Raw genomic sequence first — 261982 nt, 5'->3', positions numbered from 1 at the left:
CAAAAATACTCAGAGCTCAAGAGATGTGCCACATTTACTTGGGGCTAACTTTAAAACACTTTAAAAGCCAAATATGAACATAAATAGGAGGCAATAAGCTTTCTTGGGTAGAAAAACTCAACAAAGCAGTCAGTACTAATTAAATATGTTTGCAACTATGGTATCCCAATAAACACAACCATTTTTCTAGAATTAAAAAAAAATGTTTGTTTGTTTGTTTGTTTTAATTTAAAAGGAGAGTCCAAAGAAAAATCCCTGAAAAAGAATAGTGGTTAATGCTCTTATCATGCACCAGAACATTCTGTGTTCTGGAAGTGAAAACAAAACAACAACAACAAAAATCTCACCCTGTTCTTAGCTAATGTACATGTCGAGGGTAACCAGAAAACCAAGCACAAGCTCTCAAAGATAGTAGTAATTTATTATCGAGCAAAATACATGTAGAGTGTGGCTTAGGACATTGATTTACATAACCAGAACAAAAGAAAGTAGTAAATCAAGACAACTTTAAAAAAACAATTAGTGGAAATGTAAGTTAGGTGGTGTCTTAGTCTGGGTTTCTATTCCTGCACAAACACCATGACCAAGAAGCCAGCTGGGGAGGAAAGGGTTTATTCAGCTTACTTTTCCACACTGCTGTTCATCACTAAAGGAAGTCAGGACTAGAACTCAAGCAGGTCAGGAAGCAGGAGCTGATGCAGAGGCCACGGAAGGATGTTTCTTACTGGCTTGCTTCCCCTGGCTTGCTCAGCCTGCTCTCTTATAGAACCCAAAACTACCAGCCCAGGGATGGCATCACCCACAAGGGGTCCTTCCCCCTTGATCACTAATTGAGAAAATGCCTTACAGCTGGATCTCATGGAGGCATTTTCTCAACAGAAACTCCTTTCTCTGTGATAACTCCAGCTTGTGTCAAGTTGGCACACAAAGCCAGCCAGTACAGGTGGGTTATAGCTATCTGGAAAATTCTTAGCCTTTTGATTGGTGAAACCAAGTGATCTGTTAGTACATTTCAAAGGGATTTACCTAAAAAGCAGAAGGACATTAAGGCAGACACATGGGTGGGCAATGAATGGTTGTAAAGAGCTATATGTAACAAAAGACAATTTGTCTCTGGACCTACAACTTTAAAACTCTCCACAACTGCCGGGCGGTGGTGGCACATGCCTTTAATCCCAGCACTTGGGAGGCAGAGGCAGGCAGATTTCTGAGTTCGAGGCCAGCCTGGTCTATAGAGTGAGTTCCAGGATAGCCAGGACTATACAGAGAAACCCTGTCTCGAAAAAAAACCAAAAAAAAAAAAAAAAAAAAACCCAAACAAACAAACAAACAAAAAAACTCTCCACAACTGCCTAAGTTCTAATCATTCAATCAAGTCTTGTAGATCTAACACAAATGTGGCTGCTTTTTTTCCCTTAGGAACATCAATTCACACAAGGTAGATATTAGCAGGCCTAGATGGTATTAGGAATAGATGCCCCCCCCCTTTGCCCTCATAATCAAGAACTGAAACAGCAAGACTCTGGTTACTGGTCAAAAGAATAATATTTAAGTCACATTTCCTCAGCTATGAATATAGCATTGTTAATAAATGACTATGTAAGCTTTATCAGATAACTAGCCAGAGGTTTTCTGGTAAAGAAGAAAGATACAACTTTGTCCCTTCATAAGACTTGGTCCAGCACTATGCCCCTCCTTAGAATTGGGAACAAAACACCCATGGAAGGAGTTACAGAGACAAAGTTTGGAGCTGAGACGAAAGGATGGACCATCTAGAGACTGCCATATCCAGGGATCCACCCCATAATCAGCTTCCAAATGCTGACACCATTGCGTATACTAGCAAGATTTTATCGAAAGGACCCAGATGTAGCTGTCTCTTGTGAGACTATGCCGGGGCCTAGCAAACACAGAAGTGGATGCTCACAGTCAGCTATTGGATGGATCACAGGGCTCCCAATGGAGGAGCTAGAGAAAGTACCCAAGGAGCTAAAGGGATCTGCAACCCTATAGGTGGAACAACATTATGAACTAACCAGTACCTCAGAGCTCTTGACTCTAGCTGCATATGTATCAAAAGATGGCCTAGTCGGCCATCACTGGAAAGAGAGGCCCATTGGACACGCAAACTGTATATGCCTCAGTACAGGGGAACGCCAGGGCCAAAAAAATGGGAATGGGTGGGTAGGGAAGTGGGGGGGGGGAGGGTATGGGGGACTTTTGGGATAGCATTGGAAATGTAATTGAGGAAATATGTAATAAAAAATATTTTAAAAAATAAAGTACAAATAGACCTGTTTATTGAAAAAAAAAAAAAGACTTGGTCCAAATGAGTCTGTCATTTACCTGAATGGGAAAACATGCCTCAGAGAAAGGGGTGTCAGCTCTAGAGACTTTATAAATAGCTTTCCTACTGTGTAGGTTAACACAGTGGTCTCCTTAGCATTGCCCACTCTCACCTCTTATGACGGTGTTATCCTCTATGATAGGCTTAGATTTTTCAAAACCTATTTTAATAAGTATTCCTAAACCCTTTAACCTCCCTTCTAGCTCCAGAGGCAGTGGAGAGGAAAGGTTAATAGGCAAAATAAAATGTGGACCTGTGGAAACTAAAAGGGGGCATAGGGGAAAGAGTGGGAGGGAGGATAGCCTGCACCCGGCCTCCTATGCTCTGGGCAGACGGACAAGGGAGGGCTGCCAGATGCTTTCCACTCTGCCCCAGGTGGGCATCTAAGCCACTGACCCCACTCGACGGGGGGTGGACAAGGGGCAGCCCCTGACCAGGGCCCCCGGTCCCCAGGGCGACACCCTGTAGCCCCGGGGTTATGGGAGAGAGGACTTAGGCTTCCACGCAGGCAAGAGTATGCGCAGCAGGCCTTGATGAACAGAGAGAGTCTATGGTTTTAGAGCTTTATTGTAGAGAGTCAGGGAAAAAAGGAGAGAAGGTAAAAGAGAGAGAGAGAGACCGGTCATGGTCAAGAGAGAGAGAAGAAAGGCTAGAGAGTAAGAGGGAGAGAGAGGAAGAGAGAGGAAAGAGGAGACTAAGGGGAGTAAGAGCAAGAGAGCAAGAGAGTGAGGAGGGGCCAAACAGCCCCTCTTATGGTGTGCTGTTGTTAGGTAACTGGGGAGTTGTTTAGCCTGAAGGTCAGAAGCTTGGGACACTGCCTACATGACTACCAACCATGCTTCTCTTGTGGCGGCTGAGGGAGCAGTAACTTCGACAGGAGCCAGGGTTCCAGGAGACATGAGAGAACTCCTCCCATCCCATGTAGGTGAATTATCAACACCAGGTCCTGGGGTTCAACATCTCAGCTCGACTGGAGACCAGACTGTCTGTGTATAGCCCAATACCCAACATGGACCTGTTTAAAAATGGTTCTTTGGGGCAATTCCAATCTTCAATGTCAGGATATCAGCAGTTCATGTGTCAGCAATGGTAGCTTGATCCATGCACAAACACCATTCATCAATCAACTATGTCAGTTCAATCCATTAAAAAAACTGGAGACTCTGCCAATCATTGGAGTCTTCAAAGAAGCGATTCTTGTCGCTGGAATTTCACAAGTTCTTTAGTGCATTTCTCAGTGAAGTCAGCAAAGAAGGCAAGGCAACAGCGTTGCCAGAGAAGATCAGCATCAACAAAACCCAATGAAGAGGAGCAGAATGGCAAGGTGAACCAATGCCACCCCATTCACTGTCCGTTGGGTTATATTTGTATCCTTTCCAAATATCATGTGTTCTCTCAAACGACAGATGTAGCAGAATATCACAAGTCCCCTTTCCAGGCATCATCCAGAAAAACACAACATGCCTGTTCTCAGCAAAACATCCTCCCACCTGTCTGCTTCAACAAAAACATCATCTCATAAAATAATTTCCAGAAAAACATCACAAGATATAACTGAGTCTCCAAAGATACCAGAAATGTCCACACCACTCTATTCTACAGTAAACTTGTCTACCTGCTACACTATTGTGTTTGTCTTGTTTGAACTATTTCAATGGAAATCCAAGGATGGAGAGCCCCAAAGGGTCCAGAGTGAGATCCTCATGATAACATAAAATTCCTCCATGTTTGGTAGGTCATTGAAACAGATTGAAAAGGTTTATTATCTCTGTCTTCATTGTATCTATTCCCACTTTCGGCTTTAACCTTTGGGGCAGATTCTACTACATTCTGTGGATTGGTAATGTTTCTCCACAGTGTAGAGTCTTTGGCACTGGAGCAGGTCTGACCACTGGCTGAAGGTCCTTCCACATGCTGCCTGCCTGTGTGTGTTCTCTGGTGCTCAACGAGAATGCAATGCTAAGTGAAGCCGTTTCCACATTCAGCACAGATTTAGGCTCTTTTCACTGCTGAACTTCACTGCTGCTTCTCCAGTCTGCCCTCATGGTCACAAGTGTCTCCACATCCAGGGGCCTGAGTAGCATCACCATTTCGAATTCCAGATATTTCTACAAGAGATTTCACTTCTTTAGAAATCTCCTTCTTTGAGGTTTAATCTTCACTCCAAGTCCTGTTCTCAACACTGAAATAACAAGTGAGAAAAACCAGCGTTATTTTTCTAAAAGGGAAGGGACCAGTGTTTCTGGGAGAAGATACTCTGTATTAGATCTGCTTGTTTAACTACCTGCCACTCCCTGAAAACTTCCTGAGTTGCTTCCTCAGTACTGAATGTTATGCCTGGTATCTATTAGTCACTAAGTGAATATGTAAATTAGCATTCAGGGAATAAGACTAGCTCCTGGTGAAATGTTAACTCCACCAGTCTCCTGAACATGCCATTCTTCTTTCAAGTTACCCTGCTGCTGGTTTTTCATGATTTGGAACTGGCCACAGGAAGACTTATGAGGCATTCTTGGAGTTGGTGTCTCCTTTATAGACTCTTCCGGTTCCCAACTGCGCTTGAGACCTGATGGAAAGGATAATTAGGAATCTAATACCGGAGAGAAGATTGCAAGGAGGCCTTCCCACGGCCACTGTGAAAAAAAGGGAACACAGATGTGGTAAAGAAAAACCAAAGTCAAGGCTGGAGAGAGCACTCTGGTTTAGAGCACTTGTTGCTCTTGTAGAGAACCTGGTTTTTATCTCCAGCATCTGCACAATGGCTTGCAACAATTTTGACTCCAGGTCCAGGGATTTCAGTGCCCTCTCCTGACCTCCACAGGCACCAGGCCCACATGTGGTGCTCACACATACATGCAGTGAAGACATCCATGTACATAAAACTACATATATTTAAACAAACAAACAAACAAACAAACAAACAAACAAAGGCAGATAGAGTAAGCGTCTATAACAGATCCAGGCAGGCAGAAACACCCTCCTTCTCTCATACTGTCAGTTGTGACATACGCCTGGCATAAGCAACCTAAAGGAATACTCGCTTAGCTCAGTTTCAGGGGATTCGGTCCATGGCTACAGGCTTCAAGTGCTTACCTCAAGCACAGGAATACTTTGAGTATATGGGTGAAAAGTTTCCTGATAGTTGAAAGGAAGCAGAGAGCTTGACAGCCAGGGTCAAGATTCACCAAATAAAACCCAACCTCGGAGGGGTAAGGGGCAGGGGTGGGAAGATGGATTTTACTTCCATTATTAGTTGGGTAAGGGCTGTGGGATCTGAAATGGAGTTTTTTTTTTTTTTTTTTTTTTTTTTAGGACCTTGATCTTTGGGTTCATCTGACTGAGGGGGCTTAGGAGCTGTGTTCCTATCAGTCTGTCCCATTTTAGATGATCCTATGCATTGTCTAATTGCAGCTAAAATCAGCAAAAAATCATGGGAGGGTGTTTTTCCTTCTTGGGTATCTCTGTTTTTGATGAGAGAAGCTACTCAGATCCATGAGTCTGGGCTATAAATATTGTCATTGGCCATGCATGGCGCTATCTGAAGGACTTCCCCCCAAAACAAGGAGGCTTGTTTTTGGCATAAATAAATAAATATAGATATAAATAAGAAGAACCCAACCTCTACTGTTGTAGTACCTCTGAGGGCACCGCCACCTATAGTTTCCAGAACCTCTCTAAATAGCCACCAGCTTGGGATTTAGTGCCCGTCTGAGCTTTTCAGAGGGGGCACTGCATATCCAAATCATGACAAAAGCAAACTCATTCTTCCACTTCCCTCTCGTTGTCCTGGTTCATCCATTTCTTCTTTCCAAATCCTCCAGAACATGCATTGCCTTGTCACCACTCATAGGTGGTACTCTCTCAAGAGCCCTGCAGCTCCTTAGGGGAGAGAGAGAGAAAGAGAAAGAGAGAGAGAGAGAGAGAGAGAGAGAGAGAGAGAGAGAGAGAGAGAGAGAGAGCTTACCCAAGAGTAGGGGTCCTAAAACGAGGAGTCAGAGAGAAAGACAAGTCATAAAGACCATGGTGGGTAGTTCTGTCCCTAAGAACACTAGAAGATAGCCAGCCCTTCCTTGCGACTATGGGCCATTTACCATGACTAGAGCGGTGTGATGGTTTGTATATACTTGTCCCAGAGAGTGGCACTATTAGAAGGTGTGGCCTTGTTGGAGAAGGTGTGTCACTGTGGGTATGGGCTATAAGATCCTCATCCTAGCTGCCTGGAAACCAGCATTCTGCTAGCAACCTTCAGATGAAGATGAAGAGCTCTCAGTTCCTCCTGCATCATGTCTGAAGATGTTGCCATGTTTCTGCCTTGATGATAATGGACTTAACCTCTGAACCTGTAAGCCAGGCCCAATTAAATGTTGTCCTTGTAAGAGTTGCCTTGGTCATAGTGTTTGTTCACAGCAGTAAAACCCTAACTAAGACAGAAGGGAAGCTCCGGTGTTTGGATGGAAAGGTCTAGCAATCCGATGGCTGGAAAGTCCATGTGGCAGCAGGAAATGTCAAACTGTGAATTTGTAAATCTAAGTCTCAGCACCAAATGACATGTTTTATAAAACCAAGGATATGTTTTATAGAGTGCAGTATGGTGCATTGGGAGGGGGTAACTCAGCAAGTCCATGCTCAGGCATCTCCCTCCCCTTACCAGCCATTTGACAGGTATAGCAGAAAACCTTATTACCAGTTGGAACATCTTCTGGGTATATGCCCAGGAGAGGTATTGCTGGATCTCCCGGTAGTACTATGTCCATGAACACCTTCTTTGAACAGATGTTATCTCCTTCCTATATTCCTTCTTCCTTACAATACACTGAACCTTGGTGCAGAATGATTTAGCCCTGGGGCGAATTGTTCCTTTTGGAGGAGACGTCTTTCTCCTGGGTCTCATTAGTATGATCTGTACTTAGAATATCTTATCTGAGAAAGTAAAATGGACAAAATGCTGGGGCTTATCAAAGCTTGTAGAACAATTTTGAAACTGATCAAGTTAGAAACACTCTAAGTACTAAATACTGAATTTAATTGTAGAGTTGAATTTTAGAAGAATCTTGAGATGGTTGTAATGAGATTAAGGGATTGAGGAGAAAACATTTTATTTTCAAGATATAGCAACTAATAAATGTAGAAGGAAGGTTCCTTGAGTTCCTTATCTTATACACTGGGGTTAGTTCACAGGTCTACTATGGAGAATAAACCAATACATGGAAAGTCCCACATCATCTGTCACCATATTGGCCTGGGAAGAGAAGGTAGCACCCTTGCACCTCATTAGACTGGAAAAGGATCAAGCAAGGTGACAAGAGACATCCACTGACCTTGGGTTCACAGAAAGGAGCGCAGCTGGAAGTGCTGCCTTTTGGATGGAGGCCACTGTGCGCACTTCCAACATGTGTACAGCTGTGTCCATGTGTGTGTGTGTCTGTGTGTCCATGTGTGTGTGTGTGTGTGTCTGTGTGTCTGTGTCTGTGTCCCCCCAAGGATGGGTTCAAGCAGCCAGGGTGGGCTGCTTCACCCAGCCTGCCGAGCCTTCCTCACACTGAACTATGAGCAAAGGTGGCTTGGAAGTGTTTTTTAAACGAATATTTTAAATAGCACTTACTGTGTACCCGCCAAGCACTATTTAAAGCACTTTCTAAATATTTATTATAATTCCATGATGTTGGCATTCCTTCTACAATCTGCCCAACAGTTACCTAGCAACAGCCAGGTAGGCCTGGCTTTCTATAAAAGGGACTGTTTGGCTTCACCCTCTCTCTGCACTTTTTTTTCTCTCTGACCCCCTCTGCCTCTCTCCCTTTCCCCTCCCCTCTCTCTCCACATATTCCTAGCCAGCCTGAGCTTGCTCTCTCTCTCTCTCTCTCTCTCTCTCTCTGTCTCTCTCTCTCTCCTTCTCTGTGCCCTCTCTTTCTCTAGCTCTACTCTCTTCTCAACCCCCCTTCCCGTGCCCCCATAGCAGCCTTATTTATAATAGCCAGAAACTGGAAAGAACCCAGATGTCCCTCAACAGAGGAATGGATACAGAAAATATGATACATTTACACAATGGAGTACTACTCAGCTATTAAAAACAATGAATTTATGAAATTCTTGGGCAAATGGATGTATCTGGAGGATATCATCCTTAGTGAGGTAACCCAATCACAAAAGAAGTCACTTGATATGCACTCATTAATAAGTGGATATTAGCCCAGAAACTTAGAATACAATTTGCAAAACACAAGAAAATCAAGAAGGAGGAAGACCAAAGTGTGGATACTTCATTCCTCCTTAGAATAGGGAACAAAACACCCATGGAAGGAGTTACAGAGACAAAGTTTGGAGCTAAGACAAAAGGATGGACCATCCAGAGACTACCCCACCCAGTGTTCCATCCCATAATCAGCCACCAAACCCAGACACTATTGCATATGCCAGCAAAATTTTGCTGGTAGGACCCTGATATAGCTGTCTCATGTGAGGCTATGCCAGTGCCTGGCAAGTACAGAAATGGATGCTCACAGTCATCTATAAGATGGAACACAGGGCCCCCAATGGAGGAGCTAGAGAAAGTACCCAAGGAGCTAAAGGGAGCTGCAACCCTATAGGTGGAACAACAATATGAACTAAGCAGTACCCCGGAGCTCTTGTCTCTAGCTGCATATGTATCAAAAGATGGCCTAGTCGGCCATCACTGCAAAGAGAGGCCCATTGGACTTGCAAACTTTATATGCCCCAGTACAGGGGAATGCCAGGGCCAAAAAGTGGGAGTGGGTGGGTAGGGGAGTTGGGGGGAGGGTATGGGGGACTTTTGGGATAGCATTGGAAATGTAAATGAGGAAAATACCTAATAAAAATATAAAAAACAAAAAAACCAAAAACAAACAAACAAACAAACAAAAATTTGTGGCTTTACCCAAGCTAACTGTTTTCCATTGACCCTTGTAACCTGCTAGCTTGTTTCTCCCTGCCCAGCAAGAAGAACTGAATAAAAGAATGCAGAGTGCTTTGGTGCATGTCCTCTCCCGAGCAAGTGCTGCCCAGCTGTAGTAAGGTTTTGAACCTCACCATCAGCCGGGTCGTGGAATCTTTCCTTTTCTGCATTTTGTGAGGATTATATCAGGCTGTAACAATACTTTCATGTTTTAAACCTGGACTCTGTCTTTGTTGCATTAAGTACTGGTTCCTTTTAGAGGACAGTAGTATATAGAAGACCAAATGTGGGCTTTGCACAATAGACTGTCAAGCAGAAACAGCTCTCACCTTCAAGGAAAATAAGAGTTTATTCAGGCCCCAAATAAGAGTGATCACGTACAGGGAAAAAAGATGACCCCAAATTCCACACTCCAGTGTGGCAGCAATTTTATGAGGGTATTTTGTTTTGTCTTCTTTGTTTTTTTTATAGTAACTGAACAAAGAAAGCCATAGATCAAGGCACTTTCTAAGTACATTGGAGGAAACATGGTTACAGTAAAGCAGAGAAGTCTCAGCTAGAGGCTGCAGAGGCTCGCTGATGAAATCTTAAGCCTTTTGGCGGGTGAAACTGGCTCTTAAGCTAATATGCTTCAAGAAGTTCATATTTGCTTGTCACAGGAAGTTAAGTCTGACACAGAGATGGGCAAGCAATGTCCATTTACAGGGCTAAAGGTAGCCCATGCTAAATTCTACTCAGACTCTGGAGTTACAACATTCCAACTGCTTATCATGGATCACCCAGTCAGTCAGCCTTCACAAACAGGGCTTTTCAGGAACTGGCTTTCACAGTTCTGGCTCTTGGCCAAGTGTCACTTTTATTTGCTGGAGGGGTAGTAGTGGACATATTATTTATTAAATATTATATGATCCACATAGCTAGGAATGGTCAGTCCTAGAATGTGATGTAGTTGAGACTGCAGAGGAGACCTCTTAGGAGCAGATGTAGTTGAGACTGCATAATGGACCTCCCAGCAGTCTCAGGAGACAGGAATAACTGGGAAAGCCTTTAAGAAAGAAACTGCTGGATCAAAATACAAGGGTTTTTTTTTTAATTTTATTTCTGCAAATTGTAGCATAAGACAACTTATATAGTAATTTAATTAAGGTACAGCAGTACTTAACATATAAAACACCATAAATATTATTATTATTAGAGATAGATGTCTTGTGCATAGTTAAAAAAAAATTAACCAAAATCTTTGAGTATCTCTAGCTAGTGGAAATGGGGCTAACCTTATTTTATTTGTTTAAAATCACAATGATTTTGTCATCCTGATCTGAATTTGACCCTTTAACATTTTTTTTGTGTTCTGTATCTAACATAATAAAAAAAAACACACGATAGCTTGATCTTCTTGTGGGACTCCTAACAGTGGGAGCAGGAACTGTTTCTGGCTCTGTTGCCTGCCTTTGGGACCCTTTTCCCCTACTGGGCTGCCTTGTCTAACCTTAATAAAAGAGGAGATGCCGAGTCTTACTGTTGATATCAAAAGGCCAACCCTTTTCTGAAAAACAGAGGGGTGGTTATATGGGGAGGGTTTGGGAGAAGAGGAGAGAAACTGTAATCAGGATGTAAAATAAGTAAAATCAAAATAAAAGAAATTGACACATGAAAATAATAGGGCTATTATATTTAAAATAATCAAGAGCATTGGCCTAATGGAGTAAAATGAATGGATGAAGAAATCATGTCTTTTAAGCAGCCAAATAGACAATTTAAAAGTTAGGTTAACTATATGTTTCCCCCTATATTTACACTTAGGTTTAGTCTGTGAATTCTTTTTCACTTATATTTGGAGTATTTAAACAAATCTACTACTGTTAAATTTTAGGGGTTTGGTTCAGTTTGATCTTATAATCACATGTGGAGTGGCTAACTATAGCACCAGGAAAAACTGCTTTTTAATATTTAAAGTATCATAGCTTTTATCTATGGCTACTGTCTTGATCTATTTTATCATGCTGGTATAATACCAGATGCAATTTAAAACTGTAAATGTAAAGTCTTATTATAAAAGAAAATAGATAGCAATACTTTTTTTCAATTTTATTTTATGTACTGTACTGGCTTGTTTTATGTCAACTTGGCACAAACTATATCGAAGAGGAGAAATCCTTGATTGAGAAAATATTTCTGTCTTAGTTAGGATTTCTATTGCTGTGAAGAGATACCATGACCAAGGCAACTCTTGTAAAGGCCAACATTTAATAGGGACTGGCATACAGGCTCAGAGTTTCAGTCCATTAGTTTCATGGCAGAAAGCACAGCAGCATCCAGGCAGGCATGGTGCTGAGGAAACTGAGAGTTCTACATCTTCATTCAAGGAAGCTAGGAGAAGACTGTCTTCAGGAAGCTATGAGCAGAGTCTCAAAGTCCACCCTCACAGTGACACATTTCCCCAACAAGGCCACACCTACTCCAAACAAGGCCACACCTGAGCCAAACATATTCAAACCACCATGTTCCACTCCTTGCCCCAATAGGCTTGCTCAAACACATGAATCTATGGGAGCCATTCCTAGGCAGAGGATAATGTAAAATACATTTTGTCCAACTTCAAAAGTCTCATAGTCTATAACACTCTCTACCCCGTTAAAAGTCCAAAGTTTAAAGTCTCTTCTGAGGTTCATGCAACCTCTAAACTGTAATCTCTTAAGAAATCAAAACATGGGGGATGGAGAGATGGCTCAGCAGGTAAGAGCACTGACTGCTCTTCTGAAGGTCCTGAGTTCAAATCCCAGCAACCACATGGTGGCTCACAACCATATGTATAGCTACAATGTACTCATATACATAAAATAAATAAATAAATATTTAAAAAAGAAAGAAATCAAAATATAAAAGCAGATCACATGCCTCCAACATCACGCAGGATATACAATACCATTCCAAAATGTCATGTTGAGGAAATAATGGACCAAAGCAAGATAGAAAGCAAGCTGGGCAAACTCAAACTCCATGTTCTTCATGTCTAATGTCAAAGCACTCTTCAGATATCCAATTCCTTTCATCCTTGTTGACTACTGTTGGCAGATTTGGTATTCAGCAGCAAGAAACTTTGTTCTCTTGGGCTGGTTTCACTACCTGTTGGCTGCTTTACTCAGGAGATATCCCAAAGCTTGGGCATCTTGAACATCTTGGGACCTCCAGGACCAGGGTATTGTTGTGATGGGCCTGACCACATTTTTGTTTGGAGAGATGTGGATTTGGGAATTTTGGATTTGGAAAGTGGTGGAATGCTATAAGTGGGGCTTGATAGGCCATCCTAATAGGAATATGAAAGACATTGGTGTTAAGGGTGATTTGAACTGTAGGGGCCTGGCTCAAGAGGTTTCAGAGGAGAAAAATGTTAGTATGTAGCCTAAAGACTGTTTTTATGATACTTTTGTGAAGAATACGGCTTTTTTTTTTGCTCTTGTCTGAAAAGTCTGCCTAAGGTTATGTTGAAGAAATTCAGATTAATTGCATTGACAAAGGACAGCTCTGAAACGCCTAGCATAGACTTTGTCCTCTGGTTTACTCTCAAAAAGAGTGTTTTGATCAAGCACAGCAAGCTGAAAAAGAAAAAAAAAATACAAAATGTATGGTTCAAGTAATAAAGAGACACCAGGAAGTGAATGAAGCGGAGTCCTGTGATCAAGGAGATAAACAGATTAAGGGAGTGATGATCTCAGGGCAAGATCTCACCCAGCTAAGCTTATTGTTTGATTTGCAGTTGAACAGGAATGGCTTTGGACTTTTTCTCTGGACTGAACTACAATCCAGAAATGGAGGGCACACCTGTGATCCAGATCTTGAGGTTGGAAGACACAGGCTGTTGTGGATTTGGTCTAATGCTGCTTGTATTCTTTTAATCTGGTCCCCAAAATTGCACAAGAATCTACACATAAGAAACTGAGGGAACCCTGTCCCCAGTTGATTTTGATTGGTAAAGCATTGGGATTCCATCTGTGAGCCACCAAATCTGGCATGATAGTGAAATTTTAAAAGACAATATTTAGCTTTAAGATTCATGTTTCAGGTTAGAATAGATAGTGGGTTTCATTATGCCGTATGTTCTGTGGGGTGGACAAAGAATTGTGCATCCTAGAAAGATGCACCCAAAGAAAGCAAAGGAGACTGGACAGTGAAGTAACAGAAGAAGATGCAGGAGACACAAGAGGCAAAGGCCATGGAGATAAAAGAGCAGAAAGAACAAACTTTATTAAGATGGGCAAACAGCTGTCATCAAGGGGCTGGGAGGGTTCCCAGAGGTGGAACCAACTAAGGGCTCTGGCTGGGACTTTCAGTAGGTTCCCTGCTCCCTCATTAGATCTGCTCATTTACCTGACTGCATCTGCTGACCACATTAACCACACACCCACAAAGCCATTTTTTTAATTGCAGGAATATTGCTCCCTGTAGAATTTAAAAAGGCAAATAGTTCCTCTCCATCCCTTCAAAGCACCTCTCTCTATATCTTCACTCTGCAATAGCAGTGTGGCTGTGTAACACTGACTGGACTGTGGTATCTGTCAGGTCCCAAAGACATCCTCTGCACATTGTTCAGTTGTGAGTCTCTGTGTTAATTACTGCAAGAAGAAGCTTCTCTGATGAGAGTTGAGCAAATGGGCATAGCACTATGTTATTGATACCCCTGTAATGCTGTGTTCACTCAGCATAGTAATAGTGGTAGGTTTTCTCTTAAGCCTATGATCTATCCAGTAGCAGATTCTTGATCTCATTAATAGTGTCAGGTGTGGGCTCCATCATGGAGCAAGGCCTTAAATCTAATTTAAAAAAAAAAAATAGTTGGTTACTCCTATTAGTGCCACTACTGCACCAGTGTACTTTTACAGGTCGTTGCTGCTGTAGATTGCAGGTTTTATAGCCTGGTGACATTGATTACTTTTCTCCTCCTGTAGTGTGTCTAGGACCTTCTAACAGTGAAGCTTCTAGTTTGGTGCCAGATCAATTTTTCATGCTCTATGATATACTTAAGTGACATCATCACTAACAGGGCCTTACCAAGGATAACCAATAGCCTTAACAATTACTTGTGGTGTTTGAGTCAGTCTAGGGACCCCTTTGGTCAACAACTCATTGAGATGTAACCCATCCCTGGCACTGGAGGTGTGAGGGTGGCTTTGATGTAAAAATTTAAGTTGGGTGTGGTGATATACACCTGTAATCCAAGCACTCTAGAAGCTGCAGTATGAGATCACAAATTTTAGGTCAACAGTTCCCTCCTTCAGACAAAACAGATTGATGTTTCACATTATTGTTGGACCTTTCCAATTAAGAATAAAGAAACACTTTTCATATCCCCTTAGTTGAAATGGCCTTCCTCAGAAGTCTCTTCAAAGCTCCTATGACATCTTTGTTCCTCAGAGTATAGATGAATGGATTAGCCATGGGAGTGATGACACAGTAAAACAGAGTCAAGACCTTGATAAGGTCTTGGGAGCCATCCTCTGAGGGTTGCATGTAGATGTAGATCCCTGGTCCATAAAATAAAGACACCACCAGCAGGTGCGATGAGCAAGTGTTGAAAGCCTTGAGCCTCCCTGCCGCAGAAGGCATTCGAAATACAGTTTGAGCAATGTAACTATATGATACAAGTATCATGGAGAGGGGACCCATTATGAAGAATGTGGCCACCACTGCTAAAGTAACCTCATTGACTGTGGTGTCCCCACAAGACATCTTAATAAGCCCAGGCAGCTCACAGAAGAAGTGGTCAAGCATCCGATTCCCACACAGGGGCAACTGTATGGTAAGTGTAGACTGTAGTAGTGAGTTAGCCAGGCCAGTGAGCCAAGCAGCACCAGACAGCTGCAGACAGAGCCTGTGGTCCATAATGACAGAGTACCTCAGAGGCTTGCACACAGCCACATAGCGATCTAAGGCCATGATACCAAGAAGAACACATTCAGTACAGCCTAACCAATGAAACACATAGGCCTGGGCCATGCAGCCTATGTAAGTGATGTTCTTGTTGGGTCCCTGTAAGTTAAACAACATTTGAGGGACAGTCGTAGTGGTAAAACAGAGATCCAAAAATGAAAGGCTGGTAAGGAAGAAATACATGGGACTTTGGAGCTGGGAATCGAGCTGAGAAACCAAAATAATAGCAATGTTTCCCAGCAATGTGAACATGTAGGAGGTCAGGAGGACAAAGAAGAGAGGGAGATCCAGCCATGGGTACTTGGTAAAGCCCATAAGAATGAAATCTTCTGGGAAATCTGCACTGATGCGATTCACTGACATTTCAAAGGAAAGGGGCCTGATAAAATCAAGGAGGAAAAGGATGATTTTAAAAAATTACAACTAGGCAAAAATTATGAAGGTACTAGAAAAAAATACACTTATTTTTTCCTAGGGAAAGAGCTGGTATATGCCATCCATAGAAATCACATCAATGGTGATATAAAACAATAATTCATAGGTAACATTTCAAAAGTCTGGAAAACTCTTCCTGGGGACAAAGTTGTTCTATATAATGCCTGCTTTCCTCTCCTTACTCCCTTTTAAGGAGAAATTTCTCATTGAGGCATCTGAAACACATGAACAAATCAGGATTCAGGCAAAGTGGTAGCTCCTTTCTCCTCACTTCTTAGAGTTAGAACAACTTGTCAGTAGAAAAAAAAAATTTTGAGAAAAGTATATACTTCAGTATTCCAACAGAATGTCATTCCAAAAAGGATGACATTGTAAAAATGTTAAAACTAGTGGCTTTAACTAGTTAAAACCCCTGACTGAGCCAGTGACTGAGAGCATGAGAATTATCAGGAAATGTGAGAGATAAGTAAGAATGTTGGTTTTTATTTTTCCACTGCAAGCTCATGGTATTACATTTTAAAAATCTTGACTATGTGCCTTTAATAAAATGGAAAAGAGCAAAGACTAGAAAGTGTCAATACTTATAAATGAAGCGCACACACGTGTTTGAAGTAATGAAAACACAACAGTTTACCTGCAGGAAAGAATTATTGTAACACCAAAATTTTAGGACAGTGAAACTACTCCATCGCTTCTGTGCTTCCAGCTCTCTGTAATGATGGGCACATGCCAAGGTGAGCTTGTCCAAATGGACAGGATGTACAGTGTTAAAGGTTAATTCCAATGTCAATTCTGGATTTGGAGTAATCAATCCATCCGTATTGGCTCACCGATCACAACCAACGGTCCTGTGGGTTGGGAAAAAGGAAAAACTACACATGCAGGGAGGGCAGGGGATTATGGGAAATCTCTGTACCTTTGCTCAACTTTTCTATTAACCTAAAATGTCTCTAAAATAAATGTTAAAGAAAACATTCTACTTGCCCATTGAGAAGGTTTTCATGATAAATAAAAAAGGATTCTTCTTATAACATGCTCAATGTGCATAAAAAGCTTAGAGTCACTTAAAAGATAAGCCGAAGGAAAAAGGATAATATATTTGAAAATTAACATAGATATTTCCTAGTTTAGGATAGAGATTTAGATACCACATGTTGGGATTAATCCTAAGAAACTTTAGCCAAAGAAATTACATGTGAAGTTATCGTGACAAGAGAAATGTGTTTCAGTTTACTGGACGAGTCTATGGAAGTTGTTTTAATTGTTTTGTTACATCAACAAAACCTGGTTTTGAAGTGACAGACCTGAATGGTGTTGCTAGAATCCCTGTGATGTGTGATAGAAGACCATGGGAGGATTGCAGAACATTTTCCTGTCGATTAATCATAATGGACAGGTAATGAGGACAGGGCTACCACAACCCATAGCTCAGTGATTCCCTAAAGAAGAGCTTTATACACAGTCGTGATTGTTCCCGAAAACACCAGGCAGTATGAGTGATGAGTGAGAAAACTGTTTTTATTTTTCCACTGAGAGCTCATGGTATCAGATTTTTAAAATCTTGACTATGGGCCTTTAATAAAATGAAAAATAGCAAGGACTAGAAAGTGTTAATGCTTATAAATGATGGCCACAGACGTCAGAAGCACACACCCGTGTTTGAAGTAATGAAAACACAGCAGTTTCCTGCAGGGAAGGGAAGGGTTTGAGGGAAGCACGCTTAATTTTATGGCTGAGTTTAGCAACCTGATAAATGTACATGTGTAGATAGCATTATCACAGGTTATAGTGGGAAACCATGTTGAAAACTCAACTCAAGACCACAATGTGCAAAACCTTGATCACTATGTTAAATGCACTGACCAAACAAATGTGTTTCAGGACAAGAGTGGAGTAGCTCTTAAGAACACTTACTACAGAGGACGATGAGGAATGATAGGAGAGAAGAGATGGGAAGCTGGGGGTGAGGTGAGGGCAACCTGCACAGGGATAGCGTTAGCGGGCCAGGCAGTGGTGACAAACAGGAGCAAGGCATGGCTGTACGACAGAGGAGCTAGAAACCCAAACTTTAATCCAAGATGCTAGGAGTTGGGAAATGGAATGGACGGAAAGAGAAGGGCATTGGTGTGAACATTGTATGGGATACATAGCTTAAATCACAAATATCTTTACAAGGCAAATTTTAAGTTTGGCATGCAAGAATCAGCTTGAGTGAGTCTCCTGGGGTCTTTTTGCTCTGGGTCAACTTAACCAGCTAGTGATTTGAGAAATCATGAAGTACCTGAACCTGTGTTTGGGATAGTTATAATGGCTTAATTACCAAGGCCAGGGACATATGGAGACAAAGACAATGACAAGGGACTGTGTCCAACCAGAGAAGATACAAGTTATTGAAGGGGACCAGGCATTTGCAAATAAAGTAGAGAAAAAGAATGGCATCCTGTCTTCTCAAAAGCATCCTCAAGCATTTGGACTTGTCCATTGTTCACACAATTTGATTCTTGAATTGATCTTCAATGTGTTATATTTTAAAGAATTTGTTCAACCACAACCTTCTTTCTCCCTCTTTACAGAAGTTGATATTTCTTTGCTAGAGCAAGAATCCAGTTAGCTGAAGTATGGTACTTAGCCTAGCTGATCTGTGTACTCCAGAACATTCACATATTCCTCCTCTCAAAACCAAATAAAGCTAAACAAAACCTAGGGATACTTAGTCCTGAGTTGGTAAAAAGAAAGATCACTAGCACATCCCTCTATTTGTTGGGATATTAAGCAGACATGACCAGCTATAAAAATATAGTTAGGAGAACTGTTGTTGAAGGACCAGATTCCTCAGGTTTAGAGAGATTAAGTGAGTCTAATCAGGTTAGGGACTCAAGAAGAGCCTCTAAAGTCTTGATGTGGCAGGTCCTGTCACAAAAATATTCTTTCCTGGTTCTAAGGTTGACTCGGGAGAAGATAAAAGCAGCTTTCAGCTAGTGTGGCAGCCCTCCCTGAGAGACTGCTGTCGTGGGTAAGTCAGTCTCCCTGGAGCATCCGGTTTATATTTACCACCTTGGCTACAATTAGGGATTGCGTCAGATTTTCCATCTACTAATCTCATTTGACTACCAAGGGAGAGAAGAATTTGCTTCCCCAATTTTCAGAAAGCAAACAAATGTATTAATAACAATAATAATAGGCCCTGAGAGATGGCCCAACAGCTTTAAAAACTACTTCCTGCTCTTGCAGAGGACCAGAGGTTAATTCCCAGCACTCACAGTGGGTGGCCCACAGCTGCCTATAGCTCTATCTCTAGGGATGATCTCTTCTGCCTCCACAGATACTCAAACGCATGTGCGTGCGCACCGAAGCACATGCACACGCACACTCACATACAAGCACCCAATAAAGACAGTAACAACAGTAATCACTTAAAACAACCTACACACGTTACAGGAAGGTCCCTAGTAGCTGAAGCGGGCATTATTATTATTGTCCTCATCTATAGCCTGAAGCTTGAAGAAATTAAATAATTTGTTCAGGATTTATAAGATTTTTCACATTTTTCAATTCGAATACTAAGTGAAGTTTTACAAACAGAGCACAGGTGTACTTTCTTAGGTTGGTAGTGTACAGAGAACAGGCAGGTGGAGATTTTGTTTATTCAAGCTCACCATAGTTGAGATTTATATCATTTGTTTTAACTGCCTTAAAAACATTAAGATTCTCCTTTTATTTCTTCCATGAGCTGGTACAATTTCAACCCATCTCTATCACTTGGAAAGCTTTTTAAGAGTAAATTGCTCCACAGAGTGAGCTAGAAGAAAGGCAGCAACTCTAAAGATGGTTAAAAACCCTTGCCCCACCCCTCCTGGAACACCTGGGCTGCCTTTCCAAGGTTATTAGATGGTTCCTGACCAAGGTGCTCAGAGCTGTGTGTCAAACAGCTCCTTCTCCTCCTTTTTTGTGTTGAGTCTGGCCTTGAACTAACCATGTGGCTGAAGATGACCTCTAACTCTGAGCCTTCAGCCTCCAGCTCCCAAGAGCTGGGATTATAGGAGTATCCACCACACCCATCCCATTCCCCACACCTGCTTTTGAATCTGAAGAACTGGAGGCCGAGCAGACAGTGTCCACAGTGGAAACAGCATAATACAGCAAACGAAATGAAGAAGCTGAATGTTCTTACAAGTTCCTCCCTCCCTTCCTTCCATTCTAGTTTGGTTTTGTATTTTAAAATAGGGTCTCATGTAGCCCAGGCTGGCCTCCATCACACTATGTAGTAGAGAATCTAGGACTCTGGATTCTCTTCCTTCCTCCTCCCACGTGCCGGGATCACAGGCAGTGTCGCCATTCCTGACTTGATCTGTTTCTTCTTCATAGAGAACCTCTTACGTAGATATCTGAGGTTTTATTTTATATTCTCCTCCTTCAGGAGTAAATGGAATTAAGCAACACTTTACTAGGCTGGTGCACTCTCTTCATAAGAAGATATATCAAAACTCTTTTAGAACCCTTAAGGCAGAAAAGGCTAAGGTTTGAGAGTAGTTTAAGTTACTAAATTTTGTTTACTTTATGACTATAGACATCACGCTTGACCCTAAAGAAATAGAAGACAAGAAGATCTTGGGTTCCAAAATGAGTAATCTTGGATTTGAAACTGAACTTGGCCACTTGCTATGTTACAGTGAACATTTCTAAACCTGTACCTTCATCCTCAAAAATGCAGAATGCACTATTTATTTGATAGGATAATTGGGTTAATTGAGATTTTATATGGAAAATTTTGGGTATAATGAATTCCAGTAAATAACTGCTCCTGACTGTGATGATAGGAGATATACAATTCATGAGTCAGTGCAGAGCGCTGTTGGTGCATGTCTTAGTTAGGGTTTTACTGGTGTGAACAGACATCATGACCAAGGCAACTCTTATAGGACAACATTTAATTGGAGTTGGCTTACAGGATCAGAGTTTCAGTCCATTATTATCAAGGCAGAAACATGGCAGTGTCCAGGCAGGCATGGTGCAGGAGGAGCTGAGAGTTCCACATCTTTGTCTGAAGGCTGCTAGCAGAATACTGACTTCCAGGCAGCTAGGACAGGGTCTTAAAGCCCTCGCCCATGGTAACACACCTACTCCAACAGGTACTATCTTCTAATAGTACCACTCCCTGGGCCAAGCATATACAAACCATCACAGTGTAGTTCATGAGCCATTGCACACCACTGTCGGTGGAGTCCATGAGTTAGTACCATTGCTGTCGGTGGAGTCCATGAGTTAGCACAATTGCTGTTGGTATAATTTATGTCTCAGTACACAGTGCTGATAGTACAGGCAGGCCTCACTCTGAGATCATTGTCCTTTTCACAGTTATAGCAGTGTTTTGCAAAGTCACTTGCCAATGGCACTTAGAGTGCTTACTAAAATACACATTTCTGGACCACTGACCAAATAAAATTAGAATTTCTGAGTGTATTTTAACTAGTTCCCTAGGCAATTCAAGTGAGAGTCACTACATTAGAGAATCAGACCGAATTTTCAACTGCAGAACTAAAGTTTGTATTCCATTGGGGTTAATTTATTTTAGCCCCTTGAGGGCTAAAAGCCTTCTCTGAAGACTAAAGGTGTTATATAAACAGATATAAATGACTGTTGTTAAAATTTAGTAATTCTGGCTGAGAGGTGTGGTAGACACCTTTAATCCCAGCACTTGGGAGGCAGAAGCAGGCAGATCTCTGAGTTTGAGGCCAGCCTGATCTACAAAGTGAGAGAACTCCAGGATGGCCAGAATTACACATATAGAGAAACTCTGGCTTGAAAAACAAAACAGCACAAAACAAACATTTGGCAATACCTGAAAAATTATATGCCAAAGAGATAACACAATCCTGGATTCTCTTGCATCAATAACAAATTACACTGGAGTCCAGGAAGAGACTTAAAACCTTGGGGACATTTGTTTTTCTCCCTCTCCAAAGAAGAATGGATGAAGAAGTAGCTAGGCTACTATGTAACAAAGCATATTCTGGAAAGACCAAGATACCCGCTTATGTACATGATGGAATGGTGCAGAGAGCTAAGTACTAGTCAGATCTTGTTATTTGTCTATTGGCTTTAATAAAGATCTGACGGTCAAAAGCTGAAGCAGGAAGGAAGAGCAGAGTTTCTAGGCAAAGAGAGAGGATCTCTGGGAGAAGTAGGCAGGAGCCAGATATTCACCAGCAGCACTAGAAGAAACAGAGGACAGAGAGAGGTAAACAATCAGTCATGTGGCAGGTCATGGGCTAGAACAAGATTAAGTTAGATGAGCTAGCTGAGAGGTAGCCCAAGCTAAAGGCCTAAGTTTTAAAATATGTAAGTTTCTGTGTTTTTATCTATATAGCTGGCAGATCTGTAAAAGGTCTGAGGTAAGAAATCTATGCTGAACATCTTCAGTGAATCTTATAAGGCAATGGGTGTGGTTTTCTCACAAAATTATGACATTATATTTATTCAGATGCTGAATAGTCAATGTGTTCTTATTCATGAGTTCTGCCTCTGTGATCCACCAACCTTACACTGAAACTGCCTGAGACACAGGGGAACATGTCTGTAACTTAAGCGCTATGGGAAAGCTGCGATAGGAGGAACTCACGCTCATCCTCAGAGGCACAAGCAAGTTTGAGTCTAGGCTGCCTACACGAGACCCTAGATCAAAAAGACTAAGTTTGGGCTGCAGAGATGGCTCAACGGTCACGAGAACGTCCTGCTCTTCCTGAGGACCTGAGTTCAATTCTCACATCAACTAGATTATAACTTCCTGTAGCCCCAGTCCAAGTAGAAATCTCTGACCTCTGTGGACACATGCATTCATGTGTGCGTACCTGCCCCATGCACATATACGTAATAATATTTTGTATATAAAAAAATAAAAATAAGTATGTTTTTAAAACTCTCTAAACAAAGATTCAGAATAAAGTAGTGTAAGGTAAATATATGTGCATAAAGGAAGTGTAATCTGTCACTTAACATTTCAGAAAAAAAAAAAGAACTAAAGAGATTAAGAAAGGTACAGAATGGGGCTTGTAAGACGGCAAGCCTGGCAGTCCCAGGCTCTGGGCTCTACGTATTGTCTTTCACACCAGCCTTGGCCCACAAACTCCTGCTCTCAAAATAAACCAAAGGAAACTGCAACAAAAAGGGGGGAAATTCATAGGAACTCTGAAGAATTGACATAAATAAAAATAATCAAAATGTAAAGGTGAAGAATTTGTGCAAAACAGAAACTTATAACTGATAGACCTCAGTAAAGAATTAAAAGAGAGAGAGAGAAAAAAAGAATTGCTAGACTAGTTGACTATCAGAGATCAATCCATTATGGAAAACAAATTTAAAACAAACAAACAAACAGATTTTCCTGGGTTTTCTTAAAGGAAGAAGAAAACAAGTGAACTCATTCAAGAAAAGAATCCAAGTAAATACTGTATATCTGTCATCTACTGTCTGTCAGATATCTACCATACTGTGTATCTGTCATCTATTGTCTGTCAGATATCTATCATACTGTGTATCTGTCATCTATTGTCTGTCAGATATCTACCATACTGTGTATCTGTCATCTATTGTCTGTCAGATATCTACCATCAATCCGTCTTCTATGGATCTGTGCTGTTCATCATCTCTCCTCGCTCCATTCATCTATCCTCCTGTACTTCATTATCCTATATCATCTATTGATCAGTCATCTATCTACTCTATCTCTTATCAATTTATCACCTATCATTGGTCTATCAATCCATCTCCTATTATTTCTCTATCATCTGTCTATCTATCATTGTGGTGGATATTCTTGGTTATCAGCTTGACTACATCCGAAATAAACTAAAACCTGAAAGTGGAGAGCAGAATTGTGAGGGATTTTTGCTTAATTTGAAATGAGAAGTTCAACTTCTAATCAGAACCTTTGAGGTAGGAAGATCCACCTTAAATCCAAATTGTTTGAGCTGGTAAAGACCCACCTCTCATCTGAGCGGTGCCTTCGGTTGGAAGCCCATGTAAAAGGACATGGAAGAAGAAAGCTTTTGATCTTTGCCGCCTGCTCTCACCTCACTAGCAAGTCCATTCTTTAACTAGCATTAGAGTCTATTTCTTCAGAAGTCCTGTGTATACCGAAGACCAGCTGAGAAGTCCAGCCTTGTGGACTGAGCAACTACTATACTATTAGACTGTTATTCTATAGCCAGCCATTGTTGGATTAGCTGTACCACATTCCAATATATAGATGTGTGTGTATGTATATGCATATATGTACATATGTGTATATATGCACATGTATATTATATAACACATATAATATATATTAGAATACATGTGAATTTTGTTAGGTATTCTTAATTTCTCTTTTATAAAATTCATACTGTTTTATATTCTCACTAGCTATATATAAGAATGTATATCCCTTTGTGATTCTGCATGCCTGTGACAGTGCCTAGGATACAGATGCAAGAGAATCAGGAGTTCAAGTTCAACCTTAGCTACATAGCAAGTTTGAGTTCAGCCTAGACTACATGAGACCCCATCTCAGAAAAACAAAGTCAAAGAGAAAAAGAGTATATTCTTTTTCCAGCATCTAAAGAACAGATCATATTGGAGCTGGAGAATCAGCTCAGTGGTTAAGGGCACCGACTGCTCTCCCAGAGGTCCCGAGTTTAATTCTCAGCAACCACATGGTGGCTCACAACCATCTGTAATGGGACCTGATGCTCTTACATGATGTGTCTGAAGAGAGCAATGGTGTACTCATATACATAAAATAAATCTTTAAAAAAGAAAAAGAACAGACCATGTTGTCAAAATCAATTTTTATTCTTGTGATAAGAAATTTGAAATATCTTAAACTTATAATGTGCTCTATCAGGGTGTGGCTTCTTTATAAAAGGCAGTGCCTGCAGATCCTTATGTATTTGTGGTAAGCTGTGTATGAAATAAAAAAGTCATCAGCTGCTTTTGAATCTTCCTTACTCCTTGTAACTCCTCACCATATGCCTGTTCAAATAAGAAACTCATTGTTTCACTAAATCGGATATTAATGCATCATGTTGGTCTGTCATGGCTTCCTCCCTAGGGTGAATGTGTGTGTGTGTGTGTGTGTGTGTGTGTGTTTTGTATCACCCCAGGAAAGGTCTGTCAAACAACAATTGGCATCATGAACCGGATCCAGCAAAACCAGAGATGAATCAGGGAGGAGGAGTTGCAATGTTTTAGTTATTGGTACGTAGGATTGCAACTGAGGATGGAGCATCTATGCAGGGGATGGGAGTGGACATCCTGGAATGGTTATCTTTCCTTATCTGGTATGGGATACTGTGACTTCTTACTATGTTAGTGGTTGAATGGACCCTACAGTAGATGCTGAGGCATATAACCAAGAATGAGTCCTCTACCAAGAAGGAAGGTCTGAGTGGGGACTCTGGTGGGAAATCCCAGTGAGATTATTCTCCTCTCTGTGGTCCAGGGTGGTGTGCCTCTTTAATGCGTAGGTCCAATGAGTGAGTACAGAGATGCCCTTTAAAACATACAAAGTTTTGAATAAGCATTGCAGTCTATTGAGTAAGATGTAAAGAACCAAAGGATTGAGCCAATCATGGTGGCACTGTGCCCTTATTTCCATCACTTGGTACACAGAGGAAGATACAGTTCAAGGCAGCCTAGGCTATAAAGCAAGTTCCAGGCCAGTCAGAGTTGCACAGAAGAGTGGCCACTGCTATGTGTAGCCAAAGGGTGGGTGATTACTCCCCCATTGCCCTTAGACTAGACTAAGCAGCTACAAACAACCTCATCAAGTTTATCAAAGGTAAAGAAAATGCATAGAGGCCCCATAAAAGTACTTCAGGATGTGACAACCAAAGAGCTGATGCCAGTGGAGAAAATTTGTTCATGTGGTATTAGACCAGAGGCAAATATGAGGGAGGTGCAGTTCAAATTCAAATAGAAACAGATTCCACTTTAATTTTATGTCTCATCATTGTGACTAAAATATCCAACAAAGCAAAGCAACATAGGAACACATACATACACATCATACACACACACACACACACACACACACACACACACACACACATCTGTCTGTGAGAGTCTCACTATGTAACCTTTGACACTAGGTCTCATGCAACCCAAACCAAGTCCTGGTCCCCTGCTTTTGCTTCTAGAGGGCTAGGACAAAAGGTGTAAGATGCACAGCAGGGGTGGGAGCTACACTCTGCCAACTGAACTGTGCCCCATCCAGCTGTCCCCTTTGTATTCAGTCCTGGACCCTAGACCATGGAAAGAGTCTCCTGTATTCAAAGTTGGCTTTCCCACCTCACAGACATCCCCAGAGGTGTGTCTTCTAGGCTAACTCTGAAGTCTATGCAGTTGACTTTGAGAGTGAACATCCCACAGGGACTGCTCAAAGAGCATGATGTCAGGATAACTGGACCACTGTGCATAAAGCATGAAAGCTTAAGTCAGCACAGCACACAGGACACTAGGACACATTCTGACACTAGGACACATTCTGACACTAGGACACATTCTGACACTAGGACACATTCTGACACTAGGACACATTCTGACACTAGGACACATTCTGACACTAGGACACATTCTGATACTAGGACACATTCTGACACTAGGACACATTCTGACACTAGGACATGTTCTGAATAGACAGAAATGTCTAAACATGAGAAGGCACAAGTAAAGTTACTAGAAACGCCAAGCTAGAAATCTTGTATAACTTTGATTTTTTTTCTTTCCATTTTTTATTAGGTATTTAGCTCATTTACATTTCCAATGCTATACCAAAAGTCCCCCATACCCACCCACCCCCACTCCCCTACCCGCCCACTCCCCCTTTTTGGCCCTGGCGTTCCCCTGTTCTGGGGCATATAAAGTTTGCGTGTCCAATGGGCCTCTCTTTCCAGTGATGGCCGACTAGGCCATCTTTTGATATATATGCAGCTAGAGTCAAGAGCTCCGGGGTACTGGTTAGTTCATAATGTTGATCCACCTATAGGGTTGCAGATCCCTTTAGCTCCTTGGGTACTTTCTCTAGCTCCTCCATTGGGAGCCCTGTGATCCATCCATGAGCTGACTGTGAGCATCCACTTCTGTGTTTGCTAGGCCCCGGCATAGTCTCATAAGAGACAGCTACATCTGGGTCCTTTCGATAAAATCTTGCTAGTGTATGCAATGGTGTCAGCGTCTGGATGCTGATTATGGGGTGGATCGCTGGATATGGCAGTCTCTACATGGTCCATCCTTTCATCTCACCTCCAAACTTTGTCTCTGTAACTCCTTCCAAGGGTGTTTTGTTCCCACTTCTAAGGAGGGGCATAGTGTCCACACTTTAGTCTTCATTTTTCTTGAGTTTCATGTGTTTAGGAAATTGTATCTTATATCTTGGGTATCCTAGGTTTTGGGCTAATATCCACTTATCAGTGAGTACATATTGTGTGAGTTCCTTTGTGAATGTGTTACCTCACTCAGGATGATGCCCTCCAGGTCCATCCATTTGGCTAAGAATTTCATAAATTCATTCTTTTTAATAGCTGAGTAGTACTCCATTGTGTAGATGTACCACATTTTCTGTATCCATTCCTCTGTTGAGGGGCATCTGGGTTCTTTCCAGCTTCTGGCTATTATAAATAAGGCTGCTATGAACATAGTGGAGCATGTGTCCTTCTTACCAGTTGGGGCATCTTCTGGATATATGCCCAGGAGAGGTATTGCTGGATCCTCCGGTAGTACTATGTCCAATTTTCTGAGGAACCGCCAGACGGATTTCCAGAGTGGTTGTACAAGCCTGCAATCCCACCAACAATGGAGGAGTGTTCCTCTTTCTCCACATCCTCGCCAGCATCTGCTGTCACCTGAATTTTTGATCTTAGACATTCTGACTGGTGTGAGGTGGAATCTCAGAGTTGTTTTGATTTGCATTTCCCTGATGATTAAGGATGTTGAACATTTTTTCAGGTGCTTCTCTGCCATTCGGTATTCCTCAGGTGAGAATTCTTTGTTCAGTTCTGAGCCCCATTTTTTAATGGGGTTATTTGATTTTCTGAAGTCCACCTTCTTGAGTTCTTTATATATGTTGGATATTAGTCCCCTATCTGATTTAGGATAGGTAAAGATCCTTTCCCAATCTGTTGGTGGTCTCTTTGTCTTATTGACGGTGTCTTTTGCCTTGCAGAAACTTTGGAGTTTCATTAGGTCCCATTTGTCAATTCTCGATCTTACAGCACAAGCCATTGCTGTTCTGTTCAGGAATTTTTCCCCTGTGCCCATATCTTCAAGGCTTTTCCCCACTTTCTCCTCTATAAGTTTCAGTGTCTCTGGTTTTATGTGAAGTTCTTTGATCCATTTAGATTTGACCTTAGTACAAGGAGATAAGTATGGATCGATTCGCATTCTTCTACATGATAACAACCAGTTGTGCCAGCACCAATTGTTGAAAATGCTGTCTTTCTTCCACTGGATGGTTTTAGATCCCTTGTCGAAGATCAAGTGACCATAGGTGTGTGGGTTCATTTCTGGGTCTTCAATTCTATTCCATTGGTCTACTTGTCTGTCTCTATACCAGTACCATGCAGTTTTTACCACAATTGCTCTGTAGTAAAGCTTTAGGTCAGGCATGGTGATTCCACCAGAGGTTCTTTTATCCTTGAGAAGAGTTTTTGCTATCCTAGGTTTTTTGTTATTCCAGATGAATTTGCAAATTGCTCCTTCTAATTCGTTGAAGAATTGAGTTGGAATTTTGATGGGGATTGCATTGAATCTGTAGATTGCTTTTGGCAAGATAGCCATTTTTACAATGTTGATCCTGCCAATCCATGAGCATGGGAGATCTTTCCATCTTCTGAGATCTTCTTTAACTTCTTTCTTCAGAGATTTGAAGTTTTTATCATACAGATCTTTTACCTCCTTAGTTAGAGTTACGCCAAGATATTTTATGCTATTTGTGACTATTGAGAAGGGTGTTGTTTCCCTAATTTCTTTCTCAGCCTGTTTATTCTTTGTATAGAGAAAGGCCATTGACTTGTTTGAGTTTATTTTATATCCAGCGACTTCACCGAAGTTGCTTATCAGGTTTAGGAGTTCTCTGGTAGAATTTTTAGGGTCACTTATATATACTATCATATCATCTGCAAAAAGTGATATTTTGACTTCCTCTTTTCCAATTTGTATCCCCTTGATCTCCTTTTGTTGTCAAATTGCTCTGGCTAATACTTCAAGTACTATGTTGAAAAGGTAGGGAGAAAGTGGGCAGCCTTGTCTAGTCCCTGATTTTAGTGGGATTGCTTCCAGCTTCTCTCCATTTACTTTGATGTTGGCTACTGGTTTGCTGTAGATTGCTTTTATCATGTTTAGGTATGGGCCTTGAATTCCTGATCTTTCCAAAACTTTTATCATGAATGGGTGTTGAATCTTGTCAAATGCTTTTTCTGCATCTAACGAGATGATCATGTGGTTTTTGTCTTTGAGTTTGTTTATATAATGGATTACATTGATGGATTTTCGTATATTAAACCATCCCTGCATTCCTGGAATAAAACCTACTTGGTCAGGATGGATGATTGCTTTAATATGTTCTTGGATTCGGTTAGCAAGAATTTTATTGAGGATTTTTGCATCGATATTCATAAGAGAAATTGGTCTGAAGTTCTCTATCTTTGTTGAATCTTTCTGTGGTTTAGGTATCAGAGTAATAGTGGCTTCATAAAATGAGTTGGGTAGAGTACCTTCTACTTCTATTTTGTGAAATAGTTTGTGCAGAACTGGAATTAGATCTTCTTTGAAGGTCTGATAGAACTCTGCACTAAACCCGTCTGGTCCTGGGCTTTTTTTGGCTGGGAGACTATTAATAACTGCTTCTATTTCTTTAGGTGATATGGGACTGTTTAGATGGTCAACTTGATCCTGACTCAACTTTGGTACCTGGTATCTGTCCAGAAATTTGTCCATTTCGTCCAGGTTTTCCAGTTTTGTTGAGTATAACCTTTTGTAGAAGGATCTGATGGTGTTTTGGATTTCTTCAGGATCTGTTGTTATGTCTCCCTTTTCATTTCTGATTTTGTTAATTAGGATTTTGTCCCTGTGCCCTTTAGTAAGTCTAGCTAAGGGTTTATCTATCTTGTTGATCTTCTCAAAGAACCAACTCCTCGTTTGGTTAATTCTTTGAATAGTTCTTCTTGTTTCCACTTGGTTGATTTCACCCCTGAGTTTGATTGTTTCCTGCCGTCTACTCCTCTTGGGTGAATTTGCTTCCTTTTTTTCTAGAGCTTTTAGATGTGTTGTCAAGCAGCTAGTATGTGCTCTCTCCCGTTTCTTCTTGGAGGCACTCAGAGCTATGAGTTTCCCTCTTAGAAATGCTTTCATTGTGTCCCAAAGGTTTGGGTACGTTGTGGCTTCATTTTCATTAAACTCTAAAAAGTCTTTAATTTCTTTCTTTATTCCTTCCCTGACCAAGGTATCATTGAGAAGAGTGTTGTTCAGTTTCCACGTGAGTGTTGGCTTTCTGTTATTTTTTTTGTTATTGAAGATCAGCCTTAGTGCATGGTGATCTGATAGGATACATGGGACAATTTCAATATTTTTGAATCTGTTGAGGCCTGTTTTGTGACCTATTATGTGGTCAATTTTGGAGAAGGTACCATGAGGTGCTGAGAAGAAGGTATATCCTTTTGTTTTAGGATAAAATGTTCTGTAGATATCTGTCAGATCCATTTGTTTCATCACTTCTGTTAGTTTCAGTGTGTCCCTGTTTAGTTTCTGTTTCCATGATCTGTCCATTGGTGAAAGTGGTGTGTTGAAGTCTCCCACTATTATTGTGTGAGGTGCAATGTGTGCTTTGAGCTTTACTAAAGTTTCTTTAATGAATGTGGCTGCCCTTGTATTTGGAGCATAGATATTCAGAATTGAGAGTTCCTCTTGGAGGATTTTACCTTTGATGAGAACGAAGTGCCCCTCTTTGTCTTTTTTGATGACTTTGGGTTGGAAGTCAATCTTATCAGATATTAGGATGGCTACTCCAGCTTGTTTCTTCATACCATTTGCTTGGAAAATTGTTTTCCAGCCTTTTATTCTGAGGTAGTGTCTATCTTTTTCTCTGAGATGTGTCTCCTGTAAACAGCAAAATGTTGGGTCTTGTTTGTGTAGCCAGTTTGTTAGTCTATGTCTTTTTATTGGGGAGTTGAGACCATTGATGTTAAGAGATATTAAGGAAAAGTAATTGTTGCTTCCTGTTATTTTTGTTGTTAAAGTTGGCATTCTGTTCTTGTGGCTGTCTTCTTTTAGGTTTGTTGAGGGATTACCTTCTTGTTTTTTCTAGGGCATTGTTCCCGTTCTTGTATTGGTTTTTTTCTGTTATTAACCTTTGAAGGGCTGGATTCGTGGAGAGATAATGTGTGAATTTGGTTTTGTCATGGAATACTTTGGTTTCTCCATCTATGGTAATTGAGAGTTTGGCTGGGTATAGTAGCCTGGGCTGGAATTTGTGTTCTCTTAGTGTCTGTATAACATCTGTCCAGGCTCTTCTGGCTTTCATAGTCTCTGGTGAAAAATCTGGTGTAATTCTGATAGGCTTGCCTTTATATGTTACTTGACCTTTTTCCCTTACTGCTTTTAGTATTCTATCTTTATTTAGTGCATTTGTTGTTCTGATTATTATGTGTCGGGAGGAATTTCTTTTCTGGTCCAGTCTATTTGGAGTTCTGTAGGCTTCTTGTATGTTTATAGGTATCTCTTTCTTTATCTTTGGGAAGTTTTCTTCAATAATTTTGTTGAAGATGTTTGCTGGTCCTTTGAGTTGAAAATCTTCATTCTCATCCACTCCTATTATCCGTAGGTTTGGTCTTCTCATTGTGTCCTGGATTTCCTGGATATTTTGAGTTAGGATCTTTTTGCATTTTCCATTTTCTTTGATTGTTGTGCCGATGTTCTCTATGGAATCTTCTGCACCTGAGATTCTCTCTTCCATCTCTTGTATTCTGTTGCTGATGCTCAAATCTATGGTTCCAGATTTCTTTCCTAGGGTTTCTATCTCCAGTGTTGCCTCACTTTGAGTTTTCTTTATTGTGTCTACTTCCCTTTTTAGGTCTAGTATGGTTTTGTTCATTTCCATCACCTGTTTGTATGTTTTTTCCTCTTTTTCTGTAAGGACTTCTACCTGTTTGATTGTGTTTTCATGTTTTTCTTTAAGGACTTGTAACTCTTTAGCAGTGTTCTCCTGTATTTCTTTAAGTGATTTATTAAAGTCCTTCTTGATGTCCTCTACCATCATCATGAGGTATGCTTTTAAATCTAGGTCTAGGTTTTCGGGTATGTTGGGGTGCCCTGGACTGGGCGAAGTGGGAGTGCTGGGTTCTGATGCTGGTGAGTGGTCTTGGTTCCTGTTAGTAGGATTCCTACGTTTACCTTTCGCCATCTGGTAATCTCTGGAGTTAGTAGTTATAGTTGACTCTGTTTAGAGATTGTTCTTCTGGTGATTCTGTTACCGTCTCTCAGCAGACCTGGGAGACAGATTCTCTCCTCTGAGTTTCAGTGCTCAGAGCACTCTCTGCTGGCAAGCTCTCTTACAGGGAAGGTGCGCAGATATCTTGTTTTTGGACCTCCTCCTGGTCGAAGAAGAAGGCCCAAAACAGGGCCTCTCTCAGAAGCTGTGTTGCTTTGGCAGTTCCCAGAAGCTGTCAGCTTCTGTGGTGCAGACTCTCACCTGAGCAGACTAAATTCCTAAGTTCCAGGGAGTCCTGGAACCAAGATGGCGACCGCTGCTGCTGAGGCTGAGGCCGCCTCCCAAGCCAGGTGGACACCTGTCCTCTGGTCCGGACGGTGGCCGGCTGTCTGCGGCCCGCCAAGGGTGCTGCCTCAGCGGCTCTGTGCTTCCGCCCGTCCCAGAAGATGTCTGATTCTCTGGCGCACCCTCTAACCTGTTCAGACTAAATTCCTAAGTTCTGCTGAGTCCTGGAACCAAGATGGCGACCGCTGCTGCTGAGGCTGAGGCCGCCTCCCAAGCCAGGCGGACACCTGTCCTCTGGTCCGGACGGTGGCCGGCTGTCTTCGGCCCCATAACTTTGATTTTTATCTTAAAAAATCAGAAGTAAAAATAGTTGATGTAATTCATTACATATATGAGGCAGGTAGATCTCTGAGCTGAAGGCATATGTACTCCTATGCACTAAAAAATGCATAAGTAAAGTGAAAAAAATCTAAGGGTGGGAAAACTATTTCTAATTTGTACTTGAAAGAATTGAATTTAAAGAGTCTCAGGGGGAAAAAAATCCCAACTGACAGAAAAAAATTGTCAATCACATGAACATCAGCTTTGTAGAAAAGAAAAGAAAGCCTAAGAACTGGGCTGAGTACCAGCATCATTTCACAGGGAGGCTCGACTATAGATCCACGGTGAGATAGATCAGCATTGCTTCACAGGGAGGCTGGACTATAGATCATGACTGAACTCCCTCCGTGTGCTCCAGAGACTCCGTCCTTGATCATTCTGGTCCCTTTGCTTCAGCAGCATCCCCTTGGCAACAATAAAGTGTGTGTGTGTGTGTGTGTGTGTGTGTGTGTGTGTGTGTACAAAAATATTTGGCTTTTAGTAAACCCTGAATTGAAAGTTGTCATCACCATAACATACTTAGGCACTGTACTTTTACAAGTTCTCTAATATTACATACTCTTGCCATGTGGATTATTGTGTGATGCTATTGCTAGAGAGGCATGAACAAATGCCTTCTCACTTGATAGGGAATGGACATAAAGGTAAGGATGGCCCTGAAGTCCAACTTGGTGAACCAATGAGTTTTATTCAGTTTCCCTAGGAAGACAGGTGAAGTGTTACTTATGAGGCTACACCACAACAACCCATCTCAGCATGGGTGACAGTCCAGGAAAGCTGGGGACCAGTAAGTAGCATGCTATACAATTCACAAAAAGCTCAACAGATTAGAGACTATCTCAGGCAGCTCAGCTAGTCTGAGCACCTTCCGGGCATCTTGGCTAATCTCTGTTTTCTTTTCTTTTTTTCCAGGTGTCTCTGCTGATCTAAGACTCTTCTAGACAGCGCTGCTTCTCTCAGAATCTCTCGAAAGTACTTATAGCTTATATATGTATGCTTGGAGAACGAGGGATTTAGTGAATCTGGTCAGTTTCAGGGACTTCCTGAAGTCACTGAGTTATTCCTTTTGTAAGTTTAATGGGCTTCAAAGCAGTATGTAATATGTATCTCCCTTTACAACAGTGTATTGTTTTGCCTCCCCTTAATGTCCTGAGGCCTAATAAGGGTTCGTCTGGGATGGGACATTGCTACACAACACAATATAAGTTCTTATTTGTCATCTGTAATATACACTAACATAGCTCCATAAAATTGACCATCACAGAGACACAACAGAGAAGGAAGAAACTCTTTTTGGTCTGGGAATCATGGCAACAATGTGAAGTGACGAAGGAAGCAGAACAGGTCTGGAAAGTGTAAAATGTCAGGAAAGTAATAGGCTTTTGCCTGCCTGTGTGAGCAAAGGCGATACAGATTGATTGTAACCCTGTGTTCTGGCCATATAGCTGCTCCAAAGAACTGTGCACAAGAAGGGTTGGGCAGGAATGAGTGCTCATTGCAAAGGCAACATCGCCACGCAGAACTTAGGAACTTTCTCTTATTTCATTTCAAAGATTTTAAAGGCACAAAAAGGACAGATTTAGAAATAACATTTTCACACTCTTGTTGCAGAAAAGTATATATCTTTAAGGTGACCTAAAGTTAGAAGCCACTGTGCATCAAGGCTTATAGTAAGACTGGCAGGGGTGATTTGCAGTTACATCCCCGAATAACTAGAGTCTCTATCCAGTATCTTAGACCCCCATAGACACACTACCTCACAAGCAAATTCCTGGTACTGACCGCAATGATGTCAAAGACACAAGTATGTTTTACTGTTTTTCGTTATAACATTTTAAATATAAATTATTCTGTAGATGTCCCAACCACCATAGTCTACAAATAGGCTTCTCCTTCTGCTTTGACACCCTGTTCACGGTTGTTGCAGCCTACTCAAAGATATCTTCAGTGGAAGCTTTGCCTTCCTCAGAAAACAGGGGGCTCTCTCTCCAAACCTCAAATCTCACGCTCCAGCTGTGGTCTTTGCAGCCAGGCTTTTGGATGGATGTGCTCAGCTCCCACAGGTTGTGGGACTCGGCTACTCTCCAAAGAGCAGCGCGCGCATCTCTGTGCCCCTCCTACCCATACACCATTGGAACCGGGTTAAGCTCTCTAGCACTTTCCTCACAGTGAAGCAGAGATGATAAAACGTACCAAAACCTTTTATAACAGTTTTATTTCTTAAATTCCAGAACTTGGGAGGCTGAAGCCAGAGTATGTGAGCTTCGTACTGAGATCCAGGACAGGTTGGGCTACAGAGTGAAACCCTTTCTCAAAACAAAACCCCCAAATGCAAAGGATTTCATTTCTAGAAAATGTGTATAAACGAGAGTTTTCTACTGACCTCAAAGTTCAATGTCCTTACTTGTGTCTCTTATTAGTATTTCCTGACAACTTATTTGTGACCAGTGGATAGTGCCCTAGATGATATTGTGAGGTATTGTGTCATTCTGCGGACTACAGCGCTTTTAAGTAACTTACACAAGAAAACTACGCGAATTATTTCCCCGTGCGTCCTCCCATCCCATCTCATTTTTATTACTGTTTTGGAGCCTGAACCGGTAGAGGGCGCTCAGGTCCTGCGGTTAGGGAACAATCCTGGTTGCGGCTTCTGCGGTTTCCGCCTCCGCTGTCCTCTAAAAAGTTCACGCTCACGAACTGCCTTTGATGCACAGGAGCAAACAAGATGTCAATGTTTTAATGGACTTACGATTTTTAATGGGTTACATTGCAGCTGTCGGTGGTCTCCTGCAGCTCGGGGTGGCGTGGTGGACACGGCACACCGCTCTTTTGATTTCTGTTACAGGAAAGGTGGTGGTGGAGAAAACAATTTAACTTCAAAAGGATTATAGAAATGTGAAAAAAATTAGGATCAATAGTTTTACTCAAAGCTCAATACTCAGTGCCTTCTTAGCGCAGTAGGCAGCGCGTCAGTCTCATAATCTGAAGGTCCTGAGTTCGAACCTCAGAGAGGGCAGATGTTTTAGTGGCTGATAAATTGTTTCAAACCTATAATTTTATCAAAGGATAGTTGTCGTACACCATGAGTGTAATGAGGCCGTAGCCCTTTGAGATCTTTCTCCTTTTGCTTCAGTACCTCTTTACAAGGCGTTTTTTTAAATGCCTATCACAATGCATTACACAAAGCTAAAACTGTGCCTAATATCATAAATCTGTCAGTTACCTAGTGACCCTCTAGAAAATGACACAAATCTAGAGGTTTTAAACAGTTCAGATGTGGCATCTTGTTCTGAGGTCAAACTCTGCTGGGATAAGCCTCAAGTCTCTGGGCACTTGGGGTTTGATCCATGGTCAATTGACCAGGAATTGCAGACTCAGATGTCTACCAGAAGGTGGCGTAGTTTGAGAAAATAAATCACAGAACCCTTTACAGGGCTTCTATCTGTAGCTAACCAGAGAATTAACAGATTCAGAATATCGTTAAACTTCTTTCACTCTTGGATCGAGTTGCTAGGAGTTTTATAGCTCTTTCAAATTTAAGACATTTAAGAGTAAATCCCATTAAAGAGGGTATAGTGTTACATGCCTGTAATCCCTGCATTGGGGGAACTTAGGAATGATAGCCACAAGTTACAGGCTTGTCTCAACCAGACGGATAGACCTACTATATAGTTCTGTTTATTTCACTGCCACAGTTGTGGGCTATAGGAAACCAAAGTAATAAAGTAATAGCCATAACAAGTCCAAAGAAACATCTACATTATGCCCTAGGAAATGTTGTTTCTGAAGGCATCCGAGGACCAGCTGTCAATTCAGTGACTCTATAACAAATGAAGAGACCCACCTCGATAACCCACTATTGGATGATCAATAGCTTCATTTTGGGAGGACAAACTAACAACTAGATATATTCCACTACCAACATGTGGGCACAGACATACAGGTCTTAAAAAAACAGAACACTATCTGTCTTTGATTGCAGTGGAGAATACAAAGGTTGTTATTATTGGTTGTTTGGGGTTGGGGGGGTAAGCTAGGGTTGCTCTATGTAACTCAGGCTGTCTTTCAATAAGTCTCCTGTCTCTGCCTCTCAAGTGCTGAGATTACAGGCATGAGTGAGCCAGTATGTCAGGCTTCAAATGTTATTGTGCGAGTCACTCAAAACCAACAGGGTTTATTAAGCTTAGGAGTCCAAGTGATGATGGATAACCAACAGCTTTCAATGATCTTTTGACAGAATAAGGGCGTCTGCCTTTTGACCAATACCTCCACTCTGTGTACAAAAACAAATCTTTGCTCAACAGTCAACAGGTCACAACCATTTAGTGAGCTTGTACAGAAACCAAGCTTATGATTATGAAACGCAGCACAGATACATCTCTGAAGAATTTAATGGCTGTTCTCAGGCACATAACCATCAAAAGCGTAAGAGCTCAATCCCCAGTATTCCATGAGAGGACAGACTCCTAATGAGTGGTCACCAGCCTCTAATAAACACAGCTAGCCTGGCTAGTCCCGCTCATGATTTAAATAAATAAATAAATAAATAAATAAATAAATAAAGCCTTTGTATATTTAGTTTCTCTGACTCTGAGCCCCAATCCTCCCTCAGTGACACATTTCAGCAGGGAGATGTTAGTTTTTATTTGTGCCTGTTCTATGGGGACGCCCTGGAGAAACTTGATCTGAAACAGTGGCCTCCTATCGTGCTTATTTGACACAAGCTACTTGGCATTCCTTGTCTGTGACAAGTCTCTGCAGTCTGCCTCCATCTTCACAGGGACTGTCCCTGAATCTAAATCTTCCTCTTTACATTCACAAAAGCTCAAGGCACCTGACTGTGTCCCACCTTAACACAGTAAAATCATTATCAAAACTCAGCGCTCACTCTTCCTGCTAGGTGAAGCAGGATGCGTTTGGGAGATGAAGACGTCAGGATCGGGATTCAAAGTCAGCCTGGGCTGTAAGGAATCCTATCCCACAACAAAACAGAATAAAACAAGACAACAGTAAAAGTTGACTACTTATGCAAAGAAAGAGTTTATTTCCAAACAAAATCTCATTAATGCCAGATATAGGGGATTAAAGACTTAAATTATCTTTTTTGGGGGGGAGGGGTGTTTACATCAAAACATGCTTAGAATGTTCATTCATACATCTAAAATAAGCGACAAACCAGGCAGTGGTGGTATACAACTTTAATCCCAGCACTAGGAAGGCAGAGACAAGTGGATCTCTGAGTTTGAGACCAGCCTGGTCTACAGAGTGAGTTCCAGGGCAGCCAGGGCTACACAGAGAAACCCTGTCCAAAAAAAAAAAAAAAAGGCATGTGTAGGGAGAGGCACTGACCTTTTGCACAAATAATTATTTTAAAGAGTAGAACAATTATCTTACCACATACTGAACTTAATTAACCACTTATTTATGGGTCAGATGTCCATTTCAGATATTTTATGTGCATTTATCTGCCCACTCCAGTCAACTCTACTTGGTGAGCTTGTAACTCATGCCCATGGAGCTAAAATGATTTGTCAGTGGTGCCTCAACCATCGTGTGCAGCAGCTGAGGGTAGAAAATGGAGACTGGTACCTACTTCAACAGGGTCCCCAACAAAATGGCCAGAGGTGAGATCCAGACACAACTAAGGGCAATTTCTTATTATTTTACATTGCTACTTGTGATACTTACCATGATATACTGGTAATACTGCAACTGCTTCCATTTGGTAAAAGAATTAAAAACAGGGCCAGTGAGGTAGCTTAAGGGGTACAAGCACCCACCACCAAGCCTGATGATATAGTTGTCCCCAGAACTCACATGGTGGGAGAATTGACTCCCACAAGTTGTCCTCTGACCTCCATATACCCACATACTTGCACACACGTGTATGCACACACACACAAATAAATGTATAAAAAAAATTAAGAACACTTGCCAGTGGTTTTATTTGACAGGATACTCTCTCAGTACTTGCCCCACCTGGTATATAGCCCATATTCTTTCTTCAGTTCATCCCTTTGCCCCAGACTTCATCAGTAGCTGAGAGTCACTCTGCACATATTCATGTTTGTGTATATGCCACTCCTCCACTGGCATGCAAGGCTCCCCAGAGTTTCCGTTAGCTCTGTTCACTGGTATAGTTCCTCTTTGGAAATACACCTACCACATAAAAGGCAAACAGTTAATGTTGGTTGAGTTAGTGGATGAGACAATGCGAAAAGAGGCATGAACCTTTTATAAAGCACTCGGTGGACTCAGCTGGCTTGGATGTTCGTCACAGTTTTCCAAGGCGCTCTTTCCGCCCTGCCTCAATATCCTTTTCTCTAGACATACTTGGATCTAGGAAATTTTAGCTTCTCGTCTATGATCTGTAATGCTTTCTGAACATTTCCTTAAGAGGTAATTGGGGTGTTCTTCCTAATGTCCTCTTCACAAAGTGAAAGATAGAACTGGGGGTGTAATTTGGTGGTCAACTGCACGTGGAAGCCCGGAGGCTCTTCTCCTACAACATAAAAAGGAAAGCAATGATTGGATGGAGCGCCCCGCCTCTCCCTCCAAACGTTCTAGTTTCCTTCACAGTGGCTGATTGCGCTGGAGATGTTTAGGGTCTGGATCGATCATGCGTATCTAAGATTTTGGCTGCCCCTAAAGCTTACTACAGTTTAATGTAAATTAATGAAAAGTGATTGAGGTCTGTGAGTTATTCTTTAGCCAGTTTTTGAATCTGGTTTATCTCCATAAAAACTGTGTTGTTTTTAAAAAAGTGGGAGGACCATATCAGGTTACAATTTTGTAAATATAGTAACTTTAACAATTGCGCTTCTACTAGCAAGATGTGAAAACAGAAGGCCCCACTGGGAGTCGAACCCAGGATCTCCTGTTTACGAGACAGGCGCTTTAACCAGCTAAGCCATGGAGCCACGCTGTGGCAGGTGAGAAAGAGAGATGAATCTATCCCACTTTATTTCTGCTCCGTGGGGGCTGGAAGGGGGTGGGGGGGAGTTAGTTTACATTATCTAATGATGCCTGGTTTTGGTTTGTTTGTTTTTTAGATGTTTTTGATTTTGTTGTTGTTTTTTAGTTTAGTTTTTTTTTTTTTTTTTTTTTTTTTTTTTTTTTACAGAGAAGAAGCGGTTGAGAAAAGATGCCCCGTGTTTTCTCTGGTCAGATTGAAGACATCACACACGAGAGTCAGAGTCAGATTTTTTATTTATTTTTATTTTTATTTTTTTTAAAGGACGGGCATTTAAGGAAGAAAAATCTGGCTATGGAGTAACTGACAAAGACCACTACGGCAAAGTAGATAAATGTGTAGGTGCGGCCCGTATGTGAGCTCCTGTGTGCTATGCAAATCGTTGGCTGAGGAGTTGCATAAAAAGTAAACCGCTATATGTAGCGCGCTCGCTTGCCAGATTTGCTGGCGACTGGTCAGGCGTAAAGGCGATCTTCAGCTACAGGTATCTGCAGGGTAATAACCTCTTTGAACCTCTTCAGGCTGATTCAAAGAACCATAAAGACGTGCTCACTCGGATAATCTGGGAAGGGATTTGGGGGAGGCTGGAGCCTACACCCTGGACACGGAAGGCTAGAATGGCTTGGTTCCCTCAGAGTAGAAGTGGAGGGCTGTGCTTCAGCCGGGAAACTGACGGTGCTTTAGGCTGGGGAGGCCGTGGAGAGTCCCAGCAGAAGGCTGGTGTGAGGGGTAGGGAGACCTTTGTCTTCTGAGGTGGTATATACATGCAATGCCAACACTGGGAAGGCTGAGGCAGAAGGATTGCCTTAAGTCTGAATAAAGAATCCCTAGAACAGAACTTTCTGCCACAGGCTTCAAAATGCAACAGGGAAATGGGGAATTTCCAGGGATTAAGTGGGTTTATTGTCCCAGAACCTGGTTCTCTGAGTAAGGACCCTCATTAAAGATTTTGTGACCCACACTCTTAGTGATGCTAACTTCCCATTAGATTGTTTGTGGGGTAACCACAGTTTATCTGATTACATGATAGGTTGTGGGGACTTTTTGGCTTAGGGAAATTTCTCCAACAGTAATACTTGTGGTGGTGATAACTAGGAGATAATATTAATATTTGGAATACTGCAACAAGCTGGAGTGCCTAAGACACACCTAGCCCTTTCTAAACAGTGTTGCGCATTAATTTTCCTTGAGAACTAAGATCAATCATAGGAACTGGGTGAGGAGAGAAATGGAAAACAAAAAGGGTTGTTCCTTTTATAAAGACTTTTTACAATATTACCATTATTGTTATCATTTGACCACATACCCAAAACCTACATTCACATCTCACAGAGCAAGGAAATGTCTGTTTTTGCTTCCCCTGGCTTTGGCGATCTTAAGGTTTGGATATGACAGGTCCATGCGGACCCCAGCTGATGGTGGCTTTGGGGGAGGATGTGGGACCTTCAGGATGTAGGTCACTGCAAGGCAGGCCTTATGAGGTACAGCCTGTCCTGCTGAGCTCTCTGAAGTTATCTCACACTTCTGCTGCCAGGGAAATACCACCAAGCTATCAGAAGCATGATCAACCATGAACCAAAGAAAACCCCTTTCTCCCTTAAGTTGCTTTTGTATTTGGCCACATGGCAGGAGAACAAAGTAATGTAGGTGTATGAGCTGGTTTTATGTCAACATGACACCAGCTGGAGTTATCACAGAGAAAGGAGCTTCAAGTGAGGAAATGCCTCCCTGAGATCCAGCTGTAAGGCATTTTCTCAATTAGTGATCAAGTGGGGAGGGCCCATTATGGGTGGTGCCATCCTTGGTCTGGTAGTCTTGTGTTCTATAAGAGAGCAAGCTGAGCAAGCCAGTAAGTAACATCCCTCCATGGCCTCTGCATCAGCTCCTGCTTCCTGACCTGCTTGAGTTCCAGTCCTGACTTCCTTTGGTGATGAACAGCAGTGTGGAAGTGTAAGCTGAATAAACCCTTTCCTCCCCAACTTGCTTCTTGGTCATGATGTTTGTGCAGGAATAGAAACCCTGACTAAGACAGGCTAAGACTAAGTAGGTTCCTCAGAATGGTGTTTAATTTCTCCTGATCAGAGGCATTGTATCTGTATTTTTCAGACTAGCAGCAGAATTGAGACCTCCCAGATTTTCAGGCACACTGCATGTGGGCTGTGAGGGTGCGAAGGTGAGAGAGTGCAGGCTCTATTGCTGAAGAGTTTCAGGGAGCTTCCAAGCCCCTGAGTGTCTCAAATTCCTAGGCCCAGATGTTGTAACATTAGCTGCTGCAAGAACCAAGGGGCTTGACCACCCATAACTCAAAAGCTGTAACACTAGCTGTGGGACCCCAGTACCTAAGGCTTGGAAGCTGTAGCTGGTACTCATTGCTACCACCACCAGCTCCAGATAAACACCAAAGATCACAATTGCTCCCACGTGCAGACTGTCAGCAAGCAAGTCCAGAGTAAGAAGCTCCCCACCCTAAACACCGAGAGCAGGAAGTCTCCACACTGTCAGGCTCAGAGCCATAACCCCATAGTCCTCTATCCTTGGAGCTATGACAAGCTCTAGAGCCTGTCACTAGACGTAACCCTGTGACACTCAAGGACCAGAACTACAGACACCAGAAGAGCTACTTCCCTTACTAAACAATCTATCAAAGTCCCAGCTGACCGTTACCAGCAGTACTTCCCGTAGGACTGTGGCTCCTCTGATCAAGATCAGGTTTTGTTGCTTTTTGCTCTGTGTTTATGTGCTTTCAGATTTTAACAATAAGTATGAATTAATTTGAGAGAGAGCGGGGGGGGGGAGTCTTTTAGACACGAGAAGTCTTCTTTTGGCTTATAAGGCTTAGCTAAATGACCAGAATAGGAGGCATGGAGAGTCTGGCTCTAAAAGTCTGGGACCTGAGCCTCACTGCAGTACCTATAATCCTAGCTACTTGGAATGCTGGAATGGAGAGTTGGAAACTCAAGGCTAGCCTGAGCTACATACATAGGTCTGTGCTTTAGATCTGAGTAGCAATGTGTGCTAAAAGCAGTACCAAGGAAGATTCTAGAACACTTCTAGAAATCCAGGATGTTGAAGATGTAAGCATGGAAGTCATGAAAGTACACAATTTGTACTGAAAACATCACTCAGAGTCCAGCTGCGGTGAGTTCTTTTATTGTTTATTAGATTATTACTATTATTAGAGACAGTGATCATAGGAATGAATTTAAAGGTGGGAGAACTCTGGGTGAGAGCAAACCACATCATTTGGTGTGAAGGACATCTGTAGCCAAGTGCCATGACCTGAATGCACAAACAGGAAGTCACTCAGGAAGGCTGGTAGGATATGAGCCAGAGGGACCTTGGGATCCTGGTGGAAATGCCCTGTCTTCATGTGATGAGAGGTTTCTGCTCTCAGCCTTCAAAATTCCCTAAGAAAACTACAGGGTGCTGTGGTACCAAAGGGCTAAACAGAAGGAGAACTTGACAAAGCATGCCCAGCTTTGGAGGAGAAGAGGCTGGGACCCAGAGGATCTGGCCACCCATCCCCACTTCTTTTAACCGGCCAGTGCTTTGAATGATAGATTAGGATCTCTGTAGATTGCACATGCATTAGTAGGGACACAGGAAGTGCTGTGGGCTTTGGTCATATGGAGGCTGGTGACCGAGTGGAACAAAGACAAAATTTGTAAAGCCTTTCTTACTGGGTACTGGTTTGGTTTAGGTACTCCATGATGTCTGACTGGACAATTCTGACAGGAGTATGGTGGAACCAGCGCATGACAGGGACTCCATCAGGTCCCACCAGGAACTTCTCAAAGTTCCAGCGGATATCATGAACCTTCATGGGATCCCAGAAGAGATGTTCTGGAGAGCCAAAAAGTTCAGAGGTGGGAGGGCAGGAGTTCTGGAGCAGAGATATGAAAAACGGAAAGATGATCTCATTTCTGCTTCTATGTTGTCTGTTGTCCAGTCTCTTCTGCCCACCACTGTACATCTTAATGCTTTAAACTCTTCACGTGCTTCTGGCCCATCCCAGATGTATCAGTGTATTGCTACTAGTACTCCAAGGCCACTCTAACCAGGTTAGAAGGTGACAGAGAAAAGCACCTGACTTTCCCACCTCTCTTGCTTTCATCAAGATGTTTCAGTAAAAGGCTAACTTCCGTCTGGCATTGTGGCGCATGCATTTAATCCCAGCACTTGGGAGGCAGAGGCAGGTGGGTCTTCAAACTTAAGGTCAGCCCTTGAAAATAATATAAATACATGTATATTTATATACTTATATATAATATGTATTTATACATGTGTATATTTTTTCCAAGTGCTGAGATTTCAGGCATAAGCCACCACACCACATAGAACTTTTAAATATTGCACAGCTCTGTACAGATAATATCACTGTTTTGTTTGTTTTGAGTTAGGGCCTTGTTCCATAGCTGTGTCTGGTCTGGAAAGGACTATTTAGACTAAACCTAGAACTTACACCCATCCTCCTGCTTCTGCATCCCGAGTACTGGCAGTATAGCTATGAGCCACCATGTTTTGGCATGGTATTTTCTGTGCTACAAAAAGCAGCCCATGTAGTGCCTTAACTTATTGAAATAAAGAATTGCCTTTTATATTTGGTAAGTTGCTCTTTTGTTCCAATTTACTGTGGATGGGTGAAGAGATCCACAGGGACAGCTGTGTTCTGCAGACCATTCTCTTGGGACAAGGGACTAAGTGACCGGTGTGGGGAAGGGTCTTCTCCTGGTGACTGTGGTTGTACTACTCTGTGATTCCGACCCTTTGGCAGTCTCTCCTGTCCTTGTCTCTGTCATCTCCTGACTTTATAATAGATCCTTCAGGTAAGAGACTAACCTACTAATAAGGGTTAACTTATATTTCACGGTTCCTCGAATAAAGTAGGGATTTGATTAATAATTATTAAGTAAACAAATCAGCATTCAACAGAGCATGCTAGCCTACTCCAGAGCTATTGTGTGTGTTTCCTCTGCTTGAAGCTAATGCCTCGTTTCCATGAACTTATTCCCTTTTAGGAATCCTAGCCCATCCTCCATACCAACCCTGTTGCTTTCAGAGAATTCTGTCTGGCCAGGCTTGCTCACTCACCTTTAGGAAAGAAAAAACCTTTTGTTCATTGTCTCCGTTCACATCCCCCTTCTCAAAGAGCTGGAAATTGGGGACATAGCCACCGCCTGGACGCACATACCTGCAGTGAAATAAGGTGTTCTCAAGAGAATCCAAATTAAATCAAGGAGGAATAGGAATGACTACCAGTGGTCCTCACAAAGGAACAGAAAGGATTGAGGAAAGAGAGAAGATAAAGAGGAGTCTCTGGGCTCAAGATTCCAAGCAGGGGGCTTTGTGGAACTGAAGAATTCAGAACATTAGGAAGGGGATATTTTGACTTCAGATTGCCAGGTGTATCACCATTTCCTATGTTTTTTCCTTTCCCCTGAATGTCTTCTCCTTACATCTTCCACTATTCTCACCCTCAATGGAGCCAAGTGTGGGAAGAGTACTTGGGCATTTCCAAGAGGGCTAAATGGAATTCAAGGTGTCACGGTGACATTCTTCAGCCCATTGTTCTATCACCTTCCCTAGAAGATTCCAGAATGGGAAGGTATCTAGGCAGATGAGGAAAGGGTATCGCTGGGGCCCCACACAGCACTCACTTGAGTCCAAGGAGAATCTCTGAGTTCTTTCCAGGTTCTTGCTTTCCAAACTGGTTGCATGGAAAGCCCAAAACCGTGACGTTGAATGGCTTCAGCTCCTCCTGCAATGTGTTCAGCTCTGTAGGGAGAGGGTGAACAGCATGGCAGACTTCCTACTCAGTACTCAAGATGTGAAGGACCCACTGTGCTGACCCTCTTGTCATGTGACTACACTGAGGACTATGAAGAGCTGCAGACTTATAAGTAGGCAGAGCGAGTCACAAGGACACACGGCTCTGGGAACTCATCTCCATGGCTACAGGTTTTGCAGCACAGGGTTTCCCAAATAACTGCTCTTCACCTTGCACACAGAGCTTACTTAAAGTAAACAGACACTGACTGACTAGGCTTATGGAAAATAAGGAAAAGGCAAACAAAATGAACGTGCTCCCTCCTGCCCCCACACCAAGCCTCATGATGGCACCTCTGACACTCCTGCCACTTTCCCAGAAGACTCTCAGCTACTGCATATTAGAAGTGATAGAAAAAAATCAGAATCGAACTGCGTATGGTGGTACTTAGCTCTAATCCTAGCAAGTGGGAGACAGAGGCAGGGGCATGACCATAAGTTGTAGGTCAGCCTGATCCATATAGTAAGGTTTAATCTAACTAAGTCTATATAGTGAGACAGTGTCTCAAAACAAAACAAAACAAAATAATAACAAAAAAAACAAAAACAAAAACAAAAAAAAAATGCCAAGAAGCCTGGTTGCATAGCATTCTCCACCCCGAGGCCTCACATTTTCAACTGTTCCTCATAGATCAAGAGCCTCTTAGCTTTGTGCTCACCCGAGCCACTCTTCTGTCTTCAGTTATTTTCAGTGTAGAGTTACGCCTCAGAACTAGACAGCTCATTCATCCCCCACTCCATTAGCTGGTGTCTCCACTAAGAACGTCTTCCCAGATAGTGTCTTCAAGTTTCCATATATTTCTTGCATATTTTATATGAAAATGTATGTTTAATAATGTTATATGAAACTCATCTTTGAGACAGTGTTTCATGTATGACTAGGATGGCTTACAACTCACTGTGTAGCCAAAGATGACCTTTAACTTCTGACCCTCTGGCTTCCACCTTCCCAGTGCTGGGTTAGAGATCTGCATCACCGTATTAGCATGAGAAGACCATGTGCCTAGCACTGCGCAAGCCTTGCAGTGGGGCATGTGGGTGTGGGGGTGTAGGGGTGGCATTTTAATATAACTGCAGCTAAGCCAAGAATCCTCTTCTAAATGATAACTTCAAAATGCCAAAATTAGATAACACATGAGTCCTAAATGAGACATTGCATTACACAAATGTAAATAGTATTAGGAAGGAGAAACTGCTGAAATTTGTAATTACTATAATAGTTCCATTAAAACAAATTGACAGAGTGCAATAACGTTCACAGGTGTTACCCAAGCATCTGGGAGGCAGAGGCAGGAGGATCATGACTTTGAAAGTGGGGTCTTATCTCAAAAAACTGCTTCTGAACAGGGCCTGCTACTTTCCCTTAGTCAAATATATAACAATGTCAATATGCACAATTTGTGAAAACTTGTTCCGAATTACTGTGGTTCATTTCCCTGTGGCATTTGAGTCAGTAAACTTCTGAAGTTATCTTGGACATTCTGAAGACAGCAAAGTTTTTAACACGCCAAGAAACGTATCAATCTCTTGTACAAGTCATGTAGAAATTTTTATGACCTTATTTGGGTCAATAATGCTGTAAAATTCTTCAAAGACGGGAACAACAGGGAGATGGAACATTCTCCTGTATTTAGCACTATCTCCAAAGAGCCTTCACGCCAGTTACGACTGCTGGGATAAAACCTTCATTCTCCTCTGCTCTGCCGTTTGGGGCACCTCCTGAAACAGAAGCTCTGCCTTCCTTCCTGCTGCTGCTGCTGCTGCTGCTGCTGCTGCTGCTGCTGCTGCTGCTGCTGCTGCTGCTGCTGGTAGTGGTGGAAGTTGTGTGGGGTTTGTATGTGTGTGTGTAACTGTATGCATGAGTGCACACACATGCGTGTGTGTGTGTGTGTGTGTGTGTGTGTGTGCATGTGATGTACATCTGTGGAGACCAAGGGTTGTTGATGCTTTCCTCTATTGATTCCCACCTTATTTTTTCTACCTTATGATAGAGATGATATTTTTTGAGATCTAATCTCTTGGTTAGACTGGTTGGTCAGACAGACCCAAGAATCCAACTGCCTCCTCCTCAGGTCTAGGCTTACAGGCATGTGCCTCTACCATGTTTGGATTGTTGTAGGTTCTAGAGAATAGAATGCAGGTCTTCATATGTTTTCAACAAGCCCTTTATGCACCAAGCCATCTCTCTAGCCTCCTGGTGTGTTTGCTCTTCTTTTGATACAGGGTTTTACGAAGTAGCCCAACGGCTGAGGTCTAATGCCAGATCATTCTGCTCCCAATCCACAAGGGCTGAGGCGACAGATTTGTGCACTGCTATTCAATGCTGAGGACCAAGCCCAGGACTTTGTGTGTGCTAGGTCAGCACTCTGCCAACTAAGCCATATCTCCAGCCACATAATCTGTGTCATAACTCCCATTCTCACTCTTGGTTTAGGCAAACCAATCTCCACTGTGGCCTAGGAGTCACAGGGAGGGTTCATGTTCTATCAACACTACAGAATGTCAACACAACCATTGCCAACCATGACAAATCAAGACTGCTCCACAGTCATGTCAGAACACACACACACACACACACACACACACACACGGTGTCTACACCACAAAATGACTACATATCACCCTGCCAATATAGATGGCTGCTGCTTTACCGGTTACAGCTTCAGCCTTTCTGTTTCTCTCACCATTCAGGTACGACTTCTAAAGATAAGTAGGCACATAATTGCCCCCTTCTTCATTTCCTGACAGCTCTTAATCCAGAGCAGCAGTCTAGTTCCTTAACTTTCCACACTACCTGACGCCAACACTCATGGCGTGAGTGTTTTCTATACTTTTCTGAGAAGCTTCCTTGTTCTCTGTGGTTGCTGGGCAACAATGTCCACTTGTTCAACTACAGATATGTTCTTAATGGTGCTCCAACACATCTTGGGGAAAGCCTTGGAGCTCAAGCATGGAGATAGTTGTGGCATTAATGTGGCAGAATGGGAAGTTAGGCTTCCTATTCATTCCCAGCTCATAGAGTCATTGTGCTTCCTCATCCCTCAGTCCCAGCAACATAGAAATCCTCCTCCAGTCATAATATGGTGATGTGGCAAGCTAGTGCTGACAGAGAGTTAAAATTTGAGTTCTTACCAGGGTACGTAGCTGTCAGGCCACAGAAGGATGCCACGTTGACAAAGAGGATGTGCTTTCCTGCATACTGCTGGAAGTTGACAAACTCCCCACCATCTATGGTGTTGGCTCCATACTCATAGACGGTGCCAGTCACCCCTTTGTTGCAATCCACCTGTAATAAAACACAAGTACTAGAATGATACGACCTGATAGACAGTAATCCTCGACACCTGTCAGCAGTTTCAAAGCACTTGAACATTTTTTCATGCAATATCTTAAAATTCTAAGAACTGAAGAATTTCTATTTGATGAATTCCACACCCAAGTAGACATCAGTGGTGAATAGACCCGGGTGCCCATAGATGGTACCCTCTCAGGGGAGCTGTGACCTCACTCGATAGTTGGTAAACCATGACTTTACAGCTACCAGTCAGTATTTTACATATATTCTTCCCCTTCACATGCCCAGCAAAAGAGGTCAAAGCTCAAAGGTCAGGCTTAAGCATCATGAGAGCATCTTGGAAATGCTTGGGCTTCCAAGAAGACATACTGGATCAAAAGCTCTAGAAGGGGGGACCCAATCACCAGTGTGTTCTGTTTAGCTAAAGTCTGGGAATCTCTGTGCTCTGTGATGAGACCGCCCCTAACCTTTTACAGAAGGGAGCTGCAGTTGGCAAAAGATGTGTATGTAGCTTAAAGTCACAGGTGAGATTAAGGTTTTCAACACGTTTCTGTTGTGAAGCCAGTGTGGTGACTGCCCAGCTCCTTGGAGCAGCACTGAAATCTGAGGAGAAGCCCTTATACAGTGCCGAACCCTGTCTTCACCTCCCACATCCCTCCACCCCCACCCTCTGAATTCAGTCTCTGTGTCTTAGTAGCCACTAAAAAAAAAGTAGTCCTCTTCCCCTAAGCCCCGCCCCTTCCCCCCCTCCCCCCCCCCCCCCCCGAGTCCTTGGATCCCAGTCCAGTGCCCACTTCTCTACTCATTCCTTCTGGGTTTGGTTCAACTGGTTCAGCCTCCCTCCCAACTCACTTTGCTATTTAACCACTGTTTCCTAGAACCTATGGGGCTGCTCCAAGTTACAGATCAGCATGGAATAGGGCAGGTAGTGGCTGGTCAGATGGCCATCAAGGGGGACTGGCAAAAGCAGATGGGGACTTGTTCAAAGATCTACTAGGTGCTGAGAAGCAGAGAAAATGCAGGGAAAACACAATAGAGCACAATGCATGGAGGTAGGAGAGCTGCCGTAGCATCAGAGGCAGAAGTCTGCAAAGGAAGGCCTCTCTCCCTTCAAGAACAGGAGAGATCCCTGAAAGTGTTTGAAATCAGTTTAGGTCCACTGGTGGGGGTAGGGGAGTCAGCAGTGTGTGTGTGCTTCTGTGTGACATTTTGGGCAGGAGAAGCACACACACACACACACACACACACACACACACACACACACACACATACACACACATACACATACTCTTACCTTCGATTTTTGAGGATTCAGAGTCTCCTGAGCTAAGGCAGCCATAAACAATGAGAAAAGACAGGAACCCCACAACTTCTGGGCCATGGTTGTACAAAGAACACCTGGTGAGTCTTGACCCTCAGGAACTGTGATCCCTTTTGAGGATCGTCAGCAGGCACCAGTTTGAAGATGCACAGCCAATCACAGTGCTGCTCTCACTCTCCACCCCTCTCCTTTCTCTTCCTCTCACCCTTGCTCTCCTGATACAGGAGACACACGTGGGTAAGCACATGCTCTGACAGGTGAAGGTGACATGAAGGTGGATGCTTTTCCCGGCTGCAACCTGAGATGCCATGCCTCCCTTTTCCAACTCAAGCCACTGATTTACAACCTACTTTTCCACAAAATATTCATGAGATTTGCATGCAAACTAATGTTTGAAAAGCATTGACCCAGGGTGTCAACAGTGATGCTGGGCCAGGAGACACTGGTACCACAGCCTGAGAACCTCCCTTCCCCCTTAGGAGCCAGTACTCAGGTAAGGGCAGATCTTTGCCTATGCCCCAGAAAAGAATTTCAAGACCAGACAGAGCAACACAGTTTGTGAGTTTATCAGGTACTTAGACAAAGAGACCTATAAGAAAAGACAGTGCACAAGCCCAAGACACAGCTGTGCCTGCTGCTCTGTTTCCTAGGCCAGTTCTCAGAGCTCCTAATTTACAGCAAGACTAAGTGATGCTCAGAAGTTAAGTAAGATTTAAAAGTTAAAAACACATGCTCCGGTTTAGTCTGTAAAGATTTAAATGTTAGGCCAGGTGGTGGTGGCACACGCCTTTAATCCCAGCACTTGGGAGGCAGAGGCAGGTGAATTTCTGAGTTCAAGGCCAGCCTGGTCTACAGAGTGAGTTCCAGGACAGACAGGGCTACACAGAGAAACCCTGTCTCAAAAAAAGATTTAAATGTTAATTTACCATTTTGTGTATGCTATGTGAGCATGCACGCGGAAGTCACAGGGCAACTCTGTAGGGCTGGTTCTCTTCTACCTTCCATGGGCTCCAGAGAGGAAACATTGGTTGGCAGGCTTGTAAGGCTAACTAACCTGTACAAACAGAGTTATCTTGCCACCCATGGTTGGATTTTTTTTTAAGGCAAGGTTTCATGTCTAGAAGAAAACCCCAGTCTGTCTTCTAATTGATTATGCAGCTGTGATGACCCTGAACGCCTGCTCTTCACATCTGGGTTAATAGAGATATTTGCCACCACATCTGGTGTTCTGTGACATTGAGTATTAAACTCATGGCTCCCTGTATACTAAGGGAGTGTCTACAATCTGAGCATCACACACTCCCAGCCTTGTTGTTTTAGGATTCCTATTGCTGTAACCGAAGTAACTTGGAGAGGAAAGACTTTATTCGACTTATACTCTCACATCATTGTTACTGAAGGAAGCCAGAAGAGAAACTCAAACAGGATAGGAACCTGGAGGCAGGAGATGATGCAGAAGCCATGGAGGGCTTACTAGCTCACTCCTCATGCCCTGCTCAGCTTGCTTTCTTATAGAATTCAGGACAACCAGCCAAGGGATGCACCACCCACAATGGGCTGGGCCCTCCCCCACCAACCACTAATTAAGAAAATGCAATCTTGGGGCCTAGCAAACACAGAAGTGGATGCTCACAGTCAACTATTGGATGGATCACAGGGCTCCCAATGGAGGAGCTAGAGAAAGTACCCAAGGAGCTAAAGGGATCTGCAACCCTATAGGTGGAACAACAATATGAACTAACCAGTACCCCGGAGCTCTTGACTCTAGCTGCATATGTATCGAAAGATGGCCTAGTCGGCCATCACTGGAAAGAGAGGCCCATTGGACACGCAAACTTTATATGCCCCAGTACAGGGGAACGCCAGGGCCAAAAAGGGGGAGTGGGTATGGGGGACTTTTGGTATAGCATTGGAAATGTAAATGAGCTAAATACCTAATAAAAATGGAAAAAAAAAAGAAAAGAAAATGCAATCTTATGAAGGCTCTCTCCTGTCTGATGACTCTAACCTATGTCAAGTTGACAGAAAACTAACCAGCACACTGCCTTTCTTTCTTTCCTTCTTTTTCTCTTTCTTTTTCTCTTTCTTTTTCTTTCTATCTCTCTCTCTGTCTCTCTCTTCCTTCCCTTTTTCCTTCCTTCCTTTTATGTTTTGTCTGAATATATGTATGTACACCACATGCATGCCTGCCTGGTGCCTGCAGAGAGTAGAAGAGGGCATTAGATCCCCTGAGACTAGAGTTACAGGCAGTTGTGGGCTGCCAAGGGGGTACTAGGAATCAAACCTCTAGACGGGCAGTCAATGCTTAGTCATTGCTTTTAACTGCTGAGTCATCTTTCCAGCCCCATCTTTTTCTTACAGAATCTCCCCTCCCCCAGCTTTAAAATGAAACTACAAAGCTGTGTAATGAGGTTTACAGTTTATATTAGGGGTGAATGAGGAGTCCTAACAGAGTAACGCTCAGAGTTACAAACATTCTGGCCCTAGGTAAGCTAACCTAACAGTTAGATGTTTCTATGGAAACACAAATTATCTCTGCAGGCAATTCTGGCTTGATCCAATGTCTTGCCATTTCTTCACTTTCAGGCACCAAAAAGGGCAAACTGGCTGCCAAGGTAAGGGCTTCTTTCTCTTCTCATGTCCCTCAATTTTCTCACCTTTTTGTTCTGTCTCAGGATGACGATCATTTGTTCTGTCCCTTCAAATTTCACCAAACAAACAAACAAACAAACAAACAAACAAAAAATGTTGAGTTTTTAATATATGAAGCCAGACTGTTGGTGCTAAACCTCTCAGGCTCTGTTACTCACTCTGGCCCCTGGAGGAAAGTTCCTTAATGGAGAGAAGAAGCAAAATGAGGGACACATTCACAGAGGAAAGTTATCACGGAGAAGGCTTTGGGCCATGCGTCAGGAGTGGCCAGGCTTCGGGCTCCCCTTCGGCAGGCATTTGCAATCATCCCTGTAGGATCCTACTCTGTAACTTTAACAGACTGCAGCTTGGTAGACTGCAACTTACGATGTAGTCCAGGCTGCTCCCAAACTCACAGCAATTCTTCTGCCTCCATGACCCCATTGCTGGAATCACAGGCATAAATCGCTTGCCTTCATGGTAAGACATTTGCTCAAGTTTTTCTTTTATTTACATGTTTGTGCGTGTTTTGCCTTGTATTACCTCATGCTTAAGGAAAACTCAGATCAAGGCTGGCTGTGGCTTTAATCATAGCTTTCATGACAACCACTGGCCCTAACTTAAAGTCCTCCTGAGGTTCGGTTATTATTACAAGAAATCCTACCTTCATCTGTTTATGGAAATAGTTATAGTAGTACAGAGTAGACCTTCTAAAGATGAACATGTGCTTCATGGGTGATGTTCATGTCCATGGCTTCCACCACAATGTGCCTCAGTGGTCCCACCATGTGCACACATGACCAACAGCATCTGAAACACTGTGGCTCCAGCCCTGGATCAAGATGCTCCATAAACATGGGACCAAAAGAATTGAAATATCCCCCCTGGAGTCCTGAGCTAGAGTCCCATGAAGCCCAGCTATCATCCAGAGGAAGAATACTGACAGCTTGCTTGACAGACCAAAGTTGAGACAATAATGAACCATGGATGGACATAACCACACGTTGATCAGGACTTGTTTTGTACATCTCTTGCCCTCTATGTGAACCTAAACCTCAGGTATCCTGAAGATGCTCCTGGGAAATCACTAGATCTCTTCACTTGTTACTCTTCCCACATGGCCACAAAGAATAAATTCTATTTTCTCTGCTTTTCACTGTTGTCTCTTTAACTGGCCAGTGGGGGATATAGGTGGCTGAATCTATTTACTGGGACTGCCAGGGCCCAGGTTTTGGCCCTAATAACTCCAGTAATGATGTCCATGGTGCCTTTCATAACCTCCATTGGTTCCTGCTTTATATTTTTGCCCCTTTGTTTCCCATTTATGGTACCATAATTCTATGGGGGTGGTCTATGTTACAGGGTCATTACAGAATCTCACATGAGCACATCAGAACTGCTTATACTAAGTAGCTTCTTTTTGTTCTGAGAGAGTCTTTACCCGTCACTAAGTTTGTGGTATTTTGTTACAGGAGAGTAACACAGACTTTAGTAGAAAGTGAGGTACAACTGTGGCAGATTTCCCAAGTAAAGTCTTTGGAATTGGGAAATGGGCAAAGTGGGGGGGGGGGGGGGAAGGTGAGCTACATGATAGAAAAATGTGTAGTTTGACAGACTGTTGATAGACATATGGATGTCACAGATGCTTCTAAGGAGGGCTTGGCAAGAAATGAGGAAAATATTATTAAAGGCTGAAAGAATAAATAAAATCACTGAATAGATATTTCTCAAAAGAAGACAGATGTGGTGCACACATGTAATACCAGGAGTTAGGAGGTTGAGGCAGAAGGATTGTATAGTTTGAGGCTAGCCTGGGCTACATAGAGTCCTTGTCCTTAAAGGGGGTGGGTGGGGGGAGTAGGGTGGAGATAGAGAAGCTCAAAGTGACCAATATGAGAAACAAAATCAATATGACTGATCAAGATTTAATTTCAACTTAAAAGCACAGTGAAACATCCCTTCATAGGTAGGATGAATATGTAGGAAAGACTAAAAAGCATCAGAGGAGATGCATGTCGTTAGTGGAAACTAGCAGACCCTCCATTGCCTGCATCTCTCCTCTCTTGTATAGTAAAACGTCCCTCTGCCTCCCTCAAGGATACACGTGGCTGCCTATAGGGATAATCCAGATAGTCCAGAGTAATCCCTCCATCTCCAAACCCTTATCTTAATCACGTTTCCAAAAACAGTTGCCCTATAAGAACATTTACAGATTCTAGAGGCTAAAACCCTCTTTGCCCCTTGCCCTTTTACCCTGAACACACGTGCACGCACACATACACACACACTTCATTGCTTATATCTTTTTCTTTTGCTTATCCCATACATGGTCCCAAGAGACCAGACATGTGGCTCTGACAAAGACTGAGAGCTAAGGGACTAGCTATGCTAACTCCGTGACAGTAAGAATCAAATGTGCACTCTGCTTTCTCAACTCTCTGAGATGAAGTCTTCATTTAAAGGGCTCCTGTAGCTAAGAGGAGTAGGTGAGTCAGGAGACAAAAGCTTGGGTTTTTTGTTTAGTTACTTCATTGATTTGGATTTGTTTGTTTGTTTGTTTGTTTCTTCCAGATCTTACAGACTAAATGTTTATTGCCTTGACATTTTCCTGTCTTAGGACATAGTCTTAAGAGCAAGAAGACAACCTCTATTTCTGATCAAACAGCAGTAAATTTTAGGTCCCTACAATATCCTCAATGGTGTTAATGCTTCTTTAACTAACTCACAGAGCTCAAGAAGACAATTCATTCTCATTGACTGGGCTATTATAGAAGATACAATGAGAAACATCAGACAAAAGGAGTGTGTAGGGCAGGATCTGGGGTAGGTAGATGCGATCTTCAATACCTTTCTGTGTGAACACTTTTCTCAGCACCCCAAGAGCTTACTCCTTCAGAAGCTCTGTGTATTGTTGTTTAGGGCATTTTACAGAGACTTCATTTCCTGGACTTTACCAATTAAATTGGTCATTGATGACTGAATTCGATCTCAAGTCACCATCCCTTCTTTGGAAGAGGGTAGAAATGAAGGCATCGCGTTTCTAATCAATCATGCCTTCCTTGATTTTTCTAGCAAATAGCACCATTTTAAAGGGACACCTGAGTTATCACATTAGCAAATAGAAGACACACCTGCAACTCAGGCAATTCAGAGGGTTTTTAAACCTTTGGATCAAGAACAAGGGCAAAGACTAAATACTTGCTAATGTACTTTAGACATGCTCTCACCAAGTACTAAGTTTGGCCTCAAACCTACATTCTCCTGCCGCAGCCTCTCGAGTGCTTGATTACAGGCTTGTACCATTACACCAAATATTTATTTCCTTTTAAAAACTGTATTGTGGAGATAAACGTAAAAAGCAAGGGCAAAATCCCCATACTTTATTTAGACTCCGCCCGGCTGAAGCCTGACCCAGTGACTTGTGATGTTCTTTTCAAACATTCAGAACCCATTCCCAGTGACTCACTGTCTGATTCTGAATTGCTAATCTCAAGAAAAACAAAAATTTACCACATAATATAATAGAAAAAAAAATGTCTCACTGAACTTCCTCTTCAGCTAGGCTCTCTGACCAGCCAGTGAAGTCTTGGGGTCTGCTTGTTTCTGTCTCCCAATCCTGGAGCTAACAGCCATTTGCAGCCATGCCTAACATTTTACATGGGAGCTGGACATTTAAGCTCAGGTTATTACACTTGCAGAGAGCAGGTGTTTTTATGTGCTGAGCCATCTCTTCAGCCCCTACAACAAACCACTTTTAAATGAAGTTCTTCACACTTATCCCAAAGCAGGCACATTGCATACTGGATCTTGTAGCTCCTCCCCATCATCTCTTCTTTTGCTCTCTCTCCTAAATAGCTTTGTGTTTCTCCATTTTTCATTCTTAACTGCCATATCACTGCCATGCCCTATAAAACCAACAATAGTTATTTAATATTATTTAGGACCCTACTCAGGCTCAAACATCCTGAATTATTTCAATGCTGCCGATTCTTAAGCAAAAACATTTGATGAATATTCAAAGCATGAAACATAGTCAGATAGTCACTGAAAAACTACACACTGGTCACCTATACACATGACAACTTGTTTATTCATCCTCCTGACGAAAGCTGTTTGTTTTACTTCCATTTTACACTAATGGAGTGTGACCTGGCAGCTATAAGATGACCTTTCCTCCCCAAGTTGCTTTTGTGCATAGTGTTAAGGATAAGACTGGCATGAACACTCTCACTCAAGCTTTTCTGTAAATGTGTTTTCATGGTTTCTTGAGTACTTAACTTTATAAAATATGCTAATAATTCCCCAAAGTGGTTTCACTTACTTAGCTCTTTAGGGGGTCATAGTTTTCATCTTCTCCGTCTGCAACATGTACACACACACACACGCGCGCACGCGCGCGCACACACACACACACACACACACACACACACACGTCTGAGCACATAAGCACATTGAACCTTAAGATTCTTCTCTGCTTTAAGCAGTCATCACCACTACTGGTTAAAGATTGTTAAAGATTGAAGTTTTGTTTTAGATTTATATACTGTGTTGGCTGGTTGACATAAGCTACAAATATGTCAGGGAAGAGGGACCCTGAATTGAGGAAATGACCTTGTCATACTGATCTGTAGATAAGCCTGTGATGTCTCTTCTTGATGGCTGATTGATGTAGAAGATCCATTTCACTATGGGCAGCCTCTAAGGTCATCCTGGGTGCTATAAGAAAACAGGCTGAGCAAGCCATGAGGAGCAATCCAGTAAACACCACTCCTCCCTGGCCTCCACATCATTTCCTGCCTTGACCTCCTGCCCTGACTTCTGTAAGTAATGGAGTGTGACCTGGCAGTTATAAGATGACCTTTCCTCCCCAAGTTGCTTTTGATCACAGCAATACAAACCCTAAGACATATATCTTGCATGCAAAAACAAATTGAATGAAGCCCTGGATGACCGTAAATCCTAAGAGGTAGAAAGTAAGAATAGGACATTCTGTGTCCTGTAGGTGTGGAGAGATGCTAGTAGGCAGTCATTGGGCTGTGACCAGTTAAAAGAGACATTTAGGTCACAGAGTCTGAGACACTATAGTTAAAAACAAAGTAGCAAGGATTACAACTGTGGCGGCTCATGCCTGCAATCCCAGTACTCAAGGAACTGAGGCAAGAGGGTTAGTGTGAGTTCAAGTCTAGCCTCAGCCACCGGGTGAAACTGTCTCAAAAATAAACACTGAAACAGCAGCCAACAAAAGGCCCCCCTCTTAGCTGTGAGAAGAATAAGCCACCCTAAGAGTGTTGTTTTAATAAAGGGATTTGGATGAAGGATTTGGGATAAACAAGGAAATAAGATAAGGTAAAGTTTTCCTCATCTTAATCCCATTTGTTAAGTAAGCTCATAATCACAGACTCTTGTGAAATACAATCCCTGCAGATCCCAGTGTGTCTCTGCACCACGGCCCAGGCAGTGGCTGTGGTTCGGACTGTCATGTGAAGAGTGTTTCTACGGCAAACAACACTGGACAAAAAAAATCACAATCCTTTCAGAAAGGGAAAGTTTGTCTGCACCCTGAGGGTAGAGCTCGTCTCTACTCCACGGAGAAGGCTGGCATACCCACTTCTCTTTATGAAGTACTGGGGTCCCCACTGACTCAGAATGCCTCTCCTGAAATGCAACCCATCATAAGGCAGGTGTGACCTCTCCCTCTTTGGTCACTCAGCCTACATGATGTCATAAACTATATGCTCTGACAGCCTAGATGGCCTGGTCTGGTGTTCTAACCTATACACTCTGCCCCGGCAACCACGTGTCTTCCCAGAACCACAATATGTTAGAACGCTGACTTTTAGCTTTCAATTGGGACAAAAGTTTTCTCACTTCACAGTTCTTTCCAGTTACATATGATGTCCTCAGTGGCTGTAAAACATCTTTCTCTCCACAGCTCCATATCCTAATTTGTCAACAAGTAGAATTCCACCTAACAACAAGGGATTAAAAATCAAACAAACAAAAACCATGGGAGTTTGACAACAGAGATACCTCAAAAAACTAGAAATAGATGCACCTATAGGACCCAGATAAACCTCTGTTGGGCACAGACCCAAAAGACTCTATTCTACTGCAGACTAACGTGCTTGTGAGTGTTCTGTGCTGCTCTCTTCACAATCACTGCAAAGTGGAAACAATCCGAATATCCATCAACTGAAGAACGGGCAAAGAAAGCATGATACATAGACACGGTGGACTTTCATTCAGCCACAAAGAAATACCAAATGTCCTGTAAATGAATGAATCTGGAAAAATTGTACTAAGTAGGGTAACCCAGGCCTAGAAAGACAAAGCATTCCATATTCTTTTTCATATGTGGATCCCAGCTTCTAAACTTCGGTGTTTGACCTGGAGTAACTGTAGAAGACAGAAAGCTAGAAATGTGCCTTTGAAGGTGGGGAGAGAAAGTGCCCAGAGAGGGGGATAGTAGAGCATACAGGTGTATGAAGAAATAAGAGAGAATCATGGGTGGTAGTGAGGACAGGGAAGGAAGGGTATGGCAGAGAAGGAGTAGAAACCCACTCTTTTAAAAGCTTTCTAAAAATATTTTTTTAAAAGAGCTTAATTGGAGTTCCCTGCGTTGGGGCTTTTCTCCTAGAAACCATAAGTTATTAACAAAAAGCCCAGTGCCAGGTGAAGTTGTTGGTTGGTGGGGTTCCAGAACACGGCCCCCCCCCTCAAACAAAGCTATTCTTCTTGGCTGTCCACAAGAACTTGACAAAAAGACCCTATTGGTGAAGTCACTGCACATTTTTCTCATTGTGCCATAGATTTATAAACTTTGGGGCTCTGGGGCAAGCATTTTCTTGCATTTTTTTAAGAAAGTTATTTCGTTGGAATGTGTTGGAAGAAGGTAAACCCTTTGCTCCAGGAAACAATCCCATGAAACGCCTGTCAGATCCTGAGAAACAAAAAGCACCAGATTTATCTGAGCTCCCTAAATCGGCAGTGGTGCCCAAAAGCCAGAGCTGCAGCGTTGTCCTGCTGCAGACCTTTCTCCATCCCCTGGCCTTCTCTTGCATATGAGTCACAGTGGTGTGGGTGACTCGAGTTCCTGGTGTTAGGCATGGACACAGCCCACCCACACCCTCCTACAGCCCACTAAATCCAGGGCACTGGACAAGAACAAGGCCTCAGGGAGGACACGTTATTCCTCTCGCCACCGCCCTATCTCAGCCTCTGAGGAGCAGACTTCCTTTTGGAGCCAGTCAGAGGAGGGATACTTGGCATAAATGACAGACCCCTCAGGAAGTCTGTACCAAGTCGGCTGCTTCCGTGAAGACTCAGGTTAAGCCATATTGCCCTAAAGTTTACCACAACAGGCATGGTGGTGGGGCAGCTCAGAAAACTTAGAGCCATAAAGCTGAAAATTACATATACAAGGACCATTAGTGATATTCCTGTATTTTCCAGCACATATTATGAGGAATGTCCACCAGGTTTGGAAGGACAAGTAGATTTGAATAAGAATTCAAGTTTAGGATCTGGATCTACACCATTGTGAGACTTCAATCAAGACTTTCTGGACTTGCCTTTTCCGATTTTGAGCTAATGTGAGCTAATGATGTCTGCCTCATTTCTGCAACTGGCTGATTGTATAGCTGAATAAGATTATTGGTATGCAACATATTCATGAACTACAAATTTTATGTAAGCATAGGTGGCACTCCCTCACAGTGGCAGAGTTGAAGTGGGGCCTGTGCTCCACTCTTGCAATCTAGGGAACAGAAAGATTCCAAATGGGGATTCACATAAAATGGCAGAAAGATCTAGTTCAGAACAGCCAAGAATAAAAAAAAAATGGACAAACGTGTCGAAGTTGGATATGGGTAGTGGCAGAAGATACCACTTGAATCAGAGATTGAGAAGTATACTGGTCTCAACAGGTTGTGTGTTCCCTTTGAGTTCAGAGGTGCTAAAACCAGAAACGCAGTGCTGAACTTCAGGTGGGATTATGTCATGAACAAAAACTGAAATCCGAAGTGTCGCTCACTGGGCATGTGAGCAAACCAGCAAGCCTCGTATGAATCCCACCATCAGGAAGACCACAGTCTAACTGAGGAAACAGACCAAGACTGGGGTCCGATTCCTCCCACTCTCGTCTCCCACCCCATCTAAGATGATAACGAGTTTAAGGTCAGAAAGTTTTTAAAGATTTTCAAGACATAGTTTGGCTTAGCTTTGGATTTGGCTTTTACAGATTTGATATAAGGCATATGTCCAACTACTGGCAGCTAAAATCTTATTTGTTAAAATTATATTCCTTGTCATTTCAGTAGAAATCTCTGGTCCCTTCAAATATTTGTGTGCATAACACATCCATCCATGCATCCATACAAGGTTTTCTCCATGAGCGATGGGCCATCTCTGTGGCAATGTATGAGGCAGCTGGCTGGGACTCTTTGCCCTTCCCAGGTAGAATTGGTAGGTAGGTCAAGGTCAAATTCAATGGCTCTTCTCTGGCAGCTTGTTTCTCTTAGTGCTTGGGAGCAGCAGGTGACAGCAATGGGTGGCAGCAGGTGGTGCCCTCTAGTGTTGTGGTTATCTGCCAGGTCTTGGATGTCAGACTTAAGGACTAAGGACTCTTAGTCTTTAAGACTGGCCAGGGTTGCTGCTCTTGGTCTGGGCTCTAAGACCCTTGTTCTTAAACTTAACAGTTGTCCAGAGCCTCCTGACACTCAGGGCCTGCAGCTTCTCTTCTCTGGCTCTTTCCAGCTCTTGCCAGTCTTCACTCTCAGCTCTCTGCCCTCCTTTGCCATCTCCCCACTTTCTACATTCTTCCTTCCCCGGCTGCATCCGAACTGTTCAACAGCTGCTTCAGTCATCAGACATCTCCTCTGCAAGATGTCGATGGGAGTTTCTGCTGTCTTCACCGGGCTGGTTTTCTTTCCGGTAGCAGTTCAGCCCTCACTACAAATGTCCACAAGAAAAGAGCCTTTTATCAGGCCTAATGCTAGCACACCCAGAGAGGCAATAGAAGAATGTCTCCCAGCCTGCTCACTGAACTCAACTGAAGCCCAGGAAGGAAACTCTGCACCAATCATAACCACTTGTTTGTACAACACTGTTGTAGACCATTCACAAGCCCTGTCGTTATCATCAGACACAGGAGTCCCTCTGCTAAGCCATCGGGAAAATTGACACTCTGACATAGACAGAAATGATGCAGGGTCATCTAGAGTTCAAGGCTTATCATATCAAAAAGTCTGGTACAAACCGTTTCAAACATATCCTGGCTGGGGATATGCCTTCAGGGACTGGGACAATCAGTTGCAGTGATTGTTTCCAAAGTGTCTATAAAGTGTTCCAGGTGGCTGAGGTTGGTAAGGATCATCTGGCTAGCAATTTTGACCCATAGCCCTTTAGTTCACAGCAACCCTGGCAGCATGGCAAACTCCAACAGCTGCTAGTTAGGGAGTGAGATGGCCTCATGGCCACCTCTTTGCTTCAATTCAGGAAGATGGACATCAAAAAGAGTGCAATAAGAACTTACAATAAATAATAGTAATTTTAGGGTATTTTGCCAGCATTTTACTAGTGTTTAATACTTGCCTAGTGCCCCATAGGTTCCGTCTCAACTGTCTCAATAGTGGCCCATAAGATTTATAACATAAGGGCTGAAGAGATGGTTCAGTGGTTGAGAGCACTTCCAAGGGAGCAGGTTCAAATCCCAGCACCCAGATGGCAGTTCACAACTGTCTGTAACCCCTGGACACCTTCACACAGACAACACAGACATACATGGAGGCAGAACACCAATGTACATTTTTTTAAAAAATCCCATAGCCATCTTTGTATAAATACATGAGCACACACAGCTCTGTATTCAAGGTCAACAATCTTAGATCCAAAGCTTTGGGGAATTCTAAGGAAGGAAGCTGAGCCCCCCACACTGGGGTGGCTGTCTGGATTGGTTAGCATGCCTGGTTTTCAGAATTTCCACTGGGCATTGGGAAAAAAAAAAAATAAAGGAAGAAAAAGAACCCAAAAGAAAGAAGATGATCTCACCATAAAGAAGATGATTTCACCATCCGAAAAGAAAATAATAAAGACTTGATAACCGCCTCTGGTGGGAGGTGTAAAGAGACGCAGTAAGCCACTGAGACGGGCACTCTGGCTGGTGGTAGGCAGTGCTCTGGCCTGAGCCTCCTGCTGAGTCCGAACTCCCAAGAACTGTTTTGGCCTCTGGAGAAAAACTCAAAACTTTAATCAAATCGTGTTTTTCTGCTTAAGCATGACTATCTTCAAAGCAATCAGAGTCTGTTAAATTAGCAACCTGGGAATTTGCTTGTCTCAGGCTAGAATTTGAATAAATTTGTGTCTCCTCTATTTTTAAAATTAACTACTCGTGCTGGTTAAGTTTTGTCAGCCTGAAAAATCAGAGTCACCTGGGAAAAGAGAACCTTGACTGAGGAACGGCCTCCATCAAATTGAACATGGGCATGTCTGTGGGATATTAATATTGATTAATGATTGATGTGGGAGGGCCCAGTCCAGGGTGGGTGGTACCAGCACGGGCAGTCCTGGGTTCTATAAAGAAGCAAGCTGAGCAAGCCAGTGAGCAATGTCTCTCCCTGATCTCTTTTCCCCCCAGATTGCTTTTGTCAGGGTGTTTTATCTCAGCCACACTGAGAAGCAAGAGCTCACACACTGCATAAAGTTTCTATTTCTCCAGTTAGACAGATGAGATGAGATCCAAGGCCCAGAACACAACTTAATCAAAGTCTAGGTGATTGGGAAAGACTGAGAAACCAAAGTGTGTTGTTCCAGGATTTACTACTCTAATCTTTACGATTGGCTGAGCCAAGACAGAGATGGAGGGCCAGACAGTCAGTATCTTTAAGCAGCAAGGTGACTTAAAGGATTTGAGGAGCTCTGTAGGTGGACCAGCCTATCCTTGTTTTAGGTTCCTCCCCAGAGATTAGAGGCCTCCAAGAAAAGATCAAAGGTCTGACAGGAGGAAAGGCTTCGGGTTCCCAGATAAGCCATGAATACTCAGGCTCCCAGGCATAGAGAATAAGTTCCCACTCAGATTTCACATCGGAACAGGAGGTGAATGCTTTGGTGTGAACCTGAGAGAGGAGAGCTACAAAGGGGGCAGTCTGGAAAGATAGCTTAGAGCTGGAGAGAAATCCTTTCTCATTCCGGTAACCATACTCCCAAGGTCTATGAAGCCGAGCTGGCAGTGGAGATCCTACGGGCGGAGGGGCCAGAGTTCAGCGTGGGAAAGAGGGAAAATCTGAGAGTCTCCTGCTAATCTAAATATTTTTCAGTATCTTTTTGTCAGTTATCTCATCGGAATCGAGTTAGTTGCTTGATTTGCCTCCTCCTTATAATCCTAAAGCATGAAGAACAGCTTGCCCAGACCAACATCCACCCTTTCTTCTTTTAATTTTTCCCCCATCTCTGTCTACATAGGCAACAGTTTTTATCAAATCTTTTGTTGAAGCATAAGCAAGATTGTTACCCTTCCAGCCTGTTGTCTCTGCTTGGTGCTTTTACTCTCTAGAAGTGGGCGTAGACTCGAGATAAATATTTTTATAAAAAATACAGTACTGTAATGCTGATGGAAGTAGGCCGAAAGCCACACTTCCAGAAATGACTTCCCTAGGAGCCTGGTGGAACTAGGCCAAAGGTCACACTTCCAGAAATGACTGCCCTAGGAGCCCACTAGCCATTCAGCTCCCAGGCTTTAACTACAGTCCCTGTGGAGCTACTGTATCCAGGATGCAAGCAAGTCTGTGCCTTCGCCTCTCAGATATCCAAAGTGGGGACTTGACAGAAGGCAGTGCATTCCACAGAAGGCAAATCAAGGGTGCTCTGCCACTGCAGCTGCTAGTATACTATCACAAAGCTCTAATAAAGACAGAAAACTTCTTCAGAATCAAAACTCCTCTAAAAGTGGTTCTGGAGATTAAGCCCTTTAAGAGCGGGCTGCTTAATATCTCCAAATAAAACCAAAGAAATGTCCAAACTGACTGAGATGTAAGCTGCATCACCAAAACAAAATAAATGTGAAATGCCAAGGCAGCACGACTCTGAAAGACCATAAAATTCAACTAACTATATATTAAGAGAAACCGAGATAGGTAGACTGCTGGATACCTGTTTCCAAAGTTTATCAGTAAAACTTGTCAGTTGCTTAAAAGAAACTAGAAACCACCAGATAAATTCAACCAAGGGCCTGGAAGAAGCATAGAAGAAAAATCCAACAAAATCGTCACCTATAGACTCAATCAGAAGAAAGAACTTCAAGGCTGGAGGACAATGTCAATGAAATACTACATTGAAACATCAATTAAGAAATAATGTTGCGGGGCAGTGGTGGCTCACACCTTTATTCCCAGCACTTGGGAGGCAGAGGCAGGTGGATTTCTGAGTTCGAGGCCAGCCTGGTCTACAGAGTGAGTTCCAGGACAGCCAGGGCTACACAGAGAAACCCTGTCTAAAATATAAATAAATAAAAATTTTTTAAAAAGAAGAAAGAAAAAGAAAAGAAAAGAATGTTGTTGGTGGAGCATGCCTGTTATCCCAGCACTCAGGAGACAGAGGCAGTCAGATCTCTGAGTTTGAGACCAGCCTAGTCTACAGAGTGAGTTTTGGGACAGCCAGGGCTACATGCAGGAATCCTGTCCTGAAAAATCTCAGAACTATAAAATGAATGAACAGAGCCACAACTTCCAAGATATCTGGGATAGAATTAAAAGACCAAATCTACAAATTCATGAGATAGAAGAGGCTGAGATTAAAAACCAATGGCAAAGAGAATCTATACAATGAAATTATAACAGAAAAATTCTCACATAGAGAAATTAATGGACATCCCTATGAGTTATATTCTGTTGCCATGAGAGAAAAGATCATGACCAAAGACAACTTAAGAAAGACCATTTATCGGGAGGCACAGGTTACCAGGTTACCGTGCAGACATGGCCAAGTCTAAGAACCACACCACACACAGCCAGTCCCGCAAATGGCACAGAAATGGCATCAAGAAACCCAGGTCACAAAGATACAAATCTCTTAAGGGGGTTGACCCCAAGTTCCTAAGGAACATGTGCTTTGCCAAGAAACACAACAAGAAAGGCCTGAAGAAGATACAGGCCAAGAACGCAAAGGCAGTGAGTGCGCACGCAGAGGCCATAAAGGCCCTGGTGAAGCCTCAGGCCATCAAGCCCAAGATGCCAAAGGGTCCCAGCCCCAAACTCAGCTGCCTGGCTTTCATCGCTCACCCCAAGCTTGGGAAGCGGATTCAAAGCTACATGGCCAAGGGGCATAGGCTCTGCCAACCAAAGCCCAAGGTTCAAACCAAGGCAGAGGCCAAAACTCCAGCTAAGGCCCAGGCTTCAGCTTCACCCCAGGCTCCCAAAGGTGCCGAGGTCCCTGTGAAGGCCCCATAGAAAAGGCTCCTGCTGTTATGAGGACATGGAGTGCTGTGACACACATATTGCACACTGTTTAGAGATGACCAGTGTCCTATGCTGTTTTTACAAATAAACTTGAGGGAAGAAGAAGAAGAAGACGAAGAAGAAGAAGAAGAAGAAGAAGAAGAAGAAGAAGAAGAAGAAGAAGAAGAAGAAGAAGAAGAAGAAGAAGAAGAAGAAGAAGAAGACCCTATGGCTTATGGTTCCAAAAGGAAAGTTCATAACAGTGTGAAAGGCTGAAAGGCACAGAAGCAGGCACCCAGAGCAGGAAGCTGAGAGATCACATCTCCAGCCCCATGATGGTCTCAGAGAGAGCAAACTGAAGTGAGGCAGGGCCCGCTCTTCTGCTCTCCCAAGTTCTGTCGATTGGGGCCAGCTCTCCAGAGCACTGAAGCCATGGAGGGGCAAAGCTTCTCTAGTGGCCTCAGACATCGACACCTGTCACTTCATAGCCATAGACCCAGACCTGGTCCTCAAAGGCAGCTCCAACTGGAACCTCGCCATGGCCCCATGAACATAGTAGGGCTGGCCACTCACAACAGGCTATTCCTCTCCACCCTCGAATCTCCAGTTCCATCTTACTTCATAATGCTCAAGCTGTTCCACTTCTCTTTCTCCCCCATCTGTGCACCCCATGCTTGCACACTGTGGTGGCTCCTGCTGCAGGCTGGCCATGTGGCTTGCAGACCCCAGAATGACATCCTCAGCCTTTGCTGCATGGTGTAACAGCAAATGTGTGTCCATAGGTCTGCTTGTGCTGTGCGCCAGAGGGCAAGTCCGTGGGTGTCGTGGTAGTTGCATGTCTCTGTCTGTCTTCCTCCTCCTTCAGTGCTGTTCACGGGGCCCTATGTGTCTATGACCCACCTATACTATGGGGCAGAGAGCAGGTTTGTGAGCATGTTCCCCTGCCTGCACCGTGTGACCTGGAACACAGGTCTGTCTGTTTTTCTCCTCTCTTGAGGCACTGCCTGGATTTGATTTGATTTAGTTTAATTTTTATGTGTCCTAGGCATAAGACAGCTTTTGCCACCAAGCCAGGCATCAAGCTAGGAGGAATGAAGCTAGGAGGACTGCCAGCTGCTCTACCCTTGACTGATAAATGAACAGCACCAACAACAAGGTGTCTCTGCCCATTGCCAGGGAGACCTAAGTCCAATTCTTATCTCTAAGAAGCATATCTCAGTGGTAAAGACACTCAGATAGACTCAAAGGATGGTGGACAGACTCTTGAATGAAAGAAAGCTGAAAAACAAAAGGTAGTATGGCGTCAGACACCATAATAGGATGACTTAGTATCATTTCAAACAGAAGAAAGGGAGAGCATTCCCAGGTACAAAAATCCTCACAATTCTTTAAAACTTTCTAAGTGGACCAATGTAATAAATACATTCAGTGACTCATCATGTCTAATTCTCGCAGGTTATGATTTCCACTCATCCCTCTCACACACACACACACACACACACACACACACACACACACACAGACAGACACACACAGACACACACAGAGGCACACACAAACTAAATACATAAAATGTAATTTTTTTTTAAAGTGCTTTTTTTAAAAGAGTATCTCACATTGCTGGTGACGCACTCCTGTAAGCTCAGAATTTGAGAAGTGGAAACAGAAAGAGTTCAAGGTCATCCTTGGGTACAGAAAAACTTAATTCAACCTGGACTACACAAGCTCTTGTCTCAAAAATAAAAAAAAAAAAAGATGTTCAATATCCTTAGGCATTAGAGAAACAAAAATAGACACTATCATAAGATTCCAGTTCATCTCAAACAAAGGTCTGACACCAGCAATGCCAGCAAAGATGGGGGAAAGAGGACGTCTGATTGGCCCGTTGTGAAGTAACCTAGTGCAGCCACTATGAAACTCAGGATGGAGGATTCTCAAAATCGAAAATCCTTGAAGAACCAAGCTCTACCTCAGAGCTACTTTACCTATGTTTGTTGCAAGGATTGAGCCCAGATTAGGTGCCCATTAACAAACATAGAGAGAAAGAAAATGTGGTACATACACATAATGGAATTTTATTCAACCATAAAGAAAAATAAAATTGTGGCATAGAAATGAATGATACTAGAAATTACTATGTTAAGCCAAATAACCCAGATTGGAAAAGACAAATGCCATATTCTTTCTTTCATATGGATCCTAGGTTTTTATTTCTATATATGCACATACGTGTATGAAGGGTTAATATAGGTCATGAAAATAGAAAGGGGATCATGAGAGGAAGAAAAAGAGGTTTTAAGTAAACGGGAGAGATTAAAGTGGGTAATAGAATACTCACATCATGAAGGTCACACGGGGGCTAGTGAGCAGGAAGTAGGGAGAGGGGGGCGGGGAGGAGCATCAAGAAACACACCAGTGCTTTATATGCTAATTTTAAACCCCCACAAATTAATTAGTTCAAAAAATAGAAAGCACTGCATTCAGAGTAGCCACCCAAAGAGTTGACAATGTTCAGCTTTCTCCATCCCCCGCCTACTGTGTGCAAGAACACAGTTGCCAGACTACACCCAGGCTGAGTCCCACCAGTCCTCTTAACTCCTGCCAATCTGATAAACACGGATGTATCTTTTCTTATTCATAATTCTTGATTATTGTTGAGAGAGAACATTGTATCCTACCACAGATACCACTGGCTTTCATGAGTTGTGCCCATTTCTCCCTTTATCAGATTTTTAAAAAATTACTGATTTATAAGTTCTTGAAAGCATTTCTATAAATGAGCATATCAATGTGTTGTAGTTTATTCTCAATTCCTGCCCCACTCCCCACCCCCAAGTTCTCTTGAACAGATTATAGGTAGCTCTATCCTTCAGGGCTTTTTAAATTTTATTTTTTGAGGTTTTATTTTATTTATTGATTGTGTGTGTGTGTGTGTGTGTGTGTGTGTGTGTGTGTGTGTGTGTGTATACACATATGTGCACATGTGTATGTGGGTACCCAGAAAGGATAGAAGAAGGCTTGAGGTTCCCTAAAGCTGAAGTTGCTGGTAGTTGTGAGCCACCAGATGTAGGTGGTGGGAGCCAAGCTCGATTCCCTTGTGAGACCAGCAAGCACTGTTAGCACTAAGCCATTCTCCAGCTTCTACCCTTTGGGGTTTTATTTTAAGCTAAAATAATAAGCAGTCTTTCTGTTACTGCCCAACCCTACGCAGTATAGCAGCATACATGAACTACATATCTTGAGCCATATAAACAGTATTTCGAACATCCGTGTCAACTGTTATACAAGGAAGTTTGTCTTATCTCTCAACATTTACATTCAAGGGCTTGCCACAACTGTCTGATAATTCTGATAAATCCTGATAAAGTTCAGGATTCATATGAGTTCCAGGGCCTCACCACACTATTGAATTCGGAGTGCTCGTGGGGGCGTGTGTAGGCAAGAATATGACTTCAATTCTCTAGGTTTGCTGGACAAGAATACTTACTGCCCTGTGATTGGTCTTAATAGGTGTGGGCTGGTCTTTTTCAAGGTATCAAAACACTGGAGAGATGAGCAAAGACTGCAGGCCCTCAGACCAGAAATCGGCAGTACTAGTCATGGTTACAGAGTTAAGAGTCTTCTATCTTGTTCCACTTCTTCTAGCCAGCTATGTGCAGACAACCCCCAGGCCGGAAAAGATGAAGGTGAGTAAGGTCCAGAGAGAGCTCAGCAGGGCTGAACACAGTCACCTTTGTCCCTTCGGTCTTGGAAGAGCCTCGCTTTAGTGTTCTTCTCTGGTGGTCACCTTGAACCTTTCTTCTCTTCTTCTGTGAGCTTCCCTTTCATAAATAGGAGTTGTTGAGTTGCATACGGATAAGGAGGAAAGAGTTCACTAACAATTATCCTTTCTCCACTGCTTCCCCAAGTGGATGCCCCCCACATGCCATACTAGATGAGAGCAGATCTGTTGACCACAGTCATCAAGTAGGTAGGGACTGGGGTTTGGAGGAGTTGACTAATCACAGAACGAATGATGAACGAAGGAAGGGCTTGTTGTAAAAAAAAAAAAAAAAGAGCTAATATGGATTTTTAAGAATAAAAGAACTCATGGGGAAAAACAATAACCAGAATCCTAAAAGCAATTAGGTTTGGAGTGATGGGTGTCTGAGAATCTAGTCCTAGCTCTGCTCTCAGTTTGGAGCTCAGCTGTTTTATCGACAACTGAGCTATCTGTGTAGCAGTAGAAAGGGCAATCCACAGGAGGATAGAAACACAGAAGAGGGGACACTAGACACAATCAAATATTCACTCAGAGTGGAATAGAACTTCTTGTCTTCCATGAACAATTTATAGCCGCCAGCCCCCCAGCACAGTCAGTAGATCTGGCTGTGCTGGTGAGCACCTGTCAACCTTCACAAGGCAGGGACTCAGCTAAGGCAGAGACAGAAATAAAACTAAGACCTACCTTATAGAGAAATTTAACATGAGGATATGCAATGAGAATTGCACATAGAACTTATTTACTTTTAGTTCCTTCCCTTCAGATTCATCCACACTCGGCCTCCATCCCATGTCACCACTTACTTGTCGCTCCTATGGAGAAAGCAGTGACCTCTCCGAGCCCCTCCTTTCTCTACATAAGCAATAGACTTTAGCATGGAGTCCCACTTTTCGGTTTTCTAATCTCTCACACAATTCTGTTTGTTCTCTGAGTCCTGGTTACCACCTTCGCTGTCCACATGTGCTTTGGGTGATCAAGCAGATGTGACCACTGTTGTCACTCATAACAAAGCCTTCCAAATTCTTCCAGATGGACTGCTACAAAGATGTGAAAGGCACCATCTACGACTATGAGGCTCTGTCTCTTAATGGGAAGGAACACATTCCATTCAAGCAGTATGCAGGAAAGCACGTCCTCTTTGTCAATGTGGCTACCTATTGCGGTCTGACAATCCAGTACCCTGGTAAGAATTCAGAGCCATGTGACCTCAAGAAGAAATTTTTTAGCTGACTATATTTTAAATTACATTGGATATCCTATTCCAATTCCATATGTCATAGTAATTTATTTTCTTCTCTGATGTCTTAAATCAGCAAAGAATGGCCCACATGCCAAACCTAGACAGTTTTTGTCAAAGGTTCTATTGGAGCACAGCATATACTCACCTGTGACTGCTTTCACCTCCTAAGGCAGCGGTCAGTAGTTGTGTGGACACTAGTGATAGAGAGCATGTGATCAGCAAAACCTGAAACACCATTCAGCTCTTCACGGAAGACACTGGTCCTTCCCCTGGATAGGCCTGGTGTCTTGTTTAAGACTGCCACTGGAATCAATATATGTGAATGAAATTTGGTAATATATCAATGAGTTAGGAAATTCCAGAAGTTTCCTTGGCAACTACAGGAGAGAAGATCCATGTTTCTGAGATTTTTCCAGGGCAAGATAAAACAGGGAAGAGGGGCCTTGTACCTGGTGTAGCATATGACCAGCATAGAAGCTGGTGGAGAGGGTTTCTAGTTGTGTGAACTAATAAAGTCTTCTTGTGGATTATTATGGTATGCAGTGTGCTTTGCAGAAGTAATATATTCACAAAGATCAAAAGCCAATGGAACAAAATCTTTCTGCTTCTTGTCCCCAACCCCTGAGAAAACTGTCACATTTGTGAGAGATGTTCTTTCTTCCCAAGCCCCCGTTGTTAACATCGTGAGCACTATTTGATGACTTTGAAATAATAATGTACATTTGAAGTCAGCCCAATTCCTCCTTCTCTTTTAGTTGACGACTAATCTGTCTTATCAGTTTATAGAGCCTTAAGAATGAATGATATCCTGGCGTGGAGATGTGTAGCTGTGATTCTTATTCTCTGAACGCTGAGGAAGGAAGGGCATGAGCCTCAGGCCACCCTGGGCTAAGAGGATGACCATATCTCAAAGAGGAAAGAAAAGCAATCTCCTTATTTAGTTTACACTTGGTCTGTAGCAGATGAGTAAACCAGGAAGAGTTTCTACAGGGCTGAAAGGCAGGCTTCCTAATGTCTTCTCTCTCTACTGGAAAGAGTGGTTGTCTGGTAAACATGACAGAGTGGGGAGGAAGAGTGGAAAGTGTGTGGAAATATGGAGGCAATCTCTAACTTTAAAGGGGTCTTTAAGAGAGTCCAATTGACCAAGCTGGATCCTAGTGTGATAGGCTCATATTTGTAGAGCCCAGACAGGGTTAACAAAGGAAATAACTGTGAGAGTCTAAGCAAGGCAGTTGGGACAGTTCATGGCAGTGGACAATAGGAGCACTGAAGTTTGAGCATCACTTCAACTTTGGGGACTTGTTTTTTTTGTTTTTTGTTTTTTTTTGTTTTTTTGTTTTTTTTTCCCCAAGTAGAATCCATTTTTTATTTCCCCAGGAAGTTTAGCTTGAAGCTCTTGGCTTCTGCTACCTGCCAAATTTGTCTGCATTTGCTCAGTGTGAATTAGCCTGTACCCAGGAGAGAACCATGCGAATTCTATCAGTTAGTCAACAAGGAGGGCTAGATAATGAGCGATAGTATTCCCAGCTGGTTTTGTTTTAAATACTGTCTGGGTTTTGAGTGACAACATTGGCTGGCACCATCTTGGAGGAATGGATTTGGAAATGGGACCTGAGAATCCCTGTTTGAAAACAAACAAACAAACAAACCTACATGTGGTTGTGAGTTTGAGAAATGTTGCACAGTAAAGGGGCTCAGAGTGCAGGTCTAGCCACAGTCATGGTGTTCAGATTCTCTGATCTACAGATGGTTTTCTTCTTCTGGTTCCTTCTCTGTAAAATGACTAGCCCATAGGGTCTTCCTCTGGTCAGCCTGGGCTATGTACATTCTCATATGTTATTGTAGTAGCAACAGACCTAAGGGATCCTTCCTGGATGGGGGTCTCCAGGTCCGGCCATCACCTTGTCCCCTTTCTAACCACAGAGCTGAATGCACTCCAGGAGGATCTGAAGCCATTTGGCTTGGTTATATTGGGCTTTCCCTGCAACCAATTTGGAAAGCAAGAACCAGGAGACAATTTAGAGATTCTTCCTGGGCTCAAGTAAGTACCTACACTAAAGCTCAGTAAGAGATCTCATTGCCTTCCCTGTCTCAGAGACCCTTCTGATCCTCCGCACTGCCAGGGAGGGTGGTGATTCACAGGTTTGAGGCACTTGCAAGCAGATTCTAATTGATAAGAATCTGATGAGGCCTCTTCATGCCTGACAGCCCTGGAGGGATGGATGGTGGAGAAATTGGAGATCAGCTATTCCTGAGACAAGAACAGTTAAAGGGGTGGAGACAGACTAGAATCAAGAAAACGAGGAGAACCAGGGAGACCAACACACAAAGCAAGCCCTTTGGCTCCTCCATGTCACCAACCCCTGCTGCATCTCTACCTCTTTCTGCCCTACCTATCTGCATCTCACCATCCTAACTTGTACCCTTGTGTCCCAATCTTTGGCTTGTTGCAGGTATGTTCGTCCAGGAAAAGGGTTTTTACCTAACTTCCAGCTTTTTGCAAAAGGGGATGTAAATGGTGAAAACGAGCAGAAAATCTTCACCTTCTTGAAGGTGAGTGAATGGCTGGAGTTTGCCCAATTCCTCCCCTCCAGACTTCCTACCATCCCTTAGGAGCTTAAAAATATCCATAGGTTGGTTATGGTTGAAACAGACCCAAGGGCTCATTCCTAGATGTTGGGGGTCAATCTTTCTGGATGAAATCTGCTCAGCATAGAAATGTGAGCTCATATGTCATAGAGATATGAGTCTGTTAGCATCCACGGGACTCTGGCTTTGGGAGGAATAGACAGTGTGCAATGGCAGCTTTTACTAGACCCGTTGCTCATTGGCACTCGTTCCCTCATTCATCCAAGGAACTTTTTGATGAATCTCTGCCACCTGTATGGTAGGCTACATAGTAACAACACAGAGAACTCAGAGCTTTGCAACTGCATGCATGGCTCTCCAGGAACTGCTGGAAAAGTGTGAGGAGGGCTTCGTGAGTCCCATCCATCTCATTTTAAGATTTGCCTTTATTTGAAGGTCATGGGCCACATGTAAGTTATTCTTACAGTTCTCTTTTTAAAATTAATGGACAAAATGTGGCTTAGCCTTTTTTCTTCTTCTTCTTTGATAACAATCCTAGTAGCTCTAAGTTGTTCCCCAAAAGGTGTTTTTTTGAAATTCCAGCGGTCCTCAGAACCCTAGACCTTGGAAATTACATTCTAGTTCAAGTCATTCACTATGCAGAAAAGGAAAATGAGACTGTGCAGAGGAATTCATCTGTGGCCCCAGCACTGGGAGGTAGAGTCATGAGTATCAGGAGTTCAAGGTCGTCTTCAGAGACACATTGACTTTGAGGCCAGCATGGGCTATGTGAGATCCTATCTCACAAACAAACAATGACAAGGACAAGAAATGAAAGCTTGAAAGGCAATAAATACATCTTAAGCTATGTAATGTGAATGGGATGGAGCCCTGGGGTGAAGGACAGAAAGAAGGAATGTGCTTAGGCTGTGAGATCAGAAAATTCTTGGCATCTGGCATCACGATGAGGAGCAGGGTTTGTGGGGTTTAGCAGGAACCACAGGAGGATGGGATGTATGGGTGTCACAGGGAGGGAATTGCCTGTGAATGAGGACACCCTGGGTCATCTAAGGAACAGAAATAATGTGTTTTCTCTTCTCTGCTTCTCTGCCGCAGCGTTCTTGTCCTCACCCCTCAGAGACTGTGGTCATGAGCAAACATACCTTCTGGGAGCCAATAAAAGTCCATGACATCCGCTGGAACTTTGAGAAGTTCCTGGTGGGACCCGATGGCATCCCTGTCATGCGCTGGTTCCACCAGGCTCCTGTCAGCACTGTCAAGTCTGACATCATGGCGTACCTGAGCCATTTCAAAACCATATAGGAAGGCCAAGCTTCTGACCTCTTCCTCCTTCCCCCTTAAAGACTGCTCTGAAAAAAAGACTCCATCTTCTCAGCACACTCTTCACTGAAATGGACTCTACCTCCCCAAGTCACCCCTAAATTGCCTAAGTTCTTCCCCTGCACAAGTAGATTTGTGTCTGGGAAGCTGTAGATGTTTTTCCTTGTTAGATTTATGAGTTGAAGAGAGAAAATAAAAGAAAAAAGAAAAAGCTAAATCCAGAGACCTCAGAGGTTTGGCTGAGTATGTTAGTACTCACCTATAATGTCAGCACTCAGCAGACATTACAGACATTTCAGACAGGCAGCGACAGGAGGAACATGAATGGCAGGCCAGCCTAAGCTACAAGATATCATGTGTCCAAAAAAAAAAAAAAAAAAATCCACCACCACCAACACAACCCGATTGAACTACTCTAATTCACCAAAGGATATGGGGATAGCTTGGTTGGAGGCTGTATCTGAAGGAAGAGTCCCCTTGGCCATTCTGAGTCTTTCTCTTCCCAGCCTGAAGGTGGAGAAAGAGCAATGGAGGCTGGTCAGACAATCTAGTTTGCTCCTCTGAAACTGTGTGTCTCCTGAGACAAATGCCTTGTCAGTTCCTGAGGTCTTTTAATTCGGTCTTCATCTCTGTCTCCATCCTCTCTGCCCTTCTCCTGCGGCCAATCTGAGGGAGAGTCTGAGCAGATTGACTCGCACAGGAGGAGGGCATCTCCCTGATGCCAGGATCGGGGACTTGTCCCTGATTCTGCATAAGTGCTCCTTTCTGTGTGATCTTCACGGGGTCAGCTAGTGCTTATGAGTGGGGATGCCTTTCATCATCTGAAGAATAGGACCCCCCACATACACACCCCAACCTGGGATTCTTCAACTTCAGAACTAGACATATTATTTCCAATAAAATGTTTTCTGAAGCATTCAAGACCTTTGTGGTTCATTCCTAATTGATGTTTATGTTTGAATCTCTCCTCCTGTCCACACTATAAGTGACATCCACATTATGAACTTTTTCAGAGACAGTGTATCAGTCAAGGCTCTATAGTCACAGAACTTAAGGAATGAATATATAATGTGTAATACATGATTATGAAAGAACTCAGTGGGGAAACCCCCACTCAGCTCCCGATTCGGCGTGCACCCAAGAATCACGAATAGAACACAACACCTTGATGTAACAACAAGAGGTATTTTAATGGCGGAGCTCCGGGTCGAAACGTATCTCACACAACAGGAGACAGTGGATTCGACCACGAGGCTTGGAAGCTAGGGGTTTTTATAGAAAAGGAGTGGGGCTGGGGGAGGAATTGGCGCGGTTTCACATGATTGGTCCATTTAAACATCAGCAGCCTGTAACATTTAACTTAGGTCAGAGGGGTGGGAGATAGGGAGGCAATGGGCCTGCCAGGGCATGTCCTGGTCTGTTCTGCTATGTTCTCAGCCCCAGGTTTCAAAGCTCACAAACAACTCTTTGGGCTATTTGACATACATTACATGAATTACAGTTTTATTTCCTTTCAATTACACACACACATTAAAGGGAGTTTGTTGGAATGATGTATAGTTTGCAGTCCAACTAATCCAACAATGGCCAGCTGTGACTGGAAAGTCCAAGAATCTAGTAGTTGCTCAGTCCTGTGAGGCTGGGTGTTTCAGCTGGTCTTCTAAATAAGCTAGAATCCTGAAGAAGTAGGCTCCAATAGATGTACTGGCAAAGTAAGTACAAGCAGGCAAAGAAAAAACCCTTTTTTCTTCCATTGTCCTCATGTAGGCCTCCAGCAGAATGTATGGATCAGATTGCCTCTAGATCTGGATTAAAGACGTGTATCTTCCAGCCTCAAGATCTGGTTCAAAAGCTTGTCTTCAAGCCTCAAGATCTAGGTCACTGGTGTGCCCTCCATTTCTGGATTGTAGTTTATTCCAAATGTAGTCAAGTTGAAAACATCTCAAACAGTATTTATCCTCCTAGATGTTTAGAAAGTTGTCACCTGAGGCTCATGGCTGGCACCTGGCTTTAAGAATTGCCTCAGACCAAGTTGGTTGCATCAGGTCTTGGCCTCAAGGGTTTATCTGAGGCCTTTCAGCTCCAGAGGCGTCTGGGGAGTTGGCTGATACCTTTTGTCCTTGCTCTGCAGCCCAGTCTTTCTCTCTGATAAAAACCACTTCTCTAACTTGCTGTGTGTTCTAGTGTCACTCAAGTTGAGCATCAAATTCAGAATGTATGTATTAATTGGAACCCCAAGCCCAGGTGTTGACAATTCACTAATGTCCTGGTAAAATTTTTTTCTTGAAATGTGAGTGTCAAACTGGAACTTGCTCATGATGGTAGATCCTGTAGGCACTGAGTCACACACCCCAGTAATCCAATAATGAAGGTGAATTAAAATCTCCATTTCACAGTCTTCATTTTAAGAACTCCAATGTGCAATTATCAACACAGGGGGGAAATGCCTATCTAAGGAAGAGATGCTAATGTGACTTTTTAAAGGCTAAATTATCCACACCTAGTTAACAATTAGGAAATAAATGTAGCACAAATAGCTTCTGCCACAAAGTATCTGTGATTATTGAAACTCCCCTCCAATTTGAGTGGTACAGTTTACCATGAAGGGAGACACGCTAGTAACATGTTAGCACTGAAAGCAGTGGGTGGTAATAGAATGGTTATCATTGCAGAAGGAAGTCTACAGTTTGGAGAGACACAGTGAACAGTTGGAATGACATGTCATGAAATAAAAGCTAAATGTGAAACCATTCCTGCTGGATCATTTAAAAAAAAGTCTCAGGGCCAACGTGGTGATGCACATTTATAATGCCAACATTAAGAAGGCTGAGACAGGAGAGCCACCCACTCAAGGTCAGACTGAGCTCCATAGTGAGAACCTGTCTCAAAACAAGAGAAGGTGGGAAGCAGAGGGAGAGATAAAGGAAGGGAAGGAGGGAGAGAGAGAAAGACAGAGAGACAGACAGACAGACACACAGAGACAACATCTTTCATGTTCTGCTACTCAACAGCACAAGAAAACTAAGTTAAGTTGCACATTTGGACTGCTCCTTTACACCAGCTGGAGAACTCGTTGGAAGAGGATAAATCCTCTATACACAGATGTTTTGATGCATCAACACTTCCATTAAAACAGATGTCCACAGATGTAGGTTTACTCACTGATTAAGAGTCTAAAATGTCAGGATCCCACCCCAACAGTCAGATACTGAGGAAGGCAGGGTGGGTGGCATCAATGGGGGCCAAAAGCAGGTGACTTTTAGCAATTTAACTCTCTCCTGTTATTCAAGGACCAAAAGCTGATCAGCTTCTGGCAATTGACTCCTACTGATAGCAGCAAGGGAATTAAGAAAAGAAACTTAGTGACTTGGGCTCTTTTTTCTTTGACTCAAAGGCCTCTCAGTGGCCAAGGGGGTGGGGGCTGTTCATTAACCCTTTGTGAGCCAGAGAGAAGAGAAAAGAAAAGGGGGGGGGGAGGGAGGAAAGAAGGAAGGGAGGGAGGAAAGACGGGAGGGAGGGAGAAAGGGAGGGAGAGAGGGAAGAAAGAAAGAAGGAAGGAAGATAAGAAAGGCACACACAGAAAGGCACACACTGGATGAAGCAGAAAAGGGTTATACTGCCACTTAATTGTTCTTAGTTGTTATACCTTCTCAGGATAATCGATCACATAATTTTCTAAGCACTTTTACATTCTGTAAGTTTATAGTAAGTTTAAGACAATAGTTCATGTCCTAGGTTGACAAGGCTCAAAGAATTACAGCAGAATTCTTTACATGTCTTTCCATTAAGACTAGTACCTGACTAAAAATTCATTATCTGTTTTCAAGCTCCATGGGTTCATTATAAGTTTAAGCAATAAATACTTTTTATGTCATAAATTAGCATGGTGTTGTCAAAAGAGAAATCATCTGCCTTGTGTTTTACTATTTTGAAGTCTTGTATAGATAAAGTAGTCCACCATTTATTTTCTGTCCTTGCACCTACAATAAATAGCCCATTCCCGGTTTCTGAACTTTAGTTACCAGATAATGGCCTCATTTATTTTATATGCATAGGTGTTTTATGTGCATGTATGTCTGCATACCAGAAGAGGGCATGAGATCCCATAAAACCACAGTTATGGAAGGCTGTGAGTTACCATGTGGGTGTTGGGAATTAAACCCAGAACCCCTGGAAAAGCACCCAGTGGAGCATCTCTCCAGCCCAGCAACAATAGCAACAGCAACCGCAACCGCAACCGCAACCGCAACTGCAACCGCAACCGCAACAGCAACAGCAACAGCAACAGCAACAAGTGTGTTAAAAAGAGTTTCTCTTAACCATTGAGCCATTTCTTCAGCCTGCCCCCAAGCCAGAAGTCTCAAAACAGACCAATGACTCATTGCAACACAAGTAAAGATGTGTGTATAAAAGAGTATACAGTGTGACACACTGATACACTACAGCTTCCATAACAAGATTTTTCCCTATCTTCTTTTCTTTTCTTTTCTTTTCTTTTTTTAATTTAATTTTATTTGTAATTCATTTTTTACACTCCATATTCCATTCCCTGTCCCTCCCCTCCCACCCTCCAATTGCTCTGCATCCCACACTTCCTTCCCACCACACCCCATCTCCTCATGGATGCCCCCACCCTCCACCCCATCTGACCTCTGAACTCCCTGGGGCCTCCAGTCTCTTGAGGGCTAGGTGCATCTTCTTGAATGAACACAGATCTGGAAATCCTCTGCTGTATATGTGTTGGGGCCTTATTTTATTTTCTTTTGGGAGGGAGGTGACAAGGGTGGAGGGTAAAGATGAAGGACAGGAAGATGAGTGGCATTGCGGTGCACAATGTGAAATTCAGAAAATCAATAAAAAGATTTAAGAAAATTTCTCTTAATCTGAAAATCTTCATACGGGGGGAAAAAGTAAACCCTGAAATTAAAAAAAAAAAAAAAATCCCAAATGTAGCCCTGGTGGTGCATGCCTGCAATCCCAGAAACTGGGAGGCTGGGAAAGGAGTATTGCGGAGCGTATGAGACAAGACGCTACCTAAAAAGAGATCTGCAATTGTAGAAAGTTTAAAAATAAGTTTATTGTCGTTGCTCATTTACTTTAGCCATGTTTTTTCTTTTATTAATGATGATAATATTCAGCAGGAGTAGTAGTGGGTGCTTCATCTAAAAGTGTGTTTTTTCTTCCCTAAGAAAATGTTATCTTTTTAAATGTTTTACAGTAGCAAACTGTTTTTTGGCATTGTCAGGCAAACCCTAGTGAGGGCATCTGGAGGAGCCGGAAGGCCGCCTGTAATGCAGAAACGAGCTGAGCAGGCAAACTCTAAATAGCGGCAGAGTGAGGACCGTGAAGACAGGCCACAGTGAACTTCAGTTTCTCAGGGCTGGAACAAACCTTGTGTCGACAGACACATCTGTTTGCATGTCCCACACCACCTTTTGTTCAGCCAAGGTGATTTTTATCAAAATGATTTCAAACGTCATTTAGAGAATGTAAATGCTGATTTTAAGGAAGCCATAGTGAAGCCAAGCTTTGGGTGAAAGTGGTGTGGATTCTGAAGCCCCAGTGTTGAGAGGAAAGGCTTGAGATGACTAACTCTGAAATCAATCGATCATGGGGAATCCCACCCTCACTGATACATCGTCTCCTACAGCTCCAGCGTCCATGGCTCAGGGGCCCTCGCTTAAGAGGAGTGGAAAGAGCTGTAAGAGCCAGAGGCTCAGGACGTCTGCCGTGAGACAGTCTCTCCTACATGAGGCTGCACACACAGGACTGAAACAATTGGCAATATCAATGGACAGGTTAACATGGAAGGAGGGAAAATTTGGGTTCTCACTCCCAGACAAACTATAGGCACCTGTCTTAGTCAGAGTTTCTATTCCTGGACAAAACATCATGACCAAGGAGCAAGTAGGAGAGGAAAGGGTTTATTCAGCTTACACTTCCACACTGCTGTTCATCACCAAGGAAGTCCGGACTGGAACTCAAGCAGGTCAGAAAGCAGGAGCTGATGCAGAGGCCATGGAGGGATGTTCTTTACTGGCTTGCTTCCCCTGGCTTCCTCAGACTGCTTTCTTATGGAACCCAAGACTACCAGCCACCTTGTGGGATGGTACCACCCACAAGGGGCCCTCCCCCTTGATCACTAATTGAGAAAATGCCTTACAGCTGGATCTCATGAAGGCATTTCCCCAACTGAAGCTCCTTTCTCTGTGATAACCTGTGTCAAGTTGACACAAAACTAGCCAGTACATGACTCAGCAGTAATGACTGCTGAGAGAAGGAGAATTAGCCTCTTCCAGGGAAGAACCTCTTATAATTGTTCACACAGAGTCGTCAGTCTTGAAACTAAACCCACATCAACAAACGGACTTAGCAAGTTGTATTTATGTATACACACATATATGTGTAATAACAATAGTCAAAGAATATATATGTAACAATGATCAAAGAAAAGAAGATCTCAACTTGAGTGTGGAGGTAGGAACATGGGAGAGGTTCTAAAGAGGGTAGGCTGAGAGGGGCTGGAGGGGAAAATAGGGAAACTGATAGAATCCTATTTTAAGTAAAAACATATTAAAGGAAAGAAAAGAAAATGCTCCACCAGACTGGCCTACAGGCATGTATCCAGGACATTTTCTTGACTAATAATTGATGTGTGCACCTGTAACCTCAAGGTCTCAGTACCTTGACAGTCTCAGGTCAACCCCCAAAGGTGGAGGTGGAGGCAGGAAGACCAAGAGCTCAAGGCCATTCTTGGCTTCATAAAGAGCTTGAGACCAGTGCGCCTATAAGCTTCCAGAAAATGGGGAGCAGAAGATGACAACTAATCCAATTTATTTCATCCCTCAAGACTTTATAATTAGCTTGAATGAAAGTCGACTCACCATATTGCTCTAATAATGGGTTAATTTCCTCTATTTGAACTCACCTATTCAGATTGGTGTCCTTGTAGAAGCCTCTTGTCTGCTTCACATCCATCTTCTCATATTTTTAAATGTATGTTTTCTGACTCCTCAGATATTTTGGGTTCTCAGGCTCCACCACATCCCCCTGATTAATGTGGGTGACCCGGATCCTTTGAGGTAGGAGAAATTTTCATTTCCAAAAGAGGTGACCTTTAAATGGACTTGAAAAAGAAAATTCTTTTTTGTTTCGTTTTGTTTTTCGAGACAAGGTTTCTCTGTATAGCCCTGGCTGTCCTGGGACTCACTTTGTAGATCAGGCTGGCCTCGAACTCAGAAATCTGCCTGCCTCTGCCTTCCAAAGGCGTGCGTCACCACTGCCCTGCTGAAAATTCTTTTTATATAAATTATTTTTATTGACAATTATATGTCCAAGGTAAGGAGAAGGTGGGCGGCACTGCAACACCAACATTTTACACTTGGGCAAAAGAAGACTTGAAGCAGACTGGTAGGCATCCACACACCAACACTACTGCTGCCACAGTGCTAGTTTATTCAGAACTTGTGGACCAGACCCCATGCACACTCCAAGTTCTAAAGACTTCTTAACCAACCGGTCAGTTAATATGCAGCAACTAGAAAGTTGAAATTCAAGCACTAGCGAGATGGAAAAATACCAACCACGAAGGGATTCGAACCCTCAATCTTCTGATCCGAAGTCAGACGCCTTATCCATTAGGCCACGTGGTCGCACACAGGCTTATGGATGAAAAAGAGTAACAAATGTTCGATAAATGAACACTGATCGTCTACATTTAGTTTTAACCAAGTGACATGTTCTTCGCTGCGAACACTATTCTAAAGATATAACGGATGCTCTAAAAATCTAAATCACTTCTTTAATGTCGCACCGTAAGAAGCAAAATTATCTCACGCATTTAATCCCAGCACGCCGGAGGCAGAAGTTGGCAGATTTCTGGAAGTTAAAGCCAGCTTGTCACCAGTGAATTCCACAACAGCCAGTGAGGGCTACAAACCGAGACATCTCAATACAAAAACAAACAAATAAACAAACAAACAAACAAAGCAGAGTCCATTGTTCTCCAAACGCCCAAAAGTACGTAATTCGCCACGTGCCTCTCAACTGATAAGGGTTTTAGTAAAGAAACAGAAAAGGGAAAGAATCCATCATCCCTCTGCAATCCTTGCTACCCAGTTTAGTCAGGTCTGAGACCCTCTGGAAATAAACAATAATCCTGTAAAAGGAGAAGAAAGACCTTCCCTGTGACCCCGCCCTACGAGTTTGCCACCAGCCCGCTAGACTGTGGGTAAACCTTGCTATTTATTCTCCAGTGTGACCATTGGAGACTGAGTATAATTTGCCACTCAGAATCGCGTGACCAGGGAGCTTCACCTGAAAAAGTATCTTGATGGTCTTAATTGATGTGGAAAGACTCACCCCTAAAGTGGACGGTACTTTCTGATAGCAACACTGATTTGAAAAGAAAGAAAGAAAGAAAGAAAGAAAGAAAGAAAGAAAGAAAGAAAGAAAGAAAGAAAGAAAGAAAGAGGAAGAGAGGAGAGAAGGAGAAGGAGGAGGAGGAGGAGGAGGAGGAGAAGAAGGAGAAGGAGAAGAAGGAGAAGGAGAAGAAGAAGAAGAAGAAGAAGAAGAAGAAGAAGAAGAAGAAGAAGAAGAAGAAGAAGAAGAAGAAGAAGAAGAAGAAGAAGAAGAAACAAATAGACAACAAACAAATACAAAACTCTGCATGGTAGGAAGATCATTCGCCTTGGCAGTTTTGGACCAGTGTTTTCCTGGTTTCCATCGTTGACTAAAGTCTAAGAAATCTCTAGGTTTTCCGTGCCAGGTCAGGACTGCTGAGGTCTCCAGCCTGGTGGCCTCTCCGATTTGAAACTGTAGGTTTGCATGACCTCGGAAGCACCTACGTCAAGGATGCACCAACTGAGAGGCAACTGTTGTCACTATTTCAACATTAGCTGATTTCTACATCCATCCACTCTGTTCTGATCTTCCAGAGAAACCTAATACAGACCCTCGCTTGTACTACCAAGCACTTGTGCTTCCCAGTTGTTACAGAGGCCAGGCTGCTCTAGGAAACACCGAGAGATTTCTTTCTCCAACCAGGCTGGGGGCCTGGTCATCTGGGACTCTTTTCCCAGTTTTGGAATTGCGGGAAGAAATGATTTTCTGAAAAGCTCAGCCAATCAGAAACTGCCTCCTTGGGTCAGTGTCTGCCACCCAGTCTAACAGGGTCAGTAGACAGCCAGAATCAAAACTTATTTTGAGACCTAAAAACATGTGAGTTTCTTGTTTATTTGTTTGTTTGGCTTTAAGGACTGATTGGAGTGTATCGAGCAGCATGAACACTGTTGGGGAAAATTTTTGCCCAAATAACTTGAATTTTTAAATAAAACCAATTATATAAGAAATATCAATTACAAAATTCTATTTAAGAAGAAATGAAAAACATTAATATCTCTAAAATCAAATTTTCTCAGAGAAAATGTTAAGCCCATATGTTTAGTGGATTGCTCTTCAAAACAATACCAGAATAACTATTTAACCAGGCACAACCGCTTACAAACACAGCAGCAGAGGGAAAACTTTCCTAATTCATGAACCCTGCCTTGTCCTAACTCTAAACCAGAGACAATGTGTGCTGTCAGAGAGGAGCCGTATTCGTGGTGTTTAACGTTTGCGTGTCCCCAAAGGTTCATACCTTGTCAGATTAGCTCAGTGTGACATTCTTACTAAGCAAGGACGGCTCCCCTAACTACAGATTTCTACACTTGCATGGGCCAGATAGATGCCACTCTTTGAAAGACTGATGACCTACTTACACGTTTTTCTTATTGGTTTCAGCAGGAACTCTTAGGAGAAAACGACCAGGTCACTGGGCCATCCCTCTGATTTTTAGTGCACATAAATTAAAGTAGCACCAGTGTTTTCCCCTGTGTGCACCGCTGTGTGGATATATATGGACTATGGAATAAAATTCCATCCATTCTTTTCTGGGAAGGGCATCGCCTTGCAAAAGCCTCCTGTGTTTCTTTTCGTACTGTAATAAGTCAGTTTCTTCTTCCGTGTCTCTTGGAGTGCTTCTTGGCTTTGTATTCACCGCGATGTAAACTCAGCCCAGAAGTCTGATTAAACTCCACAGTGCTGTCTCCGCAGAAGCATTCTCCAACCAGGTCTTTGCTCACCTTCATGTCCACATTTTCTGCTCTGCTAAGCATATTCGAATCCATAAGCAATAGAAAAGGTGGTCTTTAAATGTACAGAAGGAAAGTCATGCTAGAATACGTGATTATCCTGAGTTGCTATTTTTTCACTCAGTGTTGTGAGAAAATAAAAATACCATTACTATAAGATTGTTCCATTGCTCTTGTTAGACGATCGTTATTAAAAAGAAAATTCCCTTGCCAGATATGGTGGCCCGCACCTTTAATCGTAACGCTTGAAGCAAAGGCTGGAGGAACTCTGAGTAGGGCAGCCAGGGCTACACAGAGACCCTATCTCAAAAACAAACAAACAAACAAGGAACATCCATTTCTTAAAAGAAAGCATCCCTGCATTTCTACAGCAGGGGCAGAAAGCCAAGTGGGTAGGAAGCCGAATGGGTGGGGGAGGTGGGCTCCCCTCGCCCGCTGATGGAAGTTTTGGAAAAAGGAACTTGTGACCTCTTTTGCACTTGCGACCCCTTCTGCACCAGCGCTGTGCAACTAGCTTAGACTAACGATTCCTTAATCCCCACCACCACCACCACCACCACCCCCCCCCCCACACACACACACCCCGTTAAGACCCCAGGTGACGTAGACCCAAACCCACTACTGAATCTCAAAGCAAACTAGAGAATCGAAAGAAGCTGAAAAGAGGCGGAGAGACCTGCCTTTGACCCGAAAGGTAAAAAGCACAGAGATAGGAGACATCAATTCTCTCACTCATTCACTCAACAAACCGCGGCAACCCCGCTTAAGGAGCCGCTAGCGGTCCAGAATTGGGCTCTTTCCAAATTGTTATAATTGATGGTTGGACAGAAGTTCCCTGAAACCCGCTAGAGTCGCCGAGTCCCACAAGCAGCTTCCAGGCCGTCAACAGACTTTTTCTGTTCTGGGACACCAACTGAGGTGTCCTATGTCCCCTATCTCCCGCTGCTGGGCCGTTGTACGCACGGAGGGCCCAGGCATCAAACGCTCCTGGAAATTCTCTTGGTCCACGTTTGGCTTCTCGCTCTTTTTATTTTTGTAAAATTTATTCATTTGGAACGAGAAGAGGGTTTGCGGAAGTTTAGGCATATTCTTTGTTGTCCCGCCATTTTCAAGAGGGAGGACGGCACCTTACGGAGAGTATTGTCTTCATCCACAAGACAAAATGCTCCACAAAGGAAAAAAGATAGGCCCCACTGGGATTCGAACCCAGGATCTCCTGTTTACAAGACAGGCGCTTTAACCAACTAAGCCATGGAGCCAACTGCTGTACCAAGCCTGAAAACATACCTCTATTTAATTTCTAAGGGTCATTTTGTTCATTTATTTTTAAAGTAATTTAATTGTATGTTTAAGTGTTTTGGGGGTTTGAGGGTTTTTTATAACTGTATATTTAATTTAAATTTATTGTGTATTGCTCACGTGGAACGCTCTCGAAAAGACAAAGAATATCAATTGTCTGTGAAAGTGCTCAGCCTTCATTCGATTCCTATCGCACAGGGTCCCTGCTCCCACTGAACGAGTCGGGGAAAGGAGAGGGACACGGCACAGGACGGGTCTCTTGCCTGCAGAAACCCACTTTCTGACTTCTGAATCCTCGCACCAGAGTCTTTGGAACCAGGGGGACATTTACTATCATTTCCCCCTTTGATCGCGGTTGTTTGCATTTAACTAATTAACTTCTTTTCACCTTGTTTTGTTTGAGATACGATCTCAATTTTGTAGCACAGACTCGCCTTCAATTCAGGGCAATTCTTCTGTCCCGAGCGCTGGGGTTACAGGGGTGAGCCGTAACACCGTCTGTCTTCAAACGTTGGGAAAATTCGGCTGGTTACTTATTTAAATCCTGACGTATTTTTTCATTCTAAAAATCCCCTAATTACTCTTACAACCCAAGATTATGTGACCCCCTTCATCAAGTCAGCTAATGTATAGGAAGGCCATATTTTCAGAATTAGGATAACGATAAACGCACAGTAACTTTCAAGTGGTCACCAGAGGGACCCAAAGGGTTGCTTACAGCAGGACAGAATGAGGATAGTCCACAGTTTCCATCCAACACTGCGGCTTACGTTTCCATCCATCAATGCGGCTTACATTTCTTTATCCCAGCATGAGTCTAACTGGCTCAGCCGACTGTAGTGCGGTGGGAAGAGTAATCTCACCCAGGAAGAGGCAGCAAACGCTCTGGCAATGGTCTACTCCAACGAGCAGCCGGGGGTTCTATGTGCAAAACTCAGAAAAATGCATTGTTGGTATTTCTTTCCTGTGTTCTCTCCCTGTGTGTGTTGAAAACGCTAGGTGTTGTGATTTTTTTAAACTTGTACTATTGAACACTCGAGCATCCATTTTATAAAGGTAAACTGAATTCTGCAGATGATGGTGTTGTTTATCTATAATCCCAGCAGTCAGGAGGCTGAGGCCGGGAGTATGGGACCTCGCTCTGTAGCCCTGTGGAGGTTTCTTCAACGACTGCTGCAGAAACTCAAGTGGAAAAATACTTTGACAAAGCTATAAGAAAGAAAGAAAGAAAGAAAGAAAGAAAGAAAGAAAGAAAGAAAGAAAGAAAGAAAGAGAGAGAGAGAGAGAGAGAGAGAGAGAGAGAGAGAGAAAGGAAGGAAGGAAGGAAGGAAGAAAGGAAGAAAGAAAGGAAGAAAGAAAGAGAAAGAAAGGAAGAAAGAAAGGAAGAAAGAGAAAGAAAGAGAAAGAAAGGAAGAAAGGAAAGATAGAGAAAGAGAGAAAGAGAGAGAAAGAGAGAAAGAAAGACAATCAACCTAATATGACCAAGTCACTGATCTCCATGGTCCCAGGGAGTCCCACAGAATAAATAAGACGCTTTTGGAGGCAGTTGTTTCAATAAAAGTCTCTCATGAAGATTCTAAAACACTTCATTCTGCCCTAAATCACTTGCTGTTCGCTGTTTCTCTTTATCTCTTTGCCACAGAGAGTTGTGTTTGTATGTTTAGTTTTATCTCTCTTGCTTTGGAATTGTTTTGTAACAGGAAGAGTCAGGACTTGTTATCAGATCCAGAATATTCTTACCATTGATCTAGCGATCACCTGTTCTCTGCCCTCTCTCATGAGCAGGTGACAGAACTCTTCAGTCTTTCCTCCGTTACTGTAATTCTTCTATGATATCCCCTTTCCTTATCTGTTTGGCTTTCGAGATACTTCCTGTTAGCTCTGAACAAAAGATTAACTGAGTCACTTAAATTTTAAACATTGGGATCACATAACAGAATACATGTGCAAGTCCCTCAACACGGTGCATGGATAAACTCCCTGTAGACATCACCCATCCTATGAGCAGAGTACAGACTTAGTGGCTCTGCCAATGGCCATCCTTCTCCCTCTACTCTGCTAAGGTCTCTTCAAAATTCTGCAACCGCATTGTGAGTGCTTTCTCTTTAAGTTTCTATTCTATAGAATCTCTAATCTATGCCGCCATTTACAGTTCATATATAAAAGAAACAATACTTTTGTATCCTCCTACAACCTGACTTTTCAAAAAATTACACATCTTAAACTTAATCCATAGTGGTCTGTATAACTGTAGGCCATTCGTTCTTACTTATTTTTAACGTTATTACTTTATTTCTTTATTACTTTAAGACAGGGTCTTGCTATGTAACCCTGGATTGCCTCAAATTTCTAGCAGCCTTTCTGCCTCTGCCTTTTCAGCCCAGGGGCTGCTGGCTCGAGTTAGCAGGTACCTACCAGTCTGAGCTGTCTTAGGTACACTTTCTACTGATGTGATGAAACATCACAAACAATACAACTTGAGGAGGAAAGGGTTCATTTCAGCTTATATTTCCAGGTAACAGTCCATCACTGAGGGGAGTCAGGGCAGGAACTAGAGACAGGAACTTAAGCAAATGCCATTAAAATGCTGTTTGCTGACTTGTTCAGCCCGTTTTCTTATAGACCCCAGGACCACCTGCCCAAAAGTGGTACCACCCACAATGGGCTGGACCCACTCACATCAATCACCTATCAAGACCAGGTACCAAAGGGTCTAAAAGGTGGCTAAGTGATTAAGAGCACTCACAACCCTTCCAGATAGCTCAGGTTCAGATCCTAGCACCTACATGGTACCTCACAGCATCTGTAATCCAGGGGATTAAAAGAAAGAAAGGAGAAAGAAGAAGAAAATGCACCACAGACTTGTCTACATGTTAATCTTATGGGGTATTTTCTCAATTCAGGGTCTCTTTCCAATACATCTGTAGCTTGTGCCAGGTTGGCATAAAACTAGCCACTATGGTTGACCCCTTGCTAACTTGACAGGCAAACGCATCACCATTAAACCATAACCTTTCCTTTTTTGTTTTCCCCAAGATGCCGTATTCCTGGCAACACCTCAATATAGAACATATCTTAAATTTTAAAAGCTACATAGTTTTGTAAAAATTAAAACACTTTAAAAGTTCAGTCTCTTTAAAATAGTCAAAGTCTTTCTTAAAATTCCAAAGTATCTTTAACTGCGGCTCCTGTAAAATCAAAATAAGTTTAAAAAGAAAAAAAGTATTATTGCAAGAGAGAAAAACCAGAGCATGGTCACAACCAAATCTAAGCGAAACCAAAGCCCAGAAGTATGAAGTCTCTGTCAGACTCCAGGATCCAAAGGGCTTCTAGCAGTCGCTTTGGAATGCCTTCCTCCATGAATAATTCTGATATTGTGAACAAAAGTAAAAGTTTCTCTAAAAGTATCCTTTTCCCCTACAGTTGAACTTCTGATTTATATTTATTCAATATATTAAAAAGGCATATACTCTTCAATTGGAGGTTTTGAGTAGGATGTGCTGGGTGCTACGTAAAGTGGAGGTAGGCTGGCCACCTGCATTCCTACAAAATTTGGTCTCTTGCAAAAAGTCTTGTAGAAACACATTGCACTCAAACTAGTTTGCCTTGTGACGTTCTCTTAGTTAAAGCAAAGGAAAACACTGTGGTCTACAAACACGAGGTCTAATATTAGAAACTCATCCAGTCATTCTCTGCAACTAACTCGCAAAATCCAAGGAAAACAACTTACACATTGGTGGCATTCGTAGGTTAGAGTAATTCTGAATTCCCCTCTCATTCCTATGACATTGGGTCAGAAGAATGCCTGTATGGTCTATTGGGCAGAAGACAGCATGATACGATAGCTTCTCCTCATCTCTTTTGAAACACGGAAAAGCTCAGCCAAGCTTCAAATTTAAAGATCTTCCTGCCTCAACTTTCAAGTACTTGGGCTACGGGCATGTACCAGCATGCACAGCTATTATTTCTCAATACTCTTTTGGTTGGTTGGTTGTTTGTTTTGTTTGTTTGTTTGTGGGATTGTTTGTTTTGTGGTTGTTTTATTGTTTGTTTATTATTTATTTATTTTATTATTATTTTACTTATTGGCTTTATATCCTGCTCACTGACAGCCCCCCCCAATCCCAGCCACCCTCTCCCACAGTCCTCACCCCATCTCCCCCTCCCCTTCTACTCCACTCTTGTGATTTATAGATAGGAAACCATAAGCTCACCCTGTGAACAGGTCTATGGAAGCATGACTTCAGAAAACTAACAAAGTCTGCATGAGAGGCAAGATAGAGAAGCTAAGACTAAGGGAGCGTGAGAAAGAAAAGGAAACTTTAACCCAGGAGTCTGGGTAAAGTCTCTCACCAGCTAAGAATCAAGAATTCCACAGTTAACACTTGCTTAAGGCCTTTCTCCTTCCTGGCTGCAAACTTGCACATTAAGGAAATCCCGTTAGAAACCTATTTACAGCAAAAGGACTTGCAGCCACAGAGGCTCCCAATTGCATCTCATCAGATTGTAATTGCATCCAAGGCATCTCCTGAGCCACCCTAGAATTTTGGGTTGTAATTTGAGAGGCATCTAATGGGATATACAGCTAGTGCTAAGATACTTGTGTGACTCCCCTGCCTCGCAGAAGCTCACAGCTGTACTCTAACCCAGCAGTTCTCAGCCTTCCTCATGACGTGACCTTTTATTACAGTTTCTCCTGTGGTGACCCCCAGCCATAAAAGTATTTCCTTTGCTGCTTCATAACTGTCACTTTGCTGCTGTTATAATTGTGTGTATTTTTGGAGACAGAGGTTTGCCAGCAGGTCTTAATCCAGAGGTTAACAAACACTGACCTAGACCCTTCTATTCTACGATAAGGCCAAGGATCCTGCTTTGTCTGAGTCAAGGTCAGTAACATATTAATAGTATTCTTCGGTGCTGCAGGTAATGGTTCAGAGCTGTGCCTGGCTTTGCTTTGCTTCCCCTGACAGATGTTCTTTGAATCACTATTGTGGTTACCAGAAAATCCTCCTATGGTTTGTGGTTCTCCTGGCAGTGTTGCCCTTCCAGGAAAAGTATTTGATGGTGTTCAAGTCTGGCAGCTCTAGGGTAGATGGATCTAACCTACAAGAAGAAAGGGTTGTAGGCTACCAGTGTCATCCAGAAGATGGGAGCACAAGACACCTCCCACATTCTGGCCTTGCGTCCACTTTCCCTTCCTCATCCCATCTTAGCACAGATCTTAGGAGCTCTCAGTAGACAAAAAGATGCCTGAGAAATGTCGATGAACGTATCTTCCTCTTTTTCTTTCTTCTTCAGTCTCTATTTGATTGTTCATATTTTGGCATTTCTGATTTGAGAAGTTTTGAGTAATCAGAATATTTAAATAGATTCTTGTGAGGTCTGGGACTGAATGGTCACTAATTCAACTATATTTAAGCATTTTGTTCAAGTCTTCAGATCATCAGGAACGAGACAGAGCCTCCCCTTCCTTTTCCTGACCACAGTTAATGTGCTGCTGCCCTCAGCCTTAGCATTCTTCTGGCTCCTTCGAACTCTGCATATTGCAATCACAGCCATAATTTGCAGTCAATATAGATTGAGAGTGATTTATAAGAAAGTCTCCTACTGAGGGATATTTGGGTTTTGTAGATTTTTTTACATCGTAATTACTAAATTGATATATACTAGCAAAAAACTATGAAAGTCAAATACCACAAGCACAGCAAAAGATGAAAAGTTACAACAAAAAAACAAAAAACCAAACAAACAAACAAAAAAGCCAGGCGTGGTGGCACACGCCTTTAATCCCAGCACTGGGGAGGCAGAGGCAGGAGGATTTCTGAGTTCGAGGCCAGCCTGGTCTACAAAGTGAGTCCCAGGACAGTCAGGGCTACATAGAGAAACCCTGTCTCGAAAAACAAACAAAAAAAAAAAACAAAAAGAAAAGTTACTTCATCTCTGGGATGAGGCCAAGAATTTGATATATATCCTTCCAACCTAGCTTCAAGTGATTATATATTTCATATATTATGACTTACTACACGTAATGCTATTATTGACAAGAAACAAAAGAACAAATCACAGCTCCCACCTTAAAAACACTGAGATAATTCATTCCGAAGTTAGTTACGTGTGATCGCAGCTCTGGAACATGGTATTTAGGTTACCAATTTTCCAGTGTGGAACAATTTAGTTTCATGAATATGTAACAGAACAAAGAAAGTTATACGTCAGTGCACTTTTCGAATGCATCCACAGAAACATCAGAAAGGTGGGTTATGGCTGAGTAGAGAAATGTGAGCTACAAGCCCCAGATGTTGTCTGAGAGCATTCTTAGCTCTTCAGTTTGTCGAAATAAGGTTTTAGTAAGTTAATAGATGCCAATTGATTTTTATCTGTTAGTCCACAACACAGGTAGGCAAGCAATAGCTATTTAGAGGGCTGCAGATGGCTCAGGATAAACTGTAATTGGGCTCTGGATCTGCAGCTTTCAAGTAATCATGGGTGGCAGACACACCCTCTTTCGAGGAACTGTCCTACACACTGTACTCAACACTTCAACGATAACAGTGTCTTGTTTGTTTAACTTAAACCTCTGTTCTCCAAACTTCCAAGTAGCACACACCACTATCACATTCTTTTTAAGAGCAGTTAAGTAGACTTGCATTAATCCAAGTTTGTAGGACCACATTGACTACTCTTGGACATAATTTTGAAAATATTTCTGGACATTTTTGTATGTGTAGGTGTGCATGCCTGTCTGCTTGTCTGAATGTTATCACATGTATGCCAGTGTCCTTGGAGACCAGAGGACGTCAGAGCCCCTGGTTCTGGAGTTTTAGGTGGTAGGAAGCTGCATGATTTGGGGGCTGGGAACTGAACCCCGGTCCTCTGAAAGAGCTGCCAGTATTCTTAACTGTTGACTATCCCTCCAGCACAGGGAGAGTATTTTTATATTCATGGTTAAATCATAAGCTAGAATGATATTTATCAAGTGTTAAATTAAGTGTCAAAATTTCTCATCAAAGGGGTCCTTTCCGTAGCTTTAGTAGAGGTCTCTCTAAGTGAAGTGTGGTTTTGTAAAATCTGAATAAGTGTATTATAGTGCAAATCACCTGAGGCAGGAAATCTTTGCTCCAGTTTTATCCCCATACATAATACTTGGCTGCATCTGATTCTCTGTTGGTGTCTGTCTATCCTTTCTCTTACACGGGCCCTAAATTGTGTAAGAGAAAGACGGCAATTTCTCTCTAATTAATTAACCTTTCTCATTAATTAATGTGTTACCTCCTCCCACCTCCCCCCTAAAAAAAAATCCTTGTCAAAATTGAAGCTTGACCTTCAGTGCATAGAAAGTTCCACAACTCTGGTTACATATTCATTATCTTTTGTGGGTCCCATGGTGTAATGGTTAGCACTCTGGACTTTGAATCCAGCAATCTGAGTTCAAATCTCGGTGGGACCTTTAAAGGCTCTTTTATAAAGGACTTTTTATAATTTCCCACCTGAGGTCTAAAAGTGGAAAAACTTGTTCCTCTACTCTATGTGACATTTGACTCAAAACACAGACACAGAGGTAACAAGCCCTGGAGGAAAAATTCCTTCTGAGGTAGAGAAGTCCCAACAGCTGTAGAAAAACCTTTTTCAGACTGCCCTGCCCTCCTCAGCCCTGCTCCCTCATGTTTTCTCTTTGTCTTTCACCTGACCCCACGTAAAATAAAATAAAATAAAATCTCCCACCGGCGGGAGCCAGGACAAGACCTGTGGTGCCTGTACACACGGCCGGCCCTGAAACTGAACCTCTCCGAGGTTCCCCAGCTGAAGATGCTGCTGACACAGCATCCCTTCTAAACAAACACCCCGCCGCATTTCCGACAAATAATTCTGAAGAAACAACCTGCATTTGCAATGTAAACTAGGAATGAGCTGTTACAGCTTCATTCGGGAAGCGGGGGAAAGAATTCTCTCAGCGGGATAGCAACTAAATTAGGAAGAAACAAATACCTCTTGGGTTTTTATGCTTTAGTTTATTTTGCTTGTTTTGTTTTGTTTTGAGACCAGGTTTTCTGTAGGCTACCCTGGCCTCCATTTCCCAAATTCTAAGGTTACAAGTAATGGGCCATCACATTTACAAACTTTAAACATGATACGCTACGTTGGAGAGATGGCTCAGCGGTTAGGAGCACTGGATGCTTTTTGAGAGGTCCTGAGTTCGATTCCCAGCAACCCTATAGTACCTTACAATTATCTGTAGTGGGGATCCTATGTTCTCTTCTGGTGTTTCTGAAGACAGCAAACTTACTTACATATATGAAAAAAGTAAATAAATAAGTAGAAATGACTTATTAGGTCTGATGATTGTGTTCTTCCTTTATGTTTTTTTTTTTTCATACGTAACAGGAAATCAAGTTGAGTCCTATTTCACAGTCCAATTGCCCATTAATCCATAGATACTACATTAGCTGATATTATGAGTTCCCACGGGTTACACAGAGAAACTGTAACAAGTTGTTTGCTAACCTAGTAAAAACAAATCGCCAGGATTCCTGTCATGGTGGTACTTACTTTGTGTGGCCTGCTATGGTATCACTTTAACCGGAGGAGGAAATGACCTTTTTCTCCTGCTGTTGCCTTAGTGGAGACGCAGAAGTGGCCCTGTCTTCACTCTGGATGAGCTGTCCCTCAAAGAACTTTCCTTTCCTGAATCCTAAGAGCATTCCTCTGCCCCTTCCCATGCATGCATGATGCTTATAACTGCAGGCATTCTTGCGACCAATCCAGCCAGCCAGCCTATGGTGTCCTGAGGGGCCCCTGCACTGCTTTCCTTCCTAACAAAGTGACTCTTCAAGCAGATTCGAAAGGCCAAACATCTTTCCAGAACTTTATGAAATGACAGAAACAGAACGGTCGGTTTTCAAAGTTAAAAATATTTTAACGTTGCGATTCTTACAATCACATCTATCAAGTGTCCACTGCCTTAGTTCAAATCTAACAACTCAGACTTTATCAAAAAGCCTCCAAAGTGATGTGATAGAAAAGCCCCGACTTTACGTGGCGCAGAACAGCCGCGGAGAGCCTGGGACACACAGGGATGCTTCTCTCACTGACTCAGGTGCCCCAAGAGTTTCCTATTCCTTTGGGAAGCCGAGAGACTCCCTTGGAAACAAAATGGAAGCAGCATGGTTGCAAGGATGCAGTCTTGGCCAAACTTTAATTAGGCTTCTTTGAGCCCTCTTCTCAACTAGGTCTCATCATCTTCAGCCAAATTTCAATAAGAATCTAGCTAAGCCAGTCCAGGCCCAAATGCTGTTGATATCTAAGCAGTCCTCTCTTTCTCTAACCTTGGTATGGACTCAAAATCATCTTGGGAATTTTCTGTCTAATAGCCCTCACCCTCCCATTGGCTGTGAATCCCCATCTGCTCCTGTTATATTGGGCTCTAAGTTCAATCTTTCTCCCTCTTATTGCAGGACCCGTGAATGCAGCCCTCTTGCTTGTTTAACATTATTGGGTATGAATTTTGATACTTTACTCAACGAAACTCAGCTCAGGATTTAGAATGTGATCAGCTTTTCAAAGATGTCAGTAACAGATGTCTAGACAAATTATTGGTAGCTAATTTCCTGGAGAAATGAAAGCAGACCTTCAAACTTGTCCTAAACAACAAAGGGAATGACACAATGATAAAATAACAATAAAGGATCTTACAATCAATCTCCACATAAGCAAGCAAAACCACTCAATGGAATTCAACGTCTGTCTTAGTTTGGGTTTCCATTGTTTTGAAGAGACACCATGACCAAGGCAACCCTTATAAAGGCAAACATTTAATTAGACTGGCTTACAGTTTCAGAGGTTCAGTCCATTATCATCATAGCAGGAAACATGGCAGCATGTAGGCAGACATGGTGCTGGAGAAGGAGCTGAGAGTTCTGCATCTTGATTTGATGACAAGGAGAGACTGGCATCCTCAGGTAGCCAGGAGGAGGCGCTCTTCCAAAATGAGTGGAGCCTGAGCATAGGAGGAGACCTCCAGAGCCCACCACCACAGTGACACACTGCCTCCAACAAGGTCACCCTACTCCAACAAGGCCACACCTCGTAACAGCACCACTCCCTGTAGGCCAAGCATATTCAAACCACCACAATGCCCTTGCATGATTAAAAAACAAACAAACAAACAAACAAACACTTATCAACAAATTAGAGGTAGCAGAAATGAGCTTTATTCAACATAGTAAAGGCTATAGATGACTCACCCTTTGTGAATGTCACATTCAATGAGGAAAGCTTAAAAAACTTTTCCCTGTGTCAAGGTCAAGACATAAGCTTTCTCTCACCAATTCTTTTTAGCATAGTCTCAGCCTCTAGTAGTCAGACAAGAGGGAAAAATAATAAAAAAAGAATCCTGTTAGGAAGGAAAGAAAGAAGTAAAATTGTCTTTCAATCCCTAGTACCACAATTTTTACTAAAAAACAAACAAAAAAGAAAAAAAAAGAAGGAAAGAGAGAGAGACAGAGACAGAGACAGAGAGAGACAGAGAGAGAAGTTATCTGGCTTTGCTAATGAGATGATTTTACATAGAGAAAATCCAAAAGACTCCACTGAGAAACTGTTTGAACTTATGAACTCATTGAAGGTGAAGAACATGAAATGTGCTTTAACGAGATGATAGTGTTTCTACATAGTGATAATGTAGTGTCTGAAAAGGTAACTAAGAAAACACCGGAGATGGACACATAGCTCCTTGGCAGAAAATTCACCTAGAATGCAGAAGGTCCTGAGTCTGATCACCAAGTCAGCATCAATGAAAAAGAAGAAAGAGAAAGAGGAAGGGAGGGAAGGAAGGAGGAAGAAGAAAAAAGATGTGAACAACAGTTCCTGGAAAGAGCCGGTGCCTTCCCACTGAACCTTCTGCAGGGCTGATTAACGCTTCCCCTGCACGTGTGCATAGTAATGCTTACTTTAATGAGTACTCCTGTAGAGAAAAGACACAAAATGCACTTTGGAAAGTGTCCAGTAAGCTCTGAGTATTTTTTCATCTATTGTGAGTTAAGTAAGACTGCTTATTGAGAAGTCAGTAGAGTATTTTATATGGATTAAATTGAAACATTTCCAATTTTCTCATAGAAATTCTCTTAGACCTGTGCTAGATCATTAGAAAGCTTGAAGTAGTTGTCTTGGAGGAAGTGGAAGTAATAGTCAAAGAAACTGAAATTCCAAGTGATAAAACTAAAAATGATTTCAGGCTAAGAATCTGCTGGTTTCAAAAGTGCAGCCAGGCCCCACTGGGATTCGAACCCAGGATCTCCTGTTTACGAGACAGGCGCTTTAGCCAACTAAGCCACGGAGCCACCTGAAAGACCCTTCTTAGTTTTGGCTCAAATTGAAGTTGACTGGTGAGCTGCTTTGTTAAACTATTGTGCACGTATTGTTCAGCTAGATAAACACTGTGACCAAAATAAAAAGACCCCTTTCGAGCCAACGACACTTGAACACACTCAACTATTTGGAAAATGCACTGAGAGAGTCCCCGAAAGCGAAGAAGCCGAGACCCGAAGGGATTCCGTGAGATTATTGCTCCGAGAGACGCTGGACCTGTTTCCAGTTGTGGTAATTCAGAATCGCCAGTGCCTGAATGTTCATTAAGGGCTAGCCTCAAAACATAACAGTCAAAAGTTTTACCAAAATCAATGGCATTACTGGCAGGATAGAAAATCATACTTTTGCGTATTGAAAAACAAAACCCAACGCTTTGTTTTCAAACAGAGTCGACTCAACTGCAAAAAGCTGCAAACCGGGAGGCCTTTCTGTGGAGCGCGCTCCATGCTTCTAAGATGCAAACCCAGCGCCCATCGCTGTCCTTTTGGCTCATAGGAAAGCTCTAAGATGAGTAGCAAGACTTGGGTTGGGTTAGGGTTAGATAACTGGGATTAGGTAACCTACAGCCGTAGGAAGGAGTCCCGGAACTGTTCCTTACCTTCTGCCTTCCTCATTTTTGTGGTTGCTCTGCAATGCTCCTCATTGGACCCTCTCTTGGAGGGTCCAAACTAAATTCTGGAGAAGCTGAATGCAATGCTTAGTGTTTTAGAGAGAGGTTCCAAAACCCCGCCGGCGCCAAAGTCAGCGGGCACTCGAGTATTTGTACAAAACGTGTATTATTAATATTTAACTTTATGTGTAACTTCCGAGTATCTCTGGACTATCAATAAAGCTCCAATTCTTGAATGTAGGTCTATGGCTCGTTTTTAGTTCGTTTGTACTGATGGCGTGAGGTCCAATTCTATTCTTTTGTGTGTGAATAATTTAGCTGCTCAAACAGCATCTGCGATAGTTCATTTTGGTTGTCAACTTGATTGGACTAAGGACCCCTGTGCTTTAGAGAGGGGCATTTTCAGAGAGGGTTAACTAAGGAAAGAAGACCCACCTCAAATGTGGGTGGCACCATCCTCTAGGCTTAGGTTTCCCATTACGAGTTTTAGAGAACAGCTAAAGGCAGACTATCCCCTCTCTCCTTCTCCTCATCTGCTCAAATGTGAGCAGTTTCACATGCTCTTCACCATGGAGCCAGCCACCAGAATGGACTACCCTCTTTGAAACAGGAGCCAAAGCAAATCTTTCCTGCCTTAGCTTGTTTGAGCCAGGTATTTTGTCAGTGATAAGAAAAGTTTACTGTGACTCACAGTTGGAGGGTACAGAGTCCATCAGGATGGGAAATCATGAGGGCAGAGGCTGAAGTCACCCTGTATCTGCAGTCAAAAAGCAGAGGGAAACCGATGCTCAGGCTCAGCTTGCTTCTCCTTCTTAACTAAGTCCAGAAGAACAAGAGTCCTAGAGCTGACATCAGGCAGGCACTGCCACCCCAGCAGAAGCTAGAGGCTTATATCTTGAACTGGGAATGCTGTGTGGTCTTTGAAAGCTCGAAGCCCAACCTCAGTGACATACTTCCTCCACCAAGGCCACACCTCTTAAACCTCCCAAACAGCATCACCAGCTGAGGACCAACCATCACACGGCCTGACAAGATTCATGTGAAAAAAAATCACATGAAGATGGCAATACCTCCATAGAGACAACACTGGGGCAAGCAGGAGCTGGACAGACACTGGGATGCTTTGTTTCTTGTAGAGGAAATGTTGTGGGAATCCTTCAGGGGTAAGCACTCTGACACCAAAGAGAGTGGAAGAGGGGAGATGTCACTGGGGGACCAAAGCCAGGACAGTCCTGAAAAGCCTCCATCCGGGTCCAGTTGGCTTTCTCATTTTAGATTCTAAAACCACAAGGTAAGGTGGGCAAGCAAGCAACATTGTACAGATGTATATGTGGCAGTCAGCCCACTGTTGGCTATTTCTCCAGGTCGTTCTGGTCTAGGTAGCAAGTGAAGTCACGCTTGACAAATACACAGTGCAAGCAGTGCTTTAAGTAAATCCCCAAATAAACAACAAATCCATACCTACTAATTGGCCTTCTGTACCTAATTCTACTCCAGAAGAACAAGGGTCCAGTGGTGAAGGAGATCTGATGCAGCTGAAGACCAAATAGCATCATGTGCCTTTCTAAAGCAGACTAGCTGGGAGCCTCTCGTAGCTACTCTCTGTTGCTATGCCAAGACATCCATGACCAAGGCAACTTACAGAAGAAAGTTTATTTGGAACTTATAGTCTCAGAAGGTTAGAGTCCATGGCCATTCAGGCTTCACCTGAGTGGAGGTTGCTGAAAAAACTCAGGGTGTCCCAGAGCAGCAAAGGGTTTCATCTCAGACTTCATCTCCACTCCTGCTGCCTCTGAAACTTCTTCTCCACATGATGTTTTACTACAGAAGAAAGAGGAAGAGGAAGAAGAGGAGAGGAAAGAGGAGCTGGTGAGATGGCTAAGTGTTTGAGAGAACTGACTCCTCTTCTGCAGGTCATGAATTCAAATCCCAGCAACCACATGGTGGCTCACAACCATTCATAACGACTATGGCCTCAAGCAGAGGAAGAAAAAAAAAAAAGGAGATCACCTCCCTGTCTTTGATTTTAAAATATTTCTAGGGATTGCTTGTATGTCTGTAACTATTTTAGTGGCCAATGGTGTCTCAGCCAGGCTAAGAATGGAAGAAACTTGCAGGAAAACTTCTTGATGCTGCCCATATAGGTGTCCCCCTTTAATACTACCGCTAAGGTGAAACTGGGATCTAGACTCCTTCATGAAGAAGGAGGATTTATTAAGAAATATGATCGCAAACTCTAGATATGAGAGTAGGTGTCCAGAGAAATGCCTATATGTTGGAACAACAGTAGTGAATGAATTTTTAATTTTGTTTGTTTTGAAGACTTAGTCTCAGTGTATAACTCTGACTATAAACCACAATGACCTTAAATTCACAGAGATTTGCCTGCCTCTGTCCCAAGTGCTGGGTGCCTTGGCAGTCCCAATCTGGTGCTGGAGTCCTGGAAGATATCTAAGGAACAGTTGCTCTTTAGCCTACATTGGAATCCCAAAGAAGTCGGTTCCAATACCAGCAAAGGAATAGCTCAGCAACAGGATAGATAGACTTGCCAGAGAGTGTGAAGGCAAGCAAGCAAAAAGCAGAGTTTCCATCTTCAGAGTCCTTTTATCTGGGGTGCCACCAGAAGGTGCCACCCAGATTTGACATGGGTCTTCATGCTTCTGATAATCTGGTTAAGAAAATCCCTCCCAGCAGTACCCAACAGTTTGTGTTTCAGTTGAGATATATTCAGTCAAGCTGACAACCATGATTGGCCGTCACAGTCACACTCTGCTGATGGCCTCCAAGTGACATCAAAGGAAGGCAGAGCGTGGAGTGAAAGGTGGGTAAGGAGTAACCACAACCACAGCTAGTTACCAAACCAGGAATGGTGGCCAGAGTTGTCATCCCAGACACTCGGAGGCGACCCAAAGTTGGAGGCTAGCCCGAGTAAATTTGCTTCAAAATAAAAAGTAAAAAGAGGCCTGGGGATATAGCAAAGAGTTCAGAGATGGGGTGATTTCACAGCATGCACAAGATTTGATCCCCTGCCTTTCCACAAATAAAACAAACAACACCAATAGCAAAAACAAAAACAAAAATCCCAAACCCTAAAACTGATGAGTAGAAAGAAGCCTTGTATCTGGCCAGTACTGGTTAGACTGTAGAAGAATGCTGTAGCCCAACGGAAATGACAGGCACTAACGAGGAAAAGGTCTCTGGATTCTTAGTTTGTGGCCCGAGAAGCTGATAAACACCGTGGTTATTTTTGAATTAACTATTTAAAGTGTTCTTAGAAGTTAGTAGCTTACGGTTACATCTCTCAGACGTGTAATATTGGTCAGTAGTTGGCAGCACAGGGTGATTTAACCAGAAGGATTAGCAAGCTCAGCAGCCTAAGACTCACACCTTAATGTCCTCCTTCCTTAGGGCCAAGTCGCTTCAGCACAAAACCCTATTATAACTGATTGCTCAAAAATGCTGTAGTCAGACGGAAGGAAGAGTAGGCTTCTATTGTTCTCTTCAAGAACTTGATTAATCCATAACCTAGCCTGGTAATACTCCACCAGCCCTCCACCTCCAGGTTTAAAAGCTCTTGATTCATCTGTAACCAAGAAGAATGCCAGTGAGGCTTACTCTGGGCTTGGCTGGGGACGGGGTGAGGTGGGGTAGCAGACGGAATAAAGAAAACTTTTCTAAAATCCTTTGACTTGTTAATATCAGTGTCTTAAGTTGCAAGTATAACCAAAAGTTCAAAGGAGGAATATCTCCTAGACGAACAGCCCACTAGACAAAGCCCCTTACAGTAGTGCTACAAAATCAGTCACCATCTTTTATAAAGTGGTGGGTTTTTCAGTGTGAAGGAGCGGGAAGAGTCAGAACACCACCCTTCCGCATTCAGAGGTGCAGCTATGCATCTTCCCTGAGCCCACACTGGCGCCACAAGAGCGTCCCCGAGCGTGGCGCAAGTATAGCGCCTAATACAGCCGGTTAACTAAGCCCGTGCGTTTGCGAACAGCAGTAACAAATTAGTAGGAACCGCTAAGTCGCTTAACAAAGCAGACTAAAGAGAGGGTTGGAATTCTTAAAAATGAACGCACCTTCCTTCCCCACATCAAAAGCCTGGAGATGCTGGGGATCGAACCCAGGACCTCATGCATGCTAAGCATGCGCTCTACCACTGAGCTACATCCCCACCACTTGAAATCTAGTGTTTCCTACTCATCTTTATAAAATTCCTAGACTTGGTACTTTTATTCGTCAAAAAAAATTTTTTTTTAATTTAAAAAAAAAAAAAAAAAGAGCGGTCTTGTAAGAAGGGTATTCTGACCAACCTGCACTTTCATCATAGACAATAAGGGATATATAAAGAGTCTAGGGTTGGAGACCTCAGTTTAAAAGTGTGCGGGATCCTCTTTTCTTTCTACAGGACCAAGGAGAGATCCTTCCAGGAAAGATGAGGAACCGTTTGCCAAGATTAATTGCGCAGAGGAAGAAAGCACTCATTTGCTGTTGCCATACCGTCTCTGCATTCTGTTCCCGAGCTACGAAAGACAATGAAAAATAGGAGCATTGGAGGACAGGATTCTACAATAAAACCCAGCTCCCCTGTCTCAGCTACGGAAAACGTTTTAAGAATCAAGATGTTAGATTCCCCTTCCTCCGATCCTCGCCGCTCCAGGCTTTATCCAAAGGAAGCCAATGAAACCCACAGAACACGAAATCTCAGACTCTTCAGTGACTCTTGAGAGGAGACAGGGATGCAGTCAGGAGTGCGCTTCCTCGCCGACTCGGCTCCTTTTCTCTGGGGTTTACCTACTGTACACATAGTGGCCCTTCCACTTTTGGAAAGTTCCACTCAGGAAGCCGAATCTTATACCTGCCTGGAGAGTTCAGGAAATTCCTCATATACACAGAGACCTTTCAGCAGACCAGGAGAATGGGAACACCAGGGAAACTGAGACAGAACTAAGGATTCAGAAGGAAGAGGATGCTCCTGCTGCTCTTCTCCTATTTTTCCTTGTCAAGAGGGCTTAATTTCAGTGTTAGAGTAGACTTAAAGTGACTGGTCTAAATTAACCACTCTTTTCTGTTTCCTTTTGTAGGTAACTGTTTCACTAGGAAGATCATGCCTGGGGCAGTCATCACATATCCTAGGCTACCTGTGGTGTCTCTCACTTGTAATCCTAGCATTGGGGGCAAAACCGGGACGATTGCCATAAATTTAAGGCAAAGCCTGTGATACAAAATGCCTTTAATCCCAGCACTTGGGAGGCAGAGGCAGGCGGATTTCTGAGTTCGAGACCAGTCTGGTTTTCTGAGTGAGCTCCAGGACAGCCAGGGCTACACAGAGAAACCCTGTCTCAAAAACAAACAAACAAAAGCCCCTGTTACAAAAGACCTTAATATTTCGAGATTAAAAAAAGAAAAACCGAGGAAAGATCCACGACCATCATTTTAGCATATTCTATTCTAAATATTCTGTTGGATATCAAGGAACGTGATCTATGTGAAACCACATGCAAAGCTGGCTCTGCCTCTCCCCCTCCCTCTCTCCTCCTCCCCTCTCCCCACTCCCCTTTCCCCCTTCCCCTCTCGCCCCTCTCCTTCCTCCTTTCCCTTCCCCTTCTTCCCCCTCTCTTCCCTAAAGAAATGTGTCTCTGTCCTTGTGTTTTAGAGTTCTGCTGTGGTATGGCACAGCACAACACCTGTAACACAGTGCTTGGAAGACGAAGGGAACAGAATTGCCACAAGTTCTCGCCAGGCCTAGAAAGCACGGGAAAGGGGCACTGGGGAAAGGGTGGGAAGGAGATAACAGTAATGAAATTGTATTCTCTGAAAAGAAGCCATGATAAAGCACGCATGCACATGCATATAGAATGAGACAGACAGACAGACAGACAGACAGACAGACAGACAGGCAGACAGACAGATGAGAATGTATGACACACGGGTCCAGCAGAGGATGGAAGAGGTTATCTGTTTCCTGGAATCGCAGTTACTGAGGGTCGTGAGCTGCCATATGGTGTTATGAATCAAACCCTCCATCCTCCGGAAGAACAGCCAGTGCTCTTGACCACCCAGCCTTCTCTCCATGCTCAGTAGCTCTAAAGACAAAACAAAACAAATCCGGTTCTTAGCTGAAACTATACAATGTATGCAAATTGACGAGTTTGGGCGTGTGTGTGCACCACTGGAACCATCCTCATGGTCAAGGAAGCTAACACACTCATCATCTCCAAAAGCTTCTTTCTGGTTTCACCTGTGTGTGCAACTGTGTGTTCATTTGTTTATGCATTTGTGTGTGCACCTGTGTGTGTAAAGAACATTTAACTTGATTTCTGCATTCAATGTTTTCAATGTAAAATACAGTACTGTTAGCTACAATTGCAACTTTCCCTCTTAATCTTAAAAATCTTAAAAGCAAGACTCAAAAGGTCCTCTGAAGGGATTGCACACTCTATACAGATTTGGGGAGTACAAGGTAACCCAAATTCCTAAGTAGCACCAAGTGGTGCCCAGGCTGCCTGACCACACTCACCTGACAGTTCACAATGCTCCCCAGAGTCCCTATATGGACTGCAAAAGGCAGGATATTAAATGCACTGAGAATAATAGTACAAATAGTAAATTCTATCAAGAGGTGGAACTTTGGATGGATGTGTTTTGGAGGATGGTCCTCCTTCTTCTGAGCAGCTTTTCCTGAAAGCTGTGACCAAGCATCACTAAGTTAGCCTGATCAGTAAGTTGTGTCATCAGGTTCTCAAGATAGTTTTAGTTCCTTGAAAGTCTCCACTGAACTGAAAGAGCAAAGGAGAGAGAAGGGCTGTTTATGTTAAGTAGTGCATGTCTGTCTGTCTGTCTGTCTGTCTGTCTGTGTATGCATGTGTGTGTGGTGTTTATACATATGTGCCCATGTGTACACAGGTGTACCTACCTAGTCATAAGTATGTGGAGGACAGAGGTCATTCTCTATAACTCTGTCTTATTTTTGAACTTTATTTGTTTGTTTATTTATTTATTTATTTAGTCTGTGTCAGGGGACAATTTGCAAAAGTTGGTTCTTGCTTTCCACAGCATGGGTCCTGGAAAGCCAACTCAGGTCATTGGGATCGGTGGTCGGCACCTTTACAGGCTAAGTCATCTCACTGGCCCTTATTTTATTATTTTTTTTACACGTTACAGGGAGGATTTGGGGGCTGGCTTATGTAGCTATCTGAACCTGAGAGGGGAAGAACCTGGTAGTCGCTCACTGCAGAAAGCTGGGTGGCTGGGTGCCTCTGCAGTCCTGATTTGCTCACCTGAGTTTTTGAGATGTCTCTCACGAAGGAACCTGCAGCTTGTCCTTTCGGTTAGTTAGCCAGTCAGTGGTAGCGTCTGGCTTTACTATGCATATGATGGAATTCAAGCTCAGCTCCTGCTCAAGCACCTTGCTGGCCACTGAGCCTTCTCCCCAGCGCCTGGATTGTTATTGGTTGGTTGGTTGGTTGTTTTTGATGTTGCTTATTTGTTTGTTATTTGAGAAACGCTCTCACTCTGTAGCTTTATAGACCAAGCTGGGCTTAAAATCACAGTGATCCTCCTGCACCAGTTTCCTAGATGCTGAGGTTGTACGGTGTGCCTCCTCCTCCATTCCCTGCTGAAGTGAAATCAGATGGATAAGGAACTGGTTACATAAAAACCCAGAAACAGCACATCTGTGAATGCGAGAAAACAAGCCACATGGCGAGAGAGTCATTGGGAGAAAGGGCGTGGTTGGTTTAAACTTGAAAACACAGTCCAGAGGTCAGTGTTTCAGGATGTTGGGAAGGGTGGATGGGAGCTTGGATTTCATATAACTAATGTCTCGATTTTCATTATTAGTCTTACAAACTTAGTTTTGCTTAGGTAGTCATGTTCCCCATACACAGAGATGAACAAGAGGTCAGTCATGCAGGTAAGCTATGCCTCTTAACCCAGCAAAACCAATACCTTTCCTTTCCAAGAACTATTTTGTAACTTGTTCTTTGTTATCCTGAAATAAAAGTGAGTTAATTTAGACTAGATATATACCTTTCCTTCAAAATCTACAAGTCCCTAACTAGTATGAGAAATAAAAGCAAGTTAGTTTGACATATCAAATAAAAAAAATTACATGAACACTCAGAATGACTGCTTAGAAAATATCACTATACAGAAATGTTCTGTACCTTAGAACAACAACAACAACAACAAAAAAAAACAACAACAAAAAATCAGGCACAATGAATGAAGTAAATAGGAGGAAAAGCAGATACTTGGTATGAACTTCAAAAGCCATGCTTACACTCCCCTTGCCCAGGCTGATTTCCAATGTAATCAGTGATTTTAGACAAGTCTCAAAGCATACTTCTACAATTTAAAGAAAAGAATAAAAATAAATTAAAGTAGAAGATATACTCCTGGTGTACTGATGTGCAAAACGTTCCGTAGAAAAGGAACCTTGAGGTTCTACGCGCCTATGCTTCAGAACTCCATCTCCCTGCTTGAGTTTCAATCTGATTCTCCGACAGTTACAATGCAGACCTCAGGAACCTGAGAAGGAGTGACTCACTGTCCAGAATCCAGACTTAACTGGGTTCTCAGGACTCTCAGTCTTTGTTTTCCTCCATTAACTGTTTATTCAGTTTACATCTCGATCGATCGCAGCTCCTCCCAATCTCCTGCTCACACATCCCCTTTTCTTTCCCCTTCATCTGTGAGTAAGGTGAGGTCGCCCCTGGGTACCAGTCCATCCTCACACCTCATGTCACTGCAGGACTAGGCACAAACTCTTCCACTGAGGCCAGCCAAGACAGCTCAGTTAGAGGGACAGGGTCCACAGGCAGGCAACAGAGTCCGGGTGGAGTGGACAGCTCCAGTTGTTGGGGGACCTGCTTGAAGACCAGGCTCCAAGCCTGCTGCGTATGTTGCAGGGCAGAGGGGCCTATGTCCTTGTATATTCTTTGGTTGGTGGTTCAGTTTCTGGAAAGGTCTTTTAGGAGTTCGCATCAAGGTGTTCTACAGCTGTGTTTTGTTGTTACAGTGGTATTACTGGGGCTTGAATCTACAGCCTCCCACCAGATAGGACAAAATCCCCAGCCTTTAAAGTTTTATTCTAAGTTGCTCAGGCAGACATGATATGATATTAACTTTTGATCTTTTTACCTTAGCCTCTGGGAAGCTGGGCCTTGACATCCAGCACCATCTTTTCTCTAGACCTCCCACAGTGAGGATGATCAGCTGTCCTGCACAAAAGCAGGTAATAAAACCAAAGGCAGGGAAAGAACTCAAATGGTAACTGTTAAGTGCCTCCAGTGTGTGAGAGACTATTCAGGAGACCCCTGAAGTCCTATTCTCAATGAATGTTAGCAATGGATGCTATTAGTACCTCCCGTAGCCCCACAATTTCCCAAAAAATAAGTTAGAGTCATTTTCTTTTTAATAAGCGTATCCCTTGGTGAGCCTGTGCATCCTTCCTTCTGAATCCTCTCACAGGATGATTTTTTTTTGTCCAACAACCACCTTCGAGCTGTCTCTAGGAAGGCTGCAGTGTTTGAATAGTCAAATAGAAACGAAACAAACATACGAATATAAAATGCTTAAAGAAATTATCATAAGAAAGGAATTTAAAAGAACAAAAAATAAATAAATAACTTTTTGAGAAAAAGTCTTGGAGATGCCGGGGATCGAACCCGGGGCCTCATACATGCGAAGCATGCGCTCTACCACTGAGCTACATCCCCCTCCGTGGTGTAAAAGCCACACACAATTCCTATCTTTTAAAACATCCAGCGTGCTCTTCATAACGGTTCCGTTTTTTGGGAAGGCACTATCTAAGACAGGTTTCAGCTGCACCGAAGCAGCTCCTCCCGGGACCCTCAACAAAGCTCAGGATCGCCGGAAGAAAAGACAGTTTGAGAAGCTTTCTCCACACTACCGATTCTTCTGGTGACCAAGTCGCATTCCAGGCACAGGCAGATTGAGGGAACCGAAGGATTTCCCACCCCCCTATTCTGGAACATTTTCTTCAACTCCAAGACCCCAAACTAAAGTCTGATTAAATCCAATGCCAATGAAAATGTTGTAAGATGAAAACGTTAACACCCATCCTGGTCTTTGTTCACATTGGCAAGGGTTATCTAAGCCCACCTGACTGTAAAGCGGGGACCCGCAGACTTCATCTTCACCGGGTAGGGGACCTAGAAGGTTCTTTCTGCGCCTCCTCAAAGGGCCCTGGCTGCAGCACCTTCACCCTGGATCCGTACAGCTAGAATCTCCGACAGGTAAGAACATCACTAAACGCCACCTCAGCTCAGCGGTCGCAGCCGCAGACAAAAACAAAGGTTCTGTTTCTCGGTTCAGAAAGTCTGCAGCATAGAGTGGGCATCAAAGACACGATCCAGGAAAGCGGTCATTAATTAATACATCGAACTTCATTAAAAGTAAAACGGAGCCTGTAAAAAAAAAAAAAATTAAGACACTCTAAGACAATTTCCGCAGGCTGGGGAAAAAATACTGTTCTGTCATGCTTGATAAATAGGATATCCCAAATATTCAAAGCATGATGGTGAAGGTACCTCCGGAGGCTGGAGCAACAGGATTGCTGAGTTTGGAGGAGTCTGGACCACATATTGATTTCCAGACCAATCTGGACCACAGAAAGAGATCCTGTCACAACATAAAACAAACTCCGAGCTGCCTTGAATTACTCCATTGTGTTAAACTCCACTGTCTCTGACGGTTTGCACTCTGCCATGTGTGCTGGGTAGAGGCCTGGAAGTCTATACCGCATAGGTTCTGAGTTGCATAGACTCCTCCGTTCCTTCACAGCCAAGCTTCAACTTTCACCAGAAACCTATGGGCAAATTCTTTGAAATTACATATGTCTTTTTAGATTCAGGGTTTTATCTATAGCTTTATAATCGATTGATAAATTTTGCCTGACGCTGAGGAGATAGCTCAGTGGTAGAGTGCTTACGGAACATTCATGAGGCCCTCCCTTGGCCCAATGTCCCTCACTACAAAAAGGAACTTTGAATCCATTGTTGCATTCTTTCTACGCGGTGCATTGGCATATGATCCTATGAAAAACTTGCCCTTCCCTTCCTTTTTCTTTTCCTCTCTCTTTCATACCAATGCAGACTCGGGTGTTCTTATATTCTATAGATCATTGTCCTTTATCGTTCAATAACTGGTTTCATTCTTGATGTTTCTAAAGCCTATAGAAAGCCCTATGACCTTTAAGCATCCCATTAGTTTCTACTCACTTCCTTACACTCTGGCATGGAATGATGCTCTGGGTTTATATTGTATTTTCCCTGTCCCAGTTCCCCTTAAAACAACAAATTTTCCCAGAACACTGGTTTTCTTTTAGAGATCTCCATACTAAGAAATCAATATACAATAGTTTATGAACTATTTTAGTAAGCAAACCTAGGACAAAGATGTCCTTTGTCTTTGTTGAAATTTTGTGTAATCCTTCTCTCGAGGTTTGCAACATTGACTTCATTCAAACGCACACACACACACACACACACACACACACACACACACACAACTAAAATTATGTACTAAATAGAACGCAGGATCCAAGTGCCATTTCATGGTATCTAAAGGGATCGTGTCAAAGTGCGGCACATAATTTTCACTAGAAATCACCCTCTTGTTTCTATTGTGTCATATTTTTAAAAATATATCAATGATGTTTTGAACTTTATACACGTATACAATGTATTTTGATAGTGTTATATTTTTGAGGGCTTTTTATTTTCCTGCTGATATTCACATTTTATAAATGCTTTCCCTTTCTCTGTGTTAAACCTATTTTTAAATTTTAATGCATAAGACATAAATACGTTTCCAAGGAGCAAATCTATACAGTGGTATCAAGTTGCTGTATCTTGGGATGTGGTCAGGTGGGCCAATGGGAGTGCCCTTCAGGCATCATCTTAGGAGCTGACTTAGGGGCTAAGAGTGTAGCACTTAGAATACTGCCTTAGCCTTGTTAACCGTTTCCTGGTTTGGCTTCAAGGTAGAACATAGTCCAGCAGGTTCAGAAAGAACCAAGTTGTGTCAAAGGCTCTATGTAGCCAGTACATTTTAGGTTCTGAAAACTCAGCGATAGAAAAACCTCGCTGGGGTATTTATGAAGCAAGGTTTGATGTTGCTAGTGTAGCTCAGGAGAGGCAGGCTGAGCATGCTAAGACCCTGGGGTCAGCACCATCTCTTCCACCCACAAATCCATCTTTTAGGCTGAAGACCATGAGCTCGGATTCCTGCAGTTCTTAGCTTACTTACATATTGGCAATCTTTCGCAGCATATTTGTTAACCTCTTTGAGATTTAAGAAGCTACTTTGCTTATTTCTATAAACTTGGACTTTTTTCACGAGGTATAGTGTTTTGTTTAACTTGGCGGATTCTATGTATTTTCCGTGTGCAATATGATTACTTGAAATGCACAAATTTTAAACATATATTCACACATAAATTTCAAAATGGCTTAATAGAATTTATCAGTGTATGTGTCTTCAATCTTATGAAGACCTTTCTCCTTCCATCTGTCCTTCCTGTGAGTGGTTGAGAAGTGGGAAGGGGAGGGAGAGAGGGAGAAAAGTTGGAAAGGGAAGACAAGGAGCAGGTGAAAGAGGAAGGATGGGAAGGATGGTCTATGCGAAGCCTTTGTGGAAGCTCAGAGGAGGGAGTAGCCATACATCTACACTTACTTGGGGTTCTTGATTTGTCCTTCTGGATGACCCCTACTAGCAGTCTAAACTTGGGGTCCCAACGAGAACTTCGATGGACCAACACAATTTTGATCATACAATTCAGTTTATGAAGCAAAATTGTTTCTGGGTATCACCTAAATGAAGAAATATTTTAGAAAACTGAGCGTAAAACAAGGTTTGAGAAAAAGATAAAGGACTCTCAAGTTCTAATATCTGGCAAGGGGAAATGGCAGTTGCTTGGTTTGCTACTGTAGGATTGAGTCACTGCTGATGATAGGTATTCAGTAACATGATACACTCCAGAATCTCCACAAACTACCTTCTGCTTACATTTTCATAAGTTCTTAACCTCATTCAAGAAAAGCTTTTCTGTCCCTCTCATAATTTTATACTCACCGCCATTATGTGTTAGTAGATTTTGCTTCATGCTTTCATGAGCTATTGTTTCTTAGGAAACATCTGCATCTCTAGTTGTGCCATGAGATGTTTCATGCACTTGGCTCTCCAGTCACTTTGAACTGTCGTTGATTCTGACTGAACTTCAAAATAACCTTGATAGCATCCTGCACTAATTAAACATCAGGGAAAGAGGGATTGCGAGTTTGAAGCCATCCTGGTCTATCTAAGGTGTAAGTTCTAGGACAAAAGTCTTTTGGAGAGATCTGGTTGTGATGTGTAAAAAAAAAAAAAAAAAAAAAAAAAAAAAAAGTCACTTTTATTTCTTTGGTTTGTGTGTGTGTGTGTGTGAGTTTGAGATTTGGTGGCATGTAGTCAGGCTGGCAATGTTTATATATATAATCTTTCAGCAAAGCTGTATTACCAGGGAACCTGAAGATCTTTGAAGATTCTGAGTAACTAAAGAACTAGATTAATAAAAGAATGTAGCTCACTGGGCGTGGTGGCGCACGCCTTTGATCCCAGCACTTGGGAGGCCTAGGCAGGCGGATCTCTGAGTTCGAGGCCAGCTCTGGTCTAAAGAGCTACAGAGAAACCCTGTCTCGAAAAACAAATAAAAAGAGAAGAAAAGTGCGCCTCAAGAATTTTTCTTTAAATTTCTGAGCGGTGCCTTCTAGGATGTGGGTAATCAGAAAGGTGTCTGGGACTCCTGTCTGTCTGTTTCTCCCCACAGCCTTTTCCTCCACACTGCCAGGGAGGGCTCTAATCCGTACTGTAGAACAGAGTCCAGATCCTTCTGAATGGGGAAGCTGGGTGCACTGGACAACTAACAACACTTTTCAAATCTCAAGCATCCGAGAACGACAAAAGGGTTGAGAAGGGAAAAGAAAACTGACAAGAAATAAAAGAAAAACTCTTCTTTACGTGACTGTGGTGACTCTGCTGGGAAAGCATGAAGGACCTGAAGAAGGTTCTAGGCTCAATCCTGAGGCTTGGTGAATTGGACTTTTACTAGTGTGAGATTATTCCTCTGTAATATGGGAATTTCGAATGATTAGTACAACAGTCTCCGGTACCGTTGGTGTAATGTAGTCTGTTGATGTTCAAATCTTCACCTAGGAAAGCTACAATTTGATTTTGTAATGATTTAATAACTCGGTAATTCTTTCTTTTCCTCCTTCACCCTCTCTTCTTTTCTTCCTTCCTTTGCTCTTTTATTTTTGAAATACTGACAGTTCAGCTCTAGGCTCAGCACTTAAGACATTTTTAATTTGGTAATGAGCTTGACAATCAAAGCCCACGTCTATTGTTTTGATTGTACATGCATTGGTAAGGAAAAGTAACCGAATGTGACTGTGGGAAAGAGTGAAGCGGCTCTCAGCCGCTACTGTTCAAGGGCCCACAGCAACTGGAGAGGAAAAATACCACATAGCATCTCCAAGGAACCTGAGCTGTCACCGTTATCGGGTCATCTGTACACGAGGAACAGTAATCATTTAATTTTCAGACTCATTTCCCTGAAACACTGCCTACCTATGCTCTCTTCTAAGAGGAAACCACCTTTCTTTGTAAGGGCTCTGTGGCTTAGCTGGTTAAAGCGCCTGTCTAGTAAACAGGAGATCCTGGGTTCAAATCCCAGCAGGGCCTTTAGGAGACTTGGTAACCCTTAAGAGCTGAGGTTTTGACAGTTGTTTTGTTACTAAGTAGTCCCACAATAGTACCCTACTGTATCTGTTACCATTATCAACCAAACCTTTGCAAAGAAAACTAACTGCTTTGAAAGCATGGGCTTAACCCAACTCTGCCAGAAAGAAGTAAAGACAGGTCTGTGTGTGCATCCAGGTGGTTTTTTTTTTTTGTATTATTATTATTATTTTTATTGGAGGAGGGAGATCATTGTTAATTTTTTTCAAAACCAGCTCTTCCACTGGAGTTTTCTCACTCATCATTACCCTAATTTTTTTAGTCGTGATTTTCTCTAAAGAACAAAAATGAGTGCCTCAAACTCAGAAAGGGTCTGTGGACCGTGCACGTGGATTTTAGTGAAATGCCAAGAAACTTGTAGAGAAATACTATGAATGTTGATTTAATACGATTGGGGCCAGCAGCGTGTGTGCCGGCCCAGCGTGACCAGAGCAAAGTGGAAGTCACTCAAACAAAACTTGAGTTCTTTCTCAGGTTCTCCTCCCCTCCCCACACCTTACCTCCCACCCCCTCACCCCTTCACTGAATTTAGCTCCAGGCCCAAGACTGCCTCAGATCCTCTCAGAAACTCAAGTAGGAGAGCCTTCGAAGGTTCCCAGCCCTTCCCCTCTCAGTCTCTTATTTCTGAGTAAAAGAAGTTTCCAGTGTTTAATTATTTTTTTAACATCGGCAGTTTGTTCTCCAAGTGTGATTTGGCTCTTGAGTGAGTAGCATCCTCAAAGCTAGTCTCAATGGTAGGTGACCATCAACGGAGGCAAACCCAAGACAGAGTAATAAGAGGCATAGTAAACACAGGGCAGCCCTGGGCTTCAACCCCACGAGTGACGCCTAATCCAGCTACAGAGAAAATGCTCAGTGTGGCCATGCCCCAAATTTAAACTCAGATTGCTGTGAGCAAATGAAACAAGTGTGTTTGTTTTTAGTCGCTCAATTTTCAGTAGTTTGCTACACAACGGTGGATAAACTCTGTGTTGTTGAGCTCTTATCTTTTGTCTTGCTGACAGTCTTGTAAGTGGAATTAAAGGGAACTGAAAGAAAAACAATGGTAACAGAGCACATTCTGTTATTTTTCCTGGGGTGTGGGGGGTTGGGGGTGGGGAATATCTCAAAGAATCACAGGAGCAGACCTTGGCACGGACTGCTTGAGTGGGAGGAAGAACCAGCCCTTCTAAGATAGCATTCAGAACCAATGGCTGCTTGCAGGTGGAAAAAAGATCGAGTCTGGATTTTTTGGAAATCGGGAATCCAGATCCTTCCTGTTTGGCCTGAGAATAACCAGAAATGAAGCCAATCACGTTTGCTGCTAAATAGCATCAAGCTGACTGTATAGCTCAGGGGTATATTGCAGGTTAAGCACCCAGGGAGTCAAGTGATCTTGGACTCCGTGTTGCTTTTCTTTCTCCACATAACTCAATAAAACGTCCAAGGTTCCCATCTTTAAATTGTCTTGAACCGTATTTTTCCTTGCTGATATGCCAAGCAAATCCATCACTTGACAGCCTTTGAATGCATTTATTTCACTCTAGTTCCTGGAGGCCGTAAGTCTGTGTGCATCAGCACCTGTGGGGCCTGTGCCCTCCACCATCAGTTCACAGTTTCCTAGAGAATAGAAAAGAAAGAAGGAAAGAAGGAAAGATGGAAAGAAAGAAGGAAGGAAAGAAAGAAAGAAAGAAAGGAAGGAAGGAAGGAAGGAAGGAAGGAAGGAAGAAAGAAAGAAAGAAAGAAAGAAAGAAAGAAAGAAAGAAAGAAAGGAGGGAGGAAGGAAGGAAAGACAGGCGGGGGGGGGAGAGAGAGAGAGAGAGAGGGAGAGGGAGAGGGAGAGGGAGAGGGAGAGGGAGAGGGAGAGGGAGAGACAGAGACAGAGACAGAGACAGAGACAGAGACAGAGACAGAGACAGAGACAGAGACAGAGAAAACACGAGAGCCCAGGATCTCAGTCAGGGTGAGTGAGGTCCTGGGTTCAATTCCCAGGATAATAAAGGGACGCGCCGCACAGCCCATCTTAACACTATACAGCTATAGGCTGAGGCGTGAAGAGCCGTCCTGTCTCCTCCCCCTTCAATCCTGTGCTCACTCTGACAGTAGAAATCAATTACAAAAGCTGTTGGAAGGGATGGGGTGCACATGCCTGGGGTGCACATGTTAGGCTGTAACATGTGAGAGGTGGGGGTAGGCGACTGGAGAATTCAAGGCTATCCATCCACCCTCTGCTACACAGCTTACTTGAAAGCAAACCTGAGTTACAGGTAACTGTCTCAAGCAAACAAGGGGGTGGAATCCCAGCATATTCAGGATGAGAGAATGAGAAAATGACGTCTTTGAAGGAATGTTATGGTTTTCACATTCCAAAGTGGGGGTTGGAAGGGGGGGATGTCGCCAGAGCATAAATGTTGTCAAATCTGATCATGTATAGGAATTCCAGGTGATCTCAGCTTTGGACTGAAAGCAGTGATCTAGCTCCATAATTTCTAAGATCCAAATTTTAGGTCCAAAATAATTCCTCAAATCCTGCCCCTCCACACCACTCTTGTGAATGTGGATTAAGAAAAATCAGAATTGCATGTCTTTAATTTTTTTTCCTACTTTCACCAGGAAAACCTTAGGTTCAACATACTAAGCTATTAGTGAAACTTTAACTAGCCAGGCTTGTTGATACGGGACTATAAACCCAGCCAGCCACTCTGGAGGCTCTGACAGGAGGACTGCAAACTCAAGACCTACTCAGGCTATAAAGTAATTTCAAGACCAGTCTGAGAAACTTAGTGAGATCCCGTCTCAAAAAACTGGAGGTCTGGGGTTATATCCCAGTGGTCAGTGCTTTTCTAACATGTGCAAAGTCCTATATTGAACCCTCAGCATCAGAAACAGTTTTGATTAGTTTTTAAAATCTAGTTAAATTAAAATAACTTCCATTAACATCATAGGAAAGAGACTTGGTGCTCTGTGGAGGTTGGCAGTCATATACAGGAACATAAGAACTATTCCATGACAGAACAGTTACTACCTTGGTGCTGACTGGCCTTCATCAGTGCAACTCTATCTGCTTTGCTGTTGTCTGTGACTTTCTTACATAATTTTTCTTTCTTTGAAGGCACTTTATAAACAATTCAACAATTATATGGTTTTATTCTCTGAAGTACCTGCTGTACATGTCTCAGAGTTTGTCTATAAGAGATGGTTTTGGCAAGGTCATCTTCTGGGTTTCGGGGACATACATTGGTAAGTATGGGTTCATCACCCCAGTAATGAAAAGTGTAATTTTGTTTTTAGACAATGGCGGGCTGTGCATATAGCTTATGACAGGACACTTTGAAGCCTATATGAAACCAGCACCAGAAGGAAGAAGATGTTTAATTATAAAATTTTAACTTAATTTAATAAAGTTTAAAACTAAAACAAATTTCTGAAGTTGAAGAAACTTTGAAAAACAATTTCACCTCTGAAAACTTTTTATGAAGAAACCTTTAAGGGAAGACAACATCCTTTCCTCCCAAATTTGTTTTGGACATGATGTTTCATCATAACAATAATAACTCAAACTAATACATTAGTACAGTATTGAAGAAGTCAAAGTTCTAAAATGCTATCCAATTTCCTGAGTTTGGAGAAACCGACAGTGTACTATAATTCCTAAAAGATCAGAATAGAGTAGGAATCAATTTTATGTTTCCTCCAGGACTGTCTTAGTTAGGGTTTTACTGCTGTGAAAAGACACCATGACCAAGGCAACTCTTATAAGGACAACATGTAATCGGGGCTGGCTTACAGGTTCAGAGGTTCAGTCCCTTAGCATCAACGTGGGAATATGGCAGCATCCAGGCAGGCATGGTGCAGGCAGAGCTGAGAGCTCTACATCTTCATCTGAAGGCTGCTAGCAGAACACTGACTTCCAGGCAGCTAGGATAAGGATCTTTAGCACCATGCCCACAGTGACACACCTACTCCAACAGGGCCACACCTCCTAATAGTGCCACTCCCTGGGCCAAACATCTACAAACCATCACAAAGACTTAATCTCTAGACAGAGCTTTAGTCTACAAAGCCATAGAGCTCTCTGCTGGGCCTCCTCTGTATACTCTTGACAGAGGTCAGTTTGTGATCATTCTGCTAATTAAATTTGGGAGCAAGGACAAAGAGAATGGGCTTTCATTTTCCTCTAGTCTCATTTCCTGGAAGGATCATAGAGAATTTAAAGCAGAGAGAATTCCCTTGGAATTCCCTTGGCTTATCTTGCATTCTGCCAAGTTGTGACAGCATTTTTTTTTTTTTTAAGCCAGCCTGGTCTTGAACTCATAGAGGTCTGCCTGCCTCAGGGAGAGGTCCCTATACAGTTTCCCCATTTTGGTGTGGGGCAATCACTCTGCTGTATCTTCTAAGCTGTTAATATCTATGAGGGTTAAGATTCCAAAAGCAACCCATAGTAAGTCCCAGAGAACCAATACTGTGGACAATCTGTCCAAGAAAAGAGAATAACTGAATGCTTGGAATCTTGAGGCCTCAGCATAGACAATGCCAAGTCCAGTGGAGCTCCTGGTAATCCCCAGTTTTTGTTGAGCTGCAGAATTCCATACAGTCACACCAATGTCCCACACACACACCACAGCTTCTGGCTTTCAGTCCTTCAGAACTGCTAAGCGACCAGTGCAAAAGAACAGAACCAGAAAAGATGTCTTGGGGAACTTAGACACAGATGAGTTGAGATATCAATTCCTGAGTGGCTGGGACTCAACCTGATCAAGGAAGTAAAGACACACAGACACGTGGACAGAAAAACGGGGATCCCCTAGGCTGGGCTTGCTTTGGTCGAACTCGCCTACTTCTCAACAACCAGGAACCTCAATGAGTTTATTACATACAGCACAGGGGGAAGAGTTAGCTACTAGACTGTAGGTAATGAGTCTCTGGCTGTAAACATCCTGGAGAAGGAAACTGCATCTGCTAAATTTTGCACACATTGTGGTCAGTCGTAACACCTGTATCTGCACACTGTCAACATTTGCACTAGGACTAGGGAAGGCTTTGCCATGCTCCTAAGCCTTACCTATAAGGGGGAATCTTTGCCACTCCTGTGGAGTTGAAGCCTTGGTCCTCCGCATGCCCTCCCAGGGTCAAACAATCCAAGTAGGATCGGGACCTCGGGACCTCATTTGCTTCTTACACACTCACTTAAGACTTGCTCTACTCTATAAACTGAGAAAAACAAACACCAGTTTTACTTCATGCCGAACCAGTCTCTGTACACAATCATGCCAAAAGGGGTTGTGGTGGAGCAACCTTCGCTCTGGGTTACCTTGTAAGCAGGAAGCAGGACAACTAGAAGTCATGTTCCTCTGTGTGCTCATGTCTGATTATTATTAAGACACCGAGAAGAAAAAGGCAGAAAGACAAGAAAAAGACTTTTATAGAATTCCTTTAGACTTTACCCTGTTCCACGCCCTCCTGCCCTGCGACAGTGAGCAGACCAGATGCAGAAGAAACACCACCACCACCACCACCACCACCACCACCACCACCACCGCCAGTTGTGGCGTGCGCTTCTGAGTTGCTTCTGAGACCCACACAGAAATATGAAGGTGGCATTTCGGACCCTGCGGACTGCAAAGTGACTTAAACGTTTGCAATAACCTCCTCACCCCTAGCCCCCAATCCCCCGAACAGATTCTACAACCGCAGCTGGCACAGAAGTATAAAGAATGGATGTTTCTTGCTATTTCTAAAACTTCGGGTTTCCTCACATGGCCCCATGAGTCTTTTATATTTCCTTTCATTTCAAAGTTACTGCCACAAGCGCTGAGAAGACTAGCCCCTCTTCCTATGGCGGGGGGAAAAATTGACATGGGAAACATCTTTCCTTGGGAAGGCACCTTAAACACTGGTGTCTCAGAGGAAAGACTGGTACACCGAATCAAGGTTGTGTCCGGAAGTCCTGTTCGTTCGCGCTGTGGGTTACAGGTGAAGGAGACATGGAGGGGACAGGTGGAAGGAAGGTCGGGCTCAGGGTGCGGGGCCAAGTGGTTAGGTTAACTTTGTAAACGCATCGAGATTCTGTGTGGTGTGGGTGGGGAAAGCAAAGTTGGGGACAGGAGGGAGGGATTTTCTTCTGCTCATTGTCGCAAAGCAGGGGGCCCTGCGAGGGGATAAAGTCCATAGGAATTTGACAAAAGCCTTTCTCTCCTCTTCTGGCCCTTTTCTTCCCGGTGTCTTAATAATGAGAAATGAGTGCACAAGGGAATGCAAGTTCTGGGGTGGCATGCTTCCTGCTTCGATGCTTTCATGAAATCTTCAGCTGGCAGTTGCCTTTCAGCACATGGCCTCCCAGTCGTTTCCTTGAGGAGAAGCAGTCCTGTTGTAGAAACCCCGAGGAGCCATAGAAGAAATGAATAAATAGCGAACAGTTTACATTACTGTGAATGGGAGAAACACGGACTCGAGGGAAAAAAAAATCTAGCACCCTGCCAATAGCAGTATGATCTTATGAGAAGAAATTTGCTAGAATGGAGGTGCTGGGGATCGAACCCAGGGCCTCGTGCATGCTAAGCACGCGCTCTACCACTGAGCTACACCCCCACTTGCAGATCTTCTCATTGTTCTATGTTGTAGTTTACATTTTTTGTTTAAGGTTGGGCATCTAATGTTTAGACTCTTGAATTTCTGTTTCTTAATTTTTTAATTGTTCGTCCTAGACACAGAGAGATGTTCTGTATGAAAGACCTCAAAATCTCCTCATGGTTGCCTCCTACAAGGCAGCAGATCCCAGCACCCCTCCAGGACAGACCCCAATACAGCATCCTCAGTGGAACTTCGTATTCTCCCTTCTAACAGGAGTACCCAAGAAGCTGTCGAAAAGACTCCAAAAAGGAATGCCAAGATTTTTTTTTAAAAAAGGAACTTGTGACTTTTCTGAGAAATGTAGATACAAGTGGGAAGATAGAAAATGAACTGAAAATAGAGCTAAGTATAACACATTGAGGACTCAATTCTATGACATTTCTGAAAGGAAAAGCAAGCCCAAGACTTTTGATAGGGGCTGGGGGCTGTAGTTCAGTGGTACAGCACCTATCAGCACCTGAGGAAGATGTGCAGGGAAGATGGGCAGGGAAGGGGTGGACGCAGCAGCCACAGGTACAATCGTTCACATTTGAATGTCAGTATGACAATATATAGACTCACTACGTCCATAGTTTGCAAGTTAACTTCATAAGCAGAGTTAATAAAAATCTTATTAAAGTCCGACAAGAGGCCGGTGTGTGTGTCAACGATAGACTGCTCAATGCCCAGCATTCTGTCTAACAGCAGTGTGTGTGTGTGTGTGTGTGTGTGTGTGTGTGTGTGTCTGTGTGTGTGTGTGTCTGTGTGTGTGTGTGCGTGTGTGATGTGCATGGGTGTTTTGCCTGCGTGGATGTATGTTCCTGGTACCCACAGAGGCCAGAAGAGGGCATTGGACCCACTGGAACTGGAATTATACAAGGCTGTGAGCTGCTGTGTAGAGGCTGGGCCTTCAACCTGGGTTTCTGAAAGAGCAACTAGTTTGTTTACTTGTTTTTAATCATTGAGCCAGACATCCAGCTCCACAACCATTTTTTTTTAATCCCAGCAAAATATTTTGTAGATATAGAGTAGACGATTTTAAAATGTGTATAGAAAGTCATAACAACTCTAATAAATGTGTATACAATTATAATAGCTGAAACTCTCCTAAACAATGTATCACAGGACCAATCTACCTGATAGGTAGATAATCTACTATTATGTAACTGCAATTCCTAGGACTGTTGATTCTTCTGTTCTATTCTATCCCGTGTCTCTGTGTCTCTACAATGAGCAAACTCCCACAGATAGTCCTAACTGTTTTTATACAGAGCGGCAGAAGTAGTACCGTTCAGGGAAAATAGACTATGGGTATAAACTTAAAACCTGAGGAAAAATGGAAGGAGATCTTGCTGTCTTGGGAGCAGGCAAAGACAGCTTTCTGCTGACAGGAGGTTTAAACAGCTAAGCAGGTAGGAACTATCTTCTGTATCCGTTGACAGTTCCCTGGCGAGATATCCTCAATAACACCAACAGTTTTAAGCATTCTGGCAAGGTATCTTGCAAAGGTTTGACACAGGACAAAAGGGAAGTGGAGGTGCCGGGGATCGAACCCGGGGCCTCATGCATGCAAAGCATGCGCTCTACCACTGAGCTACACCCCCTGCTCCTGAAAGACTCTCTTTAATGATTCCCTAGAAATGAATTCATCTCTCCAGCTTTGTTACAAGTGTCAAGATACTTTGAACACAGGACCTTGAATACAGGAAAAGCTCTAAATGACCACAGGAAGCTAACTTTGATTCGCAAGCATCTCCTATTGCGCCTGGCGAAGAATCCAATTCTGGATTCTCTTAATATCTTCTAGAATTCCTTCAACCGAGGCACAAAGTGAACGAAATATTCCTTTTCCCCACCCAGAAGGCTTTGTTTCTCGTTTGTTCAATGGAAATATGAAAAGCAATAGCTGCTGGAAGAAATGCATTGTCAGAAAACATCCTGAAAGAGACTGTGCTGTATTATAACTATCCACAGAACAAGTCGAAAATTACACATTTAAATGCAAGAGAATCCACACCCTGAGCTTCCCTCCAAGTGCAAAGCCAAGATGCTCTGTTTGAAAGACCTTCTTTGCAAATGCCAAACCCGCCATGCTTATACTATATACTTACTTTTCTATGAATTGGTTCACAATTCTTCTGGTAAAAACACCTTTTCTATACACACACACAACATCATAGTAGAAATAAATTGGAATTGTAACAGTGTATAGCACATTGGACTTCTTAATCTTCAAAGCTAGTAATATTCTAGGTTTAATATTTTCAATAAAACCTACCCTATGTTATTTAAGACTTTACAAGCCTTAGTAGGACATGCAACCAAAGTAGTGGGGAAAGCATACATAACTTTGATTGGGTTTGCAAACCAGTAAAAGCTATAGTTATATAGTATATACTTTTGGGTATGAGATGCAAATGTTAAAGTCATCATAGTTATCAATTTATCGGCATAGTTATCGATTCGTAGTTATCAGTTGAATTTCTGGAATTCAACCAGTGACCTATAGTTCATTATCCTCTTCCAATTGATCTATTTCAACTACCTGGAGTCTCCTTTCTTAACCATTCTCTCAGAATATTGAAACTTTCATGTGTAGGATCAGTGTATTTTTAAAATGTCTTTCTTTACCTCAGGACCAGCCACCATTCAAACCCTTAATGTTGGCTCTGCGGTCCTCTGTGTCTGAGAATGTGTTTACATTTGAAGTTAATTCGCTAAGTTCCTTCCACAGGTGTTGGTGATGGAACTCAAGTGTTTCAGGATTTTTGATTATTGTACATAGAAAACCTAATTGTCAGCAACATGTAAAAGCTTAAAAAGATACTGAGGTTGTCAGATGCCCTTAGCTAGTTATGTCCTGAAGAGATACAGTTCGGTGTGCCTCTAAGAGCCTCCATAGAGTAGAATGATAAAGAATGGAGAGTTCCTGCCTATTTTAAGGCAAATTGCTTGGTAGAGGTCTTGTTGTCTTTGCTCTATAACCTGAGGCAAAGTCAGCTAGAGCTGACTTTGGCCTAGACCTAGCCCACCATAAAAGTTAAAGGGTTTGAAATTTGGTCAGTTTAAAATGGCAGTCATGTATGTGGTTTGGAGGCAGAATTCTTGAACATCTTTTGATAGTATGATCTTACTATATAAGAAAAGCAAAACTTCATTCTTGTGAGTCATTTAAATGTGTACAATGTACATATCGGTACTTAGAGTTTCTGTTTTTATTTTTAAAAAAAACACACACACAACTACTCTTTGATTAAAAAAAAAAAAGTGAAATGGTGAGGCCCTACTGACTGGGCACCCGCCTCACCACAATAACAGTGGCATGATTCAGCCTGCCAAGGGTGTAGGGACAGAGCTAAAGACTTCTTTTACAAGCAAAGGACCTTTGATAGAGCTCTGGTTTTTGGCTTGGAAGAGCCTTTGTGAAAGTGTAAGACCCCCCGAAGTTGGGCCTCCGCTCAAGTCCTGGGATGAGCTGCCCAGCACCCCAATGACTTGAGAGAAAACCACACCTGATGCAAACTGCAAGAGGTTTTATTATCAGCTAGCTGAGGACGAAGTCCTTCTGCAGTGCAGGGCAGGGAAGTTGGACTCCAAGTTGCAACAGTAGGGGGGCTTTTAACAGCTAGCTAAGGAATTGGGAGGAGTTGGGAGGAGAGTTGGGAGGAGTTGGGAAGAGTTGGGAGGAGTGTTCTTCTCTGCCTGGATGTCCTTGGTAAAATTACAATTATCGCATCTCTGGCTGTAAGGCTCAGAAACCAAAAGGCTTTTTGCTGGCTATAGAGAACAAAGAGCTTCTTTCTAGCTGTATTTTTAGAGATCAGGGAAACAAGCTTGGGGAATGACCAGGGGCTTTACCTTCTAGGGAGAAATGCTCTAAGTCGGGGTCTCACAGAAGGAGCTCCTAACAACAGATAGGGATTTTCTCTTTGGACTTGCAGGAAAACAGAGAAGCAGCTGCAGCTGCAAGGCACAGGTTACACAGTATTCTAGGAAAGAGAACCAAGGGGCCCTCTTGGGTTTGGAGGCACTCAAGAGAAAGGCAGACTAGCTCAGTAGAATGACACATAGAGACTTCTAAAGAGCTAGTAGTTTAGTTGTAGGATCGGGCTTGTAAATAGATACTTTGTATATAGTTAAGAAAATAAAGTTATCTCGGTGAGCTAGCAGGGTTTTACCTCAATTTACATCTCTGGTGTCGTGTCCTTATTGGTATAAATATTAATTTACACCCAAGTTCTCACATGGCTAGGCAAATGTTCTGACTCTAGGCCTTATCCCCCAACTCGTGTTTACCTTCCAGGGACATGGCAGAAAGAAATGAAGGAGCTGAGCTTGGAAGGCGGATACAGTCCCTGCTTCTAATCGAAAACAAAACAAAACCCCAAGAGCAGCAGATCCCCGTGGCTATTTTTCTGTTGTTATTGTTGTCGGCCAGTCCCCTTGCGTTTGTACTGGCTGTGTTGACAGTCACTCAAGCTGGTGCCAGACTCTGGGTTGAAACAGGAATGGTTGTTTACAGGAGCACATCACCAGACGCACAGTTTCACCCCAAGATGTCAAGAAGCTCCTCCTTACAACGGAGTCACAGTTCATCTTTCTTGCTGGGTGGGGTGGGGTGGGGTGGCTGAGACCTTGAGAACACACATAAGGAAGCATTTTCTTGTTTGATTCAGAAACCCCTGGTTTCCACAGCTCCTAGGGGATTTCCCAGTATCCTCTGGATGGAATCACTGGATTTTACTGCTGTGAAATATAACTCGGTAAGGGGATGCCTGGTGGGTCCATGCTAATGTGTGCCTCTGAGAAATTATGCCATGCAACAGGTCTGATATAAAGAGGGAAGGGAGGAGAATGAGATCCTGGGGAAAGGGCAGTGGCAGACAAGTGGACAGGTAGACAGGCAGATAGACCAGACCGGAGCAGAGCTATGAGGGCAGGGCGGGGTGGGGAAGGGGGTGTGCAGAGAAGGACAGAAAGGCTTCAGCCACAGAGCAGATGAACTTGCCAGCAAGTGTGAAGACAAACAAACAAAAAGCAAAAGCTCTCATCTTTCCTGTCCTTTTCTGTGAGGTGTCACCAGGAGAAGCTCAGATTTAGAGTGTATTTTCCTATCTCAAATAATCTCATCAAGAAAGTCTCCCCCGGATGTGCTCAGACGGTTGGCATTTAGTTGATTCCAGATGTGGTCACGTTAGCTACAATCCCTCCGGCTGGGAAACTAAGAGACTGTGTGTGTGTACATCATCTACTCTGACATCCGCCTAAGAGGTTCTGTGGCTCAGAGTCTGCCGCAGTTTTGTTGCTGTGATAAAACTATGACCAAAAGCAATTTAGGGAAACAGGGTTTAAGACATATTAGAAGTTAGACTCCATCATAACAGAAAGCAAGGGCAGGAACTCAAGCAGAAGCTATGTAGAAACCAGTTACTGGCTTACTCCACTTACTGTTTTGTTTTGCTTTGGTTTGGTTTGGTTTTTTTAGAGACAGGATTTCTCTGTGTAGTCCTGGCTGGCCTGGAATCCCTCTATAGACAGACCAGACTGGCCTTAAACTCAGAGTTCACTTGGCTCTGCTTCCCTAGTGCTGGGATTAAAGTCATGTGCCATCACTGCCCAGCTTCAGCTTATTTTATTATATAACCCAGGACCTTTTGCCCAGGGCTGGCACTGCAGACAATGGACTGGGCCCTCCCACATCAATCATTAATCAAGAAAGTGCCCCCAGCGACTTGCCTACAGCCAGTCTGATAGAGGCAATTCCTCAACTGAGAGTTCCTGCTTCCCAAGTCGCTTTTCTGTCAACTTAAAAAAACCTAACCACTACAAGGTCCAAATTGTGTAGGTTTAAAATAAACATTTTGTATCATGTGTTTGTGTACAGGAAATGAAAACCAGTCAGGGAACTGAGTGTTTCTGTGTGGGACATTCAGGAGCCTGCACTCAGGCCCTGGGCATCGCCCAACCCATCTCAAAGGTAGTATTCAAGGTCCTTCCAGAACCATCTTGTTGTAGTCTTTGGGCCCCCATTCCTGGCTTAATTTCTTCTTATCACTGGGTGTAAGGAGGCACTTGTGACTTCAGATCATGGAACCAGGCACCGTGGGAGACTTTAGTCAGTAGAGCTTGAATTGGGATGGGTAATATTGGAAATGCCTTTGAAAAAGAATACAGCACAGCATTTTGAATGTTAGGATAGCCTTAAGGACATTTACATCCACACAACTTCCACCCCTCACAGGGAAGCAGTAGGCCTCACACAGCCATAACCCTTTCCTTTCAAGACTGTCTAAGGCTTGAGCTAGAGTGGGGCTTAGTGGTACCTAGAGGGTCTGAGTACCACAAACAAACTGTTAACTGAAATTACAAAAACTTCTCAACCTCTCATTTCTCCTGGAAAAAGCAAAACAAAAAAGATGAGGCTGTTGAAGGATAGTCTTAAAATAAACAGAACTGGGTAACTGTGTCTCATTGGGATCAAAATTCAGTTGGGCACAATGGTATGTATTATCCTCAGGCAGACCTGTGGGCCCTATTTTTAAATCTATTTTATTGGGTTCTTATACCTACCACCCTTCCATGCCTTATTCTACCCTAATTCCTTCCAACCTCCCAACACTAGGTAGAAGAGGAAAGTTAGAGGAAAAAGTGGGTGTAGACCTCTTTAGACTACTTCCTGCTAATTAGAGTCATTGGAGTTCCTTGAGGCAAGTCCAATCTTCATGTCAGGATATCTCCAACTTCTTGTCTCTTTGTTCACAACCATTTGGCAGACTACAACAAGAGGAGGAGGAGCAGCCTTCTTGAATCGCCAAGGTCCCTCTCTGGCATTTATCCCCTCTCCACAGTCCCCAGAATTCCAAATGTAAACTGTTTCCACCTAGCAACAATTATGCCCCTACTAGAGCATGAGACAGATCATAATCACCTGCTTTGAAGCAGCCTCTTATCCCACACCTGGGATTAAAACAAAAACCCATTGACATAACATAACTGGATTTTTTAAAGATACCCAAACTCTTTACATGGTCTAGGACTTTGTCCCTTCTTTTCTTCTTCCTTAAATGTCAGAGGTAAATGTGCCCCATGAAATCTATTCCATGTATGTAGAGCCCTAACAGGAGACAGAGAAACAATGACAGTAACCAGGGCCTTTTCCCTCCTATATTGATCATATTCCTTTCACTACGCAAACTGGTGCAGTCCCCATGGCTGGAACTTGCTAATCATTTTCTCCAGGCACAGTGGTGGCAAGAGATGCTGTGAAACTCAACTTTGGAAACAAGAAAAGGGAAGGAGTACAAATGCATCAACAGAGCAAAAAACAGGCTATTTTCTCTGTCAGAGAAAGCCTGGATTCTGAACGGCAGTTCTACCCTCTCTTCACAGCCAAACCCCCGAACGGTAAGACACTTTATTCTGAGAATGCATGTCTTTTGAGCATTTCTGAAAACTCCCTGGTGACATTACAGGCCAGCTTCATCCCTCAGTTCATATTTCCATTACAGTTGCAAAAGATTCTAAATTAAAACGGCATCTTTCACAGCTTAAAAGTGTTAATATGAACATTCTTGAATTGTAGAGAGAACAAAAGCAACAAACACAGATTTTTATCTTATTTAAAAATTGAAAACAAAGACACAAATGTTCAGGTTTACATTATAAGCTATCAGTGTTAATTGCAACATTTTCAAATTTTTTGAATTAAAAGGAAAATAATTATCACATATTCAACTGTGTACAGTGATTCAGAAATTACAAACATCTTAATAGCACGAAGTGAGAAAACAAAGAGAACAGGAGCAAGAAGATTATTCAGACGTAGAAATCCATGATTCCTATCTTCTTAATCTATAAGTACATTCAGACGGAAGCCTCGTAAACTTTAATGTCGAAGGATCGGCCTGGATTACCATTTAAAATACGGTTCTAATTTTTGTACACTGCTAACCCAGATTGCGATTTCTCTCTAGGGTCTCGACACCGTCTCTCCGACAGACGGCGCTGCTGTCTCAGGTGAGTGGATTCCAGGGATCATCTGAAAACAAACCGGGAACCCACGTGCCGAACTGTAGGGCGATGCGGTAAAAACAGCTATTTCAACAGGAAAATTTAGAGAACCTGTGCCATTCTCCTGTTACCATTGATCCTTTTCTTTCCTGGAAATGAAGGTAGATGGTCACGTTACCTTCAGAACCTGAACCTTGCCGTTTTTGGACTGAGAGAACCGCTGTTCCTAGCTGTATTTTGATTTTCCATCTTCTTCTGATGCTATGAGATGGTATCGGCTCGGCAGCAGTGAAGTGAAGTGAAGGTTTGCTGTTTGTCCCGCAGCATAATATTGTATGGAAGGGTTTGACTTTCTCTTCGAGCAAGGAAAAGTGTAAGTATATTTGTTGGAGAAAAGCGAGCAGATGGAGGCTTGAAAACACTGGAGGTGCCGGGGATTGAACCCGGGGCCTCGTGCATGCTAAGCACGCGCTCTACCACTGAGCTACACCCCCGACACAGCTAAGCTCTTGGGAATACATTCAAGACAGAAATCTGACTTTTACTAGGTTTTGGAAGTATGAACAGAAGCCGAAGGCCATAATTATTTTCACCGATTTTTTTGAAAATCAAGCCAAATCCTGGCATCTGACCATCTGCGCGCTCCCGGGTCCGAACCAACAGCTTTTCGAAGCTCTGGGTTCTGTGTGCATGGATCCACCTCCCTGAGCCCGGGAAAGAGCCAGGTTGAATACTTTTTGTCCGACTTTATTCCCCTCTTGTCCGCCGCCTAATTTTAAATGATTGCAGAGCCCGGAACGATGTACCTCCTCTGTAATCCCAGCGCTTGGGGTGGAGACAGGAGGATTATCTAGAATTGCAAGACAAACCAGAACTATACCGTGAGACTCTGTTTCCAAAACTGAAAAATGAGAGAGGAGGAGCGGGGAAAGTGAGGGAGAGAGGGAGAGAGGGAGAGAGAGAACTAAAGGCGTTTTGTTTGTTTGTTTGTTTTTGTTTTTTTTTTCAGATCGAAAGTTGTGACTCCTGATGATAAATTAATGTGAACAAAGGATATAGGTATATATAATTACGTGATCACAGATGACATAAGTGTGGAAAAGTGAGCTGTTTAGAGGAAGGGAGAGGACCAACCAGAGGGGGTGGAGCAATGGAGAAGGTAGTGAATGATATGAAAATGCAATAACGAACCTAACTAATTCGTGTGCTGACATAAAATTAATAATAGTAATAATAAAATTACAGTAGTGTACTTTTCTTATTTCTCCTCTTAAATGATTTATAATGCAACCGTATAAAGATATGCATGGTTGAGAATATAACACAGGGCTGAAATATGTGTGTGCAACATTTGCCAATGACAGTACAATGGATGTCGCCAGAACAAAGAAGAATTGGGCTAAGAAAGTGACAGGTACTAAGTCAATTAATAATACCAATATAATTTTTTCTTTACAACTGATAGATGCAATGAGTATCACATTAATATCACAAGAGCAGAAAGCCTAGAGCTTTGTAGGTGTGACCTTCCCATATATAACTGGAGTTAATTTTTCATAAAACAAGGTAATCCCAATTTGTGAACTTGTATAGTGTAAACTACATAAATAAGCCACCTAAATGAAAGCTTTAAAAAATGTTGTGAATATATCATTAATAAAATCTAAGTGCTGTATTAGAAAGTATTCACTTACTATTAAAAAAAGATTTGAAGAGTGAAGTAGAAATGAGATGTAGAAAACCGAAAGGGAAAATGATGGCACAAACCCAGCTGTTCCAGTTCTATTAAATATGAATGAATTAAACAATCCAATTAAAAGGCATAGACTGTAGGCTTGGATTTTAACATCATGCTCCAAGTGAGTAACACCAGCAAGATGAAAAGACATGAGGAACCCAGTGTAGTGACTCCTGCCTTCAGCATTTGGAAGGCAAAGGCTGGTACATCTCTATTAATTCAAGGCCAGCCTTATAGTCACAGTGAGTTCTAGGACAGTCAGGGCTCCATAATAGAGAGAACCTGTCTCAAAACAAAACAAACAAACGCACAAGCAAAAGTCCAACCAACCAACCAACTAACCAACCAACAACAGCAACAAAGCAAAACCACTCAAACAAACAAACAAACAGCCCAAAAGCAAGGCTATGGCACATGTTTCTTTGGACTACACATGGCATAAAAAAAAAAAAATTGTACTTCACTGTCTTGTGTTTTCTATAAGACTTAACTGAGAACTGTAAAGTCACATAGTTAACACTATGTACACAGGTAATATTTATTTTATTATCCTATACATGTAGTTTGAACTTGGGTCTATTATTAGGGTGGTATTGCAAATCCCCATTCTATAAATAAAACAACTATCATCTTCATCAGACCATCTGTGTCTGCTTATAAAGGATCATCAGAGCTGTTCTTGTTGATTGTTGATGTTCTTTATAGAAGTGGGGGGCAATATTAGGGTCATTAGACTTTGACCTCAATATCCAACCACTGTTCCCAGCTAATGTTTTGCAACCCAGTCCTAATTGCATATTGTCTTGACCTCTTGGGAAGGAGATAAGGTAAATAGGATGAGGAAGACCACAGAGAGGGGGCTCCACCTATGCAGATGTGGGGAAGCCATCTATCATTTATACTGGGTGAAAGCTTTCCAGTGTGGCTACTTTTGGATCACCCATCCCTCACTTATGCCCTGAAAGTAAGTCCAATAAATTTATTGTTCCTCCACACACCAGCCAAGGACGTCCTTTCCTCCCTTCACCTGGCCATTACACAAATCAAACTACCAATACACTTGGAGTTTTTTTTTTCAGTAAGTTTTAAGTCTGCTAGCGGGATACCCTGAAAGCCATTCCAGCTGTAAGGAGCTCGATTGGTCATCACCCTAATGTTGTAATGGCAGTTATGGTTACCTCTTTTGGTGTGGGATAGGGAATGAGAAAAACAGGGGATAGAAATTGGTTAGGCAGTTTAAGGTTAAAAGACTACAAAGAAAAGTAAACAATTTCTCTCTTGGATAAAAGTGAAAAATATGCCTGGGACTCTTGGCAGCCTCATCCTTGCCTCAGACTACATACACCAAAAGTGCTTTGGGTGCCCTGACCTCTATTCTAGTTCCTTAGCAATTCTAGGATTAAGGATGGCATATATTAAACCATGATTAAGCCATCTCTTATAATAAAGTTTTACTCAGTAGAAACTACAAATGATCAGTATACACTGGCAAAGATATTTACACTAACGAGAACTCATATTTCCTAAATTTTCTTTCCCCTTCATTATCCATTCTAAAAGACCTGTGTCAGCTCTCTAGGTTTCAGGTGAAGTCAGAAAAAGTCAAAGAGGGCTGGTGAGATGGCTCAGTGGGTAAGAGCACCCGATGGCTCACAACCATCTGTAATGAGATCTGACTCCCTCTTCTGGAGGGTCTGAAGACAGCTACAGTGTACTTACATGTAATAAATAAATAAATAAATAAATAAATAAATAAATAAATAAATAAATAAAGCCAGTTTGAATCAGTCAGCTTGGAGAGGAATTTGGGCCAGAACAGCTGAGTTGAACCAGCCACCGAGATAAGAAAGAGCTAGAAAGGGTGAGTATATTCAGCAGTAAGCCTCTGAGATGACAATTACATTTGGTGAGCGAAAGTCACTTTTACTCTAATTCTTCCCAAATAGTTCCAGGAAGTGGGAATTTCTGCTTTTATTGGAGATGCGGTTGTGTCATGTGATGTTTGTCTGGAAACTGTCTTATGAGAAGATGTTTTTCTGAGAACAGACATGTGGTGTTTTTCTGGAAGTTGTCTGATGAAAGGGCTTGTGAAGTTTTGCTAGAGCAGATGCTTGAGAGATGCGCCATGTTTGGAAAGCGTATGAGTATAATCCATAACAGTATCCAAACACTCTTGCACTGGTTTGCTTTGAGACTCTTTGCTGGTTGTTGTTGGGCTTTGCTGACGCTGGTCTTCACTGATGCTGCTCTTGCACTGGTTTGCCTTGCTTTCTTTGCTGAATATCGCTTGCCATGACTTCATAGAGAGAAACACATCAAAGAACAACTGACGGTATTCCTGCTGCTTCTTGCCACTTCCAAGGACTCATGACCATATTTGGAGCCTCACGGTTTCTTCTGGATCAAGCTGCTGGTACTGATTCATGTTTGGTGTTTTGCTAGTAGACTGGACTACTAACAATGAAGATTAGAGTCACCCCAAAGAACTATTTCTAAACATGTCCACAGCCCCCATTTCCTATTAACCATTCTTTCCCCTACCTTTAGTGGGTGGTGGGCTAAAAGGGAGGTTGAAGCATTAAAGAACCATAATTAAAGTAGGTTTTGAAAACTGTGAGCCTAAAGTTCCACCAGCAGAGAACCAATTATTTCAAACATATGAGCCTGTGGGGATCATTCTCATTTAAATCCCCACAGTGAGGAATATTTTGGTTTATTAGAAAAAATATTAGCATAGAAAAAAATAAATTGAGGGCTGGAGAACTGGTTCAACAGGAGCTCCTGCTTGGCAGTCACAAAGGACTGTAGTTTCCATTTCAGCATCCATTTAAAAAGCTAGACATCTCCCATACACCTGTAACCCAGCTCTGAGCAGGGCAGAAACAGGAAGATCACTGGCTTGCCAGCTTCCAATGTCAGCAAGAAAACTGGAACCCCTGGTTCAGAGAGAGAGACCCTGACTCAAAGAATTAGTAAAAGTGATAGATGGAGCCGGGCGTGGTGGCGCAAGCCTTTAGTCCCAGCACTCGGGAGGCAGAGGCAAGTGGATTTCGAGGAGTTCGAGGCCAGCCTGGACTACAAAGTGAGTGCCAGGACAGCCAGGGCTATACAGAGAAACCCTGTCTCGAAAAACCAAAAAAAAAAAAAAAAAAAAAAAAAAGTGATAGATGGGATTCTCACCTTACACTTATATATTACAATTATATACTTACATTGAAACACATACTTCAAAATTAATTTGATTATGAATGTTGACAGCTATTCTAAAATTAGAGCTTTTGAAGCTAAACTAAAAACTCATTATAAGAAAAAAAAACCTAAATACTCATTATATATATATAAAAAAAAAAGTCAGCCTGGCACCATCATGAGTCTCTTGCATGCTCCCTGGAAGAGTGTGACTCAGTCAGTGCTGCCCTACCACTGTATCTTCCTACTTGGTTAAGGTTGATATCTGACAACGTGAAGGAACAGATTATTTACAAACTGGCCAAGAAACGCCTGACTCCCTCTCAAATCATGACACACTGGATGCTAAGCAGGTAGCACCTATACTATAATCCCAGCAATGGGGAGGCTGAGAAAGGAGATTGCTGTGAGCTCAAAGATAGCCTGGGCTACATGGTGAGTTTGGGCTACATAGTGAGACCTTGTTTCAAAAACAAACAACAAAATAACAGACTAAACTAACAAATACATGAATACACCACACACACTCTTGAAAAAAACCACATTAACAACTAATAGTATTATAAATATATTTTCTCAGTGTGGTGTTGTGGACCCAAAAGGACATATAAAACCCTCAAAACTCATACTCAGCAAAGGTTTTGATGCTCTCAAGGCAAACAGACATTTGATGGGCTGAGTCATTCTCCAGAATGTGGGAAGCCACATGTGCCGTTGCTGAGTGGCACTGACTACTGCTGGCCACCACGCATAAGATTGGACAAACAACCAATGTGTACATATGCAGTAAAGTTTTTTGCAAAAACACTGCCTGGCCCAGGCATGATAATGAGGTTCTGTAAGGTACTAACAGAGTAACCAATCGGATGTGAGACATGCAAATGAGATATGATAATGAGGCTCTGTGAGGTACTGAGAGAGAGTAGCCAATCAGATGAGGAACATGCAAATGAGGCTTAGTGCATAACCAATCCGGGTATGAGACACGCCTCTCCTAGGCCTATAAAAGCAGCACCAGTTCTGGGCTCAAAGTCTTTTCGCCTCTGCAATCAAGCTCTCCCAATAAACGTGTGCAGAAGGATCCTGTTGCAGCGTCGTTCTTGCTGGTCGAATCCGGTGCGCACAAGGCCAGAATATCAAAGCATGTATTAAATCATTGTCATAAAATTTTTATCCAAAAGGTTAATAATAACTCCAGCTCCCACCCCAAACAAAACAAGAATCCTAAAGCTGTCCAGGAAGATGGTTAGGCAGGGGCTAGATGACTCCAGATAAAGGTGCTTGCTGCCGAACCAGAAGACCTGAGTATAATCTTTGGACTGTCAGCACAAAAACCACAGATATCATCTTAAGGAAAATAAGAGAAAGTTTATTCTGGAGCCATTTTGAGTGACCATGGCTTAGGAATACGGACTTAGGTTCCCCCAAATTCTAAGTTCCAATGTAGAAGCAGTTTCATAGTTTACAGAACAAAGAAAGTCATATGTCAAGGCAAGTGTAAAATACATTGGACAGTATGTCATAGAGATGGTTATCAAAAGGGAGGGAAATTTTTATATAGGCCCAATATACTATGTGATGACCATCTTAGCTTTTGGATTGGTGGAAGCCAGTGGGTTTGTTAAGTCAATAAATTCCAAAGGATTTTATTAGTCACAGGATGTTAGTTCCCACACAGAGGTGGTCCGGGAATGGCTGTTCTAGGCAGCCAAAGCTAGCCCAAGACAAGGCTTAGTTCTGGGCCTGCAACATTCCAATCTCCCTGCAGTCCTGGCTGAACTCATCACTCCGTCTTTTTTCAGGCACACTCTTCCAGGAGTTTTCATTAACAGCACCCACAGTTTGGAAAGAGAACTCTTACAGGTTGTACTCAGACCTCCCTGTGCAAGCCACTCCCAGTGCTCACACCGTGAGAGAGAAAGCAATGTAAGGAGAACCGTTTGAAACCCTAAAGACTCTAATTTTCTACTTCATGGACTACTGGAACATCTATCTACTAATGGATACCATTTAGTTATCTAAGTATTTGAAAAACTGAGTGTGCTGGCTAGTTTTATGTCAACTTGACACAAAATATATAATCCTCTGAAAGAAAGGAGCCTCAATTGAGAAACTGCCACTGTGTGACTGGGCTGTACACACACCTGTCGGGCATTTTCTTAACTAGTGATAAATGGGGGAAGTGGAACCTCTCCTGGCTAAGAAAGCAGGCTGAGTGAGCCATTGTGAACAAGCCAGTAAGCAGCGCCCCTCTTCGGCCTCTGCACCAGCTCCTGTCTCCAACTTCCTGCCTTGCTTGAGTGCCTAGCCTGATTTCTTTCAGTGATAGATTATGACGTGGAAGTATAAAGCAAATAAGGCCTTTCTTCCTCGCCTTGCTTTTGATCATGGTGTTTCATCACAGCAACAGTAACACCAAAACACTGAGCATGTTTCAAAAGTATCTTCAAAAATAAAATTAATATAATTTTAGTTGCATGAATATATATACATATATATGTATAATTAATCAATAGAAATTTAATTATATTAGTCTTCTCTTCCAAAAGATGAACACTATTGCCAATACATGTTTTATTACAGTAACAGAAACTTATTGCCAATGATGTCTAACTGGTAGCTTTTAAATGCTTCATGCTGCTAAATATTGCACCTTTCCAACATGGTGGTACAATAGCTGTGTGATTAGACGTAGGACACAGCTATGCACCAGCAAACCAAGTTTAACCCCTGTTCTTGGTAAGCCATCTCTTCTCCCAGCAGGAGATTCCTGGGAGATTCTAATTCTTGGAGTCCATTCTTTCAACAGTCTGGTAGCCAAAGAGGGAACACAAATGTTTCTTTAGAATACATACATTTCTGCTCCATAGGCTAGTTACTGCTGTGTTAACAAAAATAATAGCAGCCTCAGCCTTTGTGAGGTTGAGGCAGGAGAATTACCCTGAATTCCATGCTAATCTTTCTTCCAGGGTGAGACCCTGTCTAAAAAAATGAACCAAAAATAATAAATAGTTTTTAAAACATACAATTTTTCTACCTGGAAAATTCTTCAGTGTTGAAATGCCTGAGCCTTTTCTCATGTGGCTCATTTGGCAGAGTGCTTGCCTAGTATACAGAAGGCCCTGGGTTCACTCTCCAGCACTAGAGAGATCTTCAGGCTGCCTTTAGGAGGCAGAGGAAGGAGGATCAGGTGTTGAAGGTCACCCTTAATTATAAAAGAGAGTTGGATGCTACCATGAGATAGTGTCTCAGAATAAAAAGCTAATTTCTTTTTTTTTTCTCATTAAAAAAATACAGGCACTTGGCCTGATGCCAAGGACCAGCCTCATCTTGGAGACAGGTTCCGAGGAAGTGGTGTTTGAGAGCTGGGAGACAAACGACTAGAAGTCAAATCATAGGTACTAGCTGAGAGCCTGTGTTCTATAGATATAGCTCTTGGCTCTGTCGTCTGCTTGAGACAGCTCACTCTCAAGACAGCTCCCTCTCTTTTTGAAACAGCTCTCTCTTGCTAGAAAAAAAATGTTTAAAAGCTCTCTGGATAGCTTATGGATTTTCCAATCAAAGTCAGAAAGGCTGCTATAAAGTAATTCTTGGATTTTCTAGAAAAAAAAAATCCTAAAAGAGCCGTATTAGCTCCTTAAGCAATTCTTGGAATTACTGACCAAGATTAGAAATCCTGTAAGAAAAAAATTCTAAAAGAGACAGTTCAACTCTTGCTAGGAAAAAAATCTAAAAAGAACAACTGCTATTGCTCTCTGCCGGCTAATCTCATGCAGAACAAAAAGCCCGGTCTTTTATTTTCATATCTATTTAGTCATTTATTGACCCCAAGAATCAGCATTCCATGACCTTACCCCTTGATTTTTTAAAAATTTATTTATTTGTTTGTTTGTTTAGTGTATGTGAGCACCCTGTAGCTGTACAGATGGTTGTGAGTCTTCATGTAGTTGTTGGGATTTGAATTTTTAGGACCCCTGGTAGCTCTGGTCAACCCTGCTTGCTCTGGTCGGCTTGCTCCCTCTGATCAACTCTGCTCGCTCAGGCCCAAAGATTATTATACATAGGTACACTGTAGCTGAATTCAGACACACCAGAAAGAGGGCGTCAGATTTCATTCTGGTGGTTGCGAGCCACCTTGTTGTGTTGCTAGGATTTGAACTCAGGAAGAGCAGTCAGTGCTCTTATCGGATGAGCCATCTCACCAGCCCACCCCTTGATTCTTAGAAACCGAAAGCAAGGTTTTTGTTTGTTTGTTTTAACATTGCAAAAGAATTCAGAGATCCACCCCACCTTTGTTAAGCACAGGCAAAGCTGGGTGGGACCTGTCCCTGAAATTACCACTCCTACCATGCCTAGGCTTGAACCTGGACCTAAAGTCTGCCTTTCAAGCAAAACCAAAAAACTTAGCTGTGTAGGATCTTGCCCTTCGATCACCTAAATTTCCTTATCTCATTCCTTAGTATCATTCTGACAAGCTGGCTCATAGTACATCCCTCCGAGGAAGAGCATGACTGTATGTGCAGTATTATACAAACAAGCCTTGTGCCCACAGCAACCATCAATACTTGTGGAGGCCCATGCCCTACGGGCCCTGTACCAGGGGCAGGAACCATGTGATTCCACCCCTTACATCAACAAGCATCCTGGGGGTGGTGACACATGCCTTTAGTCCCAGTACCTGGAAGGTAGAGGCAGGAAGATTTCTGTGAGTTTGAGGCCAGTCTGGTCTATAGAGTTAGTTCCAGAATAGCCAGGGCTACACAAAGAAACCTTAAAAAAAAAAAAAAAGTAAAATATACTTTCTCATTAAAACAAACAAACAAAAACACTAGTCTCAAAAAATTGTGAGAGAAGTTTTTTTTGTTTCTGTTTATTCTGTTAAGGGTGGCTAACCTGCCAAGGTCAATATTCCATATATTCCATATTCCATAAATGTCTCTCACTTTGTAAAACATTTTTTGTCCATTGTTGTTATATAAGACTAAGTAACTCTGGCTGGCCTCAAACTTATAGAGATCTGCCTGACTTTGTCTCCCAAGTGCTGGCACTAAAGGCTGTACACCATGCCTGGCTTTTTTTTTTTTTTTGACAAGGACTTCTGTAACTCAGATTGGTTGTACACTCAGTATGCAGCTGAAGATGATTCTAGCCTCCATCTTCCAAGTACGAGGACTGGAAGTTTGAAATCACACCTGGTTTGAAAATGTTGATTTTGTTTGTTTTAGGTTCTGACTATCTGACCTTGGCTAGCCTGGATTTTGATATGTGGAATGGGCTGACCATGAATTCATAAGAGATCCATCTGCCTCTGCTTTCTGAATCCTGGGCTTAAAGACAATCACATCAAGTTAATACTGTTTGAGTACTTTGAATTCTTAGAGGTCAAAGTCAGCCAGTTCCAGAACAGTCAGGGCTACACTGAAAAACCCTGTCTCGACAGACCAAAGCAAACACAAAAATAACAACAACAAAGAGGATACAAATATTTTAAAATAAATAACGACAAAATAAAAATACATTCTTTTTCTTAAAACATTTTTAAAATTATGCATATATGTATACGTGTGTACATGAGTAGGGAAGTCACCAAAGGTGACCGATGTCCCTAGAGTTGGAGTTACAGGCAGCTTGGATCCTCTGAAAGAGCCGTAGGTACCTGCAAAGTTTGAGCCTTCTCTCAAGTCCTTAGTTTGGCCAATCGGAGTCTCAACCGTCTGCAATTGATTCTTTTTTTTTTTTTTTTTTAACTGCCATGTATGGGACCTCAAGGATCTTTTAAGTTCTCATTCTCCTGGGACTCCTCTTTCTTCTGCCTGGAGCAAATGTTTCAATTGGGAAGGAGCGCAGCAATTCCAAGGAACATTCCCTACAACACTGAATAAATATCTATGGTTTGAAGTTAGCTTCGTCTACACAGTAAATTCCAGGACAGCCAGGACTACATAGCAAAAACCCTGCCTTATAAAAAAAATAAATTCATTCATTAAAAAAAAAAAAGTTGGGCGGTGGTGGCTCCTGGATCTCCAGTCTGAAGAGCGAGTTCAAGGACAGCTAGGGCTACCCAGAAAAACCCTGTAAAAGTAGAGGGCTTACATTAACATCCATTCCTGGGCATGGAGTGCAGATCTTTGTTCAAGCTCCTACAACTACCTGCCGAAGCAGTCCATGGCAGCCTTCCCAGGTCAGCGTTCCAGAGCCAATTCGAAACTCTCTTCGGAGGCTCGGTCCTGAGGGCAGTCCATGCCTTAAATGTTGGCGTCCGTCATCCAGACAGGTAAGGTAGCCCAGGTTCTTTGTCAGTGTTGTGCTTGATGTTAGCAAGTGTGTCGTGAAGGACTCACACATACATATATGAGACCCTTCAAAATGTGAGGTGGAAGCAAATACGGAGTGAAGGAAGGTGCGTGTGTTTTCCGATTCCCTTCATTAACTCAGGCTTTAAATAATCTGAAGTCCTACTTCAAGCCAGTCAGACCCAGAGGCTTAATTAAAATTATTTAATTAAAGTTATTTAACACACGAAGAACTTTATCTGTATTCAAACATAGCATTATACTTTTAAAAGTTACTTGAATGCACATAAAACACAAAAATGAAAGATGACAGAACCGGGTGGAAGACCAACGAAGGGGAAGTTACCGTGGGAGGGGTGGGAAAATTGGAAAGTTTCGGATTTCCCACCGCGCTCTTTCTTCCCTCCCTCCATTCCTCCATCTCCAGTCTTTCCTATTTCCTGCCTGGCCCCAGCATCCGGCCTCTCTGTTTTTCTGTATCAGGGCACTTGGCCATGCCATGTCTGGATCGAAATGCCTCGATAGAAAAAGCACAGGACAGAGTAGACGGACTTTGTCTCCCTTGGTCTCTCAGTTTCTGTAAGAGTGGATTGAAACCAATAAAAGGTACTCTATAATTGGAAAAAAGGTAACTACCACCATAGTGCTACAGCTTGAAAACTGGAGGTGCCGGGGATTGAACCCGGGGCCTCGTGCATGCTAAGCACGCGCTCTACCACTGAGCTACACCCCCTCACGTACCACTTTTTCACAAAATATTACTATGGCTGGATGTCGCCACTCCAGCCATCAGGTGCTTTGTCATTTATGATGTATGTCGAATACCGTGTCTCAGATACGGTGTGGAAGACAAGCTAGTCAAAGAAAAAGATAATAAGGTGATCTGAAAAGTCTGGATCCGTGTTCGGTGGGGCGGGTAACAGGTAATCTCCCATGCTGCTCCAGAGAGGGGGCTGGATGGGTGGTGATCTCTGCTGTGGAAGGTGGCAGACACCGCAGTGTGATGCTGGAGGATGAAAAGAACAAAGCAAACCGGCGGGAGAGCTGTGCAGTGGTGGGGCAGCTGGGTGTGGGCTCTTATAGACCCCGAGAAGCAGCTGGGTGGCTCCAGCGCAAGGCACTGACCCCCCCCCCCCCCGCAACTTCCCGCAGGAAGTCTCAAAAACAAAAACAAACAAACAAACAAAAACCTCTTTGCCCAGCAGTTCAAAGTCCTGGAGCTCCTCCGCTCTCTGCCGCTCGCTCAGCCTTGGCACAATACTCGAAATGGGATTGAGGATTTAATTCAATGAAATAAACTAGGATCTTGGGGGAGGGGGGGAACAGGAGATGAGAAAGACCGGAAAGAAAGAGGGGAGACCTGGACCTGAGAGCAGAAGGAAAAGCAAGAGTATTTATTAGACAGGGTTCTCTGGCGGAACAGAAACAATAGGATGTATATATTATAAGAGAAAATTTATTGGATTGGCCTACACGGCCTTGGCTGGGTAGTCCAACAGCAGGAATCTACACTCTGTTGACAATTAAGACGGACCATGCCGACGCAGTAGGAAGAATGGAGAGTGGGTCCTTAGAACTCAGTACAAAAATGACCCATCTCACTATGTCATACTCTCTAAAGGGTGAAATCAGAAAACTGCTCCTTCCAGTCCATCTCTCACCAAACGTAGTAGCATTGGAATCAGCAGGAAGCTCTCTCTGCTGACATACATTAGGACCAGATTTTCTGCTTCAGTTGAGTTGGGTGGGCCCTAAAATCTTACAGTTCTAGCAAGTTTGTGGTGATAAAAGAAGATTCTGAAATATCCTTACCTGAGTAATAAACCTCAGAAAATGAAAAAAAGAAAGTGATGAGAGTTTACTGTATTCCAAAACTCTTTCATAGGAAGTGGGTTGCCAAGCAGTAGAGAAGTCTCCCAGAACACCTTGCAGAAGCAGATCTGAGATCGATACCAGCAGAAAACAGCTTGATCGACTCTGAGTGCATAGCTATGGACAGCTCTACCAGTCCCCAACTCTCCCATGACAGGGTAAGAGTACAAAGGCATCTCCATCTTTTTTATTCTTGCTGTGGCCATTTCCGGTTTAACAAGAATTTAATCTCCTTAATGGAGAATCCTATGAAAAATTACTCAACTCTGTTCCGGGAACCCAAGGTCAGGATGTCCTAGCTAACTTATAGCTTCTGTTAAATTGTCTGCTTGTTTGAACCTCCCTCTCTTGGCATTTGTCAAACAGCTTGCTTACACAAAAGCTACCCTAACCTCCTGCAGCTGCCAAGTTTCTGCCCTCAAAACCCCTGTGTTTTGGACACTAGAGGTTACACCTAGGTCTCTGAATACCTGGGTGTACACCAGACCGCTGAAATAAAGTCTATCAATTGGCTATACAATCACACAGATTATCAGTTACTCAATTGTATCAGTTTGTGAGGCCAAGCTCTTTGCATTGAAACACAGCTGCCACTACTGAGAACAAAGTGAATTTTCCACCCTGTGTGCTTGCTCCTCTGGTTTGTGTACACTCTTCTTTAGAAAAAGGAATTGGCTGGGTGGTGGTGGCACACGCCTTTAATCCCAGCACTTGGGAGGCAGAGGCAGGTAGATTTCTGAGTATGAGGCTAGCCTGGTCTACAAGGTGAATTCCAGGACATCCAGGGCTACACAGAGAAACCCTGTCTCAAAAAAACAGGAAAGAAAGAAAGAAAGAAAGAAAGAAAGAAAGAAAGAAAGAAAGAGGAACTGCCCTTCTGAATTGCTTTTGTTTTCCCCATGTGTTTCTTTGTGAGGCACCAAAAGAATTATTTTCCAGAATTTCAGAGGGAAGGGAAGCAAGGGAAGGAGGGAAAAAAGGAGGGAAGAAAGGAAGAAAGGAGAGGAAGAAAGAAGGGAGGGAGGGAAGGAAGAAGGGAGGAAAGGAAGGAAATAAAGAAAGGGAAGCAAGGGAAGGAAGAAAGAAGGGAGGGAAGGAATGGAAAGAAAGGAAAGCAAGGGAAGGAAGGAAGAAAGGAGAGAAAGAAGGAAGGAAGGAAAGGAAAGAAGAAGAAAGAGAGGGAAGGAAGGGAGGAGGAAAGAAGGAAGGGAAGGAAAGGAAGGAAAGAAGAAGAAAGAAAGGAGGGAAGGAAGAAATGAGAGGAAGGGAAAGAAAGAAAAGGAAGCAAAGGAAGGAAGAAAGGAGAGGAAGAAAGAAGGGAAGGAAGGGAAAGAAAAAGGGAAGGAGGAAAGGGAAGCAAGGGAAGGAAGGAAGAAAGGAAAGAAAGAAGGAAGGGAAGGAAAGAAGAAGAAAGAAAGGGAGGGAAGGAAGAAAGAAAGGAAGGGGAGGGAAGGAAGGGAAAGAAAGAAAGAGGAAGAAAGAAGGAAGGCAAGGAATGGGGGAAGGAAGAAAGTAAGGGGAGAGAAGGAAAGGAAGGAAGAAGGGAGGGAAGGAAGGGAAAGAAAGAGGAAGAAGGAAGAAAGGAAGGAAGAAAGGGAAGGAAGGGAAGGAAGGAAGATCCCAAGGCAGGGGGCAACCAACTCTTCTGGCTGGTCCAGAGGTTCCCAACCAGCTTCAGGGGGAGGAAAGGGCGTGACTGTTCTGGTATGTGGATTCTACAGGAAAGAGTCTCAGTGGCAAGGGTAGCCCAGCTCTTGGGCTGGAGAGTTCAGGGTAGAGGGCAGGTTATGCCAGACATATCCTGTTCCAGGTAGGGACTGGAGGATGCTCAGTATTATCTGAACTGGACGTGAGAACTAGGAGGCCAGGTCCACTGGCACCTAAGCCACTTGTCCCTGGTTTAAAACTCAACACCTTAGACCTTAGTCCTAAGAAATGCCATACAAGGCCACTAAGGAAGTTATATAAGGAATTTAAAAGGTATATATGAAACCTGGGCGATGGTGGTACACACCATTAATCGCAGCACTTGGGAGGCAGATATCTGGGTGATGCCAACCTAGTCTACATAGTGAGTTCCAGAACAGCCAGAGATACACAGAGAAATCCTGTCTGCAAAAACAAAAACAAAACAAATTTAAAAAATAGAGTTATTGGTCTGATCTTCATAATTACAAGGACTGGCTTAAAGGACAAAAAGTATGCCTAATTAAAATTTATTTAAAAGTATTTGATTCTTGCCTGAGAACTATCTAAATGTTACATAGTAGTTAAAAGTACCCGACTGGTGTAAATGACTTTCTGTGTGTTCAATAACCACACTTGGAGGACTATACTTGATATGGGTAGAAAGATTATAAAAGGGACAGTAGGTTGCCCTCCAAGGGCAACTACGTCCCAGAGAACTGTAGGCCATTTCTAGAAGTGTTTTGAAACTGTAGAGAGTTACCTATTATCTTGTTCAGGGAAGTCACACAAAGAAGAAGGCCAATACTTTTCTTCAATGCATCAAATCAAAGCCATAGCCAAGTGAGAGCTTTGATTTATCCTCACACAGATGGAACAAGGACTGGCTTAAAGATCAAAAAGTATGTCTAAAGGAGCCAGAGGTTCCTGTAAAAACCAAATGACCTTCAAGTACAAAAGAAAATGTTAATTAATTTTGGTCACCTGAATGTTCTTAAACAACCAGCAGGAAAGTGTAACCAAAGATAAAAATGATTGGTATGTTTCCTTAGCAGTCCAAGGGGTTGATCCTACTCCCTAGACTTTAGACCTAAAGCTGTAGACAGCTATTTCTCATTAGTGATATTGTTCTTGATAAGAAAACTTCAGCCCAGACATAAGAATCCACACTTGGAGCCAGGCGTGGTGGCGCATGCCTTTAATCCCAGCACTTGGGAGGCAGAGGCAGGTGGATTTCTGAGTTTGAGGCCAGCCTGGTCTACAGAGTTCCAGGACAGCTAGGGCTACACAGAGAAACCCTGTCTCGAAAAGAATCCATACTTGGCTCACTGCAGTACCTACCTGCAGCCAAGAGAGATAGAGTCTTAATTGTTTGAACCTAAAAATTAAATGATGGCTAAATTTATTCTCTCCCTATCTAGAGTCATTTGGGAGGGTCATCACTGTGATTCTAGCCACTTTAACAGCTAAGTGCCTAAAACTGCTGCTCAGTTTTTTCACTCTGGAGATCAGTCTTGAAGGCCAAAGGGAAATGAGGAGTCGCTCTTGTGAGCCCATTCAGAGATTTTAATAAACTTTGATTCTAATATTTAAAGATACCCTCTGTCATGGCTTCTCATGTCATGTCATGGCTCTCTATATAGGGTTTGTTAATGTTAATTCTTTTGTTTTTGTTTGTTTGTTTTTTGTTGTTGTTGTTGTTGTTGTTTTCCTTCCTCATATCTTTCTTTAGGTACCAGCCAAGGACTTCCTTTCCTTCCCAACTTGCCTGTTACCAATGAGCTTTTGAGGTGTTTTAGGCAGGCTCACTGATGGGGTGGGCTCCCTAACCACCATATGTAACACTCCCTGTGTCTGTTGGAGGAAGGCAGATCTGTAGTCATCCCAATTTCATTGCAGCCTTTAGTTCAGAAGCAGGGATGGTAAAGAAGATGTCAAAATAACCTAGGCAGTCTAGGATACAAAAACCCCAAAGAAATGTAACCAGTTTCCCTCTTGGCTAAAAGCCATCAGTGTTCTTGCTCAACTTGGCAGCCTCCTGCTTGCCAGAAGCTAAAGATGCTGGAAGTGTTTTTGGGATTCTGATTTTTCCTCTGGTTCCTAGGGTTACCCCTTCAGAAGGAAGAATGTAAAAATATCAGTAAAGTCCTGTTGAGAAAAAAATACCTGGCCACAAGCGTGGAATCTGATGCCTGGGTGGATCCAGTCAATCACCTGGCTAAAGAATTACCCCTAGCAAGAAGGACTTACCGAAAGCCATGCTAAAAAGGCAGGTGGGATGATAATTCCTTCTGTTAAGGGGCTCATCTAGAGTCTTAGCTGGGGGCTGGAGAGAGGACTCAGGTCCTGAGTTCAATTCCCAGCATTCACATGGAGGCTCACAACTGTCTATCATGGGATCCGATGCCCCTTTCTGGTGTGCAGGCAGACATGCAGACAAAGCACCCATATATGTAAAACACATAAACCCTTAGAAGCTTGTCAGAGTCTCATTGGAATTGCCCTCACCAAATAATTCATTTATCAACAATCTACTGTTACAAGAGACTTCAGAAAGTTAGCATATGTTGGCTATATTTTTTTAAAAAATTAAATATGTTAATAAAGGAGGGAATTATTAGACTTTGTTTTCTGATCAAACTTGGCTACTCTATAAAGGGCCAATATTTCATAAACCTCCCCTATCTTGAGAAACTCTGGATAGTTGGTCTGCCCATTGCTGTGATGAAACACCATGAGCAAGCAGCTCTGGGAGGAAAGGGCTTATTTGCCTTACACTTCCACACTGTAGTCCATCACTAAAGGAAGTGAGGACAGGAACTAAGACAGGGCAGAAACCTGGAGGTAGGAACTGATAGAGGGTGGGCACAAGTGCTGCTTGCTGGCTTGTTCTTCCTCTCTTGCTCACCGGGCTTTCTTATAAACACCAGCCTAGGGAATGGCACCAACCACTTGGGCTGGGCACTCTCCCATCAACTGGTAATTAATGGGGGTTAAGAGAAAAATGAGAGGTTCTCTTCTCTCAGATGGCTCTAGCCTATACTGAGTTAACATAAACCTAATCATAGAGTATTTAGTTGTGTGTTTACACATTCTACCAAATACCAGTTTTCTCCAAAGGAAGAAATTAAAGTGACCACCCACAAATAATGGATGTCTTCAAAAGCACCTTTGAAAGCAGAGGATGATAATATCTGTACCCTCAATTAGGAGGCAGAAGCAGGAGGATTGACGCTATAACCTCGCATGAGTTACACATTGGGACTTTGTCTTTTATTCATTCATTCATTCATTCATTCATTCATTCATATTTATTTAACGTAAATTGATGTTAGTTGCAAAATAATAAATGAGGAAGGCATCCATTGTATGTTTCCTGGACTCAGCACAAGTGGAGTGTGTCCTGAATTTTCCAATGTCTAGTTATAGGAGGCTTTCAGACGTCTGTGGGTTGGTTATCAGCGGAGTCAACCAACTGTCCGTTAAAATATCCAAGTTAAAATACAAACTCAGGAAGCCCCTTAGATCAAAATAAATTCATGCCTGAGCAGTGTGTTGAATCCACAGACTTAGGACTGCAGCTAAAGAGGTGGTAACTTGAAATCGTTTGAATCTGAAGATAGAACGCTCTTTGTTTTTTACATTGCTGTTTTGCTTTGTGGGGGTGGGGGGTGGGGGGTGGGGTAGTATCACCTATAACCCAGAAGCGCCCTGAACTCTTGGTATTTAAGGATGACTGTGAACTCTTGGCTCCCTTGCCTCCACCTCTGATTTCATTTTCTCCATCCTTCCTAAACTCACTTTGCAAGTTTACTGGTTGTTTGTTTGTTTGTTTGTTTGTTTGTTTTTTTCCAGTCTTATGCCAACTTCGCAAGTTCACACAAGCTTTCTTTAAAGCTCGCCGGCTGCGTGCGGATCCTTTCTGATTTCCACCCTCCAAACATTCTCACCTCCCTCCCTCCTCTGCAGCACAAGGTCCCCTGAGTTCTGGCTGGACATCCCTGTGGTTGTCGGGTCACAGAAAATTTAGCAGCGTTCACACGAAGGATCATTGAGCTACCTATCTGCTTACAGCTTCCCGAACCTACTTTTTCGAAGTCTTTGTAAATTTTGATTCCAAATTAGGAACTTTTATGTTAAGCTGAATTTTTGTTATCTCTATAGTGAAGCCCTGCCCATATCTGGTCACATTTCATTTGACTCTTACGTATTCACCCCTCCCTACCACTTGGCCGCGTGGCCTAATGGATAAGGCGTCTGATTCCGGATCAGAAGATTGAGGGTTCGAGTCCCTTCGTGGTCGGTGTGCTTTTACATTTTTCTTGCTTAATTGGTGTACTCACTTTCTGGAAATGTGAAATGTATTTTCCTTCGTGTAGGTATTGTACTATGGCATGACTGCTGGCTCGTGCTTAAAGAACCCTTGTTTAACTGTGTAGTTGAGGAGTGGGGGTGGGGGTGGGGAGTACTGTATACTACACAAACAAAAAGGCAAAATTAGCCCAGGGTTTCCTAAATAAGACCTGAATAAGGACTCTAAATTACTTGCTAACACAGAAGGAAGACATCTCACCAGTCCGTAACTTTGGACAAAGAACTACAGTCAACTAAGGAATGCGGAGGGCAGGAGAAATAGTCTTCCTTGGGGAAATGACCCCAATTGGTTATCCAATGTCTAGTGGTTAGCCCTGAAATAATATGCATAAAAGTATCATTCTTTGGACTGAGCAGCTTGTAATTTATGTATTTAGAAGCGTGCGAGTGTGTGAAAAATTAAAGAAACGGAGGCTATGAATTTGTCCAGGGCTGAGTGGAGGAGTACATGGGAAGATTTGGAGGGAGGAGAGAGAAAGGAAAATAGATGTAATTATATTTTAATTTAAAAACACTCTCAAGGATCTCCTTTCCTGTGACCACAGCAATTAAAAAGAAAACAAAAAACCCATTGAGGGCCGGGTGATGGTGGCGCACCCCTTTAATCCCAGCACTTGGGAGGCAGAGGCAGGCCTGGTCTACAAAGTGAGTTCCAGGACAGCCAGGGCTACACAGAGAAACAAACAAACAAAACCAACCTGAGAAGGTTGGGAATGAAAGATTAAAATGTTTGTAATCTTCTGTAAGAAGGAGCTAACCTAGTTCATTGAGCTGCCAAAGGGCCTCAGGATATCCTGGAACTCAGTAGGTAGACCTCAAACTCATAGAAATCTACTTACCTCTGCCTCCTCTGGGCTGAAATTAAAGGCATGCACCAAATTCATATATACTTTTTCTGTTTCGTTTCTTTCTCTTTCTTTCTTTTTCTTTCTTTCTTTCTTTCTTTCTTTCTTTCTTTCTTTCTTTCTTTCTTTCTTTCTTTGTTTTCTTTTTCTCTTCCTTCCTTCCTTCCTTCCTTCCTTCCTTTCTTTCTTTCTTTCTTTCTTTTTTTTTTTTTTGAGATAGGGTCTTATTTTGTAGGCCAATTGGCCTCCCAAGTTCTTGGACTACATGCATAAACCAACATGTCAGTTTTACATTGTGTAATGATTAAATGAGTTTAAACGTTCTGTGTCTTCAATCGTTGGTCATTTATTTATGGTGAAGACTTCAAACTTCTTTATTCTGAATAATATTATAATTCCTCATCTATAGCTATCCTATAGTCAGCAGACTGCTAGACCACTGCACTTGGATCTAACACACCTTCGTGCTTACTGGGCCACTCTTCTCATCCTTGCATCTTCTAGATTGTCCCAGACTCAGGAACCACTATTCTGTTGCCAATTTCCAAGATTCAATATTTTATATTCAACGCATGGGTGAAATCATATGGTACTTATCTATGTCTGCCTTATTTCACTTAATAGAATGGTACTGGCTAGAGACATAGCTTGTCTACTACATTGCAAGGCCTTGGGTTTTCCTGTCAGCACTGGTAAATAAGGAGGAAGAGGAGGAGGAGGAGGAGAAAGAGGAAGAGAAGATGAAGGAGTGGAGGTCTTCTCCTATCCATATTGTTGTAAATGACAAAGACCAAAGTCTTTTTATGACTGGACAATATTCTGTGATGTCTATCTATCACATTTTCTTCACCCACTCGTCACTTGGTGCTGCCATGAATTACTGTAGCCAAATGCTGCAATCTCTTCAACATCCTGATTTCATTTCCTTTGAAATTTACGCAGCTAGAGGATTGCTGAGTCTAATTTCAGTTTAATGTAGTTTTTGAAATGGCTCTCGCTATGTTGCCCAAGATGATCTCAAACTCCAGATGTCATTTGATTTTCCTGATGCAGTCTCATGAACAGGTGGACAAGGGACAGGCCCACGGCCACCCACTGAGCTCCTTTTTCTTGAGGGGACTCCACACTGTTCTCCACAATGCTCATTTGCATACAATGCTCGTTTGCATGCCCGTCAATGGTATGGCTCTCTTCTCCCTGGGTCCTCGACAGCACTTGTAAGCACTGGTCATTTCAATCGCAGACATTCTTACTGAGGTGAAGTGATATTTTACTGTAGACTTTGCTCTTCTTTTTGTCCTTTCTTTTTTTGTTGTTTTTGAAACAGGATCGGGTCTTAAAACTTTGGCTAGCCTGAAAATCTTGTGGTAGTCTTTTTGCAGTCGGGTTACAGATGTGGACCACCACACTCACTATCATTTGGATTTGACTTGTGCTTCCTTGATGGCTAGTGATGTTGAATATTTTTTCCAAACATCTCTCGTTAAGTACAAATCTAACAAAATGTGTAATATCTGTATGCATGAAACTATAAAACTCCAATGGGGGAACACAAATAAGCACTAAATTTATTGAAGATTTTTCTAGATTCACGAACGGTAACACTCTATGCTATTAAGAGGCCATATCTATAATAATAATAAATATGGCCAGGCATAGTGATACATGCCTTTAATCCCGACATCGCAGCACTCAGGAAGCATAGGCAGGCAAGTCTAGATTAATGACTGCAGTGGAAGGGTCTAGCCCACTGTGGGCAGTGCCACAACTGAACAGGCTGGGCGAGGCATGGGAAAGAATGCAGTATATGGCATTCCTCCCTGGCCTCTGTTTCAATTCCTTGCCTTGCCTTCCCGTCATGATGCCTACAACTGGAGCTGAAATAGTTGTCCTCTCTAGTTGTTTTTGGTAATGGTGTTTATCACAGCAATAGAAACCCTAACTAGGACAGCCTTACATTAGAGCTCTAGAATCTGAATTTTTTCGGTAGTGTGAATTTTGGTTCCATCCCAGGATTATCATGTATGCTTAAAAGTCTTACAACTGCTGGGTTAGAGAAGATCGTGGCTAGAAGAGAGGAGGAGATTATGAACAGAAGGAAATGGAAAGAAATAGCGTAATTTTTTCCCTCTGGGGGCTGCTTCCACGTCCCATCGAGATCTGTGTTCCAGATGCTGAATTTGCAGTCTGGGTGGGGTGCAGGTGGTGAAGGTGGTGAAGCCAGGAATCCTTCCTAAACAACCTGCCAATTCTCCAACCTCAGATCTCAGCCCACTCGATAGTAGCCACAGACTCCCTTCTCTCATCATCTACTATATCCCCGCCCCCCTGCCAAAACTCCACGAAAGCAGAGTTTTGTCTGCTATGTTCATTACTGGCATTCAATAGCAATAGCAGTATCTGCCAAATACAAATACACAATTGTACTTACTGCTTTTTAAAAGATTTTAGCTTTATTTCATATATGTGAATATTTTGCCTGCATGTGTATATGTACACTCCCTGTGTGCTTGGTGCCCACCATGGCCAAAAGTGGGTGTCAAATCCCCTGGAACAGGGGTTGTAGGTGGCACCTCCTTAAGACGCACCCATAGCCCTGGAAATTGAAGTTATGATCGTTTTGTGGTCAGATCTCATGATGTAACCTTAAACTGACTTGAGCAAAGATCTGCCTGTCTCTACTTCCCAGGGGCCACTACTCTAACATGGCAATTAGAGATGATAAGACCTTTAAGAAAGCTGTGTTAAGAGAAGCTGCGGGAGTAGCGGATCCATGGTGGGATCAACGCATTCCATTAGACAGGAGAGAGGTCTCTCTTCTACACCATGTGAGGACACAGCAAGAAGTTGGCCATCTAACCCACAAGGGACTGAATCCACAGGAACCTTCATCTTTTACATCATCAGAACCAGCGGAAGAATGAATACTCAGGCCTGAAGGTCCTGAGCAGGAACTGCCCCAGCAGCTGCAGGACCAGCTCCTTGCAGTGAGTCCTACTGTCAGTGTGGAAGAGTTCTGGGCACCTCTCGATGCCCCGGTGCACCTTAATGTCAGAACTAGGAAACAGTCTCCCCAGTATGGAATTTTTCCTATGATGCTGATTTCCTGTTTCCAAATACATCTTTCTCCACCTTTAGGACCACAAATCCCATAGGTTCCTCTGGAACTTAAGAGTGGTGGAGCTGTAGTTTGGCTTGGCTTTGTGGTCTTCTGAGTGAGATCCACAAGGAATGCTTTAAACCCTTTCTGCTGAGGCATTTCCCTTGATGCTCTTTTAGATGTGCAAAGTAGGAAACTATCACTTGTAAAGATGACAGAAACCCAGACAGCAAGTGCATCCTAACTAGGAAACAACTTAAGAAACTGCCGTATTAGAAACTGGAGCAAATAGATAAATAAATAAATAAATAAATAAATAAATAAATAAATAAATGCTATGAAATGATGATTTTCAGACTGGCTTTGAAAGACCCACAACGTGAGGACTCCCCCACGTTCTGACTCAGGAGAGGCGACACCCCAAATCACTCACAAGAAACGGTCTTGCTGCAAACTGCAAGAGGACTTTTATTCAAGAGCGCTCTCGGGCCCACGGTCATACACCACACAGGGGTAGAGGACCGTGGTGCCCCGAGTAGCTGGGTAAGGGGGTATTTAAAGGAAGAAACCACAACTCAAGGAAGTGGGGAGGGCATTGTTGGAAAATACCAAAGATACCAGTTAAGAGCCACAAGGAAGTGCAAAGTCACAAGAGTCACAAGGAATACCTGGTAATTGTTCAGGCTATCTCTCAAGACAGTTTCTAAGAGCCCCTAACAGTAGCACATTCTTTGAGTGAACACTTTTTGAACCCAGGAAGCGGGTGGGTAGAGGAATGTTGCTACCTATTTTATGATTAGCATACCTTGGAGCATTAAGTCACAGAGGTCACATTCCCAAGCCTGGGCCTAAAGGCCTAGAATTTTGTTTTTACGTTATACTTTCAGTTTAAATGCAAAGAAAGTCTATAAGATACAATATAGACAACTCCCTGAACAAAGAGTCTCTTGCGCGCCGGACTGGCCAGCAAGAACGACACTGCAACAGGATCCTTCTGCACACATTTATTGGGAGAGCTTGATTGCAGAGGTGAAGAGACCCCCCTCAAGCCCAGAACTGGTGCTGCTTATATAGGCCTAGGAGAGGCGTGCCTCACACCCGGATTGGTTATGCATGGGTTATGCTTACCACCTCATTTGCATGCCTACATCTGATTGGTTAACTTCTCTCTCATCTGATTGGTTAACTTGTCTCTCATCTGATTGGTTAATTCTCAAAACCTCATCTTGGCAAAAAACTTTACTGCCTATGTATGCGTGGTGGCCAACAGTAGCCAGCGCCACCCTGCAACGGCATATGTGGCTTCCCACATCTCCCCCTTTTTGTTTTAATAAAATGAGGCTGGACTAGGCCTGTGCAATTATTTCCATCCGCAGCGGCTCCTGTTTTAGGTCGTTCCTCTAACGTCACAGCCTTACCCATTATAGGGTAACCCTATTGCCACTGGACCCCGTATCTTAGGTTGGTCTGTGCATGAGGAAAGTTGCCTGTCTCTGGATACCACAGTGCTGTGTGACAGTAACTGCTAAATGACCTAGGGCGAACTCTACAAAAGAGGCCAGCCAAGTTTTAAAAATGAATTAGTGGGGAAATCATGATCACCCTATCGCGTGCAATGAGGAAACCTCAGCGATGTGCAAGGGCTGATCAATGATTGTTGAGTCTCTCTCATCCCAGTGCAATGGATCCATAAATCCATGGGGTGCAAGAGCAGAGAACTCAGATGATGACTAATTCTTGAGCATAGATAACCAAACTTCAGGGGAGGCGTTGTTTTCAATAGCTAAAAGTACCTGAGTTATAATCACCTTGTCACGTTTTTGTTGGGTTCTGAATTTGTATACTAACCAGAGCATGAACACCAGTCCACAGCATATGGCAGTACCAAATAAAATCACTCCCACCCATTCCTTAAAGTAAGAAAAAGCAGAGGTAAGCCAAGAGGTAAAGTCTCCAAGGGTCACTGGTTCCACTCTGGTTCCATTAAGGTTCAGGATCTGTATCTGCAGCCTCATCTGCAACCTTTCCAGCTCCTGCGACCAGTTCCCCTTCAGATAATTCAATAGGTCTGTACTTCTAATAAAAGAATCATTAATATACCTAATGGGAGTAATGCACACATGCGGAGTGGATGCCACACAACTCATTTGTATGACATCCATCATCTGTTCCATGTTATTTTGTAAAATATCCACTCTCTGATTCACTAACATTAACCCTGAGGCGATATGAGAATCTGCCCTTTGCAGGGTTAGCAATGCCTCAGACGATTTTTCTGCTATCTGACTTATGGTGTCAGCAGTATTAATTTGATGTGCCCAATTAGAGATAATCTTTTTTTGTAAAAGGTTTATCCACATTATGCACAAAGCATAGTGTATTTTAAATGAAAACTCGTACTCTTATACACCCGTTGCTCTTGGGGAGTTTGTCGTGCACAAGGCACATCCAAAAAACATTCCTTTGCAAAAAAACAAAGGCTAGGTAGAAGAATTGGAATGTACCGGTAAAGGTACTGGCCATGATCTTACTATGGCCCACAAAGGTATACTTATCCCGGTCTCAATCATCAGGAGTAAGAATAGCAGGATCATCTTGGGATTCATCTTAATCTTTCACGGTCCTTGTCAGTCGCGTCGGAACCCAAAGTGCATTTTCTTCACCCTGCGGAAAAACACAAATAGCTCCCCGGGATCTGATTAATATAGGATCCGGGCCATACCATTTATTATCAAGGACGTTTTTCCATTTGACCATTTCACTGGGCGATTGAGGCCATTGTCCGTGCCTTTCGGCTGGTGATCTTTCAGCATCATCCAATTTTAAAAAATTAAGAGTAAATATTGTAAGGGATAGAACCATCTTTGGTGTCATAGCCTCTATCCCCCCTTTTTGTTTTTGCAAATATTGTTTCAAAGTACGATGGGCTCTCTCAATGATGCCTTGACCCTGTGGATTATAGGGCAACCCAGTAATATTTGTTTGCAAAATTGGCTAAATTTAGAAGAAGTATATGCAGGACCATTATCTGTCTTTAGCACTAAGGGCTTGCCCCATGCAGCCCAGGCCTCCAAGCAGTGAGATATGACATGAACTGCTTTTCCCCCTGTCAATGGAGAGGCATGTAGGACACCAGAACTGGTATCGATGGACATATGTACATATTGTAATTTCCCAAAAGCTGGGATATGTGTGACTTCCATTTGCCAAACATCTAGGGGTCACAATCTGCGAGGATTAACGCCCACGGAAGGTGCATTAATAAATTCTACACATCTACCACACTGTAGGACAATATCTCGAGCTTCTGTTCATGTGAGCTTAAACTTTTGTTGTAATGTAGAAGCAGGGACATGATAAAGTTGATGAAAATTCTTAGCACTGTCTATAGATCTTTGTGATAGGAAAACCATATCTCTGGTGACTGAATCAGCAATTGCATTTCCCTTAACCATAGGTCCAGGTAATGATGTATGTGCTCTAATAAGTTGAATATAAAAGGGGTGCTCACGTATAAAAATACAATCTTGTATTTTCATCAAAATTTCAGATACTGGACTAGACTGCTTAAAATTTCCGGCAGTCTCTAATGCTAGTACAGCATTAACCACATAAACAGAATCAGAGATAATATTTATGGGCATAAGAAATCTTTTAAAGACTTCTAAAACCACCAAACATTCTACTAATTGAGGGGCTCCTGGTGTAAATTGTGACCTTACAGCCTTTTCATTTATCACATAACTTCCAATTCCTGTTTTGGATCCATTGGTATAAATATCAACGGCTCCCTTTATAGGAGTATTAGCCGTTACCTTTGGAAATATCACTGGATGCAATAGCATAAAATGTAATAAAGGATGTTTAGGATAATAATTATCAATTAAACCAGAATAACTGCATCTAAGAATGGCCCATTCATCTATAGTCGCACACAACATTTGCATTTGTGCGGCAGTATAGGGAACAATTATGCTATCAGGCATTTTTCCAAAGTGAGTAACTGAACCTTTTATACCTCTATGGGCCATATTTGCCACCATGGTGGGATAATGCTCTATAGTCTTATTAGGGGATATATGTGGATGTATCCATACTAAAGGACCACCTTGCCACAACACAGCAGTTGGCAAATTTATGGTTCTTAATATGCATAGGTACAAAGGTTCTTGCTCATTTATACGATTTAACTGTGCTTTTTGGATAGCTCTTTCCACCTTCCTAAGAACATCAGAAGCCTCAGGTGTTAATTGTCTCAATGAGGTAATATGTGATTCTCCTTCTAAAATTTGAAATAAAGGTTTTAATTCCAAAGTAGGAATCCTTAAATAAGGTCTAATCCAATTTATATCTCCTAATAATTTTTGAAAATCATTTAATGTCTTTAGATGATCTTTTCTTATACTAATCTTTTGTGGGGTGACACACCATAGAGTAATAGTGGCTCCTAAAAAATGACTAACATTAGACTGCTATACTTTTTCTGATGCAATAATCAAGCCATTATTTTTTAAAGTTTCATTAAGCAAGCCATAAGCTTGCTGTATACTTTCTTTTTCAGGTCCACAAATCACAATATCGTCCATATAGTGACAAATTTTTAAGGAGGAGAAACCATCTCTAACTGGTTGCAAAGCTTTTCCTACGTATAACTGACATATGGTAGGGCTATTTGCCATTCCTTGGGGCAATACCTGCCATTGATACCTTTTATCAGGCTCCATATGATTAATAGAAGGCAGGGTAAATGCAAATCTAGGTTGATCTTTCTTATTCAATGGAATGGAAATGAAACAATCTTTAATATCTACTACTATAATTCTCCAATCCTTAGGTAGAGCTGAGAGTAGGGGGAGTCCTCTTCGTACAGGACCCATAACTTGCATTTGTGCATTAATGGCTCTTAGGTCATGTAACAATCTCCATTTACCTGACTTCTTCTTTACAACAAAAATAGGGGTATTCCAGGGTGATTGTGTGGGTTCCACATGTCCCAGGTCTAATTGTTCTTGTACTAATTCTTTAGCTGCTTTTAACTTCTCAGAGGGTAAAGGCCACTGAGGCACCCACACCACGTCCTCCGTACGCCACGGAATGGGCAAAGGCTTCTCAGTGGCCCCTAGAAAAAAACCCAGCCCTTTCTTATCTGCTTTTTCTGTGGCCTTAACTGGTGAAATTCTACCTTGTAAGTTTTTTCCAAGACCTAGTCCAGGTATATATCCCATTCCTTTCATCATTTCCTTGCTTTTCTGAGAGTAATCATTAGTTAGTATAAAGTTCATGGCTGACATCATATCTCTTCCCCATAAGTTTACAGGTAAAGGGAGTACATAAGTTTGAAAAAGCCCTGTCCTTCCTTCTTTATCTTTCCATTGTAAGGATTTTGCACTTATAGTTGGGGTAGCCTCATATCCTAATCTTTGTAAGCTATGTGACGATTGATTAACAGGACAAGAAACAGGCCACCAATTACTGGATATAATGCTTTTATCTGCTCCTGTATCCATTATACCTTGAAAGGTTTTTCCTTCTATTTGTAATTGTAAAGTGGGATGATTATCCAAATCTAAAGATATGTATGTCACATTAGTTCCTGTAGAACTAAGTCCCTTATCTCCTTGGGAATCCTGGCTACTAGGGAACACGTTATGCAAACTAGGAAGAATCAGCAATTGAGCAATGAGATCTCCAGGAGAAATGGCTATGATACCTCAGGGTGCAGAACACATAATCTTAACTTGTCCCTCATAATCTGAGTCTATAACTCCGGGATGTATCATTAATCCTTTCAAAGCAGAAGAGGACCTACCCAACAGTAGGCCCACTGTATCCTTTGGTAAGGGACCTCTAAAATCTGATGAAATAGGTTGGCACCCCATTTGAGGTGTAAGAATTACTCTGGAGGTGGCACAGATGTTCAATCCCGATGAACCCGGAGTGGCTCTCCTTGGTCTCTGGATGGCCTCATGGACACTGTGGTCTGAAATGCCCCATACATTTGGGGGCCCTGGGGACGGGGGCCCCTCACTCCGTTTTTTGGCTGTTGTACTTTAAACTGAGGTATTGGCCTTCCTTTTATATCTCTGACTGATCTACATTCATTTGCCCAATGTCTTCCTTTTCCACATTTTGAGCAAATGCCTGGTACTTTCTTTTCAAACCTACTCTTTCTACCCTTTGTACACTGCTTTTGCATATGGCCTATTTGTCCACAATTATAGCAGGTTATTTCTTTTGTTTGTGCCATCAAAACTGCGGCAGCCAGCCCTGCATTTGAAAGGGGTCCTCCTATTTCTCTACAGGCTTTCATCTATGCTTGTAGTCCTTTCCCTTTCCATGGCGTGATAGCATTTCTGCATTCTTTGGTACATTGCTGGTAAACTAATTGTTCAATTAATGGCATTGCAGCCTCAGAATCACCAAATATGCTTCCTGCTGCTTCCATCATGCAAGCCACAAATTCAGAGAACGGCTCATTATTTCCCTGAATAATTTTTGTCAAGTTACCAGATACCTCTCCTCGATTAGGCAATGCTTTCCAAGCTTTCACTGCTGCCTGATTGATTTGATCATAGACCTGCACTGGGTATCCTAATTGATTGTTTGTCCATATACCCTCACCTGTAAGCATTTCAAAGCTCCATGCTGGTTGCCCTGCAGTAGCATTAGCACGGGCCTGACTCAAACATAGACCATGCCATATAGACTTCCAATCTAGATACTGTCCCATAGTAAGACATGCCTTTACCACACTCATCCAATCAAAAGGAGTCATGGCATTGTGAGCCAATCTATCAATTTGGGACTGAGTAAATGAGGCATTAACTCCATAGGTCCTTACTGACTCTGCTAACTCTTTCACCTGTTTATGCGATATTGGCTCATAATATCGCTGTTGAGCATGATCCTGAAAAACAGGAAAAGCCTGACATATTTTTCGCAACCCTCTAGGAGTGCAAAAAGAGTGACCATTGCCAATTGCTTTCTTATCTGCATAAGGCAGAGTAGGTGGGGGAACACCAAAGCTCCTCCCTATTGGACCAGATCTTTCCGCATCATACTCCGCAGCAGCCTCCTTCAAATCTTCCTCCTCCCCTGCTGATAATTCCGAATCCTCTGAGCTAGACAATTCTAACAACTCAGAGTCCTCGAGAGGAGGGTAAATTGACTTAATTTTCTGTTCTTTATTTTTTATACTATCTTTTGTATCTTTACATTTTGGGCGATGACAATTAATGCAATGGCATAAAACCAAGGCAAGAAAGCTAGCAAGCAGCACAACCTCAGCGACAATTATCGGATCTATTTCGTAGGAGAGCATGCCTCTCAGAGACTCACATTAATTTCTTTATACTTACCGGTACCACCGTTCCCCAGCTGAAGAGTTCTGAATCCACGCCGGATCCTTCTCAGCAGCCTGTTTTACGGGAACACTTTATTAACCGCTCCTTCCCCGCGATGCAGTTCTGAACCCTCCCTGTAGCAGGGGGTCTTCGCTGGGTTTCGGCACCACCAACGATAGCCAGCGCCACCCTGCAACGGCACATGTGGCTTCCCACAAGAGTCTTTCTTGCCTTCCCTATTTCAAAAGAATTAAGTACTCTTCTCTATGTCACATCCATCACTTGTGCAGGAAATTTCACTTCTGTCTATCCCTAACAACAAACAAACAAACAAACAAAAACTTGATCTCACCTTGTTTATATAACAACTTTCCTATTAACATAGTCTGTCCTTTCTCCCATACACACACCCAGAATGTCTGGAAGTGGTTTTACAAACATTAGGGGAAAAGAGAAAAGTATGAAGACAAAGTGGCCAGGTTGGCCTAGAACTCAGGAGGAACTGTCCCTAAACTTCCCAGGTGTCAGCCACCACGTGCAGCACGTAACAGTATTGCAACAGGTTGACAAGAAAAAGCCAAATAAAGTGTGTCCGAGTTAACTTGGGGCGGGGGAGGGGGAGAGTGGAGAGGGAATCTTGCTTATAGTTCTTTTCTGTGACACATTCTCTTCCGGGACCTAGAGAAATGGCAGGGACCAAGTCTGGTCCAGGTCAGGGTTGAGATGAGTTCGGCTGTGCAGAGTCTGCCTCGCGGGCACACAAAGGCGGAAGCTCAAGCCCACCTCGCCTCACTCGTCAAACCAGACAGCATTCCCGGTTTTCAGCTCCGAAAGAAGGAGTAAAAATTAATTTCCTCCCGACGGGATACAGCGATCTTGGGGTCGATTTACACGACAAAGGCAAGACTTCTGGATCCTCTTTAGCATGCTGGAGGTCCTAGTGATTCTCCTCACTTTAGCTTCCTGCACCAGGGCTCCAGAGGTTTTTTTTTTTTGTTTTTTTTTTTTTTTTTTCTCTTGACAGCTTTCAGAAACTTACCAGCGTCTTGGTATCTTTCTAACAGCGTCACAAACGTTTTTGTGACGTTTGAAGACATTTGTAGACGTCTTTGTGTTGCGAACAAAAACAAGGCACCAGTATTAAAATTCTGCCAAGGCTAATTGGGGCTATGAAGAGCTGGAAGATTGAGGATCGGCAGCCAAATTATCTTGGGTTATCTTTATACTTTTAAATACCCATCTATTGTCTACTTACACGTGTTAACATCCTTATGTATATTAGATATCTTTTGTGCAATATGCAAGTTGAACCTCTAGCTTCTATTAACACACACCCACCAACCCAAAGGCTAAGAATGTCAACTGATAGCCTTAGATAACTAAATATTTCCTGTCCTGTAGCAATCTACTTACCTGATGTTGCCATCGATGTTTGGTTGGTGGTGTTTGTGTTCTTGTTTTTAGACAATTTCTCTATGTATACCTAACTAATGTATGACTCCCTATGTAGATCAAGCTGGCCTTGAGCCAACAGACACCATTTGATTGCCTCCAGCGTTCGAGATTAAAGGTGTGTCCTACCTTGCCCAGTCACCAGTATGTGCCTGTGTTTAAGAAGCACTTATTTTTCTTTTATGTGTGTATTTTGCCTGCATGTATGTATTTGCACTATGTGTGTGCAGTGCCTGTAGAAGCCAGAAGAAGGCATTGGATCTCCCAGAACTGGTTGTGAGCCACATGTGGGTGTTGGGAACCAACAAAGGGACCCTCTCCTAGACCCCATAAAGGGAGGGACATATAACACTGTGATGGTGACAACCCCACCCACCTTCATTGAACTACTAGGTATGTGCATGAAGGAACTGAAAGATCAAGAACTCCCAGCTGTCCCTGGAGCTTCAGCCCAGTACAAATATCATAAAATACACTCCTCATTGCTTTACACAGCTACTCTGTGTTCTGTCCTTTTGTCCATCCATCCATCCATCCATCCATCCATCCATTTGTCCAACCCAGTACTGGGCCTCACCTTGACAGTTCTATCCCCTCAGTGACCTTTGCTGACCCAGGCTGAATGGATGGTTAGAGCTTTACATGGGTGGAGTTAAAATATTCCAGATCCAGAGCCAAGTTATCTGATTCAATTTTTAGTTCCATTCATTCCCCCACCCTCACCCCCCCCCCCACAACCGCCTATCAGGTAATTCCTTTGGATCATTCTTCTAGTAGACCCTTAGCATCCATAGACCGAGAAGCTAAGACCACTGCCAGACAGCACCTGAAACCCAGAGCAGATTTCCCTGCTTTGTTTTAAGCGGACTTCCTAGTGTCTCCACCAGGAAAAATTGGCAAATGCCTTCGTTTATTACTTTCTATGTCCTATAAGTAAAAATTCACTTTTTTGCATAACCTGAATCCATGTTCCTGAGCCCTGGTCACTCATATTTGGCTCAAAATAGATTATCTTGTATTATCTTTAAAGCAAGGGATGCATTTTTCATTTAGAAAGGAAAATCAGAATTACTTTGAATACTTCAGCTAACAAACTGAGCTTGTGAATTGCTAAGAAATAAATTCTGACAAAGTTTTTGTTGTTTGTTTAATCTAGGAGCTAAGTAACGTTGGGAAGTTGTAGCGTTTGGGAGAACATCTGAAGAAAAGATTTAAAAACAGGCATCACCCTCCACCTCCGCTCCACCACCTGAAAAATACTTCACTTCTCAAAAGTGGGAGGTTGGGGGTGGGGCTAGTTATCCCACAAACATTGGGGAAGCTCTTCTGAAGGTAATCGGGTCCTGTTCTAGAAATATGAGTACACAAGAAAAATAGAATAAATCCACACATAGGAACTAGAAAAGAAACCGTGTACTCAAGAAGGGATTCTGAAAGGAATTCAAGATCTTTCTTTTACATGATCTGCTTCTTTTTCTGAAGAAAAAAAAAATTAGCTTTTTGGAGGCAAAGAATGAGACCATACAGGATTCCAAAGTCAATAAGGTTGGGAGGGAAAGGTGGGGAGGAAAAAAGAAAGGAGGGAGAGAGGGAAGAAAAGACAGAATGAAGGAAGAAAATAGTAAGAATTTTTGTAGGGCAAATGGAACGAATTTCCAGAAATTTTCTATTTTTATTGAACGTTCTGTAACAGCGACAAAACAGGGTGTATTCATTCTACTGATTAACAGCATAACGCCTATATGAGGAAAAACGAAATCAATGTTCAACTTACGATCCAACAAATATTGAGTGAAAACATATCAGAGAATAGTATGAAACCAAACCAAACCAACAACAAAACCTATCGAGTTGTTGATGACAGGTGCGCTCGTAAGAGAGCCTTGCCTAAAACAGGGCAAGCTGTTAGCACGGATTCTGTTTGGCCTGGAAGGAGGAGTTTGGACTAAGGCGGTGAAATGATTATTTATCCCGTGGCCCGCAAGGAGGCGCTGTGGAGATCGCAGTGCTTCAGGGTTGCGGCACTCGTGGGCTAGGCGCGTGGCCAACCGCGGCGGTGTAGGTGATATTCGGTGACCAGACCTCCAGGATCAGTTTTTTCGCGGTCCGCAGTCGTCTCCCGCAGCGGGCAGACAGTACCGCAAAGCCACTCTCCCGTCCTCAAAACCATAGCCGCGCTTCCGCTTCTACTGTTAGTGTCGGGTGCTCCTATTAGAACGTTTTCAAAATCAATTTTTAAGAATATGTGGTTCGATATTTCTTAACTATGTGATCAAGTCGATATGTATTTTTCGATACTGAGGTGAGAAAGAAAAAAAAAAAAAGAAAAAGAGTACTGTGTCAGAAGTGGGATTCGAACCCACGCCTCCATACGGAGACCAGAATCCCCAGACAGGGAAGCTAAGCTTGAGTCTGGCGCCTTAGACCACTCGGCCATCCTGACACACGAGAAAGTGCCGCACATATATTCCTGATATAGAGATTGCCCCAGCACCCTAGCTGCAGCAGCATTCTCAAGATTTGTTGGAAACGCTGACAAAAGTTTCCTGTGGAGTAAAATGGAAGAATATTTGACCGAGGAAAAGAAGGGAGGAAATGTCCATGTATAAAACTGGATGTAAATGTTTTGAAGACAGAGCGTCTGTGCTCTCCATCTGTCTGGTTCGCCAAGATTATGAAGAAAGATGGAAAACAGGGTCAGCAGCCCTATTCTTTGCCGCTTCGTGTCTTTGGCCCTCAGAATTCACTCTAGAGGTCAGGGACGCTGTACGAAAGCGACATTTGACGGCCAAATGCCACTCAGGGCAGAGCAGTGAATGTTCAGTATTTAAACTCTGGTGTATCTGGGGCTAAGTTTAGAGAGTAGGCATACCTATTTGCAAATTTTAATCAACTTTGTACTGATAGAATTTTATATTTTTTTTATTAGCACAAGGACCTCCCCCCCCCCCCCCCCCGCAAAGATTGTCGTTGTCTTTGTGCGAAAAGAATAGTTTTGGGTTAGTATGCCTTTTCTTAGCTTTCCGAACTCTTTTTTTCATAATCTATTTTAAATGATTAGGAAAAATTCGAGAGTATAAGTGAATAACGAGCCTCTCTCTTCAACATACAAGATCTGTTGTATTTTCTTTCATAAGCTGCTGCCCTTGGGAAGAACGTTATACAGGAAGTGACACTCAACAAGGCATCATTATAATTAATGATTATAATTAAGGTACTTCTTATAATTGTTTTTCCTAATTGCAAACTCCATATGAATCACAGAAAATAGAAAAAAGTAAAAACTGAAAATTGCCCGCAGTCTCACCTCTTAGCTATAACTACTGCCAACATTTCCCATAATTACACTAATCCTTGCAAAAACAAACAAACAAACTCCCTAAACGGTCCATTGTGGGGCCCACATTATCCATTTGCTTTCCAAAGTAACACAGTGCAAACACACACACATTTTAAGTCAGTGGTTCTCAACCTGTGGCTCTCAATCCCTTTAGAAACCCTCTATCTCCAAAAATATTTACATTATGATTCATAACAGTAGAAGAGTTAGTTATGAAGTAGCAATGAAAATAATTTTATGGTTGGGAGTCACCATAACATGACGAACTGCGTTAAAGGGTCACAGCATTAGGAAGTTGAGAACCATTGTTCTAAGTAGTCAAATAGTCTTTTGCACAAATTTTTGTAACTGAAGGTACCTTGTCAGTTGGCCCTGGATTCCCCCTATAGGCTCTTATGTTTGAATGCTTGGTCCTCAGTTGCTCAAATTGTTTGGGAACAGTTAGCAGATGTGGCCTTGTTGGAACAGGTGTGTTACTGGTGGGGGGGGGGGGTAAGTTGAAAGTTTCAAAAGTCCGTGTTCTCTCTCTTCCCCCACCCCACCCCCCAGCCCCGAATTGCAGACAAAGGCATAAGCTCCTAGTTACTGCTGTAGTCACTACCTACTGCCACATTCCTGGCCATGCGTTGTCACAGTATCAGGAAAGCAAATGAACAAATGAGACAGTATTCAACTGCCTTACATTTTTAGAAAGGAAATCACCAGATCAAAGTTTATTGATTTTTAAATGATACTGACTAACTGCCTAACCAAAAAAAATTCATCTAGTCTAAACTTGTCCAAGAAAGGATGCTAGAAGAAACTTAGAGATTATTGTTTAAAAAAATAGAAATCACACAAAAAACAGAAACCAATTTTTTTTTTTTTTTTTGGTTTTTTGAGACAGGGTTTCTCTGTGTAGCCGAAACCAAAATAATTTAACAGGTAAAACTGGACTTTTAAATAGATTTATAAATCTTAGCATTTACATTGGATTTTTATACTTCTTCAGTAAATTACCTTCTAAGCTTTGTTTCTGTTGTTTTTGGTTTTTGTTTTTTGAGACAGGGTTTCTCTGAAAGCAGCCGATGTGTATACCTTTATATACCCTACTATATTTCAGACTCTAAGTACAGCAGGTAGATCTGAGTAAATTTGCACTTCAATGCAGAAAAAGGAGAAGTAATACAGAACATAGGATGTTTGGTTTTGTCAACTTAACCAAATGTAGAATCACCCAGGATGAAGGATTCTCTAAGGAATGGTTTGAATGGGATTGGCTGTAAAGAACTTTTCATTATGTGTATGGGGTTTTGCCTCCACGAATATCTATGTGTCATGTATGCTGGTGCCCAAGGGCACTGGATTCCCTTGAACAGAAGTTATGTGGCTATGAGCTGAAGTGAGGGTACTGGGTCATCTCCCCAGGCCTACTGAGAAATTTTGATTGGGCTGAAGTGGGGCGATCCATCCTTTAAAATGTGGTCAGCATCTGTTCATGGTCTATGCCGTGGACTGAGTAAATAGGCGAGAGCCAGCAGAGCACTGGCATGCATGCGTGCATTTTCTCTGCTCTTGGCTGTGCATGTGACTAGCTGCTTCAAGTTCCTGCCAGACTCTCCTGCTCTGATGGTCTGGAACTGAGAATTGAGTGAGAATGAATTCTTTCTCCCCTAAGTTGCTTTTGTCAGTTTTGTTTTTGTTTTTGTTTTTGTTTTTAACCACAGAAACTGTAAGTTAAACTAAAGCAGGACAATATTGTCACTGTGTTCACACACCTTGAATCTAACCCAGTAGAGTCAATTTCTCAGCAATAGTTCCACCAGTTTGTGATTTCTCATTATTTTTCAGAGACCTCATACAGGAGGAAAAGGAGGGATAGGCCAAGGACGAGAGTTCAGTAACACAATCACAGCAGTTTATTCCTGGACTGAGCTGTGGATATCAGTCTCATGGCCTCAAGAAAAAGAGTACAATAGTCTATGTTTTAGCTCAGTGATGAGGCCTTGCTTTGCATGATTACAGTTCTGGGGTTGGTAGAGTATAGTAGGAGGGTGGAAGGGTACAGAAAGGATATACAGGAGAAGCGTTGACCTCAACCTTGACTTTCAGCTTCCACTGCTTACTGTAAACAACGGCCACCTGCAATGATGTTTCATTTATCCCCAATTCTTCAGACACACTCACTTATCCCTTACCGTTGACCTTAACTTCTCCAAGGACAGAAGCTATGTTATCTTGTGTTTTCCTAGCAGTCAGGTTCAGCTGAAGCGCCCAAAACTGGCTAATTACATATATGAGTCAAGGAGTCATTGTCTTTCACTGAAAAAGAGGCAGCAGCATTTTTGACACCCTAGGAGCCACTTAGGTACAAAAGGTTTTTATTGGAGGGGAGGTAACTTTTCTGTTGGTCTGGACTTCAGATTAAAGGTAGTAACAACTTTCATTAGCCATTTGGCAGCTCTTTGTCCTTAATTTCATACTGCTTTTAAATGGTTGGAAATTATCATGCATATCCTCTATTCTAAATGTATTTGGAGCAAGGTCTGTCCCATGTTTAGTTTCCCTTTATCATCTGAGTATCTCTTATAGGTGCTGTACCAGGAACAAAGGTGCAGCCCAGGGCATGTGGAGATGATTTCCTGCAGCAACCAAAGAAAGAACTGGGCTGGAGAGATGGCTCAGCGGTAACTGACTGCCCAGTTACCACCACCAGGAGCCTAAAGAACCTTAGTGATCCTCATATCCGCGTTTATAGCTCACATTCTGATCCAGTAAGTGAAAAGCAAGTTTATGGCTGCATGCCTTCAATCCTAGCACTTAGGAGGCAGAGGCAGTTGGATCTCCGTGAGTCCTACAACAGCTAGGGCTGCTCACCTTCCTATAGATGCAGATGAATGACTTAGAACTAGCTTCAGAGTCACTTAGATTTTATTTTAAATATATGTGAAGGTTTTGCCTATATGTATGTATATCTGTGCCTGGTTTCTGTGAAGGTCATAAAATAGCATCAGATGCCCTCAGACTGGAATACTGAGAATTAAACCAGTCTTCTGTATGAGTTCTTAACTGCTGCACCATCTCTCCAGCTCAGTTCGAGGGCTGTTTATCCCATTCAAATAGGACTTTTTACAGTTGAATCTTATTCATGAACCCACCATTAAACACAAACATCACCTCTTGGCTGCTTCCTCTTGGTCATCTTCCCACACACTCAGGTAATGGTGATCCTTTTGTTCATAAACGTAACTGGTATTTTTTTCACTCAGCATTAAGTTTCACCTTTAAATGTATTTGTGTGCACATGCACATCTTCTGCCTCACAAACCATGGTGCTGTGTGCAGAGGTCAGAGGACAACTTCGGTGTCAGTGTTTCAAATACATGTGTAGTAGTCTAAGCATTTATACATCTGTAGACGATAAGCCAGCCTTGTGGAAGCCACCTGGGTTGAAGAGTTGGGACAGAATTCATTCATTAGGACACATCTACTAATGGACTTCAGCCACGGAAGCCCAATGCTAGACTAGGACTGAGTATATTAAAATGTGCATGTAGCTAAACAATCTAGTATTCTGAGGACTTGTGCAGTAGCTTAGACATACACTCCTGAGAGTTTTCTCAGCCTCACTGCAATGGAGTCGAGAATCATTATCTAGGGCAAACATTAGAAGGGTTGTTTTCCAGGTGTACTCTGACCTTGAAGATAAATCACTGTAGAAAACAGTGATGTTTTCTGTTATCTGCAGAGTTGTTTTTCTGAAGGAGCTTTACAGCTTTTGCAATGACTTTGGTCACGAGTCGTGGAACACGTAGAATGTCTTGCATTGTTGAGTACTGCAAACAGTGTACAATAGGGACTAAACCTGCAGAGGCGTGATACATTCCATCAGCTATATGGATTCGATTGGGACCCTTGGAATGAGGAATTTGTTTTACCCAAAAAACAACTTTCATGAACAACAAATAAATATACTTTAGTGTGGCTGTTCAAAGATTCAGTCCATACTCCCTGCTGCCAGCAAGGCCTTAATTCATCCTTGAGTGACCTGGGTAACCCAAGAACACCTCATTTTCTGCAGGACATGGTGACATCATCCACAAACCTGGGCTCGTTGTTTTGTTGGGAATCATGTTTTGAGCCCTCCAGTCTATTCCACTCAGGGCTGCATTCTTTCAGAGACAATTTAAAAACACTCAGCTGAGCACGTGGCTTCTCCCTGTAATCCCAGCACCCAAAGGACCCAGTCAGGAAGATCACACCAGGTCTGAGGCCAGTGTAGGTTCCAAGAGATTCTGTCTCAAGAACAAAAACCGCACAACACTAGTAATAATAAACCACAGAGGCCTGGAACATTCTCACAGTGAAATTAGAGGATCAGCCAACAGGACGGCTCCAGGCCATGTGTAAGACAGTAGCGTCTCAGCACTAGAAACTGACAGGGCACTGAGGAACCAGCTGTATCAACCACTTGGAAGGAAGCTATTATGTCAGAGATTTTAGACGCAATAATCCATAATATAAAATACTGTTTTTCCAAACTAGAAAAATCAATAGCCTCTACCACCACTTCTCACCCAAGGCCCAAAAAATAACAGCAATATACACAAACATATTCACTTTATTTTTAGTGTTGGGAAGGAGTCATGCAAGAGGAATCGAGTGCTTGTGAGAAAACCCCAAGAAAAAAAAGACCAGTCTTGTAACCTCAGTTTCTTCAAAATCATGGACTTAGAATGAGTTTCCACATTCTTCCCAGGTGTATCAGATAGGAGCAAGTTTAGAGATTATTAATTACAACTGGTTATTGTTATCCATTTATGTGCCTGTATGGAAAAAAGTGTTTCTTGGCACATGTGACTTGTCCTTGAGATTGTACAGTTCACTCAATGTAAACCTTCTTAAATCCCCAAGAGTATAAATTGTCCAACACTAAATAAAGTTGGCTATTGCAAATGAGACGTTAGTCCACCTCACTTTTAGGTGGTAAACACAGCAAGGCATGTACCCAAAAGGAAGCAGGGCTAAGAACCATGGTAGGGCTTGCTCAAAGTGATTATAGCTTCTCCCTCCAAAGGCCTCTAATGGTACAGCTGATCCCAAAAGGATACAGTCACTACTACCTAAACACCTCTAGCTCACAAACACTCCAAGGATTATCTTAGATATATGCACCTAGCACCAAGAGAGACCTTTCAACAGAATGAAGGGAGCAAAGCCATTAGAAAGTCACCTAGGCAGAGACACCAGTTAAATTTTATGTCACTACATAGGCAGAGTCATTTTTCACCATTAATGTAAAATAACTGTAACCAAAACTAGGCCATATTTATGGATACAATCAGAGTAGAGGTATCCCAAAAACAAAAAAACAAAACAAAACAAAAAAGCCGGGCGTGGTGGCACACGCCTTTAATCCCAGCACTCGGGAGGCAGAGGCAGGCGGATTTCTGAGTTCGAGGCCAGCCTGGTCTACAAAGTGAGTTCCAGGACAGCCAAGGCTACACAGAGAAACCCTGTCTCGAAAAAACCAAAAACAAAAAAACAAAACAGAGTAGAGGTACCATTTCATGAAAGAAAAATGAGAAGGGTGTGTGTGTCATTTCAACAGTCTTGTTATCCATCCTGAGTTCTTAAAAAGGAGACATGGTCCAGAAATGTCTCAGTTTGCTCTCTACTGTTATGGTAAAATACTGACCAAAAAAGCACCCTGGGGAGGAAAGGGTTTATTTGGATTACACTTCCATATTACAGCCTATCACTGAGTGATAGATACCAGGGCAGGCGCTCAGGGCTGGAACCAGGAGGCAGGAACTGAAGGATTACCAGAGGACCACTGCTTACTGGAGACTTTTTAAATAGACCAGGCCCAAGATGCAGTCTTGGCCCTCTCTGGACCACTACTTTTGTGTGCTGACCCTGAGGAAATACTTCCTAGATTTCACCTCAATAGTGCCGGCCTTCTGTTAATTAGTTGATTCTTTAGCCCCAGGTAACCAGCATTGACTGTTGTAGAAAAACAAGTTTCACGTCAGTGGTATTGGTGTCTTGTTATTCACAGTCAATTCTTCAGCCCCAGCTGTGCAGAAACCACACATTCTTAATTCAAATATAGTACAAAATTACCCAGTCTTTGTTCCCCCCTGAAACTTCCTAAGTTTATCATCTGCATTTCTCAACACTCTTAATTTCCAAACCAAAGTTACAAACACTTCCAAAATCCTTTGCAAAACAAGGTCAGTCTATCATAGCAATAGCTTACGAATCTGGCACCTTAAGTTGTGTCTCTCTTGCTATGACAAACACTGACAAAAGCCCCCTGGGGAGGAATGGTTTTATTTGGCTCATACTTTCCGTATTGTGATCCACATGAAGAGAAGCCAGGACAAGATTCTGGAAAGTGGGTCTCCAAATCCAAATCCTATTCTTTTATGTCCTTCAGTCATAACAAAAACAAAACGTATGAAACACAGGAGGAATCTAGTTTTTATTTCTGGGAAATAGCAATACTTTTCATTACATCTCACAATCTGCAAGGGAAGGGAAAATGCAGTAGAGACCATGGATGGACATCTTGTCTCTCACTGTAGGGGCACGGAAATGGTAAGGACACCCAATTTTGATGGACAGGAATCAGGACAAGATCCCTTGTGCCTGGGGTAGGATTACAGGCAACAGCACTTGTGGTCTACGTTCACTTCCTCACGGAGAGGTCTCCATGGAATGACCATGATTCCCAACATGGCCAGAAAACCCATCAATCCCACTCATAGGGCAGATGATCAAAGGAGCTGCGCTCTTCCCTCCCGAGTAGCTTAGGCTGAAGTAGGGCCGGACTGGCCCACAGAAGGTAGCGTGAGAGAAAGTAAAGGTATGGCATCTCTCTGTCACATTGTAGAAGGAAACCTCACCAGCATCATAGTCCAAGAAAATCCCTACTCTCTGGAGAGGGGTCCGCAGGGGTAGTGCAGTCATTGGGGATGTAAGAGCCCAATATTCTTTCCCATACCACAATGACACTGCCCAGAATCCATTCTGGGGGGCTGAGGTCACCCCACCTTTTCTGCACACCGAGTCTTCACAGACACCTATGGTCCACTTGGCTTTATCTCCCACCTCTACCTCCCAGTAATGTCTCCCAGCGATGAAACATGGAGAGCCCAAGACACAGGGAAACAGATTGAATCGCTCAGGGTTGTCTGGAAGATCCTGCTGGAGGTAACTGTACCGTACTTGCCGAAGATTATCAGAAAGAATCAGACTGGGATAGGCTGTGTCTGGGTCCAGGGTTACATCAACTGTAGAAACAAAGGGGGGGGGGTGTCATCTGAGGGCCAGAAGAGCCCACTCAAGACTACCTGGTATTTCACTGACTTCCCCAGAACACTGTAGGAGATGCCCACCAGAGGCTGTACTCATTATATATCAGACACACGGTGAACTGATTATGTAAAAAAATTCTCTTGGAACTAAGCATGGTGGCACACGTGGAGACTGAGGCAGAAGTTATCTTCAGGAGTTCCAGACCAGCCCATGTTGCATGGTCAGTGTTACATAGTAAGACCCTGACTCAGAACCTAAAAATTTACGGTTAGATTAGCTGATTGCCTCTGTATGGATAACAATGAAAGTAATACAATTTTACTTCCCACTCCTTTTCTCACATCTAAGGCTCAACCTCCTTCGGAGATTTCATTTAAAGCTTCTTTACATATGTCTAATTTCTGAATTTGAAAACTTTGGTGGCCAATAGTTTTAGCTAAAGTTTAATATTACCACCTTTCAAATCATTCTTGTATTTGTTCTGAGAATTTGCCTTGAACATCCACTCTTTTAAGTTTTTCCCTTTATCTTTTTTGAAACAGAAATCTATGTGGATTAACTAAGTAGCAAAAAAATGGCCTTAAACTCCTGATGTCCCTGCCTCATGTTCCCAACTACTGGGCTTCTGGCTGTATGATATCTGTGTATATGCAACTAAAGGATTCAAACTTGAGGCTGTCTCAAAGCACTTATAATAGTGGTCAGGCTCATAGGGCTTTTAATCCTTTCTTCAACATGGTTTGTCTTCAGGTACCTACCTGAGTATAACTGAGCCTCTCTCAACTCTGAAAGACAAGAGAGAAAAGAAGTTACTGAACCTGTGTGTCTTTCTAGGAAACATGTTAAGTGAAAAAACAAAAAACAAAAAACAAACCATAAAGCAGTGGAACCCACTAGCATTGCAGAACGCCTGTGTCAATTGGGTACTGATTTTCATTTGATGTTATGACTCCATATCTGCTTATCTGCCCAGGAATTTTTTTTTCTCTTTTAGAAAGACAGTCTTACTATGTAACTCAGGCTGACCTGAAACTCACTGTATGGCCAGGCTGGCTTCAAACTCATGGCAGTCACTGCTGATGAGCTGTGAGGTACTAGGTTTACAGGCATGCACCACTATGCTTTGCACATGCAAGGATTTTTAGGGTTAGGGGTTTGGGAACCTTGGCTATACAGATAACATGTATGAACTTTGTAAAACATGGTATCACACTGAGCCAAGATCAAGAATTCCACCCTCCAGAGAGCCACTGGATTCTGCAAAGGCAAAGTTCAAATGCATGACATATAATATATATAACTCTTAACTTGTACGAACCATCTTTGCTGTAGAGGCTGGGTGGCTCAAATGACACCCACTGCCATCATTAATTTATGTGGGGTTTCTAGCTGGCCAAGGATTTCACACAAGTCTTTGAAGTGGCAAAGGAAGAGGAAGAGAAAGAAGAATCAGATCAAGGAAAGCCACTTCTGGTTACTAGCCACCGAACTAAACGTAGCTGTGGATATGGCGCCACACCTGTAACCCCAGAGGCAGAAGGTCTGAGGCAGGAGACCGGTGAGTAATAGGCTAGACTGGGCTACACATTATGACTGTCTCAACCAAACCCAAACTAAAGCAACGGTGTCAGGTAGGGAAGCACATGAATAACGTGTGCGTGTGTGTGCGTGTGCGATCACAAATGTCATTACACACGTGGATTCTGTTCTTTCCTTATACCTTTGTATAGGTTCCAAGTAGCAGACTCAGGTCGACAGGTTTGCCCAGTAAGTGACTGCACTTACTGAGCTATCTTGTTGACACCCCCTGGACTGTCTATATACTCGCTTCTTTCCAAGAAACTTAAAATGTCAAGAGCTCAGGAAATAGGTAAATTTACCTTGGATCTTCTCCATATCTGACTGCATCTTTTCTAAAAACAAAAAAAGAAGAGATTCGGTTTATATGACTCTTAACTGGTTAGAAAATCCATCCTCAGATGACAATGATAACAACACACTCAGAATATAAACCCACTCTCTTCCTCATATTACCTGTGAACTGTTTTAGACTTTCTGTCAAAAACAGACATTTTTGGGCAAAAATATGGATTTTCTCTTGTAGATCTGGGGGTGTGATCCAGGGCTCAGGGATCCTGATTCTTTCAGCCCTAAAACAAAACAAAACAAAACCACAAAATTATAGATAGTAACAATACATCCTTCCCTCAATCCTTCAACCTTGAGGACCACGATAACCTGTCCAACACAAGTAGGCAGTCTTTAGAGCTCGCTACCACAAACTTTACAACTTTCCTCTAAACCACAGTAAGAGATAGCCTTATTCATTTCCATCTCTCCTAAAGCGCTAGCTCAGAGCTTTGCAATTATCAAGTGTTCAGTGGGTATGTCAGTCCCTCCCTATAACATCAGCAGCACTCAGGAGGCAGGAACATAAAGATCACTGCTTGTCCCAGGCCATCTAGGGCTACTTAGTGAGATCTTGCCCCCAAACTTCCAAAACAAAGGAAACAGAAAAGCAAGTCTTCAAAATGAGAATGAATTATGAGGCTGCTCTAGCCAGGAAGCAAAGTTTCCATGACAAAAGCCGTTGGTATTTATAGTGGGTAATTATCTAGACTATTCAGGTTCCCAAACAGAGAACACCATCTTTAGACAGAGACACTGTACAAGTAGTAAGACACAATTTCCTAGCCACAAAAATGGAATGTACAGCAAAGATTTGTTTTCTCCCATCTTCCACACTGTAGCTCATGGCTGGCCAATCTGTGATCTTATGACTGAGTTGCATGAGAGATTAAGATGCCTTGAAACCCAGCAGGCCAGCCTGGTCTACAAAGTGATGTGTGTGTGTCTGTATGCACGCCACATATTTGAGTGCCCGTGGACACTAGAAAAGGGATCCCTTGGGTCTGCAATTATAGGCAACTTACAGCTGGGTGCTGTGAAACAAATTCCAGTCTGAATAGCAAGAGCTCTTAACTGCTGAGGAGCTATAAGGAACAGTTATCTGCATACATCTCCCAGCCAACACATCAAACTGCAGTATTTTAATCCTCTTTCAAATTCTGCTCCCTCAACATCAGTCTCACTCCTGCAGGCACCGTCACATTAACCATCATCTTTCCAAAGCCCAAATATCTAACTTGTAGCTATAATGGCCTGTTCCAAATTCTCCCTCTTTCTTCTGGTCTCACGTCTCTCTCCTCTCTTCCCTCCATTTCTGATGCTGACAATCAAACCCTAGGCCCTTTTACGGCAAACACATGGCATACCACTGAACTATGGTCACTTTCCATTTGACAGCACAGTAGAAATGACTACAGCTGGAATCTGTATCCCATCAACAGCTCCAAGCTGGCCATGCTGCCCTTAGGCCTTATATGCTCCACTCTATTAAAGAGTAAGATAACAAAATGGGAAAGACTCTGAAATTTGCAGGAAGCAAGAGTCATAATTGCTCTTGTACTCTTGTCAAGCTCTGGAGGTGTCCCAACACCCAAACCATAGCACCCTCACAAGTGAACTCTCCCACACCAACGGCAAATTGTCAAAAAGCTCCAAAATGTGTGCGTGTGGTTTTTGTTTTGTTGGTTTTTTTTTTGTTTTTTGTTTTTTTTTTGAGAGACAGGGTTTAGGGTTTCTCTGTGTAGCCCTGGGCTGATCTAGAACTCACTACATAGACCAGGCTGGCCCCAAACTGAGTTTCTCAGCCCTCCACCTCTGCCTCCTAATCGATGGGAATTAAGGTATGCTCCATTAGGCTCAATCCTGTTCTGAAGTCCCACGGAGGAGTTAAGGTTCTTTAGTTTCCTGAAGGATAGAGACTCCCTCCCTTCAGGCGCAGACTCAGTAAGCCATCTGCTCGGCCTCCAATGGGGATTTACAGATCAGTGGGCTGAGACAGCCTTAGTTCACATCACACGGACAGAGAACAGTACCTGCTCAGTGTGTCTCCAATGTCCTGCAAGAGAAGAGAAGAGAAACCATGAGATGACAGGCATAATTTCAGCTTTCTTCCAAAAGTTCACTGAAAATCCACCTACGGGCCTGCCCCCCCACCCCCACCCCCCCACTACAGACAAGAAGATAATTCAACCTCAAGGACCTAGAAATCAGGCAGAGGCAGTAAGGATTCACTGACTCACGCATCCTACTCTTGGGCCTCAGCTACCTGCATGTACAGAATACTTACAGAAAAATGCGAGAACCACAAGTAAACAGAACAGCCACACTTGCAGCCAACTCCTGCGCTCTTTCTCCATCTAGCACCCTTAATGTTGCTGTATCCGATTTTCAGTTTCCTTCTCCTCTTTCCTGACCCCTCCCATCTTACTTGCTCTTTGCCCTATAATTGTTTCCTTTGCAAAACTAGCTCATACATGTATTCTCCAACCTCTTCCTCCCCAAAGTGTCATACTATATTATCATTTAAAAATTTTATTTGTGTGTGTTATATGCACAGAGCCTAGAAGAACTCACTGGATCCCTGGAGCTGAAGGTGTAGGCAGCTGTGAGCCAGCTGATCTGAGCACTGAGAACTGAACTTTCCTAGAAGAGCAGGAAAAACTCAACCACTGAGCTATAGTTCCAGCCCCATACTTATTTTGCTTTTTTCCTCTTAGCTCTTTGTATACTAGAAACCATCCATTAGTTTATAGGTCCTCTTGAGACAGGATATTACTATGTCTAGCCCTGACTGGCCTGAAACTAGCTATGCAGTGTAGTCTAGATTTAATGTGGCATTGAGTCCCCTACCTCTGCACTGGTAATATGGGGATGCAGAACTATTTAATGCTTCTACTAGTTACCTTTCTTCTTTTTAAAAGTTGCACAGTATTCTGTGGGGTGGGTGTTTAGCTGACTAAATCAATCTTTTAGGTTTAGAAGTTAGATTGTTTGCAATATCACAATGTCAATATCCGAGAGAGAGAGAGAGAGAGAGAGAGAGAGAGAGAGAGAGAGATACAATGTTGAAACAATCATTTTGCTATATACTTTCATACTTGGTCTGAAAACTTTGATTCCCACTATCTAATATGGGACACCTTAGTGTAGCTTTAGCTGGCATTCCCTCCTTTTTTGTAAATGCTGGTCAGTTTGCTTACATTCATGGGTCAATTTTATGTTTCTGCAGCTTGTCTTTTTGTGAGTTTTGCTCATTTTCTCACAGGATATTCTTTCAAACTTTTTTTCTTCCTCAGACAAGGTCTCATGTGGCCCAATAAGGCTTAAACTCCTGATCCTACCTCTACTTCCCAAGTGACGGGGCTACTCTGTAGCCTTAGCTTGGCCTTGAACTCATAGCAATTTAGAGTCAGCCTCATAAATGTTGGGAAGCTGAGTATGTGCCACCACACCAGGTCCTCCCTCCTCCAATTCTTATGACAAGGTTGCCTCTTCTCTAATTCAAGTAGTTAAAAGTTCCAATAAAGATTTGTTGTTGTTGTTTTTTCGAGGCAGGGTTTCTCTATATAGCTCTGGCTGTCCTAGAACTCACTTTGTAGACCAGGCTGGCCTCGAACTCAGAAATCCGCCTGCCTCTGCCTCCTAAGTGCTTGGGATTAAAGGCTTGCACCACCAAGCCCGGCTCCAATAAAGTTTTAAACAGCTTGCAACTTTAGCACTTGGGAAATGAGGTAAAAAGCTAAATTCAAGGCCAACCTGGGTTATGTGAGACTCCATCTCACAAAACACAAAAAGTGATCAGAGGTAGGTAGTGTACATTTTGCCTTTTTTTCTGACCTCCATGCAGTTTGCTTTCCCCCAAAGAGCCCTGGATATCCAGACTTAATCTCCTGGTTGAATTTTTGCACACTCCCACCATCCAGCTTCAATTTCATGATTCACACAGTGATAAATAGTCTCATGCTGATCATGGTGGTATTGGCATGAAATTGTAGTTGTTTAGAGGTCAAAGCAGGAACATACAAGCTTGAGGTCAGCTTAGGCAACACAGCAAACCTTTGTCTCAAAGATAAACTAAAACAAACTCCCATTATAATTCCCCTAAACACACTGGATGGACAGCCAGGGAGACACTGTGAAACCTTACAGAAGAGCAGTGAACACCCAAGAAGGATAAACATGGGGGAGTGGAAGTGGGGCTGGGCACTGAGAAAGAGCACCTACTTTGACCTGATGACCTGAAGTCCAGCCGCAGAACCCACATAAAGGTGAAAGGAGAGACTGATTCCAAATCGCTAGCAGTCCTCTGAGCTCCACACGTGCATCATGTGCACAAACCCCCACCATCATACATCCACACCCACCTCTCTATCATCAACCAGCAACCCTACCCTGCCTCAGAGCAGAGGCTTCCCCATACACAACAGTTTCTCCCCACAGCAGAAGACCCACTCAAAGCAAACTACCATTTCATCCCCAGCCTTCTTAGGAACACATACTTCTGACGTCCCACCATTTCTGACAGTGTCCACATGTTGTTCCCTCCCCTGATCCTTACCAGACACCCTCCCTATACTTTCAAAACATTTAGTTCCTTTAAGCACTCCTTCCAGATAAAGGGACAGCCAATCCGATCTGAGTCCTCTCCAGCATCACCCTTCGACTGGTCCTCTACCCTGACATTTTACATTCACTGCACCTGATTAACTTTTGAGTTCTAACACGGTTCCTTTGACTGTTCTACATAAAGTCATCAATGGTGACCACAGTTTTAAACCAAACGGTTTTGGCTCTGGTACTGTTAAGCATCAACCACATCAAGACTGTCACCCACCCCACCACCCTGGTCATTCCAACTCACAGGCCAACAGTCCCTGCCTTCTCTCTCTAGCAATAACACAGGAGAGCTATCAAGGCTTAAGCCACCTCCCCTTATCATGTTAAAAGGGGTCAGTGAGCTTTTTCTTAAAGAGTTACAGGATAAGCAGTTTAAGTTTCATAGTCTACACACACACACACACACACACACACACACACACACACACACACACACTACTGCTTGATGTAACAGGAAAGCAGTAATGGATGTTAGGTGTATGAATGAGCATGATTATGTATGATAAAATCATAGACATCTAATCTCAGTATCTATAGTTCCACCTTGATGAAAAACCTTCTTCACCTTTCCCAAACATCTTAAAATAATAAAAACCTACTTAGATACAAGTAGCAACAGAAATGGCAGGTCACAATTTGCTTACTACTGTAGTACCTCACAATCCCTTTCCAGTGACATTTATTAAAATCTATGATAACCATTTACTTATTGTCTGAACTCCAAACTAAAACACAATTAAGGAAAGCTTATTCACCCATCACTTAATTCCTGTGCCCTCCATAGTACTTAAACAAATGGAAGAGGGCTCAGTGGTTAAGAGCACCTACTGCTTTTCCGAAGGTTCTGAGTTCAAGTCCCAGCAACCACATGGTGACTCACAACCATCCGTAATGAGATCTGATGCCCTCTTCTGGAGTGTCTGAAGATAGCTACAGTATACTTACATATAATAAGAAAGAAATAAATCTAAAAAAAACAACAACAACAAAAGACAAACAAACAAACAAACAAACAAACAATGGAAGACGAGACAGGAAGGCAGGCAGTAGTAGTTCATCTACTGTGGTCTTTCCCTGGAGAGCACTTGGCTTCCCTCAGTTATACCAGCACAGGTCAATTATAGCAACATTCAGGTTAACTACCTGCTCTCCACTCAGTATTCTTGCCTATGGTTAAAATATATGTCTATATTACAATTGCTGGATGATGAAAGGGTCTTGAATGACCTGTGGCTCAAATGCTTTATTATACATAATCTATTCTGACTGAGCAAATGAGATTAATGAGGCCCTAAGACTGTAAAGGAAAGTGCAGGAGAGACCCAAGGACTAGGTTTTTCTTTTGCCTTTTCCATACACAATGCAACTGAAGAACTGAGTAGTGTCAACCACAACTTCTAGCATACGCGTTTTCCTTCCAAAATGCTTAACACTTCAGCTGTTAAAGAAGGACACAGGGAAGCATCATGCTGCCTGATGAGGTAAAAGCTGCTGTCCTGCAGTGCTCTCTTGGTTACCTGTAAGAGCTCCCGCGTGGGCTGCTGCTGCTTCTCTTCCAGTTGGGCAATCAGGCCACTGAGGTGGGAGATGTTGCAGGAGAACTGAGTGATGGCCCCGTTGATGCTGTTATAGATGGCCAAGTCGAGCTCCTCAAGGCGAGCCAACAGGCGGTACTCATGCTCCTTCAACGAGTGATAGAGCTGCTCAAACTCCCAGACAATTTTTTCCCTCTCCATCTGAGTCAGGCTCTGTGAATGACAAGCAAAGGTAAGAAGAGGAAAGGCTCACTGCTAGAATCCCTCAAGATAATCTCCATGATTTAACCCCAAGATCTCACCATTTCAAATTATACTAAAATACACACTATACTCACCCACTCACTTTCCAGTCTTTACACACCAGATACACAAAGACCATGAACTGAATTACTTCAAATATTAAGAAACAGTCCCTGATCTTAAGGGACCCGGTCTAATCAGAATCAGGTCCATCTACATCATGGATGAGTGAAGACATCGTGGGAGAAACTGAATAGTCTTCCTAAAATCTGTGTTCACGCAGGGTCTTATAGACTGCCATGTAAGCATGAACTAGATAGGCTTTCTAGGTGAGCAAATGGTACAGGCTACCAAGTGGGGGGCGAAGGCACATCACATTGTTCCACATGACTGGAGCCCATGAGCATCTTGCCTGGCAGACTGAGCGTCATCAAACAGCCATACAGAAGTGTCAGGGCTAGGTGTGCACTCTGTGGACGTGACCTGGTATGATCAAGCAAAAGTTTCCTGGACTTGTTTACTTGGTCTCAGTAAGCCATGCCCTGATTTTTTGGGGGAGTCTTTATGGGTTCCTCTCCACACAATGTCTCTATTACGGTTTGTCCATCTTTCCTTTATTTCTTTCTAATTCCTCCTTCCTTCCTAGCACTTGGAAGGCAGACATGGGAAGACTGGAACTTCAAGGTCATTCTTAACTATATAATGTATTTAAGATAAAAAAAAACCTAGAGCTCTAACTAGGAAATTATAAACCACGCAAGGCAGTGCATATCCACACTCCCAGCACTTGGGGGGAGACTAAGGCAGGAATATGGAGAGTTCAAGCCCATCCTGGCTGCACAGTGAAACTATTTCTAAATAAGTGGTCAGCAAGATGGCTCTAGAGCAGTCAAGAAAGATTTTACTTGAATCCAGCCAAACCTACTCATTTATGTATTACACACGGCTGTTTTTGACATGCACTAACTGGGGTGCTGTGATTCGGCTTGTGTAAACTAACAAAGCAAAACTACTTACTACTGGCTCTTTTCAGAAAGTTTGCTAAAACCTGACCTGAACTCAACTGCTCCAAGAGCCCTCTACTCAGACCTCTTTTAAGCTGGATAAGTCTTTCAAAGTCATAAAGCACACAATATAATCTTAGGTAACATTAAAGCTAAAAATAAATTCATGCAATGTATCCAAAGCAGTGTGACTTACACCCTGGCACAGGTGTTTCTTACTGCAGGCCACTTGGCAGCCTCGTCTCACTTCCACACACTGTCTCTGATTCAACCCAAAACACGTATTTCAAGGGAAGAAGCGGCAGCACTGGCTGCTGGAGATCCACAGGTTTCTTAGGTCTGACCTCTATTCCAACAGAAAGAAATTAAGGCCCGGAAAGCCTGCACCCACTCCACTTAAACTGGCTAGTGTCTGACCCAAGAAGCAGGCCCAGGGTTCGGGATTCCCAGGGGCTAGTTCTCTCTGGACAAACCTCCCAAAGCTGATAGGCTCTGCTTAGAGGCTTCTCACTACACCCCTGCCAAGGCCGAGAACTGTCAGGGATTTTCAGAGCAGTTCAGAAGCTTACTATCCTAATGCAATCAATTCCTCTGCAGGCTGGAGATCTGGACCCTTACCAAAAGCTCAGCTCGGGCCTGCTCCCCCTGTGCCCGCCGTCTCTTCTTCAAGTCTTTCACTCTTCTTAGGTGGTCCAGTCGGTTCTGGATTTGCTCCTGAAGAAAGTAAATAGTCGGCCAGTTCAAGATTTTGCAGATCTCAGCATCAGAATACTCTGCTTTTCACACATGAACCCAAACTACAGATGCCAAGGCCCCGCTGGACTCTCTTCTCAGACCATAATGCCACTCCTGGGAAGAGCCCAAAGCACAGGGGCCAGCAAGTGTGTTAGCAATTTGTTATTTAAACTCTAGCCACCTACCAGTTCCTAGAAGCGGTTACAAGACATCTGGGTAAGGAGGCTCAAAAGGTAAGCTATTTCTCAGATGAATACAGAAAAAAAAAAAAGATTTATTTTCCTCAAAGAATCAGTAAACATTACTAAATTACAACTTATCTCCAGCGAGTGAAATGATACAGGTGACAGCTTTGTAAACGTGACTGACATTTGGATGAACTCACACTTAAACAAATATATAACTCTGTTGGTATAGATCCCTGCAGCCCTCAAGATCATTATCACTTCAGAGCTACTTTATATGTAACGTTTTCGTACTACTGTGTAGCTGTGCCAGTGTTTATTCAACACTCCACAAAGGTCCTGTGAGTTCACTTCCCCTTCACAATAAGCCATCTCCCGAGTCTGAGAGTGGCTAAATGATTTACTTAAGCAGTAAAAAGCTCTGTTCATTTCCATTCAGTTCTAAAACAGGTTTACAGGGAAGTGCTGGGGACACAGATTAAGTGATGGGCACTGCTCGATGTGAATTCAGCCAGCCAACAGTGACTGTCTGGCTTGGTATCCTGGGTCAGAGCGAGTTCGAGGCGTTCAAGGCCTATGGAAGTGTACTTGGCTCCATGTGCATCTCCTTTGTCAAGGGAGGGTCTCCTCGCGCCGTCCCAGTCGCGGCACGCGTAGAGGCGGTTAGCAGGGGCGCTCGGGGTGGGGGTGGGGGTGCTCCTGGCCTCGCCAGCTACAGGTTCTCCTTCCCAGTCTGAGTGCGGAGGCTCCGCAGCCGACAGGGAGGAAATGACGGCGGTGGGCCCCACGTCCGGCTCGCCATTTTCTCGGTATCAAACCAGGAAGCCCCCGGCTCGCCCCTTTGTCCGCCGGCCCGGCCCTACCTTGAAGCCCTCCACCGCCTCCTCCAGGGGCAGCACGCTGTGGCCGCGGTGCTCGCGCGAGCGGTCGCACACCACGCAGATGGGCATCTGGTCCTGCTCGCAGTACAGCTTCAGAGGCTCCCGGTGCTTCTCGCACACGCCCATCTCGCCGCCGGGCCCCGACGGCCGCTCGGTGCGCAGCTGCTTCACCAGCTGGGTCACGTTGGCCAGGTGCCGGTTGGGTCGCATGTGGCGCTGCGGGAAGGTCTCCCGGCACTGCGGACACGACACGTTAGTCTCCGCGGCACCCCAGCAGCGGGCCAGGCACGCGCAACAGATGTTGTGGCCGCAGTCGAGCATCATAGGCTCCACGAAGTACTGAAGGCACACGGGGCAGGTGGTCTCCTGCTGCAGGCACTCGGCCACGCTCCCGGAGGCCATGGCGCGGGCCGGCTGGGCCGCAGGGCATGAGCCCGGAGCCGAGCTCTGTCGGAGCTCAGCGCGCTCGCTCCGCTTCTCGGCTCCGGAGCGGGGCGGGGCCTCCGGCGCGGGGATCGCAGACGCGCGCGGAGCTCTCGGGCGGCCAGACCCGTCCCCGCACAGCTGCTCCTCACCGACAGCACGGGGAGGAGGCCTGGGCCCCGGAGCCCGGCTGAGAGCCGAGCCGAGGGGAGTCGGGAACCGGGCGCCGCGGGCTGGCTCACCGGGCAACGTGGCCGCGTCGGAAGGGGTCCCGCGGCCGCGCAGACTCCTCAGGGCCGAGCGGAAGAGGTGGGCCGGGGGCGGGGCCTGGCTTCCCGCGCCGCTCTGCTCTCTCGGGGCGGGAAAGCGGGTTTCCTCTGCACAGTCCTGGGTCCCCGGCACCCAGCCCGGGAGTCGGTCGTGGCTGTCGCGTGCAGTGGGAGCAGAGTGTCCCCTGGCAGTGGCGTCGGGTCACTCCAAGCGTCTGTGGGCCCGTAGTCTTCTGCTGAGTTTCCTCTTAGTGGCTAGGCCTCGGCTCCTTTAAAAGTAAGATGGCTTTGCATAAATGCCGGAAAGCTGGGCGGGGAGACCAGCTAGGCCCCTCCCAGTGTGACACACCCAGCTCCAGGCGTTAACAATCGCTAGAAAAGGGTTTAATCATCAGCAACTTTTCTCAGGGGCAGAAACGGAGAAGCCCAGTTCTATCTCCACCCTAAAGTAAATCGGTTTATCGTTCCGAGCCTCATTTTCTTCTCGTGTGAAATGGGGACCGATCGAATCCCGACCAGAGTGCTGACCAGACCATGAAGTCCTCCCCCATCTCCCTAGCTCTACCGTTACTAGGGAGCCACCCCACCGAGAGCCCGCTTGTGAGTCCCTAACTTCTTCTCAGGCTCCTCAGGTGCCCAGTGTCTCACTTCCTCAAGTGAGTAGCCAGACCCGACGTGTCAAAGGGCTGCCTGGCGACACACTTCTCTCTCGTCTTCCCTGCCACCTGCTGAGGAACCTACGTGGCTGTGGGTTCCTATGAGACCCTCGAAGAAACAACCCGGATTCTGCCACGTGGGCCTCATTCTCAGAACACTCCCCCACCCCCACCCCCACCCCCACCCCTCACCTCCAGCCTGGGCCCTGCGGCGCTGGGGCCAAAAATTCTGATTGTCCACTGTAGTGTTGTCCTTCTGCCCATGACGTTAATAACTCTTCTAATAAGTTCTTACTCCCAGCAATCTAGTTCAGTGCCCTCCTTGAGCTCCCATACCCTATTGCTTTCAGGAATTTTCCCCATCAAGGAGTTACACCTTTTTAAACAAACAAACAAACAAACAAACAAACCACAGCTTGAGCATAAAGATCTTTATCCGCTAGTTTAAATGAAGCACCCAGTACATCGAATGACATTGAGTAGAACCTAAAACTTGCTTGTTTCTGCCCAATCGAGAGTCCTGTGATGACCGGAGGAGGTCTTGTAGCCTGGTTTCTTATCACAGAATAGGTTTTCAGTTCTGTGCGCTGTCACTTATGCCATGGCCTTTCCTACTCTCCTTTGGGATTGACTCCGTGCCTGCCCTTGTGTTTGAGCAACAGGGAATTTCTGTATCCAGGCCATCACTTCACTGGATTCTGCTTGATTCTTCCCTATGGGACAAGAAATCCGAGGTACTTAACAAGTCTCGCTCATCCAAACCTCCATTCTCCCCACCTGCTCTTTGAAACTCCAGGCTCAAAACAACTCAGCACACTTCCAGTAAATGGTAGAATATTTGTCCTAGGCTACACTGTAGTCTACTCTGCTACAAAACTGAAGTTGAAAGGAATTGAAAGTGCCAGTCTTACTCCAGAAGGAAGAATTCAGTTTTGCAAGCCGGTGTAGAACTATGAAAAATGCAGGTGGCAGATATGTGTTCTTAGGTCATCAGTGCGGCTCTGGATTTTAGCTTTGTCATCCAGGGCTCATGCGGTCTCTGCTTTCCTAACCTCAAGGCAGATGGCCTGGACAAGCCAGGTAAGTAGGGCAAGGTGGAGGAAGTAGGGGAAAGGAAGCGCTCCCCCTTCCAGGATTGCTACAGGCTCCCTCCTTTCTCAAGCGATAACTGTTTTCTCTTTCTCCACTAATTTAGTAGGCTTGTCATGAGCTTTATGGCTGAGTTGCCTACTCATTTCCAGTGTTTTCAGTGTTAGAGCTCGAACCCAGGACGTTAAGCTAGGCAAGTGCTCGTCTCAGACCCATCCACGCAGTTTTTGTGTTTGTTCCTCCACCTTGGCCTAAATTATTGCAATACCTTATCTGTTTGCAAATGACTTGGAAATGATTCAGTAGTTAGATGAATGAAATTGCTGCTATGAATTTTTTTTTAATCAACTATAGTTGTCAGAGAAACCCTGCTGCTAAGGTTGATATCTGACATTACCAAAAACCACTGAGCTTGGTACAAAATGGTGGACTCCCTTTGTCAGCAGGGCTTCTTCTTCTCTGACCTTGTCTGGAGAGCTTAGAAATGCCCTCCTCCCCCTTACCATCTACCTGAAGAACTGCACGTAGCAGTGGTGAGATTACAGGTTCTCCTTCCTCCACGTAAAAACCTGTCCAGCAAGCACCTGAGATTCCTGGAATGCCTCCCTAGGCTAATGAGGCATCTCTACCTAGCCTTCAGCCAGTGACCTTTGTCCACCCTGGAGATCCCTACTTCCTTCTGCAACGATAGAGAGCCCTTGGTTCCCCTGAATAAAGTTGATCTGATGCTGGACTGTCATTTCCGTTTGTATTCACAAGCCTTTTGAAACCCTGTTCATCGGCTCTGCCCACTTTATCCTGGTGGGCTGGTGGAGAATGACACCAGGGAAAACCACATATGGTAACAATACCTAGTATAGTTGCTAACCTTTATACACTTATGGGAACAAAATAAGAATTCTGAATTGTTTAGTCATCTGATAGGGGATGAGTATCCTTAATATATGAAAGACTTAAAAAAAGTTAACATCCATACAACCCAGAGCTCAATACAAGAAAACAAAACTTTAAAGATCTCAATCAATAATTGGTCAAATCACCAGGCGTGGTGGCGCACTCCATTAATCCTCTTGTAAGTGAAGACCAAGTTTTAAAAAAAATGAAACACAGCCGGGCGTGGTGGCACACGTCTTTAATCCCAGCACTTGGGAGGCAAAGGCAGGCTGATTTCTGAGTTTGAGGTCAGCCTGGTCTACAAAATGAGTTCCAGAACAGCCAGGGCTACACAGAGAAACCCTGTCTCGAAAAACAAAAAATAAAAAACAAAACAAAAATTATATCATATATAAACACACATGTGTATATACACACAGGGACACATAAATACACTCATCAACTCAAACCTGACCTGCACAGGAGGTCAAATATCAAATCAATCAAATATCAAAATTTTGAAACCAACTTGGGCACGAGTTTAAGGCCAGTTTGAACAACTTCCAGTTTGAGCAACTTGGTGGAACCACTGAGGTAGAGGACAAAGAAGGGGAGGGAGAGGGAGAGAGGAGGAGGGGAGGGGGATTGAAAACACGCGGAGGCTACAGCTTAGTGAGAGAGCACGTGCCTAGCATGGGAAAGATCCTATGTTCAAATCTTTACACTGTGGCTAAGGATACACACACACACACACACACACACACACGCGCGCGCGCGCGTGTGTGTGTGTGTGTGTGTGTGTGTGTGTGTGTGTGTGTGTGCATTCATGTGTAAATAAGAGCAAGGAGAGTGATTGGAATGATTGGGGTACCATTGCACCCCCTTTTAAAGGATTGTTAGTTCTATGTGTGTGAGTATTTTGCCAGCATGTGTGGACATGCACATGGATCCTCTGGAACTGGCAGTACAGACTGTTGTGAGCTGCCATGTGAGTGCTGGGAATCAAACCTGGGTCCTCTGGAAGAGCAGCCAGTGCCCTTAACCATAGAACCTCTCCATCCTCTCCATATAGTTTTGAAATATCAAAATTATAGACAGAACATTGGCCAGTAGTGTCGAGGGTGTAGGAAGAGAAGGTGGCATGAGATTCCTTGGCACAGCACAGTTTTGAATTTATATTGAGATTGTTCACATGATGTTTATGTGTGAACTGGAAATGGCAGAGCGAGCAAACCTATAATAGCACAAATCTTTAAACTCTTAAAGCCCACCTCCAGTGGTATACCTCCTCCAACAAGGCCATACCTCTTTCTCCAAACAGTAGCACCAATTGAAGACCAAGTATTCAATGTCTATGAGGAACATCTCATTTAAACCACCACACAAATAAAACTTTAAAATTGAGTTTTGTGACATTATTTCATAGTCATATATTTGTGGCAATGTGTCCATTTAATTTTCCCACTTAGAAATATACATATTTAGACCTCATTATATAAAAACTTTAAAGTTTTTTTTACATTAAAAAAATTTACATGTGGGCTGGTGAGATGGCTCAGTGGTTAAGAGCACTCACTGCTCTCTCAGAGGTCCTGAGTTTAATTCCCAGCAACCACATGATGGCTCACAACCATCTGTAATGGGATCGGATGCCCTCTTCTGGTGTGTCTGAAGATAGTTACAGTGTCCTCATAAATAAGTAAATCTTAAGAAAAAAAAAAAAAGGCATGTATCTGTGCATGTGGGTGTGGGATACCTTGGAGTTAGAGGTGCCAGTAGTTTTGAGCCACCCAAAGTAGGTGCTGGGAACTGAATCTGTCACCTCTGGAAGAGCAGCAAGTGTTCTTAACTGCTGATCCCTCACTCTAACAACATTTAAAGAAAAGGAGGCCATGAGTCTGCGAGAGAGCAAGGGGGAGGAGAGGGGCACATGTGAGGAAAGAAAGGGGGACGCTGCGATGATAACCACAAAAATAAAAATTATCAAAGTATATGCATACATTAGCATTTGTGTGTGTGTCAGTGCAAGCGCTCTCTCTCTTTCTCTCTCTCTCTCTCTCTCTCTCTCTCACACACACACACACACACACACACACACACACACACACACACACACTGAGTCATCCTGAAGCCCCTGGCTTAACCTGTGGGTACTGAACACACTTGAGAAACTTGTCCCTGCACTGTAGAAATAACTGAGCCTGAGTATAAACTCTCAGGCAAACTTTCTAAAGCGAAAGGAAAGGGGCCAAAGACAGGATCAACCCAGCTTTCAAGAAATCCACTTTTCCTACAGACCTGGGAAAGTGTGGGCATTTTATTGAGTTATTGCTGGGGTAAGGTTTATTAGTCATGAGAATGGCTTTTTCTCCCTCCAGGAAACTTCTTAGTTATGATTTAGGGAGATTTTCCCATTTAGGATGCAAATTAGTTGCCGTTTGTTCTCAGAAACATCCAGACATGGCCCTGTATGTGGAGGGTTCTTGTATTGTGGTGAGACAAGAGGGTGGGGACAGGTACTGAAGACGGGAACTCGTGGGTGACCAGGTCTAAGAATTAAAGCTGTGAGAGTCTGCTGTCTCTTATCCATGTGTGTCCTCTTGCTGTGTTACTCTCTCTTCTATCATAGACTGGCTTCTCTCTAGCTTCTCTCAGCAAGCCTTAGAACATCTTGTTTTCCTTCACTATGATGGGATTTTACATGCTTTGATTAGTTTGCTAAATAATTCTCCAGAAACTCCTTGAGAAAGAGTACATGGAACATAACATTTTCTGAATCTTGAAAATGTTTAAGACTGGTAAGGTGTCTGTGCGTAAAGGTGCTTGCTTCCATGCCTGGGTTTGATTTGTGTGACCCACATGATAGGAAGAGGGCACTGGCTCTGTAAGCTATCCTTTGACGGCCATGTGCACACCGTGGCATCTGCCCCTCTCTAAATAAATAAATGTAATGGAAATGTCTATTTACATATAATCAATAGTTTGGCTTGGTGTAGACTTGTAGATGTGATTGATCATGACTCGTCCCATTGACCACTTGGAAGGATGACGCATGAGGTCCGAGTTCCAAGAGGAACTGAGTACCTGTAAGCTCCAGGCTTGCCCATGCCACTAACAGAGCAGAGTGCGTCAAGAGTGCACCAGGGAACTGCCTGCATGGTGAATCCCCAGACTCTCCCCCTAGGACTCCAGGAGACCTGTCTGTGGGTTTTTTTTTTTTTTTTTTTTTTAATTTATAAGCCATTGATTTCCTGTCCTCTAGCTTTCACTTTTGATGTATTAAAAAAAAAAACAAAACAAAAACAGGACACTGTTCTGAATCTGAATACTTTATCACTATCTTTGCATTTGTCTTTTTTTTTATATACAAATATTGCTCTCTTCTGATAGTCCCGACAAGCTTGCCTTGAATGGGGGTGGGAGCGTTTGATAGACCCTTCCATCTGGAGATCTAAGGTCTTCGGGCAGGTAAACATCTCTATCTCTTTTCTGTGATTCCCCCCTGTTCTTTTCCAGGAAGCCCCAGGTTTGAGGGCATCCCCTTCTACCAGACTTTAAAAAGGGGACTTACGTATCAGCTCCGATGTTTCATTCCCCACCCGCCTCCTAGGAGATTTCTTCAACTTTATTTTGTAACTTCAAAACATTTTCTGCAACTAAACTATTAAAGACTTTCTTCCCTTTCTTTTACCTCTTCGAGGAGATGATGATTCCAAGAACAACAACAATAACATCATCTCCAAGTTCTCGTGTTGTATTTGTCTTTTCTTAGGTCCTTTCCAATCCCCTACTGTATTTACTTTTTTCTTTATTGTAGAAATGTTTTCACAAATACCTGCTTTCCCTGGTTCTTGTTCATATTTAAGATTAGAAATGAAAACTCTGATTCTGGATGCTGTATAACCTAGAGATTCTTTGGAGTCACACTGATACCCAACCCTTTCTTCGGAAAGCTGTCTTGTTTTACTATGATACCAATTTCCAAGAATGGGCAGCTCTGCATTTGCCTGAAGATGGTCAGGTCTGCAAGTCTGTGGCAGCAAAGGACCTGGGATTTGAGCTGAGCTCTGTACTGACATTTCCTCGTCTTACACTTGACTTTTTCCTTCCAGTGTTTCTAGTCTTTAATCCTTGATCTTGCAGCTTTTTCGTACTTGTGCAGTTACTTTTCATAGCTCAGGCTTCTGCCACTCTCTGGTTTGCACTGCAGCCAGTGTTCATAAACTAGATTTACTTGCTAATCTAGTCTGCTCTTTAGCTTCCCACCCCTGCAAGCTCCACCAACTGGGCGCTTGTGCACACCATCTCGGAACAGCTGGAGCTACTTGTTCCTTCGTGACCCGGATGAATGGCTCTGAGCCAGACCTGAGCTTGCAAGGATCCTCAGGATTTCTGAATTCCGTCGCACTCTGGAAGGGCCAGGAACCGAGGCGATAAACGCCGAATTCCAGATAGGATTGGAGAAAAACAAACAAACAAACAAACAAACCAACCAACCAATAACAAAAAACAACACTAAAGGGTTTTTTCTGTCCATGTTTAGAATAGAGAAAAATAATTTAGTTAACTTTACAGGGAGTTAGTTATATTTCCATGCACATTAATTACAGTTGAAAGAATCATTAATTGCTATGGAGGCGGCATGTCAGGATGGCCGAGTGGTCTAAGGCGCCAGACTCAAGCTATGGCTTCCTCGCTCTGAGGGTTCTGGTCTCCCCTGGAGGCGTGGGTTCGAATCCCACTTCTGACAGCTGTATTTTTCTTTCACAGACTCATCTGTTCATTTTCTATGCTAGCCTACTCCAGACCTTCCGTGAACCTTGTCCCACTGATCTGTGCTTCAGCCCTAAAGGTGCATTTGACACCAACCATCAACGCACAGAACTGGGACCCCCTGTTGGAAAACAGGCTCGTGGCAGCCATATACTACATGAGCTGTTTGAATCTTGCGCGAACGGTGTAGGAAATGTGCACCAACTCCAATGACAGTTGAAAGTTGAGTGTGGAATTGACAGGGTTAGATATCCTGACCTTTAGCAAGATCAAGGCCATCAAGAGACAAATGCTGGAATACAAAAGGAACTATTCATTGAATAGAAGAAATGCAGGAATTTCCTGAAACTGTTCACCATATGAGACAAAGCAAAGGAAAAAAAAAAAAAGTAGGTTCCACCGAGATTTGAACTCGGATCGCTGGATTCAGAGTCCAGAGTGCTAACCATTACACCATGGAACCACCGCCTTTTGATTGCCTTCCACACTATCCATCTGTAAATTCTGAATTAAAAAAATGCATTATAAGAGGAAAGGAACTTAGCTGTTACTTGAAATTGTTACAAATTTTTGTTTCACAGTAACAAGCTAGAAGTTTCGTTTGTTTTTTCATGAATGGCTCAGCTCTATCCTTGGTTCTTTTATTTATTTTTCCTGCTGGATTGTTTGTTGTTTTCTTTTTCTTTGTCCAATTAATTTTCTTGGTTAGCACACCAATAAAAGGGCCTAATTGTGACGTATCAGTACAAAAAAGTTATTAAACTTCGTTCTTATCCCCTACTTCTTTACTCTCTCTCCCTTCTCTGTTCCCCCCTCCCCACCCCACCCCCGTTTCCAATCTACTTTCACAGCGCATCTAAAGTCACGTCCTCGTGCTCTTTGCAAGCGCATGTTTGGTTTACAAATGGAAGGGAAACAAGACTTTAAATGAAATGTCTATCCTCCTAATTGATCTAGTAGTATTTTTATCGGAGCAACTCAGTTCTTCACTAGAAAAATTTCGTCTTCAGTGCTGGACCACAGAAATGGCCACGTGGTCTGTACAGCGCCTCCTGTCCTGTTCTTCTGCATCTCAGAGCCTGGCAGCACTCAGAGCAGTTCCTGCGATTTGTGCATTTTTTCCCACCACTACAAAAGGCAAACTGGATGTTAGTTAGTCTTGCAGTCCAACCATTAGAAATTGAATTTCTCTATCTCTGTATGTATGTATGTATGTATGTATGTATGTATGTATGTATGTATGTATGTATTATGTATGTATATACATATGTATGTATATGTGTGTGCATGTGTATATATATGTACACACACACACACACACACACACACACACACACACACACGGTATCTACAGACTTGTCATGTGCAACTACTGCATGTCAGAAAGTATCCTGTCAGCTGCAATCAGGAGCTGCAGCTTGTAAATGCTTTTGCCTCAGCACAAGGCAGCCGGTGCGACGGCGGAACCTTCCTCCCTGCTCTACAGTCCCACCATCCGGCCTTGGCGGCTCCGCTGAAGTTCACTCGGGGCGTGCAGCGTGAACGTGGAAAGCAAGACAGGTGGTCTTGAGAAAGAAGCAAAGGTTCACTGTGTCAGGACCGTGGACCAGTTTTAGACTTTGCGGGTGTGATTGTGCACGTCTCTTTTTTCCTTCACTGCACGCCACAGGCTCAACTCTGTGAGTCTAAAGGACTCTATTCCTCCTTCTCTTCCCTGCCTCTTTCTTTTCCTCTCTCCTGACACCCCCACCTTCTTCTCCTCTTCCTAAAGTGTAGACACCCTCTTTCTTTTCCTTTTCCAGCGTGCAATTAAAATCACCGAGTTGCAAGCCTTCATGAGAAGATAATTTCTGAGTTGAGGCCTACCACTGAGAAGGAGGTTCGAGGGCTCCAGGAAATTCTAAGGGGCAACACTAAATCAAGGAGTCCCTAGCTGGTGGGCAAGAGGCAGCACCGAGGCAAGACATTTATGCCATTGTTAATTAATTTACTTTTATTGAAAACATTTCATACAATATATTTTGATCATTTTTGTTTTCCTTTGCAAGGTATTTCTTAGACACACACAGCTCAGATGAGCGCGATTCGGCTTCAAAATGAAATGAGAAGACTGTAGTGATGATGAAGACGTGGTTTTCCGTCTCCTGGTTGGGAAAGAATCCACTTCTTCCGTGGCCTAGGCTGATCTGTCTCTAGTTGCAAGTCGACGCCAGGAAAGCGAAAGATCCACATTCATCCTTCATTCGTTGACTAAGGCCACAAGAAAGAACTTTAGAGTCGTCAGGCCCTAGCCTATATATAGTAGGTGCGGAATAATGTCTCTTAACTTGAATGAATTAAAGAAAACTGTTAACTGTTGCTGGAGCCTTTTGTGTGGTGGACATGCAGAGATTAGGGGAGTGAGTACCACACAAATTACGGGTTTATTAACTGTTGAAGCAATCAGTTAGGAGAGAAGAATCCTAGCTGATGTAAGGGACCGACTGAAAACTGTCCTGTTCAATAGAGAGCACAAAAGTAACCTGTTGGCAGTGGTGGGATTCGAACCCACGCCCCCGAAGAGACTGGAGCCTTAATCCAGCGCCTTAGACCGCTCGGCCACACTACCGTTGATGTAGAGTTTTGAACCATGGCAAAAAACCTCCACTTAGTCGCAATAAAACATTAAAAGAAAAAAAAAAAAAAAAAAAACCGGTTGGCAGCGGTGGGATTCGAACCCACGCCCCCGAAGAGACTGGAGCCTTAATCCAGCGCCTTAGACCGCTCGGCCACGCTACCCCCGTCGAGGGCTGCTTACGTCTCGTCTTTCTGGAGGATCCATAACAGTCCAGACTCCTTTGCACGCGGCTCTCTGCAGCGAGCTTTCATTGTGCACTCTATGCGCTAATGCAGAAGCGCAGGCTCTGTTCTGGCGTTGTATCATGAGGCTTCGCAGCAAAAGCTCTTTTAGGTGCTATCATATCATCACTAAGAAACTACAACTATGAAACGTTAAAAAAAAACCAGCGCTAGTAACAGCAGGAATACGTGATTACGGAAACTCTGACAACGGGTGCCTCCTTAGCGCAGTAGGCAGCGCGTCAGTCTCATAATCTGAAGGTCCTGAGTTCGAACCTCAGAGGGGGCAACCTCAGCTTTTATTTTTTTTTTAATACATTAAACCTTTAATTTTAATTCCTACGAAGAGAATTGAGTTCGTGTGTACGGAGACCCAAAAACTACTAATGAAATGGAACGGGTAGTTTTATTTGTGTAATATAATGGTCTGTTAGAAAGTTATAAAATAGCGATTTTTCTTTTCTTTTTTTTTTTAAAGAATTAAACACGTGACCAGTGTGTTGGACTACACCTATAATATTCCAGCATTCGGGAGGCAGAGGCAGGTGGATCTCTACAAGACGATTTCCGAAGCCCAGACTTTACAATTAAACTTACTAATTTTTCACCATCCATACTATTGGAGCCAGGAGAATTTTCAGGTGCCTTTCAAATGCACTTGGCATTGGTTATTACATAAATACCAAGGCCAGGAAACTCCCTGCCCAGGGTGTAAAAGAAAGGGAAGCCAGAGAGCGAGTATGAAAGGTGTAAGATATGTGTAATTGCCGGTTTGGTCCTTTAAACCATTCTTCTGGTATTGCTTATTATCGGATCATTTCATCCAACTCCTCACGATACTCCATGTCAAAAACGAAACAAAACTAAAATGTAAAAATAAACCACAAACCTTTCTTGACCATTCTCACCAGGCTGGGCTTTCGGTGCTGACAGAATTTCTAAGTCATCCAAACAGCAAGATTCAGGAAAAAGTCTAAAAGAGAAAAAAGTAAGTCGAGGGAGACAAATATTCTGGGTTAAGATGGTATTTTATACACAGCTCTCAGAATCTCTGTGAAGCCAGAAGACTTCAGCAGGTGTTTGTTGGTTTTCCCTTCGCTCATTATGTGCCGGGCACCGTCTAAAGCTGCATTCCTTGTCCATCGGTCCTCTCTCAGTTCCGGATCTGCCGTCCAATTCTCTGTCCTATGGGAGGACCTGGTGTCTACAAATAACACCTCGAAACTCCATCGCCACAGTCTTTCCTGTTAACGTCCGTCAGTAAGACGAGCCAGAGAGAGAATGGCAGGCAGGAGAAAGGAGATCAACTTCGTGTCTGAAGTTTTTTGCTTTTTGTTTTGATTTTAGTTTTTCGTCTGTCAAACTGTCTTTACCTACACTCTATTTGTGTTCCCAAGACCATCTCATTATAGAAGCTATTAACGGCTGAAGCAGCATCCTCATTACCCCCATGACCTGGCCAGTGCTGCCTCCTTAAAGCTATGGTGCCCTTCCTCAGAGACCCTGACCTCTTCACCTGTAGTCCCCAAGCCCAGCAAGGCAGCTATTTTCTGCAACTAATTTCCTGCAACTACTTTCGCTTCATTAACTTAATTAAGAATTACTGTTTCCTAACTCGGTCCTTGCTGTTAAATAAGGGGTGAGGATTTAACACTGAACACCGGAAGAGAAAAATGCTCTGTTGAAGTCTGCATTTCAGAGACAAATAACAGACAATAAAACTCTAAGTTAGTTGGCCAACTATAAAATGAAAAATAAGCAGGAAAAAAAAAAAAATTTGCTTTTCTTGTATCTTTCTTTATTCAATAAAGAACAGCAACCCCTCAGAGCCCGGATAGCTCAGTCGGTAGAGCATCAGACTTTTAATCTGAGGGTCCAGGGTTCAAGTCCCTGTTCGGGCGCTACTGTTTTTTTTTTTTTCTCTTTCCCGGGTCAGCATCTGTCTAGTGAGGTGCCTTATGTTTCTTAAGGGGTTTCTCGACGACTAAAGCAGGAAACCAGATATTTTTGAACAACTTTATTTAGCCAGATCTGTAAACCTACATCACATCAATATCGAGTGTAAAGTGGTAACGAACTTTCGTATCTATTAAAATAGGAGGACTTCAGGTAAAATCAAGTACTAGCTCTTCATCTATGAGTTCCTTTTTTCAATAAATTAAGTTGTTGGATAGAGTGCTGTCTGAAGAAGAAACGTGGGTAGAAGAACCCTTTTTAACTGGAATAAGATGGTAACCAGCTAGCTCATGTTCTAGAATTCAGGAGGCAATTCAAGTTTTTAACAGCCAGAAAAAACAACTGCCCCCTCTGAGGTTCGAACTCAGGACCTTCAGATTATGAGACTGACGCGCTGCCTACTGCGCTAAGGAGGCACGTGGTGCTCCGGTTGAGACATTCAGTTTTAGTAACATATACACATTGTGTTTTGCCTACGTTGGCCCAAATTCTAAAAACTCTCCTTCACCGTCCCCCCGCCCTGAAAATATCTGGAAGATTCAACAGCTCCCCAAACCTCAACTAGATTAAAAAAAAAAAAGTCATTTTGATATTTTGATCCTTCTGCTCCCCCTCAGGACATATATGCGAGGGGTTGCGGTCTTAACAAAAGCATTTCCTCAGCCAGTCATTCCATCTTCTCACCCTTTTCGCTGCACATCAAATATGCAAGGTCGTCTTCCTAAGTCCCATAGACTTTTCAACACACTGCACGCAATCATCTTACTACCCTTCGTTCCAGGAGTCCAAAAGGGGCACAAGAGAGCTCAAAACTTAACGAATAAATTGTTCTTTATATAAACTCCCGGGAATCTGTTAGTGTGAGAACAGGAAAGAGTGAAAACTGGAGCTACCCAGATTTGCGTGGGGGTTGAACTGGTTTCACACTAGGATTTCTCTCGTTCTTAGTGTCTCCCTCGGATCTGGGAATCGTTCATTGAGTGTTTGGTTTTCCGCGTAAAGTGCAGAAGTTGGAGAAAACACAGAAACCATTTAAAATACTTTCCCCACCCCCCCGGAAAGCAAAGTGGTTTTATTGTCTCTGTCTCTGCTGTTGCTGAGAACCCCGACTTTCCATTTATAAAGTGTTCTAAGTGTCATAAGCATTACAATGTTCCAAGTGACCCAGTCATGGATCTTCAGTGCCCAATGTTAGTGTGTGTAGTCCAGTTTGTATAGCCCTGAGTGGTTACCCTGTAATGTAGAGTAACTGCTAGTTTGTATCAAGTAATGTGGACAGTGCTAATTTGTATCAAGATTCTGAGGTTGTTTTTGTTTTTGTTTGTTTGTTTTTTTGTTTTTTTTTGTTTTTTGTTTTTTGAGTCTATGAATAACACAACGGTATTTTTCAAGAGTTCAGATAATGAAGATGAGAAAGATTAGCATCCAAATGCCAGCATCACCACCCAGACAACACAGGAAAACTCTGATTATCCTATTTTAACAACAGACAGAAGGACACACAACTGGATTAGGGAATAGATTATCAAAACAGAGCTAACTGCTCTTCACAGAATGAAGAATTTAGATGTGGAAGCATATAGGGAGCGTACTAGTCAAGGTTTCCTAGAGGAACAAAATAGATAGAATGAAGGATTTATTAGAGTGGCTTACAGGCTGTGGTCCAGCTAGTTTGACAATGCTGTTCACCAATGGAAAGTCCAAGAATCCAGTAGTTGTTTAGTCCATAAGATTGGATGTCTCTGTTGGTCTTTAGTATATGCTGGAATCCTGAAGAAGTAGGCTTTAATGCCAGTGAAGGGATGGACTGGCTAGCGAGAGCAAGCAGCAATAAGAGAGCAAGCTTCCTTCTTCCACGTCATTTATATATACTTCCAGCAGAAGGCGAGGCCCAGATCAAAGGTGTATCTTCCCACCTCTAAAGGCATTATCTTCCCATCTCAAAAGATCCAGAAGTAGGTCTTCTCACTTCAAATGATTAAGATTAAAAATCTCTCCTAGGGGTACCTAGATGCTTGGATTTTAGTTAATCTAATTTTATTCAAGTTGACAACCAAGAGTAGCCTCCACAGGAAGAATAGCTACCACAAGGAAAAACTAAAACTCGCAAGTCCAGAATGAGTCAGACAGTAAAAAGCAGACAATAAAACATTCCCAAGCAGCATCATTGCTCAGTTGAAAGTAGCACTGTGCATTATAGATGAACAGATGCTGTCTTAGGGCTTGTCTTACCTTGGTTTCAGTTGTTGTAATAGAACACTATAAAAGAGGCTTAGGCAGGAAACGACTTATTTCACATTCAAGTTGTAGCTCATCATCTAGGAAAGTCAGGGCAGGAACGAAAGGGGGAAACCTGCAGGCAGTGAAGCAGAAGCCATGCAGGAGTGTTGCTTACTGGCTTGTTCCCTAGGACTTACTCAGCAGCTTTCTAATACACCCCAGGATCACCTGCTCAGGGGTGGTACCACCTATAATGGTTGGGTCCTCCCATGCCAATTACTAATTAATCAAGACAATGGCTATAGATTTGTCTATAGGCAAGCTGTTGGGAACTCTCCAGAAAACTCTAGCCTTGCCAAATTGTCAGGAAACAAACAAACAAACAAACACAAAATAGCCTAGACATAGCTCCTGAGTTTAAGAAATTGTAATCTCAGAGAAAGAGAGAGAGAAAGAGAGAGAGGGAGAGAGAGGGAGAGAGGGGGAGAGAGAACATTTTAATGCCATGGGCTAGCCCCAGTGCAGATCTTATTTGGACCTCAATCTCCTTATCAAGTCATGCATCAAATCAGAGCCACAGGAAAATAAAATGTTTCCTTTAGCTCTTAAGTACTGTCATTTGGAAAATGACCTTGGAAACAATCTTGATTAGTACAAACACTTAGTGAAACCTTATGTACTGGTTAATTTCTTTTGTCAGCTTGACCGGGTTCAGAATCCCCTAAGATGGCTTGCCTATGGTATGTCTGTCTGGAGTTTCCAGAGATATTTAACTGAGGGAGGAAGACCTACCCTGGGTGTAGACAGCTGGATGGAATAAAAAGGAAAAAGCCCAGAGCTGTCATTTGTGTGCTCACTGTGGACTCAGTGAGACCAGTGCCTTCACACTCTCCCTGCTGTGACTCCCTGCACAAGGAACAGCACCCACAGACTGGGAGCCACAGTAAACTCTCCTTCCCACAAGGGGCTTGTGTCAGCTATTTGGCCTCAGTGACGATAACGGTACCATTCAGTATAGGAAACGTGACAAATGGTTATTGATAATTGATCATATTTAACAGACAGTACAAATAGAAAAATTAGCAAATTCTATTCAGTCTCTAAACTTACTATAGAAAGTGAGAAAATATTCCTTAGACTGTTTGTTTGGTTTGGTTTGGTTTGGTTTTGTTGGGGGAGGGCTGGGGGGAGGGTGAGTCGGTGTTGAGACACAGTTTCACCTTGTATTTGTTGTGGTTTGTATATGCTTGACCCAGGGAGTGGCACTATTAGAAGGTGTGGCCCTGTTGGAGTAGGTGTGGTCTTATTGGAGTAGGTGTGTCACTGTAATTGTAGGCTTTAAGACCCTCATCCTATCTACCTGGAAGTGACTATTCTGCTAGCAGCCTTCAGATGAAGATGTAGAACTCTCAGCTCAGCCTGCACCATGCCTGCCTGGATGCTGTCATGCCCCCTCCTTGATGATAATGGACTGAAACTCTGAGTCTGTAAGCCAGCCCCAATTAAATGTTGTCCTAATAAAAATTACCTTGGTCATGGTGTCTGTTCACAGCAGTAAAACCTTAACTAAGACATCATCCTTGGCTGGCCTGAAACTCACTCTGCAGACCAGCTAGTCCCAAACCCATGGAGATCTGCCTGCCTCTGCTTCTTGGATACCAGAATTAAACCTGTGACACTTTGCCCTTCTTGTATTGCTTACACTTTTGATATCCTCATAGCCTATGTCACTGCACAGGGTGTGACTTGCTTACTTAAGATAGCAGGACTTTCTATTTTTTCTCAGGGTTAGGATCATGTTTCAGAGTCATCAAAGTATAAATGAACGCTTAATGGTTTGTTCCTTTGCTCGGGAAAGTTGGGAGATAACAGCACCAGGTGTGTATTGACAAGATGGTTTTTGTGGTTCCGGGTCACAGCAAAGATGTCAGAAGGTTGGTCTGGTCTAAACCGCATTTCCAAACTGTAATACAGGAGGAATATGCTTCTGTAACTTGGGAAGGTTGAAGGATTAACACTGGGGGAAGGACTTGAATAAGTTCTATACTTACATTTTTAATAAGGCTTAAAGATCAATGTGATTTTTTTATTAGTTAGGCAGTACGCCATCCATCAAACTGAAAGGGGTTCCAGTACGGGGACTTAGGAGGAGGCTTTAGACGTGCAAAAGGATCAATAAAGTAGAAATTAGCAACAAGAAAAAAGAATCGATCATTTCATGTTTCCTTCCCCTATGATTAAAGCAGGGCTCTTCTTATTATACTGGCTCAGGTAGACTGCGCCCCTTTTGACTGGTGGCTGGCGGCTGCTTGTGTTTTACACTTGTTTATCTGGGTTGTTTCAAAGTTCTGTTTGATTACTTAATAGAGCAAGAGACTCTGCTCTGATTTGGTCTGTTGGGAGGAACTAAATTCTGAGCTATGGCTTCATAAATTTTATTTAGGGATATCCTATTTAATAATCGTGACAAAAATTCATATGCTAAGAAAAAGAAAGAGAAATTTTGGAGTTGTTTATTTTTTAGATTGGCTGTTTACACTAGCAAACAAAGTAATGGTCTAAGCATGGCACTTTCCATCATACTGTTTTCAGTTGTTCGTCTTTCCTGCTGCCCTGCCCATGTCATTTATGCTTGCCATAGGCAAAATTCTGAGTATTCATGATGTTTTGTTGTTGTTGTGGTTTTTTTTTTGTTGTTTTTTGGTTTTGGTCAGGGTTCTATTGCTGTGAAGAGACACTATGACCACTGTAATTGCCATAAAAGAAAGCACTTAATTGGACTGCCTCAGAGGTTTAGTCCATTATGATCCTGGTAATGGTGGGAAAGCAGGGCTGCATACAGACAGACTTGGTGCTGGTGAGGTAGCTGAGACTCTTACATCCTGATCAGACAACAGGAAATGAATGAAGACTCTGAGCCCAGCTCGAGCATTTGGCACTCCAGAGCCCAGCCCCAGTGATACAATTCCAACAAGGGCACATCTCCAAGGAGCATATATCTGCCAAGTAGCGTCAAACTACTGCACGTGCCCAAATGTTTGTGCTGTTACTAGCTGGCTTACCCACCCAAGCGAGGTTGGGGACCTGAGTGCTACAGGCTATGTAAGAGTTGAAATCGGGCTGAACATCAGCTTAGTGTTTAGGGCAGGTCCCACTTGCTGTGGGGTTCTGATTTCCATCACCAGTTATTAACAAAACAAAAATGCAAAGAAAATACAATCATAAGTTTTACCTTAGTCTGAATGCAGTTTGCCATTATGTTAAAAAAAAAAAGTCCTAAATATAGGTGATTCACAGAAACAATCTTAGAAACAGCCACAGGAGGAGTAGAATATCCTGCTGTACCACAAAACAGACAGGAGAGTTATAATTATGACCTGTTTTATTTTTAAGACAGAGTCTTACTTTATAGCCCTGGTTGGCCTGGAATTCTCTATGTAGACTGGGCTGGCCTTGAATTCATAAAGATCCTCCCTGCCTCTCCTACCTGAATGCTACTGTCAACACAACCAGACACAAGTCTTATTTTTGTCTTTTTGGTTGTGAGTTTTAGTCTTTAACAGCAGAGTCTAGTATTTTAAAGGAATTATGAACCATTTCTGCTTAAGCAGTTTTCTTGTGTTTTTATATTCTTTTTTTTGTTTTGTTTTGTTTTTTGAGTTCATTTATATTCTCATTTTATTGTTTAGCGTTCTTCTGTATTTGTGAAAGGGCAGTCAGGACTGTGACACTGGACTGTGTTTTATAAGGTATTGTTACAGGAAGCAGTTAGGCAACAGAAATGGGACCTTTTTATTATCTTTGAAAATATATGTGAAATTATTTAAAAGCAGAGAAATTAAGTAAAAATCAAAGTACAGGCTCAGAGTAGCAACTATCTCAAGTTATAGTAGTGAAGTGATGAAATAGAGTCACCATACAATACAGGGGGAAAAAAAGTGGCGGGAGAGTTGAGTCTCTGCTTAAGGAACAGTTGTCAATTAGCTTGCATCACAAGAAAATTAAACAGGGCCAAGAAAGTGTCACAACATGTGGAAACTGGGAAGTTGATGGTTGTGATCAGTTGGACTGAATGGTATAGCCCGTAGCTGAGTCTGATCTGATCTGTAAGACAAGAGAACCTGGGCTAGCTTGATTTAAAAGCTTTTGAGATATCTTCATGGGAATAAAGAAGAGGTAAGTTCTGAGAAACATATGAGTTGGAGAAAAAAGATGCGGAACAGCTGAAAGCCTGAAGGAAGACAGTAAATTTAGAAGTAATTTTATTAAAGAAAACAAAACCAATAAAAAACCAGCAAGGAAAAAAAAGGAATGCACGCGGTTGCCGAAACCCGGGATCGAACCAGGGACCTTTAGATCTTCAGTCTAACGCTCTCCCAACTGAGCTATTTCGGCCACGCCCAGCATGCTCTCACGCTGAGTTCTAAAGACTTTCTCACGTAGGTCCAGGCTGGGCGTGACCAAAGAACTTCACGCTTAACAGCGTTACTTAGGCAATCTAAGATGTGATGTTCAAACAGCTTCTTGTATCATAAAGAGAAAAGCAAGGAGACAATTTAAATCACTCTCTAAAACTTTCCTTCCTTAGCGCCGTTAAACCTAGTATTCGAGAGGCGGAGGCAGGCGGTTCTCTCTAAATTCAGGGCTAGCCTTATCTTCGTAGAGTTGCATCTTAGGGCTGAGACATTGTCTCAAAAATTACCTTAATGATCTTGTTAATTTTTAATAATAGCAACATGTAAACATACATTTTCTAGAATGTATTCTGGGTCAATTCCTACATATAAGCAGGGGAGCACCAACTCTATCGTACTCTTTCACGTCTTCTGAATTTGATTTGCTGGAATTTGTGGTTGGTTAACTGAATGAATCCATCATTAACACATCAGATAGTTGTTTGGCCAATTAAAGTCTTAGCTCTTGCAAGAGGACAACTGGCAGTTTCCCTGGTGGTCTAGTGGTTAGGATTCGGCGCTCTCACCGCCGCGGCCCGGGTTCGATTCCCGGTCAGGGAAGTGCAGTTTTTGTTTTTCCAAACCTCACTCAAACTTTTGGGTCGGAACATTGTACAGTAAAATTACCGGTTTCATAAGTGAGCTTCAGCTTTGTATCCAATTTACTTATGCTAGTCCAATTGCAAATTACCAGCTTATGTAATTTCATTATTTTCAAAATTTTACTAATTATTTGATCCTGTGAAGACCGAGCCTTTTATTTTCCGAATGCTCAAATGCTCTTGCTAAAGGAGTTAGGTTCTGTTGCCAGAATCCACTGGATATTTCTAACAGCTGGTTACTCCATTTCCAGGGGATCTAGCGCTTTCCTCTTTCCTCATGGTCACCAGACACCCCCGCAGCACACTGCCATACACGCAGGCAGAACAGTCATATATTAAAATATAAACAAATAAATCGTATTGAATTTATTTTTAGTGTTTATGGCTGAGTGTATACATGCACGACGTGCCCGCAGAGTTAGAGGCGGTCCTGAGCTGCCTTGTAGGGGTGAGCCGGGACCCTCTAAAATAGCAACAAGTGTTTTTCATTGTTGGGCCATTGACCCACCCCTTTCCCGTTATTTTCCTTCCTCCTCCCCATCTCTCTCCGAACTTGTAGATTTAAAAACTCATGCTATAAGGGTGACTCGGAGAGGGGGGAAATTCGCAGACCATTTTCTTGAGAAGCTGGCTAGGTTTGCACAGGGTGTTGTAAAGATAAATTGTAAAGGAGACAAGTGGGACCTCGCGGTGCTTCCCACCGGCTGGAAGTTTCCTGGTGACTGGAGCAGGAGTCCCTTAAATGTGTTGATTGGTAAAAAGCTGAAGGGCTCAAAATTTCTAGGGTCCTCTGGCACAAGAGAACTGTTTAAAATGCTTTAAATAGTTTTTTCTAAAGAGAGGGAACATTGAATTCTCAGTGCGTCGTATTTAACTAGGATTCTAAGACATTTTAAGTCAAAGAATGAGAATTAATTGCAAGCATCAGAGAACCTGACGGAGAAGGTCGCCCCATTATGACATAAATCCCTAAAGGAGAGATCCATCCTTGACTCTGAGGCTATACCGCGGAGCCCTGACCATTTAAAGGGATCAGATTGCTCCCCTCAAGTGACAGCGGTGATAATGTCTGCATATCCCTTGCAGAAGGAGAACAGAGAACGGCGAGAGCGCGGGTCTGAGCCGTTCTGGCAGTTGTGCACACGCCAAACCCTCCTTTCACACATATAGTGCATACTACAGAATATATTTCCAAAGTTCCTCCTTGCCCTTTGATGGTAGACGTGGAGTCATCGAACCGGTTTTCCGGTTTTCCACTGTGGCTACCTAGGTTAAATGTCCTCTCTCTGCCCTTCACAAATCCTCTCTGACCTGTGAGACAGGCTGTTAATTGTAGTTTGTTGTCTGGACACTCGGAGTTAGAACTTAGTTATAAACGTCCAGTAGCATACTCGTAACTGCATTCTGTAATCATTTGCCATTTCTGTTCAATTCGAGGTACCTGAGGCTATCCTGACTGGCTAGGGTTAGGAGAAAGGGGTTCCGGGCGGTAGCATTGCTTCTTCCAAAGTGACCAGGCAAAAATAAATACGTAGTCACCGCGCTAATGGATCCTTGATGCTCACTTACTCTCTGAAATTCTTTATTCGTTTTTCTACTTGAGTTCTACTTCACAGACCTTCAACAAGCAAAAAACAAACAACCAAAAAGCAAACACTAGAGAGAAAAATCAGTTCCTGGACTGATGTTCCTAAGAGACAAGGAGCTGCTGATACAGCAGTAAAGCAAATACCACCAGAAGGCGGCGCTCTTGCTCCAGGTCGGGCCCCGAAGGCTAACGTTGACGTCTAGTGACTTGCTGTTAGAAGCATACATTGTGGAGAGATCACTGTGGATAGGAACAAAACACCGAGAGAAGAGAGTTGGATAGTCAGGTAGAGAGCTCAGAGTCACTCGACATGCGAAAACACATGGATTCAGATTAATGGACAGGGCAAAAGTAGTTGGTAATTGCTTTGGTTTTCCTGGGAATCCTTTTTTTCTTAGTCGTTATCCTAATTTTCCTGGGAAACAATACCTTCTAAGTGCTGAGAAGGGTGCAGGGTGTATGATGCTACTTAGCCAGTCCACTCCTATAGAAGGCCACTTGAAGACAAAGCAGAGATACCAGTGGAAGCTGAACTTGAAGGAACTTGCTGACTTTTTTTTTTCCTGTTAGAAATGGACCTTTTCGCTTGACTGAGAGACTTAGACTCTTTTAACTGAGTCGAATCTTTCTGGTTCAGGAGTAAAAATTCACTGGACACGCTCTTGACCCCCTAAGGAACGCGGGGGTTGCGGGGGGCGGGCAGAACTTTACTAATACAGTTAGGTCATAACAGCAACTGTACTTTTACAGCATTGGAATCCTGGCATTTCAAAGTGAGCTGTCTTTGGCTTTTTCCCTGGTGGGAATTCCGCTGTATGACCTCTCGGTGAATAGATGGGACTTGAACTCTGCAGTGAGGTGGGCTGTGGAGGGATGCAGGGCTTTTATTTTGCAGATCACGGACCTACAGATCAGTGGGGTGTCTGCGTGCCTCCCTCCCCTTTCCTGGGTGACTAAGGAACAGAGGTCATTGGTGTCTCCAGCATTTGTCAAATAGGGATAGGGGGAGCGACGACACCCAGAGGTCCTTCAAGGAAATACTCCTGTGTGGTAGTGTCCAAGCCATCTAATTCGTTGGATTTAGGATTGTATCTGGGAAAAAAAAAATCCTACCTCTGCCAAGGTTTTTCCACATTGTCAGTGCGCCCTCAGCTCCTAAGATTCCACTCCCTGTTACACAACTCTAAAATGCTTTTATGGTAACATTTCCTGCCTTAATTGCTTTTCTATCGCTGAGGCAAGACACTATGAGTAAAGTATCTTATAAAAGAAAGCATTTAATTTGGGGGTCATAGTTCCAGAGGGCTAGAATCCGTGGTTCTAATGGCAGCAAGCATAGAGCTAGAGCAGTAGCTGAGAGCTAATATCTCCAGCCACAGCACAAGGGGTGGGGGGAGGAGAGGAAGGAGGGAGGAGGGAGAGGAGAGAGAGCCCATCTCCAGTGACACCCTCCTCCAAGAAGCCCCATCTCCTAACCCTTCCCAAACAGGTCCACCAACCGGGGATGAAGTATTCACTCACATATGAGCTTATGGGGGTCTTTCTCCTCTAAACTACCACTCTTCCCAATCATAAATTTGTGGGTGAAATAGTTCATTTCAGCAGTAATTGATGGGAACTATTTAGGAATCAACTTCTCATCTAGTACATAATCCATATTACTATTATAATATATGATATATTAGAATATGATTATTATTAATTTTTTTCTAGTGTCTTTACTCTGAGAACTAGAAGTACTAGAGTACTCCTAGAATGTCAGTCAAAGCCTACCCAGAGAGGACTTTTTAATTGTGGACTATGAATTCATGTTTGCAAACCCTTAGAGAACTCTGCTAAACTGTAGATTCTGTATGACAGTACCCTTCTGTGTGCTTCCTTTTGTAGTCAGTTCCTAAAGTGCTAACTTTGGAACTGGGAGAAGGATGTCGAGGCCAGGAGGGGGTGGGTGACTTTCAGAAGGAGCCGAATTCCAAAGCATGGGAATAAACTGCTGCAAACAGAGGGCCACCCTGAAACCACAGGGACATGGGATCCAGATTGCTCAGGGCTGAGTGCTATATGGGCTGTCAGGCACCACAGGTGCTCTTCGTGGTCACCTTTCTGATTTCTACCAGGCACTAGTGAGCTAAAGGTTCCAGGACTAATTCATCCATTATATATAATATATATGTATATGTATAATTAAGTGCATATTATAATGTATATAAAATAATATTTCTTTTGTTTGTTTGTTTTGAGACAGGGTTTCTCTGTGTAGCCCTGGCTGTCCTGGAACCCACTCTGTAGACCAGGCTGGCCTCAAACTCAGAAATCCTCCTGCCTCTTCCTCCCAAGTGCTGGGATTAAAGGCGCGCACCACCACTGCCCGGCTAAAATAATGTTTCTATATAGCTTTGAAACAGAGTTTCTTTATGTAGTCCTGGCTGTCTTGGAACTCACTATGTAGCTCAGGCTGGAATCAAACTTACAATGTTCCACTTGCTGTGTAGGTACTGGGGACAGAGGCCTGTGCTACCTTATCTTGCCATTCAAACAGTTTTAACTGTGTATTAGATGAAGAATCTCTGGAGCATTGTTAATGAGGGAAATCCTTGGTAGTGGTGTGATTTAAACCCACATCCTTTAAGAGGCTACAACCTTAATCCAGCACCTCATACCACTTGACCACACTGCCAAACCTGAGTGTTTTCCTTCTATATGCAAATGTGAGCTCCTGCAGGCTTTCCCTCAATGTCCTGCATCTCCTTCCTGCCCACCAGTGACCCTGTTTGACAGGTGCAGAACATCCAGCAGCCTGGCAGAGGGGTGTGGTGGTCAGATACCCTGGTGAGTTGCCTATTTCACAGTTTCCTGCAACACTGACCAACAATCAATTTTTAAAAAAGATTTATTTATTTATTGTATGTATATGAGTACAATGTCCTGTCTTTTGACACACCAGAAGCCATGTGTCAAATCCTATTACAGATGGTTCTGAGCCACCATGTGGTTGCTGGGAACTGAACTCAGGACCTCTGGAAGAGCAGTCCATGTTCTTAACCACTAAGCCATCCATCATCTCTCCAGCCCGACAATTAGTTTTTTTGAGTCACCATGTGTAGCAACTGGATGTTCAAGGATTCAGCTCTTACCGTTGATCCTGACCCCAGAGATTAAGGGGCATCCCTGAGACCGTCCCCTATTTCAGAAGTCAGTGACAAACTCCACGTCTTCTGCATTTCCACCTGACTGGATATAAGTTGTGGGTTCTCGTCACCCATGCTCAGGGTTCATGGCTTGCTGGAAGGACCTATGGAGCTCAGAAACTCATTTATTTATATTTACCAGATAATATAAAGGATACAACAGCCCAAGAGCTGTAAATACAAAAGGCAGAGTGAAGGACCAGGCACAAACCCAGTTTCCAGTTTCTCTGGATTGGTGTTCCTCTCAGGAAACTGATTGTTGGGCCAGATTGAATCAATCACCTTGGAGTGGAGTTTTGAGCCAGAACAGCTCAGTTGAATCAGCTAGCCAGAAAGAACTAGAAAAGGTGACTTTACTCAACAGTAAGACTCAGAGGTTAAAAACATTCTAGACCTAGAATAAGACTGTACAGATCCTAGGAGCTTCCAGGCTCATTCTGCTTTTATCTGTGTCTAGCTTGTTCTCTCTCAAATCTGTCTCTGTAAAACTGCCTCTCCCTCTTTGCTGTTCTACTCTCCCTCTAACTCTACTGCAGTGCTCGCCATGAACTCTACTGTATTCTTATACTGTACTCTCTCTTTTCTGTACTGTCTGTTTCTCCCTTAAGTAGCTTCCCTTTCTTCTCTTTTATCATGAGAGTTGGGCGTTTCCTATTCTGTCAAATATTTCTCTGAATTATAACTTTGTCTGCCACTCAATTAGACATCACTTTCAAACATGGGTGCTTCCTTCTATGAGCTGACTTTACATTCATTGTTTCGGATTAAAGGTGAGGAATAGGGCATGTCTGTGTTCCAGACAGAGGGATTAAAGGTTAAGGCCTCAGCCACACAAATATCCCGAAACAGAGAAATACTAAAGAAAAGACAAATTGAAATAAAACTCAGGAAGGCAAACAAAACCCCAGAGGTAAGCTACAACAATAGATTAAGAGATGCAAAAGAAACAATTTAAGTGCTGAAGACAAGATAAAAGAAATGGATAGCTCACTAACAGAAAGTGTGAAAAAAAATTCAGGCAAAAAAAGCATTCAGGAAACCTGGGACACCATGAAAAGATCAAATCTACAAATAATAGGCATAGAAGAATGAGAAGAGACCCAAGTCAAAGGCACAGGAAACATTTTTAGCAAAATCATATAAGATGATTTTCCCAATCTAAAGAAAGAGACATCTATCAGACACAAGAGGCATATAGAACACCAAGTAGACAGGGCCAGGAAAGAAATTCCCTGTGATACATAACGATCAAATACTATAAAACTAAGAAAGGATATTAAAAGCTTCAAGGGAAAAAGACCATGTCACATATGAAGTTGAGTCTAGTAGAATAAAACCTGAGCTTTCAATGAAAACTCTAAAAGCCAGGAGAGCCTGGACAGATGTTCTATAAACTGTGAGACACCACAGATTCCAGCCCAGATCACTATACCTAGCAAAACTATCAATCACAATAGATGGAGAAAGAAAACCATTTCATGATTAAAAAAAAAAATTAAACAATTTCTGATGACCAATCTAGATCTACAGAAGGCACTAAAAGGAAATATTTAGTATAAATAGAAGGTTAACTAAACCCAAGGGAATACAAGAAACAAATAATACCAGTACAGTTATAAAAAAAAGAGGACAGGATATCTCACACCACCAGAACAAAGAACCAAGATTTACACTGCTCATTAATAATTCTCAATATTAAAGGTCTCAAGTCTCCAATTAAAAAAAAAGACAGAAAAACTGGATTAGAAAGCAAGATCCATCTTTTTTTCTACATTCAAGAAACAAGTCTCATCACCAAGGATAAACAGCACCTTAGGGAAAAAGGGATAGAAAAGGGATTCCAAGTAAATGAAATCGGAGAAGCAAGCAGGAACAGCTGTTTAAATAGCTGACAAAATAAACTCCAAACCAAAACCAATCAGAAAAGACAGGGAAGGGCACTATATACTCATATTAATGGAAAAATTCAAGAGGATATTACAAGTCTAAACATCTATGCAACAAACACAAGGGCACCCAAGTTCATAAGGAGAACAGCACTACAGCTAACATCACATGTAGACACTAACACAGTGATGGGGTGGCTTCAATACCCCATTCTTACCAATAGACAATCATCCAAATCAATGAAGCAGAGAAACGCTGGAGTTTAAGTAGCATGATATATCATCAAACAGGACTAACAGACATCTAGAGAACACGTCACTGAAGAACATGTCACTAAGAAACATACTTTCTTTTCAGTAGCCTATGGATGTTTCTTTAAAATCAACTACATATTAAGACAGAAAGTAAGTCTTTAAAGATAGGGCAAAATTGAAATAACACCCTGCATCTTCTCTAACCACCATGAATCATCAAGAAAGAAATGAAAAACTTTTTAGAATTGAATGAAAATAAAAATGCATGTCTAAACCTATGGGACTTAATGAAGCCAGTTCTAAGTCAAGCTCATAGAGCTAAGTATCTGTATAAAAAGTTGGAGAGATCTCATATTAGTAACTTAATGGCACATTTGAAAGCTTTAGAAAAACAAGAAACAACACCCAAAAAGAGTAGATGAGAAGAAACAGACATAGAGCTGAAGTCAATTACATAGAAGCAAAACAACAACAAAAACCCAAAGAATTAATGAAATGAAGAATTGGTTCTTTGAAATCAAGATTGACCAATTTTAGCCTAATTAGCCAAGACAGGGAGAGAAGATCTAAATTAGTACAATTGGAGATGAAATTAACATTACAACAGACAGAGGAATTTCAGAGAATTTTAAGGATATATTTTAAAAATCTGTATTCTGCTGGGCATGGTGGTGCACATCTTTAATCCCAGCACTAGGGAGGCAGAGGCAGGTGGATTTCTGAGTTCGAGGCCAGCCTGGGCTACAAAGTGAGTTCCAGGACAGCCAGGGCTATACAGAGAAACCCTGTCTCGAAAAAACAAAAACAAACAAACAAACAAACAAAAAATCTGTATTCCACCAAAGTTGAAAACCCAGAAGAAATAAATGGTGTACAAGTCCTTGGCATATATGATCTCCCAAAGTCAAATCAACATGAAATAATTTAGATGAACTCAGTAGCCTAGTGAAATAGAAGCAATAATTAGAAGATGAATTAAACACAGAATTCTACCAGGCTCTCAAAGAATCAACATTAATATATTCCACAAAATAGAAACTGAAGGATTATTACCTAATTCCTTTTATAGGCCACAGTTACACTGATATTCAAACCACACAAACAACTAATGAAGAAAGAAAATTATAGACCATTTTTCCTTATGAACATAGATGCAAAAATTCTCAGTAAAATATTTGCAAATAGAATCCAAGAACACATCAAAACAATTATCCACTATGACCAAGTAGGCTTCATCCCAGAAATGCAGGTGCGGTTATATATGTAACCCACCACATAGGCAGAATAACCTACAAAAACCTCAGTATCAGGCTGGAGAGATGGCTTAGTAGTTAAGAGGTTAAGAGCACTGACTGCTCTTTCTGAGTTTAAATCCCAGCACTCACAAGGTGGTTCACAACCATCTGTAATGGGATCTGATGCCCTCTTCTGATATGTCTGAAGACAGCAACAGTGTACTCATAGACATTAAATGAATAAAAAAACTTTTTCAAAAACGGTCTTATTTAAAAAAAAACAAAAAACACATTATCATCTCATTAGACAAAATATAACATCCTTTCATGACAGAAGTCATAGAGACTAGAGGTACAAGAAACATAAGATAATAAAGGCAATTTACAGCAAGCCCACAGTCAATATAATTTTAAACAAAAAGATACTCAAATCATTTTCACTAAAACCAGAAACTTTTCCATATCTATTCAATATAGTACTTGAAATCTTAGAACAATAAGACAACTGAAAGAGATCAAGGGAATACAAATAGGAAAAGAACTCAAAATATCTATTTTCAGATGACCTGATTGTATATATAAATGAGCCTAAAAACTCCATTAGGAAATTTCTACATATATTAAAAATTTATATATAACTACATTTATATTACCTATAATTATATATGTAATTGTATATAATGTATATAATATATAAAATATATAAAATTAGTCCATAAAAATCAGTAACTTTCCTATAAAAAAGTGACTAAAGGGGTGAGAAAGAGATCAGGAAAAAATACTTTTCAAAATAATCTCAAAAATATCTTGGGATAATGCTAACCAAGCAAGTGTATGATTTGTATAATAATAACTTTAAGACATGGAAGAGAAAAGATTTAAATATGGGAAGGCCTTTCATGCTTATGGATTGGTAGGACTAATATTGTCAAAATGGCCATTCTACCAAAAGCAATCTACACATTCAATGCAACCCCACCAAAAGTCTTCACAGAAATAGGAAAAAGAGTCTTCAACCTCACATGGAAACACAAAGCACCCAAGATAGCTTCAGCAATATGGATAATAAAAACACTGCTCAAGTAATCAGTGCCCCAGATGTCAAGTGGCTCCATCATGCTTACTGGCTTGCTTTTCATGGCTTGCCCAGTCTGCTTTCTTATAGCTACCAGGACAACCAGCCCAGGGATGGCAGTGCCCACCGTGTGGGAGACCTTCCCAGTTCAATCATCAACCAAGAAAATACATCACAAGATTGCCCATAGGCCAGTCTGGTGGGAGCATTTTCTCAGTTGAGGTTCCCTCTTCCCAAATGACCCCAGCTTGTCAAATTGATGTAAAATCGAGACAGCACCCTTCCCAAAATAATATAAGCTATTACTGTTACTTTTGGCTGCCTTTCAGAATTTGAAGGTTAAGTCCCTATTGCCAAAAGTATGATGCACTTTGGATACAGGACTTGGAGTAATTGAGCTGGAACTCTTCCAGAAGCTTCATCCTTGAGGACTGGTTCCCACAGAATCAGCAGGTGCTTCGTAGTCTGCCTCACTTGGCAGAGGCACATTAAGTAGTCTTATTTAGCTATAAAATGTCTGGACTAGGAACATTTCCACAGTGGTGAAATGGTGATACTTTTATCTTGGGGATTACCACAGATATCTAATTGTATTTAAGAGTGGCTTTACAGGAGGGAAATCTAGACAGTTGTCTATGGTTGGAGAGGTCATAGACCTGAGAGAAGAATCTACTCCTCCTCCTCCTCCTCCTCCTCCTCCTACTACTACTACTACTACTACTACTACTACTACTTTTCTAAACCAGTATAATTCCAACTACACTCCAAATCCGAATCCTTTCACCACAGGTAAGTGTAGATCCTGCTCCCCATCAAGAAGCTAAAGAAGCTTCAGCCCAAAGAGGGCTGAAGAACCAGACCATTATGGAAAGCCACAACTAATTTAATGCAGAGAAAAACTGGCTACGGATATCCATCCCCAACGGATACAACATAATTGCTGCGCCAAAGACTCAGGGAACATCACTGAAGAGAGGGCAGAAAGGTTGTAAGAGCCAGAGGACCAGAAAGTCTGCAGTGAGATTGTGCCTTCCTGCAATAACAGGGGACTCTACCTATGAAATCTCAACAATGTGGCTGCCTACGGCAGACCTGACAATTCCAGCAACAGTCGACATATCAACGTACCAACATGTCAACAACAGTTGACAGTTGCCAACATAGACAAGGCAATGTAGAGCGAATATCTTGTGTATTGCATGGGTGCATCACCTGTCAATTAAAAAGCCAGTGGCCCGTGGCTTAGGCAGGAAATAGAAAGTGGGACATCCAGGAGGGGAAAGAATTATGGGATAGAGCCAGGGGTGGGAAGATCTGCCTAGGAAGATGTGAGAAGATGGATATATTGTACCTGAGCACAGGCAACCAGCCACATGGCAGAATGTAGGTTAAAATAATTGGGTTATGATTATGATCTAGTTAAGTTATGATCTAGTTAGAGAAGAGCCTAGTTATATGGCCAAGATATTTGTAAATATATTTTGAGTCTAAATCTTCTGGGAGCGTGGGGCTGGGGGGAAGAACCAGACCGAACTTTACAGGGAAATCTCACAGTGCCCCACCCTAGATGAAAAACTATAAGCAATTAATAAATGTGGAGAGAGGGAAAATTAGTCTTCCTTAGAGATAAGCCCTCTGATTGGCTATCAGTACCAAGTAGGCAGTGCTAGACGCATATAGATGCAGACAGCACTAAACAGACTCAGTGGCCTCTCTCTCTCTCTCTCTCTCTCTCTCTCTCTCTCTCTCTCTGTGTATACACACACACACACACATACACACACACACACATATGTGATTAAAGTAAAAGAGATCTGTAAATTTTGGAGGGAGATGGTGGTGGACAGATGGGACAGGTAAGAGGGAGTAGAGGGAAATAGAAATATTAAAAATTAGATCTTAATTACGTTTTGAAAAAGATTTAAAAAGATGTTCTAAAGGCAAAAAAATTTATTATAAAATATGAAGTATGTTTTATCAAAGAGTTAAATCAACCCTTTTTCTTTTTCTTTTTTCTTTGTGTATAATGAAACTGCTTGTCAGAAACTCAAGTTTCTCCAGGATCACTACCTCTTATTATCAAAATATGTGCTCAAGGTTGTATTCTGTTCTAAAAAGTTGTACTTAGCCTTTCAGCAGCACGGTTTTAAATTAGGCAGCTGTGTAAGTGTGAGGCCAAGCGCTGACCACTGAGCACAGGGTCCTTTAGGTTACAAATAAAACCCCAATTGTTTCCTGCTGGATGTGCTTGCTTGCTTGATTTTTTTCCACTCCCATTATAGTAAAGGTGGTCGAGGTGACGCCCTGGACCCAGCACAGGAGAGTGAAGGTGGCATCAAAGGATAACCGAGAGCAAGTTCTCACCATCTCAAGAGGCTGAGCTGGGACTCCAGAGAACTGCAGACTACTCCAGAGGATGACCAGCTTACAAGCAGTATTATCTTGAGATTCCACCACCCAGTGAAACAAATAAACTGTTCTTGCTTCTCTTCCTCAGAAACTGCCACCCCTGGACTTTATGCATTGTTATAATTGTCCCAGTCACTATCCTAGTTGAATGAAAGTGTGGGGAAAAGCTTCTTTTAGCACTAAAAAAATTTGTTTGTAGGATGTATTATTGCCATTTATTGTTTTTAATATGTTCCCCTATTTGTCTCACCACTGTAGTCCCAGACTCTCCCTCTTGTGACCACAGGACCATCTATTTGACCACAACAGAACAGGGAACCACATGAACCTCGCTTTATTAGATCTGCCTTGAATGCCAGGGGAGACTCAGGGGTTATGTATGTACAATGGGATTATTCTGTTTAAGGGTCATTATGTGTGTTTCAATCCCAAAAATCAATGCTGGGGAATGGATAGAGGGACACACACACACACACACACACACACACACACACACACACACAGAGTCCAGACTACAGATTTTGAAGCAATCATGGTATCCTTTGATGTATGTAAGCCCTTGGAAATGAAATCTGAGAAGCCATGTGGCAACCTTGACTTAGAATGAGTATATAGCCAAAGGCAACACAGACACAAAGACACACAGGCTCTCTCTCTCTCTCTCTCTCTCTCTCTCTCTCTCTCTCTCTCTCTCTCTCTCTCTCTCCTTCTCTCCCTCTCTCTCTCTCCACTGCCCTCCAAGGGACTCTGCCCTCCAACACTTGAACACTTGGAGACTCTTCCAAGAATGTTACAGCCCGTGTTGGAGGTCCTGTACAGGAATGCCTAAGGAGTTTTATTTCTCAAGGCATTTGGATGCCACTCAAGGCACTAACATATGAAAGTGTGTCCAACAACATTAGAGTGAGTCCCCCCTCCCCCAAAATTGGGACATCAACAGATTGTATATCACAAACCTGCTGCCCTGCTCATGTCCCCATACAGACTTGATTAGAACCCAAATAAGTTATTTGAAGGATACTTTTCAACTTTTGGTGTCTTTAAAATCTCCATAAATATAATGACTTTAGCACTGGGGGGGCTCATTTGATCCCATCTTACATAGTCTCATTGGTGATAAGATCTGTCTCCAGCATTATTGAAGCCTTGATTGGAAGGAAAACCAGCCACCCATGTGATGATGCTACAGGAGTATAAGCCAGGATGATATGCACTGGTCCTGAAGGGATTCATGCATCAAAGACAAGTAAGGGCCCTAAGAGCCAGGGAAAAGAAAAACAACAGCCATGCAGGCCAAGCGCTGAATATATGTTAAACTTGACTACAACCTCTGCCATGCTTCATATGCCTTTCCAGAGACCTTGAAGAAAGGACAGAAAATCTACTACGTGGTTTAGTCTCTGCCAAAATGCTTACATGAGACCTTGTTAAATGCCACAGTGACCCTCTCTTCCTCTACGTCCAGGACATCTTTAGAATTCCACCTTTAAAAAAAACCAAACAACAACAACAACAACAACAACAACAACAACAACAAAAACCAAACAACCAAAAACCAAAACCCAAAACCAGTGAATTACCAGACAGGGAGTCAAAGAAGAAAAGATCATCCCACCCCCATTTTTCTTAACCATTTGGATTTTAATTTATTTTTTATTTTTAAAGACTTTATTTATTTTATATAGCTCTATATGGGAATAGAGAAGACCTCCATCTTTAAAAAACCATTTGGATTCTTTCTTTTTAAAAAGACTTTTATTATTTATTTAATACATATGAGTGCTCTATTCACATATATACCTGTGTGCCAGAAGAGGGCATTAGATCCCTCTTATAGATAGTTGTGACACCATGTGGTTACTGGGAATTGAAAGCAGATAGTGCTTTTAACCTCTGAGCCATCTCTCCAGTCCCCATCATTTGTGTTCTTTATGAACAAGGAATCATTTATGTCCAAGTATGCACATTAACACCTTTCCCCTGAAACCTTGATGTCCCGACTCTTTCATTAGAATCTCACAACACATCAAGGCCACAGGTAAATAACATTTACATTTTAAATGGCAATAATTTGAATGCCTAGAATGCTATGTGCTGTAGAATATGTGAATCAATAGAATAATCTACATGTGACATGCATAAGACAAACTGATAAAATTCATTTGGAAGAAATAGATTGTAAAGTTTACTTCTAACATATTCTGTACACAGACACTATGATTTTCCTGAGTGTGTGTTCAATGAGACCCACATAAAATCACTCATCATGGAATCACTCACATAAGCTGAAAATTATAATCTGTGTGAACATCCATCAACGAGGGAATCTATAATAACAATATATAATAGTGTTATAATATATAATAATTATAACAATCTATAATAATGGACAGAGAACCACAGCTAGACACAACATATGGAATAAATCTTACAAAATATTATGTGAAAAAGAAAAGCCTTTAGAGTGTCATAAACTATGATTTCTTTGCTTCAATTAAATGCTTAAATTCAAAGAAAATAAGCATAAGACCACAGGTTATCTAAGCACTCACATATGAATGTGGGGTAAGATATATCTTTTTTTAAACATGAGTGTGCAATGAACATGATTTAACACTATGATTTCCTGTGACTCAGATAGGAATGAAGGAAGAGCGAGAAGGCAGGAGGCTCTCAGCTAGTGTTACATTTCCAGTCATTGAACTTAAGACAGCCTCAAGAATTTTCACCTGTAAAAAGGATACTGGGACCAAAACCATTTTTTTAAATCTGTTATTTTAATTAATTGACAATGGAAAGAGGATGGTACAACTCTTGTACTAACAATTATGATTATTTCAGAAGTATGTTAAGAGGTCAACTATTTTCTGTTCTGAAGTTGCAACACTTAGGTAACCAAGTTCTTTGATCTGATATCCACTGATTAAAAGACATTTCAATTTATGTATTAATCTTCATAGGTAGACATGTCACACGTCTGACTTTCAATGTAAGCATAATATTATACTGTGTATTTAAATCTATGAAATTAATTTCTTTTGAAATATAAAACAAAAAGAAGAGGTGAAAGTATTGTCTTAAGGGAATTCATCATAAAATCGTTATTTGAATAGGATTCTGACTATAGTCTTAGATTTCCTTAATCACCTCTGTGGGACACGAATCCCCTTGGGCCCAAACCACAGCAACAGAGTAGCCTTTAGAGTTGTGCATAAGTTCTCACTATAGCCAAGTAGCCTTGGAACACAAGTTGAAGAACACAGCGCCCTCATACAAGACAGTAGGTGTAATAATGAATAAAAACATAAACAGTTTCAAATGTTGAACCACAAATGGTTAGCCAGGACGGATTCACTGATTCTTTCATTGTTTTCAGATCTAATTTCAATCCAACCAGTCAAATTAAATAGATACTATTACTATTGAACCTTAGTTTAACTGTTGCTTTTAAGTATGAATGGCTTTGTGGAATTGATGTAAATGTGGCTGGTAGTTCATGCAACTTTACTTTCAGGTCTTTTAGATCCTCATGCACAAGGACTTTCAATAACTGCAACATTAATGAAGGGAGAGATCATCCTAGTGGGAACATGGGCACATCTGAACTAGAGAAAAGCATGACAACTTTAAACTCTCCCTGGCTGGAAACATATTCTAATTATCCTGTCCTCGGGTGAGTATTGTCTGCTGCATCCAACAGAAATCAGTGTGGGCCTCAGTGGAGCAGACGAGTTCGAGTACTTTGAAGTTTCTGAATGGTCTTCAGGCATCAAGCAACGTGTTAAATATTCTAGATTTGTTCTGTCATGTAAGCCTTCCCCAAATATTGAACAAGCAGATGCTGTTTGAATAACTGCTAGTGAAGGAAACCAAGATGTATAAAAGCCAATTAGCCTGATAGGGGTCATCAGTAAAGGAACAGCAGAGACTGGTTGCAGCAGTCACACAGGTTGTCTAAACCCAGGATCTTAACTCCTTTTGACCTTATTTTTTTTCCCTTTGGGCTTCATATGATAACAGCATACCTCTTGATTTACTCGTAATAAATAAATGATCCACTTAACTTTAAGTATAAGACAATTTCAAAATTATACATAACAAATTGTGCCCAGATATGCTTGGTTTATTTAGCTTAAAAAATTATTGAACTTAGTAAATGAAACAATATGCCTTTTAACTGCTGAGCCATTTCGTTGGACCTCCATTTTTTTGATAAGCTCCAACAGACACTTGTATTTACATGCTTAACCTAATAAAATGAAAAGCAAGGTCCATCAAGCAGTAAACATCACAGTAGTGGATGGTTTGGGAAGAGTTATAAAGAGTGAGATGCAGCGAAGGCTTCTGGGGTGGTTGTACTGTTTTTTGACTTTGCCCTAGTTACTAGACCATTTATCCACTCAGCATCTTCCTTGTTTCATTATTGCATCTGTTTTACTTAGTAATAATGCCATTTTAGATGAGAAGCTATTGTGAATAGACCTACTGGTGTTACTTTAGGAATTAAAAGAAAGTGCCTAGATGTCCCCAAACGGAGAGTTTGTGTTTAGTCTAAGTGTGAGGCACCCCTTAAAGGGAAAGCTGATTTCCCTTTCACTGAGTGTGCACAATGGGAGCTGTTGAATGCTCTCTGGAAAGAACATCTATGCCGCAGAAGGCTAAAGTCAGAACTTCTGAGGTCTGTTTCCACTTTAGAAATCACGGCTTTTAAGTTCTGAACATTCTCAGCTTTAAGAAATCCAATGACCCTAGGTAATTTGTAAATGCAGCATTTTGGGAGATGAAGTCTTACCCTGCCCCAAGGTTTCTCTGCACAGCATATGTATTGTACTATCCTTGTATGTTGCACATAGAAGTGCATTTGTACATTTTAGAAGCCAGGTTAAAAAATCAAGACATTTTAGTTTAACTTTAAACCCATCATGTAAAACTAGTAACAAAAAGTGAAGGGGTCAGGGAGAATAATGCTTGTTTGAAGTGTGGATAGTCCGTCCTTTTAAAATTTAATATAAACTCAAGTTTTAGAACTTTCATGAGTTTTAATAACCTACGACCAAAGAAGGGAATACAATTATGTTCTCTACGCATATGAAAAGCCATCCATGATTGCTGAATTTGATAAGGACAGTCACCACACTGCTTATCCTATAAAATATCTCTTGCTAATCATCTGCCTGGCTACTTCTGCAGAGTGGTTGAGTGAACAGAAGCTGACATGGCTGTTGTGTCTGTGATGTGTAAAAGATTCTAGAACTAGTTCAATATTTAACCCTGAAATAAATCCATAAAGTCAAGCAGAATGTGTAGCACAGTACTTTAAAGGTATTAAAATGAGACAAACACATAAAGGCTAATACTTAGAAAGGTTATTACTTCTTGATAAAGACATATCAATGGTAATCACAAAAAAGGGTAGTTGTGAACACCAAATCTGATACAGAAAGCACAATGCCCATGATGATGAATAGGGAAAAACTCAGAAGAGAAGGACGAGGAGGAGGTGGTGTGATTATTATAATTATAATGGTTGGAATGTAGGCATCTGTAAAAGAATGTAAAAAAAAGTGATTCTGTTGTCAAGTGGTGGAGCATATAAAAATTAAAAATTTTGCTTGAAGCTCAGTTCCTTTAATAAAGGAAAGATTAATCACAATCAAGTGATAAATACCATACTATATATATATAGTATATATTATATTACTGCATATTATATATACATACACATGTATAGTATGTAATATCACTTTTGTAATTATTATTCCTTAACACAAAATCAAAACACACAGAACCATGAGTGAGATGATACTGCATATTCATAGTTTTCAGTGTTCCTAATGCACAGGAACTGGGTTCAGCACATTGTAGAATCACTTGGCTACAAGTAACTATGGAGAAGCTCTGGTCACTGACAAATATTTTAAAAATGCTTTAATAAGAAGACACATGCAGATGCATGGATTTTAGATATTCATGACAAAATACAGAGACTTTCCATTCCATACCAAAAATTTTGATTATTATAATACTGCTTTCTAGCCTTTCCTAAGGAGCAATGGAAATAAACAACAAAAGCTCTGAGACAGACTTCATCCTTCTGGGATTTTCCAGTCGACCCCAACTGGAGCACATCATCTCTGCAGTTGTCTTTGTCTTCTATATTGTGACTCTGGTAGGAAACACAACCATTATTCTAGTGTCCTATCTGGACTCTCAGCTCCATACTCCCATGTATTTCTTCTTATCTAATTTGTCTTTCGTGGACCTCTGTTATACTACTAGCATTGTCCCACAGATGCTGGTAAATCTATGGGGCCCAAAGAAGTCTATTACATACGGAGGGTGTGTACTCCAGTTCTTCTTTGCCCTGGACCTGGGAGCCACAGAATGTCTCCTCTTGGCTGTGATGGCCTATGACCGCTATGCTGCTGTCTGTCAACCTCTTCACTACACAGTAATAATGCACCCTGTGCTTTGCCAGAAGATGGTGCTGTCGGCCTGGTTGGGTGGTCTCGGCAGTGCGTTAATTCTTTGTTCCTTGACTTTGAAGTTGCCAAGGTGTGGGCACCGGGAAGTGGATAATTTTTTCTGCGAAATGCCTGCATTGATCAAGATGGCTTGTGTTTACTCCAGAGTGATTGAGATCGTTGTGTTTACTCTTGGAGTCATATTTCTTCTAGTACCTCTATCTCTAATCCTCATCTCCTATGCAGTTATCACTCAAGCTGTGATGAAGATCAAGTCAGCGACAAGGTGGAGAAAGGTCCTCAATACATGTGGCTCCCACCTCACAGTTGTAACACTGTTTTACGGAACACTCATTTACATGTATATGAAACCACAGAACACCATATCTCATGAGGAAGGACAATTTTTTACCCTTTTTTACACCATTGTCACCCCCAGCCTTAACCCTTTGATCTATACCTTAAGAAATAAAGATGTAAAGAATGCAGTGAAGAGAATTCTAGGAATGGACAAGCATTCTGGCAAAGTGTGAGGTCAATGGAAAAAATATTCCTCCAGAATGTGGAAATATATCTTGGCCCTTGTCATAGTGGCAGATCAGTTCATTCAGGACCATTTCCCTGGCATCATCTGTACCTAGAATTTTCTCAGGCACAATGTTGACTTTCACTATGTTTAACTTCACAGCTGTGGATGCAATGCAGTCAGTTGCTTCATGTTCTGACTGGGATGCAGTGGATGTGTTGAAACTGGAGCCAAAATAAACCCTTCTTTCTTTAAGCTGTGTTGCCAGGTGTTTTATCAGATCAATGAGAAAAACAATTATGGAGAGGAAGGAGGGAAGTGGGAACAAGGAGTAGCAGGAGGGAGTAGCTATCAACTATTATATTAAAGATTTTAACCCTTTTATATGAGTTTAAGTGGATCTAGTGGCCACATGAAAACAATGAATCATGTTTTATGTTCCTGTGTGTTAAGGGAGCTATCTAAAGAAAGCACAAATCCATCCATTTTTATTGTCATTGCTATTCTACTAATCCATCATCCCATGTTTGCAGTACCAATAGAACATGTAGGATCTATATTTTAGGTCCCTCTTAAAAATTCTCCAAAATTTAAATTCTAAAAGTATGTTCATGACAGTGTGCACATTCCATTATTGATGCTTGTTCTTGCAAGAACATGGTGGCACTATGGCTGTAATCCAGGATCAATAGTGCACTCCATGAGAATTAATGGCCTCAGGTCACTGCTTGGCCTACAACTGTTGTAAGGAGGCTGCCACCTTCTGTCCTCATTTTTGGCTTTTGAATTTTTGAGGTGTGGCCCTACCCAGCACTAACACCATGCTTATTTCTCCCATAAGGTTGTGCAACAAGTTGTCAGAATTGAGTGAAATTTCTCTTCAGGAAACAAACTCCTTTGGTTGGCAACAGGCTTCATTCTTTTACTTTTCTCAACATGAGATTCTTAGGAAAATCAAAATTTCTTGGATTCCATTGTTTCAGTAGTCTGAGAACCAAAGGCAGGGATTATACACACAGATAAAGAACAAGCAGAGTTATTATTTAGAGCTGAACAAGAAAACAGGTTTAGTTAATGCCAGAAAGAGACATCACGGTAGGGAAGCAGTCTCCAGGCTGTAAATATCCAGGGGACTGGGAGAAAGCTATGGTGGGCATTTTTTTTTTTGCACACATTGTGTACATGAACTTCTCAGGAGGAAGGCTTTACTCTTTTCCCAAGGGATGGAAGTTTTGGAGTACTTGTCATATCCGTGCCATGCAAATAGTACACATCCACTTAGGATTTTAGACACTCAGAGCTTTCTCAGCTTTCTAGAGTATAGTACCAGGACACATGCTAACATGGAATGAGGAAATTTCATGGGGCCCTACTTCTAGACAAAGAATAACAGACAAGCAAAGAATATTAAGAGCAGGTGTGTGTGTGTGTGTGTGTGTAACAATAATAACCAAAGGAAAAAAGACCATGATTTCCAGAAGGCTCAAGAAGGGGTTTGAAGAAAGGTAAGGGGAAAATGATGTGATTATATAATAACTAAAAAAATAAAAGGAGCAGGAGGAGGAATAAGAAGAGGGAAGGGGAAGAAGGGGAAGAGGAAGAAGAGGAGGAAGAAGAAGATGAAGAAGGAGAAAAAGAAGAGAAGGAGGAGGAGGAAAAAGAAGAGAAGAAAAAAGGAGAAGGAGAAGAAGAGAAGGAGAAGGAGGAGGAGGAGGAGGAGGAGGAGGAGGAGGAGAAGGAGAAGGAGAAAGAAAAGGAGGAGAAGGAGAAGGAGAAGGAGGAGGAGGAGGAGGAGGAGGAGGAGGAGGAGCTGGAAAGAGAAAGAAGGAGAAGTGCACCTTATTCCAAAAGGACCAAAAAGCTCAAAGTGAAACTTGAAACACTGAAATTACTGGGTAAGACCTCCACATATGCAAAAGCCTACACGATAAAGGTGTAGGAAGGCACTTCCAGAATAGGACTCTATTTACCTAGGAATGAAGGATGTCAAGTGAGAAGTGGACCCTTGTAAAACTAAAAGGCTTCTGCATAGCTAAAGATATAATAAAGGAGAAGCCCAAAGAGTGGGAGAGACTCTTTGCCGGCTATACAGCTATATAGAGGATTAATATTCAGAATAAAGATCTCAAGAAACCAAAGTGTCAAAACAAACAAATGTTTCATTAAAAATAAAAAAAAGGATTATGGCTCTGAACAAGGGGAGGGAGTTCCAGAAAAAAGTGGTTAAGAAATAGCTTGGGTTTGTCACCCTTAGCAAGGGTGTTGTACATCATAAATGCCAGCAATCAGGAGGCAGAGGCAGGTGGATCTCTGAGAACTTGGGGCCATCCTCGTCTACACCATGAATTCTAGGACAGTCTGTGTGCTATAGAGACCATGTTTCAAAATCAAAACAAAGCAACATGCCCCAAAACAACTTTGAGATTTCATCTTACTCCAGTCACAGTGGTGAAAATCTATGAAACAACTGACAATAAATGCTGGAAAAGATGTGGGAATCTTGGGGTGGAGTGGGAGGTGGCGCAGACCTTTAATCCCAACCCTCAGGAGGCAGAGGCAGGTGGATCTCTCTGAGTTTGAGGCCATCCTGGTCTACAGAATAAGACCAGGAGCTAGGGCTACACAGAGAAACCCTGTCTTGATCCCCAACCCTAAATGTGGGGAATAGGGGAAATTTCATTCACTGTTGGTGAGACTGCAAACTGGTGCAGCCACATTATGACACAGCTATACCACTCCTTGGCATATGTGTAAAGGACTCAATACCCTATTCCACAGATACTTGCTTAGTTGTCTTCATTACTATTCTATTCACAATAGCTAAGAAATAGGAAAAAAACCTAACTGTCCTACAACTGACATAAATGATGAAAATATGGTACATGTACACAACTGAATACCATGTAATCATATAAAAACAGAATTATGGCATGACCTGAAATCCTCCTCCTTGAGGACTAACTTTCACAGGAATAGGATACAGGTTATATGAAGGAGAAAATGGGAAAAATGTGGGTGGGCTTTAGGAGGAAACAGAGGGTTCAATATAGAAGGAGAGGAAGATAGAAGGGAAAAATATCAGTAAAGATGTTTGAAAAAGCTACAAGGAATTATTCTTTCTTATATTTTTGGTTGTGGGCGTAGCCTTTAATGGCTGAGCCACCTCTCCAGCCAGAATTATTTCTTCTTTACCTAAAATTCATATGTCTATACATATACATATACAGTTTTGCCGCAGACCTTCCGGGTCCCTGTGTCTGCGTGGAACGGGGTCTCTCGACGCGGGTGGGCAAAGGGTGGATGAATGACAGACAGACACACACGCAGGAGAGTTTGTGTGGAATCTGAATGTAATTTTTCAAATCGAACATCAGACTTTTAATGCAGAAGACAAGGTAGTTGGGTGACATACCCACAAGGTACAAATGAGGTAACCGGATGCTTAATGACTCTTACACAGAACAGAGGAAATGAAAACGCAAAGACTGGCAGGAACTGGGCAATAAAATAACTGAGACAGAGTCAGCCCTATCTAAGGTCAGCTATAGTCTTAGAAGCCAGGTGTGAGAACTTTTCACTCCTAGGGCAAGGGCTTTCACACCCAAGTCATGGTTCTAACTAGGGAGTTCCGTTCTAGCTAACCATCTCATGAATAATGCAATACTCTAAAACCACAGCTGGATCTACTTCCTAAACCATTGTAAATTCCTGTATATAGGTGTAACTCAGCTATAATTCTAAATATCTATTCTGGTTTCTCCTACGGTCAGAAACTTCTTTCTTCCTTAGTGATGGTAAATTCCTGTGAAGGGCAGTGACCTAACTTTTACTCAAAGAGATAGTGTAATACCAGGGGCAGTACTGAATTCCAAGCCCAAGGTCTTGCTAAGGACGAACTAGGACTGTTGGAACACTGGCGGACGGCTTTAGCTATGTCAGAATTCAATCTTAAAAGGCACTTATGATAGGAAAATATTGAAAGAGAGCACTTGGATCCATACACTAGACTAACGCGGGAATGGAACGCGGGAATGAAAGATTACTGTATGGGTAGGGAACGCTAGACTCCAGGAGGAGAGCTTCCTTGAAACTCTTTTGCCTCATGAGTGACTTTTAAGCCTCTCGGCTTGTCCAGTTGACTCGACCAGAGAGTGTAGCACAGTTTAAATGATGTTTTACCAGTTGGGCAGAAAATGTTACCCTAAAGACTGACAAACTAAAGCCACAGAGAAGCATGAGATATGTCCATTCAAGCAATATGAGTTATTGCTGGAGCTCTTAGCTGCCTCTAAGAGGTTGAAGGGAAGCCCCTATTGATGAAGAACACAATATTCAGAACGTTGGAGCCTCCCATGACCTGAGATCCTCCTTCTTGAGGACTTTCACGGTACTGGAAGCCGCCACAAAAGCTTCCAAGGGAAGGAACCAATCAGTAGCTTCACCTTGCTGTGATAGCTGTGATCCACAACAATGACCAACGTGGTAAGGTATTTATTTCTGAGTGTAAATAGTGCCACTCATATCTTGATGCGAACCTATTTAGACTTAGGACCAGATAAACAGGAAGGAAGTCACAGCTGCTACTTTAAACCTAGCCATCTCCTCAGGGCTAGCAAGATTCTGGAGCTTAGAGGAGGACATACTCTCACTGCTTTACTAAATTAACAGAATTCCTAACTGCTTTGGAATTACTGCCATTACATCCACAGATAAGTGTATCACCCATTTCTTATTAGAGAAACTTCTCTTCAACAGACTGAGAGCATTATAGAAAACCACAATTGGTCAAAACAAGTGGTCATGGGGTTCCTAGCCACAAGTGACCCATATATAACACAACTCCTATACTTAAGTTTCAGGGAACATAACAGAAGAGGGAATGGAAAGACTGGAAGAGCCCGAGGAGCAAGGGTCTATGAGACTGTGTCTCTTAGAAATGTCAGGGAAACTAAACCCATGAAATGAACAGGACCTGCCTAAACAGGATGATGCCTACAGACATGCTAACACAGAAGCAGACAATATCATAGAGCTGCACTTCTAAACAAAAAACTATAGTCAACTATGGAATCCTAAAAGCAGGAGGATTAGTCTTTATCAGGGTGAGCCACCTAACTAGTCAGCCAATGCCTAACTAGTCAGCCAATGCCTAACTAGTCAGCCAATGCCTAACTAGTCAGCCAATGCCTAACTAGTCAGTCAATGCCAATTGTTCAGCTCTTAAATCACATGCAAATAAGCAACACTAAATGGATGATGATGATGATGATGTGTGTGTGTATGCATGCATGTATGTATGTATGAGCTTAAGAGGTAGTTAGGGGGGGTATGGGTATGTGAGGGTTTAGATGGAGGAAAGAGAAGGGGCCAATGAAATGATATAATTGTATTTCAGTGAAGAGAAAACCTGGTTCCACAGTTTATGTATGCACTCCTCCATTTTGCAAGAAACAGGACGCACATTAACTTAGATTCGTCCTATTTGTTATTTGCTAACTTTAAGATCCTTGGAAGCAATTGTGACACTGACACCACCAGTGTCCCCTTTTGGCAAGCCTGCCGAGTGTCTCCATACACTCAGAAGAGCCCTTTACTGTTCGCTCTGGATGGATTTAATCTCTGTAAAAGAAGAGATGAAAATCACGAGTCCAAATGTAGTGAATCAGTGAAAGAGTCAGCAGAAGAAAGTAAAGCCATGCTTACAAACCATCTTAAATCTAGGAAATTAAGGCCTAGAAACATTGCATGATTAGATTCTGTTCTATTCTTGTTCTTTATTTGAGACGTGCTAACAATGTAATCCAGGTAGTTCTGGAACTCTCAACTCTGCCTTGACCTACTCAGTGCTAGTATGACAGGTGAGTACTATATCTGAGATCTTTGTTTTTAATCAAGGAAAATGTGAGATTTAAATCTGGTCTGATTTGTAATCTAGTGCTTGTCTTCTCCATCTTTTCTCCTTTAATTTCTATTTATGCTTTTAAAAGTGTTGATCTTATGGTGTGGAGCTTTTGCCACTGTGGCAAATCTCATGAATGCTGACACGACTCATTGTTCAAAAAGCAATTTATTAAAATGAAAATTCTATTTAATTATCATTATTATTTATTGACACTTACATCTCCAAACATAGGTTATTCATGTGTGATCAGGTTGATTAGCTCTCATAAGCATTGATTAATTGCTAGAAGTTTATCATTTAATAACAATTAAGTAGATACATTTTCTTCAATGATCTAAATTCCTAAATTCAGATAATTAAAAACAATCTGCAATATTAACTTAATTTCTAGTCTAAATGCAGACAAGGCCAACCAAAGGGCAGTGAAAATTAGACACATATGCAGACAATTCTGGATTGGCAGTGTAATACTCTTCTGGAGGTCTATAACTATTATATGTTTTGTATGTTTAGTTATTGAAACTAAGAAGTGATTATTATATAATTGAACTTCCTTACTCACAAACCTTGCAAGTTTGGGGAAAGGTTATAAAATACAACAGTGAGTAAGATTATATTCATCCCACAGAACTTGCCATCTCTGTTGTTGGGTGGTGAACTATCTTTTGAAAATAACTTTGATAGAGATATGAAGAAGAAGATGAAGAAATTCACACTATCCTATAGTGCACTACTGTATTTTATGTGAGGTTTTATACTGTCATTGACTGGCCAAGTAAGCAATAATCCAATGACTCTTCCTTCTTTACATTTTCAGAATTATAAAGCATTAGAGAAAAAAATGACACTTTTAGATTTCATCAAGGTATTCTGTTAAATTCATCTTGGCTTATTGAAATTATCAATCTATACATATATATTTTGAGACAGGGTTTCTCTGTGTAACCCTAGCTGTCCTGTGACTCTTTTTGTAGGGCAGGCTGGTTTTGGACTCAGAGATCCATCCACTTCTGTCTCCCAAGTGCTAGAATTAAAAGTGTACCACCATTGCCTAGATGATTTATTGAAAGTATAAGAAAGAGAGCTTTTAGAGAAGGATATAAAATAATAGGAAATATCAAAGTTTAAATGAAATACTATTTTCCACAAGAGATACATGCCATGATATATGGAAATAAAATTTTGTTTACTTGTGAAATTTCATCAATCTAAACATTGCAACACCTCTTAAAAGACTCATGCAAACTTCACAGACAAATGCCAAAATTCTAACAGCTGTCAAATTGATCATATTTTTTTTCATTAAAGTTGAGATAACCATGGAATATAGTTTCTTATGGATGAATGAGAAATAAGCAAGCTTGCATTATCACCTTTAAATTTATTTTAATGTATGTATTGTGTTTGCCAGAAAAGATGGCTATGCACCACACGTGTGCTTTGTGCCCTTGGGGCCAGAGAAGAACATCAGATCCCTTGGAATAGAGTTGCAGACAGCTGTGAGCTGACATGTGGGTGCTGGGGATCAGACTCAGGTCCTCTGGAAGAGCAGCAAATGCTCTTTATTACTGAGCTGTCTCCCTTGCCCTGTGTTATCACTTTTAAAGCACATTAATTTGTGCCCATTCATTCTCTCATCTCAGAGAAAGTCGTAGACAGTTGCAAATGATATTAGTGATAAGTTTCATTGAACAAAGATGGAAGAAGTCACTCATCATGTAGGGTCAGTGATGATGACTGCCATGCATAGTACATTAACTGAGCCAAATATGAATACATCTTTGGATGACATCACAAAAGATTAAATATACCAATTATTTATAGGTCAAGAGATATAGTATAAGTTGTAGAGTGCTTAACATGTATGAAGCCTTGAGTTCAGTCCCCAACACCACACAGACTGGGTGTGGTAGTATATGCCTGTAACATATACTGGGTGTGGTGGTATATGCTTGTAATCCCAGCACTTGGGAGGTTGAAGCAGGAGGATCATCCTTAGCTATATAAGGCATTTGAGACTAACTTAGTTTCATGAAATCCTGTCTCAAAAACAGACAGACAAATGAACACTGCAAATTGCTTATATACTGTTATTTAATTGTATAAAATGCAATGCACATGGAATTGTTTTGGTCAATATTTTAGAGTATGTGAGCATTACCAATGAAACTATACAAGGAGACACAGCAGATTCCATGGGGGCTCTGAAATAAATTAAAATGCATTCAAGTTTACATTCAGAGCCTCTTTGTGTTACATTTTACCAAACAGATTCTTAGTGACATGTATTCCCTGAGAATATGCTAATGGTTAGAAACATGGAAGATCTACGTAATCTTCCAAGTTGTCTGCATCCACAAGAGGTCTGTATGTGAGAATTACTTCAGCAGTTGGTCTTTAAAATCTAAGGATTACTTTCCTTATTCAAATCTGAACCAGACAACTTCCTTTTTGCTTTGTTCTCTCCAATACTTTTCCATGACTTCTAGTTTCTCCTTACTTCGGCAAATCTGTGGTAAAACCTCATGAGTTTTTTCAGTGCATCTTTCATGTCTCTGTTCCTTAGGGTGTAAATGAGGGGGTTGAGACTTGGAGTGATGATGGTGTAAAAGAGGGTGAGGAACTTGCCCTGGTCCTTAGAGGCCCTGTTACCGGGTTGTAGATACATGTAGATGATAGTTCCATAGAATATGGAGACCACAGTGAGATGGGATCCACAGGTATTCATTGCTTTTTGTTGCCCTGCCTTTGACTTCATGTTGAGCACAGTTTTGGCTATGTAGCCATAGGAAATAAGAATAAGGATGAGAGGTGTAAGGACAATGACAATGCCTAGAGCAAAAACAGACAATTCAACTGTTGTCGTGTCTACACAAGCTATCCTGACCATGGCTGGCAACTCACACAGGAAGTGGTCCAGGATGTTGTGTCCACATCGAGGCAAATTCACAGTGAGTGTGCATAATATTACAGAGTTGGCCAAACTAATACCCCAGACCATGACTATCATCTTGACGCATAGACGTGGATTCATGATTACAAAGTAATGCAAGGGCTTACAAATAGCTGTGAAACGATCATAGGACATGACAGCTAGGAGCAGACACTCAATGGAGCCCAGCCACATATACACATAGAGCTGAACAATACAGCCCACAGAGCTAATGGTCTTTTCGGGTCCCCACAAGTTAACCAGCATCTGAGGGACAATGCTTGTTGTGAAACACAAATCCAGGAAAGATAGATTCCTGAGGAAAAAGTACATTGGTGTATGGAGATGGGGATCCAGGAGGGATGCAAGAATTATAGCAGTGTTACCCACCAGTGTAATAATGTAAAAGAAGGTGACAACTCCAGAGAGGATCATTTCCAGGTGAGGGTGGTCAGAGAATCCAAGCAGGATAAAAACATGCAAAGTACTGTAATTGCTTGGGTCCATAGTCTTTCAGTGTTTATAATCTACAGTAAGAAGAGTAAGAGAGGGAGATAGAGGGAAAGTAGTGGGCAGGGTGACAAGGAGAACAAGAAATAAATTGTTAGCCTATGGAAGTAACTGGTAAGATACAGAATTAGCTGCAGTGGAAGAAGTTAGGTTAATAATTGAAAGAATTAATGTTTACAAGTTGCCTATTATAGTCAACTTCTCTTGTACCTGGTGAAGATTCTTTAAATGCAAATGAGTTTAATACTTGACTTTCTTTTATTCTAAGAGACCTTGGAAAGAGGTCTCTTATATCTGGAAGTCTTCATGTGCATATTTTAAAGTTTGGAAATGATAGGATTGTAAACATAACTTGACCCTTTGGTTTCTGAAAAGGTAGTTAGAGCATAGTGGAGATACTTTCCTCTTTGGTCAGTGAAGTCCTGTATAAAATTTATTGGTTTTTGTTGAAGTCAGATTGAAAGTAAAAGTGTCCCTCGTCCTTCTCATTCTGTTTCTCAGAGCTTTTGGTGCTCAGTTCATTGTGTAAGTGACCTAGAAGCTTTCCCAGGCTTGTCTATCTTTTCATCTGCCCAGTCTTTCTTCTTACTAAGTCTGATAAGTTTGAATAGAAAAGTATACTTTATATATCCCACTTTAAAAAATTTCAGCCACTGTCACCCTCATGGAAACTAGTATGATACCTTGTCTCGATTTTTGTGTTTTGCCATCACACTTTCACTGGGTTCACCAAGCTCTTCTCTCTAATGTGCTTAACACGCATCAGCTGATTTCAGAAGTAATAACATTTTAGAAGATATTTTGTACACCTGCATGCTATGGTACCTGTGTAAACATTATTATTCATATCCTGCACACCAATTTTCACATGCACTGTCTTCTCCTTTTTCAAGTATCTCAAAGGTCATTGCCATGTAAAGCTCTGCATCTTCTTCTTTTTGGAAAATTTTTTTTAGTGTATCTTTTAACACTCAGCGTCACTAACAGGCTCACGTTAGAACTCAAACATCCTTTCTCTTTCATTGATTATGTATGCAGAACTCTTAAAGTCTGCCAATAGACACGAAGCCAAAGAACTTGTGTTCAAGAGTTTGAATTTTAGAAGAGAGATATTGACTGTGTGACACCTGCAAATTGCACAAAATCCTCTTCTTGGGATAAGCCCGGAAGGTGAGCTTGGGGTGCCTGTTGTTTTAATAACCTTTTTCTCCCCTTGGTAGGCAATGTGTACATATTGTTATGACCATTTTTGAGCTGAAGTGTTGGTTGCTTCAGCTGATCATGAATTACTCGCTCTCTTTCATGTGTACCTTCTGACCTTACTGTCAGCGACTTCTCTGGCCTTGTTCTCAGTCTGAATTTCTAGTATGAATGCATAAACCTCAAAATAGAACACAGAAACTGTTCTCTGAATGTGATGCTCTAACCATCCACTTCTGTGCCCCGTAGCCTAGTGTGTTTTGAATCAACCTTCTTGTTATATATTTAGACAGTCCCCCTTTTCAATAGGCCTTGTTGCATTCCCTGGCAGGGTGAAGGAGGTGCTTATTAAAGAACTATACTATGCTCATGATTCTATTATAAATATTATCCCCACTTCCCTGGTTGTATACAGAAGATGTAATACAGTTTTATCACTGACCTTTGAAACTATAAAGGGCTGCTTACTTCTAAGTGGTACTTCAACGACATTCAAGAGTTGAATGTTCTTTCTGTGACTATTTCTTTTCTTCTAAGTATGTTGCACATAAGTTTCCTCCCTTAAAACTAAATCTTTTATTTATGTCTCATCTCTCTCAATCGTTTATTGTGTGATACCAGAAAAATGTAAGAAAACTGCTGAATTCAGTTTTCCATTAAAAAATTTGGGAACAATACAAACCCCTGTTTGAAGAGTCTAAAAATCAAATGACTAAAAACTGTGTGCAGCTTAGAATAACTCAGGAGCACAAGAACTGGTATAAAGGTAATTTATAATCATGAAAAATGTGGATTAAGATTGTCCAGCATTCTCCCAAGCACTGGTAAACTTTAAGAAAGCAGGCATGATCTGTGAAATTCTTTTCTCTATCCACTATATTTGATATATGCACTAACATATTTATCTGTCATTTTTAACAAATAAAAAATACTCTTGGAGGGGTGGATGGAGGGGAAACTGTGGTTGTAATGCATTTTATGAGAGAAGAATCCATTTTCAATAAAAAAACACAGTCTAAACAATGGGCAATCATGTACAGTTATTTTATTTTCCCACAGAAATTTGGTCTTATATTGTGTGACATTATTTAAGGGGTGATGATAAGTATCAGATGAATGAAAGATAATTTTATCTGTACAAGGTCCCTGACATCCTACCTCTCCATTGCTGGGGTCCAGGATGCTGAGAGCAGGGCTGTTTCAGTCTTCTCCCTCCAGGGTTGAGGCTGTCTTTTCATCTCTGGGTAGTGTCTCTGCGAGGAGGCTATCCTGATGGTGTTGCCTAAGTGACTCCAGCCCAGGGCTGCAGCTGTCACTGGCTCTCCTCAATTCCTTTACCTTTAGAAGAAAGTGGATATGTGTTGTGATTGCAGAGAGATATGTAAACCCACCAGATAATCCAGAAGGAACACTGAATAAATCTTTCCAGTATTGTCAGAAAGCCCAGAAAACCAGCCTTCAGTTGACTTCCCTGAGGTTCTGTGGAAAGGCTAGGCAATGGACCACTGGCACAATCGCCTTGATATTTTACTAAGTGAGTTTTAAGGGTGGAAAACTTGCAGGGCATGCAGGAAAGCTGAAGGACAGAGGATTAAAGAATATATTTTCAGAATTTTTTTCTAGGCTATGAATGCATTACAAATAAAGTGTGTTCATGTACATTTGGAAAACTAAGATTATGACAAAAATTACCTGTATAAAACGACCTTATCATGACAGCACACATTGATGGTAGGAGTAAGTTTGCTTTGAGCAGATGAACTTAAACAAGGCATCTCATTTTCAATGTCAGGTGTCCTTCCCTCTTCTAAGTCTCAGTGGTTTCCCCAGATACCCAGGGTCGGAACTGTTGGCTCTGGAAGAGAAGGTGTGTGCTGCAAAGCTCCAGGCAGCAAGTCCAGGGCCATTATATTTGCATCTTCATCCTGTTGTCTTGGCAACCATGAGTCATGATTAAATGTAGCAGTGCCTTTTATTGTTAGGTTTGTTGTTGTCTCACAGGACACTTATTTAACCCAAGGTCCAGACAAGTAAGAACTCAAAGATTTTTATAGTTAGTTTGTAATCATCAGCTATATTATTTTTCTTAAATTATAGTTCCATGTAGCCAAGAATTACTTTAATAGAAGGACACAAATTAATTGGCAATGATCACATGTGAATGGCTTCTTGTCACCGAGCAAGAAAACAACTTACACTGTTTTCGTCTTCACAGAAGGGGCTACTTTCCAGTGTATTGCTTTGATGGATCAATCATGGGCAGAGTTTTGGGCTTGAAGCCTTTGTGGTTCCCATGATCAGTTACATCAACTTGAGACAGTTACTTAACTCCATGTGCTTTATTTTAATATCTAGATTGTAAAAGGACATCTCTTAAAGTTTTATCATGAAGATCAAGTAAGTTTGAAACATATGACAATACACTAAAGCTTGGTACACAGTAACCATGCAAATAAAAGTTATATTTTATGATTTCAAACCATTGAGGCACCTTGTGGTGCAATAATGCTGACTTCTTATCAGTTTGGAGAAAGCTGATACCAATACTTGATAAAAACACCTGAGATTATCTTTTTCCATTTCAACCCTTTATGGTTTTATATATGATATGTGCATATTTTATGATCTATTCTTTAGATTATTTGCCTTTTTATTTTATAATTTTTTATAACAAATTTTAAATTCAAATATATTTTGATTATATTCTTCCCTTGCCAAAAATTATCCAGTTTCCTTTCTCTTCCCTACGAATCCAACTTTAAATTCTTCAACAAAAACCAAAGCAACAACAGAAAGTCAAACCAAAACAAACAAGAAAACCAACCACCACCAACAAAACCACATCCAAATCCCAGTACAAGAAGAAAATACCTACAACCTAGAAAACAAAATACAACATAACCCTAATATAGAACCAACTAACCAATCACCACAACAAAAGCCACCAGAGTCTAATGAAATAGAAGCATAAACACACAAAAACTGTGAAGTCCATTATTTATTTGCTGGTCACCTATTTCTGGACATGAGATCTGCCCTATAGTGGTTGACATACCCAGTTCCATTGCAATGGAGAAAACTGATTTTCCTTTTCCAAGCGACTATAAAAACAGCACCACTGTTAACTGTTTCTTTAGTGAGTAGATTTTCATTCTTTAATTTGCTCACTCATTTTTTTAGTAGTAATAAAATAAAATACAATAAGATAAAAAAAAAACCTATCCCCTTGAAGTTTGACAAGTCACACCAAAAGAATGGAAAGAGCTCAAGAGAGTACAAGTGTCAGAGACCTACTCGTTTCCACTCTTGAGAATCCCATAAAAACACTAAACAGGCAGCCATAAACTAAGTGCAGAGAACCTGGTGCAGACCCATGCAGTCCCTGTGCTTGCTGCTTCAGTCTCTGTGAGTTCATATGATGTTGATTTAGAGTGCTTTGTTTTCCTTCCTGGTGTTCTCGACCCCCTATGACTCTTCCATTCCTTCCATCTCCTTTTCTACAGGGTTCACTGAGCTCAATGGGGAGGCATTTATTCCATTTAGGGTTGAGTGTTTCAAAGTCTCTCACTCTGCAATGTCTGGCTGGGGGTCTCTATACTTTTTTTTTTTTTCATCTGAGGGGAAGGGAAGCTGAAGTGGAAATTTCTGGTTTCTTTGGAGACTCACTTGTATCATGTGATTTTTTTTTCCCCTGGAAACTGAGAGGATGTTTCGATGAAGCAGTCATGTGAGAGGATGCATTGCTGAAGCAGACATGTGATATTTTTCTGGTGGAAGCATGTGATGCTTTGCTAAAATGAACACTTGAGTGGATGCACAATGTTTGGAGAGAGTATAAGCGTAATCTGACAGACAGTGGACGGTACATTGCAACTCCTTGCTGGTCATTGTTGGGCTTCATTGCCCTTGGTCTTTGCTAATGGCAGTCTTGAATTGATTTCCCTTGCTTTCTTTGCTGATCTTTATTTGTGGAGAGAAATAAGAAAAGATAGCATTTTGGCTGTTTCTTGACACTTCCAAGGATTTGTGCTAATTGGCAGGGTCTCAGTTTCTTCTGGATTGAGCTGTTTCTACAAATTCATGGTTGGTGTTTTGCTTGTGGACTGGACTGCTGACAATGGAGATTGAAATAGTCCCAGAGAACTATTTCTAAACACGTCCACAATCCTTGTTTCCTATTAACCTTTTTTCCCCTACCTCTGGTGAGTGGTGGGTTAGAAGGCAGGTTGAAGCAAGAACAATGATTAAAGTAGGCTTCTAAAAATCTAAGCCTACAGGAAGGTTTTCTGATGATGGCTGAACAGATACTGAGCCCATTTGTCTATCTGGGTCTCATACCTCCTCACTCAGGATGATTTTTCTCTAGTTGTGTCCATTTGCCTGAAAATTTCATGATGTTGTGGGTTTTTTAAATGATAGAGTAATATTCCATTGTGTAAATGTACCACATTTCCTTCATCTATTCTTCCCTTGATGGACATGTAGGTTGTTTCTAATTTCTGCCTATAATGAAGAGAGCAGCAATGAACATAGTTGAGCACGTGCCTTTGTGGTAGGATGAAACATCCTTTGGATATAGGTTCAAGAGTGATATACTTGGTCTTGTGGTAGATTGATTCTCACAGGCAAGTATGAGTGTTCTTGTTCCACATCCTCACCATCATGGGCTGTTTCTTGTTTGGTTGATTTTTACACATTCTGACATGTGTAAGATGACATCTGGAAGCTGTCTGGTGGAAGGGCAGGTGATGCTTTGCTGAAATGAACCCTTGAGTGGGTGCACAATGTTTGGAGAGAGTATATGCATAACCTGACAGACAGTGGACGGCACTCTTGGTTCTCAAAGTAACTTTCATTTTCATTTCCTGATGGCCAAGGATGTTGTTTTTTTTATTTTTAATTATTATTCTTTAATCTTTTTTAAAAGTTCAGTTGTTTTTCCCCTTCCCAGTCCATCGTCTGACCATTCCTCATCCCATTCCTCCTCCCCATCTCCAAGAGGATGTTCCCACCCACCCCTATCCCACCCCCTCTCCAAACTTTCCCACTCCTTGGGGCCTCAAGTCTCTCAAGGGTTAGATGTGTCTTCTCTCACTGAGGTCAGACCAGGCAGTCTTCTGTTGCATATGTGTCAGGAGCTTTGGACCAGCTCATGTATGTTGCCTGGTTGGTGGTTCAGTGTCTGAGAGATCTCAGGGGTCCAGGTTAGTTGAGACTGCTGATCTTCCTCATGGGGTTGCCCTCTTCCTTAGTTTCTTCAGGCTTTTCCTTAATTCAACCACAGGGGTCCCTGGCTTCTGTCCATTGGTTGGGTATAAATATCTGCATCTGACTCTTTCAGCTGCTTGTTGGACCTCTCAGAGGGCAGCCATGCTAGGCTCCTGTCTGTAAGCACACCATAGCATCAGTAGTAGTGTCAGGCCTTGGAGCCTTCTCTTGAGCTGGATTCCAATTTGGACTGGTCACTGATCCTCCTTTCCCTCAGGCTTCTCTCCATTCTATTCTCTGCAGTTCCCCTAGATAGGAACAATTCTGGGCCAGAGTTTTTGACTGTGGGATGGCAATCCTATCCCTCCACTTGATGCCCTGTCTTTCTACTGGAGATAGACTCCACAAGTTCCCTCTCCCCACTGTAGGGCATTTCATTTAAGGTCCCTCCCTTTGAGTCCTGATCAACCTCACCTCCGAGCTCTCTGGTACATCCTAGAGCGTCCCCCCACATCCTACCTTCTAAGGTTACCTGTTTCCATTTTTTCTGCTGGCAATCAGGATTTCACTCTTGTTTCCCCCATACCTGATCATGTTCCCCTTTTTCCCTCTCTGTCCCCCTCTCATCCAGACCCCTCCCTCCCTCTGAGCCCCACCCCACACCCATAATTGCTTTCTTTTCCCTCTCAAGTGAGATTGAGGTATCCTCACTTGGATCCTTCGGCTTGCTAACCTTCTTGAGTTCTATGGATTATATGCTTGGTATTCTGTACTTTTTTTTTTTTTTTTTGGCTAGTATCCATTTATCACTGAATACATACCATGCATGTCCTGTTGGGTCTGAATTACCTCACTCAAGATGACCATTTGCCTGCATAATTCATGATGTCCTTGTTTTTAAATAGCTGAATAGTATTCCATTGTGAAAAGGAACCACATTTTTAAAATTCATTCTTTGGCTGAGGGACATCTGGGTTGCTTCCAGTTTCTGGCTATTATGAATACAGTTGCTATGAACATAGTTGAGAATGGGTCCTTGTAGTATGTTGGAACATCTTTTGGGTATATGCCCAGGAGCTAAAAACCCTAGAGAGAATAGGACTTTATAATACATACATCACCATAATAGAGGCTATGTATAAAACAAATATTCTAATAGAATATTTGTCTTAAAGATTCTAATAGAAAATCTCCTGGTACAATCAACAAGTCCAGCAAAATGGAAGGATATAAAACCAACTGACAAAAATCAGTAACCTTTCTATACAGCAACAATAAACACATTGAGGGAGAGGGAGAGGGAGAGGGAGAGGGAGAGGGAGAGGGAGAGGGAGAGGGAGGGAGGGAGAGGGAGAGGGAGAGGGAGAGAGAGAGATATCATGGACACACTCCAACTTACAATAACCTCTTATAAAATAAAATATATAAAAAATAAGCTTAACCAAGGAGGTGAAAGTCCTATACAATGAAAAAACTTAAAACTCCGAAGAAAACAGTTGAGGACACTAGAAAATGTAATGACATCCTATGTTCATGTATTGGTAGAATTAATATTGTGAAAATAACCATTTATCAAAAACCATTTATAGATTCAGTATAATCCCAATCAGAATTCCTATAATATTCTTCCCAGAAAAAAAATCTAAAATTCTTACAGAATCATAAAGGTTCCAATGTAACTTAAAACAACAACAACAACAACAACAACAACAACAACAAAAACAGCCAGGCGGTGGTGGTGCACACCTTTAATCCCAGCACTCAGGAGGCAGAGGCAGGCAGATTTCTGAGTTTGAGGCCATTCTGGTCTACAAAGTGAGTTCCAGGACAGCCAGGACTATACAGAGAAACCCTGTCTCGAAAAAAACCAAAGCAGAGCAGAGCAGAGCAGAGCAGAGCAGAGCAGAGCAGAGCAGAGCAGAGCAGAGCAGAGCAGAGCAGAGCAGAGCAAACCAAATCAAACCAAACCAACAAACCAAACAAACAAAAACCAACCAAACAAAACCAAACCAAAAAACCAAAAACCAAACCAAAACCAAAATAAAAACCCAACATAGCAAATGAACAAACAAACAAACAAACAAAAAAAATCCAACCAAACAACCAAACAACCCCCCTGAAAACCCCCCAAAACAAAAAAACTAATGCTGGCGATCCTCCAGCAGCTCTTTTATTATTTAGGACTGTTTAAACTATTCCTTCCCCTACACCTCCCCCCCCCCCCCGCCCGCCATATTAAAACTGTCCTTTCAAAATCTGTGAAAGATTGTGTTGGATGTTTGAAAGGGATTTTATTGAATCTATTGATGATTTTATGTAGGATGGCTTTTTTAAAAAAGTAGATATTTTCTTTATTTACATTTCAAATGTTGTCCCCTTTTTTAGTTTCCCCTCTGAAAATTCCCTATCCTCTCCCCCGCCCCTCTGATCGCCAACCCACTCACTCCCACTTCCTAGCCCAGGAATTCCCCTATACTGAGGCGTAGAACCTTCACAGGACCAAGAGCCTCTCCTCCCATTGATGACCGGCGAGGCCATCCTCTGCTACATATGCAGCTAGAGCCATGAGTCCCATTATGTGTTTTCTTTGATTGGTGGTTTAGTCCCAGGGAGCTCTGGGGTTACTGGTTAGTTCATATTGTTGTTCCTCCTATAGGGCTGCAAACCCCTTCAGCTCCTTGGATACTTTCTCTAGCTCCTTCATTGGGGACCCTGTGCTCTGTCTAATGGATGATTGTGAGCATCCACTTCTGTATTAGTCAGGCACTGGCAGAGCCTCTTAGGAGACAGCTATATCAGGCTCCTGTCAGCAAGCTCTTATTGGCATCTGCAATCGTGTCTGCGTTTGGTGGTTATTTATGGGATGGATCCCCCGGTGGGGCAGTCTCTGGATGGTCCTTCCTTCAGTCTCTGCTCTGAACTTTGTCTCTGTAATTCCTTCCATGGGTATTTTGTTTCCCCCTTCTAAGAAGGATCAAAGTGTCTACACTTTGGTTTTCCTTCTCCTTGAGTTTCATGTGTTTTGCAAATTGTATCTTGGGTATTCTGAGTCTCTGGGCTAATATCCACTTATCAGTGAGTGCATATCATGTGTGTTCTTTTGTGATTGGGTTATCTCACTCAAGATGATATCCTCCAGAGTAGGATTTTTTTTTTTACTATATTAATTCTACCCATCTATGAGCATAGGAGATCTCTCTATCTTCTGTTTATCTCTTCCTCCTCCTCTGCATCATCTTCCTCTTCTTCTTCTTCTTCTTCTTTTTTTTTTTTTTTGAGACAGGGTTTCTTTGCATAGCCCTGGCTGTCCTTGAACTGGCTCTGTAGACCAAATCTTGAAACTCAAAAATCTGTCTCTCTTTGCCTTTCAAGTGCTGCAACTGAAGGTGTGGGCCAACACCACTAAGCATCTTCTTCAGGTTCTTTATTCAAGGATTTGAACTTTTTATCATATAAGTATTTCATTTACTTGGTCAGAGACACCCCATGACATTTAATATTACTTGAGGTTAGTTTGAAACGTGTTGTTCTGATTCTTTGTAATTTGTATATAGGAGGAAATATTGATTTTTTTATGAGTTAATTTTGTATCCACCTACTTTGCAGAATGCATTTATCAAATGTAGGAGTATTCTGATGAACTTTTTGGGGTCATTTATATATACTCTCATTATCACCTGCAAATAAAGATACTTTGACTTCTTCCTTTCTGATTTGTATCCTCTTGATCTCCTTCAGTTGTCTTATTGCTATAGCTAAGATGTCCAGCACTGTATTGAATAGGTGTGTAGAGAGTGGACATTCTTGTTCTGTTCCTGATTTTAGTAGACTTGCTTAGAGTTTCTCTCCATTTAAGTTGATGTTGACTATAGGCTTGATGTAAACTTCCTTCCTAATGTTGACTTAAATCCCTTGTATGTCTAATTTCTCCACATCAATTTTCTTCTTTTTTTTTCAATTTCTCTTCCATATACTACTTCCTAACTGCAGTTTACCCTCTCTCTTCTACTCCTAGTTCCTCCCCTCAAACCTCCTATCCCCCTCCTCATCTCCTCCTCCTCCTCCATTTCTCTTTAGAAAAAGCCTCCCAGAGATATCAACCAAACATAACGTGTCAAGTTGTAAGAAGACTAGGCACCTCTGCTGGTTTTGTTTTATTGTTTTTTTTTGTCTATTTTATTTAGTTCTTATATTGTTATCCCCTTTCCACCATTTATTCCACACTAATCCCTTGTAGGAGAGAAAGAAGGTTAGAGGGGAATTGAGGGAGAGCTAAGGAGTTAGCCTGCTCCGTTCTCTGACAGGACTGCCATGTGGGTTCCCAGAAATTTGACCAAAGGAGTTAGAAACATTTTTTTCTTATGGATTTGTTGAAAATCTTTTCTGTGTTTCTTCTCTTTCCTATATTCCTATTATTCTTATATTTGGTCTTTTTATAATGTCCCAGATTTTTTGGATTTTTAAAAATTAATTAATTTATTTTTATTAGATATTTTCTTTATATACATTTCAAATGCTACGCTGAAAGTTCCCTATACCCTCCCCCTGCCCTGCTCCCCTACCCACCCACTCCTGCTTCTTGGCCCAGGCATTCCCCTGTACTGGGGCATATAAAGTTTGCAATACCAAGGGGCCTCTCTTCCCATTGATGGCCTCCTAGGCCATCTTCTGCTACATATGCAGCTAGAGACATGAGCTCTGGGGGTACTGGTTAGTTCATATTGTTGCAAACCCCTTCAGCTCCTTGGGTGCTTTCTCTAGCTTCTCCATTGGGGGCCCTGTGTTCCATCTTATAGATGACCGTGAGCATCCACTTCTGTATTTGCTAGGCACTGGCATAGCCTCATATGAGACATCTATAACAGGATCCCTTCAGCAAAATCTTTCTGGCATATGCAATAGTGTCTGGGTTTGGTGGCTGATTATGGGATGTATCCCCGGATAGGGTATCCTCTGGATAGTCCATCCTTTTGTCTTAGCTCCAAACTTTGTCTCTGTAACTCCTTTCATGGGTATTTTGTTACCTATTCTAAGGAGGAATGAAGTATCCACTCATTGGTCTTCCCTCTTCTTGATTTTCTTGTGTTTTGCAAATTGTATCTTGGGTGTTCTATGTTTCTGGGCTAATATCCACTTATCAGTGAGTGCATATCTAATGACTTCTTTTGTGATTGGGTTACCTCACTAAGGATGATATCCTCCAGATACATCCATTTGTCCAAGAATTTCATAAATCCATTTTTTTAAATAGCTGAGTAGTACTCCATTGTGTAAATACATTTTCTGTATTCATTCTTCTGTTGAGGGACATCCAGATTCTTTCCAGCTTCTGGTTATTATAAATAAGGCTGCTATGAACATAGTGGAGCATGTGTCCTTATTACCAGTTGGAACTTCTTCTGGGAATATGCCCAGGAGAGGTATTGCTGGATCCTACGGTAAGTACTATGTCCAATTTTCTGAGGAACCTCCACACTGACTTCCAGAGTGGTTGTACCAGCTTGCAATCCCACCAACAATGGAGGAGTGTTCCTCTTTCTCCACATTCTTGCCAGCATCTGCTGTCACCTGAATTTTTGATCTTAGCCATTCTGACTGGTGTGAGGTGGAATCTCAGGGTTGTTTTGATTTGCATTTCTCTGATGATTAAGGATGCTGAACATTTTTTCAGGTGCTTCTTAGCCATTCGGTATTCCTCAGGTGAGAATTCTTTGTTTAGCTCTGAGCCCCATTTTTCAATGGGGTTATTTGAATTTCTGGAGACCAGCTTCTTGAGTTCTTTATATATATTGGATATTAGTCCCCTATCTGATTTAGGATTGGTAAAGATCCTTTCGCAATCTGTTGGTGGCCTTTTTGTCTTATTGACAGTGTCTTTTGCCTTACAGAAGCTTTGCAATTTTATGAGGCCCCATTTGTTGATTCTTGATCTTACAGCACAAGCCATTGCTGTTCTGTTCAGGAATTTTTTCCCTGTGCCCATATCTTTGAGGCCTTTCCCCACTTTCTCCTCTATAAGTTTCACTGTCTCTGGTTTTATGTGGAGGTCTTTGATCCACTTAGACTTGAGCTTTGTACAAGAAGATAAGAATGGATCAAATCACATTCTTCTAGATGATAACCGCCAGTTGTGCCTATTTGCTTCTTCTTAAAAGACCTCTATCATATCCATAAAGGATGTTTTAAGGTTTTTTATTTGTGTTTCAAATATGTTAAAATATTCAGGGCAGACTGTGGAAGGGTTGCTGATTCTTAGTGGGGACATATTGTCCTGGCTGTTATCAATTGTGTTTTTGCAGTGGTATCTAGGCATTTTGGATTGGGAAGATTGAAATTCCAGGTGCTGATATTTGGTTTTGTCTTTTTTCCCCCAGTGGATGTTTTGTTATTGATTTCTGTTTCTTCTCTGAGAAAATGTGGTGGTTGTGTATGGATTGTAGGAAAATCTGAGGTTATGGTAGGTTAAGCCACTGGAGATTCCAGGTAAAATGTGTTTCTAGGTATTGGGATCGATCAACATAAATGGTCTGAGGCAGTGGTGGGGCTTTGCAAGAGGAAGGAAAGCTGAGCATTCCACCAGGATCTGTTTGTTAGCTCTCTATGATTGAGGACACAGAGTGAGGAGAAGGCACAACAGGTTATCCTCTAGAGAACTGGAGATGAGACTGGGGGATTGGACTTGGAATCGTGGAGTGAGAAGTGGAGATCTGTAGTTAGCTGGTAGGAGCTTTCCTGACAGGAGTGGCCTGTGGGTTCTTAGGATTTCCCTGCTGGAGTTGGGGGCTGGGGTAAGGGAACAAGTTGGGGAAGGAGGATTAGAATGGGAAGATCTCTGGGATCCACTAGAGATGAGATGTGGGCTGAGGCTGCAATGGGTATTCTGCTGAAGAGGCTGGCATGAGACAGAGGAATTGGATGTGGAGGAATGAAAAGAGGGGTGAGGATCTTCAGTTGGCCTAACGCCATCTCTGGCAGGAATAGTCTTTGGGATCCCAGAGAGTACTGCTAGAGTTGTGGAATTGTATAAAGTGAACGGGGGTGGGTGGAGATTGGAGGTTAGAAGGCAAAGGTCTATGGGATCCACTAGAGAGGAGGTAGGGAGAAGAGTACAGAGGTGAGGAAAAGATTGGGGAACTGGCCTTGGAGGAGTGAAGGGAGAGGCAAATATCTGCAGTTAGCTTCTGTGTTTTCTCTTTTTTTTTTTTTTTTTAAAGATTTACTTATTTGTATTTTACATCTTTTTTTTTTATTTATTTAATGTATATGAGTACACGGTCTCTATCTTCATGCACACCAGAAGAGGGCGTCAGATCTCATTACAGATGGTTGTGAGCCACCATGTGGTTGCTGGGATTTGAACTCAGGACCTCTGGAAGAGCAGTTGGTGCTTTTAACCGCTGAGCCATCTCTCCAGCCCCCTGTGTTTTCTCTTTTAGTCATGGTAGATGCTCAGAAAAGTGTCAATCCCACTATGTGAAGCTTTTGCCAGTGTAGTGAAGCTCATGGATAGTGACATGATTCCTTGTTCTATGAAGCAATTTATTAAATTGAAAATTCAATTTAGCTATCATCACTATCATTTATTGCCATTTACAACTTCAATGATAGGTTCTTCATGTGAGTTGATTAGCTCTCATAGGCATTGATTAGTTCCTAGAAGTTCAACATTTAAAAAAGAACTCAAAAAGTACGTTTCATGCAATGATCTAAGTTTATATCTCAATTCAGATAAACAAAACTATTTGATATATTAATTTAATTTCTAGCCAAAACACAGAAAAGATAAGCCAAAGGGAAATGAATATTAGACACATGTAAATGATTCTAGGTAGGCAGTGTAACACTCTCCTGAAGGTTCATAACTGTTGTATGTTTTATATACTTAGTTTATTGAAGCTAGGAAATGATACGTATATAATTGAAATTCATTAGTCAAACTTTTCTAAAGATTAGAGAAAACTTATAAAATAGTATAATGACTAGGGAGCATTTCCACAAACAGTCTATTTTGTGGGATGGTAAACTGTGCTTGAAAACAACCTTGAAAAACAGATGGAGAGGAAGACAAATTCACAATGCTAATTAAAAGTATTTTTTTGTGAGATATTATACTATCATCTGATTGGCTAATCAAGAAATCATCCAATGACTCTTCCTTCTTTATATTTAAAGAATTATAAAGCAATAGAGGAGAAAATCATTATAGATTCCAGCCATGTATTTTGCTAAATTCATCTTGATTCATTAAAATTATCAGAGATCATTTAGAGACAAAGTTACAATACATCAAAGTTTAAATAAAATATTATTTTTCATAAAGCTAAATGCCATGGTATATAAAAATAAGAATTTCATTTATCTTGTGAAATTTCATCACATGCAAGAATTACTATAGCTTTTAACAGTTTCACCAATTCCACAGACATATTTCAAAAGTCTAACTGTCCCAAAATTCATCATATTCCTTTTTCATTAAAGTTGAGATAACCATGGAATACATTTTTTATGAATGGATGAGAAATAAGCAAGACTGTGTTATTGGTAATGCTCACATATTCTAAAATATTCTAACCTTTAAATTCATTTTGTATACATTGCTGTTTTTCCTAAATATATGGCTGTGTATCACATGGATGTATGCTACACTTGGTGCCAGAAGAGTGCATCAGATCCCCTGGAACTAGAGTTACAGACAGTTGTGAGCTGACATGTGGGTGCTGGGGATCAAACTCAGGTCCTCTGGAAGAGCAGCAAATGCTCTTAACCTCTGAGCTGTCTCTCTAGCTCTATGTTGTCGCTTTTAAAGCACATTAATTTGTGCCCATTCATTCTCTCTTCTCAGAGAAAATAGTAAACAATTGCAAAATATATTAGTGCTAAGTTTCACTGAACAAAGCTGGAAGAAGTCACTCATCAAGTGGGGTCTGTGATGATGGCTGCCATGCGTAGTGCATTAACTGAGTCAAATTTGAATACATCTTTGGGTGATGTCAGAAAAGATTAAATATACCAATTATTTTTAGGTCAAGGGATATAGTACAACTTGGTAGAGTACTTAGCATGTATGAAGCCTTGTGTTCAACACCCAACACCACACAGACTGGGTGTGGAGGTATATGCCTGTAACATATACTGGGTGTGGTAGCATACATCTATAATTCCTTCACTGGGGAGGTTGAGACAGGAGGATTAAGAGACTCATGGTTATCCTCAGCTACATAGAGTTTGAAAGAGGCAAATTCACTGGTTCCATGAAGACCAATCTCAAAAACAGAAAGACAGACAAATGAACACTTTGAATTACTTGTATACTGTTGTTTAAATGTACAAAATGCAATGCACATGGAATTGTTTTGGTCAATATTTTAGAATATGTGAGTATTACCAATGAAACCATACAAGGAGTCAAAGTAGATTCCATGTGGGCTCGAAATAAATTAAAATGCATTACCTTTACATTCAGAGCCCCTTTGTATTCCCTGAGAATTGTTTGCACCATTTTAGCAAGCAGGTGACATGTCTTCTTGGAGAACATGCCAATAGTTAGAAATTTGGAAGATCTACTTAATTTTCCAAGTTGTTTGCATCTACAAAAAGTCTGTATGTGAGAATTACTTCAGCAGTTGGTCTTTAAAATCTAAGGATTACTTTCCTTATTTAAATCTGAACCAGACAACTTCCTTTATTGCTTTGTTCTCTCCAATACTTTCCATGGCTTCTAGTTTCTCCTTATTTTGGCAAATCTGTGGTAAAACATCATGAGTTTTTTCAGTGCATCTTTCATGTCTCTGTTCCTTAGGGTGTAAATGAGGGGGTTGAGACTTGGAGTGATGATGGTGTAAAAAAGGGTGAGGAACTTGCCCTGGTCCTTAGAGGCCCTGTTACCGGGTTGTAGGTACAGGTAGATAATACTTCCATAGAATATGGAGACCACAGTGAGATGGGATCCACAGGTATTCATTGCTTTTTGTTGCCCTGCCTTTGACTTCATGTTGAGCACAGTTTTGGCTATGTAGCCATAGGAAATAAGAATAAGGATGAGAGGTGTAAGGACAATGACAATGCCTAGAGCAAAAACAGATAATTCAACTTTTGTGGTGTCCACACAAGCTATCCTGACCATGGCTGGCAACTCACACAGGAAGTGGTCCAGGATGTTATGTCCACATCGAGGCAAATTCACAGTGAGTGTGCATAATATTACAGAGTTGGCCAAACTAATACCCCAGACCATGACTATCATCTTGACACATAGACGTGGATTCATGATTACCAAATAATGCAAGGGCTTACAAATAGCTGTGAAACGATCATAGGACATGACAGCTAGGAGCAGACACTCAATGGAGCCCAGCCACATATACACATAGAGCTGAACAATACAGCCCACAGAGCTAATGGTCTTTTCGGGTCCCCACAAGTTAACCAGCATCTGAGGGACAATGCTTGTTGTGTAACACAAATCCAGGAAAGATAAATTCCTGAGGAAAAAGTACATTGGTGTATGGAGATGGGGATCCAGGAGGGATGCAAGAATTATAGCAGTGTTACCCACCAGTGTAATAATGTAAAAGAAGGTGACAACTCCAGAGAGGATCATTTCCAGGTGAGGGTGGTCAGAGAATCCAAGCAGGATAAAAACATGCAAAGTACTGTAATTGCTTGGGTCCATAGTCTTTCAGTCTTTATAATCTACAGTAAGAAGAGTAAGAGAGGGAGATAGAGGGAAAGTAGTAGGCAGGGTGACAAGGAGAACAAGAAATAAATTGTTAGTTAGCCTATGGAAGTAACTGGTAAGATACAGAATTAGCTGCAGTGGAAGAAGTTAGGTTAATAATTGAAAGAATTAATGTATACAAGTTGCCTATTATAGTCAACTTCTCTTGTACCCTGTTGAAAATTCTTTGATATCAAATGAGTTTAATTCTAGACATTCTTTTTTTCTATGTGACCTTGAAGAGTTGAGTCTTATCTCAGGATCTGGAATTCTTGAAATGCATGGCACACTTAAATTTCACCCTTATAAATAAATCTTTCATTTATGTCTCACTTCTCTGAATAATTTACTGTGTGATACAGGAAAAATAAGAACATTGTTGAATCCAGTTTTCCATGAAAAAAATTAGGAATAATGCAAACTCTTATTGTAGGGGCTAAAAAAATATCAAATGACCAAAAACTGTTTGCAGCTCAGAGTAACTTAGGGGCACAAGAATTGGTATAAAAGTAATTTATAATCATGCAAAATGTGGGTTAAGATTGTCTAGCATTCTCCCAAACACTGGTAAACTCTAAGAAAGCATTAAGATCTGTCAGGTTCTTTTCTCTACCCACTATACCTGATATATGCACTAACATATTTATCTGTTATTTTTAACAAGTAAAAAATACTCTTGGAGGGGTGGATGGAGGGGAAACTGTGGTTGTAATGCATTTTATGAGAGAAGAATCTATTTTCAATAAAGATCACAGTTTAAACAGTTATATATCTCCATTTAACATTAGTTGCATATTGTGTGACATTACTTAAGTGGGATGATGATAAGTAGTAGATGAATGAAAAGATAATTTTTTTTTTTTTTGGTTTTTCGAGACAGGGTTTCTCTGTTATAGCCGTGGCTGTCTTGGAACTCACTTTGTAGACCAGGCTGGCCTTGAACTCAGAAATCTACCTACCTCTGCCTCCCGGAGTGCTGGGATTGAAGGCATGTGCCATCACACCTGGTGAAAAGATAATTTTATCTGTACAACACTTATTCAGCTTGCTCAAAATAGTTTGTAACATTAGTCTCTAATTAAAGGACCAATGAACTTGGCACAATTCAATAGAACTTTGAGATAGATTCCCTTCTATACATGAGCATCTAAGAACTGCCAATTTTATGACAAGCGAGCTGCTGACCAACACCAATTGTCTGATAGTATAGAGATAAGCTGCTATCTGAAGAAAAAACAGCAATGGTTGCGCCATACTATACTATATGAAAACAATTGTGATAAGCAGATCTTTGACAGTGCATATCACACATCCAACAGTGATGTATACAGACAGCAGGATGCAGCTGCTGTGTGGGAGATAAAGATGCAACAAAGGCTATGGTGATGGCTTCAGGGGCGTATGCTTACCACTCAATGCTTACCACTCAATGCGATGTTAAAAAACAAAGCCAGCTAAATATGAAATAGATGCTTCCCTGTGTGTCCTTGCTTGCCTCTCTGCATAGATATAACACAAAAGTTCTACTTTTTCTTAGCTATGACTTTTCAAATATTTTTCATGAAGATTATGAGGAAATTGTTTTAAATTGTGGCCCTGATTCAAAAGTAGGCAGAGTCACTAAAGTAGCTGGTTATAGTGTTTGAAATATGTTGAGAGAGAGAGACTCATTTCACAATTTCTTGCGCACAATTTTTTTCAGTTACCTGAGCCTGAGTTCTGCTATTGATAATCCTGGAAAGAAGAGAGATTATTATCTGAGATGTGTTACAGCCCAAAATATCCCAGCAGAGGAATCAATAGTCAGTGCATATTGATTATGACAGTTGTTGCAAATAATGAAAATTCTTTTAAAATAGAAGTTCCAGAGACCCACCTGGGCATCCATCCCATATACAGTCACCAAACCCAAACACTATTGTGGATGCCAACAAGTGCTTGCTGACAGGAGCCTGATATAGCTGTCTCCTGAGGGGCTCTACTAGTGCTTGACAAATACAGAGGCGAATGCTCAAAGCCATCCATTGAACTGAGCACAAGGTCCCCAATGGAGAAGCTAGAGAAAGGACTGAAGGAGTTGAAGGAGCTTGTAGCTGCATAGGAGAAACAACAATATGAACCAACCAGTAACCCCAGAGCTCCCAGGGACTAAACCACCAACCAAAGAGTACACATGGAGGGACCCATGACTCCAGCTGCAGCAGAGGATGGCCTTATTGGTCATCAATGGGAGGGGGAGTCCTGTGAAGACTATGCCACAGTGTAGAGGAATGCCAGGGCCAGGAAGCAGGAGTGGGTGGGTTGCTGAGGTGGTGGGGGGTGGATGAAGGGTATAGGGGGTTTTCGGAGGGGAAACCAAGAAAGTGGATAACATTTGAAATATAAATAAAGAAAATATCTACAGGAAAAAAAAAGTTCTTCTCATGTCAATTTAAAAATAAATTTTCCTACCATTATAACTCAGAGATTAATTTAGAAAAACTAAAAATTCTTCTTCCAAATTAAAATATGCACAAAGCTTTAGAATTCCTTTTAGTATTTCATATTATGAAAATTATAAATAGATAAAAATCTGAATTTTGTCTAATTACATCTTTTTTCAAGAACAAAATAATTTTAAATTAATCTACATTTCTTGCTTACATTTCTACTGTGTCAAAATGTATGAAATAAAAAAGTTCAGATAAGCTTTGTGTTCTGGTCTTGTAATAATGAACCAGTTTGTTCTTCTATAACATGGTCAAGGATGAACGGCACCGAGGAGACTTACAGGATTTATCCTCAGACAGTGGGCAGAAGTCCGGCTGTTCCCCTGTGTCAATTTGAGTTTTTTTCTTTTCCTTCTCATAGCTTTTGGAAACCAAGAGATGCTACTTTCCAGTATTAATGTTAAGATTAACATCACTGTGCATGAGAAGGCCCTGACATCCTACCTCTCCATTGCTGGGGTCCAGGATGTTGTGAGCAAGACTGTTTCAGTGTTCTCCCTCCAGGGCTGAGGCTGTCTCTTCATCTCTGGGTAGTACCTCTGTGAGGAGGTTATCCTGATGGTATTGCCTCAGAGAGTCTCTGCAGGTGACTCCAGCCTAGGGCTGTGGCTGTCACTGGCTCTCCTTGAGTCCCTGAGGTTCTGTGGAAAGGCTAGCAATGGAACACTGGCACAATCGCCTTGATATTTTACTAAGTGAGTTTTAAGGGTGGAAAACTTGCAGGGCACACAGGAAAGCTGAAGGACAGAGGATTAAAGAATATGTTTTCAGAACTTTTTTTTTTTTTTATAGGCTATGAATGCATTACAAATAAAATGTGTTCTCTTCAAAGTTTGGAGCTGAGATGGAAGGAAGGACCATCCAGAGACTGTGCTACCCGGGTATCCATCCCATAAACAACCACCAAACCCAGACACTATTGCATATGCCAACAAGACTTTGGTGACAGGACCCTGATATAACTATCTCTTGTGAGGCTACGCCAGTGTCTGGCAAATACAGAAGTGGATGCTCACAGTCATCTGTTGGATGGATCACAGGGCCCCCAATGGAGGAGCTAGAGAAAGTACCCAAGAAGCTGAAGGTGTCTGCAACTCTATAGGAGGAACAACAATATGAACTAACCAGTACCCCCAGAGCTCGTGTCTCTAGCTGCCTATGTGGCAGAGGATGGCCTAGTCGGCCATCAATGGGAGGAGGGGCCCTTGATCTTGTGAAGATTTTATGCCCCAGTTAAGGGGAATGCCAGGGCCAGGAAGCAGGAGTGGGTGGGTTGGGGAGCAGGGCGGAGGAAGGGTATAAGGGACTTTCAGAGAGGAAACTAGGAAAGGGGATAGCATTTGAAATGTAAATGAAGAGAATATCTAATAAAAAATTAAATTAAAAATGTGTTCTCTTCATGTACATTTGGAAAACTAAGATTATGACAAAAATTACCTGTATAAAATGACCTTATCATGACAGCACACATTGATGATAGGAGTAAGTTTGCTTTGAGCAGATGAACTTAAACAAGGCATCTCATTTTCAATGTCAGTTGTCCTTCCCTCTTCTAGGTCCCAGTGGTTTTTCCAGATACCCAGGGCTGAAACTGTTGGCTCTGGAAGAGGTGTGTGCTGCAAAGCTCCAGGCAGCAAGTCCAGGGCCATTATATTTGCATCTTCATCCCGTTGTCTTGGCAACCATGAGTCGTGATTAAATGTAGCAGTGCCCCTTATTGTTAGGTTTGTTGTTGTCTCACAGGACACTTATTTAACCCAAGGTCCAGACAAGTAAGAACTCAAAGCATTTTATGAGTTAGTTTGTAATCATCAGCTATATTATTTTTCTTAAATTATAGTTCCATGTAGCCAAGAATTACTTTAATGGAAGGACACAAATTAATTGCCAATGATCACATGTGAATGGTTTCTTGTCACCGAGCAAGAAAACAACTTACACTATTTTCTTCTTCACAGAAGGGGCCACTTTCCAGTGTATTGCTTTGATGGATCAATCATGAGTAGAGTTTTGGGCTTGAAGCCTTTGTGGTTCCCATGATCAGTTACATCAACTTGAGACATTTGCTCAATTCCCTGTGCATTATCTTAATATAAAAAGGACATCTCTTAAAGTTTTATCATAAAGATCAAGTAACTTTGAGGTATATAACAGTACACTAAATCTTGGTACACAGTAACCATGCAAATAAAAGTTATATTTTATGATTTCAAGCCACTGAGGCACCTAATGTTTACTTTCTTTCTTTCTTTTTTTAAAAATCAGTTTGGGGAATGCTGATACCAATACTCGATAAACAGTCAAGATAATGTTTTTCCACTTGAACTGTTTCCTTTGAGAATTTATTTATAGTATATATATTTTTATGCATGTACTCTTAGACAATATCAGGGATTTGCCATAAGAAATACAGAACCAGGAGAGGTCAGCCTGCTGTCATGTATGACAGCTTGGGAGGGAAAAGACATCCAGTTCTCATGCCAGGAGGCACAGGTGGGGAAAGACTCCCAGAGACTGACTTGCCGCCACAGGGCCCGCGTGGGCTGTAGACACACAGAGACCACCACCATGCCACATGGGCAGGCTGTAGATAGCTAGAGGCCTACCAGCCCCGGGCCTGCCTGCAGCAGGAGCCACTACGATGCGTAAGTATGTGGTAGAGAGATGGCAGAGAAAACCAAGGAGAGCAGCTTGAGTATGAGGAGAGATGGAACTGCAGATGCAAGGTTGGAGAGAAATAACCAGTCCTGCCACCAGAGGTGGTGCTGAAGTCCCAAGTCCCAGCCCATACTGCCACTGGGAGCCATGTATGGGTCCACGATCATGCAGTGGCAGGGTTCAGTGTGGATGCACATGGCTAATATTAACACTGGAGTCCATGCATACATCCCTGGTATGGCAGCCATCTGTGCCCACATAGATGTTCAGGGGCTGTGCACAACTGGCCCCACCCCTCACTGCTTAAGCACTCAGGAAAGCAGACCCTCCACATTGCCCATGCAGCACCATAGAGCTGGCTCTGAAAGCTTGAGTGCATGTGTGTGAGGAGAGCTGACTTGCCACTCATTTGCTGTGAGGTGACTGGGTGGTGCTGGAGGGGGTGGGGTGGAGATGATCCCCTATCCCAGGCCTTTGCAGCACAGTGGAGCTGGCTCTGGTGTTGTAAGTACAGGAGAGCAGGCCCCAAGGACATGAGAGCAGGAGAGCTGACCCTGCCCCCCACTAGCTGTAGCGTTGGGTGAGCTATCTGGGGCAGTGCCGGAGAACCCATCAGGTGCTGCAGATATGGGAGTGTTATTGGCAGTTGACCAACCCAGCTACTACCCAGGCCCAGATCAAGGCTTTGAGTTGGCCTAAACAAAAATCTACCTCATCGGTAAACTGTTGGTACATGTGAAAGAACCAAAGCCGCAGGATATGACTCGGGGCAACAACAGAAGAGCTGAGAGGAGTAGAAGAACTGAGAGGAGTATCCCTTGGTGAGGATACAATGTTGATTGTGGAACAGAAGCCAGAGACCTCAAGCCAGACCCAGAGACCTCAAGCCAGACCCAGAGACCTCAAGCCAGACCAATGACTCGTTGCAATGAACGTTTTCAAGTAAAGATGTGTGGACAAAAGGTACACTGTGGAACACACTGTGACACACTACAACTTCCAAGGCAAGATACATTTTTAAAAAGATTTATTTATTTTATGTATGTGAGTACACTTTCACTCTCTTTGGATATACCAGAAGAGGGTATTTGATCCCATTACAGATGGTTGTGAGCCACCATGTGGTTACTGGGATTTGAACTCAGGATCTCTGGAAGAGCAATCAGTGCTCTTAACCACTGAGCCATCTCTCCAGCTCCAGCAAGATGTTTTTTATACTTCATTTTTTAAAAAATATTCTTTTGTGGGGCAGGTTGTAAGGTCAGAGGGTGGATACGAAGCCATTGCCGATGAGTGGAATTGGGGTGCATGCTGTGAAATTCATAAAAAATCAACAAAATATTTAAAAACTATAAAGTCAATTAGTGGTTCACTTTGTCTGTCTAGCCTCTATGTACATGGGCATCTGGACTGCTCATGTTTCCTGTTGGCCTGATGCACTCTCCTGTGTCCTCTTTGTACCATGAACAGTCTACAGCCATTCTCTCTCTTTACAAATGGATGTATAGTTCAAGTTGAATTTCATAGTGGAAGTCCACCTGAGGAAATATTCCATTTCTGCTTGAAGGACACATTGAACTCAAAGCATCCTGCATGCCATTTCTATTTTGATGGCATTGACTAGCACATTGATTTCCTGTCTCCCTCTCTTTCTGTAACTCTGCCCAGAGGTTTGATACTTTGGAAAAATTAGAGATAAATCAGTGTGGTTCTGCATTTTGCCCTGCTACTGGTGTGTGGAAATGCCCCTGTGCAGATGAAACACAATGCAGAGTTGATACACTACATTTACCCTGTGTTGCCGTAGGGTGATAGGCTCGAAGGAAGTGCCGATACACTGCTCAGGGCGTGGGAAAGCAGCCTAAGATGTGGGAGGATGAATCTGGGGTTCCCTGACTCGGGCATCCAGTCACCTCTGGAAACTACATGGAGTTGGGAATGAAGGGAGCCTGTGGGCCTGTTGGGAGGCCAGGGCTGGAGGTTCCCAAACTCCTGGACATCCAGACACTATTGGGCCTCAGAGAGCTGAGAACGATGTTGGGCCCTCCCGCAAAGGACGACAAGCCTGGGACCAGGGGAATGCGAACTCTGGCTTAGCTCATTGGCAATGGTCCTTGGCTTGGTTGAGGTTGTCTGGGTGTGCAGAGAGGCCATCTATGGGAGACTTAGGCTGTGGCTGTCTGTAGGTTGAATGCCTTCTCCATGATCCCCACAGTGGTTCTTGATGGAAGAAGCAGTCTTTGGCTCCAAACTGTTTATTGATTGTTCATTGTGAAAACGGGTGCATACCACCTTCTTAGGGTGAACCAGAGATTAAATACCTTTTGCAGGAAGGAGTGTCTGAGAAGGGAAGCTTATTGGCTAAACCCTCAGTCTCTAGATACCTCATTAACATAGAAAACTCTATTCTGGATGACATGACCACAGGTCACATTTTCTATGTGGAAAGTGTGGCACAGCTCCCAGGCCAGGAATCTGGTAGGAAGTAGAGAGCCACCTATCGTCTCAGGTGGGTGCCTGGGTGCTGGGGACTCTGAACCCGCTCAGCCTTACAAAGTTTCCTGGCATGGTCCACCATCCCACAAGTCAATAGAGTTTTAAGTGAATCTTTGACAGTGTCGTCATTTGTGCATCCAGGTTATGAAATAAGTGCTTTTACCAGAGACTTATAACTCCCTAATAAACTCCTCTAATTAAACACACTTTTGTTCATTTTCTGTTTCCTATCTTTTCCTTGCTGCTTTTTGTTTGTTTTGAGATTGGGTCTCTCTGTGTAACAGTTCTGGAACTTATGTAGTCTTACACGCGTTCTCGCGACCGGCCAGGAAGAACACAACAAACCGGAATCTTCTGCGGCAAAAGCTTTATTGCTTACATCTTCAGGAGCCAGAGAGCAAGAGAGCAAGAGCAAGAGCTCTATTGCTTACATCTTTAGGAGCCAGAGTGCAAGAGAGCAAGAGCTTTATTGCTTACATCTTCAGGAGCAAGAGAGCAAGAGCCAGAGCAAGAGAGAGAATGGCGAAACCCCGTCCTTTTTAAGGAGAATTATCCTCCGCCTAGGACGTGTTACTCCCTGATTGGCTGCAGCCCATCGGCCGAGTTGTCGTCACGGGGAAGGCAGAGCACATGGAGTGGAGAACTACCCTTGGCACATGCGCAGATTATTTGTTTACCACTTAGAACACAGGATGTCAGCGCCATCTTGCAATGGCGAATGTGAGGGCGGCTCCCCACAATGTAGATCAGGCTGGCCTTGAACTCACAGAGATCTGCTTGCCTCTGCTTCCCTCGTGCTGGGACTAATGGTTTGAATCATCACACCTGGTTTTCCCAGCTGGTTTTATTTATGATATACATTTTGGAACGAGACAAAGCCAGGTATCGTGGTATATGCTTTTAATCACATGCAACACTTGTGAAGCAGAGGCAGGTGGATCTTTGTGAATTCTAAGCCAGCTTGCTCTTTCAGAGTTCCAGGAGTTGTGTACTGAGACCTTGTCTCAAAAACAGGAAGACTATTATTGCTGTTGTACAAGTAGCTGCATAATAGAAAAGCTGTTCAATATGGAAATTAAAAAAATATAGAGTCCTGACATGCCTGTTCCTTTATAAGGGGTACTCGTATCTGCTTATATTCTCTTCCTATGCAATGTTATGCTGATTCAAGGCTTTAAATTCTGTTATGTATTTAATAACTTTCAAAGTTATTTCCAGTTTTTTCCATTTAGCATTAAACTGGTAATTCCAACTGCCTTATTCCACTCACACTTTGATGTGTAAGAAAAAACATGAACCCGAACATACCCAGCATAGAAGTCTTTATTCCTGCCACATGCAATCTGTTATCCCTATTCTTATTCCTTGTTTTAAGTGATATGAGCAGCTACCTGCCATTCTGTGCTCAGATCTGTTGCTACCCTTGTATTACTGCTCCAGGTTTTCTGTCCATTTGCCCAATTACTTCCTGTTTTATTTCCTCAACCTAATCAGCTTCCTTTCCAATCTATTATCCACATAGCAATCAAAGTGCTCTTACAAGAGCAGAAGAGATGACTCAATGGTTAAGAGTGCATACTCTATTCCAAAGGACCAGATTTGGTTCCAAGCAATTCTGATGGGCAGCTCACAACCACCTGTAACCCCAGGTCCAGGGGACCCAATGCTTCTGGCCTCTGAGGGCACCTGAACTCATGTATATACTCACACACATAGAATTTAAAATAATAAATCTTTAAAAACTTGTTGAAGTTAAGCCCAGTTCTATCTCCCAGCCCTATACTCCCAGAAATATGACCCAGACTCAAAATATATTTACAAATAGCTTGACCATGTAACTATGGCTCTTCTCTGACTAGATACAACTTAAAATATCCCATTTATTCTAACCTACATTTTGCCATGTGGCTGGTTTTCTGTGCTCAGGTACGCATCCCTCTCATCACATCTTCCTGGCAAATCTCCCCATCTTCTTTTCTCCAAGACTTATTTTTTTTAAAAGATTTATTTATTTATTATATGTAAGTACACTGTAGCTGTCTTCCAACACACCAGAAGAGTGCATCAAATCTCATTACGGGTGGTTGTGAGCCACCATGTGGTTGCTGGGATTTGAACTCAAGCCCTTTGGAAGAGCAGTCGGCGCTTTAACCCCTGAGCCATCTCTCCAGCCCCCCTCTCCCAGAATTCTTTCTCCCAATATCCCACCTTCTATTTCCTGCCTGAGTTATAGGCCGTAGTCTTTTTAATTGATAGGTGACACATTCCCAAACAATACATGATATTCTCTGTACAAAAATGGTTCTTACAAAATCAGAAAATATTTCTATATACATATTTACCATATTCTAGGATGGTTCCTGGATTTAGAATAAAACTCAGACTTCTCACCATGACCTGTCCAGTCCATTAATCATTATCTTCCTTTATCTTGGCTTTCTTTGCATGATTTATCCTTGTTGTTTGTCATTATAACTATTTTGAAGATATTGTTATTTTCATAAAACCATTCTTGATACGCTGTTCTGTGAATATAGAAATACATTGTTAACAGTAATTGTGTTGTTGTTTAACAGAATTATCATAGTAAAATTTCCCCTACAGCTCATAACACAAATAGACTCAGGTTTTTGGTCTCTGTAACAGTGTCAGGTATAGTCTTTATCTCATGGAGTGAGTGAGCTTTCAATCTAATCGAGAAGTGACTGGTTACTTCCATAACACTTGTGCTACTACTGCGCCAGTGGGTATCCTGAATCATGAAGACAGGTTGCTGTTGGAGCTCACTGGCTTCTTGGCTGGGTAGGACTGTTGATGACTTTTCTACTTTAGGAGTGTATGTAGTACCTTTCAGAATCATGCTTGCTAGTTAGTATGGGCAAAGCTTCCGGCTGAGAGCCAGCTCAATTTCTCCATGTTCTATGACCTAAATATGTGGTGTCTTCAGTATTAGAACCCCCCTACCAGGCTGTGGAGAGTAACTGACAGAATTGGCAATAGCTGGTAATATTTGGAGGGATTACATCTGGGAACACTTTGGTCAATGACTTATAAAGATGATTCTTGATATTGGAAGGTGTTTGTTTTTGTTTTTTTGTTTTGTTTTTTTTTTTTTTTTTTTTTTTTTTTAGAGATCTATTATAGAAAGGCAGAGAGAAAGAGAGAAGGTAGAAAGAGAGGCCGGCCATGGCCATGTGGAGAGAAGTGGGAAGGGAGGGGGAGAAGAAGCCCTAGAGATGAGAATAAGAGAGGTGAAAGCTTAAGAGCTATTGGAAGTTTTATTTGGTAGCAATTAATGTCTAATTGTGTATGGCTGTGTCTAACCACTTACATGGTAACTTCATTTAAATCCCTTTTATGTATATAAAGAATATACTTTGGTAGCTTCCAAAGTGCTCTTGTTAGCAATGCATGAGTGTTCCACTTTTCCTTGCCAGAGTATAATATTTTCCTAATGTTGGCCATTCTGACTGGGGTGAGATGAACTCTCAAAGAAGTTTTCATTTACATTTTCCTGATGGCGAAGGATGTTGGACATATATAAAACTGTTTCTTAGCCATTTATGTTTTACTTTTTTGAGAACTCTGTTTAGTTCTATAATGCTTTTGTAAGGTGGCTTATATGTTATTGATGTTCATTGTTTTTTTAAGTTCTTTGTGTATTCTAGATACTAGCCTATTGTCATATAACTGATACAGATTTTTTCATATTCTGCAGGCTTCCTCTTTGCTCAAACGGTGATGTTATTTGCTGTATATATTCTTGGCTTTATGAGGCCTATCTATTAATTGATAGTCTTAATTCCTGCACTATGCTCAAGTACTTGATACATTTGGACTTGAGTTATGTGCAGGGTGATAGACATGTATCTATTTTCATTCTTGTGTACACAACCATCTAGTTTGACATGTTGAAGATGGTGTCTTTTATTCAGTTTGTACTTTGGCTTCTTTGTAAAAAAAAATTAGGTTTCTCTATGTTCTAAGAGTTATGTATGAGTCTTCAATTCCATTGAACAATGTGTTTTTTCATGCTAATACCATGCCTCCTCCTCCTCCTCCTCCCCCTCCTCCTCCTTCTCCTTCTTCTTCTCATTATCATTATTACTATCATCTTATTATTTTAGGACTCGTGGTACAACTTGAAATACGGGATGACAATTTTTCTGGCAATTATTTTTTAATTCAGTATTGTTTTTACTATTGTGTTTTTGCTTTTGTTTTTGTTGTGCATGTATATCCATGTGAAGTGTAAGATTATTGCTGTAATTTCTTTGAAGGATTATATTAGAATTCTGGCAGTATGGATGTTTTCACAATATTAACCCTTCCAATCCATGAACATAAAAAGTCTTTCCATATTTTGGTGTCTTCTTCAATTTCTTTCTTCAGTATACTAAAATTTTCATTTGACTTGCTTTATTTGCAGTTATTTCAAGTTATTTTACTTTTAAAAACATTTGTTTGTATAGTTTTTTGAGGCTATTATGAAAGGCTTGCTTGCATGATTTATTTCTCACTATGTTTGTCATATGTTATTGGAAGAATACTGTTTTCTCTGTGTTAATTTTATAACCTGATACTTTGGTGAAAGTGTTTATTATCTGTGAAAATTTCCTGCTGGAGTTTTTAGGGTATTTTATACATAAAGTCATATCATCTGCAAGTATGCTTTGACTCCTTTCTTTCCTGTTTGTAACTGCTTTATCTCCTTCAGTTGTCTTACTGGTCTAGCAGAGACTTCAAGCACTATACTGCCCAGGTATGGAGAATGTGGTATCCTTGTCTTGCAATTGAGTTTTACTGCAAATGCTTTGAGTTTCTCTTTATTTAAGTGTTGGGTGCGGGCTTGCTGTAAAGCACTTTCATTATATTGAGATATGACCTTTGTATCCCTACTCTTTCCAGGATTTTTATCATGAAGGGATGCAGCATTTTGTCAAAGGCCTTTCCTTATTTCATGAGATGCTCATATAGTTTTTCTCAGTCCTTACGAGTGGAGACCATTCCTCTCTAAGGGCAAGTTAACTTAGAATGGAGTCTTAAAAACGAAATGGAGTTTAATCTGCTGCTATAATCCCTACAATCTCCCTCTTCTTGGACTCCTTGAGGTCCAGATTATTTATGCTAATTTGTTGATAGGGAGGCCTCATTACCAGAGGGGATCTGCTGATTGTGTGATAGCCAGTCTTGGGATTTTCAATCACCCAAATTAAATCAAAAGGCCGGTGTGGGTTAGGGGCTGCAATACATAGTTAGCAGGGACTACAGACTCAGTATAGTACCCCAATAAACTTTGCTACATCCTGACTTACCTTGGACACAAATGCTGGTACATTATCTGACCCTATCATATGAGGAAATCCATACCTGGGTAAGATATCCTGAAGCAATTTCTTGGCTCTCTTTGCTGTCCCAGCCTTGGTTGTGAATGTCTCTGTCCATCGAGAGAAAATGTCCACCAATACCAGCAGATACTTAGAGCTGTGCCTTCCTGGCTTGACCTCTGTAAAATCAATTTCCCAGGAGGCCTCAGGTCTCTTACCTCACAGTTGGGAACTTGAATGTTTGGGATTGCTGGGTATTGGTCAGTTGGCAAGCTTTACAGTTTGTCACTATATCCTCAAGGGTGCTCTGTATATCCTTGAAAGATTGTCTGACCACATCTGCCATTCATCTGTTGTCCATGTGGTGACTGTGGATTTTTCTGAGACTAGTTCTTGCTAAAGAGACAGGTAATATTAGCTTACCGTCAGTCAATTGTCACTGGTCCTCTAGACATTGACTTATGGGCTGGTTTTTAGCCCACTTAATTTCCTCTTCTGTATATATTGGTCGCTCTGGATGGTTCAGTTAGGTCAGTGGCCAATACAGAGGTGGCTGTTTCCTGTAAGGCTACCTCTCTAGCAGCCTTGTCAGCCAGATCATTGCCTCTAGCCACTAGTGCTGTTCCTTTTTGGTACCGTGGGCAATGAATGATTGCCTTTTTTTTTCTTTTTCTTTTTTTTTTTTGGTAGCCAGAGGGCTTTAAGGAGTTGTAGAATTTCATCTTTGTTTTTGATAGTTTTTCCTTCTGCTGTTAGGAGCCCTCGCTCCTGGTCCATGGCTCCATGCACATAAGCAGTTTCATACGGGCTGTCACTGTAGATGTTAACAGCCAGTCCTTTTCTCATGATGAGGGCTTGTGTTAATGCTATTAGCTCAGCCTTTTGAGCTGAAATGCCTGGAGAAAGAAACTGAGTCCATATTCCCTCCATTTCTGTAGTCACCGTTGCCCCTGCTTTCCTCTGACACTCCTGGATGAGGCTGTTCCTGTCTGTAAGCTAGGTCTTCTCTGTCTCTGACATAGGAGAGTCCCTCAAGTCAGGTCAGGTACTGTGTACTTCGTCACACTGATGGAGTGGACAGTCCAAGTCAGGATCGGGTAGGAGAGTTGCAGGGTTCAGGGAAACAGACAGCTGGAAAATAACTCAGCTAGGGATGATTAGTAGACTCTGATAATGAGTCATGCAGGCATTACTGAGCCATCAATTAGGAGGCTGCTTGAGTACCCCTTCAATTGCATGATCGAATTCTGTTCTAAAGTTAATTTATTTGCATATTTAACTAACAGTGCTATGGTTGCAGTAATACACAGGCAAGGTGGCCATTCTGCTGTCACTGGGTCCAGTTTCTTTGATAAATAAGCCACCGGTTGTTTCAACGGTCCAAGAACTTGGGTCAAGACCCCTTTATCTACCCCTCCTCCAGCAATCTGAAGCTTGGCGTTTCCTTTCTCCTGGATTCAAGGCTTTGTTGGCTAGAAGGATTCTGGCCAAATCTCTATTCAATGTCTTTCCTGTCTTAATCTGCTTTTCTTCTGCACTTTCTCTATTACTGAATACCTTCTCTGCAATTTCCACTAGGTCCCTCCTCAACTCTTCTCTTAATCCTTCTTGCTTCTTTAACTTTTTCCTAATGTCTAGTGCTGATTGATTGATGAAAGCCAGGGCTACCATGTTAGAACTCTCTGTTTTCTCAGGGTCTATGTGTGTATCGTGGTGAAAAGCCTCTATGACCTGTTTGAGAAACGCCGCTGGACTTTCATCAGTTCCCTGCCTAACATTATACCTAAACCTTGGCCAAATTATTGTCGAGCCTGCCGACAGAGCCTGGTGGTAGATCTGGAGATGTACCTTACCCTTAGCTATGCTGAAGTCCCAGTCTGGATGGGTTCCCCATGGGGCCAGGAACCAGTTTCTTGGCCTCTGTCTATGGTGAAGAGAACCTGCAAGATCTCTGACTAGGTGACTGCACTGAGTGCCCTAAGGCTCATAGAAGGGAGTGGTTGTTGCTTCTCAGTGGGCTGAGTGTGGCAGGATAGTGTCAGTGGAGACCATCTCTTCACAACTCAGACACTACATCTGTTCAGACAGGGGCGAGCACTTCTCCTGGCAAGAAGGTAGCTATTTACTGAGCAAAATGAGTGACTAGGAGTCTGTTCCAAGCTCTGGTGAAGGATTTATCT

The 261982-nt window shown here is 42.2% G+C and overlaps 6 protein-coding genes, 3 long non-coding RNA genes, 24 other non-coding genes and 2 pseudogenes across 40 annotated transcripts; 13 read left to right on the top strand and 22 right to left on the bottom strand.

The window, feature by feature from the left end:
• Positions 1-14600: 14600 nt before the first annotated feature.
• Positions 14601-15551, bottom strand: Olfr1367 (olfactory receptor 1367). Its single transcript, NM_146533.1, has one exon. The coding sequence runs from the start codon at positions 15549-15551 to the stop codon at positions 14601-14603; it is 951 nt and encodes a 316-aa protein (NP_666744.1).
• A 20140-nt stretch (positions 15552-35691) lies between these two features.
• n-TMcat13 lies at positions 35692-35764 on the top strand. The gene has a single exon. It is a non-coding gene; the product is annotated as a tRNA-Met (tRNA).
• Positions 35765-39594: 3830 nt separating this feature from the next.
• On the bottom strand, positions 39595-39668 carry n-TTcgt4. Its single transcript has one exon. It is a non-coding gene; the product is annotated as a tRNA-Thr (tRNA).
• A 3187-nt stretch (positions 39669-42855) lies between these two features.
• Positions 42856-67016, bottom strand: Gpx6 (glutathione peroxidase 6). 3 transcript variants are annotated; one of them, XM_011244355.1, is made up of 6 exons: positions 66840-67016; positions 48680-48833; positions 45379-45496; positions 44813-44912; positions 43402-43604; positions 42856-43000 (listed from the first exon to the last, which is right to left on the bottom strand). In XM_011244355.1, the coding sequence occupies exons 1-6, from the start codon at positions 66999-67001 to the stop codon at positions 42961-42963; spliced, it is 777 nt and encodes a 258-aa protein (XP_011242657.1). In that variant the 5' UTR covers positions 67002-67016; the 3' UTR covers positions 42856-42960. The 3 variants fall into 3 exon arrangements, with proteins under 3 accessions (XP_011242657.1, XP_006516860.1, NP_663426.2); XM_006516797.3 differs by lacking the exon at positions 66840-67016 and adding an exon at positions 50137-50384; NM_145451.3 differs by lacking the exon at positions 66840-67016 and adding an exon at positions 50137-50278 and having other exon boundaries at positions 42857-43604.
• Gm11270 (predicted gene 11270) lies at positions 65729-66343 on the top strand (annotated as a pseudogene).
• Positions 67017-69753: 2737 nt separating the features above from the next.
• Gpx5 (glutathione peroxidase 5) lies at positions 69754-76052 on the top strand. Of its 2 annotated transcripts, NM_010343.2 has the most exons (5): positions 69795-69907; positions 71014-71167; positions 73148-73265; positions 73678-73777; positions 74909-76052. In NM_010343.2, the coding sequence occupies exons 1-5, from the start codon at positions 69821-69823 to the stop codon at positions 75113-75115; spliced, it is 666 nt and encodes a 221-aa protein (NP_034473.2). In that variant the 5' UTR covers positions 69795-69820; the 3' UTR covers positions 75116-76052. The 2 variants fall into 2 exon arrangements, with proteins under 2 accessions (XP_011242585.1, NP_034473.2); XM_011244283.3 differs by lacking the exons at positions 73148-73265; positions 74909-76052 and having other exon boundaries at positions 69754-69907; positions 73678-73739.
• Positions 76053-82712: 6660 nt separating this feature from the next.
• n-TRtcg2 lies at positions 82713-82785 on the bottom strand. Its single transcript has one exon. It is a non-coding gene; the product is annotated as a tRNA-Arg (tRNA).
• A 3666-nt stretch (positions 82786-86451) lies between these two features.
• On the bottom strand, positions 86452-86525 carry n-TTtgt4. The gene has a single exon. It is a non-coding gene; the product is annotated as a tRNA-Thr (tRNA).
• A 7415-nt stretch (positions 86526-93940) lies between these two features.
• Positions 93941-94012, top strand: n-TQttg3. Its single transcript has one exon. It is a non-coding gene; the product is annotated as a tRNA-Gln (tRNA).
• A 3815-nt stretch (positions 94013-97827) lies between these two features.
• On the bottom strand, positions 97828-97901 carry n-TTcgt2. The gene has a single exon. It is a non-coding gene; the product is annotated as a tRNA-Thr (tRNA).
• Positions 97902-102641: 4740 nt separating this feature from the next.
• n-TAagc19 lies at positions 102642-102713 on the bottom strand. Its single transcript has one exon. It is a non-coding gene; the product is annotated as a tRNA-Ala (tRNA).
• Positions 102714-108189: 5476 nt separating this feature from the next.
• n-TAcgc9 lies at positions 108190-108261 on the bottom strand. The gene has a single exon. It is a non-coding gene; the product is annotated as a tRNA-Ala (tRNA).
• A 21-nt stretch (positions 108262-108282) lies between these two features.
• Gm32525 lies at positions 108283-139895 on the top strand. Of its 2 annotated transcripts, XR_003950579.1 has the most exons (5): positions 108283-108801; positions 127172-127336; positions 127906-127948; positions 128104-128369; positions 139829-139895. It is a non-coding gene; the product is annotated as a predicted gene, 32525 (long non-coding RNA). The 2 variants fall into 2 exon arrangements; XR_382114.2 differs by lacking the exon at positions 139829-139895 and having other exon boundaries at positions 128104-128924.
• n-TTagt3 lies at positions 113214-113287 on the top strand. The gene has a single exon. It is a non-coding gene; the product is annotated as a tRNA-Thr (tRNA).
• n-TAagc18 lies at positions 119840-119911 on the bottom strand. Its single transcript has one exon. It is a non-coding gene; the product is annotated as a tRNA-Ala (tRNA).
• n-TAtgc11 lies at positions 121465-121536 on the bottom strand. The gene has a single exon. It is a non-coding gene; the product is annotated as a tRNA-Ala (tRNA).
• n-TAagc17 lies at positions 128365-128436 on the bottom strand. Its single transcript has one exon. It is a non-coding gene; the product is annotated as a tRNA-Ala (tRNA).
• Positions 139824-139895, bottom strand: n-TAagc16. The gene has a single exon. It is a non-coding gene; the product is annotated as a tRNA-Ala (tRNA).
• A 46-nt stretch (positions 139896-139941) lies between these two features.
• On the top strand, positions 139942-148263 carry Gm32420. 2 transcript variants are annotated; one of them, XR_003950580.1, is made up of 3 exons: positions 139942-140040; positions 141048-141192; positions 146576-148263. It is a non-coding gene; the product is annotated as a predicted gene, 32420 (long non-coding RNA). The 2 variants fall into 2 exon arrangements; XR_382110.4 differs by having other exon boundaries at positions 139942-140085.
• On the top strand, positions 146951-147023 carry n-TRccg3. The gene has a single exon. It is a non-coding gene; the product is annotated as a tRNA-Arg (tRNA).
• Positions 148264-162172: 13909 nt separating the features above from the next.
• On the bottom strand, positions 162173-162277 carry n-TLcaa1. The gene is made up of 2 exons: positions 162240-162277; positions 162173-162218 (listed from the first exon to the last, which is right to left on the bottom strand). It is a non-coding gene; the product is annotated as a tRNA-Leu (tRNA).
• A 5480-nt stretch (positions 162278-167757) lies between these two features.
• Trim27 (tripartite motif-containing 27) lies at positions 167758-183031 on the bottom strand. Of its 3 annotated transcripts, XR_003950436.1 has the most exons (10): positions 182925-183031; positions 181567-182545; positions 180402-180497; positions 178519-178749; positions 174418-174440; positions 172511-172626; positions 172357-172389; positions 171795-171888; positions 171235-171261; positions 169617-170451 (listed from the first exon to the last, which is right to left on the bottom strand). XR_003950436.1 is itself a non-coding variant. In XM_006516606.3 (9 exons), the coding sequence occupies exons 2-9, from the start codon at positions 181984-181986 to the stop codon at positions 169856-169858; spliced, it is 1542 nt and encodes a 513-aa protein (XP_006516669.1). In that variant the 5' UTR covers positions 181987-182545; positions 182925-183031; the 3' UTR covers positions 169617-169855. The 3 variants fall into 3 exon arrangements, 2 of the variants coding, with proteins under 2 accessions (NP_033080.2, XP_006516669.1); XM_006516606.3 differs by lacking the exon at positions 171795-171888; NM_009054.3 differs by lacking the exons at positions 171795-171888; positions 182925-183031 and having other exon boundaries at positions 167758-170451; positions 181567-182550.
• A 6507-nt stretch (positions 183032-189538) lies between these two features.
• n-TLcaa4 lies at positions 189539-189644 on the top strand. Its single transcript has 2 exons — positions 189539-189576; positions 189600-189644. It is a non-coding gene; the product is annotated as a tRNA-Leu (tRNA).
• Positions 189645-190058: 414 nt separating this feature from the next.
• Positions 190059-190130, bottom strand: n-TQctg7. Its single transcript has one exon. It is a non-coding gene; the product is annotated as a tRNA-Gln (tRNA).
• A 1576-nt stretch (positions 190131-191706) lies between these two features.
• Positions 191707-196144, bottom strand: Gm32298. The gene is made up of 3 exons (XR_382107.1): positions 196115-196144; positions 193414-193478; positions 191707-191917 (listed from the first exon to the last, which is right to left on the bottom strand). It is a non-coding gene; the product is annotated as a predicted gene, 32298 (long non-coding RNA).
• Positions 192194-192275, bottom strand: n-TLaag5. Its single transcript has one exon. It is a non-coding gene; the product is annotated as a tRNA-Leu (tRNA).
• On the bottom strand, positions 192364-192445 carry n-TLaag7. The gene has a single exon. It is a non-coding gene; the product is annotated as a tRNA-Leu (tRNA).
• Positions 192722-192794, top strand: n-TMcat15. The gene has a single exon. It is a non-coding gene; the product is annotated as a tRNA-Met (tRNA).
• n-TKctt28 lies at positions 194334-194406 on the top strand. Its single transcript has one exon. It is a non-coding gene; the product is annotated as a tRNA-Lys (tRNA).
• On the bottom strand, positions 194805-194877 carry n-TMcat14. The gene has a single exon. It is a non-coding gene; the product is annotated as a tRNA-Met (tRNA).
• Positions 196145-201003: 4859 nt separating the features above from the next.
• Positions 201004-201076, bottom strand: n-TFgaa4. The gene has a single exon. It is a non-coding gene; the product is annotated as a tRNA-Phe (tRNA).
• Positions 201077-201624: 548 nt separating this feature from the next.
• Positions 201625-201696, top strand: n-TEctc11. Its single transcript has one exon. It is a non-coding gene; the product is annotated as a tRNA-Glu (tRNA).
• Positions 201697-219425: 17729 nt separating this feature from the next.
• Olfr1368 (olfactory receptor 1368) lies at positions 219426-220370 on the top strand. Its single transcript, NM_146534.1, has one exon. The coding sequence runs from the start codon at positions 219426-219428 to the stop codon at positions 220368-220370; it is 945 nt and encodes a 314-aa protein (NP_666745.1).
• An 8380-nt stretch (positions 220371-228750) lies between these two features.
• Olfr263 (olfactory receptor 263) lies at positions 228751-229704 on the bottom strand. Its single transcript, NM_010984.1, has one exon. The coding sequence runs from the start codon at positions 229702-229704 to the stop codon at positions 228751-228753; it is 954 nt and encodes a 317-aa protein (NP_035114.1).
• Olfr1369-ps1 (olfactory receptor 1369, pseudogene 1) lies at positions 245780-246887 on the bottom strand (annotated as a pseudogene).

The sequence above is a fragment of the Mus musculus genome, chromosome 13 (assembly GCF_000001635.26).
Source record: "Mus musculus strain C57BL/6J chromosome 13, GRCm38.p6 C57BL/6J".
NCBI classification, from domain to species: Eukaryota; Metazoa; Chordata; class Mammalia; order Rodentia; family Muridae; genus Mus; species Mus musculus.
The sequence above is the reverse complement of the archived record's forward strand: the minus strand, read 5'-3'. Positions and strand labels throughout refer to the sequence as shown.

Bases quoted from the DNA above. Each gene is read 5' to 3' on its own strand.
- Olfr1367 (NM_146533.1), bottom strand. From the start codon at position 15,551: ATGTCAGTGAATCGCATCAGTGCAGATTTCCCAGAAGATTTCATTCTT.
- Gpx6 (XM_011244355.1), bottom strand. From the start codon at position 67,001: ATGGACACACATTTGCTGTTACACCATGCAGCAAAGGCTGAGGATGTC. The intron at 48,834-66,839 runs GTAAGATGGAAC...GTTTTATTACAG, and splicing joins AACAGCTTGAGCATTATGAA to GTGGATTGCAACAAAGGGGT. The intron at 44,913-45,378 runs GTGAGTGCTGTG...ATTTCACTGCAG, and splicing joins GAGATTCTCCTTGGACTCAA to GTATGTGCGTCCAGGCGGTG.
- Gpx5 (NM_010343.2), top strand. From the start codon at position 69,821: ATGGTTACAGAGTTAAGAGTCTTCTATCTTGTTCCACTTCTTCTAGCC. The intron at 69,908-71,013 runs GTGAGTAAGGTC...AAATTCTTCCAG, and splicing joins CCAGGCCGGAAAAGATGAAG to ATGGACTGCTACAAAGATGT. The intron at 73,778-74,908 runs GTGAGTGAATGG...TCTCTGCCGCAG, and splicing joins AAATCTTCACCTTCTTGAAG to CGTTCTTGTCCTCACCCCTC.
- Trim27 (XM_006516606.3), bottom strand. From the start codon at position 181,986: ATGGCCTCCGGGAGCGTGGCCGAGTGCCTGCAGCAGGAGACCACCTGC. The intron at 180,498-181,566 runs GTAGGGCCGGGC...TACTTTCTTCAG, and splicing joins AGGCGGTGGAGGGCTTCAAG to GAGCAAATCCAGAACCGACT. The intron at 170,452-171,234 runs GTAGGTACCTGA...TTGTTTCTACAG, and splicing joins AGAGGCTCAGTTATACTCAG to TTGATGTAACCCTGGACCCA.
- Olfr1368 (NM_146534.1), top strand. From the start codon at position 219,426: ATGGAAATAAACAACAAAAGCTCTGAGACAGACTTCATCCTTCTGGGA.
- Olfr263 (NM_010984.1), bottom strand. From the start codon at position 229,704: ATGGACCCAAGCAATTACAGTACTTTGCATGTTTTTATCCTGCTTGGA.